This window comes from Alosa sapidissima, chromosome 2, assembly GCF_018492685.1.
Source record: "Alosa sapidissima isolate fAloSap1 chromosome 2, fAloSap1.pri, whole genome shotgun sequence".
NCBI lineage: Eukaryota > Metazoa > Chordata > Actinopteri > Clupeiformes > Clupeidae > Alosa > Alosa sapidissima.
In genome coordinates this window covers 10,737,490-11,025,847 of record NC_055958.1, presented here as the reverse complement: position 1 = coordinate 11,025,847, position 288,358 = coordinate 10,737,490, and the positions used below count along the sequence as shown (strand labels likewise).

General features: G+C 39.8%; 4 protein-coding genes and 5 long non-coding RNA genes across 19 annotated transcripts; 5 read left to right on the top strand and 4 right to left on the bottom strand.

Annotated features, from left to right (window-relative positions):
* Positions 1 to 10,637: 10,637 nt before the first annotated feature.
* On the bottom strand, positions 10,638 to 18,947 carry tnfsf11 (TNF superfamily member 11). Of its 2 annotated transcripts, none has more exons than XM_042084139.1 (4): positions 18,619 to 18,947; positions 16,622 to 16,657; positions 13,581 to 13,719; positions 10,638 to 13,335 (listed from the first exon to the last, which is right to left on the bottom strand). In XM_042084139.1, exons 1-4 carry the CDS (start codon positions 18,811 to 18,813, stop codon positions 12,902 to 12,904), a joined length of 804 nt encoding a protein of 267 aa, XP_041940073.1. In that variant the 5' UTR covers positions 18,814 to 18,947; the 3' UTR covers positions 10,638 to 12,901. The 2 variants fall into 2 exon arrangements, with proteins under 2 accessions (XP_041940073.1, XP_041940074.1); XM_042084140.1 differs by having other exon boundaries at positions 10,638 to 13,332; positions 18,619 to 18,943.
* Positions 18,948 to 40,504: 21,557 nt separating this feature from the next.
* Positions 40,505 to 82,190, bottom strand: akap11 (A kinase (PRKA) anchor protein 11). 6 transcript variants are annotated; one of them, XM_042068986.1, is made up of 12 exons: positions 82,079 to 82,190; positions 70,670 to 70,789; positions 67,622 to 67,735; positions 67,242 to 67,295; positions 66,995 to 67,126; positions 63,266 to 63,521; positions 46,799 to 50,897; positions 46,441 to 46,596; positions 45,553 to 45,639; positions 44,617 to 44,663; positions 43,798 to 43,979; positions 40,505 to 43,166 (listed from the first exon to the last, which is right to left on the bottom strand). In XM_042068986.1, exons 2-12 carry the CDS (start codon positions 70,730 to 70,732, stop codon positions 43,014 to 43,016), a joined length of 5,343 nt encoding a protein of 1,780 aa, XP_041924920.1. In that variant the 5' UTR covers positions 70,733 to 70,789; positions 82,079 to 82,190; the 3' UTR covers positions 40,505 to 43,013. The 6 variants fall into 6 exon arrangements, with proteins under 6 accessions (XP_041924920.1, XP_041924947.1, XP_041924929.1 ...); XM_042069013.1 differs by having other exon boundaries at positions 45,553 to 45,636; XM_042068995.1 differs by lacking the exon at positions 82,079 to 82,190 and adding an exon at positions 81,621 to 82,071.
* Positions 82,191 to 104,671: 22,481 nt separating this feature from the next.
* Positions 104,672 to 107,291, top strand: LOC121689165. Of its 2 annotated transcripts, none has more exons than XR_006024752.1 (3): positions 104,672 to 104,731; positions 106,912 to 107,061; positions 107,173 to 107,291. It is a non-coding gene; the product is annotated as an uncharacterized LOC121689165 (long non-coding RNA). The 2 variants fall into 2 exon arrangements; XR_006024751.1 differs by lacking the exon at positions 104,672 to 104,731 and adding an exon at positions 106,120 to 106,172.
* Positions 107,292 to 108,260: 969 nt separating this feature from the next.
* LOC121689181 lies at positions 108,261 to 109,764 on the top strand. The gene is made up of 6 exons (XR_006024753.1): positions 108,261 to 108,484; positions 108,599 to 108,710; positions 108,850 to 109,001; positions 109,106 to 109,205; positions 109,345 to 109,399; positions 109,509 to 109,764. It is a non-coding gene; the product is annotated as an uncharacterized LOC121689181 (long non-coding RNA).
* A 1,175-nt stretch (positions 109,765 to 110,939) lies between these two features.
* Positions 110,940 to 285,041, bottom strand: dgkh (diacylglycerol kinase, eta). 4 transcript variants are annotated; one of them, XM_042068970.1, is made up of 33 exons: positions 284,423 to 285,041; positions 284,171 to 284,325; positions 283,629 to 283,936; positions 260,630 to 260,794; positions 245,457 to 245,567; positions 225,521 to 225,601; positions 207,248 to 207,352; positions 206,239 to 206,371; positions 204,162 to 204,268; positions 201,166 to 201,291; positions 200,877 to 200,979; positions 193,785 to 193,947; positions 193,169 to 193,277; positions 192,521 to 192,660; positions 185,487 to 185,562; positions 178,664 to 178,749; positions 178,222 to 178,321; positions 172,653 to 172,956; positions 172,274 to 172,399; positions 161,165 to 161,299; positions 160,714 to 160,831; positions 160,496 to 160,606; positions 158,904 to 159,000; positions 155,364 to 155,471; positions 154,195 to 154,308; positions 153,873 to 154,007; positions 153,503 to 153,663; positions 150,564 to 150,669; positions 143,765 to 143,857; positions 141,827 to 141,946; positions 141,575 to 141,680; positions 129,926 to 130,056; positions 110,940 to 114,678 (listed from the first exon to the last, which is right to left on the bottom strand). In XM_042068970.1, exons 3-33 carry the CDS (start codon positions 283,761 to 283,763, stop codon positions 114,592 to 114,594), a joined length of 3,792 nt encoding a protein of 1,263 aa, XP_041924904.1. In that variant the 5' UTR covers positions 283,764 to 283,936; positions 284,171 to 284,325; positions 284,423 to 285,041; the 3' UTR covers positions 110,940 to 114,591. The 4 variants fall into 4 exon arrangements, with proteins under 4 accessions (XP_041924904.1, XP_041924903.1, XP_041924905.1 ...); XM_042068969.1 differs by lacking the exons at positions 283,629 to 283,936; positions 284,171 to 284,325; positions 284,423 to 285,041 and adding exons at positions 229,187 to 229,333; positions 266,275 to 266,485; XM_042068971.1 differs by lacking the exons at positions 260,630 to 260,794; positions 283,629 to 283,936; positions 284,171 to 284,325; positions 284,423 to 285,041 and adding exons at positions 229,187 to 229,333; positions 259,721 to 260,272.
* Positions 220,243 to 222,154, bottom strand: LOC121689101 (P2X purinoceptor 7-like). Its single transcript, XM_042068974.1, has 4 exons — positions 221,790 to 222,154; positions 220,892 to 220,961; positions 220,640 to 220,794; positions 220,243 to 220,405 (listed from the first exon to the last, which is right to left on the bottom strand). Exons 1-4 carry the CDS (start codon positions 221,897 to 221,899, stop codon positions 220,243 to 220,245), a joined length of 498 nt encoding a protein of 165 aa, XP_041924908.1. The 5' UTR covers positions 221,900 to 222,154.
* On the top strand, positions 254,943 to 256,193 carry LOC121689192. Its single transcript, XR_006024754.1, has 4 exons — positions 254,943 to 254,970; positions 255,060 to 255,233; positions 255,983 to 256,059; positions 256,154 to 256,193. It is a non-coding gene; the product is annotated as an uncharacterized LOC121689192 (long non-coding RNA).
* LOC121689143 lies at positions 281,736 to 283,069 on the top strand. Its single transcript, XR_006024749.1, has 3 exons — positions 281,736 to 281,876; positions 282,262 to 282,382; positions 282,793 to 283,069. It is a non-coding gene; the product is annotated as an uncharacterized LOC121689143 (long non-coding RNA).
* On the top strand, positions 283,128 to 284,055 carry LOC121689154. The gene is made up of 2 exons (XR_006024750.1): positions 283,128 to 283,515; positions 283,615 to 284,055. It is a non-coding gene; the product is annotated as an uncharacterized LOC121689154 (long non-coding RNA).
* Positions 285,042 to 288,358: the final 3,317 nt, after the last annotated feature.

Here is a 288,358-nt window from a genome sequence, read left to right as displayed (position 1 = left end):
TTCCGCTTCGTAGATTGAAGAATTTAGGAATTTAAGTCAGAAAGTTTAATCATTCTGTGTTTTGAATTCTTACTCTTCCAACATACTTTTCATCTGACTTCTAAGAACCGTCATAACTGTAAATACCACTGACTGCTGTCTAAGCACACAGACTGACTGGGGGATTTTCCAATACACGTTTGCATGCTTGCATATTGCATGAGTACAGCTCCTGCCACCGAGTTCATCACACAGGCAGAGTAATGCCAAACAGATGTCTGTTGTCTTCTGTCTCATGCACCAGAATCATACCAAATTGATTGTTGATCCGAAAGCCACAGAGGAAGATGCCAATTCTTAGTTGCTTTTGTTGGAATTGGATTTTCTGATAGAGCACAAGCAAACAAATCACTGCTGCATTCACCAAGAATGGGACAGTAAGATATATGCATGCTGTAGTCCAGCTCTTGTAGTCTAATGTTAGCTTGAGCTCTGTCCCTGGAGAGGTAAAGACGTAGAGGCAGGCCTGGGAAGCAATAAGACTCAACACTCAGTTGGATGTTCTCAAAAGCTTCAAAGTTTATTATATCAGAATGATTGGCCTTTGGCCTTTGCATGTATCAAACTCATGCTTGACATTTGAGTGTATTTGAATTTCCCGTTGGGGATCAATAAAGTATCTATCTATCTATCCATGAAAATGGAACAAACATTTATCACTTCAATACTTCACGAAAGGCAAAGAAGTAGCCAGTGTGGTATGGGCAAATGGAGACAATAGAAAGGGACCGCACTGCAGTGAGGTCACATAACCTAATTGATTCTTTGGAGTTTTTCATTCAGGAGTTCATGTTCATTAGGTCAATATGACTGTGTCAATATAGCTTTGTCTTTCTTCAGGGCGCCATCTGACTGGGGTGAAAAGACAACATATTGTGTACTTCCTCTAACTATGTTGCTTAGGGTGAAAACCCAAGTAATTACTAGATAACGAGATTGTAGATAATATGTGCATGTTATGCACTAGAGCTGGAAATCAGATTACAGTAAATCAGATATATTTAAGCTGTATTTCTTTTGAAATGTACTGTTGATATTTGTGATATTGTTACACCATAAAATAACAGTTACAGTATAATATATGTTATACAGTAGAAAACTAAGCAATAAGCCCCAAGAGGCTGTAGTTTCAACTGATTCTAGAACAGCTGCTGGAGTTCCATATGCCTTGGCATTGAACGTGATTCAGCCAATCATAATCAGGGAGCAGAACAATCCATTTTTTAATGTGTAACAAATGCTAAATATATCTTTAGCCACAGTTCAAAATAAACCTTTGTCCTCTAACAAGTTTTGCATACAGTTCTCAACAACACAAGCGAGATACAGTATGTAAGTGTGGCTTGACAAATATTCTGAAATAATTTTTTATTTTATTTTTTTTAAACTCCTAACATGAGTTCTACAGAAACTATAAGACTTCATCATGATGTCATTCTAAAGGAAGTGACATGATTTTTTACACATTTGCATCTCCTTTTGTATTCTTGTTCACTTAGCGCGCGCATCTGTGGCATTTCAAGTGTCGATGGCCAGGTCAGATAACAAGGAAAATGTGACTCAAAAATGAACATGTGGGGGTGTGATCCCTGAGCTGATAACAGTTCCGAGTATTGTCACAAACCTGCAGAAAACTTCACCTTCACAGCAGCATGTTCTAGGTTGTTGATGTGTTCCATTTACGTTGGTGTTTCACTGTTTCTCATATATGAGATGTGGAGATACAAATCAACCCCAAAACGTTGCAAATTCAGTGATACAATGCTACAGAGATAAGTAGTCTTGCAGTTGCTGCAATAGAAAATACAGTCTGAGAAATGCTGAGGGTAAGTACTGTATGCCATAGATGGCTTGCAGTTGCTGCGATAGAAAATACAGTCTGAGAAATGCTGAGGCTAAGTACTGTATGCCATCATTCTGTAGCCTAAAATACTTATGGCAGGTGAGTCCATATTTTTACGGTCTCATTTTGTAATTACCTCTCTCCATTCCACCATTCACATGCATACTAAAACAAAATGTACAACAGCCTGCGTGCTAAGTGGATTCTCTCAGCATATGAGCAAAGATTTGGAGAACCGAAAACCAGTGGTTTGGCTGTAACTCGTGGTTTACTGTCTATGCAAGGACGTAACCAAATGTTGCAGAGTCACTGCCATTTCTTTTAGTCTAACCCCTTCCTATCCGCATGTGATGGGGAGGGAAAGAAAATCAGGACCATATGAATGACATTCCTTGTAGTCTTCAGTCTGGGTGTGTTTGCTTGTTATTGCTGGTGGTTTGGGAAGTCTGGGAGCCCAGCTGATTTAGGTCTAAATTTGACATATGTTGGCATGGCCCAGCTTGAGTCATTTAGAACATCACTACATCAGAGGTCAAAGAGGCAAAGACAACAAATAGCCCTGAAGGGGCATGCGGGTCTACAATGTGAAAATACAGAATCAAAACATAGATTAACCACACAGATCATAAAAACCTTTCTGACAATCTCATAACCAAATATAGAAATGTTGGAAGTAATGCTGATAATTACAGTTATTATGAAGAGATGATAAGATATGCGGTAAATATGCACAGTAGCTGGAGACAAGATTTTGTTTCATATCTAAATATTGCAGTAGAACCTCGTAGAATCTGGGTTAATGATTACTTTGTAATGAATATATCTCATTGTAAGTACAATGGCTCTATCCAAACAAACCAAAATATGGACAATGATGCAATCCACCAAGATAATGCTGGTATTAAGCTAGCAACAGCACCAATGAGATGTTGCTGATCTCACCCAACTGGATAGACATCAACACAGCAGCAGACTGATTGCCAGGGGCAGAGCCAGATGGGGATGCACAGGCTACCCCCAGAGTCCACGCCAAGTGCCACCCCACCAGAGATGGGATAATTGGTCAGCATAAAACGTATCCAAGTATATTTGTTGTTATTTGTGGCCAAAACAAGCGTTTTACATCAATTTGATGCTGGTCAAATGATTGATGCTATATATTTATGGGTACGCATGCCAATGGACTCAAGAACCAATTTCTGCCATTGTGTTGAAGATGTTCTCCATGCACACCTAGCTTATTTATGGTAGAAAACTCCTATTTCGCCACCGTTTTTACTTGAAAATAGTCTATTACTTGCATTCCATCTACAAAGTTATGTGCTTCAGATGTTCTACAAGAACAAGTTATTTGTTGTCATATGTCAAAATATGTATTTGATATTGTATTTTAATAATCTGATATTGAATGTAAGGCTTTAATATGTATTGTTTTACATTTTACATGTTCTGTGTATGTGTCACTCCTCTCTGAGTCTGTGCCCCAGCTTGGCCACCCATCAACATTTTTCTAGAATCACCACTGATGGTTACATTGAAAACATGGAGGCACGGGACCCGCGTTGAAATGACTGTGACTGTGAAATTACACCTTTTGGGTGGGTTTTGTTAGAGGCTCTGGATTGAGTAGCTAATATGAGTGAACCGGAGCTGACTGATCTGGTGAATACCCAATAGGAGTTTTGAGGGAGTGAGGTTTATTTAAAGTAACTTACAAATAAGGATTAACGTTCAAGCTGCATCACAAAGGAGACCTTAGCGTAAAAATGAATACCACTTAAAGGTACAGTCAGTGATTGTACGCAATTTCAAGCCCTTAACATGTTTTGTCACATTCAGCAATCATATCCTCACGACCCGCTAGCTGCCCGTTGCTGAGTGGTGTCTGTAGGCAGCCCAAGCTCTGAAAACTATAAACATAAACAAACACAACTACCTGCGCAATCATTGAGAAGTTTAAGTACCAGTCATGGCGCAAAAAGTGGGTGCTATATGCGGCGCATAGGGGCGCAGCACCACGGGGGCGCCAAAGCAATGGTAGAAAAAATAAAATAATATATTTGGTATTTTCTATATGTAGCTACTGTTGTACGTTTCTAAATCATTTCTGCATTTCCTCAATGTTAAATAACATTTTAGAGGACTAACAGGCTAGAGTAGGTGCCCTATCTCATAAGATCGTCTATGGAAAAAGATGGACACAGCGAAAAAGCTGTCGGGGGCTAAAAATAGAAAAAGAAAGGGAAAATGAGATGGCATGTCAAGGTGACAATAGTTAAATAAGTGGATGGTGAAAAGCAACAGGTAGGATTTAAAGTGTGACGTCTGTGCTTGGAGGCTTGCAAATATTAATGTTAACAGACTAACTAGCGTTTGTTAAGACATATATGCCGATTGAAACATAGCCTATTCCATTCAGATAGCTAGGTGGCTACCATGCTCATGCACTTTTAATGGCAAACTGCAAACAGAAATGTCACACGAGCAACAACTCATTACATGTCTCCATTTCCTAACAATGAAGACTTCTTGTAATAACTTAATATTGTGCTGTCAATGTGGCGCAAACAAAGAGTTGGATCAGCCTTATCCTTTGTGAGCAACAGCTGGCAAAATGACGTTATGAGAACCGTTTAGACTCTCTTAAAGTGACAATGCGACATTTAACAATACTTCAAGTTCAAATCGGCAGAATTTCTTAAAAAATAATTTGTTGTTGCATACCCCTCAAAAAATGGGTAGCTGCGCCCCTGGTCAGAAGTAGAAGAATGGGAGGAAGTTGGGTTGGGTCTTCAAGAGGTTGAAGAAAAAATTAAGAGACCACTACAAATTTGTCATGATGTCATCCTAGTGTTAAACTCTAACCCTACCCCCCATCCCCACCCCAGGATATTTCCACTTTTACTACTTCTATAAATGGAATCTTGAATTTAATTTGGACTTTTTTTGCACTAGTTTACAATAGTTTACAGCTTATAGTTCCTTGGGGTCCACATCACAGAAAATCTTTCTTGGTCTCTCAACTCCTCCAGTCTAGAGCCTTCACTTTTTACGGACCCTGAAGAAAGCACACCTATGTCCTAGAATTCTATCACACTTCTACCGTTGTACCATTGAGCGCATACTCACAAACTGCATCTCTGTATGATACGGTAACTGCAACACTGCCGATCGGAAGGCACTACAAAGAGTTTTGTAATCTGCCCAAAGAACTATTGGCTTCCAACTCCCCTCCATCCACAACACATATCATAAACACTGTACAGTACAATCAAAGCCAAATCCATTGTCAAGGACGCCACCCACCCAAACTATGGTCATTTCAGTCTACTCCCATCTGGCAGGAGATACAGGAGCCTGCGCTCCCGCACCAGCAGGCTCAGGTACAGCTTCTTTCCAGAGGCTGTAACACAGCTGAACAAAACTACACCGGACCTGTCTAGCATTTGCACTTTAGCTGTTCACTTGTTTATCTGTTTACTTTCTACTTCTGTAATGTTTCCTCAATGCCTTGCACTGATAACACCCAAAACTACACAATATATTTATTTTTTTATATTCCATAACCTGCCCTCTACAACCCTCTATACTCTGTATCTGTCACTGTAGACATGTCATCTGGAAAACCTGTATTTATCTAACTATACACTGTAAATTTGAGATAATTAATCTCTATCGTCTACATAACTACACAGGATACTGTACTCAGCCTGCACTTTGGTATTCAATGCTTCTTTTGCACTTGTGGTTGGAAGTCAACTGCATTTCATTGGCTCTGTACCTGTACTCTGCTTAATGAAAATAATGTTGAATGTTGAATGTAGTTGAAATCCCCTCTGCCAGTGAAAGCAGAGTAATAATTAGTGAGTTGCACAGTTTTGAAAACGAACGTTAAGGGTTGTTTTAAGGACATGTTTGTGCATGCCCATAGCCAGCCACTCTGAAAAAGTCAAAGGCGTCAGAAAGTCGAGACAGGACCTATCGTCAAAATTTCGGTGTCCACCACTCTAGTTCATCCCAAACAAACCAGAAAAGGGACTCAAAGTGCTAAATACCGGAATTATCCTTTAAGGAATGTAAGGAATATGGCAAATGTGTACATCTGCCTAGAGCAGGTCGTCACCACAAACTGAGTGACCGTTCAAGAAGAATAATTGTATTCCTTACATTGCTTAATGATGGATTTCACTGAACTTCCAGGGGAATTTTTTTTGTATCCATCTCCTCACTTATGCTTGTCAATAACCTTTTCTTTGAGTTGTTTGGAGTTTTCTTTTGTCTTCATGGTGTAATTAGCAGACAGAAAAAGGGCACCTCACTACTCACTCCATGGGTCCCAGACTCCTCACAAAAAGCTATGATGTATCAAGTATGATGAAATAGATTTCATCCTTAATGAAAATGAATGCTGTGTTAGTAAGCAATCCAGACTAAAAATATGACAAGCCCTCTGATAAAAACAATTTTTGTATCATTTGAAACATAAACAGTAAGGCCCATTAAATATAATGCTTTGGGAATATATTTATTTATTATTTATGTATTATTTGTATACAAGTATCAGCCAAAAATGAATACATAAAAATATATTTGACACATTACTTATTTTATCTGCTGTATAATGTAAGTCATATTCGTGTTTATGTATACTGTACATGCATACAAATATCACATATCACAACATTCATACATGTTAATTTCACAGAATGCTCAAATGTTCTAAAGCCAGGCTCATCTTCATATTCACTTCAATGTAACAAAACTGCCACATGCAACAGCAGGTACTCCTTCACACCCAATGAAACTGCAGCCACCATGTCCACATGGCTCACTGAATCCTCGTTATTCCACTTTACATGATATTTGGCATACTTGTAGCTACACAAGGCTGATGAGGAATAGATGATTTTTGATTCGATTTTCGGCTCCAGGTGGTCACGTCTCTTCACAGGACATCTTGCTTCGGTGTGAGAGCCTGTGCTTGAGTGTATGTGTGCATGTGTGAGCCCATATAGAGTGGAAGTGCACATTCCTGTGTGCATGTATGTCTGTGTTCAAATGAAGAATATATTAACAACCAGATGTACCACATAAGGATACATAATATGACATGGTGTTGCCATACTATCCAAAGAAAACAAAGCACGCTTCTCAACTTCTCTCTATCCCCTACTGCTTCAACTCAAAGTAAACCACAAGTCTTACATGTTGTCCAATGCTTGTTGAAACTCAAATTCGTGCTTATACATGCAAAATCTTAAAAGTATAATTCTGCCATTTTGTGCCTGTCACAACAGTTTACTTTGCGGTATGTCTTCTTTGCAGTATGTCTACATTTTGTGTGTGTGTGTGTTTTGTATGTACTGTATGCGTCTGCGTGAATATCTGTGTGTATGTATGCACCTGTGTGTGTATCTGTGCAGACTTGTGTGCAGTGCTTCACTAAGATAAGTTGTTAGGGCTACCCCCTAGTTCAAACCTTGAGCCCTCACACTATGGAAATATGGGGTGGCTGAAGGTAAATGACAGAGTGAAACTATGCATGGTGTATAGGATTTTGTATGGTGATATTCCAAATCTTAGGGACTACTTTTACCTGGTTAGGCATAGACATTCGTAGTCCACTAGACGTAGCTCTATGGATTTTGTGCCTGTTAGATTCTGGACCTGTGTGATTCAGTCCTATATTCTGCCGCTGTCCTTTGGAACAGTTTGTCTAGGGACTTGAAAATCATAGGAAACGCAATAGTGGTTAACTGTTAATGCGATTGTCATGGTAGTATTTATTGTGACAATGCATTGTGCTATGTGATAATTTATCACCTTCATGGTTCTGCTTTGTTCACCACCCCACCCCACTCCCACTCCATTCACCACAATGGAAATAAGCTGTTTTAGCTTTATTGTGCTATCCTTGATATCTTTGTAAGAATATGCACGAAAAGTAGATCTCTGTATGTTGCCTTCCAAAAAATGAATGTGTTTCAATCGGCATACATGTATCTTATGCTTCATGTAAATGCTTAGTTTAAGGAAAACAAATTATTGAAGACTTCAAGACTCACCAGTCCCGTTACACAAAGGCAAAGACTACTTTTTATATTCTTGTCCATTTTCCAAATCCCAGTGAGTGCAGTGCAGCCTGTGTCAAAATGCCCTGGCTCTCACAGTTTATAACGGGTCAGTAGGCTCCAGGGAACCGGATAACTGCACAATCTACTCCAGCCTCATATTTGTTGCCTTCATGATTTCCTTTTAAACGTTTCTTGTATTTTTAATCTATCCCGCTCATGCACACTCAGACATGTTCCCAATTAAATGGAGTTGCATAACGTTCAAGTAAGATCTTAATGGAGATTGAGAGAGAATCCGAAAAGTAACATTCTTATCTAGCATGCTGTTTGTGCATTGTAAACATTCTCTAAGAAGATTAAAAATCAGTTTACAGTAAAGTAAGTGGCTAGATTTTGGAGCCCCATCTGTCTCTTGGTGCCCTACGCACAGTGCCTGATGCACGTGGTGGTAGCAACAGCACTGCCTGGACTACAGAGCTATCCTGAAGTATACAATTTTAGACAACAAAAGATTGTCTAAATACCGTTGGGCTGTTTGAAGTTGCGCTGCTTGCTGTTGAAGGGAATGACAGATGTCACTCTCATTGGTTTAAAGCATGTTATGCCCAAAACACACCCATGACTGATTAAGAAACAGAGGAACCCTTTTGAACAATGCACCCAACTTCATCTTTGAACTATCCTCAATTAAATATAGGGTTGACATGATTTGTAAATTATAGCATTGTTTTTTATTCACAATTCACAAAGCATCCCCACATTGTCAGCATTTGGTTTGTATCCTGTATAGTCCTTCTCATTTCCAGCATGGAAGACAAATGGTTGAATTACATAAAGCATGCCAAGGTCAATATGTGTCTTTGCAGTCGTCCAGAAAGAAAAACTAAAACCCAATTTTCAGAAGCCAATCAGGTAGACGGTGTAAGAAACACCACAGTGACAGGGATCCTCAAACAACAACCGAGCTAATGGTCACTGGCAGGCTAGGAGGGAGAAAAGACAGGCAAGAGCAAAACATCATGATGACGTCACTCAGTTTGATCAGTTCTTGGAACACAGGAATGAGGTGGGCCATTCCAATGAGAGTGACATCTGTCATTCCCTTCAACAGCAAGCAGCGCAACTTCAAACAGCCCAACGGTATTTAGACAATCTTTTATTGTCTAAAATTGTATACTTCAGGATAGCTCTGTAGTCCAGGCAGTGCTGTTGCTACCACCATGTGCATCAGGCACTACTGCCACAAGAGACAGAGGGGGCTCCAAAATGTAGCCAATAAATAGCTTTACTGTACTCATGGCCCCATCATAGACTATTTTGTGAACTGGTGTCAGGAAGCCTTTCTGGAGCTAAATGTGTCTAAGACTAAGGACATGTTTATTGTTTTAGACACAAAGACTGTAACCACACAAACATCAATGGCCAGGACATTGAGATAGTCCAGCAATACAAGTATCTGGGTTCCATTATTGACAACAAGCTAACTTTTACCCATAACAGACATGTTGTTTAAAAAAGGGCAGCAGCGTTTATACGGTCTTAGGAAGCTGGCAAGGTTTAATGTAGATAAATCCCTGATGACTCTCTTCTATAGACCTTTTATTGAGTCAATACTTACCTTCTCAGCCATCTGTTGGTATGCCCTGCTCAATGTGAAACAGAAAAATGCCATTTCTAAAGTCATTAAGGTGTGTAGTAGAGTCACTGGTGTCCAACAGAAAAGTATGTCTATGCTGTATGAGGAACAGGCAATTAAGAAGGCTGAATCCATCCTGTTAAATTATACCCACCCTCTGCACAGCGAATTTGAGATCTTACCCTCTGGTTCCCGTTTTAAATATCCATTAGCCCGAACCAACAGATACAAACACTCCTTCATACCATCTGCTGTTCAGTTACTGAACTCTAGGACACGGAGATAACCCTCTGCCCCATACACTTCTTGTTCTATTTATTATTTTTAATTCTGTGTTTTGACTTATCTTGTGGAAGCGTGTGTGTGTGTGTGTGTATTTATGTGTGTGCGTGTAACCTTGCATGCTACCTCTGCAAAATAATTGCCCTTCTGGGACAAATAAAGTGTTACTACTATTTCAGGGGAAGTTTACAAACAAATCCAACAATTCACTGACTGTGATCTTATTGAGCATAACAGTGTCGTAGGCCAACCCATACTCGTAACTCAGAGTGCATGACATTTGTTGACATTATGATGACAACAATCCATCAAGACAGAGCTCCTCGTCTTGTAGAATATGGTAAGAGTTTGTCAAAGACACATGACGTGAAAGTTTTCTGCACCACACAAAGGTTGTAAGATGTATTTTAGATGCTTGCAAAGTAAACATGATTCACAAGCCCATGCAGCTGTTCCCTTGGTTTACACCCTGGGGGAATCCTCCACACTCCCACTCCTCATACCTTTACACTGCAGCATGAAAAAGGAAGAACATTATTTTAGGGCAGCTTTCTTTTCTGTAGCATGTGAGAGATCTGCTCTTTTTGTGTATACATAAATATTAGCAAATGTCATGAACTATCTAATGCATTACATTTTAGACATTTCAGTAGGTCCGTCAGAATATCATGACCACATAGATAATAACTGATAAAACCAATCAAAGAACAATACCAAGAACAATAACAAGTTTCTTTAAAAAGGTGGAGGTATACAACTGATTTTAGAAAAGTACTTTATTAATTAAAATGATATAAATAAACATATTATTTAACAACATTTGTTTTGAAATATTAAGCAACTTTAAAAAAAACTAATATATTCTGTTTTTGACTGAGGATTTGCACACAGAATTGTCATGTGAAGATAAATACATAAGCTCCTCAATTGAGAAACCACTCACTTAAGCTTTCAAACAGAGACACTGTGTATCAGGAAAAAAGGTGAATTGACCAAAAGACATCTTCTGAAAACAAACTATAGAAAAGCAGAAAACAAATGCACATGTTTTTACATACAATAGAACATTTAGTAATGATCTATTTCAGAATATCAAATAAATAAATACTTTAGTGCATTTTCCCTTGCACACTCAGTGAGGTACAGGAGAAAGAAACGCGTACATTTTAAATTAATAGTGCACCAAAGTCAATTTGGTTCCACATATTAGTCAGTGATTTCAGCTGTTACACTGACAAACAGACAGTCCAGCTATCTTAAATCTTACATTTTGATGTCTCATTATAACGCAGGATAGAATTCTGTGCAATAGGTTAGCCAAGACTTTTTCTGTCATCCTTTGTAAATACATCCCATAAAATGTACCACTAACCCTGATTACAAGTACAACAGTAAATGTGCCACAATAACACCTTGTGGGCAAAAGGCCACATGTATAAATCAGAACTCATAAGGTTGAGAAAGTCATTGAGAAAAAGATTCATGTTAAAATGAAACTCAAATGCATCTCTATTCCATCTTGTGCAGATATCTAGAAATTCCAGAGAACTATCCCTATTTCTTCAACATGGAATCATTTACTACATATTGAATTTGCCTGTAAACTGGATAACTTTATATCCAATTTATATATTTAATTCACAACCATGTGGTGCATTTTCAGTTCTGTACTCATACACAGTCTCACTAACACTTCCATTTCCATCCCTTTGGAAATGTGACAGTAGATCACATGGCTACATTTTTGCGAGCTATATACAGTATGCTTGCAAATGGACTACAAAGATAAATAAACTGCTAACAAAAGAACAAAGTACTGTTTTTAAAATGGGGATTGATTACATTTCAGCCCTTGATAGAGTTAATACATTTAATCATGGGCATGTTCACATTGTTCAATGGTATTTTTGGGGCCTCTCCTTGGTTTACCATGAAGGTGAGATATGCATGCTATAATGCAGTTAACAGCGGTCAGTGAAAGTCATTATAAACAGTACTGCAAGAAATGACACATACAGTACTTTTGAATTTTGACGCACAATGATGTGTTTATACAAAATTGTGTGAACAGAGCTGGTTGTTTCAAAATAAAACTGGGTTTCTGTGTCACTGATGATTGCGGTTGCATCTGCTGTACGCAATACATCAATTCAGTGGTTTTCAAAATAATATTTTTAAAAAATTCAAAAGACTTAAAGGAGAAATCCGGACGATTTTTACATGGATCTTGATCGCTACACATCGCCCAGTACTGTGGATAAAAAAATAAACGACCAAAATCGGTGCTGCCGAACTGGAGTAGCTGCAGTTAATGGCCAGTGCTCCCAGTGAGCTACAATGCTAGGTCTGGGGGAATCATCTAAACGTGCCTTTTTGCCTCTTAACTTCTTAATCTTTTTTGCAACATGAACAGGGTCCTTGTGACAAAACTATGTGTTTTCAACTCATTAATTGTGACGAAACCGTTTAAATTCAAAGTTTGTACAGTCACATACCTCAGTTTCCATCACTAGCTTCCAGGAAATCCTAAAAGAGTCTGTTGTCGAGGTCATGCCGGCTTCGCAGCGAAAACTTTAAGTTTATTTACCCTCAAAAATAGGTAATTGAGCACTGTAATGGTTATGACCATATTAATAACTAACTACATGGAAACGGTCCAAATGATGCCTGAGCTTGCATGTTACTGAAAGCTAGCTCTATTCTCGCGCTAAAGTACTGTGGGAATTCTGTTGTTGCAGGAAAAGGTAAACAGAGTAGTGTGCAGATGTGACAGTACAAACTTTGAATTTAAACGGTTTCTTCACAAGTAATGACTTTTTATGACATTTTGAGTCTGTTAAAGGCACGTTTAGATGATGCCCCTAGATAAAGCATTGTAACTCACTGGGAGCACTGGACAGTAGCTCCAGGTACTCCAGTTCGCTAGCACCTATTTTGGCTGTTTTTTTCCATATCGACAGTACTTGGCCATGTCTAGCGATCAAGATCCATGTTGAAATTGTCCGGAATTCTCCTTTAAATGACATTTTAACAGAGTTCATTAGAGGTGCCCAATTTCAAAGCACCAAAGTAACTACCCTCTGGTTCTGGGTCTAGTAACCACGAGTTTGACACATTCACAAAGATTCCATCCCCTTGACTGAGATGGATACCCCTCCCTTGTTGCACACAGTACATATTATAGTGTTTGTCATCCCACCTCATGGTACTACCACTCTTCATGAGCAGGATAGGTTTGATAGTAGACTGGGTGTGCTTCTCATGGTAAACATACTGAATCAACTGGGCGTTGCTCACATCTGGCTGGCCAGGAGATTGAAAATAGTGCCTGAAACAGGTCTTGGCATAAACATAGTATAATCCACCTTTTTCCACCAGAATCCGCCCATCATTATATTTGATCTTCTTCAACCGCCCATACTCATTGCTCCAGTGGATCATAACAGTCTTCTGATCTTCTGCTAATGCAAGCATAGATATCACAAGACATATCTAGTGAGATTCAGTCTCTTTTCTATACTACTTTTGTTTTGTTCAGTCATACTGGGCTAAATGTATTGTTTTGAGTACACGTAAAGTTGAGCATCACTTATAGTTTGTGTGGCAGTTGTGGATAGTACACCTTTTCAAAGTAGAATACACAGTGTATTCGATATCTAAACATCAAGTACTTAGGCAAGGTTTAACATCAATGGCTGATACTTACTATTGGAAAAATCAATAGGTCCTCTAATAGGAAGATGTGCCTCAGGGATCACTTCTCTCTTTTTGGGGCATTTTGTCTTTGGCGAACTTTTCCTTTGATCTTTCAAGGCATCTGCAAGGTATGGTTCCGTTCTAATCTCCTACAGATGTGGAAAATGTAGGAAATATCATTATCATGATATAATTACACACAGAAATGCATTGAAAAAGCTATTTGTAGTGTCTCTACATGCCTGTTTAAATATATGTCTACAGCTTCTGAGGAAAGTGCTCGACTATTTTGCATTGGTTTATGTTCCTGTGAAAAATAATGGTTTTATCAGGTCACTAAGTTTTGGGTGTTATTTCTGCAATGCTGCAGGTGCAACTTGTTTTCTCTTTTCTCTGTGTTTGATTATATGTGTAATGCTTTTTCCATCTCATGTTAGGACGCACTTTTAAATATCTCTAAATAATCCACACAAACACACAGTCCATTTATGCAAGATGAAAAACACTTTAAAAAATCCCATTGAGAAATAAGGATAGGAATTTGTTTAATGTAAACATGGTTCAAGCATGAGTAAACTTTCCATTATTCCTCTATGCGGTCCTTCAGTTGACAACTTGGTATTTACCAGAGTACACATGCTTTGAGGTGACATTCCCCAGGTGCTATCAAATATATAGAGAACCCAAATGTATACATGTATAGCATTAATTTTCTATGCTACAGGGAACATTTGCACATCTTGCTTGCAGAATTGTTTTGTTTGCCCTTGATTTACAGTCATTCACCTCATGCTACATAAACAGCAGCATCTGGACCTGCTACCAACTAAAGCAGTTGTTCAAGTGCGGCCTCAGCTTCAACATATAAATATTTGATCAAGATGTAATTTCTGTATAAGAAATTTTCTCAGTGATTCATTTATAAAAGGACCCTGTATTTTGTTTTATTGCCTCCAAAGAACTGAGATGACCACAGATTAAGACTGACTTGTATTCACACAACTATGAGATATCAACGTTTCTATATTCTAGTTAATTCTCCTTTTAAATGAGTCCTAACTGTCTACTTATCACTTATGATTTAAGCAATAAGTCCCGAAAGGGCTGTAGGTTACACTGAATTTAGAACAGCTAAGGGGCGTTGTTAGGCACGACGGACTAGCGGAGTGGCTTATTGCTTTTCTAAAACTGTTTCATAAAGTAAAGGCACAGCAATGAGAAATGTAACGATTTATCCATAGATAATCATTCTTCCACCAATAAATATATTTCCTCTATCTGAATGGTTGCCAAGCAACGTCGAGACGCAGCTACTTTAACTTTTGTATCAAGTTATGGTAGCGCAGTAATAAAGAACGAAATGCGGTCAAGGTGTATGTTTATGCTGCATTTTACAACAGCATCAAACGTGATTCAGCCAATCACAATAAAGGACCGGAACTATCAGTTTTAGAAATAGCAATTTAACAATAACTACATTACAGAGCATGGTTTGGAATTCATAACAGAAAATCTTCCAGCCTTAATGTACTGATGTGTGTGTCTTCTCAGGCACATTTTATGTTCAAATGAACAAACATGTAGGCTAAATGACTGTCAAAACTGCAGTGCAGAAAACCAGGACCCGAGTGACACAGGCTACGTTCCCAGATCTTCTAAGTGAGAACTACTTCTTACTTTTAAGTATGAAGTGAGAAAGCCAGTGCATCACATCACCATTACCAATCCAACAAAAATGTCTGGGGACAATAGAGGAATGTTAAAGCCACACTATCTTGTTACCAATGACACCGGAACACACCTTCAATGCAATGCATTTTTTTTCGGTCACTGAATAAGTGTTTAATATGTTAATGCCATGAAGTCAACTGGGAGAATGTAACTTAGAACTTGTAGGTTTCAATTCCAGAGGTTGCAACAATGGTCTCACAGATGAGGGTAAGGCATCTGATTTTTGGGTTGACAGACTCTTTACAGGCAACCTGACCACGTTGGTTAGAGAAATATTTCACTGCAGTTGTGGTTTGTGCAGCAATGTTTACTTTTCTCTTTACATACAAATATGGGAAGCACTAAGCACATACTTAAGGTTGGTGTACAACAATTAGCATAAGAGTCACATAAGCTGGATCTACGCTTACAAGTGTCTTTGTACCATGTTCATCCCATATGCATGGTGCAAGCCCTGACATACTGTTACACACAAGAGAAATGTTCTTTGAAGAGGCCATTGGAATGGTGTAATCTTAAACCCATGGACGTGTAAATCATTTTTAACTTATCAGAACCCTATTTACCTCCATTTAGATCATATATATTCTGCTGTTAGTGTTGTTACTTTGTTATCATTGGCAAGAAGGATAACACAGACTAAGGTTTTGGAAAGATTAACTGTAGGCTATATCCATGTACACTACCAGTCAAAGGTTTGGTGTCACTTGTCCATTCCACTCCATTAAAGACAGAATACCACCTGAGATTATGTGACTCAATTGCATTGTTTTTTTTTTGGAACATTGGATGAGTGGTTGCTGATAATGGGCAATGTAGATATTGCATTAAAGATCAGCCATTTCTTATAACAGTCGAGAACCCTTTTGCAATTATGTAAGCACATAATGAAATATGAAAACTGCTGCCCTGATTAAAAACACAATGCAACTGATCTGAGCTGGTATTCTGTCTACAAAGGAGTGGAATGGAAACCCCAAACTTTTGACTGTGTGTGTGTGTATGTACAGTATGTGTGTGTGTGTGTGTATATATATATATATATATATATATATATATATATGTGTGTGTATGTGTGTGTGTGTGTGTGTATATGTATGTATGCATAATGTATATTTGTGTATAATAGTATCAGCCATAATCCATGCCCACCAGAACCATCTCTTAACCCTTTCATAGATCTCCAATCTATACAGTTTCACAATTTATAGTAAAAATGATAACCATACATTTCGACATAAACCATCTACACTTTTCTTTTTGCATACTAACAGAACATAAGAACATGTGATCTGTATGCTGAACTTATGAATCACTCACCTCTAATGGTTTCTCTTGGGTTGAGGAAATGTCTATCTGAAAAAGACAGCAATGCACGAAAGAAGTCATCCTCAGTGTCCATGTTGTTCAAAGCTAGTTAGCAAATTATAAGCTAACAGACTTGCTGTTCAGACATCAACAGCAATCAGCACTGATAAAACCTAGTTGGTGTTGTACTTGGCGTCATTGTGCTGTAAGATCTTCCCGGGGTTTTGGACCTGGATTACAAAATTCCTTCAAATGCCCAAACAGCAGCCAAGTGAATTTAAGCATACACAAACCCACAGAACATGCCAGAGTTGCTGTGCTAATTAAAATGCCTAGTGGACTTAACCTCCTAACCATATAGCAAATTACAGGTTTACAGTGAAGAAGAATAAGAGTCTAAACATTTACACGTTGTGTAGTCAACTTTTTAAACTGAATACAAAGATGGGGGGGGGGGGAGAGGTTGATGTCCCAACCCCTTTTACCACTGCATAATTCAACTTTCTATTAATGTTAATCTTTCTTCCAACTATTTCAGAGATACAAAATGTACAGCTTGTCTATGGGCTAAGATCATCTGCCTATTGATCAGTTTACCTAAACATCTGCTTTCTCTTCTAAAAATCATTAGGCTATAGAATCCAGTCAAGAATTATTTCCTTTTTGAGAGTATAGCCTACAATACAACAGGTGCACATATAGCCCACCAAGTTAATAATTCATGCAAGCAATAATCATATAAAATTATAAAATATTAAAATCTTAGTAAAGATGCACTAATGACATAGAGACTGAGATTTACTCAAGAGGTTTAGCTAATTATATTTATTTATTTATTTATTATGATCATATTGTCATACAACACTATCAAATCCGTCCCTCGTGTGTCTGTGCAGGCTCTCCTCTGGGTTACAGACCCATAAACAGTCAGACATTCTTAGACTATTTAGTTTGTTAAAATTTACATCAGGACAGAAATTCAGATCAGAAAAGGCTGTAGTCTAGGCCTAGCCTACTTAATTAGAGCAGATGTTCATTACCATGTTTTACTTCTGCTTGTTCTTGTTTGACCATGGTAATTATGTTCATTTGAAACCACTATCTAAGCAAAGGAAAGCCAAGAACATTTTTTTCCAAAGGGTGGGAGGGCTTAAACAAATGATCTTTCCCACCAAGGGCAAGAAAGGGCCAGTGTTTTCGTATAATTCACTAGTGACTAGAAAACCTGATATTTCATGTGCAAATTATGTAAAATCAACAACCTGTGGCAAAAATTGCTCTTGCACTATACGAAATTCCTCTTTCTCTCTCGATTGCGACTACGCGTAGCCTGGTCTTTTCCAAGTTCGCAAAACAATGTTTCTAAGCAGTTGCTGTTCCATCGTATGTCGCAAAGTAATGGGCAACAAGCCACATATCAAAATAAAATAGTAAAAACTTCCCCTGCCATTGCTAGTTCCGATGCCAGTTGCACACAAAAACGTACTAGGCTACAGGCTAGCCTACTTTTTAATTCGGCATGACTTTAAGAAGTCATTAGGCCTACCCTCAAATCAATCTAATCTCGAGTCTCATGCCGTTTTTGGTTCCTGTAGGTTATGGATCATTATGAACATTAGGCTACTGAAAGCTTTCGGTAAACATAACAATGCCGCGCACACTGTAGGCTACCCTCGTCTTTCTACCCTCGCGAAACCTTAACTACACTTTTACGACCGCGCAAATAGCACAGTCGGGGCATAGCCTAGTCTGTCGAATGTCCTGAGGAATTCAACAAACAATTTAACATGAAGGCGAAACGGTTTTGCGTTCACTGAAGAGGAAATACGGATGTAGCCTACCAAAAATCACAGGCAAAGCTGTAACTTTTCGCCGCTATTCTGCATTTAAATTGGTGTCTTGATTGAAAGTAAAACTTTTCAGGTGTCACCGAAATCTTGCCTATTACATTTCATGTAGAATCTTCGCAATTATTTAAGCCTATAAACAATAGTATTCTGGCCCCTTACCTCGCGTAGATACCCAGTTAAGTGTAACAAAATTGCAACACTTGATGCGACCTGCAACAATCCAATTACAGCTAGCGTTCCAAAAATAAGTGATCTGTAAGTCGGTGCAGTACTCTGGGCAGCATGAAATCGCGGCTGACCGGTCTCCATTTCAAAGTGATTCCGCAGGTAACTACGGTATTCATTAGCTGCCATGAGCGCTTGTTTCAAATATCTTGTCTGTGGGAGGAAGTAAGTAATGACCGAGAATTCATATAAACAGTGGGTGGGCAGTGTAGTTTTGCTCCCTTGAAGAGAGACAGCCAATCAGATTATAGTGGGTGATCTCTTCTGATTTAGTAAGGAATGAGCGTAGATTTAACCTGAATGTTCTCTTAAAGACGTATTTACCATCATAATATGTCATTTCAACTTCGGCTTCATGAATTTTCCAATTAGTATTTTGATGCACCTTAGGATGCAGACGTGCACATGTTTGTGGATATGTAGCAGAGCATGTTAAAATAAGCCTGGTGTTGGTTACAGAGACAAATGCCCCGTCAGTGACCTTGTGAACTTGGCTGGCCTTTATAGAAGCTGTCAGCCTACAGCAGTTCATATTAAGTCAAGAATCATTAGTATACCGTGAGAACTCTTGTTTTGCCATGGTTTGATTGTGCCCTCAGCTATTTTCCACAGAGTGCAGAGGTTAGAACAGGAAGGTTTGGGTGGTATTTATACCCTTTGTTTTGCCATGTGAGCTGTTCTTGCCCAAGACAGGAGGTCGCTGAACAAGCTGAACATTGAGTGTGTCAGGGAGCCAAAACCATTGCACTGTTGAATGCAAAATGACCAAAACCACAGACAGGCTCTCTCTCAGGCTTTGCCCTGCTGAGCAGGCCCCTCTAGAGCTTATTCTTAGCTCTCTCAGCAGGAGCTGAGCATCATACAGCACATTTACCATGGGAATGCACATCTTCCAGAACTTTTAACAGACTGCCAAGTCACACAGAGGTACTTGTCACCTTCCTCAGTGTCATTGCCAGCCATATATTATCTCATATTGGCACCAGTGGATTTTGGTCACAACCCATGACCACTTCTGGTCTGCTCTCGAACCACCATCTCTTTAGTTTAACTTGGTGACAATATTAAGAACATAACATGAAATATTATTCAAATGAATAAAGCAAATTAATAAATATGAGAAAAACAGTGGGGCGTTTGTCTGTAACTTGCCAATTGACCAACCATGAGGTGTAAACTAACTAAATGTACTGCATAGCGGTACAAAATATGACTGCCACTCAGTTCTGTACATTCTCTGCACAAAAATAAATCACACTTGTCAATTTGTCTCCATCTCCTACTCCATCCTAGCCTGGGTGCCAGCCAAACTTAGCCCCGCCCACAACATTTGAGGTCGGGAAGTTCGGTCTGTGTTTATGTGTGTGTGCATGCGTGTGTGTGCATGTGTCTCTGTGTGTGTGCATGCGTGTGAGTGTGTTTATGTGTGTGTGTGTGTATGTGTGTGTGTGTGCGTGCGTGTGAGTGTGTGCATGGCTGTGTGTGTGTGTGCGTGCGCATGAATGTGTTTGCATCCGAACTGGAGTGTCACTGGAGTGGGTGCGGTCTGACTCTGGGAATGTGATGGTCTCAGAGGACATTATAACTGACCCTCTCACTGCCGTCAAGGCAACAGCCACATATGGTGGTCACAGCCATCTGCTTACATCTGCAGGTGGTCGGCGAACTCTTATGGACTTACACCAACATCAACAACAACAACACTGGACTGGACTGAAACTTCAGGGAAAACTTGCATGTCTTCCCTTTGCTGACCACTCTGTGTCTCACTCATTTCTCAAGAACACTGCACTCAATGAGGACATTCTCACATTTACAGTTAAAGCCAGATTACAAGTCCTCCCTACTACCCTCTCTATCTGGTTTCCCACAAATCAGGTACCTAAAAACCTAAAAACATTGCTTGCATCACACCTCAGAAGATATCACTGAACCACTGTCACACATCTTAAATGGCTGTTATGCCTTCAAAGGAATGTACATAGCATGTCATGACAGAATAGTAGACCTCTCATAGTGAAAGACATATCAAACCATTTTCCACCCTCAGTAAGAATGTACAAACATTCTCAGGTAAAACCATCCATGTTTCAGCACTGCAATAGTAACCCTAGTACTTTCTTACACCTGGTTGCCAATACACCAGATGTTATCATCAATGAGGAATCCAGTGAGGTGTACATTTTGGAGGTAGGCTGCACCTTTCATTCTAGCATGGAGGAGGCTTTCTGCACCAAGGTAGTTACATACCAACGACTCCTAAACACAATCTCAGAGCTAGGCTATACTGTAGGTGCAGACTACTCGCATTCATATTTGGTAGCCTAGGACACGTACACAGGTTGGTAGTAAGAGGGCTGCAACAACTTGGGATGGCCAAAGGGAGGGCTAAACAGCTTGCAAGTACTGTGCCATCTCTGTTATCATTGGCAGCCGCTACATATGGCAGAGACGTTGCTACTTATACCCTTAAGAATTGAGTATTGTGCTTGTTAGGTTATACATCATACTTACTGTAAGTTAAGTGATATTGTGAAGACCTGGTGCATGCTACTTGTCCATGGGTTTGCATATGTATTGTACTGCATTCTTAATATTTGTGTCCCTGTACCATTTTCTTCTTGTGGACATAAATAAATGGTTAAAATGTGTGTGTGCGTAAGTGTGTGTGCATGCTTGTGTTTCTTTGTGTGTGTGCATCTGTACAGTATGTGTGTGTGTGTTTACATGCATGTGTGTGTGTGTGTGTGTGTGTGTGCGCGCACGTGCGTGTGCATGTGTGTGTGTGTTAGGGCTGTTGAAACGAATTTCGGAAGTCGAACATAAATCGAATATTTAAAAAATCAATACAAAGCAAATTTTGAAATTACTATTCGAATGTGGTTTTTTGGGAAGTTTTTTTTATGTGTGGCTAACTTTAGTGAATACTGTATGTGAAAACGAAATGCTTTTTCACATCTAATGCACAATCTAAAAATGGCAGAAAGCGATGCACCAACGGATATCACCACTCCTGACCATTTAGCGATTTTGGATTTGGAAAAATAACAAGTAGCCTAGCAATGTCGTAATCTTCAGAATATGTAGGCTAAGTCACAAATGAAATCACTTGACAATTAGCAGCCTGAGTGCACATCTGATAATGCTACACCCTGACAAGCTGGGTAGGTAAACAGTCCGAGGGCGAGGAACCGCAGCTAAAGCAGGCAAGAATTAGCCTACTGGGTTTTTGCCTCCCTCCTCTATGTGCGGTGATTTTGTCACTCGTCTGATAGGCATAATGATTCATGGAATCGCGGGCCTATAGAAAAAAAGAAAGCAAAATTTCCCCCAATCAGGAAATACTTGTTAATTTGGCGTCATCAAACATAGAGGCATGCAATTAAGTGATAGTGGTATGAGCGTTCATTCAGTGTGTGTGCGCGTCTGCGTGAAAGAAACTGAAACCACTCAAGTTGCACAGATATCGTTGGTAGACTGAGCTTTTGTTCAATATAACAAGTCAACCACGCGTTTATAGTGGCATTCACAATGCATGCCTGTTTATACAGTGTACAGAGATGCATAGTTAATATTAATAATACGCTAAATTTGAGCAATAAATATGCAAATATAAATTGATTATTAAAAATAATAATGAATGAAATTCAAATGGGATTATGGATGAAGATTGACAGCCCTAGTGTGCGCGCGTGTGAGTATGTTTATATGTGTGTGTGTGTGTGTGTGTGTGTGTGTGTGTGTGTGTGTGCGCATGCCTGTGTGTGTGCGTATACGGGCTTGTAGAAATGTAGTAAGAAAATTTAGATATTATCCTTTACCGGCAACCCTTTGCTTAACACCATCATCTACAGGCCAATTGGTGTACTAATTATTATATACTAATTATCTTTGCTAAACAAAGTTCAGGAAGAGCCCATGGAATGACTGACAGCTGATACTCATCCCACTTCTACATTCTAGGAGATTTAAACCTGCCTTTCCTATATCTATGGCCTTACCTCTCCTTACATTAAACTCTGGCATAGCTAAGCACCTCCTCCCTTTTCTCCTCAATTTCACTAGTTACTAGTTTCTTAGTAGATAGGTAGCTTCCAAGCACATGGTACTGCTTATCTGTAGGATCAGCACACATCCATCACTCAATCTACACTACATACCTAGAACCATGGCTAGCTACACATTCATTAATGTTTCATATAAGCATTAGCATGTTCTCTAAATCAAGCATCCTGACCGGCAAACTAGTGCAACATTGACTCTTATGGGGGCATTTTAAGAATACTAATCAGCATGACAAACATCCAAAGCCTCAGTACTTACTGGATACAACTTGATGTGTTCCCTAAACCACCACCATGAACACACACACACATTTCAACAGAAGGCACCTTAGTCCTTAATCAAACTCTTTTGAGATTGCCCTCTTACCTCTATTATACAGCACGTCTTTATGGCCTATGTAGCAACTGTAATGTTTATAGACCCTTTGATTTGACATCGGTACACAGAGGGATTCTGTGGTTTTATTATAAGCATGAATTTCACAAGACAATTCAAAAATGAAAGGTTTTAGTGAGGATATCCCATCCCATATTACAGATATTCTATTACAGTTTATAAGTAGGTTAGTTTGGTGGATACAAAATGGTTTATTAGAGTAGACACAAATTGGATATACATAGTTTTCGTGCAAAAATCATTCTGCTGGTATTATCATTTTTTTAGACCTACGTGTCGCATTAACAACACAGATGCATGTGTCAACATGTTCTTTGAGAAACTCTCCAACAGTGACTACAAATGAGGGGTCTACGATGCTAGTAGATTATCCTCTGAATGACCCCAATGTGAACTTGGTAGACATTATATCTATGTGATAATGACCGTAAGACTGAACATGATATTTGGCTATGGTTTTGGGTCTGACAGTAAAGAAATGCATTGTGAAACTGCTGTGGTATTTTATGTGTATTGGCTGGGTTTGTAATTTTATGAACTTGATACTATAGATACACGCACACACACACACACACACACACAGATAAAAGAAAATGGTTGTGAATGCATTTGAAGTACCTTAGGTAAATTGCACGATTTAAGCAGCAGTTTTGTAAAAAGACTTGTAAGCCCAAACATCCAAGTTGAATGAATTGGAAGACAAACTAGCTGCCCTAAAAAGCCATAAAAAACATAAAGTAGCAGGTTGCTTCATAGCATTGTGTAAGGCTATGTACCATCATGTACATTAACTACAGAAATGCATACAGGTCAAGAAATCACATTACAATACAATAAATATGTGTTTATTTGTTTATGTGTTTCAGATTCCGAAGTTTTGACAATACCACTCACCATATTTCAAGGTAAATAGCTCTGCATATAACCTTAAAAATACCATACCAGCAGTAAAGTTTGGAGGTGGAAGCATCGTGGTATGAGGCTTTTTCTCTTTGCATACAGTAATACTGGAAAGTGGTTCCAGAGGAAGAAATTAAAGTTCATGAATCGCAAAACTAGAAGCCAATTCTAGAACCTTTGTGCAATATAAAGATTGACAAGAAGAGCCCTTATAATCTTTAAGATTCAAAGACAATATATTTAGATCTATCTTCCTTTTGTTTTCAAGACTTCCCTTAAGACCCCTTTGATGTACCATTGCATAGCCACAATATCTAAACATTTGTGACAAAACTTTACCTGGACCACTCTGATCTGTCTTTTGTTGAATTTCTCTCATTTGAGGTTAATTGGAAACACACCATTCTGGAGCCTTTTCTTTCAAGATACATGTTGTTCCTTTTAGTTAACATTAACATACATGTACTTACAGGTAAACACAAACAATTATACTGAATAATAATGAAAATTGTGTATAACTTTCTTAGTGAATAGAAAGTTAGAGTATAGTTAGCAGTGACACAACCAACTACTGACATTTGCAGTGATTTGGGAAAGTTTTTTTGGGGTCTATACAAATGAATAAACAAAAGCTTGAATGAACTGAAAACACATGCTTATAGTGTAATGGTTGAGGTGTCCATATATCAAAATAATGAAAGAAGATGGAGGTTAAGAAAGCACTCCTTTAATGTGTTTTGGTTTCTATCACTGTAGTCAAAATAACTGGGAGGAAATATTGACAATTCCTCTTCCTAAGTGATGCTCAATGATTAGCAAAGGTCTTTCCTTTCTCATGTAAAACCTCCACTGTGACAAACACTGAAACACTGGTCTTTTGAAGTGAGTCAGCTGCACCCCTCAGTGAGTGGTCCATACACTGTATCTACAGCCTGGAACTATGTAATGGTTGGACTGTTTTCATGGCAAATGAAGGCCTTGTCTGGTCCGGCAGTGATCTGCGGGAGAGCCTTGGAGCCGCCCACCAGATTCAGTTCATTTCCACACTGCACTCAGCAAGCGCAGCCCAGCCCAGAAACACAACACAAACTACTGCCATGTGTGTCGTCATGTTGTCTGATATATCCTGGATACCGTCATTTGATACTGTGCCGTGAGGTAAAACAATGTTGTTGCATGGAAACCAATGTTGAACTGCTAAGGAGGGTGGTGGTGCTGCAGGCAACTGTCTCCAGTGTAATGTTGGTTGAATCTGAATGTTCCTTTCAACATGTTGTTCTACACGATACAAAGTTGTTGCTTTGTATGTGACACAAGCTGTCACATTGGCTAACTTAAACTACATGTGCAGTAAGTACATAATCCTTATATGGTGTTTAAAACCTATTTATTTGAAATTATTTATTTAAAAACCTACATTTATTTAAAACCTAACCTATTTATTTTCCCACATGTACACAAAACATGTCCTCATGGTTCTAAATTCTCAGATAAGGTTCTCAGGTATTTCTATTAGTACCAGAAATAATGAAAAACTTTTTTCATTACTAATGTTGACTGGGGATCCCCCTTATTACACCAAACTTACCACACACTGCACGTCAAATACCAACAATGTAGACTACTGTAGAATCAGTCAGCAACACAAGTTTATTTGTCTCTGCTGTAGGATGTGATGTCATGTAGACAGGGTGAATCATACCAAACCCATGAGGATTGGGGATTCCAGTCTGACTTAAGACCACACCAGTCGGGACGTCAAGGTGATGAGACACCAATGGGGCATCACACATCTTGTGCTAATTAAATATGGGGCTGAGCTCTGTCATGTCTTAACTGTTTGAAGGAACCAATTTTATATGTAGCATTTCTTTCTGAGACATTTTTCATCAGTGCATATAGTAATGCCATTTTTGTGTGAAGTGTTATCTGTATATATCCATATATCTGGCAGCCACCCATGCCACCCTTCATTTACATATTCTTTTGTCAGCCCCTTTTAGTCACAAACAAGTACCGGTCTTACCTGCCTTTCATTGGTTGTAACCAGTGTTGGGCAAGTTACTTCAAAAGCCTAATGCATTATTTATTACTTATTACTGTCATCTCAAAGTAATTTGTTACATTACAATATTACTATCTTTGAATTGTAAAGCATTACACTACGTTTACATTACTTTCACCAAAATAACAGGAAATTTGGTGTGGTATGGATTTGGTGTTCTCAATAGATATTCATGTGTTCAATGCATTACATGGCAGGAGGTGATGTGGTATGGCATAATGACTAAGCTAGGCTTAAGGTTAACAAAAGAACAATATAATGGTTGCAGTTATGGCTCATGGGACAATGTAGGCCCCAAAGGCCAAAGGTCACTCACAACTTAATATAGTAAAATATAGCCATAGTGAAATTGTTTATTGACTTTAAATGGTTCTCATCATTGCTGGTTGCCTTTCCTTCCACTTACAGTGGTGTAGACTGTAGTGAAAATAGAGAATAGAGAATAATGGCTGCGATCTTTGTCTGTAAAAGCAACATTTTAGTTATTCTCACTGCTTGAAATGAGAAGTATAGCCGAACCATGTTAGATCTGTTGCATGAATGGCAGAGATAACTCAAATTCCCTTTCTACAGTCATCTAAACAAGGCAATCAAATTCCAGGACCAGCATAGATGACTTTTTTTAATTCTAGGATAATCTTCTCTGGTGCCAATTGAGCATTTCTTAATTTTGGATTAAAAAAGCAAAGTAACTGAGAGTTACTGAGAATTGTACCGAGTAAAATATTACTGAAATTGTATTGATAATGCCTTACATTACTGCATTACAGCAAAAAGCAATGGATTACTGTAATTACATTACTTTTTTAATGCATTACTCCCAACACTGCTTGTAACATGAAATTGGGCAGAAAACAGAGGCTATCCTTTAGCCTCACTGACACCAGGCAGCATCTCAATTAAGATTGAGAGTGGGTCTGGAAAGGGTTCACTGATTTACCACGTCAAGGGGCATAACTAGCAGTGAAATTAAACTTTGAAATTAATCACTTTCTCTTTCAGAAGCGGATGTGCGAGGACACTCCACTGATGGTTCTCAGTGAAAGACGTGGTCACCGTCTCAATGAGGGCTGTGATGTACGTGTTTCCATTGGTTAAGGTCTCATGACCTCACTACAGGTATGCCTCAGGGATCAGTACTTGGGCTAATTTTGTTCTAACACCTTATCTAACACAATATACCACACAACTTATTGTGCAGACCATGGATCTTTCCAAACTAGACTAGTGCAATGCATTATAAGCTGGCCTTCCTGCGGGTGTAGTGAGACCATTCCAGCTGGTCTTTATCCAGCCAAAGAAAACACATGTAACTCCTTCATTACTGTTTATTGGATTCCTATAGCAGCCATAATTACATTTAAATGCCTCACTCTGGCCTATAGGACCCTTAACTGGATCTGCACCTTAATCTTAATTCCATGATCGAAATCTACGCCCCCTTTTGCGTGCTGCTGTCTTCAGATGAGTGTTCATTAACTCAGCCTTTAACCAACACTAAGGGCCCTATTTTGCACCAAGCGCAATTGACTTTGTACACCGACCAGACGCACGTTGGTAAATTAGTGAATGAACTTGCGCTCCCGGGGGCGGTTTAGATAGATAGATAGATAGATAGATAGATAGATAGATACTTTATTGATCCCCAGGGGAAATTCAAGGTCTCAGCAGCAGCATACATACAACACAAACACATTCTTTCTTTAACAGCAGAAAGAGTAATTAAAGTATATAATATAAAAACACAACTAAGCAGTAAGGACAGTAGAAGATAAATAATATGCTCAATATACTAAAATACAAATTATACTAACACTTAATACAATATATAAAAATATACTAAAATACAAATGACAAAAATACAAATTATACTAACTTTTAAGGTTAAGCGAAAAGGAGGAGGCGTGTTATGGCGCAAACTTTTCCTGGTGCTATTTTGCAGTTTCAGAAAACAATTCCGCCACAGACCAGGAAAAACCTAGTCTAAAGTCAGTGGCGCGTTATTAAGGTGCTATTTTAAGGGCACATGCTTTGCCATAATGTAGCATATGCGCAATGCACATACACTTTGCTTCTCTCATCTACACGGACGCAGCAGTTCCTATTTCTGCCAAACCATACATAATTACAAGGAAAATATTACCACAAGAGGGAAATCATTGTGGTGTCCATGAAGATGTGAAAAAATAGGCATAAATCTAGTGCATACATTTACCCAAATTATTACATTACATTAGCCTGGAAAATCCAGACCCTGGTAATCTAGAAAGATTAAGAGTCTGGCCACGGACAATGTAATGGCCCAACTCGAGGGGCGGCAACAAGCATGCATTTAAAAATCTCACTGCACGCAATTGGATAACACTAGACCAATGTTTTCGAATGATTTCGGACTTTGGACTTCACTGTCCTCCAACGTTGCAGCGCTGTCTTCATCAGTTTAGCTGGTTCCCCGGAATGTTGGGGTAAAAGTAACGTGCACATTGCTCATTACCAGAGTGTCTCGCAGAGACAATTCCATTGTTCCAACTCTGGATTTCCAGGGTAACATTACATTACATCACATTACATTAGGACCATTTAAAAACGTTAAGAGTACAGTAAGAATAAGTGCATCAGTGAGTGCTGTTTTTAAACAGTTGAGTGTCAGTTCAAGACGGGTGGTAAGTGCTAGGATCAGAAAGTCTTGTTGTAAGTGGTGCTATGAGAGGAGATGTTCTCTAAAGTAAGTTGTACTATGAGAGGAAATGTTCTCTAAAGAGCTGGGTCTTCAGGAGTTTTTTGAAAAAGGAGAGGGATGTCCCTGCCCTTGTAGGAACTGGCAGTGTGTTCCACCAACGAGGAACAACTGATGAGAACAGTTTGGATTGGCCTGAGTGTACCGGTGGTAGAGCTAGACGTTGTTCGTCTGAGGAGCGCAACGGTCTGGAGGTAGCATATGTCTGTATGAGGGCATTCAAGTAGGTGGGAGCAGAACCGGAGACTACTTTGTAGGCAAGCGTTAGAGCCTTGAATTTGATGCGGGCCGCCATAGGTAGCCAGTGTAGCTGGATGAGCAGCAGGGTAACGTGCCCTTCTGGGTTGGTTGTAGACCAGGCCAAATTATTCAGGCTTATTGTAGTAATGACGGATCAAACTAACCTGTTTGACCAATAGTGGCAAGACACATAGGTAAAACGGGACACCTGACAAAGTGGGTTGTCTGTCAAGAACCAGGAAACAAAATTCTGAAGACTGCGAAATCACCTTTACCATCATGTAAGTTCATTAAAAACCTTACTCTTGAACTTTTACATTTCACATTACATTACATTACATTACATTACATTTGGCTGACGCATTTTTAGCCAAAGCGACTAACAACAGTTTAAGTTTTAGAGCAATTCTCAACAATTTTAGGACAATTTAAAAACATTAGAGTACAGTAAGAATAAGTGCATCAGTGAGTGCTGTTTTTAACAGTTACTTGTCAGTTTAAGACGGCTGGTGAGTGCTAGGATCAGTAAGACTTGTTGTAAGTGTTGCTATGAGAGGAGATGTTCTCTAAAGAACTGGGTCTTCAGAAGTTTTTTGAAAATGGAGAAGGATGTCCCTGCCCTTGTAGGAACTGGCAGTGTGTTCCACCAACGAGGAACAACAGATGAGAAAAGTTTGGATTGGCTTGAGCGTACCGGTGGTAGAGCTAGACGTCGTTCGTCTGAGGAGCGCAGCGGTCTGGAGGTAGCGTATGTCTGTATGAGGGCATTCAAGTAGGTGGGAGCAGAACCGGAGACTACTTTGTAGGCAAGCGTTAGAGCCTTGAATTTGATGCGTGCCGCCATAGGTAGCCAGTGTAGCTGGATGAGCAGTGGGGTAACATGTGCCCTTTTGGGTTGGTTGTAGACCAGGCGCGCCGCCGCGTTCTGGATCATCTGAAGTGGTTTCACTGCGCAGGCTGGGAGACCTGTCAGGAGGGCATTGCAGTAGTCGAGTCGTGAGATGACTATTGCCTGAACCAGAAGTTGGGTAGCATCTTGAGTCAAGTAAGTCCTGATTTTCCGTATGTTGTAGAGTGCGAAATGGCATGACCGGGCGACTGAGGCAACATGATCTGAGAAGTTTAGTTGGTTGTCGAGAACAACTCCTAGATTTCTTGCAGTCCTGGTAGGTGAAACAGACAGGGAGTCAAATTTGATGTTGATGTCGTGGTGTATGGTAGGTTTAGCTGGGAGGACCAGCAGTTCAGTCTTTGAGAGGTTCAGCTGGAGGTGGTGTGCCTTCATCCATGTAGCTATGTCTGAGAGGCAATCCGAGATCCGTGCTGAAACCAAGGGGTCATCAGGTGGAAAGGACAGATAGAGCTGTGTCTCGTCTGCATAGCAGTGGTATGAGAAGCCATGCGAACGGATAATCTGTCCCAAGGAGGTGGTGTAGATAGCAAAGAGAAGGGGGCCCAGCACTGAGCCCTGGGGGACCCCTGTGGTGAGATGGTGAGGTGCAGATAGCTGACCAAGCCATGATACGTTAAACGAGCATCCTGTGAGGTAGGATTCAAACCAGGAGAGAGCAGAACCGGAGATTCCCATGTTAGCGAGTATAGAGAGAAGGATGCGGTGATTAACCGTGTCAAAGGCAGCCGATAAGTCAAGCAGAATGAGTACTGATGACCGAGCGGTCGCCCTGGCTTCTTTTAAGGCTTCTGTTACAGACAGCAGAGCCGTTTCGGTAGAGTGGCCGCTTTTGAACCCAGACTGATTTGGATCCAGAAGGTTGTTCTGTGAAAGGAAGTCAGAGACCTGTTTGGAGACTGCTCGTTCAATGCCTTTGGATAGGAAAGGCAGGAGTGAGACAGGGCGGTAGTTCTCGACTTGAGCAGGGTTGAGAGAAGCTTTCTTAAGTAACGGTGTTACCCGGGCCATTTTGAACGCTGTTGGAAATGTGCCGGAGGTTAGCGAGGCATTGATCACATGTGTGATAGCTGGAGCGATGGTCGGGATGATGGACTGAAGTAGGCTCGTAGGTATAGGGTCCAGCGAGCATGTGGTAGGACGGCTGCATGTCAGGAGTCTAGATACTTCACTCTCGGAGAGAGATGAATGATCCAGATCCGGCCGCCTTGTTTTCTCGATCAATTCACTCGACGTGCACACATACAAATCTTTTTGCTCCTATTATATCACCTAGCCAGGAGCAAAAGTATCGTCACTCGTAGAAGCAGATTCGAGCACTTGTATCAATTGACTTGTAGTCGTGCAAGAAAATCAAAGCGATCTGTAGAATTTTATTAATGAGAAATTATTTCACAGATGCACAACTTCGGATGCATTAGTTCACATTTACGCACAAATGTTGTGCATGTTCTCAGATTATGAAACACAGATGTGTTTCGCACCAACTGCGCTGCAACGATTGGAGCAAAAGTGTCGAGTGCATGACTCTTGACAGTTGTGACTCACAGGATAGCATTTGTGTACCTGTAAAAAGGATTTGTGAACCCGTAGCCCCTATTTTGTGTTAACAATATATAAAACAATATGTACAACTTCAACTTTTACGTGTTTTAACTAACGTTAACGTTTACCAGACAGCTTCTAAAGTACGGATAATATTGTACGGATACTATCTGGCTCTTAATTAAATACACCTGGGGAAAGGGACCTGATGAAAGCCATACTGTTTGATATGACAAAAGTATTGTTAAAACACACTAGTTGAGGTATAACGTTTGTGTTGTCAACATAGGCTACAAAGTATGTTTACTTGGCCTAGGCTAACGTTACTCATTTCTGCATTATTCTGGCCCATAAATTAAAGGGTAGCCTGCAAGGGGGCAGGCGAATTCCCGGAAGTAGAAGAATCAACGTAGGCTGGAGGGACCACCTCTCTGCTAACTCCCATAGAAGTCCATTCATTCTAGGATTTTTTTGAAATACCATAACTTCATATAACATATATCCTGTGCCGATATTGTAGCTTCTGTGTAATCCACATAAACACTACAAAGGCAAAACAGACTCCACTACCTCGTCCGTAACGTTGGTTACCCGTAAGAAGAATGGTTAGCTTGTTCGGTTGGAGGGTAGCTAGCTTTGACGTAATCTCTCTTTCGCGCCGTAGGGAGATAACCGTATTGTTTGGATAAGAAGCTCAGTCCACCTTACTGTCTATGACGGTAACTCATAAGTAAAACCTAGCATACACGACCGTATGTTAAGGTAAAGCATTACACTTGCTCCTTGTTGGTGCCCCCCACCCAATCCCAATCCTCCCCCACCTTTTTTATGCAGCCCTTGCCACTTAATCTACTAAACCCCTCTTCTACTGCACTTTTTACCCCCCCCCCTCCATTAATGCACAAATAGACTGACACCAGACATAATTTCACTGCATTTCTTACTTCCAGTAACTATATGCATGTGACAATAAACTTCCTTGTACACAGAGGCAACCTAATAATAATAAAAAAGTAAACCTAATTTTTTTAAAAACGGCACTAATCATTACAGAGGTTTTCGATGGATTGACCGTAGGTCGGAAAAGTGGAAAGAAGATTAGCTTCAAGGCTATAACTTTTTTGTTTTGTTGACTGTTTTTGAAGATGATCATGTATGGTAGCTTCAACATTAACACGACTTCGTGAGAATGATATTAATAATAATACATAAATAAATGTTTAACTTTGATGACTTTGAAGGCGAAGGAAGTGTGAGAAGAATTTCTGTGTATCTATCATATGAGTTACAAGATTCAGTTCGATGGCTAACGTCACAAAGTTAAGTGTGAGTCTGCGCAGTACTGGGGGGCCCAGATAGCAAACATACACTGGGACGGAACTGGGCTAGCCTGGCTAGCACCACCACTTCTCAATGAGACGTGGTCTGGGAACCAAACGTTCATTTTCTCGTATTTGAAAAAAATGCCCGGATCCGTTTATTGGGTGCCACGGATGTCTATCAAATGCGTCTGTGCATAGCTCATCATCGTCTTGCTTTCCCCCCTGTTCTGTGATTGGTTCCCTATCTCAGGCGAAAATTTGCTCCATGGTCTCCAGGCTGCCTTAGTAGCGTGAATCATATCGCGCGCAAGGCAGCATGGGAACACCCAGGCTAGAACTGGGCCACACCTACCACAACGTCCGGCACGGATCTGCATAATGGACCTGATCCGGCGTCCAAACGCACATCGGTCCAAAATTGGTCTGGATCCGTTTGACGGATCTGGTACCAATAAGGGCTAAGACTGGCCCAGTTCCGTATGGTAGTCTGTGTTACTGACGTGTTCCAGATCTGTTTATCATATGCAATACGGGTCCGCTTATTGTGTGTGGTACGGACTCGTTTATCAGACATCAGCCGGCTTTATTTGACATGTGAAATGTGATTGGTAATTAGGGCTAATTATCCTGAAAAATCTGTTTGCTACACATTTGCTAACAGGTTCGTTATAGGTTCACACAGGCTAAAGTTCGTAACGTTTTCCCAACAGCTCAACTAATAAACATAAGCTAGGCTACAAACACAAGGGGGGTAAAAAAAACTTTACACATAAGTGTCTTATTATTTTTTTTATTCAACAACCTGGCTGTAGAAGTGCAATCCCAGACAAAGTTTATGTCGTGTTAATTCCACATTTATTCCTTTTTGCAAATAGGCTAAGTCACAATTACACTCGTTTTTTATCATCAGTGATCCTGTTAGCGTTATCACTGTTTTTTCCCAAAATAGTTATTGTGATAGCTGTTTTGCTTAAGTTAAGCTAGTTGTTGTTGCTGGAAAATAATAGTAAAGTTATCAATCGCTCGGTTGCTTGTTGTTGTCTCTGAATAAACCAACAGAGATAAAAAGCAGATACTACCTTGAAAAGTTGGGCTGTCCTAGTCCAACCCCAGGCTGGCAAATCATGTCAAAAGATTGATAGTGAGCAAACCAAAGATCCTTGATTAACATTACTGCTTGGACTTCTGCATGCGTGGCAAGAATATGGGGTTGTTTCATAGCACTGTTAGATCTGACACAAACAACAATTGACTACTTTTACCACTGCTAGGTAATAATAAAAATAATGAAACGAACATATGATCAATATTGAGCCAACTATATCTTCTTTTCCAGCCTTACTGTAGAAATGAAGTGGCCATGGGAACATAGTGCACCCCCATGGTTTCTAAATTTGTGCCATTCCAAAATACCTTTTTTTTCTTTAGCAGCCAGTTGACAATGAAGTAGGGAAAGGACAGTCAATTTAGAATCAGCACCTTAATTAATATCATTACCACCTGGGTCTGCTGTGAAAAAATGGTCCTTCGGCTCATATCCGTATCACAGGTTTGGGCCAAATCAGTGTTTTGTATTTTAAACGCATCTCCTGACTTCCAGTTGAGTTGCGGAAATTGGACCTGGGACAAATCTGTAAACCGGTGATAAAACAGCATTGCTAGCAGAGCTGAAACCTGTATCGGGAGTAGACCTGGCCCACAGTCAGATACCGTATGTCCGCTACAGGCGGATCTAAAGGCTTTTATGCGGATCCGGCCCAAAGGAAATTGCTATCTGGGGGACCAACTGAAAAATCGTTCTATTTGACTCAGTGCCCTCCCATTGAAAACGACGGAGTCTGTTTGTCCATTTCTTTTACTGTCTATGGTAGCCTGGCACAAGAATCAAGCTTCCCAGTTGTAGTAGGCCTACATCCTAGAGTAGACCTACATCGTATCTATAGAAAAATGTGGATGACAGACCTCGCAAGCGTGAAGTTGGTTATTAAGATACTTAATATCAGAATAGTCCATCCTTAAGACTCAGTTTATGATTATCAACAGCGACAACAAACCCTTATCCTAAAAAGTGTTCTAAGCTGTTTACTTTAAACTGTTTGGCTATCAAATATCCTTAAACTGAAATGAATGAAACACAAAATGTTGCATTGTTTGCAATGAAATACTATAGGCTAGTATATTTAACTACCATTACAGATTTATGGTGCAACAACCTCACTTAAATATCTAAGTTGTATTGAACAATTGTACACATTCCTTGTTTTTGGTATAACTCTAACTTGTTTGCTTTTGTCTTTTAGGTTCCAGACCAGACCAGTGTGGTGATGACCGTGTATTACATATCGTGTGTGCCTGTCTGTGCGCATCCTGCCAACCATACGTCGCTGACATTAACACTTACATTCATTCCCAAAAACATGTGACCATATCTCAACATATCTGCTCATACCTTTGAACTATATATACTGTGACGTAGATCTGATATCTACACCAGGGATGTCAAAGTCAAATACATTAGAGGGCCAAAAAAACAAATTTGCTACAAGCAGAGGGCCGGACTGGTTCAATGTTTATTAAAACATATTAAAATGACTGCACGTAACCTATTGAACCAAGACGTGTACTGTATTTTATTTAACGATTAAATGAATAATGACTGTGACTGAAGTGCGGGCAAAGTTTGCACAAATGTACGATTTTTCCCATCCTCACCGACCTTGTCATAAAACTTGTTTAAATGATCATAAGATGCCTCCTTGCTGCTTTGTCGTCTACATCAGCCTTTCTCAAACTTCTTTGACCTGAGGCCCAGTCAAGGCATACTTTGGGGTCATAGGGCCCACCTACATGAACCCACCCCCTATTAAATTATCATAATGATTTCACAATTATTATTATTTTTATACTATATAAATAGTATACTATAATATAAATATACTCAAAGATTACATGCACTTCAAAACAGTCAATGTTTAAAGTGCTAAGATTGTTCACAAAAGTTTGTGAAAACATGCACATCAGAGTACTGCTTTACTAATGTAAAATATAATTAGGCCTACAATAGTTTCATTGTTTTTGCATTGTTGCATGATGCTTGCATGAGAAATACTTCTCAAAATACAGCAGTTATATGGGTGCCGTTGTTATCATACACTGATAGAATATTTATATGCTATTTAATTACATTTAATTTGAATGCCTGAATGTAAGGATTCAGGAGACACAATACCAGCTTTTGTGAATGGGAAATGGCGGACCAGATCATGCCTAAATCACTGATCTGGAGATCTTTAACTATGACTAATTAATAGCTTTTGGCTGACTTTTATACTTAATGCCAAACAGTGTTTTATATAGTCTGTGCTCTGTTTTTTATGGAAGTTGCATAAATCCACGTCGTTCTATTAAATGTTGTTTCATAATTAGCCTTCCAATAGGTTGAAGCTTAGCTTTGCTACCAACGTGCACACGCATGCATTGAATAAACGCTCATACCACGACTTAATTCTATGCCTCTATGTTTGATGACACCAAATTAACAAGTATTTCCTACTAATTGCAGAAATGTTTGTTTTCTTTTTCTGTCCGCGGCTCCTTGACCAATTGCGCAGCAAATTATCAGACGATGGCCCGGGAATAATTTCACTCTGCAGACCATTGTCCACATTGCGGACCGCGGCCCATAGTTTGACAAATGGTGACCTGCATGCTGCCATATTAAGGCCTTTTTACGGTGTGTTTTAGCCAGGTTTTCGCGTGGAAGTCGATACCTGTGCTGTGACATCTGTGAAACTTAGCTGTGCTGTTAGACCTCTGTTTTTAGACCTGAGCTGTGCTGTGTAAAAATTAAGATTCTAACCTAAGTTATGTCTAAAACTGATCATCTGATGGGCTGAATCTTATTCTTCAGTCTGTATCACTATCAAATGTGACCTACAGTATTACAATTAACTGAGACCTCTAGCTCTTGCTGCCAGTTCAGAATTACCACTGATAAATAGATCTGTCTCAGGATAATATGATTGACATTATCAAGTTCTGTAAGAATGCAAATTCAGTAGACATCTGGTTTCTCCCTAATCATTATTGGGTAACTTTAAAATTGGTTTCAACAACTGTGATTTTTTTACTTCAAGCTTACTTTGGTTTTAGTGTTTAGTGTTCATTAGTGTATTCTGAGTATCATTCTGCTGAATTAAAACAAAGAATGTTGATCAATATTGAATTAACAATTTATTTTTACTGACTGTCATATACTCTAAGCTAACATATAACCAAGTAAGTGGTTTTCAGGAATACTGTAAGTCTTATGTAATCTGAATAATTATACTGTAAGTAATATAATGTTATAAACAGCAGCTTTTTGCATTTACATGCAATGGTAATTCTCTGGAATTACATTTTCTAGTTATTATAACCTTTTTTTCTTTTTACCTTTTCAAGAATTAATGCGACTCTAACCGCTTAATGTACAGACATGTTGAAATAACCGTTCTGAAGGTCTGGAGTGGGGCAAGAGAGTTATTTTTCAGATTTTTAAAAAAGTGTATACTTTTTGAGAAATAAGGGATTAAAAATGTTAAAAAGCTAATTTTTCCCCCATAAACTTCAAAGGCTGTGATGTCATAATGGCCTAAAGGCAGCTCCGCTTTAACCCTCTGGCTGCGCTTGTTAAGCTCCCAGAGTAGTTCCCGGGCTAATTAGAACACTGGCACAGGTGTCACCTGTGAATTCAACCATCTCAGCTTCTAATGCATACAATCTGGTGCTCCCTAAAACTACACATCCTGTTTAAGTGTTTCCCGTGTGTCAAAATAAAAGTCACAGCCATATCTCATGCTTTGAGCATTATATCTCAAGAATGCCTTGACATACATGCCTGAAATTTGGTATGAGTGTTTGTATGGACTCAAAGATGAAGTGAATTGATGTTGGAGGTCAAAGGTCAAATGTCAAGGTCAAAAACACCTTGAGTGTTATATCTCAAGAATGCCTTGACACACAAGGTCTTTTGGTATGAGGGTTTGTATGAACTCAAAGATTAAGTGATTTATTGTTTTTTTTCAAGGAATTTCCCCACCAACATTAAGCCAGCAGCTTTCCATCCACTATTGTAATTCCTCTGGCATTACATTCTAGTTGGAATTGTTATTCAAGATATCTGTAACGTAATTGTGACTAGTCGAAACGTCAGATAGAGATATCTGTAATTCAGTTTTGACAAGGCAAAACTGAATTACAGATATCTGTCATCACGTCATTGAAAACAACATTCAACTCGTCACACATCTTAAATGACAATTGTGGATATCTTTAATTCAGTTTTGACTAGGCAGAATGAAAGTTGAAGATATCTCAAACGTCATTATGACTAGTGCAAATTATTGTGCAAGATGTTGCTCTTTAGATCCGTAGGCTAATTTCCCCTCCCCAACATAATCGAAGAAGAAGTGGGCTTATTTCCTTATTTCTATGAATGGAAGGAGAAGAAGCAGTCTTGTAATGTCTTGTTGACACCTAAAATAACTAAAACTCAGGGACACCATGTGGTTTATTAGACTCTCACGTTATCAACTGGTTTGATCTCTGTTTCGTAGCCTACATAAATTAGTAGGCCTACTAAATGCACCAGCACCATCTACAGGAGACTCCATTCATAATGGCGTTGGCTGTAATTGAAAAATCAAAGCAACATTGAATCATCAATTCTTGCTGCCATCTCCTGTCTTGCATGGGCTGCAGCATTAAAAAGACGATTAAAAACTCCTGGCTGCTCTGACATGGTGCTAATTAGTGCTAATTACAAGTTAACAGTTAGGTGCTATATGATTTGATGATTTGAACAACAACACGCTCTGCTCCCGCCTAAAGTGGGATGCGGACCTAATTTGCATAGCAATACAGATATCTCTAATGTAATTTCGCCTAGTCAAAACTCTAATTCAAAATATCTATAATTACATTTTGACTAGGCAGAATAAAAGTTATAGATATCTCCAATTTCAGATATCTCTAATCAAAACTCATTCAAGATATCTATAACTTGATAATAGATATCTACAATCAAATTATGACTATCCCTAACTCCAGTTTGAGATATCTACGTCATTTTGACTAGTCATAATTCCAGTTACAGATATCTACAATGTCATTTCGCCTAGTCAAAACTTAATTCAAGGTATCTGAAAAGGTACATGTAGATATCTTGAATTGATGTGAATTAAAGATATCTTCAACTGGAGTTATGACTAGTCAGAATCAAATTGTATATATATCTCTAACTGGAATTACAGATATCTACAGTTCAATTGTAGATATCCGTAATTCACATAGTGGATATCTGCAACTGAATTTTAGATATCCGTAATGATAAACCCCATAGAAATGAATGGCAAATGTGGCGTCATTTGTCCTAGGAAGAATGTCTTTGTGGATATCTGAAATGACAATTATGGATAGGAAGAATTCAATTGTGGATATATAAAATGTTCGTTTTGACTAGGCAAAACTGAATTACAGATATCTGCAATACATATCCAGTCTAGCGGGTAAATGTTAAACTGGCTTGCCATACTAATCTTCACACAGATATTACATGTATCACATCACACGAAAGAGCTCTTTCTCAGCTTTTAAACAATGTTAAAAAAGCAAGTTGTTGTGGTAAACGGTTCGCGAGAAAAGTAACTTTAATTTAGTCAAGAATTTACCCAATTCTCTCCATATATTTGGGATAATCAAAAACTGTCTTAAGACTTATGTTTACCTTGTTTCATTCATTTTTTCCTCGCAGAGTCATTGTTTGTATATGCTAATAGTCATTGTTGTTATTCTGTTAATTATGTTTATATTGGTAGGCTACTGTATATATATATATTTTATTTTAGAGCCATATGACTTTACTAAAAACTGTTTTTTTTATGTTAATGTAATGTTTATTGATGTCATTCTAAATGGCTTTGGACATAAGTGTTAAGAACCTGAACATAAACATATATTTTTCTACATTTTGCGCTGTTGGTGTTGAGGAGACAGATGAATTAGCACAGTGGGGTCCAGGGCCCCCTGTGAATCCACAACTCATAACCAAGGGGTCCTAAAAATACTTTGCTTCAAATGATAAAGTTATGTTTTATCATTTTAAATTCATATCTACAGATGATGACCACCAATTAAACACACAAATTGTGTCTATTTGCTTCCATAACATTTAACTTGCTAACTAACTAGCTGATGAACATGGAAAAATGTTGGAGTCAGTCCATGTTGTCAAAGTGTTGCAAAATCCAAAGTTGACAAACAACCAAGTTATACACCTGCCAGACAATATGGGATAGTGAACCTGGCCACAGCTTCAGGGAATACAAATGGAATATGCCTCATTGTTACAAGCAAGATTGTAAATCATGTCTGATGTGTAGACAAGCATGTTAAACCCTACTTTATGCAGTATATACTGTAGCAAAACACTGGAGACAAATAAAGCTTTATTTTTACCCACATTTTTAACAATTACAAATGTAGTAGTGCTACTGTATAACTTCATGAAGTATCTTCACTTTGAGCTCAAAGTTTCTGCACAACTCCACTAACGGACATCTCAGCTAAAGACCATGAAAAAGGAGCAATGATTAATAGGATACATTGAATAATTTATATTTATTTGTCAAGATTATACAAATACACAGGAAAAATAGAAGTCAGTGAATACGTATTTGCCTGGTATATTAGGATGAGAGCAACACCACAAATAACAAAGTATTTACTTTTTATATTGTTAAGCTGCATCTAGCATAGACATTCTGCTTTTAAATAACACAACATTGCAGTAAAAACTCAGTGAAGGATAGGAATGTACACAAAGCAAAGTATTAAAGCAATATATTATAGGCTGAACACCTGGCCTTATTTATACACATGCGTATAGGGACAAGCACTCATTCAGTATCACCTCATGGGGGAGGCAGTCGTATGGGTTTGCAAGAAAGATCTCTTGCTCCATACACAGTTTGCTCACCATACTGTGGAACTACACATATCTTCTCTTTCATAAGATAATTTCATACAGGTATTCATTTTTAGATTTCAATAATTTCTGAAGGCTCCCAGATTTTGCAGCATATAGATCAACAAAAACACAAATAACAGAAACATTGACACTTATTGGTCATGCTGTACTGAAACAGATGAGACCAACAATGACAAGTGGATGTCCCTGTAACAGCAGTTAAGAGTGATGGCTCACTAGAGACCCTAATGCCATGCAGGTGGGGGTGCAAGAGTGAGCACAGCTAAATGGAAGCCACTACAGAACACCACTCGAATTATGGCACAAAGCAAAGCTGCATCACTTGAAGAAGGCAGCAAAGTCAGTATATAGGCAAAAATGATTTGCCAAAAATTATATACACATCTTAGATTTGAAATGTGGCAGTTGCTTGTGTGGGTTTGCTAACATATTTCAAATGGTGTAAAGGTTGCATGTTTATGTGAGTGTCATCTTTTTATAGCCCAGACTAACTTTTGAATATATTGTTATACAATACTGACCTTAACATAAAACATACATTTTTTTTAAAAGTACACTGTACAATTAGGTGATTTAGTATGGACCAGTAGAAAACTGTAAACAGGATGGGATATACTGTACTGAGAAGATTTGAGAGGGAGGGAGGTGATTACTTGTGATACACATACGTACCACAGTGCATCTGGAAGTACATTTCCACAATTGAAGCAATATAGAGGTGCCATTCATAATTATGAGTGTTTTTTTTTATTAAATCATTGGCATATGGTGTGCGTTTGTTTTTTCTACTCAAAGCCATTCATAATTATGTCATAGTTTTCATCTTCATGTGCAGAACAAAGTATTGCAATACATGGACATTAAAAACAAATATATCTATCGAAAGCAAAGTGCATAAGAAATAATAAAAAGCACACACTTCCCTTATAGGAGGTCATATGCAGTGGTGCTAGAAAATTTGTGAACCCCATAGATTTTTGAAAATCTGAGCATATCACCTAAAAAGTTACCAGATATTATAAAAATTAAAAACCTTATAAAATGACAAAGAAAATCTGTTAGAATGCCTATTTACAATAATAATTAGTAAATAATTATTAATTTGTTGCGCAAATAATAAATAAACCAACTTATGCAAGAGTGACTTTAGAGTGAAGAAAAGTCAGCCGTTATGAAGCACAACCATTTACCATTTATCGGAAGGGGCAGTAATTGGAAGGAGGGGTTCACAAACTTTTTAACACCACTGTACCTTCCAATGGGATTCTAAACAGGGGCTTATAAAATGTATTAAGCAAACAAACATATTTTTCATGTAATACTGACAGAAAAGAAGACTTAACATCTCTATCTTCCCATGGGGTTATACCTAATACATTATATGCTTCTGTGCGTTGTACTGTGCGTCAATCAATCCAATCAATGCTAAAATCAAATAATCCCAATGGGAACAAATTAATACATGCCATTATCCTACAGTATGGTGTCATTGGAACTGGAAACAAACACATGTGATCCTCTGTAGGGTATTTCAGGGTTGTGAAAGGCACAAAAACATGTTCTCAATACAATAATAGAATAATTGTGAGTGTGGTGATTTTTTTAAACTCTTTATTCTGTTTTACCAGACAACACCTTTCATGAGGAGAAAAAAGGAGTTTGTTTACATAGTTCCTTACTAAATGGAAACATCACCATGGAGAAAAGGTATGGCTGTGACTTCATTTTGCCCCAAGCTGTGGGGTTTCCTTGACAGAAAACACCACTTGGTGTTCATTGACAGGATATGGCTGTTTGACAACATGAACAAAAGTATATTAATGTGACATGGAATCTATTAGCGAACGCAAAAGAATGGAAAAAATACTTTCAGTCCATGGTGAAACTCAAACTCACACACTGAGCAATTTTAATAGCCATTTCTATGACACACCCTGGTGGTTAGGGGGGTGTAACGCTCAAGAGAAGGCTTCCTACAGGGGGCCAGTAGTTTCAGCAAGCATGCTGTATATCACAGCAAAACACTGGAATTCTGCATGGTAACTCCTCAGGCTGGAGTTCACTAAGGCTGACTCACAGCTCTGCACAAACATACGAGGCAAGGCATGTGTGGGTGAAAGTTAGACATGCTCTAGAAGCCACTGGAAGAGAGACTTGTAACCATGCATTCTGTTGTCTTCAAGCTGTGATTCCTCATAATACCTCAACAGGGCTTGGAGCAGCTCACCGATTCGCCACTGCCTCTCCCTCACCTTCTGCATGACCTCTGGAAGCTAAAGAAGGGAAAGATGTGTTACACAAACACCATGGAAACTACACATATTTTTGTAATCTAAGAGCTCTTGATCTTCATTCATTGCATTGGTCCATGAGGCAAAACCTGAAGAGCAGGGCTGGACTGGGACCAAAAACACACAAGTCACAGAAACAAATGCAATGCTATTTGAATCTCTTATATTAAGATCAAAAAATCTATTTGGTATTGTTTTTAGTATAAAGAGACTTACCTATCGCTCTCTCGTAAGATAATTGAAACCATGACTACTCTGAATAAAAATGACAGGTAGGTTCTGGTAGGTAGAAGCCAGTTTTGGTTACACTGTGTGCAAGCAGTTATGAGGACCTAGAATTTAGTTGCAAGAGGCTATAAATGAAACTGATTTAATTTCAACATCCATGTAGTTTCTATCCTCATCAACTCCTAAAATACATGAATTAAAACACGGTAATTTCATCCTACTCTGCGTGTTCAGTTGGTGAATTGTTTATGAGTTTGGAGTGATCTACTTTAAATTTTGTATATTTTATTGATTATGTTTGCACATGTTTGAGTGAATATGATAACAGGTGTCGTCTATATGTGAAATATCTATGCAAAACAAACAAACAACAAAATATAGTGACCTGTTGGAGCTCCCTGCTGTTCTGATGGCCCAGCTGGAGAACAGGCTGCTCAGCAATGGAGGCTGCAATCCACTGGAGCAAGGTCCTCAGCTGGGGGTCAAGGCCAGGCTCCCTTAGTTCTGTGTTGATCACTAACAGTGCCCGCTCTCCCTGTGCATGGACCCTTTCTGCACGTGATGTGCCTGCCATGCACAACAAATCTTTTCAAACACTTTACATCACATTATATTTGCTATAAAGTCAGGGGTTGTTCTTTAAGATCATTGAGCCATCCAGCACTGCATGTTTTCCATCTGTTCTGTATATCTCACTAATGTCACTAATGGCATTCTTGAATATTAAATCTAATTTGGTTAATCAGGGGATATAAAATTACTTTAATAAATCCTTGAGATTGGACTCAACCAAAATAAAAACTTAAAATCATGGGACACATGGTGTAAGCATGCAGACATGTTAAATCACAATTCAACTCTCATCAGCAAGCCCACAAGATGGCTGTGTTTCCCACGCTCCTGGGCTGACTAGGCAAGACACAAAACTTAGACTAAAGTCATCTGCAGACACTTTCAGATCTACTCTGACAGTCTCAAGAGAGAGAGATGGGAAAATCAAGTGTGGTTTTACAAGTGGATGGTAAATTCCCCTCTGAGAAGCCCCAAAGAACTGTATAGCTGCACCAAAGATACATTGGGGAAATGTGTGACTGTGTATAACGCACGTGTGTGTGTGTGTGTGTGTGTGTGTGTGTGTGTGTAAGAGGTCGGTGGGTGCGTGGGGTGGGGTGGGTACCCCTGTAGCAGATGGTGCTTTCATTACCATTTGTTTCCTCCTTGGACTCCAATTCTTTCTCTTCAGTGTAATCACTGCAAAGTAAAATATCAAACAAGAACAGAAAGTCACAGTACAATGGCAGATTAAATAATTAGAATTAGAAAAAGAGTAAGTGAGAGCAACTAAAAACACACAGGCAGGATAGCTACTCAAACGAGATTCGAGATCCAATTCTCATTATATCCCACATCATAGCTCAGCTCTTAATATAGTTTTTGAAATATAATAAGACAAAGAAGAAGGAGAAGAAGAAAAATTCTACGTAATGCTAGACAAATATATTTATTGGATTGCAATGTAGGTTTTCCATAATTTCTCTATAAGACAGCCCGATGAAGCACTGTTGTCTCTTGCAGATGTAGCTGGTGTTTTTCTCCATATTTTGAATCAACAAAAAGAGTAAACAACAAATCTCCCTTGGTTCTAAATCTAGACCATTGTTGACATAGCCCAAGACAACAGTTGCAATTATATTTCATGCTCTGGAAAAAGCATACTGTGCACCCATAAAGATATTATATTCATGTTGAATGACATTACTTCCACTCTGTTGCTACTGTAATGACTCATTCTCTCCCTGTGTTATATATATCACTATTTCATATATATATATATATATATACACACATATATATATATATATATATATATATATATATATATATATATATATATATAAATATAATCACTATTTCAACATGCAGGGCATTATCTAAAGCCAAATCTGATTTCAATAAATGATTTTAGTGTGGTAACTTTGTGAATGGTAGACAACAAAGACATTTTCCCTGTCATAGTTTCTTTCTTCTGAGAGAGAAAGGAAAATGCAAGACACATTTAAGCACTGGCAGTATCTAATTTCTGTAGTCGTATAGTCACTGCTGAAAGCCCACAAATAAGTTATGTTTGGCTCAGACCAACCTGTCAGACGGGGAAAAGGACAAATGCTCTTCATAAACCTCTCCCTCTAAACCCAGGCTGCTCCAGCTACTGCTGTTCCCATTACTACTGGGGGAGAGAGGAGAAGCATTCCTTAATACGCTGCACTATTCCACTCGACAGATCAAAATGGCAGTTGGAGATCACTTTTCCATACTGTGCTACAGCAGTATAGTTTTTCACTCTACAATATGCATATCATTAATACTGAAGAATGAGAATGTTTAGTTTGAATTCACTGTGATGACATCTTGAACTGAATGTCTTGTGTTAACACAAAACACCATGCATCAATGCTAATTAACTATTGATGACTAATACAGTATTTTAAGCGCTTCACAATTGTTATGATTTTCAAAATATAAGTGCTTGTTCCTGCGTCCAAAAATTGAACTCCTAGAGAAAAACAAAAATCAAAACAAGATATCCTATTTGCTCCTACACACAATTGAGCTCAATTTCACATGTACAATTTAGACCATTGTCTTGTATTTCTTAACTTCAACTCATAAGAAATAGCCAAGTCCAATTTAAGTTCATCTTACGTTCTTAAAAAAGCTATTTTTTTGTTCCTTCAGGGGTTTTGGAGAAACAGGTCAGGATCCAGAAAGACAACGTTGTAACTCACAAGCAAAATAGGACATTTGTACTCAAACTAATTTTGTTAAACAAACTTGCCACATCTAGCTTAAAAATATTCAAATCTATTTCTATAGTTCTCACTTTAGTAAGTATTGATGACTGCGAAAAATGCAGTAGTATATCAAGCAGATCTACTAACAGTTTGACACAATACTTTCCTAGAGGTTATGACTGAAGTTATGACACTGTAAAAAAATAAAGTGTGGAAACATTGTGGAGGTCCTTTACCTGTCACTCAAATGGAAGAAACTGCTGCTCTCATCTGGATGGTCATCCTCAAAACTCAAGTTAGACCAACTGCCAAGACTGTCATCTCCAACACTCAAGCTCAGCTGCTGGCTTATAGTGGATTCTATTGTATTGATACCTTCTTTCCCTGACATGCTGCAACATAAACATTGTTATTTTTATATACATTTTAACCAAAACATTTTATGAGAAAACAAACAATGTCTATGACAAAGGAAACACAATGTGTATTTGGGTTTAGAATTCAAAACTCAACACAAGCTTGACAACTCCAAATAAATCAACATGCTGTACTGAGCATCAGACATGTACAGGGCAAGTCATCAAGTGGTTTTACCTCAAATTGATGGTTTGGCAGACATTGGACAATGCTGACGTCATAATCTCTGTGGTGAGGCTTTCCGCAAAGCTTGCTCCATCATGACCAATCCCACTGTCTGCATTCAGGCTAGCACTGCTCAGTTCTTTCTTTGCTTTCGCAATTGCTGTTGACACCATTTCTTCTGCAAACATTGCCCTCTTATCCAAATGAATATGAATCTTGGGAATTTCATGTCCACTTGCTGCATCAGGACACTGTCCCCCCCTTTTCTGCAAACCATGATAGTGATGTCGAACAGACTTGCCATAACACAAACAATCACTAACTTGACAGTAGTGGCACACTTGAAACGTTGATGTGGCCCTGGCCTTAGCATCCCATCGTCTTTTGGAACATGGGAGTTTTTCAAGAGTTTTCCCTCCTGCTGCCTTTTGGGCGACAGTTCCCAAGGTCATTTCCAAAGTGTCATCTACTATTTTTTGGGCATAGTGCTCAATCACTTGCATTATGCCACTGTTGTAAGAGCCATCATTTAAGTTCCCAGTGCTATGATACTGTCGCATTTTTTCTGCGTTAGGCAATATAGAACAAGAAAACGTGCTTTTCATGAAATTCTCTGCCATGTCCTCAAGCTTAGTTTTTTTATACAGACAGGAATCAGTCAGTGATTTTGGCAAACGCACTGAGGACACTCTAAGCTTCCTTGTAACGTCACAGGTAATACTGTATGCCAAGGACTCAGCAAAATGTACATATTCCATATACTCATTCTTATTGTCTTGCCCTTCATGACATAAAGGCTGTGCAGCACCACTAAGGGAACATGCTTTACCAACAACGCCTCTAGCGGGGATTGTTTGAGAAGCTGACATTCTACAAACATTGTGGCTGCTACTGCAGTGCAAATGCCTTAAGGAATAAAGTCTTGAGGGAGACTTAGGCTTTAATTTGTGAGCTGCATGAGTAAGTCCAGCCTTTATCGATCTATATGCCAGCTGACTGGCATAATGATCCAAGATAAGTTCTCTGCTTCCACCTTCTTTCTTCAAAACTTTAATTAGGTACCCTGCATACTCGTCTGAGGCACTCTCACAGCTTGGGTACTCAGTTGTCATCCCACTGGTACTACTGCTAGGGGCATTGAGAACTGATGGTAGACAGTCACTGAACCACTGATCACCTAGATCACTCAACTTTACAGTTTTGCAATCAGATTCATGACTCTGTGATAATCTTGATGTGTCCCTTTGAATACCTTTGTGGTGACTATGGTTTGTAATCATCATTTTCTTCACATCACTCATAACCTCTCCAGCAATTTCACCAGCATACATCCATAAAACGTTTAGGGTCTGCTCTGAAAACTTTGCACTATGTGAGACAACATCTTTTCTTTCAGTGTCCCTGTTATATAGCACATCAAGGCCCATCGAATCCATTTCAGTTGCCATAGAGACTATGTGGTATGCTAATCGTCCTGCATAGAGGAGAGCTCCATTCTCCATCATTTTGTCGTCAAAACTGACATCATGTTCTGTTTCAGCTCTGTTAACTATACCTGAATTATATCCTTCCTCCAGAACATCTTCCTCCATCTCATTGTGGCATGCCCCCTCAGACAAAGATCTCGTAGACATGAAGTCTGCCATATGAAAGTCAGAACTTGCTTTTTTCTGACCAGATGGTGAGTAATGTGACGTTGAAGGGGGTGTTAAAGGGGAATATTCCTTGGTGAATTTGCCTTTGAACCTCTTTGAAAAGTGCTTACTTTTTCTTTCATTGTAATTTTCTAAAGGTTGCTGTGGATAAGAGGGTGCTCCTGTGTCTGCACCACATTTCTGGTCAGGAGCATGGGTTATTTCCTCTACACTGACCTTTTCGCCTCCAGTGGATATCTCGAAGGTTGGTACATCCAGAGTGTCCTTAGTCAAAACACCATCAATTTCTGAGGCTTCCTGACTGACTGGGGAATGATGCTTCGTCAAGAGATCAGATGTTTCTTTACTTTCAGTCTTTGAGACAGACAGAGTCAAAAGGTTGCATTCAGAACTCTGGATAGATGCATCATGCAACTTTGAATTTAAAGTCTGATTCTCTCCTTGACCTGATGACAGGTGACTTCCCATTGATTTACTCAGAAAGTCAGCACAGTCTTCTACCTTTTTCTTGACTTTAGGGGATGTCATTAGGTCAAATGCTTCACTCACTATCTTGTCCACCATGGTACCAGACAAATTACTGAAAGAGGCTCTTCCTGAAATACTGTCATCTAGTGGAACTGCCATAGACTCTCTTTGAAAGCCAGCATTGCTATCAGCAGTCTCCTCTAGACTCTGTAAATGAGAAATAGCTTTTCCAGCCACAGGGACCGAGACACAGCTAGCCATACCAGACACACAAAAAAGAGCTTTCTGCATCATGCAATCATCCTGCACTGGATCATATGGTTGAAGGCTGCCTCTTAGTGCAGGATTACAACTGGCTGTATAACAGGCTGTTTTGGACTTAATTTCAGAACTGACATGACAAATGTTGTCTACAGACACACTGATGGCTGCTTGGGTTGTAAATGCCATGTCAGCTTGTGACAATTCTATAAATGCCTCCTGAAGAACAGATTCCGATAGATCTGTGGCATATGAAGAAACAACTTCCTCTTCGTGTTCAAAAGAGTAAACTTTTGGAGTCAGTGGTGAAGAGGCGTGTGAAAACTGACAAACCTCCATGATACCTTCAAAGACTAACTCTTCAGCCAAATCTGCAGCAAATTTTGTAACAGTGTTGCTAAAAATTTGACTTTTCAAAGACAAGAATTCTCCAAGTGCCCCAGAAACCGCCTCTCCAACAAGGAAGCTAGCCAATCCATTTATGGCACGTTCTTTTAACACATATGCACGACGCATACCTATCTCATGAAAGGCCATTTGAAACACTGAAGAGGTCAGCCTGGCAGCTAAATGGCAAAGGGTAGTAGTACAGGATGACACTCCTTTCTGGATATCTCTGAAGGCACTACCAAGACTAATTTCAACTAGATCTGTGGCAAATCTCTGAATTCCATCTTTGAGAGACTGATATTTCTTCTGTGACTGGGAAACTGTTACTGTTTCTTGAATGTCAGCCAACTTCATGAGATGTCCACTGATGCTTTTAAATTCTTTGTGACAAACACAACTCAGGTTCTTATTCATGTTGATATCAACAGGGGATGAGTAGCCACAAACAGATCCAAGAATTTCCTTGGACAGGCTACTTGCAAAATCAGAATAGGTCTTATACAAGGAACAGAGATCATGAGGTTTGCGTAACTCTGAAATGTCTCCATCTAATTTCCAGAAATACTCTAGGGTACCCCCTTCTCCCAGAGGGCTGAAAGCAGATGAACAGATTGGACTGAACAGTGATCCACTCTCGTCACAGGATTTCCTTACTAGTCGGGGAGAATCTGAAACATCTGAGTGAACACCATATGGAGAACCTGGCCTCAGTGGAGTTGGTTTCCTAATATTGTCTGGGAGAACGGAATGGTCAAATTTATGAGGATTCATAGTTGAATGACCCCTGGAGACATATTTAGAGTCAGTTTCTTCAGATAACGTCTTTGTCTGTGATTGGCCAGAGGTGTTTTGACCTTTTGGCACCTTGATGGATGATTGGAGTATTAGGTCCAAGTCCTCAAATTGATCAAAACTATCAAAAAATTCACTGACCTCCGAGTCAGAGTCCTCTACACCATCCTTGAGGACAGGGATATTGGGTATTTCAAGTTTTGCCTTAAGACTCCTCTGATAGTCCACTTCATCTAAGAAAATTATGGGACTGGGGCTAGAGCAGTCTGACTCATCTGACTCTGTCAGGGAGTGAGAGATGTCTTGGTCTTTAGGGGGAATGTCTGACAAAGGCAAACTATACGGACTCTCAATTCTTGAAAAACACGTAGAAGTGGAACCCAACTGGACAGAGATAGGTCCCTCAGTGGTGTACTTCTGCTTTCTTGAGCTCTTCTTGGAAGAAGTGCCTACAATGATGTGAGAGCCAGCCATGTCTTTGCAGTATCTGGAGACTGTCTGGGAGGCAACATCACGCTGATTTCCCTGATTGTAGGAAGCCGAGACTAGGGAAAAGAGCACAAAAATATGGAGATTTATAGATCTATTACATTGAAAATGTTTTATGAATAAATTTGCCATATTTTACTGTTTGGTGTGTGGGTCAATGACATGACATGCAGATTTCTGTGTCCGAGTCCATTACTTTGGTTTAAAATAACTTTAAATGATTCATAACAAACATTATTTTATTCAAAATGTCAGGTGGTGCAACCGTCTGAGCAAATTAACACTGTGAAAAGTTTTAAATATAGAATTTAAAAGGTAAGGAAATTAAAAATAAATATAGTGGCATAATTGTATTATATGTATTAGTTTACTAGGTAATTGTTTGGAAAATTGAAAAAAAAAAAACTTTTATCTGGAAATTTGCATATCTGAAATGTCAGGGCGGTGTAACTGCATTCATAGAACGTTTATTTTGAATTGAAGAGGGAAAAGAGTATATATAAAACAGGATATTGTCTCATCAAGAGGACCCCAAGTGACCTTTACTGATGAGTGAAAAGTTCGTAAATCTCTCTCAAATATTGATAATAGTTGGTGATCATAGTTGGACTTGTCTGGTGGTACAACCAATGTAAAACTGAGAACAAGTTATTAATATAAAACTCTTTTGTTTTGTAAAACTAAATGGATGAACTTGCTAACAAAGTCTATGAAGATGCTTGTATAATTTTAAATTAGTAGCAAAAGTCAGGTGGGGCAACCACATAGTCAGGTGGTGCAACCAGGTAAAATACTAATTTTAACCAAGAAATAGTAGATTCCAGTGAAAACGGGGGGAAGTTTGCTAACAGAGTTACCCAGTTGTGGGCTTGTCGTTACTTGTTGATGGTTAATAATCATATGGTCATATTTTTGTAACAAGTCAAATTCAGTCAGTGTTCACTTTTGCCGTTTCGGCAAGCTAACGTTTAACCTGACTCCGCCAGATGGATTGCTTCGCATTTGCTCGGCATATCCATCTGGGAACTTTCCGTTGGAGAATTTTTGGGAAGGGGCTAAAATACTGGTTATATGGTTAATAACCATATGGTCATATTTTTGTAACAAGTCAACTTCAGTCAGTGTTCACTTTTGCTGTTTCGGCCAGCTAATGTTTAACCTGACTCCGCCAGATGGATTGCTTCGCATTCGCTCGACATATCCATCTGGGAACTTTCCGTTGGAGAACTTTTGAGAAGAGGCGAAATACTGGTTAGCTGATTAGATAAACCATCTGTCTATCACCACCTACGTTGGTGATAGACGGGCCAAATCAACCAATCAGGTCAACGAAGTGTATGATGTACTAACAGAGTGTCAACCAAAATACAACCACAAGCTAGGCTACCCTTAACCTAAACCTGGCTCAAAACCATTTTCTCCATCGCAAGAAGCCAGACTGATCTACGTGTGGAAAAATGGAGCTCGCAAGATCAGGATGGTCTCACAAGGCTAGCTAATGTTAGCCGCTTGTAAAAAAACAGACTGCAAGCATGCTAAAAAAACATAGGCAGACAAGCTTGCCGAAAATATGAAATCATAAAGCTTATTCTAAAACTATATGTTTAGACTATATTTATATTTGTATATGAAGCAGTTTGTATGAATTACCCAAAATTCCCAGTTAATTCCCGTAAATTCCCATTATTTCTCATAATTTCCTTTAATTCCATGAAAGTATCCAACTTGGAATATTTCCAAAATTCCCCAGCTTAACTTCCCATGGAAAGTTTCCGGAAGTTTACCGGAAATTTTCCACCCCTTTGCAACCCTACCCTTACAGAAACTAAATGTTTGCGGCAGATTTGCGGCAAACTTGTGGGTGATTTGTGGGAAACAATAGCCTGGGTGCCATTCCGAACTTAGTCCCACTCAGAACATTTGAGGTCGGGAAGTTCGGTCTGGCATTGCTCCATTGTGGAGCAAGTATGCTCGCCCTAGATCAGGCGGACCAATCAAATAATCAAATCGGGCTTTACGATGATGGACAGGTTAGCAACAGCGCCTGGTCCATCACGTCATCTGAGCACGCTTAGATTAGGCTTATGTTTGAAACAAAAACACTGTGTCTAGAAGGATACATGGCTTTTAAGACCCCATATGGAAAATGCATATTATTTAATGAGGTTTTATTAGTGAAAACGATTATTTCTGAAAACTTTGGCCAAAGTTGAGATGTGGGAAAACTCGTGGTTTCACTTTCATCAAGGGAAAACAGCGCTGTTGCATTGTGACATGTTTCCTCGTTTGTTTGAAATCTCTGATTGACCACCTGTTCGAGAGATTTGCGACAGCCTTTCCCAGCTGTTTAACATGTTTGTAGCATATCAGTGTTCAACAGAATTATTTTTAGGGGATATAGGCTATCCGTTTTTTCCTAATAGCCTACCCTACTACTATCTCTTAGATTTCGCTAATGAGTGTTGTAGGCTAGGAGTTATTGACGACACTAACTTTTTTACAAAAGACCAGAAAACAATGTTAAGGCATTTGTGGAGAAGAAGGATGGTTCGTGTGTTTTCTTCCTACACCTCACGGTAAGCTATTTCGTTGCTCTGATTGGTTAGGTCTATCCAATTGAGTGCAGAGGCATTCCCCCCTGTATCGGTTGAAACACGGCCCATAATTATGTACCAATGGAGCAGTATCAGACTCATATTCTGACTAGAATTGAGTATGACTACGTCAGGCTAGGGAAACAAATGAGTTCACTAGAAATTATTGCCAGAAGTTTGCCAGTGTTGGCTGCTATAGGCAAACTTCCAGTAAAGTTCTGGCAACAATAAGAAGTTTGCCACATAGCTGTCTGCCAATGATTTGCCACCACACTTCTAGTGAACCTCTGGTAACAAATTTGCCAGTAGTGGCAATTGCCAGTGAACTGCCACCAGCTGTTTCCCAGTAATGGCAAACTTAAGTGAACTTCTGGTAACAAATTTGCCAGTAGTGGCAAACATGAACCAGTTTACCATAGATAGCATTTCTGGCAGTAATGGTATTATTCATACTTTTGTTTATTTCCCATATTATCTTATTGACGTGATTCTAATTAAACTAGGGGTCTCCAACCTGTTTCCCTTCAAGAGCTACCTTGACAAAATGAACATGGCAAAGAGCTACTAATGTTTTATAGGCTATTAGTAGTGGCATGTATTAAATTGTGGCATGTAAACAAAGAATAAAGAATGTATTCACATAGCTGATCTCCATCCAAAACAGCTGAATAAGTTTTGTATGCATTTTAACGCTCCTTTCAATTCTTTTACCTTCTGTCTTTGCAGATTGTGAATTTGATTTGATAGGAATTTTATCAGGTTTACCAAGTGACTTATCAAATTCGCAAACATTTTCCTTGAACCTTATTTTGAGAGCTAGCCCTACTCAGAAACAGGTGGGAAGCTACTGGTAGCTTGCAAGCTACCTGTTGGAAACCCCAGTTCTAAACTATGGCGATCCTTATTATTTTATTTAATCTATTATTATTTCAGTTTTTGGGCTGGTTTACAATTACGCCTACATGTCCCTATTCCAATTCTTTCCCAAATGCTTCTCAAGATTGTTTTTTGTTCAAGATAAAACAACAAATAAAAAATGAAAACGAGTTACAATTGAGCCCACACACGCAGTGCAAAGGAGGGGAAGATGCCACTGCCTGCTGTCCTCAATCTGGTAAGTTAACAAGTGTCAAGCATGCTCTGTATGTTTGAGCATGTTGAAATGGCTGATGTAACTTCTCATCAGTCAGTGACATTATTATCATTGCTTATCATTGCTAATTTGTAGTTACAAAATATGTGTCTGAATAAGAAGTTATTAAAACTAAGAAAGTTTGTTTTTAATCGATGGAAAATAGACTACATTTTCTGTCTTCACTCCATGCATGAGCTGTAGTTAGCAGTGATTAGCAAACTATGCTAGCTATCTCAAAGTAAAAAGGGAGTCCAGGTACAGTAGTTAATGGTTGTTGTTAGTTGACTTAATGTTAACTCAATGAGCTGTTTGTGGGTTGTGTAAAACGTTATGGCAAATGTGAAAGACATAATCTAGGTGATATCTTTTAGTGCTGTTTGTGAGCAAGGAAAACTTTGTTTTAACGAGTTCTATGAATATATTTTTAATTCCAGGGGCAATTTTTGTGCAGTCAAAAACGGCCGCTAAACCAACTGAACATCTTTTCACCTGTTACCACTTGTTGCTCCCCTTCACTTGATGGGAAAGCATGTAAAATACAGATGAATTGCTTACTGTATGTTAATACATCTTATATTCTTTGTCTCTTAGGTTTGTGGTGTTTGCTGGTCACAAAAGGAGATGCTTTGGTAGTGTAAGTATTGCCTCATTAGCTGTGAAAAGAGAACACAGCTATTTACCAATTCACCAGCTCTTTTTTTCCAAGAGTCATGTTTGTATGATTTTACTTTGTATTTTTATTTTTCAGTAAAGGTGTTATGGCCCTTGAGTGGTCTAAAACAGTGTTTCCCAAACTTTTTTCCTGGGGACCCACTTTTTAAAAATGACAGACTATCGCGACCCAATTGACTTCAGATCTAACATGCAACCACCAATATTGCCCAAAATGTCGATGTTTTAGGCCACAGGTTCTCAAACTTTTCTATAACCATTCTACAGTGCCATATCTAAGTGGTTGGATAGATATCTAATGTCTATAGGTATGGCCCACTACTAGGGTTTAGTGATGCACTCCAAAGTTTTCACACAATTCTGCAATCTCAATTACACTCATGAGACAATGTTAAATATGTTCAGTTCATGTTCTAGCTCAGTTTTGTACACACACACACAACCTTAGGTTGTCCTCATCCTGCTTTGAACACGGTTGTGTTGCATTTTGAGCACCATCAGCTTGGGAAGTTGGAAATGAATACCAAAAAGATCCATTTTAATGTACAGTGGGCATCGCTTTCAAATGGCCACTTCAGTCGCACATTACGAGGCGTGAAGCTGCGTGAAGCTTTAGTACCACTTTCAGCCACTGTACATCGCTCTGCCTGCCGCCCCTTCTGAAAAAGCTCGATTTACCTCGATTTAGGCTACTTGGGTATGGCTTAAGGCTTGACTATGCGGTGGTAACGAAAATCGAAATCGAAATTTCCTATCTACATTATTGTCAGTGTTGGGGTAACGCAACTGCGCAAAGCAAAACTGTGGTGTGATAATTGAGCCAGTAGAGAAATAACTGTTCAGAATTAATCTGTAGCCTTGGGTAGGCTTCTGCGACGTTTTTAACAGGCTACTCTATAGAGGTTTAGACAACTATGACCCACGTTTTGGTTTCGTAAATTAATTTGCCCTACTTCTTGATTGCAATGTAGTCAATTGACTGCTTGACATGTCATTTTTATTTTTCTGTACAATAAACAAATACATCTGCTTTATGCCCCAGAATTACATTCATATTTGGAACTTACATAGTCCAATGCATCGTTACAGTACGTTAGTGTTTCCCAAAACCATAGTAGCAACGAACGTTCGCAACCACTATCGTAAAGTTGTGTAGTTACAACTACACCTCTCGACCTGTGGTAGAATGCTAGTAGAAGCATAGTTCCAGGGATCTTCATGTCAAAGACGTCACTGACGCCAGTTATTTGTTTGCAAATTAATAATATATTTAGGTTTCTAATTGATATTTACACTTCTAACCACCATACATCCATATTTTAAAATGCCCAAGGCAGAAAATACATAAATTAAAAGTCAATTTGCAGACATGTGCACCTAAGTAAAAGTCACACACCTGCAGATAATAATAAGGTGGTGCGCACTTTTTGACGAGTCAGCTGAGAATATGTAGCCTTTGATTTTCATGGAGGGGGGCGGGGGGGGGGGGGGGGGGGTCCTTGTTAGTTTACGCAAACCAAGCCAAGAAGGCTGATTCTGATTTTGATAATATGATCTGCACAAAAGATAAACTTAGGTAAACAACAATGTCAATATTGTTGTCAAAATCTTAACCCAGATTCGAACTCTTGGACAGGGGACTGGTAACTGCTGTGCAACGGTGGCGGTCATCTGCCGGCCTTAACGCAATGCGCCACAGAAGTATGTGCCCGTTCACGTGCTACTAAACGTCATTAACCACCTTAGTCCAGACTACTGAAGTTTGGAAACTATCATGGTCCAAACTTACAGTAGGCCTACTATGTAAGTAGGACAGTTTTGGGAAACAGTCGTAACTTACATGTTGGTTAGTTGAACGATGCATCCTGTTAGTAAAAAGCTAACCTCCGTAGTTGTACGGGAAACGCACCCCATGTAGGCCATTAGCAATCTGTTTATTTTATTTTATGAAGCCTACACAGTAGATCACATGCCACATTCTCACTTTCAATAGACAGATGCAATAGCCATTGGTCAAGTATTGAGTATAAAGCAATTAAGATAGTACCCTATACAAAAAGTACTTCATACCATCATAAACATTCGTTAAAACGAATAGCATTTTGCAACTTGACAAAACACTGGATTAAATATCGTAGGCACAGGAGAAAACTTGTACATCCATTGGCCCGTGGGGAGATCACATGCCAGTTGCCTCTCCCTTCAGTGCTATGACTCGTTCGGCTGTGAGCTTGTTTCGCAAAAAAAAACTCTATTGCAGATATCAATGCGTCTTTGTTCATGGGTTTGGCCTCACAGCAGAGGCTTAGACAACTATGACCCACGTTTTGGTTTCGTAATTTGCCCTACTTATTGACTGCAATGTAGTGAATTGACTGCTTGACAGGTTATTTTTATTTTTCTGTACAATAAACAAATACATCTGCTTTATGCCGCAGAATTACGCACTTGGCCAGCCTATAGAACGGAAAGAGTCATTTCCAGTGGAAGGCTATAGGCCTAGTTTGCAAGAAGGAGACATAAAGCGTGAGCATGCCACACTATCCACAGCGGGGGGTAGGAGCGCAGGATTTATATACAATTCTTTAACAGAAGGCCTGCCTCGAATGCAGGCTTGCCCAAAAAAAAAAGGCCTGTGGTTTGCAGCCTACAGTAAGTAGGTCTTAGTGAGTTAGGAGTCCTCTAGACTTCTTTTAAGCTGTCTCAGAGGTGGAAAGTTGCGTTCGTTGGGGGCAGGGCCGGATTAACAATTCATAGACCCTTGGGAACAAATGTCTGATGGCCCCCCCTGCCCCCCAGCCAACGTGAATCGGGCGGTCAGTTAATAGGCCTATATCGTGAAGATTTGTATTGCCATTTAAGGCACGAGCGCATCTTTGAGGCCAAGCCTCACCAAGTAGCCCGTTTGTTTACAACTAACATTACATTTAATTAAACTGCTTATAGGCTATGCCGAAATAGTTTCAACATTTTGAATATCAGTGTCGGGTGAATTAGGAAATGCCTTATGGCTGAAAGCTGCTTGGAATCCCCCGTCAAGCAATAACCATACAAAAAGTTAAAAACAGATGACATGATGCGCGTCACTGACATAATGTGCAAATAATATAGCCTAGATATTCCAATATATTCGAATACATGTGTTTATTTTAGAGGGGATATTCAAACGCCAAATCGCCTAACCCCGGTGAGTGGGGGTCGCTATAATGCGTATGAAATAGCACCATTGAGTAGCCTATGCGAAATAGCCTTAAAATCGTTCCGATGTTGTGTGCCTTCTGGTTTCTCCACCTACTGGTTTCCTTGCGCGTGCATGCGCTGCAGCAGTTGTCAGACATTCACAAACAAGTTGTTTTAGGCGGTTTGAAGTCACTTTTCATACGCCCTGAGCGCTCGGCTACATTACAGCCACTCGGACAAAAGTCATGTAAAAAAAATATATGTTTTGAAAAATAGCATTAAACTGGATTCGATCCCGCAAAAGCAACACACGCGTGACCCTCTCCATCCTGATTCCCTTCTCTTTGAGCCAACTAATATGTTACGCGAATCAATTAACTATTGTAGGCTACCATTAATTAATAACGTAGGCAACACCCAGGTAACATATTGTCCAGGCTATCTGAAACAAGGGGTTGCCTCTCATCTACAACAACTGGTTACCTTGGGCTGCTACAGTCGTCAGTGCACTGTGCACAGTAGGCCTATGCCACTCTTTGTGGTTGATCAACTAAAAATAAAAGATGTATTTGGTGATGACGTTATTGTAGGCCTAGTAGACCTAAATTCTGAGAAATTAAATGGTACGAGAAACGATCTACATAGCGCACCAGACCGCGATGTCTTCAATCAAGGGTTGAATGAAGGGAGTTTGCAAAAATTTGTGTATTTTTCAAGTCAATAAACATTCTTAATTTTTGAATGTCTTTGTCAGGGAACATCTGACTTTTAAAAACCATAGGCCTGGTAGTCGCTCAGACAAGGAGTTATAAGATAAAGGAAATACCATTTGTGTCACCTAATGCAGTTCAGTGAATTAGCAAGATACCATCAGAAGCCAACAATCATAAAGCACCTGTGTGCGCGCGCGCTCTCTCTCTCTCCCCTGCGCATGAAGCTGTCTGCGTGTTGTAGGCTAGATTTGCGTGAGTTCTTTCCATCTGCTTTACTTTTGTGAGTTGCGACCACCTAGGCTATGTTATAGACGTTCTATGAGGTACCAGTGTTTAGCTGTGTCACAAAACAATAAGCTTTGTCACACTACTTTTAAAATGATATTCAGGGCTATATACATTTTAAACATTCGGGGCTGAAGACCCGACAAAGCCTTGCGTTAATTCTTCAGGTGGGAAGTGTCAGGAATTGTCATACGAGAGACGCTCTCATTGGTGGTTAGTATATGGAGTAGGGAATTGACAGCAACATATCCAATCACATTATGAGAGATTCTGAATTTAACATAAACTGCGATGTTTGATTTTAAATGAATGTAAATTTAGCCGGGACTGTTTCAGTGGGTGCCCGAGAGACGGAGCACCCACGGTATCGGCGCCTATGACAAGCACATCTCGTGGTTGCATCCATTACAAACAAACAAACATGCATGCAATGTGAACGTCTGGGATTGGGGAGAGCACTAAATGCTCTTCTGAATAAGCACGAAGTCAAGCCTTTAAATGAATAACACTCTTTAATAATCAAAAAAATAAACCGCTAATGAAGTAAACTTGTGACCATCAAAAATCGTTTATCGCCTGTAACTCCGTGATAACAGGACGTAACAGGAAGGCATTTGGCTGAGCAACGGAGGTTAATATGCTCTATATTTTGTCCAAATGATGTCTGTCTATCATCGTTGCACTCGGAGAAAACCAGAATGTGTAATTTGTCCTGCGTTTCTTCTACCGCTGCGAACGGGATTCACTCGCCGTTAACCAAATATTTCTTTATTAGGGCAGGGCAGGCATATTTCTGGCTGTTAAATTATTTCTAAACCAGTCTGCTAAAGTCTGTAGTGAAGTCTGTGTAGGGTTTTCCAGCTCCATTTCTTTTTACGAGACACCCTGCTCACTTGAGACCTCTGCCGGTTGTTGCAGCGTCGTTGCAGCGTCACTGGAAAAATACAAATTAAAGCCGTGTGATGCCGCGCGGACCGCGAGGGAAGCTGGCCAAGTCGAAGCACTGCCCACTGTACATCCGAGAGTTTGGGGATATGCTGGCATGCTACGCAGTCATCACTCTTCAGCATATAGTAAGCTGCTCCTGTATTTCTAAAGATAGATGTTCTTGTAGCCTGTTGCGTTGCAGACAAATGGATCCATAACACAGTGGACAATTCCGATGTAAACAGCAAATAACGCCCGACAGAAATATTGTTTCATTTTGCAAGTGAGATATCCACGCTCTCGCGTCCCCTCTGCAACGTGTTCGCCCCCCAGTTTTAGAGCTATTCTAAATGCAAAATTGCACAGAAGGAGTTATGACAAAACCGTGGCTGTTAACAAACTAGATCCTAAAAGAAAGCTGTTGGCCTTCCTAAGCTATAAGCTAGGCCTATTACACAACATAAATCGTCACTAGGCTATGCTGGTGACCCAGTCTTTGGGAACCAATGGTCTAAACATACTGTTAAATAAAATGAGTAGAAGATGGGTTTTCTTATATGATTATCGGGGACTGGTTACGCTGTGTGACCCAAATCATGTACATTTGAGGGTCACAGATAGCATAATCATGGACTTATGTGTGACTTAATGTTTCAGTATCTCAAACATGAATGAGGAATGATGACCCAAATTAACTTCTATGTCAGACAAAGGTAGGTTTGTTATTGTAGCTCGTAGGTTAGTTATTGTTGTGCAATAATCTACTCTCACTATGTTCACACCTCTGTTTTCACTATTTCTTCTTTTGTAATAGACTACAAATTGATAGCCTGGCGTAGCCACATTCAAATTCTTATCAGATTTGATCAGAATTTGAATCAGGTAACACAACATTTGAATTTGATGGGACGTGTTTCAACTGATACAGGGACAAAATGCCTCTGCCTGCAATTGGATAGATCTAAAGCCAATTAGAGAACAAAATATATATTCCATGTGGCAGTACAGATGAAAACTAGATGTACTGCATAGCGGTACAAAATATGACCGCTGCTCAGTCCTGTACATCCTCTCCAGCTTGTCACACTTGTCTCCATCTCCTACTCCATCCCCTACTCTTGCAACTTTTGTGTATGTTTGTATGTGTGTTCCTGTGTGTGTGTGTGTGTGTGTGTGTGCGTGCCTTGTGCATGTGTGTCTGCATGCCTGTGTGTGTGTGTGTGTGTGTGTGTGTATGTGTGTGTGTGCGGGTGTCAATTTCTCTCCATCTCCCATAGAGCCTGAACGATATGGGACTTTGAAGGCCGATACCAATTTCGATATTTGAGTTTTTTTAAACCAATATAAATCGGCCAATAGTCATTTTTAACAAACACAATGTAAAAATTCTCTCCCATAACCAGGTTCTAATCAAGGTGGGGCATTATGTATTTGAATACATGAATGTGTGTTGAAAACAAAATGTGTGGTTTTTTTTTTTAGAAACTTTTTTCTAAAAAATAAAAGGCTGTGCCACCTGACATTTTTTGGGTGGCGAATATATTAAAATCCCTATAAATGTTGTGCAGCCATTAAGTAAGGGATAACGGCCGCTGAGGTGTCTTGTTATACGGAATTAATGGACGAGGGCGAGGGGCAAAGAACTCCCTCCGCCCGAGTCCATTAATTCCGTATAACTGGACACACCTGTTATCCCACTTATCACCCGGTTGCCACTGTAAAGCCATGCCTTCATAGCACGCAAAGGAAACACGCGGTTCCGTTTAAAAAGAAGCCCACTAGTTCAGCTTGTTGTACAACTTTCATTGGCCCTATAACAGCAATAGCATGGGCAGTTAGCTTGTTTACAGTTGATTCCATTTTTGCGAAGCCAGGCTCAACTGTATGGAACGGCGATTAAACTTTTTTTTTACCAGATCTACTCCTACAGATCTAGGTGTCCCATTATTCAGAATTAAAAAACACTCCGCCAGCCAATCAGAAAAGAGTATTTCTTCTCTCCGGGTTATAAGACTTAAATAATGTCTTCCAACTTTAAAAATGCATTCTGTTCATTGTCAAGGCCCCCTGTGGTGGGGTGCCTGCTGTCACTACTCCTAGGTCTTCAGTGTTCAACTGGGCCACTAGTGGTCCCCATATTGTGTTGTGCTTTGTGTGTGTGTTTGGATTGCAGGGCTGCTTGCAGTGGTAATCAGTTGGATGGGTTCCACCTGGGCCCAGTGTAACCTACCTTTATTTCAGTTAGCCTATTAGCTGGTTTGATGCTCATTGAGCTCAATGCAAATCAAACCAGCTAATAGGCTAACTGAAATACACACCATGCCAATCTCTAGATATGGTGAAGGGTATGTGATGATGTGGGGCTATTTTAATTCCAAAGTCCAACGGAACTTTATCAGGATGCATAGTATGCTGGATCCATTAAATAACTGGCCTTTAAAAAAATAAATAAAGAATGCCTCTATGGGAATTCAACATAGGGGTATGAATACTTATGCACCCTGCATTTTAATGAAGAACATTTATTTATTTATGATACATTATTCATTCACAAAGAAAATTGGTGTCCTTAAAGGTTGGAATTTTCCTCATGTTTTTAATTAAGGCATTACGATCCATTTTCAAAAGATGATTGTTTTATTCCTCTTTTTAGTCAACTTTAGCATGGGGCTGAATACTTTTTATAGGCACTGTACCTCTCGTGTGGTCTCCCAGTTGTGTCACGGTTGTAAGCCAAACTGTGACACCATTTTTAAAGATTATTTTGAAAACAAGTTTTTTAAAAGCCTTATTTGTCAATGACCCATGTATGGACATATTCACTGCAGTGCACACACAGAATGACACAACATAGATGCAAACTGATCCTGTCTGTGTCACCAATGTTCACTTCATGTCCAATAATTTGATTGACCTACATGAACAATCTCCATTTTCCTCTTCTTCTAGGTGCTCAAAGGCAGTGACAAAGTCTTCCTCAATGGATGAAACAGAATGATTGGTGTCATCATCTTCTGCCTGACCCGACTCTGACATCCCCCTCTGTAGGGACTGCAGCTCCAAGGCATACCTGATTCCTGCTGTGTATCGGGTGAGCAGCCCCAGGAGGGTGGTGACGTTGATCTGTGAAGCATGACTGTGCCTAAATATACAGATGGCTTTGGACAAGCCAGTCTGAAAAAAAAAGAACAGAAACAATTGAAACGTTAAGTATTTGGGTTTATCTTAACATTTTAATGGCACTTAAAAGTGATGAACACCTCTCCTTTACTGTCTGTACGTATGTATTTCGCCACCTATTCAGGTGTTCATCACTTTTAAGCAGTGTTGGGAGTAATGCGTTACAAAAGTAATGTAATTACTGTAATATGTATTGCTGTTTGCGGTAACGCGGTAATGTAAGGCATTACAAAAAAAATTGGGTAATATTTTACTCGGTACAAACTTCAGTAACGCGCATTACAATGCATTTTAACCAAAAATTAAGCAGTGTTTTGTTTTGATATATTCGCAAACACCACCGCGAGAACAACAGAGGAGAAACAATCCGCGCAAAATAGTAGAACGTTATCGCCTGATACTGGTTGAAGATGACTGTGCCTGCAGCGGACTCTATTTGCGGGATGGACATAAGCCTAGGCTACGCTCAGAGACAAGGATATGAAGAACATAATAGTTAGTGCACTTTGTGCGAAACCGAAAGATCTCACTATGCCTCGCCATTTCATCATTTAATGAAACATCTAAAGTGGTGCCACGCTAATCTTTTTGATTCTTGATTAAACACAAACTTCTAGTGCATGCCAGCTTTGAGCTGTGAACTTGAATTCACAATTGAACTTGAAGAGAATAAAGGGATAGAAATGCAGAAAAAAGATTGTGTAGCCTGGCAGTGCCACCGCTCCCACCACGTGCATCACGCACTTTGCATAGGGCACCAAAGGACAGAGGGGGCATCCACATGTAGCCTAACCAATGAATAGTAGCTTTACTGCAAACTGCATTTCACTCTTCATCAATAACGTTTACAATGTCAGAATGCACGAACACCATGGTACATGCAAGTTTCATACTTTTTGGGTTCTCTCCACCACGTAGTGCTAGAATGGAATTGGTGGGTCTTCAATAATTCGTTTTCCAAGCATTTACATGAAGCACATGATATGCCGAGTTGACAAAAAAATAATCCATTCAGATAGCTAGGTGGATACCAGGCTCATAATTCACTTTTATTTGCAAAACGAAATGCAACATGTTATTGCATACTTTCCAATGAAGGCTGCTTAAAACAACTTAACATTGTGCATATTATTGTTAATATTGTGCGATCAATGTAACTCAACAAACAAGGCTTGTAATCAAAAGCTGGCAAAAAGGCATTATGAGAACGTAAAGATCAATGCTCTTAAAGTGACATTGCACCATTTATAAGAAAACAGCATGAATGTTTAAAAACACACAGTAATGGTCTGTAAATAATAGGCCTTTTATTTTACTTTAGGTGTTTAAGTTATCATTTAAATGTCACTCACTCAAAACCACTCACTTAGGGCACCAAAATGGTCAGTAGGCCACCATCTTGACATGTCTTTATTAAAGGAACCGTATGTAAGAAATGTATTTCAATTAATCATAAATGGCCCTGATATGTCACTAGATATTAAGAAATCATGTTATTTCAAATACTTATATCACTGACAACAGTAGTCTGGCCAGGATATTGTCATTTAAAAAGTGGAGTTGCAGCCCTCAACTGATGTTGATAATGTGTTTTGGCCTGATGCGCCACCCTCCACCTATCTACTAATCACAAAGTCAGTAGTGTTTCGGCATCCGTGTTGCCAGCTCTGCCAGTCAGAGGGGAGGGGAAGGGGATACATCGCTCTACAGTAGTTTGAAAGTGATTGCAGTACCAGTTTTGGCCACAATCTTACATACAGTTTCTTTAAGCTTTGATTTACAATATAGTAGGCTCTCTATTGATTTTAATGAGCAGGCCTAGGCCTTAGAGTTACAGTATTTATATCACAATTTACCAGACTTTGACCTTTTGTCGGTTTTTAACAAAATTCTGACTATGATTGAGCGTAATAAACTGCATTTAGAATGGCTAATCCACATTTCCAGATATTTTGGTAAAAGTAACTTAAAAGTAATGCAATAGTAGTGTAATGCCTTACAATTCAGAGACAGTAATATTATAATGTAACAAATTACTTTGAAATGACAGTAATAAAGTAATGCATAATACATTTCGATTTTGAAGTAACTTGCCCAACACTGCTTTTAAGTGCCCCCCGGAAACACTTCAGATGTGTTGTGATTTTTTGTAGCACGTTTCTGAATTGCGTGTTGTGAATTGGCAGCTCGTTTCTGAAATGTAAATGTTTTCTGAATTTGCAGCGCGTTTTCTAAATGATGTGCACGTGTTGTCAAATGAAGATGAAAATGTTTTCTTAAGTTGTTTGTGTTTTGTCTATTTGCACGTGTTTTGTTGATTTGCATCTGTTGTCATAAATTGCACGTCGTTTGCACCTGTCAGCCACCGTAATTTCATGCCCAGTCAGATATTTACAACCCAATCTCACTGCTAGGGAACAGATCTACTGATGTTTTGAAACATCACAAAATGTTTTTTTGGTGTGTTAAAAACTGGCTGTTACTAACAAGACTATTATTGGCCTATGGAATAATCTACATCTCCCAAACACTACCTATTTCACCGCAATTTATGCATCACACTACCTTGAGTTGCTTCTAACAGATGATTTTATATTCCTCTTTTTAGTCAACGTTAGCATGGGTTCAAATACTTATTCTCCCCACTGTAAATTTATTAACAGACGCTTTTGTGCAAACAAAAATTACATTATTTTTTAACCAAGAACCAAACAAAACAGTGGGCTGCCCCCACTTTGTTTGTTTCCAGTTTTCGGAGCCGGAGCTGCCTACAGACACATGTTTTTTTACAGTGTTCTCACAGAATAGGCATCTAGCGGTTGCGAGGAGATGATTGCTGAATGTGGTAAAAAATGTTATGGCCTTGAAATCACGTAAAAACCCTGACTGCACCTTAAATAGTGCAGCTCATGACTGATTATCTGGGAGTAATTTGCAACTCCTTGAGGCAACACAATGAATATATAGCAACATTTTACATTTTTTAAAAGTACCATATGGATGTACTGCAAAACAGGCAAGCAAAAGTAGTGCTGGTCTTGCCCAAGGAGTACTATTTCAGTCATTTTTGAATGTATTATAAAGTTAAGATGGAAACTGAAGTTTAACTCACTATGTAGCTCCACAAATTAACTTTCAATAACATCATAACATTTGAGCTTCATAGAGGTGTGGGCTGTCTGAGGGCCATTATAGTGATGTAAGAGAGGTGCATTATGTTTAAGTCCTTAAAAACAGAACTGGCTGCAAAGAAAAATTCACCTGTTTTACTTGGTCGCTCACGAGTACTTTAAATAATATCAATTCTAATCAAGTTCATGTTCACAAGGATTTTAGTAAATATGCCCCACAGTAAGAATGCAGCTAGCAATAATTGTATATAGTCTCTCTTTGCAAAGTACTTTCTGTGAATAAACACCTATGATGTAGCATATTTTGGGGAAAGAAAATAATTTGTCCATTTTCACCTGTGAAAGACTGTCTTTCCGTTCAAGGAGCTTCTTGGAGTCTTTAAGAAGCAACACCTCTTCGTTTTTGAGGCTATGTACATGTAGTGATCTAAGCAACTCAGCCACATCAGTGGGGCCACATGGTAGGACCTGAGTTCATAAAAAAGAGTATGATTTTTTTTATGGAAACATGAATAAATTAAGTCACATTTTGTGCAATTGCAATACATACCACCATGTTATATAAAAAAAACCTGTAACTTACCCTTGTTGTTAAATCATCCCCTTCTGTGTGACCAGGCAAACACACAAAGTGGATCTAGAAAAAGCAAAGTTGGCATTACTGAATGATATTTAGTAAAAAAAATAGAATTACCACCCTGTGGTTGTATGTTTCCAAGCAACAGTTCAGTCAACATACAATTTAATCTACATGTTTTGTCACGTTACTGTGACCCTGACATTAACATACATCTTCTAAATTGTTAATCATTGAGTCCGAGTGAATGTTGAAGCACCTCATTCATCTTTCACCCGTGTAAAGTGCATACTTTACTGTAATATTCTACATAATGAAAAAAGGTGAGGCTTTCAAGCTTTTCACCACCAATGCATAAATACAGTTCAATGCAGAACATTACACACCTCTGACAGATACTGTGTGCTTCTGATGTTCTGAAGTTCCAACAACACGCTGCAAAGCTCCCTCCTGTTCTTCAGCAGCGTTTTCATACACACAGCTGCATTTTCACGCATATTCTAGTGGCAAACAAATAGAATGCTAAGATTTAACTCATTCCGCAATCATATTCTTTAACCATTTGTACAAAAAGTTGGGACATAATTGTAAAGGCTAAAAACAAGAATGGACTGATTTCTAAAATATTTAGGCCACACTACAACACACTCCACCATAACACATTATGTCATATTTTATCCTGTAAAATATATATATTAGGGTGCATAACATTTGAATGGGAAATTTTAATTTCAAAATATCAATTTGGCTGGCATTGCATTTTGTTCCAATTAACATAAAAATGACTTTTGCAAAGTTTTGAGTAATTCCATTTAGATTTAGGGGTGCCACCTAACACATGAACTTTGGCGAAATTTCGAAAAATGTGCAATTTACATTAATACATCTAATAGCCAAAGGTTGACCTGGAAATGTTGAGTACAGTGAACTTTTATACAATAACATGTTCTATAGGGTTATCAAAGTAAAAGTTGTTTGTTTGCCCTTTGGGCAACTTGGGCATTTCTCAGAATTCAACTTTCAAGATTCTCCATTCACTGTGGACTCAATGGCAGGGGATATAGTCACTGCAAGTAGGTCTCGCCTCTTGCCAGAAAATATGGACAAACTGATATTCTTGCAGAAGAATATGAAAATAAAGTGAACAGAGGAGTGTTGTTTTTAAACAGTCATAATGATCATTGGGTCCTTGGTTACCTGTCTGACCAAGGCCCTTCGTCCCGGATTACTGAGTATGATATGCCTAGGCCTACATTAAATTAGTGTTCAAAATCAGTCCATGGGATCGGGGAAGTGGGGTTGGTTGGAGCAGCAAAGCTCGTCTAGGGTGGGCACAGATGACCTCCAGGATGGGCCAGGCCCCCCAAAGCCCCCCCACGACGCAGGGACTGTGTAATGGGCATGCAGTACAAACTTTTAACGGTCCAGTCACACCAAGAACATGTCAGAGGCCATCTACACTATGTCGGATACAAACGCCCCTCTTTTCCACATTAGACCATCGGATCAGCGTATCCGAAGAGGAGTAATTTGGATCCGCTGGAGACCCCGAACTCATTTTGCTCCGTAGCCGTATCAGACGAATGTGGACTGCGTGTCTGTAGTGTGTTGCGGAACCATCTGAAAAGAAATGACGTACAACCCCATGTTCCCTTCCCTGATTCGTTGTAATATATATTGCTCGTTTCACGTGATTATGGCCATGCTGCTTTGTTTTCGTGAGAAGTGGCCTTTTATTCATTCTTTTATTTATTCATTTGACAGCCATACAGTAAATGGCAACGGATTATATGCAATTTAAAGACGCTAGGCTATTATATAGCCTAAGAGTGTAGGCTGTGTGACAAATAAATCCCTCTTGATCATTAGAAGCACTGTGTAGGCTATGGTCTATAATGTCCATCACACAAGGTAAGCTATTTTATTCGTTTGTCGTTAGTCGACAAATCTACCTGGCATTCTGTGTAAACTATGCCTATTCCACTGCAATATCGACCAATAGGCGCATGTAAAGTAACGAAAAACGTAGGCTATCTAAATGGCTAAGTTGATTTTGTAATATCATAAAATTCGCAATCAACCCAATTATACAGATTATAATACTATGCAATGACCTAGCTGGCTGACTGGGGTAGGCAACATTGTATAGACTACTGCCAAGTCACAACATGCTCACTGAGAAGCTAACTCATAGCCTAATTTTTAGTGTTCGTTTGTCGTTCGTCGACAAATACCTGCCATTATAATGTAATGTGAATTACTATAAAGTAGCATGTTGTCTTTTGCACCCAGGCAGTAACATAAACTTGGCAAACATCCTATTTTCCGCCAGTTTTCAGATTTTATCTGGTTATTTATTCCCTTGCATCCATACTTATTGACTATGAGTTTGTCATGATTTTCAAGGATTTTTAAGGCTTCCCAAACTGATAGGCTACAGTGTTTGTGGACGCAGATCGGATTTGATCCAGAACTCCGTATCGGATCTGATTTGGTGTAGTGTAGTAGAGGCCTCAGTCTTCTACTTTTGAAGTTGTTAATGCCCAAACATGGCCTCGAAGATAAGGCATTTCTGAAAGTGTAAAAATAATACAAAATCAAAGGTGAAAAAAGTATGAAAACATAGGAATTTAACAAAAATATATTACAGGTCTTAGTGTTGGGACCTAAATGGTAGAACTTTGAGCAAAATCTGAGATGGTGCATCAACCATTTTCCTGGATTTTGTCTGATTTGACGCACGGAATGACCCATATCATTTATTGTCTGAACTTTCCAAGAAATTTGGTAAAATCCAGAATTATGTGTATGGACACAGAAAATAAACACAGAAACACAGTCATTCATAAGAGCAGTGTATCCCAAACTTCTCTTGCAGCTATGTTGTTGTGCAGTGTTTTAAGTGTGATTGGCTATTACTTGCACACAAGTGTAACATTCTTTAGCCAATATAAATGGTATCAAGAAAGATGGACAAATGTGCAAAACAGCATATCAAATACTGTCAGATTTAGAAGCAATTTGGCTAAATGTGATCTCAATAGCCTACAATAGCTGGGTAAATTGTTAATGATTATTAAGGGCAAAGAAAAAAAAAACTTGGGCTCTGTTCTGAATTGCTGCCTCGCTGACATAATTTTCTCTAGCTCACTAGACATAATTTTCGAGATAATAAGACAGTTGGGTTCGAACACTCTTTTAAGATAGCGATAATGTGTGGCGTCAACATTCTAGATATGGATTTTTTTCCTGTGGCACATCTGTACAACGCTCACGACACACTAATGTGCCGCAACACACAGTTTGGGAAACACTGCATCAGAGATAACTCATTATTCCAATATACATTATATAATTTCATTATAATAACTGTCTCAAAAGAATGCAGTAAAGAATTAAATAAACAAAGAATTTCAATCGTTAAAAGAAGATACCTCTTTCCTGAGGGTGGCACGACTTTTCAATGGAATCCCTTTGATCCTAGCATAGGCATCCATGGTGAAGAAAGGATGTTGCTAGGGATCTTACAGGACCTCTATTTTGATGAGAGGAAGCTATCAAGGCAAATCAGGACACAACTCAATTTCAATGTCATACCAGATAATTATTACTCCAATCATTACACAAGACTAATATTATGCCATTTTAAGTAAGAATTCCTAAGCGACATAGGCCATGTTGATGCTTGGCTGCTAGTAGCTGAGATGTAGTTCAGTATCAAACTAATCAGTCATTGCAAAAGTATTCAGGCAAACACAAACACATCTCTTACAGTGAACTTGAGCAAGGTAGCCTATTTGCCGATATTATCTCCGCTTTTCTTGCAGACCAACAAAACATCTGTGGTGGTGTAGGCCTAATCTGAGCAGGATACAGGCTACCACTTAGAGAGTGAGCTGAGCAACAGGGACGTTACCAGATTGTGGTTATGACCTAAAATGTTATCTGGTCCTTACATCAGGTGTTTTTTATGAAATACCATCATCTGGATAGGCTAATTAGAAAAAAGTTTAAAGGTAAACTATGCAGTATTGGCAATTTCCTTACTGTTTTCTCGGGTTTTGCTTCTTTTTCGCTGGCTTTGTCATGACGAATGTCTGAGAAACTCCATCGCTACCTTTTTCTAGCCGGTGCCTGGCGTGTATGTGTATTTGAATGCAGTAAAGCAATTCGTTACACACGTTATATTTCCTGACACTGAGGCCATCGGCCCGCCGGCCGACAGTTGCAAGGGTGGTTTTTCCGCTCACAGGCGCTAGGGGGAAGCGAGACGGCCACCATTCAACCCGAAAAAAGTCATAAACCATTCCAATGACTCTGAAGCTGTTAAATGAAGGTGAATTAAACGAAAAAACTTGCATATTAAGCTAAAAAACCTGCATAGTGTGCCTTTAATTTGTTGTGTAAATAAGCTTTGTCCCCTCTGATGGGATATTTTTTGTATCCAATTTGGTGTGTGTGCATGTACATTTGAGACAGAGAGAGGAGGTAGAAATCTCACGTTAGCCTACAAACACAATTCTGCGGCTATTTTTATGGATATAACTTGCGGTCTAGTGATTTTGACCCGACCCCCAAGATTATCTATACATTCTATCCGCACCTGCCCGACCCAGGGGTCACACGCGGGCAGTGTTGGGGAGTAACGGAATACATTTACTGGCGTTACGTATTCAGAATACAAATTATGAGTAACTGTATTCCGTTACAGTTACAATTTAAATAGTTGGTATTTAGAATTACGTTGTTGAAATCAATGGATTACATGACGATACCTCTCTGTTTCATAAGTTTATTCACTCTCTAAATAAATTAAGGCAACTCCATTTCCCAGAAGCTCCTGAAAGCAATCTATGATGAAATTGTTTCCATGTTTAAATCCAAGCCCCGCCGTCTTGCACTAGCCTCACATTGCACCCGTCAAAACGCAGCCAGCGCGCATTATGGACGCGTCATCGCAGAGACCCTGAAATGACACAGCAAATTAGGAGTAAAGAAAGTGGAGGTCCTGTTCCTCACTGATCATGGTTCCTGATGTCTGTTCAAAGGATATTTTCCCAAGTATTAATAGATCAGGCTACTTCGGCCAATCGGTTTCACAGTTTGCTAATCAATAAACAAAGCCTAGTTCACTTGTTGATTTAGACCTACAATAAAAACCATCTCTAAAATAGGCACTGCAAGTTTTTTTATTCTAACTTAAAATAGCTTTATGGCTTATTTTTTTTTCTAATTAGATTTACATTTACGTTTTAAAATTAATTATGGTGCAGCCTCTGAAGAATTATTCTTGCGAGTAGCATATTTTAACGCGCAGTTTTTGATTGTCATTACGCGATTACGTTAATTTTGAGAGCACTGATATAAAGTAGCCTATGTTTACATTTGCACGTCATTTGCGTTCCACCTGTCATATGCGCCCCTCACTTGTAGGCCTACTGGGCTACAATCTCACAGGCACACCTTATTTATAATTTCTGGCTACGCCCTTAAAGTAGGCTAGCCTATTTTTTTGGTTTGTTTTAATTAGCCTAGTCGCCTGCTGTAGTTTTAGTGGTCACCTCGCTATTTTATAGTTGTATCAGGTAGCTTAGTTGACTTCACATTCTCCTATGTGGGCCTAACACTTCAGCCATTTGGAACAGAACAACACACCAGAATAGGCCTATTTAGTAAGCAGGATTTGATGGCCGCATTCCTACACTTATAAAATGCAATTCAATGCGGAAGTAATCCAAGTATTCAGAATACGTTACTCAGATTGAGTAACGGAATACATTACAAAATACATTTTTGGGGAGGTATTCTGTATTCTGTAACGGAATACGTTTTGAAAGTAACCTTCCCAACACTGCATGCAGGTCGCGTGCGGGTCACATGACTGCCCGTCATCACTAATGCACTCGCATGTGATGCTTGTGTCAAATGCATATTATAACTGATGTGTCAGGGCTGTACAGTCATACATGCTACCAAAATATCAGTCGATGTGCGATGGATGATCTAACAACGTAGCACCAGTGCGATACAGTTTTGCGTATGGCAATACAATGCATGCTTGTGAAACTGACAGGGAGGCTACACCAGGAATGTAACTTAGTGTTCCATTCGCGTAGCATCTGCTGCGACAATTATCTTCTAAAAACTATTTTTACGCAATGCGAATGGAGCGCTTCAGTTGTGCTCCTGGTGTAGCCTCCCTCTGAGACACTTGTTTGTTTGTTTTGAAGTGTGTTTAGGCTATGCATCTATGAGAGGGGAATCGATGTAGGCTACTTTGATTTCAACTTGGTAGTTGTAGTCTATGAGAGTAAAATGCGTGTCCACTTGTGTGTAGGCCTAGTATCCAAACAATCCAAATCAAACAGCATCTTGCGAATTATTCCAGCGAATCGAGCAAATTACTATGTTTAGTCCTAAAGCGAATATATCTTCCGGCCAAGCCGAGGTACATTCAGATTAGGCAAGCACCCCGCGTAGTGTTCAAGAATCTTTTACTTTTTTAGAGCGGGAGATGAGTAAATGGGCATTGAACAAATAAAGTTGGCTTACTCAAGCAAGCAGTAAAGCTAATAACCAGATACACCAATTTTGAGTGGAAATATATTTGTATTAAGGGTCATTCCGTGTGAAATCACCCAATTTCAGCGCAATTTGGCAGGTGACCCTCTCCGAAAAAATCTGAAAAAAATCACAGGTGTTTGTAGACCAAATCCATGCATAGATCTTAAATAGTATATCTGTGTAACTAATCGTTGCAAAACTACAGCCCTTTGAAACTTCAAGTCATTTTAAGCATTGTGGTGAACAATCCTTTTTGTTCAACTCCCAGCATTATTGGCTCTTTTGGTATTTCACACACATTAGTGAAACTATGTGAATAGAAGTACATTTTCCTGTTGAATTAAAAAATCCAATCGGATCAGACCTATCTTGTGTACTTTCCCCTCTGGAAAGCTCTGAAAATGGCTATAAATTCATAATGTGAAAAGACATCATCACCTTTGAGGGCTTCTCATTCAAAAAGTATGTGACACAAATTCATCAGATTTTTTCCTACTCATGTATGTATTATAAGGTCCTGTCCATGCATTAACTTTGGTTGTTATAATTTTAATATTTTCAGAGCATTTTTTTAAAATTGGGCTTGATTTTCAAAAAGCCTGTTTTCATCTTCTCATTTCACCACGTGGACAGTTAACAGGTTTAACATTTTTAAAAATTTTACCATATATCATTCTGTATGTGAGGATCATCTGCCCAAAAGTTGGGCTTGTTGCTGAGCTTCTTCATTGAGATAAGATTTTTTTAAAATATTGTCTATAAATCCACTGAATTTGTATTGGATCTGCAGTACCACTTTGCACCACATGTGGTGCTCTTTTAATACAATAGAAGTCAATGGAAGAGTAAGAGAGTCACTTGTTTGCTGCACATATCCAATCTAAACACACAGTTTATGGTTCATAGCAATTTAATAAAAATGCTCTGACAATATGATAATGTTAACAACCAAAGTCAATGCATGGACATGACCTTATAATCCATACATGAGTGGGGAAAAAATCTGATGAATTTGTGTCACATACTTTTTGAATGACAAGCCCTCAAAGGTGGTGATGTTTTTTCACATAATGAATTTATAGCCATTTTCAGAGCTTTGCAGAGGGGGAATTACACAAGATACACCTGATTTGATTGGATTGTTTAATTCAACAGGAAAATGTACTTCTATTCACATAGTTTCACTAATGTGTGTGAAATACCAAAAGAGCCAATAATGTTGGAAGTTGAACAAAAAGGATTGTTCACCACGATGCTTAAAATGACTTGAAACTTCAAAGGGCTGTAGTTTTGGAACCATTAGTGATACAGATATACTATTTAAGATTTATGCATAGGTTTGGTCTACAAACACCTGTGATTATTTTCAGATTTTTTGGGAGAGGGTGACCTGCCAGCCACTGGGTGATTTGACACGGAATAACCCTTAATATATTTTGTCAAGTAAGTTTTAAACTGCTGCAACAAAATTCCCTGATATTCCATGACTTTGCACAAAAAATGATAAAATTCCCTGACTTTCCATGTCTGGAATAGACTTTCCAAAATGCCATGATATTCCAGAAATTCCATGACCCGTGGGAACCCTGAAATTGAAAAAGGAATGTCTAGCGGGAGTATGGGCCTGTGAAAGGTTCGAGAAATACCTGGTAGGCATGGAGAAATTCAGACTGATCACAGACAATAAGTCACTGGTGTCACTGATAAATAGTAAAGGTGCAGTACCAGTGAGGTGTCAAAGACTCTTGATGCAGCTCATGCGATTTAACGCAAAAGCTGAATATGCACTGGGAAAGGCACTGGTCATCGCAGCCCCATCAAGAACAGAGACAACACAACAGAGGCAATCATCGCTTGCCATGTGAATGCAGTGGCTCACAACTGACCGATTTCACAACACAAGCTGGACATGAATCAGGACAGCCACACAAGAGTATGAGCTGCTCCAAAAAGTTCAGAAGCTGATCAGAGATGGATGGCCCATGTGAGTAGACATATCACAGACAGTGTGAGAGAATATTGCACAACGAAAGACTCTGTCGGTGTGTGAAGGCCTCATCGCAATATGTTGTTGCATCATAATTCCACAATCCATGAGACAAGAAATATTAGACCGCATACATGAGGGACACCAAAGCATGTCAAAATGCAGGAAACGTGCACATGAAACAGTGTGGTGGCCAAGAATATCAGTGGATATCAAGCACAAAGTTGACACATGCCGCTTCTGCCAGACTAACAGGCGCACGCAGGGAAAAGAGCTGTTACAATCAACTCCTCTGCCGGAGAGACCTTGGTAAAAGATAGCCACTGACATCTGTGAGTATAAAGGAAAACAATTCGCGTTACCTAGAAATCTTACATTTAACATCAACCACAACAGACCAGGTTGTGAGGTCAATGAAAGTTACATTTGCGAGATTTGGCATCCCTGAACAGATAGTCAGTGGCAACGGACCCCAATACACTAGTGAGGCTTGGAAAGACTTTTGCAGACAGTATGACATAGAACATACATCCAGCCCGCACAACCCACAAGGAAATGCGCACGTGGAGCGTGCTATCCAGACAGCCAAACGCATTCTCAAGCAGGAAGATCCGTTATTGGCTCTAATGTGCTACATCACCACACTCACAAGCTCCACTGGAGTGAGCCCTGCAGAAATGCTCGTGGGTCGCAAGATCCGAACAACACTGCTGTCGCTCCAAAGGAACCTGGTTCCAAAGTGGCCAGACCAAGACATCATTCGGCGCAGAGACGAGAAAGCAAAACAACAACAGGCGTTCTACTTCAATAAGAGACATGGAGTGAAGGACTTACCGCTTTGACTGCCAGGGGATCAGGTCCTATCAAAACTGGACGAGGAAAAGGCATGGAAAGGGCCAGCAGTGGTCATTCAAGACAGCTGCACACCACGCTCCTACTTGGTGAAGTCACCAAGGTGAGGAGAGGCGAGAAAGAATAGGCGACATCTACAACTGGTACCACGGGGAGCAGAAAAGGAGAACACAGACACTGTCCAAACAGTCAAAGAGCCAACAGAAGAAACACCACAAGGCCTTGATCAAGGACTGAGTGACAATAATAAAGGGCCAACAGTAACACCAGAAGGACTGACAGTGACCAGGTTTTGTAAACCTGTGGTAAGGATAAACATTTAGTGTAAGAAGGTTGAATTCAGTTCAGTTTGTGTTAAAGAGTCAGTAAAAAAAATTTGGAAGTAGTCATAAATGTCAGGGCTCTAGAATGTGACCAAAATTTTTAAGGGTGCGACTAAAATTTTCCCTGGGTCGCACTGGTGCACCTAACGTCATAAGGTTAAGCTCCTAGACTTTCCTCACATCCGTTTTCCACAAACTAAGCATTTATCTCCTTTGACTAGTGGTGCATAGTGCACCAATACTACAAAATTATCACAATACCCTGAAATTAGAAACGTCACAATACCTAATTTTATTAGCAGGGCTCCAGACTAACTTTTTGCACTGGTTGCACTGGTGCGCCTAACTTTTTTTCTTAGGCGCACCAGCACAAAAGTTAGGTGCACCCAAATTTTCAACCACATCGCATTTAACACCGCAGCAGGTTCACGTTTTTTCCTTAATTACTGTCCTATATAGGTTGTCCTATGACTTATGATTTACAATTCTACAAGAAAAGTAACTTAATGAAGTGTTGGTGCTTTAAGTGCTTCACTGAGCTGAAATTTAAACTTAAAACATCTCAAGATGAATTAAATAAAAATAACAGTGAGTAAATTAACAGTTCACGTCTTTTGAGGACTTCAAACTGCACATCTCATGGCTCAATGTCTTACATAGTATCCTTCATGATCTTTAGGCCTTGGCTAAACCAGCTCGCCATGCTAGCATCTTCCATAGAAATGTATTTGAGCACAATTTAAAGAGATGTTCCAAGTAGCCTGGGGGATTTTTATGTGATTTTGCAATGATGATTGCAATAATCATTTGACAGCCCCACAATGCAATTAACTTTTTAATTTTAGTATTTTAAAATTTTCAATAAGAACATCACTATGGTTAATGCAGTAACAAAATGGTAGGCCTATTATTATAGGCTATTGCAATGACTTGCCATGCTCGATCTAAATGTGTCCATTCAATTCACCGTACACAATGACCACAGTTATACATGCAGGGAATATTCGGGCTTTAAATGTAGCAGCGATATTCGGTTTGCGCCAAATACCGGATTAAATTGATTGATGCCATCAGAATGGGTTTACACAACTCGCGCGCAAAACGAATATTGCTGTTGAAAACCGGGTTACTCCCTGCATGTAACTGCGGTCAATGACGCACTCCTTTTCGGTGATATCTGTATCTCTGTTGTTCGGGAAGGCCTTGTATGCATTGTTTGCAATTTTAAGACGTCTTTTAATCTGCAATGACTCCTATAAATTTGGCGCAAGTGCCATTCCTGTACGTCGGGTCTATTTTTCTGGTGAATAATTATTTCGGACTGAACTTGGTGAAGGAAGTTAGTTTCACTAGGCCTATCGTAGGCAACGATAAACTTGATCATCATCTCGGGCTCGTCTGATCGGTTTGCTGCTGCCAGCTGCCGAAAGGCAGTGGGGAGAGGGGACATTTATCTCGACCTATGTGACCACACTGTAATGCAACTACATCCACTCTGTTTATCTGACGGGTCTCTGACCTCTCTCCCTCTCTCTCTGCAGCACACGCATTTTCAAATTTACACACAGGCACTGGGCCACGGCCAATCAGAGGGGAGGTCCCGCCCTTCACTATCTGATTTGTTTAAATCACGATATTGGCCAAATATGTGTCTGCTATTGAACCAAAGGTAAAGTTTCAATGCAGACACTTTTTCCTCTCTCGAATAGCTGGTCGCACCGTGCGACCTCCGATTTTTTTTTTTTTTGTCGCACTTTTGAAAAATTAGGTCGCATATGCGACCAAATTGGTCGCACTCTGGAGCCCTGATTAGGATTGATATATCCTACTTTTAAGAATGACAGTCGGTGCTCTTCCCGTAGCCTTCTTTTCTCCTCACACGCACGCAGCTTTGAACCTGCAGCTGTCGTGATCCAAGCGAGTAGCGATGTTGATTTGCTGACTTGCACTCAAGTTTGTGTGGCTAACCTACCTAGGCTATGGAATTTAGTTCATTTAGGCCTACTGTTGAGTTTTCCGAAATAAGCTACACAACCTATTGGCAAACTTTTACATCTTGAGAAAGTTCCTTCTATGTAACTGTTAGCTCACGCGTCATGTCTATCATTAATGTAGTGAATGTATTGATGATTTCAACAAAATCATAGAAATTCACATTGCAAGACACTTCTCTTCTATGATCCCATAAATATTTTCTTTGACTTGTAAGTTTTTTGAACATTTATGTTATCAAATGACATAGAAAACAATGAATTGCATCCATATATCCTTGGATGATGCGCAACTACTGTATTTTCCTCTAGCCTAAAACCGTGAGAATGAAAGCTAATTACTTTGACGTTCTTCTTAAAGTGACAGGCACTCAATTAGACCTAAGCTTACACACCACCACTGTAATAACACTGAAGACAACTGTAATTAATTGAAAAAAATCAATATGAAGTATTCAAATGACTAGCTTTGCTATTAGTAATTATGCAGATCATACATTATTAACAAAACATATGAAGTTTATGAATTCCAAAATATGAAATAGAAACATATGACAAGCCATCATTTTCCATGTGTGTGGAGGTTCGAGCAGAGACTAGGATCACAACTGATGTGAATGATCACAGTATTCAATATTACTGATGTCGTCAAGGTGGTGGAGGCCCCAAATCAAATCAGTACTGTCATTCCTGGTCCATGCTCTGACAACAACTCAGATACGGAATGTATATGGAGAGTGATAAAAAGGGGACCTTGAAATTGTGACGTTAAAGGTGCCGCAATGAAAAAATTGGGTGCACCTAAATTTTGTGCTGGTGCACCTAAATAAAAGAGTTAGGTGCACCAGTGCAACCAATTCAAAAAGTTAGTCTGGATCCCTGAATGTAATAAATAAGAAGGGAAACAGTTATTTACACTCAGCAGTTTACAAGATGGAAAATTATTGTTTAGGATAATGTTGTTATATCCCCATTTGTTCCAAGGACATGGATAATTTGAGGGGGAGATGTCAAGACATTCTTATGTTAATTAGGTGTACATCTCAGTGACCAATCAGTAAATGTATGGTGTATCCTACAACGTGTTTGCAGCGAGATAATAAAGAGACTCAAGTTGAAAGCAAATAAACTGTATTCACCAGCAGTATTATTTGACACACCACACACGGTTTTATAAATCAGAATATTTTTGTGCGTATGCAGATTGCAAGGTTTGGGCATATGCAATGTTTTAGGACAGAATTTACAGAATTTTATAAATGAGGCCCCAGGTCAAGAGAATGTAGTGGAAGACCTGTTGTCACCCTCCACATTGTCTCTGGTTAAATGTAACGTTTTAACACTCTGTAAAGCACCATTTATGTGTAATGTTTTGGCGCTCTATAAGTTAAATTAAATTGAAAATTGGTGATGGACCCCTGACCTACATTTGATCCAGCTACTCCAGCTTGTCCTGCTACTCGACTATCTACTTGAGAGGACAGTGTCACTCCAGGAGCTACAGCTAGCCTTCAGCTAGGACTCAAGTGCTGTCACAGCGTTGCAGTTTCATCCACTTCAGGTGGCCCCTAGCCTCTAGAATTTCAGACAGCCCGATGCTCTACAACAGTGGTTTTCAAAGTGGGAGCCGGGGCCCCATAGGGGGCCGCAGCAAGTTGGAAGGAAAAATAAAAGCAAAATATACCTATTACTATGAGGGTTGTTCTACAATACCATTATAGTAATTTGTTGCATATCTGAACATTTTCCATGATAATGACAGGGAATAATAGTAGAGTGATAGCTCTCAGCAGAAAGCCCCAAATGCAATTTTTACACACTGTATGCTCCATTGCGAAGTGCTTGTGTCTAAAATAATTATTAAGATTAGCTTTATTTATTTTTACATTTGCCGTAGTATTGTCGATGGGTTTAATAACACATCAAGGGGGTCCTTAGCCAGAACCTAGTGGTATTTGGGGGGCCTTGTCGTGGAAAAGTTTGGGAACCCCTACTCTACAACAGCCTGTCTCTACAACATTAGCATTTTTACGACATCCCTGTGTGGTGTATTGAGCTGATGATGCTCTTCCAGTCGGCGTGGTTTTTCACATGTGTTGAATAACCAGCAATACATTTCCCTATCACACAGACACAACACTCGGACCTATGTTCGACCCACCTCTCGGCCTGGGTCGTGAAGCCAAGCCAGAAAATCCGGGTTAATCTTCAAATCAAGCATTAACTTGGTTCGAAAGGGGTTTAAAACGCTATGGGACAAATAGGCTACATTGCGATGAATCACAGATTCGAATAACAAAATAAAATTAAAAGAAGCACCACAACGTTATGTAGGCCAGGTTACCATCATGGTCCATACATATTGACCGTGCCATATCGCTGCACTGTGGCAACGATGAATAAATGCATAGGCCTACTTCACAGTCTCCCTACCAACCTGTTACGTTAACGTTACATGTACCGGTTCTAGGATACATGATTGGCATCACTGACAACAATGAGCACGATTTCCCATCGCTCCGAACTGTACACAAATGTAACTTTGCGACGTAGATCTACGTTCATTCTAAACTATGCAGATATTTAGTGCGGCCTAGCAGCTGTCAGTTCTTAATGGCCTACTATAATTCTGAGGGTATAACGTTATCCTGAAGCCAATGCAACCTACCACACCAACTCCATCCAATGCACTTCTGGTCAGCGTTGGCCTTTTTGTCAACCGGGACAGCTGGAGATGACCAGGCTAGCTTTACCGTGGTGATGAGTTGTTTTGTCCAATGTTTACGATTCTCAGAGTGAGAATATTAAGGTCACTGTTAAGTCCCCCAAAATCCACAGTCAAAAAACGTTCCACACTGTAAAGCTTAATATAATTTCGTTTCGTCCGTTTGGTGGGTTTCGCTGCACTCTGCCCGTAAGCCGCTGCAGTTAACATTAACGTTAACGTTACCAGACGTTACCTAACCAGCCGACGTTAATGGAAGCTGCTGTTAGCTATTTCTAGCTAGCTGGCTAACGTACATTCCCTCTTGTAGATTGGCCTAACGTCCACAACAAAAGCGAGATATGTTTCAATTATTCGTGTAGTAAGAGACAATGCACAGCCAGTTGACCAGTCATTCTTACCGTAAACTGACAGACAGTGTTGCTTGCTTGGCCCCCGTGTCTGATCATTTCATCAAAACAAGACACATAGACTAAAGCAATCGAGTCATCGCAGTATGATGTTCATTGGGTTGAGACATGGGGTTGAGACCATAGACATAATATACATAGACGCCGCATTGGCTGCTGGAAACAAGACATGCGGCCGCCATCTTGGACCGGTCATACTCCTCGTTGCGTTGCAGCAGAAGACACAAGATGACAGCACTGTGCAGCATTTTCCTTCTCAAATCGGCGGACCATACTCGGGGGATTTACTTTTCACAAGTAAGATTTAACATAACCGTACTATTGGTTGTATTTTGTGAATAGAATATTACCAGAGAGCTGAGAAGGAGCAATCTTTGATATTACTGTATGAAAATCGTAGCCATCTAGCTAGGCTATGTTTACTCGGTGTTCACCCGGCTATGAACTGAGACTTGATAAGTCATTCCATAACACTGACTTAGATTACAACTGACACAAGAAGGCTATTGTAGAAATAAATCATACTAGATTTGGCCGGAGAATTTTACACAAGTGGCACAGACTAGCCTATTGGGCAATCGCTAGCTGCTACTTGTAGCCTAAGTGTGTTGGTGGTAGCCTCACTATTTCCTGAATAAAGTAACTTTTCAATAGCTCAACTTCTTTATTTATCAAGTAGCTTAGCCAGACAAGCTACACTTTTCTTGTCATGTGAAATTAGCACAATTTAAAGTAGCTTCCTATGTAGTGAACTAGCCTACTGCTGTGTTTGTGTTAGGCTACTAATACATTTGACTGGGTGGTAGTTTTGTGTAGTGTTTTATTCATGGCAGAGTAACTGATAGTTTAGCTCACTAAAATTTCGAAGTAGCTTGCCCAACACTGTATTATTCACATGTCATTTACCCTAACAAGAATAAGATGCCTCTCAAATTCCTTTTCATTCATTTATGTATTATTTTGTATCTCTCCAGAACAACTGCCTTGTTCAAGAAGACTGTGAATGAACTGAACGGTCTCCTCACACCCCTGGAACTGAGGAAGGTGCAGCTCTTCATTGCAGTACTGCAGGGCATCTGCTACACTGTGACTGAATGTTTGATTTATGAGCTCCACCTTCATCACCTGCATTCGCCACTCTGTGTCCCATTTTCCCATCGTCTGGTTGACTCAGTCCTCTTTTATGGAGTTTACCCAGTTTACTATGCCATCTTATTTGCCCACCTGCTGTCTGAAGCACTTTTGTTCTCAGCCAAAGTGTACCCAAGCAATTTTAGCAAGGTGGGAACATACAAAATGACATGCACCAGTTGTCGAAATCATAGAACCAACTGCATGACGGTAACTCTGTCTCACTGGAACCTTTCTGTGAACTGTAAATAACAGATGCTGTTGATGAACCCATTGACACTGTACAAGTGACAAGTCACCTTTTTGTCTTGAATTGATGAACTGTTACACTTACTATGCCAAACCAATGTCTGATTTTTAAGGATCAGAAACAAACCTACAAACTTGCACTTTACAATATTTATGGAACTTGTCTAACAAATGCTGTTGATATTGAACCCAGTTACTCCATTTCCTTTATGCCACACCAATGTCTGTTCATCACTTTATTTTTGATGGCACTGAACTGAAAATGTTAATGGGTTTTTTTCTGTAAATTTAACTCATTAAAACTTGTATCAAACCAGTTTTTGTCTATGCTGTCAAACGTGGATTAGTTATGTTCCCAGTTTTTATATTGGATGTCATCACTTTATAATATATCATATATCAGAATATTCTATTACTGTTAAGCCCACTATGAATATACACACAACCATGTTTCCTGTATCATACAGCTTTTCTACTGGGAGGTTTACAACTTATTCTGAGTCAATTTACCCAAGTTTGTCACTAAACCACATAGGCCTACTTGGAATACCCCTCAGATGTCTGAATGGCACTGATCTCACTTAAATGTTTATGGAACCTTTCTGTGGACTGTGAATAATGCTGTTGATGGAACTTTTCTGTCAACTGTGAACTATATTTAACTCATTAAACTTGTATCAAACTAGTTTTGTCTATGCTGTCAAACATGGATTATGTTCCCAGTTTTGATATCGGACGTCAGGTCACTTTATCATATATCAGAGTATTCTATTACTGTTAAACCCACTATGAATATTAAAATACGCTAAATTATGTGTCCTGTATCATAGCTACATGTATGACCTTTGCAGCAAAAAAAACCGCGTGAGAATCTGTTCGGTATTCAGTGAGATATGATTAATTAAGTGCGCTGACAGCTCATCTCACCGGCCAAACAGATTACACTGAGTGGAGTGGATGACCGGTCCAAGATGGCGGCTCCAAATCTCGTCAGCGCTAGTAAGGAGTAGCGGTCGATGCGGCGTCTATGTATATTATGTCTATGGTTGAGACCATAGACTGTAAAAAATAGGTTGAGACATTCTCTGGTTGAATCAACCACAGAGTTAATGATCGCACTAAGTCAACGTCACGATACGTCGACGATAGGGGCGTCACCTAGACCCTTTTTACTGTGGCAGGCATAGACTGTATATATAGAACTATATAGTTCTATATATACAGTCTATGGTGACACGCTGTGCCCCATTAAAATAATATAATAATAATAATAATAATAATAATAATAATAATAATAACTAGAAAATGTAATTACTGGGAATTACGAGTGCATGAAAATGGAAAAATGGCTGCTGAATAAAATATTGTTGAATATTGTTTAAAATCTAATCCAAGTAAAAAGATGGAGGTCAGATAGAGAAAAAAGTTTGGTGGGGAGTTGTAGTTGATGACAACTGACAGTTGGAATAGTTGAACATTTAAAAAGTTGGATAGTTTAAATGGTTAAATTATTTAATAGGGAATTATTGTATTGAGGACTTATTTTGAAACAGTTGTGGGCAGAGGAAACACTTGGCGGGAGTCATAGTTGATGACAACTGACAGTTTGAAAGGCTGAACAGTTAAATAGTTGGATAGTTAAAATGGTAAAAAAATGTAATATAGAATTATTATAGTGATGACTTTTATTTTGAAACAGTTGTGGGCAGAGGAAACAGTTGGCAGGAGTCATAGTTGATGACAACTGACAGTTTGAAAGGCTGAACAATAGTTGGATAGTTAAAATGGTTAAATTATTTAAAATGGAATTATTGTAGTGAGGAGTTTTATTTTGAAACAGTTGTGGGCAGAGGAAACAGTTGACGGGAGTCAAAGTTGATGACAACTGACTGTTGCTAGAGTAGTATGGTGTATGTAGTAGTAGTATGGTGGTTGCTATGCTGGTTGCTAGGTTTTAACTGTGAATGTGGTTGCTAGGCTGTTGCTAGGGTACTTGAAGTTGTTGCTAGGTTGTTGCTAGGGTGTCCATGGTGGCTACTATCAGAAATAAAGGAGTTACTACAGTGGTTTGCTAGTATAATCATGTTGGTTGCTATGGAAACTGACATAGATGCTTAATTTCAATGGTTGCTTAATTGGTTGCTAGGTAGGTGGTGGTTTAATATAGTACTGTAGGCTAGAGGCATAGTTGATGATAACTGACAGTTGGAATAGTTGAACAGTTAAATAGTTGGATAGTTTAAATGGTTAAATTTAATAGGGAATTATTGTAGTGGAGACTTTTATTTTGAAACAGTTGTGGGCAGAGGAAACAGTTGAACAGGATCTGTAGTCTTAAGAGAGCCAGATTGTATGCTTAAAGCCTGACGGTGTGTTTCCACACAGCGAAACACCTTGCGATTTTCGGCCAGCGAAATTTCGCCTCGGGGGCGTGACAGCGAAACCGCTAACCTTTTGACTGCAGTGTCTAGCCAGTGGTGGCAAGCGAGCTAATTAGGCTAATCAGCTAATTCAAACGTTTAAGTACTTAATGAAGATATCCAGGGGTATTTATGACTCGACTAAGACTATGTTGCCTATAAACAACAATTCATGTTCATAGAAACAACAAGGTCAATAAGACATAATATATTTCATACCTGTTTAGAAATTAAGCTAAAGAAGCCTAATAGTGTGATATTTCAATGAAACTCAAGTGAGATACCTTACTTCCTAAAACAAATGTACTGTACCCTATTTTTTTTCAACCAGCATGACTCCCAAGACATTAGCAGAAAGGTCTAGAGAATACAGGGGGAAAGTATAGGAGACCTCTTTTTTCTGTCAGTCAAGGAACAATAATAAATGCTAGGCCTACAAATATTTTATGCAAATATTTAACCTTCTACTGACTTAACCTTAACTTTTACAGATGTCCACTCTAGCATGCATTTAACATTGGAAGTATACGTAAGAATTGTCGATGACCAGTTGCCATGAAACATTTATTTGTATCTTCCTAGGGATGCAGATTAAACAACAAAAAGAAAAAAAAAACATAAATAATGACATTTCAAGGAGGTTTCATTTTAAGCCTGAAATATGCATTGTTAAACCATACCATCTTTTTCCTACCGATAATAATCTCAATATAGTTATGGTCTGTATTTTGATATTTTCTGCTGTTTTATTACATTGTTTCATGTTTTTTCTCTAAAAAAAAAAATAGAGGTTTCTGGTTTAGCTTTGTTCCTATTTTTGTCTATTCAAACATTCCCATTTTTTCATTGCTTGTCATTACCAAAACATGTCATTACCAGAACAGCATGTCATTACCGCCACGTTCCTTAATTTACAGTAAAAATACTTTAAAAATAGCTTTATCTTCAATATTGAGCTGCTACATGAAAAGCTTAATGAAATACTTATCCACATATTCAAAGAAAAAATATCTAAAACTACTTTTCCAGAAATTAAACAAAAGTGTACTTTGTTGAACACGGAAAATCACATTTTGATGCATCAAAATATATGTAATTTGCTGAATGTGAACATTTTGAATTTATACTTATTGTTGATGGTTAACAATGTTTACAACATAAATGAGTTTAAATTATCTCCTTGTTAGATCATTTTATTTTATTTTCAAGTTTTTGATGTTGTGATGGGAATGACATTTTGTAATGCCAGTTGGCAAATAAATATAAATTATTTTAAATATATTTAAACTCGGTTGTGGCCAGCATTATACCTTCATATTAAAGTATGTAAGCATTGTCTTGGCATAATTTAAACTAAAATGTTCCTGATTTTATAATATAAAATTGTTAAAAAAAAACAAAATTGCCCCCAATTGAAGAATCACCCGAATACAGGCAGACGTGCAATCGTTTCAGGAAATGGGACCTGGCAACCTTCACAGTATACACTGTGCAGTGACCATTTCATCAAAGGTAATTTCAACATTTGTTTGAATACAATGGGTGTATGATCATGTAATTAACCGTGTCTTAAGTTACCCTGTAGTTTCGTCAATCCATACCACCAGCTGGTTTCGCAATTCAGCTGTTTGTGTTATGAGTCTAAGCTAGGCTAAGCTGCCGTCTTTTTTTTTAGCTAACAACAAAATTTGTGTGATAGGTTGTTTTGAGGTTTGTGATATTTATGGTTTTCAATGAGAACCAGAGATGATCCAACAGTAGAGCTAGATTATTTACAGAGGAATTATCACTGCTCGATTATAAAAAAAATAAAAAAAATAAAAACTTGTCTGCTTCACACAATTTAGCTACCTTGGAGTTAATCTTAGTCCATGCAGCTAGCTCACTAACAGACTTGATAGCTACTAGAAAGACCTGGAACTAACGTTACAGGACTGAATGTTGAACATACCCAAAAACTTGTGTGGCAATAACGTGTTTTATCTATTATATTATATTATTTTATTATTCCAGGTGCCAAATCTGATGACCCGCTGTCCCCTGATTGGGTTCCATCTGTCTTCTCTCACACCCCTGCCACCAAAAGGAGGAAGAGGGAGAAAGACATGGAAAGCTTGTCCCGTCATTTTTATTTTGGCCACAGAGAGAAGAGCTTCGGCTGTCAATGCCCATGATATTTAGACAAACTTACCCTAGATGTGCCTGCATAATTAGTTTATAGAAAAACCCAAAGACTTAGAAGCAAGAGCACAAACATATTCAACCTATAAGCACCCTCAATCATTCCTTCTGGTTAAATACTACAATAATACAATGTAAATATGCAATGATTTATTTATACACACACTGTAAATAATAATAATAATGAATATATGACATTTTATATATTACAATAATACATTACATTTTCACTTTAAATACCTGTGTGCATTGTATTTATTTGTATTCATCTGTTTTATTTATCTGTGTATGTGCATTTTATTTATTTATTGAATAAATCTGTATTTGTCTGTGTAACAGTACAATTCAAAATGTAGCACTTTTCATTTGTTTTCTTTGTGCACGCTTGCGTTTTGCCAATTCCTGTTTGCAGACACTGCACCTCAATTCAAAACGCTAAGATCACTAGTCTGCAAACAACTTCTGTGCATGTACAGTCTCTTACAGATTCCTGATGTACACTACATGTGAGCACACTTCACCTAACCCGGCCATACAGATGCAGTGGCCAAATCGAACCAGTCCCTCCTTTTCCACAGCAACCCAAGCTGTCAGAGGCGATTCATTCAAGCTGTAGGAATGATGTAGCTAACATAGAAAAAGGTTTTAGTTAGCTAAAGTATATCATTCACAAGCACAATAGCCTACCACAGATATATTTTAAAGCTACACATTTCTTTTCTTTTTTTAATTAGGTTACCATATGTTTACATGTGCCATCACGTGGGTAGACAAATCAGATGAACTGCAAGCTGTGCGTCCAGCTGGGTTTCACTTCTAAGTGACGGTCATACATTTTCCTGTCATAGAGACAGTTGACGTGCATAATTTCAGACTTATGATTCGCTGATGTTATGTTTAATGTCAATCGTGTAATCTTAACATAAACGTGCTTACACGTTCACCAGTAGGTGGCGAGAACGCGTTATCATCTGTACGTGATTTGATATGAGAAGAAGAATACATGGTGAATGAATGACACGTTACTGTTGTACTGCGTTATTACTTACAGTTACTTTGCATGCATACTATCGTACACTTATTACTACTACATTACAACCTAACAGATTGCTAACAGGATTATTATACGCATTTCGCTGCCCCAACTGCTCTTGTCTGTTGTCTGATGCTATGTGGAGTGAGTGGATAGATAAGCACTAAGCAGGTAGGCTACAATGTTGACATCCTGCTATATATGATACAGTTGGCATAGGTTTTTTAACTACTTATCAAGCTGTCATTCGCCGGCAGACAGGGTGTACATATTCAGATGAAGACTTCTTCACACGATGGAACAGATGTCACTTTGTGTAACTTATAGCTACAAACATGCAAACATTAGCAAACGGGTAACGTTAGCTAGCTAACTAGTAACACTCACCTTTTATGAAGATATTCCTGTTTTTCACCTCCCATACGACAGCGTTGTTAACCCATCCACTCTTGAAAAAAAGATAGCTATCTGTACTTTTGTAGGCTTTCATTTTTTGTGCGGTGTAAGGTGACGGATTCTCTATAAGATATATGTAAATATCTCCAAACTCCAAGTCTGGTTCCAGCTTCAAAGCAATGAAAACATCAGCGGGTGCTGTGTAACGTTATGGATCACACGTTCCATTTAACGTTATGTTAATCTTTTCTTGTTATCTATTTTAACATTTGGTGACATATGGTCTAAATAGTTAATTGATTGTAGTAGGCTATTGGAAATCTGCAAGGCTGCAATTCCCCTGGCTAGCCACTGTTCGTCACCATTTTGTTAGCGTTTCTTGCCCGCCAGGTATCCATGGTAATCACGTGACTGCAAAGTATGAATAGTTCAAAAAGTATAAAAGTTACAAATATGAAAAATACATTCCACACCTGTCCTAAGTAAGACCTACGTAACGCAGTTTGAATGAAGTTTCTACGTTAAACGGTTGAAGCCGCATTAGACGCTGAAAAAGCGTTAGAAGAAGAATAATAACTAGAAAACCATTTCCTGAAGGAAATATAGTGCATGAAAATGCAGAAATATGATGTAAAATATCATACAGAATAAAAACAAACTATATTGGTTGCTAGGTAGATGAGGTTTAAAATAGTTGGAATGACTGAACAGTTAAATAAGTGGATAGTTTAAATGGTTAAATTATTTAGGTAGATAGTTGACGATAACTGACATTTGGAATGGCTCTAATGTTTGCTAGCAGTTATGCTAACTATGTTAACAAAGATAATAATGCTAACCAAGTTACTATGCTAACTAGCATGCTAACAATGTTAAAATGCTAAGTATGCTAACCATGTGACTTAGCTAATCATTTTTAGCAGTTATGCTAACTATGCTAACTAGCATGCTAACTATGCTAACCATGTTACTTAGCTAACTTAGCTAATCATTTTTAGCAGTTTTGTTAAAAATGCTAACTAGCATGCTAACATGCTAACTATGCTAACCATGTTACTTAGCTAATCATTTTTAGCAGTTTTGTTAAAAATGCTAACTAGCATGCTAACATGCTAACTATGCTAACCATGTTACTTAGCTAATCATTTTTAGCAGTTTTGTTTAAAATGCTAACAATGCTAACTATGCTAACCATGCTAACTAGCTACAGTGGGTAGGAGTCATAGTTGATGATAAGTAACAGTTACAATGGCTGAACAGTTAAAAAGTTCAGTAGTTTAAAGGGTTAAATTGTTTAACAGTGAAATATTGTAGTGAGGACTTTTATTTTGAAACAGTTTTTGGCAGAGGAAGCAGTTGAACAGGATGTGTAGGGCCAGTTTGTATGCTTAAAGCCTGAGACTGGCAGTTGATCCAGGTGGCCTGAACACCTGCCATAGGATTCTAATTGCTTAACGGCCGTATTGTGATGTCATAATCATAATGTTAAGTCTATGGGGAAATTTGGAGTAGCTTTTAATTAATAGTTTAAAAAGTATAAAAGTTACAAAGCTGAAAAATACATAGCACCCCAATTATGTGCCGTTAGCTCGATGGTCCGGACTCGCAACAGTGGCATATATGGAACTATTCCACATTGTAGTGTAGCTTTTATGGAATTTTACTAATTCGTCTCTATCTTCCTCATTTAAAGTCCAAAAAGGCTGGAAATCACTTTAAATTATACTTTGTCCCTTCCACATATTAAAAAATATGTTTTATTGGGTGATATTTGCACTTTATTAACTAAATAAACTCTTTTTCCAAACAGTGATTTTGCCGTTCCATTTTTTTCCACTAGGTGGCAGTACGAGATCATGTATACATGAAATTTAATTTTTCCCTTATCCACCCTGCCACATGTCTGCGGGAAATGAGCACCTAATGTCGGGGAGTTGTTATTCCGGAATATGGACATCCAACTTTCATCTTTTTGACTTAGATCCAGACAGGCACTCTCTACCTCATGTCTGCGGGGAAATGAACACTCAAAGTCGGGGAGTTGATATTCTGGATGTGCACTTCCAAATTCCAACTTCTTGACTTAGATCCAGTTAGGCACTCTCTACCACATGTCTGCGGGGAAATGAGCACCTAAAGTCAGTCAGGCAGCCAGCTGATGTCCTGGTAGTGACATGGTTTCAGGTAGGCACTCTCTATCACATGTTTGCGGGGAAATGAGCACTCAAAGTCGGGGAGTTGATATTCCGGAATGTGCACATGCAAATTCCAACTTTCTGACAGGCCTGACAGGCCCCTGTCCAGACAGGCTATCTCCACTGCATGTCTGCGGGAAATGAGCACCTAAAGTCGGGGAGTTGTTATTCCGGAATGTGCACATCCAACTTCCAACTTTTTGACTTAGTTCCAGACAGGCACTTTCTACCTCATGTCTGCGGGAAATGAGCACCTAAAGTCAGTCAGGCAGCCAGCTGATGTACCGGTAGTGACATGGATGTAGGTAGGCACTCTCTACCACATGTCTGCGGGAAATGAGCACTCAAAGTCGGGGAGTTGATATTCTGGATGTGCACTTCCAAATTCCAACTTTCTGACTTAGTTCCAGACATGCACTCTCTACCACATGTCTGCGGGGACATGAGCACCTAAAGTCGGGGAGTTGATATCCTGGATGTTCACATGCAAATTCTATCTTTTTGACTTAGATCCAGGCAAGACTCTCCACTGCATGTATGCGGGGAAATGAGCACTCAAAGTGGGGGAGTTGATATACCGGATCTTGGATCCAGGTAGGCACTCTCTACTACATATCTGCGGGGAATCGAGCACCTAAAGTCGGGGATTTGATATTCCGGAATGTGCACATTTAACTTCCATTTTTTTGACTTAGATCCAGACAGGCACTCTCTCTACCACATGTCTGTGGGGAAATAAGAACTCAAAGTCGGGGAGTTGATATTCTGGATGTGCACTTCCAAATTCCAACTTTCTGACTTAGTTCCAGACAGGTAGGCACTCTCTACCACATGTCTGCGGGGAAATGAGCACCTAAAGTCGGGGAGTTGATATCCTGGATGTGCACTTCTAAATTCCATCTTTCTGACTTAGTTCCAGACAGGCACTCTCTCTACCTCATGTCTGCGGGAAATGAGCACCTAAAGTCGGGGAGTTGATATTCTGGATGTGCACTTCCATATTCCATCTTTTTGACTTAGATCCAGGCAAGACTCTCCACTGCATGTCTGCGGGGAAATGAGCACTCAAAGTGGGGGAGTTGATATACCGGAACTTGGATCCAGGTAGGCACTCTCTACTACATATCTGCGGGGAATCGAGCACCTAAAGTCAGGGAGTTGATATTCCGGAATGTGCACATTTAACTTCCATCTTTTTTACTTAGATCCAGACAGGCACTCTCTCTACCACATGTCTGTGGGGAAATAAGAACTCAAAGTTGGGGAGTTGATATTCCGGAATGTGCACTTCTAAATTCCATCTTTCTGACTTAGTTCCAGACAGGCACTCTCTCTACCACATGTCTGCGGGAAATGAGCACTCAAAGTCGGGGAGTTGATATTCCGGAATGTGCACATCCAACTACTTGTACCTTCAGTGAATAGACATAAGGTAATAGGTTGAATTCCTGGAAGTAGATGTTGCTTTGTTGGAAATATGTCTTTATACTCAAAAAACACAAAATTGCTATTTATTTTCAAAATAACTTTTTTATATATATTTTTTCAATGTTAGGTTGAATTCCTGGAAGTAGATGCTGCTTTTGTTGGAAATATGTCATTATACTCAAAAAAACACACATTTGCTTTTTGGAAAAGAGCTTTTTCCCACAAAGACACTTTGGATTCCAGGTATTGCACCTACCAAGACCCAAATGGTAAAAAGAAAAGGCAACATTGACTTTTAGATATTAGAGGTTTTTGTTTTTTTGAATGACTGAAAGATTTAAATGGTAAGGTTCAAAATATACCTTATTTATATTACAATTTTAACAACAAATAAAAAAATAAATACTACACATTTTAAATACATTTTTAATAATAATTAAATAAATAAACTTAGCTTCCGATTCTGACTCTGAACCTGAACCTTACTGAGAAGCCCCATCAGAACCAGACTCTGACACTGTTGACCCAGTTCCAGACTGAGACCCCCCATCAGAACCTGACTCAGACCCCCCATCAGAGTCAGACTGGGAACCCCCATCAGATTCCCCAGACCCTGATTCTAACCCACTGACTGATGAACCAGTCTCTGTTGCCTCCTCTCCCTCTGCAGGACCCTGGACTTCCTCCTCCTCCACCTCAGGTGCCTCAGAGCTCTGTGTCTCTCCCTCTGCAGGACCCTGGACTTCCTCCTCCTCCACCTCAGGTGCCTCAGCCCTCTGTGTCTCTCCCTCTGCAGGACCATGGACTTCCTCCTCCATCTGCTCCTCCATCTCCAGTGCCTCAGCCCTCTATGTCTCTCCCTCTGTAGGACCCTGGACCTGTGATGGCCCTGGCATCTCTGCCTGCATTGCTGATTTGTCAAATTTGAAAAGCCATCTTGAAACTAGATGTACCACATAGCGGTACAAAATATGACCGCCGCTCAGTCCTGTACATCCATTCCGCGAAAATAAATCACACTTCAATTTGTCTCCATATTTTACTCCATCCCCCACTCTTGAAACCTTTGTGTATGCTTGTTTGGCATGCCTGAGTGTGTGTGTGCGGCTGCACAGAAAGTAGCCTACTGGTGCTGAAAAGGTGAATAGATTGTAGAATAGCCAAAGAAGATGTAGCATTGTTATAAAACCTTTAAAATCTCTAAACAATCACAAGTAGGGCAGTTCATCACAGTTCATCCATTGCAACTGGATTGATGAAAGGTCACTTACACCTGTAGGCTACATTGTATTTGGGAAAAGCAAAAGGTATCAGCATAATGTTATTTATTTATTTATTTATAAACAAAAACATCTCTGTCAGTTCCATGCCGTTTTCAACAGCTATCAAAAACAAAGGTCATTTTTGGATGGATGGATTTTTTGTGAATGTTTCTTCTTCTACATAAGATTTTAGTCATCTTTAGTTCATGTAATACTTTATTGTCAATGCACAAATTAAGTAACAGTAGTCTAAAACGTTATTGTTAATGCACAAATTAAGTAACAGTAGTCTGAAACGAAATGCTGTTTTACATCTATCCAGTGGTGCAAATAACTGACATGTCCAAATGGGCCTTGATGAAATGCGTCGCTAGACTGTTCATACACATTTTAACGGGCCAAAGTTGAAGAGCTGTTGTCCGTTATTGTTCGTGCAAATATAGGCTGATTCATGTTCCCTTGCATTGTGTAACTGAGGTCCATGGCTAGTCTGGCCTTCACCAGACCAAGCTTAATCTTTTAAGAAATCAAAAAATAAATAGCGGGCAGATCAGGCTGGGTTCACCCAGCCTAGTCCATAGGCACCCGATATTGTTTAATTTTCCGATTGAGATATCCACGCTCTGGCTATTCTAAAAGTTATGACAAAACTGTAACTAACAAACTAGATCCTAATAGAAAGCTGTTAGCTTCCCTAAGCTACAGGTAGGCTTATAAGGTAGGCCTATTTACAACATAAATTGTCAATAGGCTATGCTGGCGACACAAATAAAATCTCCTTTGGAAACCAATGGCTTATGCCTTACAGTATCAAGCGGACTTAAACTGCCATATCGTGGCGAAAAGTTGTAATAAAATTCACGCAGCTCCATGAGTCAAGGAAAGCGCGAATGAAGTAGCCACTTCTAAATGGGACCCACTACACAGTAGCTTAAGGTGTGTTGCTAAAGCAGCCACAATGAAATGAAGGTGTCATTGTTTTGATACTTCACACACACGTGCTTTTTAATTTCACAGACTACAACTACCAAGCTGGAATCAAAGCACATCGATTCCCCTCTCTCTCACACCCTGCACGCACTTAAAACAAAATAAACAGGCGTCTCACGCATGTATAGGCAAAACTGTATCAGACCGGTGTAACGTTGGTAAATCTTCCATTGCACAGAATGATTTTTGTAGCACGTGCAACAAATGACAGTCGAAAGATACAATTACAGTGCTGCTATCAATTTGCTTGGTATAACCGCATTTATAGTTTTCTACAAATGCAATCAATCAAATTGGCCTCCATCACTCAACCAACGCTAACGGCAACATTACCTAAGTTCTTATTGATATTATAAGATTAACGTACCTGCAGTAAAAACCAAGCATGTCCGATAAACATCCTCAGATTTATTTCGGCTTCAAGAAGAAATGGGAATTACATTTCATGTGAACATCGTCCTATCCTTATTAGACGTTCTCTGCGGTAAACTACAGTCCTTGTAGGAAGCGTCCATTGTTTTTCCAACCCACTTTTAACTTCCAACAAAATTACGTCTCACTGCAACGATGCGCCATCTAGTGGACAAACGACTACTTATCGCCAATACTGGAAATGCAGCCATGATGATGATGATGATGAATATTTATTTTGGCTTTCTTTTAATCCTACTGAATTTGTAATTATTTATCGGCCGTTCTAATACCGATAGTATATGGGTGCCTGTATGTGTGTGTGCACCGCCATCTACAGGCCAATGAGTGTACAGTCACTAAATGTACACATAACCTAATTTTTTTTAGACCCCCCCATGGATGAAATTCTACAAAACTTGGCATACCCCCAGAGAATGCCAGGTCATCATACACATAAAATTTGGTGCAGTTTTGAACATCTTAACTGAAGATAGGGGCGATTAAAGCAGAATAATATTGCATTTTCATTTTTTTGCAAATCACAAATGAGTGATTATGGGCCAGGTTGATGTGGGCCCTTGAGACCAACGTACCATAAAAGATTCTTTATCCTCAGTGCCACGGTTCAGGTAGTTATTTAGGAAAAACTGATTTTTTTGCGGTTCGGGGGGCCCAGCACGAGGGGGGGGGGGGGGGGGTGGCCCCCGGGGACGAAACAAAATTTTTCCGTAAAAGTCTAGCGGGGCTACATACCCACCAAATTTCATGTGCCCCAGTGGTTCGGTGTCCCGGGTATCGTTGACCAAAAATTCAGGGAGTAATTGACGGGGGGGGGGGGGGGTGGGACTTTGACAATCCCTATATGACCGCTTCACTAGCGGCGGTCATAATAAATGTGTTAGGGTTAGCAAACAGCATTATGCAATGGTTACACTCTAAAACACTTGCCTTGTCTTCCCTGTGCCACCGAATCCATCAAAGACTTGAGGATGTCAAGGCGAATGGTCCTGGCTTGTTTTGGGGTGATCTCCTCCCCGACCACGTAGAATTTGGAGGCTGTCTTCGGGTCATGGCACATGCTTTTGTTTATTTCGGTCCTTTTTCCAGGGTCAAGGCTCCTGTCAGTCTGTAGGCAGAAGCGGTATGCTTTGCATTAGATGCCGTGTTATGTACGCCACGTTAGGGCCTGAAGGCATGTTTTGTTTTTGTTTTCCCAAAGGAATAAATGTGAGAAAAGCCAGTTTTGGTCTCAGTCCCTTCACCGCCTCACCACCGTTACACTCACAAGAATTAGCTGACATTAGTAGATCATTGGTTACCCTGATAAGAGCAGTTTCAGTGCTATGCATAGGACGAAAACCTGACTGAAATTTGTCCAAGATGCTATTTCCCTTTAACACTTCAGAAAGTTGCATCAAGACCACATTTTCCAGAATTTTGAAGATAAAGGGCAATTTAGAGATTGGACAAAAGTTTTTTAGAATGGAAGGATCAAGGCCAGGTTTCTTTAGGAGGGGCTGGACACTGGCTGTCTTGAAAAGGTCAGGGACACACCCTGAGGAAAGAGAATTATTTAAGATTGAGAGCAGACCAGACCTATAGCACTAAACACTTTTTTGAGAAGAGTGGCTGGTAAAATGTCCACAAAGGACTAGATGTAACCTAACCACACTAGTTCTATCACTAGGGAGTTAATTGGACACCAATATGTAAACTCAGTATTCCCACTATATTCAAGTGAATGAATAAGGTAGGAGACAGTGTACCAAAATAATGCACTTTAATGTCTGATTTAGTTTGTAGTAGAAATATATAAATATTCATAAATACTTTGTATGAAGTAGAGAAAGAGTTGTTAATAAGCAGTATTCTTAAATATGTTCACTTACAATATGATTTTGCTATGTCAATGTGCATACATTGCAGATAGGCTACCATGCTTGCTACCTATAAAGAAAAAAACAAAATAAATATAATCACCCCAAAAGAGGGCACAATCACTCACAATGACAATAAGGGCAAGGTATAAAGGGACGCCAGCTGAGAATGGAATCACCCAGAGGGGCTAGACAGCTACATACATTAACCTCCCATAGCAGGGCTATAAATGGCCTAGTCACATACACACAGCAGTTTAGCTATATACTACAGTACCTTGGAATGCTATAATTGGAACCGCCACACACCGGTAGCTAGATACTACTCTAGGAGTGCTACAATTAGTGCAAAGATGGGGCAGCCATAGCCTACTGGTTAGGGCCTCGGGCTTGTAACCGAAGGGTTGACGGTTCGGTCCCGACCCCGTAAGAAAAATGTGGGCGGGGGAAGTGGTTGAGCACTGCTCTCCCATGCCCACATCCACGGCTGAAGTGCCCTTGAGTATTGACGCACCATGTATGCACTACAGCCAATGATAATGACCAAGCACCAGACGACTGAAACACTGTAATGTTAAACACATCACAACGTTTGTAAGCTTATGGCCTGTATTGATTGATCTATGCCTCAAACAGTTTAGCCAAAGACGCTTCGCTTACCCACTTTGTGTTGGATCACCGCCGACAGAATTCAAATGAGCTAAACAGTGCTCCCACCACTGTGTTAGTTGCACCATCTGGTTCAAAAGAAAGAGTGACTGCGAGGTAAGCCTAGTATTCTACCTTGCATTACATCCGGTCACCTGAGATGAAAACGTCAGGTGACTCACTAAAACTGATCATGCGCAATGAACCCAGGTGCATCACTGGCTTCACATACTAGAGGAAGGATTCATTGCTTTTTTGTGGGGCAGCCGTGGCCTACTGGTCAGGGCTTCGGGCTTGTAACCGAAGGGTTGCCGGTTCGATCCCCAGAAAAATCTGGGAGGGGGAAGTGGTTGAACAATGGCCACATCCGTGGCCAGCAATTAGAATCCTGTGTCAGGTGGCCAGGCCAGCAACGGCCAGTCTCAGGCTTTAAGCATACAATCTGACTATATCCTGTTGAACTGTTTTCTCTGCCCAAAACTGTTTCAAAACAAAAGTCCTCACTACAGTAATTCTCTGTTAAACAATTTAACAAATTAAACTACTCAACTATTAACTCAACTATTTCAACTGTCAGTTATCATCGACTATGCCTCCAGCCAACTATAATAAACCACCACCTACCTAGCAACTAACATAGCAACCATTGAAATAAAGCATCTATGTCACTTTGTATCAACTTTGAGGGACAGCTATGACCATGCAGGATTATCCAGACCAAACGTGACGATTTTGCTACATACTATTCCTATTTATGTACCAGCATGCAAAATGTGGCCTTATACATGGTTTAGTTCTTGCGCTGTGGGCTTGTGAACTTTGACAAAAAAAAGAGGCCGAACAAAATCAACAACCCCTCCCCCTGTAAAACTGGCTGTATCTTGGAAAGTATTGATCTTACATAAGAGTAATTTTACAGTGTGTCTCCTGGGTAACATAGGTACACCTGGAGACCTAAGTGCGTGGGCTCTGGTTGAATTGACTTGGAATGTCCCCTCAGTAAGTGCTTTGGTAGAGCAATTAAAGCGTAGGCTAACTCCCACCAAAATGCAACCTAGGATCTTTTTGCGAATGTACCCGAGTCAAAGTTTAGTTTAAAAGCATAATTAGGCCATTGAGAACATTGTTTGTGTACACAAAGTTTACAAAAAAGAAAGGTTTTGGACAACTCACTGTTTGATGGTGGCGAGCAGAAAAATCAAGTTTCTATCTATCTATCTATCCAGGTTGCTGATGTGAGACAGGTAATGAAGGGCACATCAATCCCGATCAGAGACATAGAGGCCTCTATGGCTGGCCTCACTATTGCCATGACCCTGTGACCCTGTGGCGGGAGGTCTCCCTTTTGGAGACTGCTGTCGGTGACTGGGTCACCCTTACCCACATGAGGTGTAATAATAACCAGTGTTTGGAATAACGCCGTTTAAAAGAACATTGTTAGGTAACAACGTTATTTTTTCAGTAACGGGGTAATCTAACTAATTATTTTTCCCGTCGTTACAACGACGTTAACGTTACGGGACGTTAAATGTAGTGCGTTACTATGCATTGATTGAATAAACTGTGTAATCCGAACGCACCCCTGGCTCACAGCTAGTGAGGAGGTGGGTTAATAACGACGTAGGCGATTATAATTGGCTAAGGCAGAGTCATGTTTCATGATAGCCAATCAGAGCCAGTGTTTTTACACACTTGCCAGAACGAAAAGTTGAAAAGAAATGAAATGAAAAGATGGCATTTTCAAGGTGGAGATATAAGCACTACTTCAAATTCATTGTGGTCAAAGGCAAGAACGTGCATGTAATGTGTACATTATGTCGAAGCGAAGACTTTGTCGACATCCGTTGTAAGCAACTGTAATTTAATGAAGCATCTCACACACGCATCTAAAGCTAGTGGCCAAAAAACACCGATACCTCCACCACAGATGATAGCTCGCCATCCACTAGCAAAGAAGGACTTGGAGCAAAGTCCTCCAAGCAGCAAAAGCTACATCTTTCTGTCTCGCAACAAAAACCTTTGACACAGGCTGAAGTCAACCGTAGGTCTGTGGATGTGCAATATCTTTGAATTTCCCTTTGGGGATCAATAAAGCATCTATCTATCTATCTATCTATCTAATAAATATCGTAAGTTATGTAGCCTACAAACACCTGTCTGTTCTACTCATTTCAACTGGCTGCTCAAAACTGCTCAAAAAATCCAAATTCTTTGACATATAGCAACTTTTGTTTTTGTAACAGTAACGCAAATAGTTACTTTCCCTGGTAACGAGTTACTAATTCAGTTACTAACTCAGTTACTTTTTGGAACAAGTAGTGAGTAACTATAATTAATTACTTTTTTATAGTAACGTTCCCAACACTGATAATAACCCATCGTTTGGCTTCAAGTTGAACATCTTGACATACACAGAGGTCCATGTAGGTTCATTGAAAATGATATGACAGTAGCAGGGATGTACTGTAGTGGAGGCTAAATGCAAAACACAGTTTATCCACCTCTGAAATGTCAGAATTAGAGTTTGCGCTGTATTTTGCACACTGGCGCATGGCGTAAAACTCGTTTTCCAACCGCGCAAAGTTTAATTCGGTATTTTGCACGTTTATTATGACCGCCACTAGCAAAGCGGTCATATAGGGATTGTCAAAGTTTTTTTGTTTTTTTTTTCCCCGTCATCTACTTCCAGAATTTTTGGTCAACAATACCCGGGACACCGAACCACCGGGACACATGAAATTTGGTGGGTATGTAGCCCCACTAGACTTTTACGGAAGATTTCGTTTGGTCCCCAGGGGCCACTGCCACCACCACCCCCCCCCCCCCGCGCTGGGCCCCCCGAAACCCCAAAAATGCAGTTTTCCCTAAATAACTACCTGAACCGTGGCACCGAGGATGAACATTTTTTTTTATGGTATGTTGATCTCAAGGGCCCACATCAACCTAGCCCATAATCACTCATTTGTGATTTGCACCCCCCTGGTAAAAAATGAAAATGCAATATCATTCTGCTTTAATCGCCCCTCTCTTCAGTTAAGATGTTCAGAACTGCACCAAATTTTATGTGGATGATTAACCTGACATTCTCTGGGGGTATGCCAAGTTTCGTAGAATTTCATCCATGGGGGGGGGGGTCTAAAAAAATTAAGTTATGTGTACATTCGTCGCGTGTGAAGTCATCCACACAACTGTGGCAAGACTGCAGACACAACACACGGACGCCTTTTTTGTAATATTTGGCGATTTCAATCATGTCACACTCAACTCTACCCTGACGAACTTCCATCAGCATGTGGACTGCAGTACAAGGAAAAACAGGACCATTGATTTACTCTACACAAACGTGAAGGATGCATACTACTCCCAACCCCTCCCTCCTTTGGGCAGCCCAGCCCACTGCCTCATACACCTACAGCCTGTGTACAAACCAAGAGTACAATGTCTCCCAGTCACAACACGCACTGTCAGGATGTGGACTCCAGAGGCAGAAGAGGCTCTAAGAGACTGCTTTGAGTCCACTGACTGGCGTGTACTGCATGACAGTGAAAACCTTGAGGAGATCACTGATTGTACAGCCGACTACCTCAATTTTTGCATGGATGTCGCAGTTACCACCAAGACTGTGCGCTGCTTCCCAAACAATATACCTTGGGTGACTAGAAACGTGAGAGACCTCCTGAACAGGAAGAAGAGGGCCTTCAGGGAGGGTAACACGGTGGAGCTGAGGAATATTCAGAAGGAGCTGAAGATAGCATTGAGGGCTGCTAAGGAGGCGTATGGGAGGAAAGTGGAGATGAAAATGGAGAACAACACAAGGGAGATGTGGAAGGGCATCAAAACAATGGCAGGGTTTGGTGTCAAGAGTGGAAGGGCTGAGGGCAACAAGGACAGAGCAGATGAATTAAATTTGTTCTACAACAGATTTAATTACCCATCTGCTCCTGACAACTGCATAGCTGGCATCACACCTCCTGCCTCACTGAGCTACCCTCCCCCCTCTTCCACAGCTGAAGGCACCCCATCATCTGACAACTGTGAAGCTCACACCCTGCCCACACCCCTCTCCCTGCTCCCACTATTGAAGGCACCCCCACACCTGAGAACTGTGAAGCTCACACCCTGCACACACACCCCTTCCCCCACATAGACAATCAACACTCAGCACTCACACTGGACTCCCCTCCCCCTTCTACCTCCTCTGAAATTATCTTCACTACCACCCCCACACCGGTGGAGTGTGGACCCCACTCTCAACCCACCCCACCTCCCCTGCTAACTGTACACCAACAGTCACCACCCACCATCACAGTTGATCAAGTAAGAGGAGCACTGAGACGGCTAAAGCTCAAGGCTAATGGCCCTGACGGTGTCTGTGCCAGACTACTCAAGTCCTGTGCAGATGAGCTAGCTGAGCCATTGCAACACCTCTTCAACATGAGCCTGCATGAGGGCAAGGTACCTACACAGTGGAAAACCTCATGTCTCACACCAGTCCCCAAAAAGCCACACCCCAAAGAACTGAATGACTACAGACCGGTCGCCCTCACGTCACACATTATGAAGACATTTGAGCGTGTTGTACTTCTCAGCATACTGAAACCCCAGGTTCGCCATGCACTGGACCCCCTACAGTTTGCTAACCAGGAGAATGTTGGAGTAGAGGATGCTATCCTCTATCTGCTGCACAGGGTGCATTCACACCTGGACAAAGGAGGCAGGGCTGTGAGAATCATGTTCTTTGATTTCTCCAGTGCCTTCAACACCATCCAGCCACTCCTGTTGAGAGACAAACTGCTGCAGATGGGAGTGGAGACGAGGCTGGTGACCTTGATTACAGACTACCTCACAGAACTGCCCCAGTTCGTCAGACTGTGTGACCTCACATCACAGACTGTGGTCAGTAGCACCGGAGCTCCACAAGGAACAGTACTCTCCCCGGTGTTGTTCACCCTCTACACCACAGACTTCAACTACAATTCAGATAGCTGTCACTTGCAAAAGTTCTCAGACGACACAGCTATTGTGGGATGTATTAAAGATGGGCAGGAGGGGGAGTACAGGGGACTGGTGGAGAAATTCGTCAGGTGGTGCAGGACCAACCAGCTGCAGCTGAACACCACCAAAACCAAGGAAATGGTGGTTGATTTCAGACGTGCTACCCCACCTCTGCTGCCTGTCTCAATTGAGGGGGACAGTGGAGACAGTCTGCACTTACAAGTACCTGGGGGTACATCTGGACAATAAACTTGACTGGTCTGCTAACTCACAAGCACTCTACAAGAAGGGTCAGAGCAGGCTTTACTTTCTGAGGAAGCTGAGATCCTTCAATGTATGCAACAGACTCCTGCAGATGTTCTACCAGTCTGTCATGGCCAGTGTGCTTTTCTATGCTGTGGCATGCTGGGGAGGCAGCATTAGAAAGAGAGATGCTGGACGCCTTGACAGGCTGGTGAGGAAAGCTGGGTCTGTTGTTGGCACAGAACTGGAGACTCTCACTACCACTGCTGAGAAGAGGAGACTGAGCAGACTTGACTCTATAATGGACAATTACAATCACCCCCTGCACCCAGTCTTTGACAACCAGAGAAGCGCATTCAGCTACAGATTCCGTGCCATCCCATGCAAGACAGACAGGCTACGGAGGTCCTTTGTCCCCAGGGCCATCCAGTTGTTCAACACCACACAGAAGGACAACCAGAAAGAGATCATCATAGGTGACTGGACTGCATAATCAATCTTCCCACACCTGCACACTCATCTGCACATAGTGACACTTTGAGACACCTGACACTTGAACACTTTTTCCAGTTATTGACTCTTTTTAGCTGCTCTTGCTATGTATCACTCAGCTATGGCACATGTGATGAACCACTATTTTCTTCTCATCACAACCACAGCTGTGTGTGTGTGTGTGTGTGTATGTGTGAGAGATCTGACTTTGGCTAGATGTATGTAAGCGTGTGCTGTATGGTGAACATATGTGCAATGATGTGTGTAATGTCTTTGTGTTTTTCTATTCTGTATTTATGTATGTATGCTACTGGACACCTTAATTTCCCTCAGGATAAATAAATGATACTCTACTCTAAATTTTAGTGACTGTACACTCATTGGCCTGTAGATGGTGGTGCACACATACACACGCACACACACACACAGACACGCACATACCATCAGTATCGGCAATTAGAACGGCCGATACATAATTACAAATTCAGGATTAAAGGAAAACCAAATATTCATCATAATAATAATTTGGCTGCATTTCCAGTATTGGCGTCATGTAGTCGTTTGTCCACCAGATGGCGCATCGTTGCAGTGAGACGTAATTTTGTTGGAAGTTAATCTAAAGTGGGTTGGAAAGACACTACGCTTCCTACAAGGACAACTGTAGTTTACCGCAGAGAACGTCTAATAAGGGTAGGATGATTTCTGCATGATATGTAATTCCCATTTCTTCTTGAAGCCAAAATAAATCTGAGAATGTTTATCGGACATGCTTAGTTTTTACTGCATGTAGGCTACGTTAATCTTAATTTATATTATAGCCTAGGACGTAGGTAAAATAATGTTACCGTTAGCATTGGTTGAGTGATGGAGGCCAATTTGATTATTGATGTATTTGTAGAAAACCATAAATGCGGTAATAGGCTACCAAGCAAATTGATAACAGCACTAATTGTATCTTTCGACTGTCATCTCATTTGCTTATGACCATAACCTAGGCTACTAACAGGAGCTAAGTGAGTTAGCCACAACACGTTCGCTACGTGATGGTTTTCTAATGGAAAATATAGCCTAGGCTACCTGAAAGATACCTATGATGCATCCTAAACACCGGGCTGGGACATTTCTGCTCAAAGTCTCAAAAAGCATCTGAGTCAACGTTCATTCCAAAACACCCATATACTGTACTTCAATCCTCTATTTTCAAAGGTAATTCAAGTAAGGAAGAGCATGGCTCAAAGTAAGTAACTAGGACTGAAACTACATAAATTCGTCAAAGTGAATAATTTGTGTCAACTCGCCGCAATGTAGATTTATTAACGCACGCGTGATCTACATCTTCATTTAAACCAAATGTTTGAGAGCGCACGTTGAGAGATGTATCCAGGGCAGGGCTGTACCTACACATATTTGTTGCACGTGCTACAAAAATCATTCTTTGCGATGGATGATTTAGTACCAACATTACACCGGTCCGATACAGTTTTGCCTATGGCTATACCGTGAGACTGAGACGCTTTTTGTTTGTTTGAAGTGCGTGTTTAGGGTGTGAGAGGGGAGTCGATGTGCTGATTCCAGCTTGGTAGTTGTAGTCTATGCGATTAAAAAACATGTGTGTGTGAAGTATCCAAACAATCAGAGGCGGACAGAGTACACAGCTTCATTACTTGAGTAAAAGTACAGATACCCTTTGCTAAATTTTACTCAAGTACAAGTAAAAGTACAACAGTCAGATGTCTACTTAAGTAAAAGTACTGAAGTACTTGAGTATCAAGAGTAGCCTACATTTTCTAAATATTGCATTAGCCTACTACTGCCACAGTGCTTACATTTATGTACAGAAACGTCCTACATGGAGTTGTGAAAAATGTTAATGTTAATACCTTGGGGAATGTAAAATGAATTGGAAGTAAAATCAAGTCATTTTCATCTCTTTACCATGTTGCCAGGGATGGGCAGTATTTCTAATACATGTATTTAAAGGGAAACTTGGCAGGATTTCCCCCTCTGCTGGAGAAATTGTGCATTATGCTATTTCAAACTGTGGGAAAAGGTAACGATAAAGCACATGGATTTGTTTACAAGCTAGCGAACGGTTAGCATAAGTTTGGCAGAACTATGTGAATGTTACAAGGTAAGAAACACGATTTAAAACGAGTGTCTTGTTTCTCACTTCTCTTTCCGGGACTCAATGTTGCAAGGTTGGTTTGGGGACGCTAGGCGCAGCGGGGAGTCTATGGGGAGTCACCGGAGCAGGTTATTTAACCATCCAAATGATTTCTATACGGGTTTATTACGTTGAAATAGTTGCCAAATTTCCCTTTAAAATACGTATTTCAAATACAAAATACTATTTTGTAATTGAAACACTCGAAGCGAAAACTATGAACTGTGAACTTGTTCAAAAAATTTAAATTGGTTCCTTCGTTGAGGTGAAAATGAAGTCTAACACTATGCCTAGCAGCGTGAATAAAATCGCGCATGTGAGGCAGCATGGGAAAACTCAGGCTAAGAATTCATAGTTTACTTACCTCATTTTACCACTACATCCCTGGACAGGATGTCTACTTATTAATCAAGTACATAACAGTTCTCAGCAGCAATGCTTTTTACTGTAAGAAGGGTTTATTAATGATCAAATGAAGTTTATCTCTTACTGGTAAAGGACCTGTTTAATACTTATAGGTCAAAACATCCTACATGACCTATAGAAACAGCAACAGAATGTGAAGAAACAACCATATTTATGTAATGTCAAAACATTGCAGAGCACTGTGTTGCTCTGAATCCTCTGAATTGAATCAGTGTCTGTGTTACATGTGGATGTTACAGTGTCAGTGTTACATGTGGATGGCTGTATTTTTTTCCTACAGCAAACAGAGCCAATACCGCCTGTGAACTGTTGTGGCGGTGAACGTGGGGTCAGAACACTACAGTTTGATGATGGGGTGTGGAACGGAGCTCAAGGTGCCCACCCAGTCTTGGATGGGCACTGAAGCCGAATTTGATTCTGATTATTTGAGGTGAGATCTGCCTTGATAAATTGGTTATTTTGCCAATTTTGTATGCATGACATTTTTGTGTTGCCAAATCACATATATTTTTTTCTTTGTCTTTGCTTTAACTGTTTACAGACAGATGATCAGGACGAACAGGTGGACTGTGAGGCCATGGCAGACCTTGAGGCATTCCTTCATGAGCCATGAACACACACAGACACACATGCACTCAGGCACACACACACACACAAAACGTATTAATTCAATTAAAAAAATAAATTATTATAATTAAATTGTCTTGTTAACTTTAATTAAATTGACTTGTTGAACTGAACTTGGAATGATTGATTTGCTTTTTGAGTTTTGTTCAGATTAAGTTGACAAATTTAGCAGACTCTCATCCAAAGTGACACAGACTCACAACATGGGTTTCAACAATTAAACCTGGGTCAACCATGTCATTCTGTGGTAGCCTATTATAATAGAAAATAGATAAACCAGATAACCCTCTTGTCCAGATACTTAATACATTCAGTGCCTATCTACTTTGGGAAGACAGTGTTAAGCTCATTTAGGCCTATACCAGTGGAGTTCATAGGCAAACAAGGTAAAGGCAGTTAAATATAGTAATGATTCTGTCATATTTAGTGACATTTGCATTTTGATCATGTGTAGTACACTTTGTAACCAGCCAATGGAGCTATATTTATATGTAGACCAATATGTATACCGTATTTTCCGGACTATAAGTCGCACCGGAGTATAAGTCGCACCAGTCAAAAAATGTGTCATGAAGAGGAAAAAAACATATAAATATATATATGTTGCACCTGAGTCGCAGGACCAGCCAAACGATGAAAAAACGTGAGAAATCACGTGAGAATCACACGTCTTTTATTTATATTTCCTCAGTGAAGCAGCAATGACCCAAACAACCACTAGGTGGCAATTGAGAGCAGGGTCAGGAACGTCGGCTTTTGCCGCTTTAAGTCTACTGTATACGCGCCAGTATGCTACAGTATGGACCATATATTTACCCAATATTACCCCCTGATGAGCTTTCATTTCGATGGCTGATAGGCCTACAGTATGTCTCCTGCGACAGTCCCAACATTTAGCACTATAATCAAACAATCCAAAAGTGAATTAAATTCCGAAGCAAACTGAAAATCTTCTGCTTTTAATATAAGCTACCGATACACTGTTCCAAACGACACGCAGTCTCACGATAAAAGTTGTTATTGTTTATGAAGGTGTCTGTTATTTTATGAAGAGGCATCTGGCTGTTTTGTTTATGTTTGTTTTTCATTAATGGTTTAGCTCATGAGATCACGAGGCCAGTGGCTAAGAAAGGCTGGCCGACTAGCGCTATCGCCAAACATCTGGCCATGAATGGAATAAGACCTTCCTTGCGGACTATCCGGCGAAAGCTGCGTTAAGTGACAAGGTAAATTAACTTTTTATTCTTTAAATATAAACTCAAGTTTGTAAGTTTGACATGTTTACAAAAATAACAACAGGCTTTACCAAACTATGTATTGAAACAGTGTGTCTCTTTCAGTCAGGTGATGGAAATAATAGACTCCATCCTGAGAACAGATGATGAACTACCAGCAAGAGAATTAAAAGCGCTTCTTCAAAGAAGGCACAACATAAGAATCTGTTTAAACCCGGTGAGAAAGGCAGTCCGGAATCTTGGCTGGAACTTTGGGAAGCCCAGATAACGTGTCTCTTTATTATTTACCTATTTGTGATAATCGGGCACTCAACATATCCTTCTTACAGTAACATTTTGATAAATTCTGCTTACAGATTCGTTCCAATGACCCGGGGAAAAAACAAAGACTTGCGTCTAATCCAGCTCAAGAATGGAAGGCTGCTGGTGAAAAGTGTGATGTTCTCTTCACTGACGAGTGTGTGTTTTCCAGTCAAACTGCATGTTTGGGGTGGGATCATTTTTGACGGTGAGTGATGAAGTATTGAAAGCCCAAGGGTTCAAAATAAAGAATAAGATAAGCCTATGCAAAATAAAGTGTTACAATGTGCTAACATATTGTTTAACCCGCAGGTATTATGGATCAACACTTCTACGCGGAAGAGAGACAAAAAATCCATCCATTTATACTTAAGGGAGCGTTTCCGTATGTCTACACATAGATTCTTCCAAGGTAGGCTAACAATCTGTTTTCCATAACAATCTTTTGCATGATTATAATGTTGAACGTGGTGATGATTAGGCTACTAATGTTTGTTTAATGATTAAGTTGTCCTAATTTGTCCTGTTTGATTTGAAACACACCGCAAAAGGTGTCAAGGCCTGCATTCAAAGTGAGGGGATCAACTGGGTACCAACACCGGCAGAGTAAGTTACTGTAGTTATTTTAATAATTAAATAATATATATATATATATATTCTGGATGAATACATATCAGAAAACAGTGCTGGCATGTCCATGTGTTTCTGTTTTTAGGTCGCTGGATCTGAACCCCATCGAGTTAGTGTGGGCTTCCACGAAACAATACATTCGCTGTGAGGCCAAACCCATGAGCAAAGATACACTGATCTCTGCAATAGTTTTTTTGGTAAAACAAACTCACAGCCGGTGTCTGCAATAAATACATAGACCATCTGGACAAAGTCATCAACCAGGTCATAGCGTGGAAGGGAGAGGCAACTGGTATGTGATCTCCCCACGGGCCAAGGGATGTCCAAATTTTCTCCTTTGCCATCTTACTATTACTATATCCATATCCAGTGTTTTGTCAAGGTGCCAATTGCTATTCGTTTTATTGAATATTTATAATAAAGTACTTTTATATTGTATACTATCTTCTTCTGATTGATTCGTGATTTTTAATATGGAAAGGAATATTCACAACACTTTAAGTGTTTTTTGACTAAATTTACCCCAGGTCAATGCAAATTATGGGCACTGCACTCCGAGGGAGATTGTTGATCCACTGTGAAGATTTTCATTATTGAATAAGTGTCAAGAATTTTGCTTCTGTCTATAACGTGTCAAGGCCAAGTGAGAATGTAGCTGAATGTAGCTCCGCCTAGCTCCACTCATCCATCTGGGATCAATCCATTGGAGTGGTGCTTCATAAGGCTGGGCCTTATTAAAAAATCCTTGCATAAGATTGGATAAGCCACTTGTCCGTCATCTATTGACGTGCTACTTCAACCACTCATATCGAAGCCAACCCGTGGCGCTGAGAACAGTCTCACAGTCGCTTCTACACTACGTCACATCTATGAAACTCCCGCCCTGCATCCTGATTGGCTCTACCATACAATCTCGTGCTGAAATCACTCTCAACGGAACTGATCCCAGATGGATGTGAGTGGAGCTAGGCGGAACAAAATTCATCTGGCGAGAGTCAGGTTAATCATCTCTGGCCCCAGCTTGATAAAAAAGTAGGCTCTGATTCAGCCTAGTCTACTGTATGACTTCAACAAGGTAATCTTTAGTATAATTCTGTAGCTTACAGTATCAATCACACTTGCAACACCTCTAAATGCAGTCCGTTGCCCTGTTTACAGGCAATGCTACCGTGGACTTAAGCTGCCACCTCGTGGCGAAAAGTTGTAATACATTTCACGCAGCTACGTGTATCACGGGAAGCGCAAATGAAGTGGCCACTTCTAAATGGGACCCATTTTATGTGTGTGTCTGTGCGTGTTTGTTTATATGTGTTTCTGTTATGTTATTTGTGTGTGTGTGCGTGCGTATGTGTGTATCTGTGCTTGTGCGTGCATGTGTGTTTATGTGTTTGTGCGTGCGTGTGCGTGCGTGTGCGTGCAACATTTAAAAATACACCAAATATTCCTATTCCCAATGCACATATTTTTCAGTTATGTCTACTTTATAGTTGTTACATTTATATAATCAGAGAAACCGTTTATATGCATTCAGGTTTATTATAGAAGGAAGATATTGAGAGGTGGCCTTGTTAAGGCATCTAAAATATTCAACAAAATTAATCAGTATACAAAAATACACATCTCAGTGACTTCCATATCATAATAAATATTTAACCATGCATTCTACAGTAAAAAAGGCACAAGAAAAGGTCACTCAGTAGTAATGAAGATGATAACCTACTTTACCAAAATTATGCAAATATCAATGCAAGTGACAACTATAACATTATACAGTATTCAAACAGTGAAAACATAAACATCAGTTGCTAAACCTTAGTCAATAAATATTGTATCATAAATGACTCTGTATACAGCCTTGAAAATTAAATGGTGCATTGTAAACACAATGTAAAGAAATAAAATAACTCACTTCTCACTAAATGTATAAGACAGAGATAGGCAAGCTCGCCTCTGAAAACTTCCACACATGAACTTTTTTCCCTTAAAAGGCAGTTTACAGCTATATGTACGTTTTATAATAAGTCCAAGCCCTTTCTTGCTAGGGCTACGGTCAGGGAATAGTCCATCAGAATCCATGAGAACTTGCTTACACGTAAACAGCCAGTGTCTTTGTGCAAGACAAACACATTGCAACATGAGAGGAAGACTGTAACTTCAGAATGTTGATTGAATTGATTGATTGCCATCCCACAGACTGACACTGCAACAGTCACTGGCTGCTGCATAAATATGTATAGATGACTGCTCTTAATCTCAGATATGCAGCACTTTTTAGGATATTCTAGCTTTTCAATATTCTGGAGAAGATAATGTGGCGTCTATACCCTTGACCTGTTGACCTGTTTTATGCATACATATCCATTGCAATTTAAGGCCACACAGTTATACCAACATTTACACTTCTTTTATACAGTACACTAATAATGTTGACTGATTCAAGAATTGTGCCATTTCCCCTGTCTTTGGTTATGAATTCAAGCTGAACATGTCTCTCTTTAAGGATAATATAATCCTTAAAGATTATATTTAAAATCATTTCAAAATTATTTTCCCCTTTAACATATTTAAGAATGAATTCAGTATTGCAGTAAATGTAAAAGCAGATTCAACGTGGAGTTAAATAACCAGTATATTGGCTCCTCTGCTTTTAATGTAGCGATGAAAAATATCTGATATGTCTGTTAGGACAGATAATATCTAAGCATCAAAAGCTATGACATACTTTCCAAGGAATTTACTTTAACCATATTAAGGTGCTCGCACCTAGCAATAACGCTCCCACTCTATTATCCCACTCTACATGTAGAATTGTTTTCATTAATGTCATATTTTTAAGGGGATGACATTTCATTAGCTCATCCTTGGACTGAAATATGATTGTGTCAAATAATATCAAATTAACATCAGACTTCAGCACAGTTATGTATAATACAGATTCACTGTAAGCAGCTACCTATTCTTCATACATCTGAAAGAGGCACCAAAGGCAGTTTTGCCAATTATAGACTTCACAAGACTTCAAACTTCATAGCACATGCTGGAAGCACAAATAGAAAAGACTAATAAATTACAATTGGAAGAGTTATGAATCAGCAGATACACTTTCATGACTGGTCAGGCAAATTATCTCACTTACTCCACAGTCCAAAAAGGGGAGTACAATAATTACAGATTTTCTTGTTGCACACAAATAAAAAAAAAACTACATACCTTAAAAAGGAATAAAACGGTATCGAAAAATGACAATATTGCACCTTCATCATAATACAACATAATTTTTAAAACAATCAATAAATGACATTTCAGTACAGTGCACTTTACTCAATCAACATCAACTGATAATCTTGTCTTAGCAAACTACAAGGCATTTTTACATTAATAGGCAATAGGAGTGTATACATACACTGGTATGCATATTTACACTGTGTACAAACTTAATAACAGCAAATACAAATATACCCTGTTATACCACGACTTAACAAAATCTGAAATCGGTTTCCTACTATTATTAGGGGTGTGCATACAAAAAATAAAAAAATAATAATCGGGCCACCTGCAGTGTTATTCGGTCATTATTTATTTAGGCTATTTACATTGGGAACACTGCTATTTGGAGGATGGATTATCAAGAGCATAAGGTGGGTAGCTTCTGGTCTTTCCAATACGGTGTGCTTAGCAATGAGTCTCTAGAATCACGATGCAAAGACAGTCCTTGACAGAGTGTAAATTTGTTGGTCTCCCTTTTATTTCTCTGCATTGTGTAAGCTACACTCTCACATTACATAAACAGAACAACAAATACGCGAAATGTTCATCAACAGTGATGCTGTAGCAAAACTGCTATGCAATGCCATACTGTACTGCAGTGGTAGCACAACTTCCATGACTGTGTTTTAGAACAATCAAATAGGGATATTAATGCTTGTGTAGTATATCTCAAACAGTTAACCGAATATTCGACTATCTGTGCACACCCCTAATTACTATTACAACTTAACCCTGAATAAAGCTTAGAAAAGCATTAATCCACCAAAAGCTTTACTTAGCACTGCAGGTCAATGCAGTATCTTATACTGTATAGCTGCAGATTCAATATCTATAAATATGTATTCCTTGTAAAATATTCAAATATAGCTGTATATCAATGTTCAATATTAACTTAGAAACATTTGAGATTTAGAGATTCCTTGACCTTGTCATGACAATAAAGGTTGATTAAAACTTGGCACAAATGTATTCAGGTTCTACACAACAAAAAGTAAGTTTAGTAACATTTCTTGACATTTCTCATTGTCCTATTTCCAGGCACAATCCTTTATAAATGCATCAATTGAGGAACACTGGCTGAATTGGAAACATTCATGTAAGTGATGGTTTCACAGAAACAGCTGTGAAGTGTTTGGAAATTACTAAATTTCACCAGTAACGCACATTTTCCCATAAATATGGCACGTCACGACTTTCATATCCATGCAAAACAAATAAATATAGGAAAAAGGATGATTCAGTAGTAATAAATGACATAATAATAAATCTGGTAAAATGAATTCAAGTGTTACATAAAAAGACACTTATCATGCAGTCAAATAGCTATCCAAGTCAAGCAAGCATAGATGCATCAGTGTGTTATTTTAGGAAACAACTTTTGACTAGTTTTTAAGGGAAAGTTTCAGATTTTTCAACCACGACTGAAGTTGCTGTTTATACCATTTTAAAGTTTATGGTGTTCTTGATCATTTATGTCCCTACTAAAAATGTGGACCTCAAAAGGTCTAAATATAGCGCCCATGTTGAAAAATCCGGAAGTTTCCCTTTACAATCTCTCTTCTAACTGTAATGCTTCAGTAAACTATCTCTTTGTTGAAATGTAAACAGTGCTGTCAAAAATCTAATATTGCTAACGGATCACCTCAACTGGCCATTATAGCCACCTACCACAGGGAAAGAAGACATTGAAAATAACAAGGCCATAGTCTATACAAACTCCACAGTTAGCACCTTATGGAACTGGCTATCTGACAGATTTTTCTGATTGTTCACAAACCAGAATGTATATAGCATGGCATACCTAATTGTGCCTTGGATGCAGTATGTTAAATTGGTCTTGTCCAAGCAACTGAGCAACTGTTCAGTCAAGAAAGGACCTTTCACAACCAGACAGTCCAGTCTCAGAGATCTACTAAGATGTTCTTGGCCAGGTCTTTAGTTCCCTGAAGAATTCTCTTCATATGACCCACTTTCGATATCCCCAGGTCCTGCAGAAAATAACAGAAAAAAGACAAACATTTGAATAGCACATGGTATATGTATTTTTCTTCTTACTTGCTTTTCATGTCTTCTTACAATCTACATCTATGGGTCAGAGTCCTATGTCTTAGTTTGAGGTAACAAATATATGGACTAATGGAATATGGTTAAGGCAGTGGTAAAACCTAAACTAGTGAGCTAACTACCAAAACCCTTGTAAATGCCCAAAATGGCACAATTGTCTTAGTTCAGGATGTTGTGCTTTGAAACCTTTTCTTACATTTCCGCAGCGGCCGCCTAGTATCTCCGTTCATTTTCATTTCAGTGAGATACTAGTCTGGCATCTGACAATACACGTAGTTTTCCCTTGGCCACCAGGGTGCCAGGCCAATCAGCGCTGAGAGGTGATGACATTTAAGTTTTGAAATCGAAAATGGCTGTGGTAAACGGTAATACTAGCAACACAACCAAACATAAAAAAAAATGCTGTCGGAAGGCTGTAAATTCATATGCAGCAAAGGTAGTACATTGCTTCCTGACTGCCGATGCGGTTTATTATCAATTTCGAAAGGTTTGGCGAAGTAGGAAGTAATGTTAGGAATCCCTGATCAATGTGATTGTAATCATTGCTCCAGCGTAACCAAAGTTAATGCAAAGTCCGCCCATTGCCATGCTATGGTTGAAAACGTATCCCAATCATAAGAAACCAAACACTCTTCTTGAAGTAGTGAGTCTGGAAACAAGGCCACTAGACCGCTGAACTTCACAGTGTGTGTGGGTGTGTGTCCACATGTTTTTTGTGATATTGAGAGTGGTAGAATAAAATAACACAATAAAAGTTTTTTCCTTAAATCACAGTTCCTTGTATGCTTTATCTGTTTGACCACCTGTGCACTGGGGCCACCTATTGGTCTCTCTATGTTGATTATGCTTTTCTATGGTGGTACAGGTTTTGTACAGTATTGTTGGAGACATGAGGCCACATGTATCAGTGTGTATGCACTAATTCATGCTGGGCACTTTTCTACGCATGAAATGGTACTCCTGAAACTATGCTTGCCAGGAAAACCATGTGTGCCTCTGCACATTTTTTTGAGGTAGTCTGTGCAAGATATATGCAGATTTGCAACACCAAGAGAAACTACTGCAGATGCAAGCTGAATAGTCCATGTATCAATGATTTCATTCTTGTGGATGTATTTTTCTATTGCATACACCTATAACTAACTTAACTAACTTAACTCTGAACAAAGACGTGCCTCATATGGCAGCTGATTACAATAAACCACGCTGCCAGTGAATTTAAATTTCAACACAGGCACACTGTCCCTGGGAAGGTTCAACCAATTTATGTTGTTTCAAACCAGAGAACCTTTTTTCCGAAGAGACCCCCTTCACATGGGACTATGGAAGCTGAGCCCCCCCACCTCCGACATCCTAACCCACACACACACACACTCACACCAAAACATTCACAATTCAGTTCAAATTCAAAAAACTTCTATTTTTCACACACTTCATATCTGTGAATGTGAACATATGAACAGCATGGAAAAAAACATTAGATCCATGCCTTGAATTAAGTCTTTTCTTTTGCTAAAATTATGGCCATCCTGGGCTTGCATATCTCTGGCCAGTTAAGAGATGTCAGGTGTTATGTTAGTGATGGCCAACCTAAAGTCCTGGTAGAAATCGATTCGGAATTTTGTTTTTATTGCAAAAAGCGCACTGCAAGCTGATAAATATGTGCTGCTGAATGGGAGAATAACCCTTATAACTGCGTGATTGGCCAATCTGGGTGCAACTGCATGTCCTTTCAAAATCCAAAACTTCTTGTATCCATGCTCCTGAAAATATTTCTGACACCGAATTGGCTTGAAGGTCAGCAAGTTCATCTTCACAACCGAGGTATTCAATTTCCTCAAGGCTGTTCCGTAAGGGTCCATCACCCCAAGTTAACATGGGCAAAACGGGACTTCATTTCTTCCCAAAGCATGTCCATGTGCTGGGTAAACTCTGAGTGCATAGACAGTGCATATGCACACACAGTACCACCAGACTGTTTCATTATTAGCAGTGGAAATTGCTCTCCTTAGTAGCTCATCTTAACATTTGAACCTTTTAATAGCTACACAATAGCTTCTTTATACATTTGATTAGTTTGTATGAAAACCAAGACACATCCTTGAAAACAATCACTATATATGGGAGGCATAACACTATGATACATTTTTAATTCACGGAAAAGGAGCTTCTCCAACTCATGCACCAGTTCCCAAAAAGACAAAATTCTGCAAATATGACAATTATTATTTACACTTCAGTATCTCTGTAACAGCCACATTGGAGCCACATCTACTGAGTGTCATTTTTTCAGAGGTACTTGCAAATGACCGCATGAAATTGTGCAAATGGTGAAAGATGAACATTTCTGTGACCCCAAATTTTTGAATTGTTATATATGTCAGTGTTTCCCATACATTGACTAATCTGTGGCAGGGCGCCACGAAATAAAAATCGGCCGCCACAGATTAATATTCTATGTTTAATTTAATTAAAATTAAATATAAGGTCAAATCCTTGCATTGCCATTGAGCTGCGCTTTTTACGCACGCAGCCTTTACTTGTCCTGCCCTCTCTCGTAGCCCGCTGCCACTCCTCTGCATGTGCATTTAACAAAATATTCACGATTGTTGAAGGATTGTTGTTGCCACATAGAAGCATTGCATAGAAGACGTCTGGCTAAATTGCTATTAAATCCGCTTAGCATCGTGACCATGCTGCGCAAATTTGTTCAAAACTGTTGCATTGAAGTGAACTCTGCTAAGGTCTTATCACAACATAGTAGGCTACATTGAAGAGACTAAACTAAGTTAAGTTATGAAATCAAGCAGTATCTCAAAGCTAATGTTAGAATACTGTTTGGATGTTGAATTTAGCATGCTTAGCCTACTTACAGCTGCTTGTCAATTTCGTTGAAGGGCTCATTTTATTGACTCTGACACTGAATGTTGCAAAATCCCGATGGAAATGGAAAAGTGTTTTCAATTCAAAAGTGCTTGTCCCAAGGAGAAGTACGAACCTTTATTTTAACTATGTAGAAAACATTATGAATTGCATCCACACATCAGCAGCCTTTCAACTGTGTTACAATTGCAAGGGTTCCCTCAAACGTCTTAAAGTGACAGGCACTCAATTAGACCTATACACTACCAAGACGATCTTAATACCACCCCCCCCCCCCCCCCCCCCCACGTTGTCAAAGTCAGCTACCACCACAAATTGAATCCAATTCTGTGGGAAACACTGTATGTTTGTCTTGTAATCTATAACTTCGGAGTTCAATCCCTGACACAAACGTTTATGTAGATTGTTTGGTGTTTGGTCTTATTACACTTTCTAACTTGAGAGGAGACAGGTTTTAAATAGGAACTTTACTAGAAATCTTAGTCACTTTTAAATGTGATGCTAGCAGGTGAGATGCTAATGGTCTAATCTGATTCAATGATCTATGCTAGGCTGGAGCTAAAAGTGGTATCGCCAGACTCAGAGAACGGCTGGATGAACTGGAGAAAGGTAAAAATCAATTGTTTAACTCGAGGGGAGGTGGAAAATGAGTGTAATTCCCCAAATGGTGGAATATCCCTTCAACAGAATAATATGAACAGTCAATTACATTACACACACCTCCACTCTTGTAGCCTATGTGAACATACAATAAAGAAATAGGCATCCACTCCTGCACACGGAGGTGTGAGGGGAATATAGCAACAATCTCACCAGTTGCGCACAGCAGGTAAGGGAGATAGTAATTTAACAGAAACAAAAGGTCTTTGCACCACCGGTGCTTGGGCCCTAACTCTGGAAAACGAAGTAACATAAATCCACCTGAGAAACACGGCATCTCTTTTGTTTTTCGTTTTGCACTAGGGATGCTTACTGCCGGCTATGCGAACACACGCGCTAGGGGAGTGAGCAGACCTTACATCCACTGCACTGTTGTGTGCGAACACACTGCTAAGACAAGAAAAAATTGAATGCCCCTGAACGCAAACGCACCATTTAGGCTAGTAAACAGAAAGACTTTCTTTGTTACTCATGCTTTATACTCACTGCACACGAATGCCCCGTTTAGGCACGCAAACAGAAAGACTCGAACGCGAACATACTGTTAGAAAGGAGAAAAAACTTCTGCCACTACATGTGAACACGCCATTTAGAGTGGCAGAGCAGAAAGACTCACTGTGCGCGAACGCACTGTTTAAAATGGAGAACAAACTTCTCCTACTGAATGTGAACACACCATTTAGGCTGGGAGAACAGAAAGACCCACTATTTAGGCTAGTAAGCAGAGAGACTGACTATGCGAAAATGCACTGCTCAGGCAGAAAAACAAGCTTTATACCCACAGTGCGCAAACGCACTATTTAGTATAATATTTAGTATTTAGTAAACAGAAGGACTTACGGTAGTTTACCTCCCAGTGTTAAACTCAGTGATTACAGTAAAGTGACATTCGATGTAGACTTCATAAGATATTCATGAAATATTTACAAAGATACACAAATCTTTTATTTTGACAAGTTGTCGTCGTTCTGTCTTCCATATTCATAAAAGGTTTGGTATGCATGTTGAGTCATGTCTCATGAAACAGTCATGAATGCTTTATGTGCAGTTTATGACAGCTGCTATGAATGTGCTATGAACTCACCCGTCAAGTAAAGTGTTACCGGACTTACTATGCGCGAACGCATGGCTCAGACAGAAAAAACAAGCTTTATACCCACTGTGCACGAATGCGTCATTTAGACAAGCAAACAGAAAGACTATGGACAGGAGAACAAACGTTCCTTCTAGTCTAGGCTACTGCATGTGAACACACGGTTTAAGCTAGTAAACTAACCGACTCACTGTACGTGAACGTACTGCTGGACAGGAGAACAAACTTTTCTTCTAGCCTACTGCATGTTACGGAGCCCTTAAGGGGACATGAGCAAAACAAAATCTAAAGTTCAGTTTCACGTGCTCACATAAAATTTTCAAGTGCGCACCAGAAAGTTTCATGTGAGCACATGAAAGTTTCATACAATGGCCAGCGAAGAGGAAAAATTATGCAAGCTTATATTTCTTTTACGGTCTATGGTCTAGCTCTGCATTGTAGGCTACATGCTATTCATTGGGTGTGTTCGAAACGGGTAAAGTTGCTGCCTTTTAAGATATCTAACTGGGGAGCAAGGCAGCAAGTGCGGTTCGAAACCGAAAAAAACAAATTCTGCTGCCTTTTAAGATATCTTAGAGAATTCCCAAATAACGGTCATTTTTGAATGCAGCATCGATGCACACTTCATGCTGCCTCCTACCCATAATCCCTTGCGGCAACATCTGAAACAGCTGTGAAAGGTAAACAAACATGGCGGATGACATCGGTAATGGCTGCTGAATCTGTTTAAAATGTCATTTGTGTGATCTTATTTTGCTTAGATTTGCAGATTACAGATTAGAAATAAACAATTTACTATCTGATTATGCCATTGTTGTAACCATTAATAGCGTCTGGTCTGATATATCTGCCGGCCGTAAAACTAATTTATACCGTTAGCCTGCTAGCTTACGTAAGCTAATTTAGTTTAACGTCAGGCCTTTGCTAACGTCATACCGTAGTGTTTACCAAAGATTCTAGAGTGCTACGCTCATTTTTAAAAGATGCATTTAATCCAAAGTCATGTCTAGTGAGACAGCTCTCTATGTAGGGAGGGAGGCAGTAGGCAGCTGTCTCCCGTTTGGAACACACCCATTGTGTATAATATGATAGTCACTTGGAGGAGACTTCAGACTTGTCGTAACACCCACAATTATCACCACTTTTGTTCAGAAATTCTAAAACAACGATATTTTTTAACACTTCAAAATAACATTTGCTAAATGAACCTTACATTTTTCAGTAGCCATAGGTGTGTAGATTTGAACAAAATCTGGTTTGGTTCTTAACGAGAGCATTAATAAATGAAATAAAATATATATTTTGTTTACCATGCTCGGAGTTATAGTGCTGGCCTGATGGGTCGCCTATTTACGCCGTTTCAACGGCACATGAACGGTTAGACCGAGAATTCTCGTCATGAAATTAAAATTCCACTGGAGCTCCAAGCGGTTGTGTACACGCAGCCTCACAACACTGTTTACAGCTCTTCGAGTCATGGTAAAATGTCTAATTTAGATACACCTATGGTGTGGGTGGTTGCTTTTCTTTAGGAGTCCGCCGTCTTGGTTTGTATAGAAATGGATATTAAGTAGTATACACGCAAGACGGCAGAAATACGGGACCGACGGTAATAGGGGGAGTTCCGATAGATAACTTCCGTTAGTATAGTTAGCTAGCCACTGCTAACCGATTTCAGGGAACAAAGTATAACTATTGCAATGCGATGCAAGGGTAGTTTATTTCTTACACTATTCTATCAACACAGACATTTACATCGATAGTCTGGCGTTATAATTTATTTGCCTCAGGTGTAGTGGGCAAGACTGTTTTTAGTAGCCGGCTAACACATACTGATGACTTGCGATAGCCTAGCACCTGCGAACTAGGACTGGATGAAACGTGTTGAAAACGGTCTCCAGTGATAAATATCACACTTGCTAACTTGGAAATGAGGTCCTATGTCCAAAAACCTGAACCACCCCTTTAATGTAGGTAAAATCCACATGAAGGAAGGAAACGGTAGACAACAAAACACTTCCTTGGGGTTAGAAATCAGTCTGAGGTAAGAGCAGAGATATCCGCCTGTCCTGTTATCCTGGTGACAATTTTATCCCGTTGTCATCACAACTTAATTCAGGAGCATGCAAAATATGTGATCACATGATGAAAGCATGATGTGTGTGTGTGTGTGTGTGTGTGTGTGGTTCTTTGCAATGCACACATGAAACAAGTGAAAGAAAACAGATTAAAGGCCCATACACACCAGATACGATACGAAATAACAGTGCGAAAATGCGAAAAATTCGCGCACTCAAAGTGTACACACCAAGTCCATCCTTTCTATCCCTTGTTTATTCTACTTGTGATATTGTGATAATTGTGCAGTCGAACCACTGAAGGAACACAAATAAGTTGGTTGGGCTCATTAGTGCACCCATACCCCCACCCCACTACACAACACACACGCAACCAGATTCTATAACGCTAGGCGGGAAGGGACATGATTAACGTGGGCAGTAGTTCAAGGAGGATACGCTTTTATAGAGTTAAGCATTCTGAATTCTTGTGTAGATTTGAACAAAATCTGGTTTGGTTCTTAACGGGAGCATTAATAAATGAAATAAAATATATATTTTGTTTACCATGCTCGGAGTTATAGTGCTGGCCTGATGGGTCGCCTATTTACGCCGTTTCAACGGCACATGAACGGTTAGACCGAGAATTCTCGTCATGAAATTAAAATTCCAAAGAAAGTGAAGAAAGAAAATTCCAGTGAAAGACTTAGGGTTGCCACTCTCCTTGACACAAAAGGGTTGAAGGCAAAGGATACGGTTAAAAACCTTGGTGTATTAATTGACAGTGATCTAAATTTCAACAGCCACATGAAAGCGATAACTAAATCAGCTTTTTACCACCTCAAAAATATTGTCAAACTCAGAGGGCTGATGTCAAAACATGACTTAGAAAAACTCATTCATGCATTTATCTCCAGCAGGGTTGATTACTGCAATGGACTGTTCACAGGCCTTCCTAAAAAGACTATTAAACAGCTTCAGGTGATACAAAATGCAGCAGCTAGGACTCTAACAAAAACTAAAAGAACTGACCACATTACTCCAATTCTTAAGTCCTTGCACTGGCTTCCAGTAAGTCACAGAATTGACTTTAAAGCACTATTGCTTGTTTATAAATCAGTAAATGGAGCAGGACCTAAATACTTGTCAGACATGCTTCAGCAGTACACACCTTCTCGTCCTCTCAGGTCCCAGGTGAAAAACCTGCTAGTAAAACCTACAGTTAGAACTAAACATGGTGAAGCAGCTTTTAGCTGCTATGTGGCTCAGCTGTGGAACCAACTTTCGGATGACATTAAAAAGGCCCCAACTGTAGCCAGTTTTAAATCTAGACTTAAGACCAAACTGTTCTCAGACGCTTTCTGCTAACTGTGCCGAGTTACAAATTCTGAATCTGCCTCGATAATTATTCTACTTTGTCTTTTATTACTTTTTTTGCCTTTGTTTTTGCTTACTAATTATTCTTTATTTTTAAATGATTTTACCTTGTGTTTTATGTTTTCTTTTTATTATGATTACCTTTTAACTATTCTTTGACTATATTGCCCTTCTATGCTTTTATTTGTTATTATCGTTTGGTTTTGTTTATGTAAAGCACATTGAATGACCTCTGTGTATGAAATGTGCTATATAAATAAACTTGACTTGACTTGACTTGACTTCTTCCTTGAGAAAAATTTGAACTCCGAGTCCGGGTAAATAGACGGACACAGAGAGGTCAGCAGGGAATGACAAGCTGATTTTGGGCTGAGCTTAACGTTGCGCTCTGCCCCACATTGAGCCCAGCCCCGATCTGCAAGCTGCAGCCAGGTGTAGGCCTACTTGCCCGCATATTGGACTCGAGGTATGCCATTTGGGCGGACTGGTGTAGCCTAACAAGTTGTAGGGTAGGCAAGGCCTCATTTAAAATGTTACATGCCAAAATGTCAACACGCTATAAAACGGCCATAGCCTAGATCATGTACATCTCACGAAACCATTTCACACGCATGCTACATCAAAATGTATCTGCTAAGGAGCGGAGGCACAGAGACAGCCTGTAGAAATGAGCATGGGATAAAATCGCATTGCTGCAACAAGTGGTTAACATTGATCAGCTTGTATGACGATGATCCAACACACAGCAAAAGCTAATAATGACCAGTTATTAGCTTACCTTTATAAGATCCACAGAACGTTTTTCACAGGGTTCCACATTGGGCTACTTCAGTTATGAAGCATAAAGCAAAGTTAACGCACCAGGAAATGTGAGGCAAAATTACGATAGTGGTAACTGGACATAATGCTGTTGTCAGCAGCATAGCCTATCATGATGACCTATTCTTAAAACTTCCATTTCCATAAATGCATGTTGTATTTTTTCATGCAAATATGTGCAGTGAGAAGCTCTCTGTTCACTGCTGTAGTGAGATTTCATTCTTTTTGGTTGAGTGTAAAATTGGACGGTAAAGTGGGGAAAGCTGTCTGTAAGGAGTTCGCACTATGTAAGGAGTTGGTCAGGAGAACTCTTGAACACCTGAGAGAGTCTACTGTAACGTAAACTCTTTGTAACTTTGACATATAGGCCTATTAAGGAGACTAGTCATCGTGAGCAGCAGGATCACCCAATCTATCATCTTTTTTTCTGCTCGTCGTTCTATTGTGACATCAATGGAACCCTGCAAAATCATTATTTGATTGGTCAACAGCTCTTTTTTGCATGCGAAATTTCGCATGAAATGAGACCGTTGCGAAAAAAAAATTAATCGCAACGAATTTCGTCCTCGGTGTGTACAGACTAATATGAATGTATGTGTTTAATAGGCTGCATAATTTCGTGCGAATGTTTCATCCGAAAAATCGGACTCGGTGTGTACGGGCCTTAAGCCAGGTTAACATAGATTGCAGGCCTCCTAACGATGACTATACAGTGGGCATCGCTTTCAAATGACCACTTCATTCACGCATTACGCGGCGTGAAGCTGCGTGAAGCTTTGGTACCACTTTCAGCCACTGTGCGTCGCTCTACCACTGTACATCGCTCTGCCTGCGGTCCCTTCTGAAAAAGCAGGATCAGGATATAATTGTTGCCGAGAGTAATCCCAGCCTACTGTACTAATTCAATAACAAAATAAATCATGCATAATTAAAAATTACCTCGATTTAGGCTACTTGGGTATGACTTAAGGCTTGACTACACGGTGGTAACGAAAATCGAAATCGAAATTTGCTGTCTACATTATTGTCAGTGTTTGGGTTAATGCTACGCAAATCAAAACAGTGGTGTGATAATTGAGCCAGTAGAGAAATAACTGTTCAGAATTAATCTGTAGCCTTGGGTAGGCTTCTGCAGAAAACAATGTTGTTGCCGATTTAATACTATCTGGCGACGTTTTTAACAGGCTACGCAATAGAGGCTTAGACAACTATGACCCACGTTTTGGTTTCGTAAATTAATTTGCCCTACTTCTTGACTGCAATGTAGTCAATTGACTGCTTGACATGTCATTTTTATTTTTTTGTACAATAAACAAATACATCTGCTTTATGCCGCAGAATTACATTCATATTTGGAACTTACATAGTCCAATGCATCGTTCCACTACGTTAGTGTTTCCCAAAACCATAGTAGCAACGAACGTTCGCAACCACTATCGTAAAGTTGTGTAGTTACAACTACACCTCTCGACCTGTGGTAGAATGCTAGAAGCATAGTTCCAGGGATCTTCATGTCAAAGACGTCACTGACGCCAGTAATTTGTTTGCAAATGAATAATTATAAATATATTTAGGTTTCTAATTGATATTTACACTTCTAACCACCATACATCCATATTTTAAAATGCCCAAGGCAGAATATACATGAATTAAAAGTCAATTTGCAGCCATGTGCACGTAAGTAAAAGTCACACATTTGCAGATAATAATAAGGTGGTGCGCACTTTTTGACGAGTCAGCTGAGAATATGTAGCCTTTGATTTTCATGGAGGGGGGGGGGTCCAAGAAGGCTGATTCTGATTTTGATAATATGATCTGCACAAAAGATAACCTTAGGTAAACAACGATGTCAATATTGTTGTCAACGTCTTAACCCAGATTCGAACTCTTGGACAGGGGACTGGTAACTGCTGTGCAACGGCCTTAACGCAATGCGCCACAGAAGTATGTGCAGGTGCCCGTTCACGTGTTACTAAACGTCATTAACCACCTTAGTCCAGACTACTGAAGTTTGGAAACTATCATGGTCCAAACTTACAGTACTATGTAAGTACGACAGTTTTGGGAAACAGTCGTAACTTACATGTTGGTTAGTTGAACGATGCATCCTGTTAGTAAAAAGCTAACCTCCGTAGTTGTACGGGAAACGCCCCCCAGATCAGCTTGTAGGCCATTAGCAATCTGTTTATTTTATTTTATGAAGCCTACACAGTATATCACATGCCACATTCTCACTTTCAATAGACAGATGCAATAGCCAATGGTCAAGTATTGAGTATAAAGCAATTAAGATATTACCCTATACAAAAAGTACTTCATACTATCATACAAATTCGTTAAAACGAATAGCATTTTGCAACTTGACAAAACACTGGATTAAATATCATAGGCACAGGAGAAAACTTGTACATCCATTGGCCCGTGGGGAGATCACATGCCAGTTGCCTCTCCCTTCAGTATGACTTGTTCGGCTGTGAGCTTGTTTCGCCAAAAAAAAAACTATTGCAGATATCAATGCGTCTTTGTTCATGGGTTTGGCCTCACAGCAGAGGCTTAGACAACTATGACCCACGTTTTGGTTTCATAATTTGCACTACTTATTGACTGCAATGTAGTCAATTGACTGCTTGACAGGTTATTTTTATTTTTCTGTACAATACACAAATACATCTGCTTTATGCCGCAGAATTATGCACTTGGATAGCCTATAGAACGGGCACATTTTGGAGAGAACGCACGCAAGAATCTATAGGCTATTTGTGGCTGGTTACCAGCAAACAATGTTTAATGCATTAACTCAAGACGTCAAACATTTTCTAAACAATACAAACAGAAAGGATGCAGCAGGCAGCAAATGTAGAAGAGTCATTTCCAGTGGAAGAACAAAATGCTGAATGAAGCCCAAATTTATGAAGGCATATCTGGCAAGTTGTTATTTTTTGAAGACGTAAATGGTTGGGCTATAGGCCTAGTTGGCAAGAAGGAGACATAAAGCGTGAGCATGCCACACTATCCACAGCTGTGGTAGCGGGGGTAGGAGGATTACTGTTAGCGCAGGATTTATATAACATTCTTCAACAGAAGGCCTGCCTCGAATGCAGGCTTGTGGTTTGCGCAGCCTACAGTAAGTAGGTCTAGTGAGTTAGGAGTCCTCTAGACTTCTTTTCAGCTATCTCAGAGGTGGAAAGTTGCGTTCGTTGGGGGCAGGGCCGGGTTAACAATTCATAGACCCTTGGGAACAAATGTCTGATGGCCCCCCCTGCCCCCCAGCCAACGTGAATCGGGCGGTCAGTTAATAGGCCTATCGTGAAGATTTGTATTGCCATTTAAGGCACGAGCGCATCTGTGAGGCCAATTTATTCATAATCAAAAACAGATACAGGTGGGTTAAAGGGTGATACTAGAGTGATAAGAAGTCCTAGTGAATGCTTGATAAGTACACTATAATACAGTAAATAAACAAGTAAATAAATAATAAATAATTAGGCTAAGTGAAATTTTCGGCGCGGGCTCTGCGCGCGCATTATGACTCTATATGATAGTACCACCAAGAAATAAAAACTACTTTCACCCCTGAATATAGCTGACATATGTAAGTCACTTTGGTCAAGAAGTGTCTGCTAAATGTAATGTAAAAAAAAAAAATAATAACCAAGTTTTGTTTACATCAATGCATAAACCATCTCCTCTGCTCCACCATGGTGGTTGGGATGTCTTTGTTAAGCCAAGAAGAGAATGCCTCATCTAATCTAATCTAATATTCTGCATGCAGGATCCTGAATGGACTTTGCATGCAAATATTTCCCCCGTCAGACACAGGTGATTAGAGACTCGTTCAGGTCTATGACGTCACCCGAAGTGGACTTCCCATTGGTTAACATCGAGTGAATTAGATTGAAAGAGAACTAAGACATTCTGACAAATTTTGTATTCTTTTCAGGATTATTGCAAAGACATACTAACATTTATGTCTTTCCAGCATTGTGAGGCACCTCCTGGCGCAAGAGAACCGCAAAGAGTTAATTGATTTGTCATTCATCAAAATAAAAGTCACAGTCCCCTCAGACTCAAATTTATAGAAAATGAAAGTATAATCATTGAGGCATCCTAATGCTTAGAGCTGCTTCAAAATGTAATGGGTTTGTTCTTGCCCATGCCATACTTTTCAGCACATTTTATGTAAATCAGGCCAGTATTATTTGCATAATCCTGTTAACAAACAAACCAACCAACCAACCAAAGAGGATGAAAACAAATACAACCCCAAAACAGAAAAAGTTGGGACGTTTTGTAAAATGCAAATAAAAACAGAATGCAATAATATACTATAATATAAGTTTATATAATATAAGTACTATAATATAAGTTTTGTAAACCCATATTTAGCAGCAAAAAAAGTTGGGACGGGAGCATGTTTACCACTGTGCTGCTTCACCTCTTCATTTAACAAAATTCTGTAAATGTTTAGGAACTGAGACCATTTGCTAGAGTTTTGAGAATGAAATGTTGTGCCATTAATCTCCGATACAGGATTTTAGTTGCTCAACAGTATGGGGTATTCTTAGTCATGTTTTTCATTCCATTATGCACCTAATTTGACAAATCTGGACTGCAGACAGGCCATTTTAGCACCTGGACTCTTCCTCTATGGAGAAATACTATTTAAATATGGGCAGAATTTATTTTGCCATTGTTTTCCTGAAATATTCAAGGCCTTCCCTGGAACAGACATTACCTGGATGGCAGCATATGCTTAAAACCTGTATACATCATTCAGAATTGATTGTGCTTACCAAATCTACAAGATACCCATGCTGTAGGCACTAATGCTCCTCCACACCATTGTAGATGTTTGGCTTGAAACTGAGCGCTAAAACTAGTTGGAAAGGTTGGATCCTTGGATAGGCCCTCTCCTCTTAAGCCCAGGTGAGCCCATGATTTCCAAAAAGAATGGGACATTTTGATTGGTGTAACCACAGGACCTTTTTCCATGTTACCGCAGTCCAATTTAAACAAGCTCAGGCCCAGATAAGACGGTGATATTTTCTGTATCATGTCTCAATACAATTTTGGTTGTTTTGGCTGTTACAATTTTGGCTGTAGTTTTTTAATTTAGTATCAAACTGTGCACTGTAGACAATGGTTATCAGAGGTTGGTCTGAGCCCATACAATGACAGGTCTGGTGTTGATGCAGTGCCATCTGAGGCCCAAAAGACCACAGGCATTCCATTTGTTTTTCAGCTATTTCCCTTGTTCGCAAAGATTTCTCTGGATTCTCTGAATGTTTTAATGATACTATGTCATGTAGATATTGAACTCCCCAAATACTTCACAATTTCATGTTAAGAAGCATTAAAATGACATTGTTTCATCATTTGTGCACACATGTTTACACAGAGAGAAGAATACCCCTACATCTTTACTTCTAAGAGACCCTGCCTCTCTGGGATGCTCTTTTTCATACCCAATCGTGTTGCCAGTTACCCTAATTGTCAAACATTCCTCCTTTTGTTTTCTTTATCATTACACAACTTTTCCAGCATTTTGTTAAGCCCTGTCCCAACGTTTTCTGAAACAAGTTGCTGGTATCAAATTCAAAATTAACATATATTTTCCATGATGATAATTCATGGCAATATATATAATTTCATTCATGGTAATATAATTATGCTAATAACCACTGAATAACCTATTAAACAATACATCTGTATTTAACACATGTAGATATACAGATAAAGTGACTAAATCAGCATTCGAAACATGTCATAGATCTAGGAAATATAAAATATTGTATATACACTTATATTCACATATGTCATGGATAAAACTCTGATGTGATGATACAGACATAACATATTCAAACAAAAGATTTTTAGCACTTATCTTTATAGGTGCCATTTACCTTTGTTCATGTAATATAAGTAAGGTTTGCAAAAGGCCTCTCTCTAGCTTTCCTTTCCAAATCTACTGCATTTCATTTTAATGTTTTTCTTTTGACTACTTTCAAGTACCCACTACCATTTTTGTAGGAGATGGCATGCTTTATAAAGGTCACATGTGTTAGTAAGTACATGAAAATAAAATCCCAGGTTAGGAAGTTATTGCATTTGCACAGAGGATGCCAAGCTGAGCAGTGTAGCACACAGCAAACAGGGGTCAGAAAGAAGGAAAGGGAAAGATCAGACAGCTTAGAGTAAGAAGAGGGAAAGAGGTTTAAACAGCACGTTTTTGACTGATCAGAGGGACATCAAGTGAGGCACAAAGGAGATACTGATGTATACCTTCAGGTCTCTCCTCTCGAGATGAAGGAGCTCGGAGCCGCGGATGTCATGTCGGATGAAGGTGTCTTTGTACTCTCCCAAGCTGAGCTGCTCCAGCCAGGTGGCCACTTCCTCCGTACCCCACCTCTGAACTACACAAGTCAAGAGCAAGAAGCCCTCTTCAGTCTCCAGCCCCCACAAGTGTATGACAAAAGCAAACAGGGTCAGCCCACATAAAAAACACAAAAGGAGTGGAAGAAACATAGAGAATGACAGGGAAGAAGTTGCAATAGCAGCCGGCAAAGGGGTGGGATTGAGAGCACTCGTAGTGAAAAGCTCTGAGGAAATTGAGCATGCAGGTTTAACTGCAGACATTCACTATCCATTCAGAGTGAACAAAGGAGATACAGTAGAATGGAAAGGAAGACTGTAGCCTGTGCAACCTGAGCCTAAGTGTAATGGCGCTAGCCTTCACGTCTAACCCACCTGACTGAGTAGCTCAGTAGGGCATACCTGCTGCTGTCAACAATTGTGGGTGCTACAATATTATGAAAGATATTACAGCTTGTCCTAACTGCATGTGAGTGTCCGACTGTCGTGTAGCACTGAATCCTGCATGCCCACACTGAATCTGTTAAATATGCAGTATGTAGTTTTTTTTAAGTTTTTACGAAACAGGACGTCTGACAAAAGTCATGTACAAAAGATTGCACATCAGGATACGCAATACTATCTTGTAGCATTCAGTTAAGAATTCTAATTGAAAACAAAGTAATCAACGGACTTGTAACCGGAGAGTTGCCGGTTCGAACCCCGACCAGTAGGCACGGCTGAAGTGCCCTTGAGCAAGGCACCTAACCCCTCACTGCTCCCCGAGCGCTGCTGTTGTTGCAGGCAGCTCACTGCGCTGGGATTAGTGTGTGCTTCACCTCACTGTGTGTTTACTGTGTGCTGAGTGTGTTTCACTAATTCACGGATTGGGACAAATGTCCCTCACAGGATCAAAAGAGTACATATACTTATACTTACTTACACTTATACAATCCGATTTCATCGCTAACGCTCACTCACATCGCATGCAGTTAGGACATGGGTTACATGATTTTCTAGTGAATATAACTTGATATTTCATCCAATTATACCAAAACAAAGGCGTCAGGGAATCACTTCATTGTTAGCTATTCATAGTAAGTGTGTGTATAGTGGTAATATTTTATTTATTTTTGGCTTTTTGTCCTTATTCAGATAGGACTGTGAAGCAAGTTGGTGGAAGATGGGATCAGAAAATGAATGTGGGTCAGATTTTAATCTGGGTCCTAATGGGCACTTGAATATGGTACGGACGCTGCAGCAGCTTGCATCACAGCTCACCCTGTGTACAGTGGTGATCTGTCTATACAAACTTGTGTGTTGCTATCCGTGTTATTTACACCCCTCCCAAAAAAAAAAACAACATACAAGTGCACACATTACTACATCCAGAATGTGCCACAGCATTGTGGCACAGCTCTTTCCAGTGGGGCGCCATGTTTTGAAGTCTATTTTATTTTAGTAAGATTCAAATCTGCTCATTTACTGTCTAGTTATCCCAGAGTGATTTTTACAGATTCAGACGACGCTGGTATTTAGTGACAGGAAATACTATTTTCAGATTAGCTGACAGGGGGCTATTAATTCTGTATATCAGGACACATTATTCCTAGCTCCTATGATACCTTGTGTGAATTCTGCGCACAACTTCCTTAATTTGCCATTAAATCACACAACGTGCAACCGTTAATAAAAGTTTTCCAACCCATTTAAACAACTAAATTAAAAGGCTTTGTATTGTATCACTATCAAGTGGTTATCAGCAGTTTTAGACAATTAAACAGCCCACAGTAAGCATTTAAAATTATACATTTAACAGCCAACAGTTAACATTACTTTATTCAACAAGGCAATTACTGCTGTTAACAACATGTTAACGTGCATGTTGTTGTATCGTTTTAAATTAATGGAAAAAACCCAACAACACTGGATTACTTACAGCTGGTGCTCATGTGTAATGTTGAATCCAAGTGAGGAAGTAATTTATCCATTACAGTACAACTAACAGCTAACTTAGCTCCAGCTAATGCAGTGGTTCTCAAAATGTGGGGCGGGCCCCACTAGTGGGGAATAGAGACATGTCAGGTGGGGCGCAATGAACAGGAAGAATTCTTTTTGTGCTTATCTTTAATAATGCCTTTCTTTTTTTGACAAGGAAGATCATAGATTCAAAACAAAATAGCCACACACAAACATAATAGTCATAAACAGACTGACATATGAATTAAAATAGCATCTGATCCAGTGGACCGAGACAGGAAATGCAACGTGGAACCATTTTTTTTTTAACATTACCATTTTGCCAAGTTGATGGGGTCAGGTGGAGCTTGAAAATTCCCCACCTCCAAAGTGAGAACCACTGAGCTAATGAGATAACTTTACTTACCTAAGGGGACAAACCTTTGGTTATATGTCTGAAGTCGATTATGAAATGCAATATGTTTTCCACGAACCAGAAACACTGTCAGCAGAGCCCGTCTACGGAGAGCCTGGCCACTCCGTATTAAGTCCCATTGTACCGAATTTTGGTTGCAGTTCCACCAGAGTTCCACTGGGGGCGATCGCCATGAGTGCAGAATGAATGGGAGTCAATGGAGCTAGACGGCTAAATGTGTCTCTTTCACCTGATTGTCATTGATCTCAGATTTGATTGTAGTTTGTATAACTTGAACATGGGTTATAGGTGAAAAGTTAAATGAACGAGTACTTATGTCCTTTTGATTTCTTACAGGTCGGGTCGTTGTTGCCCATAACACGCTAGCATTGTGCTAATGAATGACGTCATTGATACGTTTGAAAGGCTTTTTTTTAGAACAATTAAGTAACTTTAAAAAATATAATACTCAACCAAGTGTATTTTCTTTGCCTCCCCTTTCGAATACAATATTCAAATTACTTGAAAAAAAATTATAACCCGAGAAAAGTGGATTTTGAGGGGTACAGCTCCATAGACCTCCATGCAATCTGCACTCGTGGACGAGCGCTCTCATGTGGAACCACAGGAGGAACTGCAACCAGTTCAGAAACCGGAAGTTTTCCGAGAGTGGCAGTTCTCCCCTTATTAGACATTCTCTGCTGTCAGTGAGCTTGTAGCAGACGCTACTTTGCAAACAAGCTGTCAGCCATTACATATAATTTTGCACTGGTTAGCAAACATAGCCTGCCCAACGTAATGTTGTACAACTGCAAGCCATGGTGTTAATTCTACTCTTATTTATCCTGGAACATTACAGTACACTTCAGTTATTAAATAAGAAACATTTGTGACCTGATCTGACAAAATGAGTCACAAGTCGCATATTCTAATTTTGAGATACAGGCCGATTACTTCAAAAACCTTTTTTGGTGTTGTATGAAATAAGACACATTCAAAATTAATTTCCCTAAGTTTCATAGTCAAGACAAGAACATAATGTTACAAAAAATGTAATTCAGTGTGCAAATCCTACCTGTCCCTGCCTGTAACCTGTAACTTCAAATGTGATTTTCTCAGTTTTTCAATTGGAAAAAGATGGTGGGATGCCATAATTCAAAATGCTGTATCTTGATGATTCGTGATATGACTTTGACCATGATATCATGATGTGCATATTATAGATGTGCATATTATATAGACCTCTTGTGAACAACCTCTGTCATCTTTGGCTCATAGCTAGTATGTGTCCTAATAATATAATATGAGCCTATGCAGTTTGATGAGGACCAGCCATTTACAATGGCATATATTGACAGCTGAAAATTGATTGGGTGTTGCCAGCCATTTTGAAGAATGAGTCAATTGGCATTTTATGAAATGTGATAGTCAGGTAGCCTAGAAATCTAGACTCACCCTAGCGGCAGCAAATGTAATTTGCAGCCAGGGTAGTCTAGCAACTCTCCATTGGCTTGCAAGCTGGAAAAATGAAACTTCTATCATCTTCTATCATCTGGAAAAATTAAACTTCTATAATCACATCGTGTATAGAGTCAGCGACGGTTCCGCGTGAATTTCCTGCTACTTGAAAACAAAGAAGATGGATGCTGCTGCTGGCGAATAGCAGTCTTTGAATCGCGACTTGAGCAGTGCCAATGGTAAGTTCCCAGACTCTACATCTTGATGTGGGTCTGGCTCATCAGACTAATAGTAAGGTATAAGTTTACCAAATGTCATGCTTTTAAATCAAGCAGTTCTTGAGATATTGACATGTAGCCAAGTTTGATTAAGATTGGGAAGATATTAGCAATAGAGTTATTACTAACAACGTCATGAAATGACATGTGACTTTGAAAGGAAAACAGAAAAGCCTATTTGTTCAGCTTAGCCAGTAGATTATGTGTATCAATTTTTTAGAGATAGAATACGCTCAATGCACGTCACAATTCTGAATTCATGTATACTGTCAGAAGTATGACATAAAATGACAGATTACTTGTCTGTCGGTTTTAATAGACTATTGCTAGTCGAACAAAATAGCCAACGTTATTTAACCAGTTGAGTTGCTTGGTTACGATGTGACATGTTAACGTTAGCTATTTACCACCGTAGGCCTAGTTGTCATTGTACAGGGTTTCCACTCTAAGTCAAACGCAAAATTCCATTACTTTTCCCTGACTTTCCCTGACAAAAAACCTGAATTTCCATGACTTACTTTATAATTAATTGTACATTATACCGACCAATGATTTCAGAGCAGCCGCGTAGCTTTCAAGAATTCAAGCAACCATTAATGTCGAGCCCTGGTGTAGACTCTATGTAGAGCATTCCCCTGTACATTTAGCTGTTCCAGAGTAATCCGGTTTTGAAATTGCAGCAAATTTCTACATGCATGTCTCCAACTTTGGGCTTTAAGTTTACAATGTGCTTAAATTGTTTAATACATGATTTCATAACAGGCCAAATACAAAATAAATGTTAAATATAGCCTAGATATCTGTAAAATCAGATGATTTACAGTTCTATGTAGGCTAATACTGTATGTCATGTTTCTTGTTTGTGTAATGTTTCATTCAGTGATACAGGTCTACTGCTGTGAATAGGCAAAATTCAACTTTGATCATTTTTATATAGCCTACTGTAGGCTATTGCTAACTTTGGCCTTGGTGCCCTGACATGTGGCCTTTGTGCCCCCCGCCAAATATGCCCAACCAAAGGCCAAGTGGCCTTGTCCGTAAAATTATGGAATTTTACGGACAAGGCCTGGTTACAGCCATAGTATATACTATCCAACGAAGGACTATCGAATCCTTGTAAACCATATATCAACTTAAGTTAACTGATTGTGTGAGAAAACTTGTGACCCTTGATCTGGTCTGGTTCCCCTTCATAAGTAGGCTACTAACATACGTTGTGAAATAACTCCACATGATTACACGTGGCATTAATAGTGAGAAGTAGGCTATGCAATATTACCCTGTGTCTCCTCCCAAGTTAACATTAAGCCGTCTGCTGGAGTGGGAGGAAGACCCTCTGTGAGAAGGGAGTGCAGTTCAGAGTTAGCACACAGACAAAGCTATAATGTTTCTTTCAGCCTAAGTAGTAAGGTTAGAGGCTAGTGTTAGCTGCTTATTGTAACTTGTGTTGTGTTGTGTAGTTAAAGTGCATAGACTGACTGAATTACTTCATCCACAATACTGCAAGAAAATGTTTTGCAATGCAAAACCTGGCGCAAAGCAGATTTATCCAATGCAATGTTTATTCCTATCTTACTCTCGGATTTTTCGCCATGCGGTTTACTTTTATTAAGCTTTGCGTCCAGGGGTGTGGCAGAAGGTGTGTTTAGGCACACAATCCAAAATTGCACCCTCTAAAAATCATTACGCCACTGAGAAACCTAGTCAGAAATCCTTGGTGAGTTGTTTATATTATGTTATTTTAAGAGTGCATTATCAACAGTGATATGGGCCGGTGCACAACGCACCCTGCTTCTCTCATCCACAGGCCATGCAAAACATTACAAATTACACGATTACAATGGGAAACATAATTATAATAAAGATATTATAAAATACATCTCACAATGTGTAGTTATTCACCATCATTTGCAAATTGGTAATGACTGATAAAAGTGATTTGGCACATATGAAGCACAGCTGAAGCTGTCATGAAATGTAAGCAGCAACTCCTCTGCAGGATAAATGTCCTTAGGTTATGTTATTCAGTCATTCAAACATTATTGGGGTAAGTGTTGCTTTCTCCAGGTTATGTTTTCGATGGTAACCCATTGTCAGTCAATAGTGAAAGTAATTAACTGTGTATAACTGTTTTGTCGTTGGCTATGACACCATGGTGAAGTTAGTTTCACTTTGCCAATGACTTCAAATAATAGACGAGTGCAGAGGTGTATATAGGCTATACTCTGCTAAGTTTTAGTAAAGCATGGTTTAGTGGAATACCTGTTCCATACGGTCTCGCGTGCAAGCAGATTCCTTCAAATGTGCCGCTGACTATCTAATTATATAATACCGATGCGCTGTTTGAACTTGCGCTGCTTGCTGTTAAATGGAATGACTGATGCCATTTTCATTGGTTTAAATGATGTTACGCCCAATACACACCCATGACTGATTAAGAAACATAGGAACGCCTTGTTGCGCCATCTGCCCCACGTTTGACAACAAAACCACTCCTAATGTGGACTGGACAACCCACTAAATTTAATTAAGCTATTGGCTAGTGACCATACGTTTTAGATCGCTAAAATAGGGCCCTTATTCTTTCACAGCACTTTGGTTATACTAAAGTAGGGGTTCAGTGTACTGATGCAGTGCCATTTTTGTTCAAACTAGTTTCCAATAAGTGAATCTTCACACTCCTAGATCTTTTAGACTAAAATTATAAACTTGCATTGCACACAACATGACACTGAAATACAGGACTGATGGATGCTGATAATGGGCCTCTGCACACTTGTGTAGATATTCCCAGCAACAATACTTTACAACATTAGTAATGTCATCATGCTATTTCTGACTAAACCTCTGGGGACTAGAGGTATTTTTGTAAAGTTTATTCAACTTTTAGTTACAAATGTAATTCAAATATAATTATTTATATTGAACACAAGTTTGGGTCCAACAAAATGGAAATGGTATGCATGTCCTATGTTTTTATGTGATTAAATGCCCACGATAGAGAAAATGATGCGGTTTTAAAAAGACGTGCACAGACCGGTTTTAATAGGACGTGCAGACCAAAGCTGCAGCAAGCAGGTGATATTTAGAAATTTATTTCACAAAATAGAACAGACAGATGTAACTGGACACATAGAGGCCAAAAATATTGAGAATGTTAATGAAGACGAAGGAGTGAATAGCGGCAAGAGGCAAGCCAAAGGCTGCTGACGAGTGCCCGCGCTAATTGTAAAGCAATTTATAAGATTCACTGAACAAAAATGCTGATGTGGTACATGAAAATTTAGTTAAAAATGTGGAGAATGCAATGCAAGCAAGCATTTTGTACGATATATTGGCACAAGCTGGCAGCAGAAGAAATACTCGGCTGGCCACCTCCGAGAGAGCGAGAGAAAAAAATATGCGCATTTAAAACCAGGGCCTAAATTTCAGCGCGGGATTGCGGGTATTGCGCATAAGTTATTAAGTATTGAGCATAATAATAAAAGTCCCACAACTCCATCATAATGACAGAAATTCCCACACATGTTACTGCGCTGTCTGGTAACGTTAATCTAATAATGGATCAGCCTGAAAGCGTGACTATTGACTAGACGAACCAACTCTGACTTCAATTGCTTCTACATCAACCGCGATCGACAGGAAAGGAAAACAAACGTTTAGCGATCAGGAACCGTCAGGAATTTTGCGAACACACAAGCATGACAGCCTATAACGCGAGAGAACATGGATGTGTTCTCCATTTGAGGAACGTTATAATCGATTGCGGACGTGAACAGACAGATACAGACACGGAGCGCATAGTAGGCCTACTTTCACTTTCTAGTGTGCGTATTCATTATGTGAAAGATAATTAGTAGCAAAACAGTGATCAAATATTAGCCTACATGGCAGTGAGTTTTGTTTTCAAATGTTTTCATGCATGTCTAGATAACAGGTGAGGAATGTTTAGGAGACAGACTATCGTAAATCCTCAAATTATGGCGGGGGTCTTTTTATTTGTGGCATGGCTTGTACTGTTTGATATTGCTAAATATCGGGACTGATGACCACTGAAATCTGTGGGGTATTTGATGGTTCATGTATGAAAGGGTGTCGGTATTTCCATCCGCTTATTGCAAGATAAGGCATCCGCTTTCATTTATTCATGGCACGTGTGTTGTGTTGAAATGGAAACCTTATTCCGTGTAGCCAAAGAGGTCTACGATAGCCTAAATTTAGTTATTTTTTTAAATTCTGCATGATTTACTTTTTTATAAAATTCGTAGGCTGATGCCTGGCAGCAACAATTGTGTTTAAATGTAGGTTACTGCTTCAGCCTCTGGCAAGCTCAGAAGGGGGCGGCATGCAACTGGTAGCTTGAGAGCAACGTGTTGGAGATTCGTGGTGTAAGACAATGACTTTTCATTGGCAACAATATTAAACCAACCAATAATATAAAATATTAAGAAGAGCTCTTTTATGAGTTAAATTGAAACCAAATTATTACTGGCCTTTATTTGTCCGAAACTGAGGCCTGGCTATAAATAGAATCCCCCATAAATTGAGGATTTAGGTATGCACGTGTGCTTCAGGCATAGCGCTATCACTAATCTCTGACTGAAAGTGCACAGAACTTGTACATTTGAGAGCGCTCTCTCGTGGCTAGACAGTAATGTTTCATGTAGGGTTCATGTCAGTTAATATGAATTAACATTTAAGAACATGTTCATAAGTCGCACCTGACTATAAGTCGCAGGGCCAGCCAAACTATGAAAAAAAGTGTGACTTATAGTCTGGAAAATACGGTAGATATAGCTCTAAGAACACCCAGGAATTTTCACAGTATAAGCCAGTCCTCTACAAGGTTCATTATTCTGATACCCACTCGTGTAGAGGTGCTAGAGCTGCTGCTACAAATTTCATTAAAGTATGACATGTTTGAGACAACATGAACGGTAGAACTGAGTATTCAAACCAACCAACCAACCAATAGTCTTTTTGCTCATTGCATGCAATCCTACTTGGCATGCTCATGTGAAAAGGGAGACGCTGTTTAATGTTCTCAAAAGATTCCTCTCAGACCCCCGTCTTTCCTTAGAACAATAAAGTATATGCTGTAAATTACTTTGTTCCGCTCCGGAACACGATGACAGGCACATTTTGAATCAAGCCTGTTTATTTTGTGATGCATTACTGACCCTCAGCGATATGGAACTGTAGCGAACTGAATGATTAAGAATGGGGAAGGGACAGCAGCAAATTGCAGCTCATTTGCCTCCATTAAAGTTAAGCAAAATCATTAATGTCCAGCAATAATGGTAATTTTTAACATTAACAATAGCTATATACACTTTCTGGTTATTTGAATTGAAAAAAAAAAAAAGTGTTTCAAAAGGAACATTTCTCTGATTCCAAACTTTGAAGTATTTGAATAGTACATGCGCAACTAAACATTTTGAGTAGCCTAGTACATAAAAAAATAAAATAGATGCCTTCAAATGGCGCTGACTGGATTTGAAGTGTCTAAGAAATCCATGTAGGACTTCATTTGGTTTAAGGTGCTCTAAGCGATGTTACGTGGTTTCTAAGCGAATACATTTTTTATCACATAGAGCAAACATCACCTCACCATCCGCTAGCTGCCTGTTCCCTAAATACACTATAAAAAATGTTGTCTATGTGGACAGCCCAGGCTCCAAAAACAGCAACAAAAACAACTTGTTCCATCCAGGGGGTCGTTTCTAGAAAGCATCGTTTGCTAACTTGCGTCGCAACCTTGGTAGTTCGCTCCATCGTTCTTGGATTTGGTGTTTCTAGAAAGGGTAGTTCGAACTCTCAATCGCAAACAAGGACGCAAAGTTTGGTCGTTTGAACTACTGCCCCTAGGCAGTCGCACTTGTGTCGTTCCTTGGTAGTTCCTGTTGGTGTCCGGAGCGCCTTACCAAAAATCACAACCGCCTAACCAAAAATTGTGAAGTGGATGTTTATCTCGTGACTCAATGATTAATCTATCCTGTAGCTTAATTTTGATTAAGACACTGACTCCCCTACTTGGCTCATTCTTGCTATTTAGGCCCTATATTAATTCAAGTATTGCCTTGCTTTTAGTATTAGAAAAAGTGTGGTCTGCACACTGCAACTGCTCCAAAATATAAACTTTATTAATTTAAAAGCAACGTTTCGATCCCCTTGCCCTCCTGACTGGCAGAGCTGGCAACTGGATCTGAATGCCGAAACACTACTGACTTCGTGATTAGTAGATAGGTGGAGGGTGGCGCATCCGGCCAAAACACAACATTACAACATCAACATCAGTTGAGGGCTGCAACTTCACATTTTAAATGACAATATCCTGGCCGGACGACTGTTGTCAGTGATATAAGTATTTGAAATGAACATGATTTCTTAATGTCTAGTGACATATCAGGGCCATTTTATGATTAATTGAAATACATTTCTTACATATGGTTCCTTTAAACCACGGGACAATTGATATCCAGGATATATATTTTTTCCAACATAGATTTTCAACACAAATAATGGCACATATTGGTCGGCTTCAGTAAAATGTTTCATATACTTGCAATTAATAGGTCTAGGTTTTTGCAGATGACAATGACAATGCCAGCATTAATCACTCGGTTTAAATGAGAACAATGTCAACATGACAGGCTGTGGCAGAAAATTTCTAGGGGGTGGGGTATTACACGTTGCCACTGTTTCCACCACTGATATCTATCGCTGCATCATCAACAATGTTGTTGGGACTACAGTGTCCGAACGTCGGAGGTAGTGAATTGCGACACAGGTACGATGCTTTCTGGAAACAGGTGTAACAATGTCGTTGTTTGGTCGCAAGTTGCGTCATACCATGGTGGTTGAGCAACGTCGTTGCTAACTTTTCTAGAAACGACCCCCTGAACCATAACAACATAACAAACTGTTCCAGCCAATCATCGACAAGATGCGCGTTTAAGAGAGTTTCAATTGCACGGGAGGGAGGGAGTAGCGAGCTAGCTCTCTGTTTTCTTTGAACGTCAACAGAAGTGACGTTACCCAACATTGCTTAGGGCACCTTTAAATAGTGTGAAGAACCCATGCTTCCCAGAGCAGATGTAGCCCTGATCTGGGCTTGGTGCATGTGTTTGGACACTTGGTGCATGTGTTTTTCGAGGATAACATGTAACTCTTGGAAGGGGATGTGGCCTGAAACATGTGATAACTTTTAGAAGACATCCGTGGGATGTAATGACTATTACCTATGGCTGTGGTTTCATTACAGTTATGAGTAAATACTGTTACAACACATGGTTTGTTATTTCACAAACAAGAGAAATAACTAAAACTATATGGATTCAGAACAAAATGTCAATAATCAAATATGCTTATCCATGGCCCACCAAGAAAATTGGAATCACTTCCTCACTGTTTTGGACATGCTCTGCCCAACAATCTATTAGCTAAACAATCAAATTCTAAATAATTTACCTGACAGTGGACTGGACTTCTTGGTTGCTTTTTCCTTCTTGAACTTTGGCACTATGCGGAACATGCTACCACGGCTGTTCCTCTTGTCATACACCATTGAGTGATCCTGGAAGACACAATTGTTAAATAAGGATGAACAATCTGTGTTTTCTCTCCAACCCCAAAACATCAGTAAGAGCAATGGGATAATAATGGGATAATAATTTTGGAGCAATTGCAAGGTAAAAACTACTTCTTGATCTTCATACTCACCTCTTGATCATTGGGCTGGATGATGTGGTAAAGCCAATGGATTTCAGCCAATTTTCCCAGCTCAACCTCTACAATCTGGAGGGCGCTTGATAGCAGTTCCTCATGAGGAGAGTCTAGTTGCTGGGGTGAAACAATATTAAATACATTAAATAATCTGTTCATTAACAGAGAATGCTGCTGTTAAAGTGCCTACACATAAAATGAAGCACCAAGCTGTCCTCCTACCAGCTCATCTAACCCCAGCGTGAAGATTAACCAAACGTGACAGTCATAGTTCGAATTACAGGGGGTACTGGGGGGTACTATACCCCCCAATGAAGAGAACCCTCCACCCTCCAAAGAGACAGAAATATTAGTTTTGGGGGGGTCAGATAATGTTTCTGATATTGTGAAAAAATATCATTACAGTTACAATACAAGTCAACTCCTATTTTCACTGTAGGAACATTTTAATGTAAAACGATTTCAGACACCCCTATTGTGGACCGTACCATTTTTAACCACCGTGGCGCTAGAAGCAACTGAGATAGAGAACCACTTCAACTTTTCAAGCAAGTGTCAACATTGCATGACAAAACGCTAGTTAAATTCCTCCAGTAGGCTAAATTCAGTTTGCTGCTGACGTGCATGGGTAAATGTAAGTTGCTAGCTTGTTGAAGATTTTACTACCTTCATTTATAAACGTGTTTTGTTCTTTCATAGCTCATGTCACGTCTTCATACATTGAATTACTGGCTACTTGCTACTTACCCACTGAGGCTAGTAAAGTGGACCTCGGTTAGTTACCAAGGTTAGTTAGCAAGATAGGTAAAATCGATTGTCATTTCCAAGGAGATGAACTCCATAGCCTAGGTGTCCATTCTCATTTTATCTTGAATAAATTATTGTGCCTTTTTGAAATTACTTTGGCACAGATCCTGTGTTTTTATATTACCGGGCACAAGAGGGTCTGATGTAGCTAAGCCTATGTTATAACATCAGAGAAACCTGTGGAAACATAAAAGTAGCCTAGGCTAAATATTATGTGCTAGAATTCGAATTTGTTTTTAATTGGTTGGTATTGTTTTTACATTCTATTATTTCATATTTTTAGTTTGATAAATGTAGTTTCATCTGAGAACCCTGATACTATCTTAATGAAACTAGGATTTTATTTTATTCAAAGAGACACTATGAGGAAAAGGAAAAGGCACACATCAGGCACTTTTTGGTGCTAAAAGAGTAAACAGGAAATATTAACACTAAGATCTACAAACAATTACATTAAAAGTGTAGGTGCAGTTAGGTTTTATACACTGTTCATATGTGTTAAGGAAAGGGGTGCTCAGCAGACAGGAGAGGCACAGGATATAACCGTGAACAGGCCGCAGGGAGACAACAGGATATACAAGAACAATGAGATATTCTGTTCAGTTTGTCGCATGTTTAGACCTTGTATGTGTTGCACAACACATGTTGCACTTGGTGATCACGGTGGGGATTGATATGGTAGTGGACCATGATGGTCATAGAAGAAGTGAAGGAGCAGTACCCCCCAATTATGGTGGGGTAATTCGCACTCTGGTGACAGTACAACGAATCCTTGCAATACTGGGTTAGAGGAGCTGGTAGGGGGACAGTTGGTAAGTGTTCTTAACTGTAATAAACTCCGGGTTCGCTAACTACTTTGTTGGTGCTTCGTTTTATGTGTAGGGACCCTGAGCAAGCTACTGACGAGGTTTGGTGCTGTATTGAACAATGTTACTGGTTAAAAAATGCTATTTGGGAAGTGTTTGGCTCACCGCCCTTAGATAAAAAACTGCTTGAGATTTTAGGCTATAGCTTATACTGTCTCCACGGCTTATTTGATGTGTTTTAATGCAGAAAAAGACCCTGGGGTCAATTTTTGCCGGAGTTACACTTTAAAGAACGTGGACACAGATTTTTTAAAAACCTTACCAAAGACACTCGTCCCACAAGCAGTGACTCTGTCTCATTGTGCAATGCCTTAACATTGGTTGCCACTTCGATAGCTGTGTTCCGGGTTAGACTCTGAGTAATACAAATAGACAAGCAAATTGTCGGAGATCAGGGTGATAAAAACATTTCAAATTGTTAAGGATAGAGGAATGTTTGCCACTGCATGCCATTGTGTGCTGCACTGAAGGGTTGGTTACCTTTAAGTTTATGGAAACATTTAATTTAACTTATGTCTGCAAATTCGTGCTCATTTGCCCCTTTCAGACACTGTGCATCTAAAAATTGGAACAGCGGCAAAATACATAGTGCCCAAAAATTAAACATATATCTGTAGTGGTTGTGCCATCTGGTCTCGCTAAAAGTTGGTATAGGTTGATTTAAGGGTGTTTTAACACTGTCTAGAAACAATGCATACTGGGTCATTCTGTGTCAAATCAGGTTGTTTGCAGCACCGTCTCAGATTTTGTTGAAACATGGTACTTCATTGGCACTTTTTAGACAAAATGATTATAAACCGAGCTAATTTGCCCCGGGTGTACTGTGGAGTGGGTAAGACTTTTTAGTGGCAGGCTAACACATACCATTGACTTGCGCTAGCCTAGCACTTGCAAACTCTGCAACTAGAAGGACTGGATGAAACGTGTTGAAAACGGTCTCCACTGATAAATATCACACTTGCTAACTTGGAAATGAGGTCCTATGTCCAAAATCCTGAACCACCTCTTTAAGGGTAGTATAAACTTGTTTTTGTATGCATTTGGTATCAATAATTTATTTTTTTGTTACATACTATATTTTATTAAAAATTAATATTTGAGCTCTCCACATACAGTAAAATGGGCTTGAAGATTTTAAGGATTGAACAAGGGGAGGTTTTGTTTTTCGGTAATTTTCATAGGATGAAAATGGTATGTGGGGTAGTTATAAGGCTCTTGAATATCTATTGTTGTACCATAGATAATTAGAGTAAAAATCATTGTTTTGCCTCAGGGACAAGAATGAAAATGCATTGGTATCCAATGTAACCAAGTAAGTGTATTTGTGTATGAAACATGGTACACTTTATACACAAATTAATTTTCGTGTTCCTACTAGCTACCCCACATACCATTTTAGTCCTATGAACATTACCAAAAAATACCAATAAATACCTTGTTTTATCTCTAATATCTTCATGTGCATTTGTTGCAGAGAACTCAAATATTGGCTCAACGTTAATAAAGTATTGTATTTGCAGACAAAAAAAATGATTGGTGTCGTGGATACAAAAAAATACGTTTAAAACACCCTCAATGTCACCAGTTTTGCATTTTGTTCTATATGGGCCTTACAGTGGGTACTACTTCGAATTGTCCAGCTTCATGCGTGATTCTCACGTGACCTCACGCTTGAATCATGCGTCTTTTATTTATATTTCCCCAGTGAAGCTGCAATGACCCAAACAACCACCAGTGCATAGTAATGTTGGAGTATTATCAGTGGGGTGAGGCTTTTGCATATTCATATGACAGTACGATCTCCACACCTGGCTCAAACGCTACTGCGCTTCCCTAAGCATCCCCTATGTCAACAACTGGGGCTTGTTCTGGGAGAGGCCCAGTATGCTGAAGCGTGATGGTCTCCACCCAAACCAACATGGAGCCAGGCTACTCTCTGACAACATAGCGTCCACACTGAGACATTGACATTCTGTAGAAAATATTACAGATTCACGCCCCCCAGGTATTGATTCGAATGGCATTATACATGTGGATGAGTCTGAGAATGTTTTCTGCAGGGTAACATACAATACTACTACCATAGATCAAGCTGTGTCATGCAATAGCATGACTTATGCTTATAGTTCTATTCCAACGTTGATTTCTACCCAACGTATAGTAAAAAGAAAAGACAAATTTAAAACTAGAAACCTAACAAATATTCTTTCCATACCTCAGCATATTCCTCAAAAGCCAGAGGCATTTTCAGCTAACATGGGTTTACTAAATATAGGTGCACTTACTACCAAAACCTTTGCAATCAATGATTTTATTAGTGAAAAAAAATTGGATTTTCTGTTTCTTGTTGAAACCTGGCTGACTTCAGACAGCGAAGCTGTTCTTGTTGAGACTTGTCCCCCAAATTATAATTTCTTCCACTCAATTAGACAAGGCAAACGAGGTGGTGGAATTGCCTCCATTCTCTCAAACAAATATAGTTGCACACGAGTCAACTTTGGCGAATTCGCTTCCTTTGAGTATATTGCCCTCACTCTGAAGGCTGACCCAGCTGTACTTCTATTAACCTTATACCGCCCTCCTAAACTATGGACTGGCTTTCTCGACCAGTTTTCTGAACTTATGTCGCTCATCATCACTAGCTATGATCGGATAATTGTAAATGGCGACTTCAATATTCATGTCAATAAGACAACTGATGCTAAAGCCAGTAAGTTCCTTAATGTGTTGGACAGTTTAGAGCTAAAGCAGCATGTTACAGGACCCACCCACAACCTTGGCAACACCCTCGATCTAGTCATTTCCAGAGGGATAGAAGTCACAGACTTATCAGTAAATGATATAAATATGTCTGATCATCATTGTGTATCTTTTAATATTGTACTACATACTCCAAAAATTCATCCCAAAATTGCAATCAAATCGCGACTCTTGGACATTAGAGTAGAACAGCAGTTCATAGCTCTTATAGACTCCATAAATTTAGATATTTTACATCATCCCATTGATCAAATGGTAGAGGCTCTTAATCGTGAATTAGGCGCTCTGCTTGACAGAGTGGCACCCTTAAAGACTAAAAAAAGGCCCTGTAGCAAACTGACACCTTGGATGAACGAAAATATCCATGATCTAAAAAGATCATGTAGGAAAGCTGAGAGAACATGGAGAAAAACTAAGTTACAGGTTCACCGTGCCATTCTAAAAGAAAAAATTGCAAATTATAATAGAGCTATTCGGAATGAGAGGAGGAACCACTTCTCTAAGGTAATTGCTGAAAACAGTGGAAACTCTAGGGTGTTGTTCTCTACCATTGATAGGCTATTGCATCAAACACCTTTTGATACACTCAGTCAGGCATCCTCTCTAAGATGCGAAGAATTTGCAGACTTCTTCAAAAACAAAGTCATTTCTATAAGGGAGGCTATTGGTAACACAAGTAATATGTTTGATAGTACACCCAAAAACAGCCCCCCAAAATTAAGGTCCTTTAGCACTATTACTCAATCTGAGCTTGGTAAAATTATAACTCAAACCGGCTCCTCAACATGTGTTTTAGATCCAATCCCTACTACATTCCTCAAAAAAGTATATGATGGCTTAGCTCCCTTTTTTCTCAAGGTAATAAATACCTCATTAGAAACAGGTATATTTCCAACTGCTTTTAAAACCGCTGTTGTGAAACCTTTACTTAAAAAGTCAAATCTTGACCATACCAATCTGAGCAACTACAGGCCTATATCAAATCTATCGTTTTTGAGCAAAGTACTTGAAAAAGTTGTTTGTAATCAGTTAAATACCTTCCTCAATGAAAACAGTATCCTTGAAAAATTCCAATCAGGTTTTAGATCAAATCACAGCACAGAAACGGCTCTAGTAAAAATAGTCAATGATCTCAGACTAGCTACCGACTCAAACAAAGTCTCAATCCTTATTCTTCTGGATTTGAGTGCGGCATTTGACACCATTGATCATAGCATCCTAATTCACCGCCTTGCGAAGTGGGTGGGTCTCTCTGATAATGCTCTAAACTGGTTTCAAACCTACATTACTGGCAGAGATTTTTATATCAGTCTAGGAGATCATGTATCTGAAAAACATGACTTGCCTTTTGGTGTGGCCCAGGGGAGCTGCCTTGGTCCCCTGCTATTTTCTCTATATATGCTTCCATTGGGAAACGTCATAAGTCAGCATAATGTAAACTTCCACAGCTACGCAGATGATACCCAATTGTATCTTTCTGTGGAGCCAACTAACCCAGATGGCCTTTGCTCCCTCACTGCATGCCTAACCTCCATTAATCAGTGGATGAGCAAAAACTTTTTGAAACTAAATGATGACAAAACAGAGGTACTTCTGGTTGGACCAAAACTAAAGCGAGATATTATTCTTAGTAATCTGGGGAACTTGGCACACCAGGTCAAACCAAAAGTAACAAGCCTCGGTGTCATCTTAGATGCAGAGTTAAGTTTTAAGCCCCATATCAGTAAAGTTACTCAGACAGCCTATTTTCACTTGAGAAACATTGCCAAAGTGCGGCCCTTTTTAACTCAACAAGATGCAGAAAAACTAATTCATGCCTTTATCACTAGCAGGTTAGACTACTGCAATGCACTTTTCACTGGTCTTCCCAAAAAACATCTAAAGAAACTGGCACTCATACAGAACTCTGCGGCTAGACTTTTAACTAAGACTAAGAAGAGAGAACACATCACCCCTGTGTTGGCTGAACTGCACTGGCTCCCTATTTCCTATAGAATTGATTTTAAGGTTATGTTAATTACTTACAAAGCTCTGAATGGCATAGCACCTTCATATATCTCTGAGCTTTTAATATCTTATCAACCACAAAGGAAACTTAGATCATCCAATTCTAATCTTTTAATCGTACCCAAAGTGCTCCACAAACAAAGTGGAGAAGCTGCGTTTATCCATTATGCCCCCAAACTATGGAACACCCTGCCTCTGTACATCAAGCAGGCGAGTTCAGTAAATATTTTTAAAAAAGATCTGAAAACATACCTGTACAGGAAAGCTTTTAGTTAACTCATCTTATCCTGTAGACTACATTTTCAGATTATTCTACATCTGCTACTATTGGAGGGCGCAGCCAGCCAGAAGCAGATGGGCTCCCCCTATTAAGTCAGGTTCTGCTCAAGGTTTCTTCCTGGAATATGGGAGTTTTTCCTTGCCACAGTTGCCATATGGTGTGCTTGTGGGGGGTAAAGGGTTAAGGCTGCCAGTCTTAAGACGTCATTTTCTATATTTTTGATATGTTGCTGAGTATATCATAAACAGCAAAGAAAAGTGATTGATAATGACTGACTGACTATTATTGTGTTACATGCTTCAAATGTAAAGCACTTTGAGCTGCATTCTGTGTATGAAAGGTGCTATACAAATAAAGCTTTATTATTATTATTATTATTATAGTACAGCCAATGGCAGGGTCCTCTTATATGTCTACTTTGGCAGTGAAACAAGTCAATAATACGACACAAGCAGAGTTCTGGCGAGTGCTCATTGACGAGAAGAGAGATTCATCACCGGGTAATACACAGCGACTGGTGGTTGTTGCATCTCTGACAGTTGCATAAGCACATTGATAGCACATACATCCAAGGTCACTGAACAGTGAAGATCACTGAACAGTGGCAGCTCCCTGGCACTGGGTTTAATTCAAGTAGTCAACAATGTTGCACAGGCTAAACATAGACATAATCTAGCCTAAATTCATGGCTCAGTGCACCAGCAATCTACTCATCAAGGAGGCTCATAGTTTGAAGATCATAGACCATAGATCATAGACAAAGACAGCCTATGCAGTTGATTTGTATAGCATGTTTCTTTTTTTTTCCGCGGACTGGCGAGGTCCAGCCCACGGCCGGCACCGGTCCGCAGATTGCCAATCACACTGCCGTTGCAACGCCTCTGAATGCAGTCAGCTGCCCTGTTTACCGGCAATGCTACAGCAGAAGCTGCCACCTTGTGGCGAAAGGTTGTAATACATTTCATGCAGCTGCGTGAATCACGGGAAGCACGAATGACGTGGCCACTTCTAAATGGGACCCGCTAAATAAAACTAATGGGCTTGCAGTACAAACTTGTAAAGGTCCAATCATACTAAAAACATGTCGGACTTCCACCGTACAAAGTTTGAGCAGACTGGGAATGATACTTGTCAAGATATTAATGCCCAAACCTCGCCTCGAAGGTAAGGCATTTCTGAGAGAGTAAAAATTATACAAAATCAAGGGTGAAATAATGTATGAAAACATTGGAATTTAACAAAAATATTTTACAGGTCTTTAGCCTAGAAATCTAGACGCACCCTAGCGGCGGCAAATTAATTTGCTCAGCCTGTACGTCTAGTATCAAACCATAGGGATTTCTATTGGCTGACGCCGTGGACTTCATCCAATCACAGCGCTCTATTTTGTTAGAGAGTCTTAAGGTGGGCTTAACAGGATAACGACAGTCCTGCGACGGTGAACAACAAGGAAGGTGGCTATGGCAAACGAAGAGCGGTTGTTCGAATCGGCGTTGGCGTCAACTTTGGAGGAGTTGGACTTGTGCTTTTCTTTGAAAGTTGAGCAACACAATGCACTTAAGTCATTCCTTTCGAAGAAGGATGTATTTGCCGTTTTGCCGACCGGATACGGATATGGTCGTAGCGCTGGCCTATTGCATGCCTAGGCAGTTTGAAAGACAATTCTCTGCCCGCCCCTTGGATTAAGCGAGGTGAATGGTTCGATTCCAGACTATACATTTCAATGATATAGGATGTCCCGCCAGGCTAACAGGTCTTAGTTTTGGGACCTAAATATTAGGTAGACAAACTCTGAGCAAATTCTGAGACGGTGCAGCAACCATTTTCCTGGATTTTGTCTGATTTGACACAGAATGACCCATTAGTTATTAGACCTGCACCCAAAAGCACTTGGATCAAAAAAAGAACAATATGTGATAGCGGTGCAAGCACATAATCAAGGACTTTTTCCTTTAATGGCTGCACCAAACTCAGTTTACAAATATGTCATCATGCTCAAATTAAGATCACTCACCTCAGGGAACTTTGGGTGGGTTTTGTTGATGGCATGTGAGGAGGCATTGACAGCATGGGCAAGTTCTTGCTCCAAAAGACCATTGGTCTTGGCTGCATCACATATCCTGATTATAACAGCCAAGAAAGACAGTGTTGATGTAAAGGCAAACAGTGGCTTGACAACACTCTGAAAGCAGGCAATTCCTGCTCACTTTTCGATGTAACTTTCTTTGCCACTTCTTTAAAAATATTATAAACATTTTCTTATTATTTCTTTCTTATTATGAACATTTTCTTTAGGTCAATAATTGCTAGCATTTGATGAAAAATTGGTTAATTGAAAGATTAGGCTTCAAAACCACATATTTATTCCAGAATTTCAACTCAACTAGGTAGTGGATTTGTATGAATACTCAGGCTTCAATCATCCACATCGTGTGGCTATATCCATAATGTTGATTATCTGAAGGAGAACATGATACGTTAACCAATGGGAGTCCATATCTGATGATGTCATCGACCTGATCCATCCGTCTAGGGGAATGTTTTTTGCATGCTTTATCCTATTTAGGCCTGTGTCTGCGAATTATTCTTCCTAATTCAACATTCTGATGTGACCGTTTGGCCAGATTCAGGAGTCAATGAGGAGTCATAATGTCTCATGTTCTCCTTCAGAGAACCTACTGTAGGCTATGTATATAACCATGTGTTCTCTTTCAGTTGAGTTCACTCAATGTTAACCAATTGGAAACGTATACAATAGCCCTCATTGCGACTGTGGTTTACATAGTTCACTGAGAACCATCAGCAGAGCGTAGCATACACATATGCCCCTGGTAGAATAAGTCATCAGCTGAGTAAGTCAATCTGACATTACAACCAATCACAGAGTGTTCCTCTGTACTTCCGTGTTGCCATTGAATAGGTCATCAACACAGCACAAGCAGTTGGCGAGTATGTAGTGATGCTGGAACAATCATCAGCAGGTTGAGTCTATATGTCCGGATTCGCACTGGCAAATGGCAGATTTTCAATCATGTCCGCTTATGAAGTGAGTCATCAACACATCACATGCAGTTTAGTGAGTGCGCAGTGACGTAGGATTATCAGCGGGGTGAGGCTCTCACATTCGCATATGGCAGTAGGCAAATAGTGGGGTCCTCCATCATGTCAACTTTGGCAATGAACAAGACATCCTGTACAACACAAATTCTGGCGAGTGCGTAGTAATGTTGGAGTGTTATCAGCGGGGTGAGGCTTTTGCATATTCATATGACAGTACAGCCAATGGCAGGGTCCTCTTATATGTCTACTTTGGCAGTGAAACAAGTCAATAATACGGCACAAGCAGAGTTCTGGCGAGTGCTCATTGACGAGAAGAGAGATCCATCACCGGGTGATACACAGCGACCGGTGGTTATTGCATCTCTGACAGTTGCATAAGCACATTGATAGTACATACATCCAGGTGATTGAACAGTGAAGATCACTGAACAGTGGTAGCTCCCTGGCACTGGATTTGATTCATGTAGTCAACAATGTTACACAGGCTAAACATAGACATGCACACATCAGGCAATTGTGGTCCTTAGTGGACAGTGGTAGCTTGCTGGCGCAAGACAGTTCTCACATGCATGAAGCTGAAAGCAGTGGGCTCTCAGCCGTTCAGGGGGAGGTACACCTAAGTCTTTGTACGCTAGTGTGATGTGATGAACACCTGTTTAGTCTTGCGAAGGCGGCGTGTTTGACCGGTGTAGGCACAGTGCCTGTCTCGAGAGAAAGCTTGGCTATCATTCGTCTGGAGTGCAGATTGAGTCTGACGAACACTAACTGTTGAGTGGGCATGAGTGCACATTTCTTCCATTACACCTGTAAGCCGAGTTAGCTGAGGTGACTGAGTGTCGTTGAAAAGTGCTTCTTTTGGATTGATGAAGATGATGCCATTAGCATCCAGTTGTCCAAAAAATTCATCTATGTACTTTGAGAGTGTTTGGGGGATAGAGCACCTGAACGGGAGGACTGTGAATTCCCAAACCTGTCCCTCTAATGCAAAGTGCAGATACTATAGTCTGGGCGTTACTCCAAAGTTGTCTCAATAGGCATTCAGATGTCTCAGGTTGAGGATGGGTCTGAGACCTCCATCCTTGTTTGGGACAATGAAGTATCTGTTGTAAAACCCCTTGTTTACATGCTTCTGCTTTGACTGGTTGAATAACGTGCTTGACAGCTAGATTGCTTATTTCCTGCCACAGCGTAGCTACACGATGAGAAAGAACCGATGTGGGTAGCACTGCAGTGAAGTGTAGTAGGCGAATAAATTGCAGTGCGTAGCCCTGCGCCACCATGCACAGTACCCGTGTAGCAATACCCTGGCCGAAGAGCCCATCTGGTGACACCGGAGTATCAAGGACAGGGAGCCGCCCTTTGTCTTGCGGGCAAGTTCAGTTACAGGTGCCGAGACTAGGCTACAAGAAAGCCCAGTGCGCGGCCAGGCCGAACCTGAGCACTTCCTTCTTCAGATCGGTGAGTTTTCTGGGTCAGCAGGGTGTCCAGACGGCAGAAGAGTTCACTGGTGTAGACTTGCATCAAAGCCATGGTGCTCACTGCACGGCAAGACTGGTGAAGCCGTAACAAGGAATGGCATGGCTGCAGGAGGTAGGACAATCTTGAAACCCATCCATGTTGTCTGTATCTTCAGAATAATGCCGCCTTGAAAAAGGCTTTTTACTGATGGGATTGCAGCTGCAAGGTTCTTGGGGGGACTTCTGATTCTATTCCCCAAGACAGGTGATTAAAGACTGGTTCAGATCGATGACGTAATCAGAGATGGACTTCTCATTGGTTAACATCGAGTGAACTCAACTGAAAGAGAACTCCAAACTATGAGACGAAAGGTCTTGCACTGGTATGTAACATATATATTATACTATGATTTGGGTATGGATGTGGGTGTGTCACCTGGTGATGAGCTCTTCAGCAGCACGAGCACATATCTGAATAAGGGTGACCTCTTCCTCAGTGGCCAAGTCTACTGACTGCTGAGGGTACAGGTGTGGCCGCAGTGGGGGCTTGTCATATTTCAGCTTATCTTCCCATGACTTTAAAGTGTTTTCAAATGCCTGTCCACACACACTCATACATACACACACATACATACACACAAACACACACACACACACACACACACACACACACACACACACACACACACACACACACACACACACACACACAAACAAATAAAGAAAAATAAAGAAAACAGTTTGCTTCTACTGCCTCTGTATTACACCCACATGCCTCCAAAGCTTACACACATGTACAGGCTCACCCTGTCTCTGGTGAGCATCTGAGCTCTATTTTTGTGTTGAATCTTGATAAGTCCAGGTGGCTGTATCCAGGCTTCCCCATCAACTTGAACGGGCACTCCCTCATCTCCCAGGATTGTGATTTTCACTGATCGACACTGAACAAAACAATATAAGACAGCTTTGGCCTACACATTCAACAAACTGCAACAGTATTCTGTCACTAAGGTCATCTAAAACCATGTCTATATTTAGCAAAACTTGTGTAATGGCATGCGTCTACACATACATTTTCTGTATATTTTTAAATGTAGAGGAGTCAGTTTAATCAGAAGTGCAATACACCTGTGCGATGCGATGATGCTGGAGTTTGATGACTCTTGACACTGCCATCTGCATACTACCAAACACAGCAACCACTTCCAAGATTTTGTCATCAAATGATGGAGCACAAAATATCTGCCATCAGAGATAAAATATGACAAGTTAAAAGTTAGAAAATTGATTGCAACAGCTCCCCGTTAGTTGCACTAAAATGTAAAGTACAAACAAACCCTAAAAGTTCTCGATAGAAAACCTAGACTAGTGTTGTCACGATACCAAAATGATGACTTCGATACAATACCTTCCATAAATATCTCGATACTCGATACTGAAATGATACCACGGCCAAATCCTAAAATATCTGGAAAAGAAAGGATGCAGACCTCCCCAAGTGTATTGAGTCATTTGTGTTGAATTTGGTGCACTTCCGTAGTGTGCAGGTCAATTCTGGGTTCTAAACTTCCTACATAATTATTATTTTTATAGTCAGTAAAATAGTAGTTTGTGTGTGATTAAGTCCTTTATTGTTTGTTATTATTAATTTACATTTTAGCAATAAAGTATCTTTAAATAGCCAAAGTAGGCTAGATCAAGGTCAGTGTTGAAATTACTGCATGCAAATCACTGAATGCTATGCAGAAGGGCCTAATCTTTAGGCCATCTAATGTACATGTAGGCTACCCTAGGCCTTCCCGTGATTATGGGATTTCTTTGACAGTTGCAAAGGGGAAAAAGTGAAGATAGTCTTCTTTGCTCCCAGTGTACAAGTACGTTTCAACCACTCAGGTCTTCCTCAGATAGGCCTACACCATTACCTGTTTCAATATATCTGTGTGCATTCCTACATTACGTCTATTTCTTTGATAGTTTACATTATTTGCTACCACGTAACAAGCCTCTATTATTATTAGGACTCAACACGCTATGGTGGTATTATATGCTGTGGGCTTTAATAGCTTATACGACACGACCTTCCGCTTTACAGCTAAACCAGCTCCTTCACTTCCGGGGTGTTAGCATTTGTCATCAGTCAGTGAAGCTGACAATATGGCAGTGTTTTTCACCCGGTCGCTATAGGATTTAGGTTCAGGTAGTTATTTAGGAAAAACTGCATTTGAATGGTGAATAGGAACCTGAAATTGTGGAATTGGATTGGATAAGCAGGAGATTATGCTTATTGAGCTACTCACATCATCCTCTTTGGTTCCACCCCAGAAGTTGGTCCCACCAGCATAGCTTGGAATATTCAATACAGCAATTCCCTGGAGGCTTGGAAGTGGAATGTACTGTCCATCACACTAAGCAATAGAGGTAAAAAGCACATACATGTTAATTTGGATTGTTGACGATCACTTTTTTGGTTTTTGGGTCTGAGTGTCAAACATAAGTAAATAATTGCAAAATCTGTGGAGAAATATGGTTATATTACATAACGATTATGTCCCAAAAATAGATATCATATGGTGTGACACTATAATGCTTTTTAAATTATTTTTTTGTTTGTTTTTGGAGACCCTTGGGAATGAGATATACTTTTTCATTCAGGAATTATTAAAACATCTCAGAAGGATATTGAAAGGTTACCAGGTGAGTTATCTCTCATATATTTTTTAAATAAATCCTGTAATTACTGTCTGCCTCCATGACAAACTTGTGGATGACACAAAACTACATGAAGCTGAATAGCAGTAAGACTGAGCTGCTAGTGGGTGGCTCCAAATCAGCTCTTGCTAAGATGCAACCTTTCACCCTTTCTGTAGATGGCAGCACCATCCCTTACTCCAACCAGGCCAAGAGCCTTGGTGTCATACTGTAGAATACACTCTCATTCAGTGCGCACATATACAGCATGTCTCAAAGTGCCTTTTTGCATCTAAGGAACATTGCACGGCTTTGTCCATCTTGTCTGGAATCCTTAATACTACTCCACCCGCACCAACTCATTCAGAATTCTGCAGCGAGGATTATTACATGCTCCAAATCCACTAGCCATGTAACACCATTGCTTATGCAACTGCACTGGCTTCCAGTTTCCTACAGAATACATTTCAAAGTCCTGCTTCTGGCATTCAAGGTCTTACACAATTATACCCCCACCTACATTACCTCACTGACCTCCTGGAAGTTTACACCCCTGCCCGCTCTCACTGAGACCTTCTAAGCAGGCCTAATGCATGTCCCTAGTGTGAACCTCGGCACCCTGGGAGAGAGGGCTTTCAGCTACATCGCTCCCAAGCCTTGGAATTCACTGCCAGACTACAATACATCAGACACTGACTTTTGTGTCAATTACAGATTTAAAACATATCTCTTCAAGATGGCTTATGGATGACTATAATTTAACAACCTTTTTTGTTTGTGAAGTGACCTTGGGTGTCATGAAAGGCACTTTAAATATAATGTATTATTATTATTATTATTATTATTGCACTTCCGCTTCAGTACCCTTTCACATTGTCTTTTGATGTGACGCCTTTTACATAAAAATGGCCAAAATAAATTACTTTTTTGTCATTGCCTTTAAATCTATGTTACCATGTTGCAGTTAGTATGTTATTAGGGTGCAAGCATGTAACCACAAGACTCATTGTTGTGCTTAGAGCATGAAACCTCATATGATGTGACACTATGTCATATTGTGACAGGGTTTTCTCGTCACACCATATGATTTATTTGTCACACTATGGGCTCTATTTTGGCAATCAGAAATGGATGTTCAGAGGCGTAGAGCTATATTTTGGCGATCTAAAACACACGGTCACTGGCGAATAGCTTAAATAAATTTCAGGGTTTATCCAGTCCACATTGGGGGTGGTTTTGTCGTCAGCGCCTGGCGCAAAAAGGTTGGTGTCTTAATCAGTCATGGGTGTATTTTGGGGGCGTAACATATTTTAAACCAATGAAAATTACATCTGTCATTCCCTTTAACAGCAAGCAGTGCAACTTCAAACAGCGCATCGGTATTTTGATAGTCAGTGGCGCAGTTGAAGGAATCTGCTTGCCGCTGTCTGGAGCGGATAGGCCACCTTGAAGGTGCCGCTCCGTCTGGTAGGCTAGTGCCGTCTGATATTCTTTTCAAATAGTGACACCGTTGCATATCAGGTTTTGCTGGCTTTGCATTTGTGGAACTGGGTAAGATGAACGCCAAGTTTTCTTTCCATTCCTCTTAATAGGCTCTACGTTCGTGGTACAGGGTTCCCACGCCTTGGTTAAGAAATTTCAAGGACAAATTCAAGGACCTTTTTTTTAAGGACTTTCCAGGCCCAATATCCTCAAATTCAAGGACCTAATGTGTCGATAAACTTCAAGCGCGGGCATGGTTAAATCATGTTACCTCAACAGACCAAGACTGCCTTGTCGCAGTTTTCTTTTATTTTTGGTCATATGACAGATGGTAGGCCTATTCTATTTTTCATGTTTGTATTTTGCATAAAACTGAGCTGAAATAAACTTCTCCTAAACAAGTTAAACTCGTTACCATGAACCTGTTGGTTTATTCATCAACATGTTAAAATAAATATTTAGACAACAAACACTACACGCATGGCGGAATTATCATGACCACGGGCCCTGGGCACAAAATCGGAATAGGCCCCCCCTCCCACCCCGTGTGCATGCACGCAGGCAAGCAGGCAGGAAGGCAAATAGTAACCAACAAGCTCACTCTTGCAAAAGGACACAGTGTTTACAGGGCATAAAGCCTCAATCTAACAGCTACAGATACATATGTTTTGGTGTTGTTTTTTCTCATGGATTAGCCTACCATTTTGAAAAAGTTTGAAAAATGTCAACTAGCCTACAAGCTGAAATTTGGTAGCCTAATGGATGGAATTGTAGACTACACAAAATCAGGGGTCCATCGGCAGTCCAACAATCCATCGCCAAAATTACTGTAGCCTAACTTAAGGCATTTACTATTACCAATATTGAAAGGGAGGATAAAACAGAGTTAATCAAGACCATTTCATCACTCAAGTAGACCATCAATGGGCCCGGTCATTCCCGTGTTTTCATGACTCGGGAAACAGTCGGCAAATCTTAAGACGTTTGTAAGAGGGACTTTATGACCATCTTGGCTTACGATGCTTTCGGGAAACCCGGCCCATGTCTAGGCCTACTTACAGTTTTTTTTGCTTACTGCTTACACATTACAAAAAAATCCAGAGCCAGAGTCCATACCTCAATCAGTCACAAAAGTGAGCAGAGTGATGGCAAATGTTCCTGACTCAAAACCCGGATTGCTTTTAAAAAGGTACAGTCTAGAATCATTGTGGAGCCATTAAGAGGCTTGGTACGTATTATATGAACCATTTTGAGAGCTGTGAATGCAAATAAAGATGTTTCTATTGATTATTTAAAAAGGGTATGAATAACTTTGGACATGCCATTTTTCATAAAAATGTCAATAAAGATGACAAATATAAATTCCAATGGAAAATCCAAAATACTAAGTCAGTACATCAGGACTTAGTGATTTCCATGCCTAATATCTGAAAAAAAAAAAAAAAAACTAATTTTTAGACTAATATGTCAACCACCCATTTCCATGTTATGCTTTTAAAATAGAATATGTTTTAATTCTTCTGGGAAGACCAAGCTATGATTAGGATTTGTAGTCTGTCCTACTGCAAAACTCCTATTGACAGCTAGAAAGGGCAAACACTTGGTCTTCATCTGAATTCCCTGTGATGACTGCCATCACTTGTTGCACTCCTTTTGAAATGCCTTACCTCCAACTGCACCTTCTGCTCCAGATTTTTGTATGTCCTCTGTAAAAGTTCCTTGGTACCCAGTACTCCATACCACATCATGTTCTTCGTACGGCTCCTATAAAACACAGATATCATACAGCATGACCAACTTCTGTAACAGATCGAAGAGTCAATAAGCGAATTACATTCGTATCCATGTGTGGAGCTCACATGTCATTCCAACTAACAGCCCAGCACTGCACCAGGCATAAACCCCATCAAATATCATATTTGTTATCTCTAATGACTGCTTCCAGGATTTGATTAACCCCTAAAAAATGCCTTAGATTGGATTATATGTAATTCTCCAATTATTGCTTGATTTACTATTCACAAAGTAAGTTAAACCAGCCTCTATCTGAACAGTCACTGGGCTGTATGCAACTCCCTTTCTACTGACTGTACTCAAGATTGTAAGATCCGACCAGTGAAACATGGGCAACTTTCCCATGTCCTAGTCTCCAACTAAAATAAATAAATTAAAAGTTGAGTTACACTATGGTGAGGGGAGTAGTCTACTGTCTGTGTAGTGGAGACCAGGTACAGTTAGACACTCTTTTATAAACATTCAATTGGCCATATTTTTCCATGCGCTTAAGGGTGCATTCACACTAGACCGTTTGGTCCGGACCAGAGTTTGTTTGGGCCGATAGTTCGGTGATTTTTGCTAATGTGAACACAGTCTACCGAACCAGGGTCCACTAGAAAACGGCGGTCTGGGGTATGGTTTGTTAGAACTCCGGTGTTCGAATGCTATCTGTTCCAAAACCAGGAAATAAACTGCCGTTTTTGCAATGTTGCCAAGCGATATTGGTAAAAAGAAGCTAGTGTTTATGACATAAATGGACCCAGGTCCGCAATCAAAAATGTAATGTGAACAGAGACCAGCTGAGTCAGGGCTAGGGGGAAGTAATCGCACTCAGGTACTGTCCAGTTAAACGGACCCAGTGTGAATGCGCCCTAAGTAAAATAAAGTGTGCAACTGTGCACTTTTCAACCTCTGTGGAGTGAGTGGTATATAGTGGGAGTAGCCCTAGGCAATCATATGCCTAATAGGCCTACAGGCAATTTTTGATTGGCTCACTGAACCTGCTTTACCTGCTGTTTTTATTCTTTTTACTCCTTTATGTTTTTATTCTTTATCCTTATATGTTAAATGAATGTTGTACTTGCGAGCAAAGATTAACCAGAGTCAAATTCCTTGTTTGTGTACGCAAACCTGGCCAATAAAGCTGATTCTGATTTCACCTACCTGTAAGTGCTATTTTTGCCCGAATTAGCTTTTTTGACTTGCACAACTTAAAAACATAAAAAATGGAAAGTAAGTTGTACTTTGAGTACTTTATTAACTTTTTTTACTTTTACTTTCTCAAAGTTTCTCAAAGTAATTTTCACTTTTACTTGAGTACATTTAAGGGAGTAACTGTACTTTTACTTAAGTATAGATTTACAGTATACTACCCACCACTGCACGTAACTCAAAAGTGCTTTACTGGAAGCGCATTAAAAAGAACTTCCATGCAAATGGGAGAATATGGCCCACTGTGAGCAAAATGAGATAAAAGGCTCACCGGCATTTTTCTGGGTGCTCCTCACGTTTGTTATTAAACTCCAATGATATCTTGGCATCCAATCCAATTCCGAAGTAGTTGTTCATGACGCATTTCTCCATGTATCCCTCTCTGTGTGAGCAATGATTACAACTGATGATGCAGCTTGAAATCACCTGAAGGTAACATTTAGTAACTAACGTTTCAAAAATTTGAACACTTAGTAGAAAGAATCTTACAGGGAATCCAAGTCTGGGTCAATGAAGGGAGTGGCTCCAAAAGGGTCAATGTTTGCAAGTAACATCTTACTGATGATGGAGCTGCCAGCTATAGATGCAGCAAGGCCTGCCCGCAAGCCTATATTCCAAAAGTAAGACCATATTTATTGACACAAAAGGGCATTGCAGGGCAGTGAATACATAGTTTATCAGTTTTTTTTGTAGTGGGAGCTCATCACAGTAAATGTGTTACCAGGTGGTCAGGAATTTTGGGCAGGATACTGAAGAACAACCAGAAAATGTGTGAAAGATGGAGAAAGACTGAGAAATTACTTGACTGGACAGAATCTTGTGCCATCATGGGTACTCTGATGTGTATCTGGTGTAGAATACTGTTGCTACAGTTGCACCATTACGTTTTGCTACAACTATAACATATGACTCAGATATAGTGATAATCTTATGGTGATACCTGGACATATGATACGAGTGTTGAGAACAGGAAGGTTCTCCTTGCTGGTGGTGAAGGGAGGAATTGAGAAGGAACCACAAGACTGGGTACTGCGGCTGACACGTCTCTCTGTGGGGGAGCATGGGGATGTGGCCACTAGGGGGAGGGCAAAGGAAAGAACCATTGAACAGGTGTCTAAATACAGTGTTTTCAAACATTGCCAAGGACATTTGTCAGGTTCAAGATTCAAACTAAGATATTTGAATAATTCAAGGCACAAAATGCTGGTCATTTGCATAGCAGATGAAATACCACTTACATTATTGGATCTTCCATTGAAATTACATTCCTCTTTCTCAGTACCACTAGAAACTTCAACACACTCGAAATGGGTATGACTACAGTAAGTTCAGTCCCTCTTATTTTACCTCAGCTCATACATAGCAAACATGTCTTAGACCATGCAATTAAGACAATGTGGTCTAATTGAAGCATTGCATTTCCACTTAATCAAATTAACTTTAAAACAAACATTAAGGACTGTATCAACACTTCTTGTTTCTATAACGAATAAAATATAACCATTTTTTAAAAGTTGAAGTAAAAGATCTTAGACCTCTTCCCTGCACATAAAAAAAATATTCCTTTAAATATTGTTCAAAAATGTGATAAAATCCATATTAGTGTGCACTTCCTATTTACATTCAGCTCACAGAACACAGCACTCTTGGACATTTTTTGCAGTCAGCATGCCAATTTCACCCCCCAAACTTGTGACATCAGTACCATTATGTTTTGTGATAAAACATTTTAGAGTAGCTTTTTAATATAGCCTGTCTAAGGCACATCTGAGCAACAATCATGCTTTTTAACTAGCTTCTTTTGATATACCACATCTGTCAGGTGCTGTTAGATAGGTCATCTGCCAGAAACATTAGCCTATTTTCCTGTCAAAGTTTTCTCTTTGGATTCTCTGTCAGAACCCCTACAGTACTTGAACAGATTAAAACATGGGGCCTCTTGAAATTTGTCCAAAATAAACATTCAATAAACATTTACAATACACACTTTTGGCTATGCTATAGGGACATTTTCATAAAAAAAGTGTAATTTTACCAAAAAATGGTTATCTTCTATCAAATACATACTTACAGAGATTAACTGATGATTTTTTATCAATTAACAATTTTAAATCGAAAAAAAAAAAAAATCCGATTTTTGTCAAATATCAGAAATCATCAAGTTTCCTTCGAACATAAACATCTTACAAGTTAAATAGAGTTCAAATACATTTGGTACCTTTACTGAAACCAATTAAAACTCCCAAAAATTCAATACAAAATCAATCAATGGTGAATTTCTAGGCCTTCACTCTCAGCTAAGCTACTGTAGAAATTTTTCATTTTTTTTTTTTTTTCATTTTTTCCCTATTCAAACATATTTCTACAAACATTAATTGACATAAGAAACAAGAGAGTTATATGATGGAATTACAAAAAATACTATTTTATCACTCCGCAAGATATATTGTTACTACTATATTAATAACAGTAATACTTAAAGCTGCTGAGAGGAAATGGCATGAATCCAGAGATCGAAATGATCTTAGTGACTACAAGACTTTGCTATCATCTTTTTCGTCCACTGTTACACTTGCAAAAAAGGCATTCTATCAGAACAAGATTGAGAGTGCCACTGACAGTAGGAAACTTTTTTTCAACTTTCAAGTCTCTTCTCAATCCTCCACCACCACCATTAGCTACTGTACTTCACTGTCAGCAGATGACTGCAACATTTTTCACTGAAAAAGTTAAAATAAGTGTTCAGCTTGATGAGCCTATAAGGAGAGTTTTGCCGTGTTGGCATGATGGCATCGTTGGACTCTTTCTCTCCTCTTATTATGCTTCAGCAAAGTCATCAAACAACATGCTTTTTGGATCTTGTCCGTCTACTCTTCTGCAATCTATCGCACCTGCTGTTCTGCCAGCAGTCACACGTGTTCAATACTTCACTCAGTTCTGGAATAGTTCCTTCTTTTAAACAGGCATGGGTTACGCCTGCAAAAACGTACACTTCATTCAACTGTTGTGAATAAACTACAGACCTGTCTCCCTTCTTCCTTTCCTAGTTTTGGAGAAATTAATCTTCAACCAAGTCTTCCTATATCAGAATAACCTGCTAGACCCTATGCATTCTGGTTTCAAGAGTGGTCATTCTTCTGAAACTGCTCTTCTGTGTGTGACTGAAGCATTGAGAGTAGGTAAGTCCACTGCTCAGTCATCAGTATTAATTCTACTAGACTTATCTGCAGCTTTTGATACTGTAAACCATGACATTCTCCTTTCTACACTATCTGAACTGGGAATTTCTGGGAAAGATATTGACTTAAATGGCGTTCTTTCAGCGAGTTTTGGAAGGGACCGGTATCAAAGTCTCATGAACTCACCACAGGTGTACCTAAGGGATCCGTATTAGGGCTCTATTTACACCACTTAGGTGAGACTATTCGCTCCCATGGATTTGACTATCACTGCTATGCGGACAATATTCAACTTTCCCTATCTTTCCCACCTGAGGACTCCTTCCGTTTCCCATCTAAAACACTGGTAGCGATAGGGCATTTCTCATGGTAAAAAGATCACTAATTTTAAACCATTTACGAGACTCAAAGTAGCCTGACACTTCTTTGTACAGATAGTTTATTAAAAAGGACTGTATACAGGCAATACTTTGAGTCATTTGCTGGTCGGCGCCATCTTGAAACAGAGGCAATACGTGAAAGCGCTGCTGAGATATGAGCTCATTTCCTGTAACTTTGATGAAAATTATAAACTTTGACCTGTTGGTGGTGCTAGAAGATTAGACCTAGAGGTGTAGATATTGGCGTGTGTGGTAAGGACCATGCCCTGATGCCTCGTGCCAAATTTTGATTTGTGAAAGGGTTACTGACATGTGAGTTCACTTGCTGTTTCTCTAGCTCCACCCTAGTGGTCAAAAATCTGACAAGTAACTTTTGTTGGGCTTTGCCTAAAGATCATATGCCAAGTCTTGTCAAGATTGGTTAGTGGCCTCTGAAGCTTTTCTTGTGTTTAAAAATGTGAACTGTTGGTGGCGCTAGAGGGTAAGACTTAGCGATATGTAAGTTGATGTGCGTGATGGCATGTACCAAGTTTGAGGCACTGAAGAGATACGAGTTGATTTCCTAATACTGCGAAGCGCTGTCCCATCTATTTTTTAAAGCAATCCATGTCAAACAGATCTTAGTGGATCCACAGTAGACCATGTACATGACCTTGTGGAAAAGATCAGGTGTTCTTTTCCTGTCTCACCTCCGTGTTCTCCCAGGTCTACTACGCGCTGGTCGCCTTCTCCCCTTCGCATACATACACACACGCACAATGTTACTGATTCAAACTTCTGTGTTCCATCTCCCCGTTTGCTACAATATAGGATCCCATTGCAGTGAAACCGTGTGCAGAGTTGTGCTGTTCTGTAACATACATACTCACTGATACCTACACTTTCTTTCACTGTTGCGTTTCTCCCGCCGTCTTCCGCATTCGTGATGGTCAAACAAGAGCGCGCTATGCGCCAGTACTATTTAAAAGACTGTTTGGGTCATGGGAAATGGTGTGGGGGAGATTAAGTATTCTGTTTTTCGTGTGTATGTGTATAAGTATGTGTTGTCATCCGTTATCTAATTCTGTGTTGCCTGCATTGCTATAGAAAACAAACTGCTGTAGATGAGGAAATGTTATGGGGAGCCATTGGTGCCAAAAGCACTTGATTTGCCAGAAAATTAAGATGTGTTACCTGTAGTTGGTTTTCTCCCAAATGTTCCATTATGGGTGAGGGCACCTATATGAAGCAGTCAGTTTGTGATATGAGGAGGAGAAAGTAACAGCTTGTTGTGAGGCTGTGGTGGTATGTTACCGTGTTGTAGAAAAATACTGGACTAAACTGCTGGCTTACTAAAGGCAATTTTCTGAGTAATTGTCGAGGACAATTTTTTGTTGGAATTATATCCACTTTATTTTTGTTTATTTAGTTATTTTGGTTTGTTAATATTTTGCATTGTGGGAAATAAAACCCCTTTCCTTCCATCCTGCTCAAACACTTCCAACCCGTTTGCACAATCCCAAAACAGTGGTCTGCCCCGGGCAGTTTCACATTTGGTGGCAGTGGTGGGATTGTGGCGCCATCAGGAGCGACGAAGAAGAAGGCAGGAAGTGGGAGGGGCCGAGGTCGAGGCAGTAGCGCGAAGCTGGACACCGTGGAAAACCGGATAATGCATCGACGGCTAGCCACAGAACCGGAAGAGGACCGTGAGCTGGAGGAGGAGATCCAAGGAGCTGCAGGTGGCGCAGTCGACAAGGGGACGAGGCAATGGATTTTGCTGGTCTGTATGACTTGCTCCTGAAGTCAATGCGGGTGCAGGAAAAGGCCTCTCTCCAGCAAGAGCAGCGTTGGAGGAGCTTCCAGGTCCAACTCAACCAGGTCCGGGATGAGCTAGAGGAGCAGTGGGGAATCAGACCTGCACCAGCGCCTGCACCAGCACCAGCCCCTGCACCAGCACCAGCCCCAGTGCCGGCACCAGCACCTGCCCCAGCGCCTGCACCAGCGCCTGCACCAGCCCCAGCGCCTGCACCAGCCCCAGCGCCTGCACCAGCTCCAGCGCCTGCACCAGCCCCAGCACCTGCACCAGCGCCTGCACCAGCCCCAGCGCCTGCACCAGCCCCAGCGCCTGCACCAGTGCCGGCACCAGCACCAGTACCAGACCCCATACATGCAGCAAAGGCTGTGGTGCCACGGCTGGAGGAGTCGGATGACGTTGAGCAGTACCTCACCACTTTTGAATGGCTGGCTACTGCGTACCAATGGCCCCAAGAGGACTGGGCAGTTCATTTGGTGCCCTACCTGACTGGGAGAGCCAGGAGTGCATATGTTTCCATGGACATGGAGGACAAACTGGAGTATTCCAGAGTAAAGGAGGCCATTTTGGCCAAATATGAGATTAACGAGGAAGTGTACCACCAGAGATTCCGGGATCCCGAGGTGAGAGCAGGTGAAACACCAAAGGAACTCTACAGCCGCCAAAGACCTCTTCAAGAAGTGGATCCGACCAGCAGGAAAGACGGTGGCGGAAGTGGGAGAAATATTGATTCTTGAACAATACCTTCATTCACTCTCACCAGAGATTCGAGTCTGCAAGGTGTCCGCGCGGTAGTAAAAGGTAGTAAATAGAATCTACCAAAATTAAGGCCCTTGAAAGATAGTAAAAGGTAATAATGCAATTTGACTTGGTAGTACATTTTTCATCACCACCTTAATATATAATGAGTTTACATTTTTTGCTTAATATTTGTGTCTACATGTTTTAACTTCATCTTGCCTAATTAAAAAATATATACGTGCTAACAGGACCTGAGTGAGTCAGAGTCGATAGCAATGACGTAGAAGTAAACTGTGTAGAGTTCCGTGGAGAATCGTGCAGATCCGAAGAGTTTTTTAGGGGCCGGGGATGCAGGGATGCTTTTCGGCGACTCTCGCGTTTTTCACGTCATCTAGGCCCTACCGCAGGCTACCAGAGCAGCGTTTATCATATGGGCCTGCTGGTCCGGTGTCCGGTGCTTCTGTCACTCATCTGATAATATTTGTTCATGTATCAAAGGAGCGGTAGATGTAGGCCTAGGCTAGCCTATCACTCTGAGCTGCTAAGAAAATATAGGCTACACTCACTCCGTTAGGAGGCAACTCTCTCAGTTTGCACTAGGCTACTTCAGCTGGAAGTTTTAACAACTGTGGACTTGACTAGTGTAAGCTTTCGTTCAGCTGACAGTAGCGCTGCCATCTGACTGTGATCATCCAGAACCGTGCAATAAAATTCCACCTAGCCCGTCAGTAACAAAGTTCGAACTAGTCACTGACATAGTAACCGACAACATTTTTTTAACGTAACCTAGACCTAGTATCTAATGTTACGGAATTGCAAGAAAACGAGTGAAAACAATTCCTTACTTTTAACCACGCAAGTGCGCGTGTCATTTATTAAAACGGTAGAAAACTGAATCAAAGACGGCACTGTCCATCAACAAAAACAGCATGCAGTTTAAAAGTCCCGTTATTTAAAGTCCCAGACATTTAAAGGGACAGCGATCACTCAAGACAGACCTACACCACAACTGAGTGATGAACGTGAAATTCTTTGAATAGCCTACAAAACACTGCATTTAGATGACAACTGCGTGAAGAACCACGCTAATCTAGTTAATGGCGAATTAAGTTTATGGCATTCACATTTAAATCATTCAATAGCCTATGAAAACTTGATCAGTTAAATTGTTCTCATAAAAGGAACAGCAGGCCTACAAAATATTCCAAATAGGCTAGTTTTATTGCAGTGACAGAAAACTGCAACATATGAGTTTAAAACCATGTTAAATTTGAAAGCATCTAGCTAGTGACAGGAGGTTTTAGGGGGGAAAAGAAACTCTGTAACCTACTTGATTCCACAGTCAATGTTCAGTATTTGGCCTATAATTTAGCCTATAATATTGGCATTTGAATCCATGAAAACTAACCAAAATCTATAATTTCCTATCGACAACAGACCCCAGTAACGCATCGAATCGCATTGCTACACATTTTGAAGTATTGAAAAGAATCAAATCATTGGCTTAAATAATCTATATTGTATGAAATTGTGATTAAACTTGATTTACACTCCTAAATGGCATCCTTACCTACCTACCTAACTGTTGTTTTGGGAAGTATTTATCATGCAAGCATCGTGCATCCATGCTGAGTAATGCAATGCAATGAAATCATAGTTTTCAATTTTGCATTAGTAAAGCAGTCCACTGATGTGCATGTTTTCACAGACTGCTTTAGTGTCAAATGTGCAACAACAATACCATACCAATAATAATGGCTTTATATATCCATATAAATAGATTTTTAGTCGGTGGTGTTTGTTCTTCATTTTTCACCACACATGTTTGGTGTTTTAACGTCATTTGAGCCAAGGTTATCATTCACCTTATTAGGGCTAAGGGCTGGTTAGGATAACTCAAGGGCTAGGGTTAAGGTAAGGACAACTGAAACTGAACTCGACACTACAAAAAAACATTGTCATTGACAATGACCATACTTAATGATCACAATTAGAAAATATTAGTGTACCTAATATTTATGATTTATACCTTATAGCAAGTAGTAAGTGGTGCTTTGCATACCCCCTCAGACTCTTAAGGCCATGATTAGAAAGTTTGTCTCCTCTAATGGCAAGGACTGGGATCGGTGGTTGCCTTATCTTTTGTTTGCCTACAGAGAGGTGCCCCAGGCATCCACTGGATTCTCTCCTTTCGAGCTACTCTATGGCCGACGTGTGAGAGGACCACTTGATGTGCTGCGGGACGCCTTGGAGAAACCTAAAGAACCATCGACCACCAGTGTACTTGCCTATGTCCTGGCCATGCGGGACAGGATGAAGGAGATGGCTGAGCTGGTGAAAGAACAGCTGGAACAAGCTCAAAAGAAACAGAAGGGGTGGTATGACCAGTCGGCCAAGAAACGGACATTCGAGGTGGGGCAGATGGTCCTGCTGTTACTGCCCACCTCTGAGAACAAGTTAATGGCTCGGTGGCAGGGCCCTTATACCATCCTGAGAAAGATGGGACCAGCTACCTATGAGGTGGCAATGCCCGAGCGACGGAGAACCAAGCAGACGTTCCATGTTAATCTGCTGAAAGAGTGGAAAGAACGGGAGGAACAGGTCAGCCAGCAGCTTCTCATCCAGCGAGTTGGGGGGATGAGGATGACCTTGAGCAGGTCTTCCCCACCACACGACAGGCATCGTCCCCGGACCTGTCACATCTGTCCGATGACCAGCAGAGGGAGCTGGAGGCCATTATTCCAGCTGAACTGCTACAGGGGAGACCAGGATACACCACACTTGTGGACCATGACATTCCTCATTCCACGGTCACAGAGTGAGTGGAGCAGCCCTGTTGTGCTAGTCCTTAAGAAGGATGGAAGTCTCTGGTTCTGCATTGACTTTCGCCGAGTGAATGCACAAAGTCGCTTTGATGCCTACCCCATGCCACGCTTAGAAGACCTGGTCGAGCGACTGGGTAAAGCGCAGTTTATCAGCACCCTGGATCTATGCAAAGGGTATTGGCAGGTGCCCCTGGCTGAAACAGCACGGCCGGTGACTGCCTTTCGTACTCCTCAGGGATTGTATCAATTCAAGGTAATGCCCTTTGGCCTTCAGGGGGCGCCAGCTACTTTCCAGTGCCTGATGGACCGTGTGCTGGCGGGTGCTGAGGACTTCTGTGCCGCATATCTGGACGACATTGTCGTCTACAGCAGCTCCTGGAAGGAGCACCTTGAACATCTTCAGGAAGTGCTTGGACGCCTTCAAAGAGCTGGCTTGACCCTCCAGCCCAAGAAATGCGTTCTAGCCCAGAGGGAGGCTAGGTATCTGGGGCATGTCCTTGGTGGAGGAGTCATTAGACCTCAGCAGGACAAGGTGCAAGCCATCCTGGACTACAAGCAACCTAAGACCAAGAAGGAGCTTCTGGGATTATCTGGATTTTACCGGCGGTTTGTGCAGGATTTCAGCACAATAGCCGCACCGTTGAGTGATATGACCCGTAAGTCGGGGTCAAATTGTATCCAGTGGGGGAGAAGGCTTTCCTAGATCTTAAAGGGGCCCTTTGCCAGAGTCCTGTCCTCCAAAGCCCAGATTTTACTGCACCCTTCACAGTTCAGACTGACGCTTCAGGTGTTGGACTGGGGGCTGTGCTGCTGCAGGGGGAAGGGGACCAACAAAAGCCGGTGGCCTATTTGAGCCGCAAGCTGTTCCCCAGAGAATCCAGGTAATCTGCAGTTGAGCAAGAGTGTTTGGCTGTAAAATGGGCATTTGAGGCCCTAAAATGTTACCTGCTCGGCAGGGACTTCATTGTGGAGACTGATCATCGCGCTCTACAGTGGTTGCACCGGAAGAAGGACACAAATTCCCGGGTCACCCGGTGGTGGTTGGCACTGCAGCCATACCGATACACTGTCCGATACCGGGCAGGAAAGGACAATGTGGTAGGCGATGGCGAGACTCCAGAGGTGGAAGGAAATGTGGAAAAGATCGGGCATTCTTTTCCTGTCTCACCTCCGTGTTCTCCCAGGTCTACTACGCACCTCCCTGAACTATGAACCACCGTTCATTCATTCATTCACTGATATGCGCAAATAGCGCGCTGGTCGCATCTCCCCTTCGCATACATACACACACGCACACACACAATGTTACTGATTCAAACTTCTGTGTTCCATCTCCCCGTTTGCTACAATGTAGGATCCCATTGCAGTGAAACCGTGTGCAGAGTTGTGCTGTTCTGTAACATACATACTCACTTACTGATCACTGTTGCGTTTCTTCCGCATTCCGTCTTCCGCATTCGTGATGGTCAAACAAGAGCGCGCTATGCGCCAGTACTATTTAAAAGACTGGGTCATGGGAAATTGTGTGGGGGAGATCAAGTATTCTGTTTTTCGTGTGTATGTGTATAAGTATATGTTGTCATCCGTTAATCTAATTCTGTGTTGCCTGCATTGCTATAGAAAACAAACTGCTGTAGATGAGGAAATGTTATGGGGAGCCATTGGTGCCAAAAGCACTTAATTGATTTGCCAGAAAATTAAGATGTGTTACCTGTAGTTGGTTTTCTCCCAAATGTTGCATTATGGGTGAGGGCACCTATATGAAGTAGTCAGTTTGTGATATGAGGAGGAGAAAGTAACAGCTTGTTGTGAGGCTGTGGTGGTATGTTACCGTGTTGTAGAAAAATACTGGACTAAACTGATGGCTTACTAAAGGCAATTTTCTGAGTAATTGTCGAGGACAATTTTTTGTTGGAATTATATCCACTTTATTTTTGTTTATTTAGTTATTTTGGTTTGTTAATATTTTGCATTGTGGGAAATAAAACCCCTTTCAAACGTCAGTTGCTACTGTGACCTGTCCTTCCATCCTGCTCGAACACTTCCAACCCGTTTGCACAATCCCAAAACAGTGGTCTGCCCCGGGCAGTATCACAGACCTGTATAAACATGGTTTGGCTTTAACCCTAGCAACCACCATATCAACCGCGTTATTTAGCAAAGCAACCACCATATGTACCCTAGCAACACCCTAGCAACCATCTTAATTTCCCTAACAACAACCAAGCAACCACCACCACAGCACAACCAACATGATTACCCTAGCAACCAGCATAGTAACCACATTATTTGGGGGGGGGGGGCTTGGGTACTGGGCTTGGATGGAATTAGAAATGAAACAGTGTACTGCTAATGACTACAGTCTACAAGGGTAACTTTATCATCCACAATATGACTCGTATCTGGAAATCGATCAAAACATCCTGTGGTATGAACACACTATATTTTTACTCCTCATAGTTAGTAACCCCTCTTTCCCACCTTCAATGCTAGACAGTGGCTTTAAACATTGGAAGGAGACAGGCATATACTCCATAGGGGATCTCTATGTAGATGGGAGATTTGCATCTTTTGCCAAAATTCAGGAGAAATTTGTTCTCCATAAGAATAGTTTCTTTAGATTTCTACAAATAAGGAATTATGTACAGTCACACTCACATGAATTTCCAACAGCCTTTACAGGCTTTCCACATACCCACAACAAGTGCAATTAAAGCTGCTTTGGAGGAGGAAAGAGGTTTTTCGGTAAAATGACACTGTTTATAAAGATTATGTCCCTATATAATTAAATAAAAGATTATGTCCCTATATAATTAAATGTCCATATTTAATCTTTTTTCTGATTAAAGAACTGATTTGATTCTGAATAATTGGGCTATTGGGCGCTGCAGTTAATAATATAAGGGTGCGATCAATACATGGTTTTGTCTTTTTTTGGTTAATACACAGAAAATTACTGTATTTTTAAAAAAAAAAAGTAATGCATAAAGCAAACAGTAAAGGGGAGAGTATTTACCCCTACTACACAGGAAGTAAGACGCAAATATATGGGACTGAATAACTAGTATTATATTCGATAAATAAAGAGTAGGCAGGATTTACTTCTATCATTTATCTATACTACTATCTTACAGGGTGAAGACTGCAGTTCCTTGGTATCCTCATCTTTCTCACTATCCTTATCATCCTTTTTCAACTCAGGGACTGTCAGGGAATGCAGTTCTTGGTCTTCTGTATGTGTATTCTGTTCATCTACCACTGATAGAAGAGAAAAAAGAACAATATTGAATATTCAGATACAGTAGTTCACAAAGTTTTAATTCAATACAAGTGGCCAGTTGTCAACCTGCAAATAATAATTATCGATCTTTATCTTTTAATTAATTCATTTAAGCATCTATGTAACAGTTCTTATTCAATTTACAAGATTTCTAACAATTTCACTCAGATTTCTCTGTTGACAATTTAAAATATACAGAAGAAGCCGGCTTATCTTTAAAAATCATTTTACCTTTTTCTGCCTGCTCAATGATCTGCCTCACAGCTTTCTTCAGGCTGTTGGCCCTTAGCATGAGCTGCTCACGTGGGAAGTGCTTGCATGGTGAAGAGGAATTTTTCTCAGTCACATTCTCCTCCAGCTTCTCCTTCAACTCAGTAATGGAGGAATCACTAAGCTCCTCCTCCCCTTGAAGTCCTTCCCCCTCATCCTCCTCCTCCACAATGGGAGGTGTTGTCACTGCTGGTAGGCACATGGCCTGTGCCTCTGTATTCAGTGTCTGTAATAGGGAGTCCAGCTTCTCATTCAGAATGGCACACTGAGTGGGAGAACATGTGCAAAGGGGGGGGGGTGTGAATTAAAAAATTACAGGGAAATCATTTATTACAAGCTGCAATACATTCGATCTCAATCTAAATTGTTCCATACATTCTGACACTTCCCCTTCTTCAAAATGAAAACAATAATGAGATCACCGTCGGGTCAAAATTGCTATTGTCAAGGACCCAAGCAAAGCTCTGACCCTACGGCAGAAGATCTGGGCTCTTCTGAAGAAGGGGGCCATCGAGCCACTAGACCAGGGGTCGTCAAATGGCGGACCGCGGTCCGAGTCCGGACCCTAACGTGATCCTATCCGGACCCAGACCATAATAATACCCTAATTTAGATTTTCAATAAGGTAAGATTTCAAAACTGTGCTAAATGTTTTGTAGGTTAGGATAAAAGCATTTACTTTAGTAGTATCATGAACTATCATTTCGCTTGCTGCTACTCAGCCAGTGAAATCTCTGCATTCTGATAAAGTCGAGTCAGTAAAGTAAAGTTACTATGGTGAAGAGACTCACTAATAGCCTGAAACGAGCGAGGAGAGGAGACGGGAAACAATCAGATGGATATCTAAGTTAGCGATAAGTAAGTTATTTTCAAATCATGGATTGCTCAAAGAGGAGAAAGCTAGACAGCGAGAACAGAGCTTTATATAACAATACGGGCACAATCACGTCCATAACGGCAACTAAATAGGCTACCATGGCATTGCTAAGCCTACCCATTCAACAGTGAACTGAGACCACAGAATATTTTACGATTTAAAAGGGCAATATGATTGATCCACCACAATCTAGTTAGGCTTAATCCATTCACTGTCCAACAACATGATGTTCCTGGGTTTCCAGGATTTTGGGTCAACATAAAAAAAATAAAATTAAACTTGCTGATTGATGGGTTCAAGGAACCAGCTGTGGAGTATCTATCCTTGTCTCAGCTCAAATTTTATTTTAAGTTCACGTTAAGATCTTAAAAATAGCCAAGGCTACTCAGTTTTTCTCCCCAATTACTCTTATCGTGCCTTATTTCTCCTAATTTCGAATGTTACCTTTTAGGCTAGTTATTTTATTTCACATTAAACATTATGCCTACAACTAGGCTTCCATCCATCCATCCATCCAACCATATATATATGGTATATACAATATATGGTATACACAATGATTTTCTATGTTGTACTAATTTATTTGGGATGAAATCCTTTTCATCTCTCTCTCTAATTAAGTTATGTGCAAGCATACATGTATAAGAAGCAGTATCCCTATGCTAACAGTAGAATACTGTTGGGTTGTCGAGGTTATCACACTATAACATTAGAGCTACTTGTCAATATCGACTTCTTGTGCAAGACAAGTATAACTATAGGCTATTCATTGTATTGACTCTGACACAGAATGTTTGCACACCCCCCCCCCCCCCCCCCCCTTCATCTACCACCACAAATACAATTAAATTCTGTGGGAAACATGGTACATAAATACATAATACTATGTAAATACATATACTAGGGCTTTGACTCCGAACTTCGTTATTCGAATATAATTCGATTATTTTAAAAATTAAAGATATTCGAACGAATTTTAGGGATCTCTTAATATTCGAACCTGTAGCCTATGGACATAATTTCCATAAATGTATTTGGTTGTAAACGTTGTTTTAAATTCAGATTCCGAGGTTTTTTTCACGCCCGGTGAAGTAAAATCGCGAGCTCATTAGCAAGGCTATTTTTGGTCATCTGGGCTCCTGTAAGTGATGTTAGCATCCTGGCTGGTTCGTGCTTAGTTAGCTCACACATAGACATAATAGACACTTTTATTTTAAACTTAACCTTCCTCTGATTTTAATTACCTCAGTTATCAATCAAAGCAAACAGGGAAAAGAAATGGCAACACAATCATGAAAAACACTCAAATAAATAAATGTGCAGATAAGTCTGAATGAAAAGCAGCACTGGTTGAAGCCTGGAAATATTGTAAACAAAGTAGGCTAACGTTAGCTTAATTTGCTAGTTTATCATAGTCCGGTTAGACTGTTCAGTTTCCCTACTGTGTGTTTAAGTTCAAATGAATACTTTTTCTCCTTGGGACAGGCCCGTTTGAGTCTTGGAAAATACTTTTCCATTTGCATCGGGATTGAGATGATTAGAACTTAGCAGTCAATTTGAATGCAACAGTTTTGAACAAATTCTTGCAGCGTGCTAATGATGCTAACCGGATTTAATAGCAATTTAGCCAGTCGTCTTGCACTATTAATGTTTGGATTACATGTGCATGCTGAGGAGGGATGCGCCTGTTGAGAGGGAGAGAGAAAGAGTGCACGGAGCAAGGAGAGTCTGTGTTGAGGTAGGCCTACTTCTATCGCCTACTCTGGTAGAGTTTCACATACTACAATGCAAGATATATTTAGCCTATTTATTTATGGACAACGTAAGGCAGGAGGTGTGTGTTGCTTTTAATTATGAATGTTCTATCGAACGTATTTTTTATTGATATTGATTACATGTCTATTGCGATACATATTGCTATCGTTTTATCGCCCGGCCTTATGCTCAATAATAACAATTTTAACACACGCATAAATACTCAGCCTTTTGTGCACATAGTCTATTGACATTGACTGATACACTGCCCTCTGGTGGACAGAACATATAGAACTTAAGTTTGATACCAATATCGGTCTTACTGAAGACATTTAATGGTTAAAATATTATTAATACATATTTGAATATATTCGAATTTTAATATAATAATATTAATAAACAAACAAACTTCGAATATGATTTTTGGGCAAAAGTCAAAGCCCTAACATATACATACATACACCTATACACGCACATTTAGTGCTGGGCGGTATGACCAAAAATGTATATCACGGTATTTTTCAAAATTCTTACGGTTTCACGGTATATGACGGTATTTTTTTTCATGCATAATCAGATGTTCACAGCATTTTCTACAGGTTGAGAGAGGAATTGCTGCAGTACATTGACTAAGGATGGTCTATTTTACTGTCATGATGTAGAATAACTCCACACTAGTGGTAATGCAGTTTTGCATGGCCCCAGAAAATTATGCTGTTTACAAAGAGCCACTCATGATTCTAATGAAGAATCTAATCAGAATGCAAAGACAATTGCATTCAAAATACAGAACTTTTACTGTGCAAATTTTACAAACATCTTAAAACCAATACAAAAAGTAGTGCAACTTGCAATAATTATACTTTTTTGAAAATTATACAATTTAAAATAAAACCTCTCTGCTAATAAGCTTACTCTGTCAAATAGGCCTATCAGAAACATGCCTTATTGTTATTGTGTGGTTTACATGACGTTAGTGGTAGGCTAACGTTAACTTCATGTGGCCTGCCATGAGCTTCGGTTCGGTTCGCTAGGCAAAACATAAACAAAAACGTTCGTTTTGGTGCACTGATGACAGTCAGGATCATTTCTAACTAGCCAGCTAGTATTGCTCAGTTCCTGTCTATAACATGCTTTACTTGCTACCTGGATAATTTCAGCGAATATTCTTAAGGTGAGATGAGTGATAAGATCATTAAACTTCACTGTGTTCGGTGGGTTGCTAACTAACGACATCACCTACTAGCCAGCTAGCTGTTGAACAATCTCAATAGAATTTTCGTGACGGTAAATCCCTTTCAATGCAGTATCCCTTAACGTTTTTCCTTAAACTAATGAAAACTAATGGTGTTTTGTGTTTACCCTAACTATGCCTCGCAGTCGCACCATGCGTGCGTGTGAAAAAAGTCCCGCCTGAACACTGTCGCGCGGCGCAGCGTTCCAAACGTTGTGTAATCAAATACACCTGTATGGCGGTATTTAAAAAAATTCATATCATAACGAAAATATACACCGGTATACGGTGTGAACCGGTATACCGCCCAGCACTACGCACGTTTAACATTATGATGCTCCGGACCTTTGCTTTGTCCTAGACGATCATACACAAAACAGTGGATTTTATTCTACTTACTTCATTATACCAAAAAAAAAGATGCCAGACTTCGTACCATACTGGATTTAAGACCTCGGAACTCAACAGAGCGATTGGTTTACAACCATTGACCTTAAAGATGCTTATTTCCATGTCCCCATTGCACTATTTTGCTTTCGAGGGAAGGGCAAACTAATTTGCTCCCATTTGAGATCTTGATGACGCCAAGGATCTTCACCAGGTGCGGAGCAGCGGCACTGTCTCCACTACAGGCTCAGGGAAAGCGCATTTTCCCCTACCTGGACGACTGGCTGATATGCTCTTACCCGCTTGTGTATTAAGATCATTACAGCTGATTCAGAATGCTGGAGCAAGCCTTTTCTTTAATCAGCCAAAGAGGCTCCCTATAGTAGCCAGAATTAAATTTAAATCTCTCACTTTGGCCTATAGGACACTGACTGGCTCTGCTCCTAGTTATTTTAATTCAATAATCAAGACATACATCCCCAACCGCCCACTGCGGTCTTCTGATGAGTGTCTGTTGTGTCGACCAGTCATAAACGCTAGGTCTAATTCAAGACTCTTTCCTCAGTGGTTCCATGTTGGTGGAATGAGGTGCCCAGTGCTCTCCGTTCCTGTGATAGTTTTGGGTCATTTAAGAGGGGTCTAAAGACATTCCTGTTCAACATGCACTTAGTTCTTTAAGCGCTTCTTATGCGCTATGGTTTGTAATATTGTTTTATTTCCGTTAGGCTGTTGATTAATTTGACATTTTTGTTTATTATTGATATTCTCCTTAATGTAGTCTTACCATGGTATTGTGTTTATATTATTGAGTGAATTGACATTATTGTTTATTATTTCTTTTTTCCCCTCATTTTCATTGCTTATTTTATTAGGCTATTGATTGAATCAACATTGTTGTTTATTATTGCTATTCTCCTTATTATAGTTTGACCAACATTCTAATCTGTTCCCTGTTCAATTTTAAATATTATATTGTTTTTGTATTTGTATGTCGCATTGGACAAAGGTGACTGCCAAATCCCATAACTATAACCATATACTATAGAGTTGAGGGGAATCTAATGTGCCTCAAGGCATTCTTAGGATATATCACATTAACAATAATAGGACATACATGTGGTCACAATGACCTTGAACTTTGACTTTTAGAGTCCAAGTAAACATTCATGCTAAATTTGAAGCATGTGAGATATCACATTTAATAGAATGGGAAATACATGTGCAGTCGGTGTAGAGGCATACGCATAATAGATCTGAGATGTAGTTAAAATACTCACTTTAAGGGACATAGTGTCTGCCTCCTCTGTATTTTCAGTGCCTTTCTCATAAGACTTTCCCACTTTAGCAACAAAGTCCTTCACTGTCTCACAAAGAATCCTGGTAGGGAGATGAGAAAGGTCACATATCTTCAATGAGCTTGGTTGTTATAAAGCAGTGGTTCTCAAACTGGGGGTCGCCAAAAATATTGGAGGGGTCGCAAAATGGTTTTTAGTCAAAGGCTGCCATTGACATAATGCCTTTGATGTTGACATAGCCTACCTATGAGAGAAGACATTTTCTGCCTCTGTTTCCAATGCCCATCTCACAACATTTCAAAACCAAATTCCGCTGGTTAGAGAGAAGGGGGAGACTTGGCCCATGTTTTTTGGGGGGGTCGCCAGACAAAAAGTTTAAGAACCACTGCTATAAAGGGAATAATAGACAGGGCTGATAACTCACTTTGCCGAGGATATGACCACCGAATGCTGATCAGAGTTCAAAATCTTTGTAAGATGAGCAGCAACTGAATCTTCATAAGCAGAAATCTGTAATAAAAACATTGAGAATACTGAAAACGAATTTCATGCAACTGTAATAGCCTTTGTGTGCATGCTATGTGATAGAAAGCAAAGGCGGACAGAGTACACAGCTTCATTACTTGAGTAAAAGTACAGATACCCTTTGCTAAATTTTACTCAAGTAAAAGTAAACAGTCAGATGTCTACTTAAGTAAAAGTACTAAAGTACTTTTAAAAGTACTTGAGTATCAAGAGTACAATAGTAGCCTACATTTTCTAAATATTGCATTACTACTGCCACAGTGCTTACATTTATGTACAGAAACGTCCTACATGGAGTTATGAAAAATGTTAATACCTTGGAGAATGTCAAATGAATTGGAAGTAAAATCAAGTAATTTTCATCTTTTTACCATGTTGCCAGGGATGGGCAGTATTTCTAATACATGTATTTAAAATACGTATTTCAAATACAAAATACTATTTGAAGCGAAAAACGATTAACTTGTTCAGAAAATTTAAATAGTCTGGCGAGGTGGGGCCACAGGTTGGCACATTCCCGGGATGGACCTGCTGCGTCTTCATCCATTGTTACCTCCATGGTTTCATCTCTTATCTAAATCTGACCATGGAGTTGACTTTGGCGGAAAGCTGAAGGTGATTGCTGATAGGCTGTCCCAATCAGTGGGGGCAGCACAATCCAATCGCCTTTGAGAGGGAAACAACAAATTGAGGGTTTCCGAGATTTTTCTTTTTTCCTTTTAGTAACGGGTACTCACGGTTATGGATAGAAATGTAGTGGAGTAAAGAGTACAATATTTGCCTCTCAAATGTACTTGAGTAAAGTCATGAGTACTCCCCAAAAATGATACTCGAGTAAAGTACAGATCCCTCAAAATTGTACTCAAGTACTGTACTCAAATAAATGTACTCCGTTACTGTCCGGCTCTGATAGAAAGTGTCGTGTCAGTATCCCTGTTCTAAGACTGAGACCTGTTGCCCACTACTTGCTGTTTTCTGTTTTAATTGTACCAGTCTTTATTTCTTTTCTTTCACCATGCGCTTGTTGCCCCACCTCTATGTTCTGCCATTGATCTCTTTCCCGCCAATATTGATCCTCTCCTGTTTCCCACCTTGATTATATTACCCAGCCTATTAAAAGATCTGCCTGTGGTTCTCTGTAAGATCATCATGTTTTGTTCCTGTTCCCAGTCTGTTCAGGCTAATTTTTTTTTAAGTTACAGAGCTACTGGTGCAACAGAGGTTGATACTAGTTTTGTAGTTCCCAGGCATACTACGTGACAAGAATGAATGTTGCATACAGGGCACACAACTTTGACAAGAATTGTTTTCAGACCAACATTTTCCTTATTTGCCTATGATTACAAATGGCAAGGACACAACAACTGTTTCTAAAACATTATTATTATTATTATTTAGTCAATAGTTTTCAGAAATAAATGACTCTGGTGGATTCTGGTACTGTTGGACATGCTAAATAATATACTAAAAATCTAGTGAAATCTGACCTTGGGAAAGGGGTAATTTTCAAAATGGCCGCCAAAATGGCTGTCAAATGGCTATATCTCAATTACTATTCAGCCTACAGGGGTGAAATTGATGTCAAATTGTGGTCATATTAAACAAGAATATGATTTTAAATGGTAATATTGAAAATGTTTCAATGCTCTACCTTTTTCAGCCATATATTAAAATCAATGTGTTTTAATACAGAGCAAATTCAATACAGGATTATGAACCATCTCCATGGAGGAAGATAAGACATGTCTTAACTGGTGTTATATCTCATCTAGAGGTTATGCTTTTAGAAAATATGTAGTTTAGGGTCTTTGATTTGTTTTCCCTGGACTGTACATGCCAAAATGTATCTGCTTTACACTAGATTTGCCAAAACAGAATAGAGGGCAATGTTTTGTTCATGGCAAGGAGGAAGATGGGACATGTCTTAACTGGTGTTGTATCTCATCTACAGGTTATATGCTTTCAGAAAATATATAGTTTAGGGTGTTTAATCTGATTTCCCTAGACAATATAGCCCAACATGTATCCACTTTACACTAGATTCGCCAATACAGAATAGAGGGCAATGTATTGTTCCTGGCATGGAGGAAGATGGGACATGTCTTATCTGGTGTTATATCATCTGCAGGTTATATGCTTTCAGAAAATCATTGTTTAGGGTGTTTAATTTGTTTCCCCTGGACTGGACATGCCCAAATGTATCCACGTTACATTAGATTCGCCTATACAGAATAGAGGGCAATGTATTGTGCATTCATGGAGGAAGATGGGACATGTCTTAACTGGTGTTATGTCTCATCTACAGGTTATATGCTTTCAGAAAATATATAGTTTAGGATGTTTAATTTGTTTCCCCTGGGCTGTACATACCAAAATGTATCAGCTGCACACTAGATCCGCCTATACAGAATAGATTATGTATTATGCAAAGTGTGGTGGAAGTTGGGAACGTAAGTTAATTGATGTTATATTTCATGTAAAGGGTATATGCTTTTATAATATATATATATAGTTCTGGCTGTTCTATGACTTTAGTGAACCATAACCCATGCATAGGCATGCATTATACTGTATATTTGTGTGCATCAAATACATGTTGGCATCTATCATAAGGGGGGAGCTAATTAAATTTAATATTAAACTATATTTATTAGTATATCAGAAATAATTACTATATCATTATTCATCATCATACATCATCCTCCAGCCCTCTGAAAGGAAGTTGTGCAGATTGTCACATTGTTCATTTTGACATGTTCCACAGGCAGCAGTGAAGCGTAATCCGTATCTACATTAACAGAAGAGTATCTTGCAGAAATGCACACAGTCACAGCGGATAACTTTCAAAAGCTGTGAAGCTTACTAGCAGATTCCGTTGGAGGGAGACGTTCTGGAGTCACAAATAATGACGCAAGGACAACCGTCCTACTCAGGGTGTTGTGCCGTAATGTTGTAAGAGAGTCTGTGGACTTCCCACCAAAAAGTACAGCCATCACTTGGCATCTTAATTCACCAATCACCTCTGTTGTCTGATTGGGAGTAGTGAAGGCATTGGCACATGACTGAAGGACAAAATCTCCTCTTATAATTGCCCAATAGGCTACAACTGTCAAGTACACATCAGGTACATCAATTCACCAACCTCACACTCAAAGAAGCCTTCACACAAATAAGTGGCTCTCTTTCACACAAATAAGTGGCTCTCTCTCACACACAAAACTATATAACATGGATACAGTATGACTGCTGTAAATGTATTCATTGCACAGACACAGGGTTCTTAAGCCTCACGCAATGGGCGTGAGACACACGCAATTCAGCAAGTTCACACACTTACACGCCACACCTTGCATTTCTCACGCAGAAATATTACTAGGGATGTCAAGGTATCTGTATAATTAATAGAGGTGCAGGGATACGAGAGAATTTCTCGCAGGGTTTAGAACTAGCGCACCACTCATCACACATTATTTTTTATATATAAACTAAACTGTCGGTCATTAAGAAAACATAATGATTGCATTGTTAAGTATAAGTACTCTTTTGATCCTGTGAGGGAAATTTGGTCTTTGCATTTATCCCAATCCGTGAATTAGTGAAACACACTCAGCACACAGTGAACACACAGTGAGGTGAAGCACACACTAATCCCGACGCAGTGAGCTGCCTGCTACAGCGGCGCTCAGGGAGCAGTGAGGGGTTAGGTGCCTTGCTCAAGGGCACTTCAGCCGTGCCTACTGGTTGGGGTTCGAACCGGCAAGTACAAGTCCGAAGCGCTAACCAGTAGGCCACGGCTGCCCCAAGCTTGTTGTAGCTTTGTGTAACCCATACATCAGCAATGTTCATTTTATATGACCAATACCCTTCTCGTGGCTGCCTGCACATTTCCTGTCGTCACGGCTGCAACTGCAGCTGTGGTTTTTAGCTGCGTGTTCATCCGGTCCCGGGACACCCGTCTAACCCTTAATGGACCATGTCAACAATGAATGAAAATTAGCTTATTATCAATGTGTGTAATCAATTTTTCTAAAGATACAGGACTGCTGCCAATCACCATAAAAATATTCAAAAGTTGGTCTCGGTATGCACATTCTTTATCCAATGGTTTAGTGACAATAGGCTACTCAAGTGAATAAAGCAATTCATAGCCTAATAAATAAAATACTTGTCTCACATTTTTTTTTTAATTCTTCTAGGGGATGCATGCCCCCAGACCACCCTAACTAAGCTGAGTTACCAACATTTTGAAGTGGCCGGGGGGGGGGGGGGGGGGGGGGCCTTCTGTGTTTGTGAGTTTTCCCTCTATCTGTTGCATTACCTTTTAACCTATTGTTTAAGTCTGCCCAATTTGTTTTACTTATTGTTGCCTCAGACCCCTGTCTATAGGTTATCAACTCTTGCCTGATTTGACCATTTTTGTGAATCACTTGGCATCCTGATGTTCTTTGCTATACATTAAAAATTACTTAACCTTTAGCTCTGTTTCTGTTCCTCCTGTTCAACCCTAACTTGTAAGTTATGCTCTTATTTTTGAAAATAAGAGCTGCTGTGCTTTCCATTGAGGGCGTAGGTTTGCATATGGGCCATAGGGACATGTCCATACCAATATTTTGTGATGACAAAATTGTCCAAAAATATTTTCACAAACTCATTTATATTATGATAATTGATTACTGTGTTCCTACTTATAAAGTGTACATCTCCAGGACAACCAGTTTAGACACACTATAATTTAATTGGCTGAAGGGGATTCATTTGACACTCACGTCAAAGTGTCAAAGTATAGGCTACTTGTCGCCTTAGTGGCAGACACAGATGAGGCAAGCAGGTGTGTGGACAACAGTAAGTCATCAGGACGGTCTGACAGTACACACCCCAGGAAAGGGTAAAGTTTTAAATTAGTACTCCCTTTGCCCTTCAGCATTTTTGTGTTTGTAAATCAGCTATGCCTCCAAAAAAGAAAAGAGATATACAAAGGTTTTTCACCAAACAGAGCATAAGTAACCAGACATGGAAACTAACAACTGCAATCTGCTAGCCTAACATCATCTGCCTTCTGTAATCTTTCAACCAAGGTTAGCAGTCATGTTGATAGGAGTTTTAAACTTAAAAATGGCTAGTTATACTACATTAAGTAATCATTACAGTACGCAGCTGAAACCAAACCTATGTCCTTGCTTTCTAATAAACTGTGAGCTCTTATCTGTTCTTGGGTCCGATATCTTGAATATAAACCTGACAGTAAGGCCTGGTATGTACAAATATACAAACCTGCAGCACCTGCCGATGTGCGGTATGAGTCATGTGTATCCGTAAGTCATTCAGATTCAGCATATGCATGCATGATAGAGTGAATTGTCAAACTACATACAGTAACAGTGCAAAAGTCTTAGGCCACTATTAGAGTTGCTGTTTTAGCAATCCAATGTTATGATGACCACACATGTTTATTTATCAATCTCTTTATTAAAATACAACCAGAACATTTAGGAAATATTTACACAGTATTAAAAAAAATGTGTACATCTGCTTCTGGTTCCAATCTTAGGCCACCACTAGATGTGTTATTTTAGGAGTGCTATAATGATCTCACAAGGGAGAAGCTGTTGACATAACTGCCTGGTTCTAGCCTGGAAATATCCAGACTCTCGTATGTACATTTAATTTCTACAGAGAGTCTGGCCAAGCGTTAACTTCCTTGAAGGTGAGTACTCTGTTGAAGTTTAAAACTATTGGATCTGCCCAGAGCCACTCTGGATCTGCCATAACCAATCGCTAACGTTTGGTCGTTCAAGTTCAAGTGCAAGTTTATCTATATAGCACATTATCATACAAAATGTTACTCAATGTGCTTAAATGTGTGTCGTTACGTACTGTATGTCTGGCTCAAACTAGCGCACAACCTCAACATCATCGTTCTCAGCTACTCCCTCTGTTCGCTGATTGGACCTGCAGATTTTTGCAGGAGAAAACCTGTGAATATACCGCAGACCCAGACGACGTACTGAAAGGAAATTAAAAATAAGCGGAAGTACATAGAAGGGCGGAGTAAGGCTAGCCTGGTTCTGACATGTTAGTAGATTTTCCAGAAGTTTCTGTTAGGCTGGTCATGCCCATCACTGATCTTGGTGGAGAACTTTGACTCCATCAATAGCTTCCTCCTTGCGAGATTGGTCATAACACTGTTAAAACAATAAATCCAAATGTGGACTGGAACTTGAAAAGAAATACATTTTTTTGTGTTTTCTAATAAGAAAATAAATATTATGATTAATAATTAATATTATATTATTGACAACGAAAAATATGTAAGGTGGCCTAAAACTTTTGCACAATATTCATCCTGTCCAGCAGCAGAATAGCAAAAAGTATTACAAGAAAACTGTTCAAACAATTTGGTCTGTTTTAAAGCCAACAGCCTAACTACCCCTAGTAGATATAGAGTTTAATCTTCAAAGCAGGTAGAAATGTACAGGCTGGTATACAATCAATAACTCCTCTTGCTTTGCCGACAAATAGAATGCAAATAGAAACGTCTGGCCTTACAATGTGTATGTCCTTACAGTGTGTATGTCTGTGTTTTTCTGTAAAGTGAAGATCCAGATGCGTTTGGAAAAACATGTTGGCATGAGAATGTTCGCCTTTGTGTTTGATCTTATTGGTTTCTACTTAATGTGGTCATTTTTATGTGTATAATTGTGTGTGTGCAAGTGGACTGGTACCTGGCTGTCCTCTTCGTCATCAACAGAAGGTGTGCTCTTAGGAGGTATTTTAATCTCATATGTCATGATACTCCACCTGCATATGATTGAGAACAGCTGTTACTGACTGCCATGGACCCTGCTAACCATGTAGAGCAGAGCAGAGCAGTCATATCACAATTTACCTGCTACAACTCAAAGAATGGCTGTACTTGTTTTCTATGCAGCACATTGCCTTACTTCCTGTTCTGGTTGCGTCCTCTGCATTGTGCAGATCTGACTGAATGTGATGCATGTCTTTATTGTAAGATTCAGCCAGATCTATGCAGCAAGAAGACGTCGAACACATCCACTGGAACACGAAGTAAGGCAATGTGCTGCCTTCAGAAACAGCCCGTTATAAACTCTCTGTACACTTTTAAAGTTTACAATACTTCGGGTTGTCTGCAGGGACCCTATCCAGTGTTTCCTCTACATTTATTTCAGCATGGCGGCCCACCACGGTTTAATTAATACCACCACGGTATCAGAATCAGGGCAGACGCACAATGTGCAGTTGCTTTTTAAATAATCCTGCCGACGTATCCTCCCCTGCTGGCTGCCACTCACTCAATTTAACAAGTAGCCTAAAACTAGTCAGAGGTTATTATGGCCCCAGTTTCACTTCGCATATTTTATATTGTATTGATGTAGCCTATTTAAAACATTAACTTTCTTCTCAGTGTTTCCTCTTCATTTAGCGTATAGTAGGCTAAATGCCCTCCACTGGTTGCTGAAAATTGCAGTTTAACAATAAACAGCAATGCTAATCCGAGGTACCTGTCTAGTTTTATTCCATAAATATATTGTTTTTATAGACGTTAGTGCTATGCGCTATCAAAAGCTTTCATGTGCTACGCATCTTTGTCTACAATTTTCGCACAACTTGGTGGAAAGGTGTAGCACAGGCTAAGGAAAACCCATTCATTTCTGAAGCTGATCGTATTGAAAGTATTTTCCATATCGTAGCCTATTAGCTCGCTCGCAACAACAGCAAAAATTAAACTGGAGAGTGGATGTCTCCACGAAAACACTGTTACATTAGCTGCGCACTCAATCGCGAATCGATGCAGTAAAAAAGCAACGACTGGTAGTAACGAAGGTAAATTGGATTGAAGCAAAACTTGGCCAAAAACATTTCGTATGCACTCGCGGTGATGGCCTAGTAGGCCTAATGTGAATCGCGGACTATAAAGTAAAGGAGATTTGCACCAAATAAAGGCAGTGTCGTGGGTTGTGTTTCTATAACATGTTGGCCGGCACTGTTAAAAAAAAATCTAGCAGAAACACTGCTATCCACGCTACCACCGAACTACCCCCCCCCCCCCCCCCCCCCCCACCATATGAAATTCTACAAAACTTGGCATACCCCCAGAGGATGTCAGGTTAATCATACACATCTCAACTGAAGATAGGGGCGATGAAAGCAGAATAATATTGCATTTTCATTTTTTACCGGGGGGTGCAAATCACAAAAGAGTGGTTATGGGCTAGGTTGATGTGGGCCCTTGAGACCAGTGGTGGAATGTATCAAAGTACAAATATTAAGTAAATTTTCCACGTATTTGTACTTTACTTAAGTAGAATCTATAGTGCATACTTTTGACTTTTACTTCGTTACATTTTGCAGCAATTATCTGTACTTTTACTCCGCTACATTTCTATAATACCATCGTTCCTTTTTACATTACATTTTATGATCAGTTTTTTTTTTCTCTTTGACAAACACGTTTGTTTCACCAGGGGGCTGGGTTGCTACCAAAGATAGAGCGCTACATGCCCCACTTCTAAATCTTTGAAACTAGTCTAGACCAGACAAAGCGTGAGCTTGTAGCCATCTGCATTCGGTAGGCTATATTCACCAGACCCATGGCTATACTGGACATGCAACTGTGTTCTGTGCCCTGAGCATATGCTTGCCTTTCTCTGTCTATTATCTGCAGCGTTAGGGCCTCCTCTCCGATGAGATTGCGAGTCCGCGGAGCAGCGAAGTTACAGGCTATGCCCATGTGTCTGTCACACGTCTGATGATTTGCGGCACATGAATGGTAGACTATACTGTAGAACTGCTGTCCGAAAAAAAAAACTAAACATGTTCCAGATTAAAATATTTCTTAATTGTGTGATCAAATAAAGAGGCATAGCCTACATTTGGGGGGTAGTAAAGTGAGCGCCCATTCAATGTTTATGCGCGTCTGCGCAAGTGAAACTGAACCTTATCATAAAGACACCTTCTCAACAACTTTTCTGTTCAATCTGGACCTGCAGAATTGGCATTACGATCCACCAGACGTTTCCCTTGTCTACCCCGATAAACTTCAGGCCCTCGTGTTTTACTGAATGATACTTAACTCAGCCGATCACACTAGATAACCAGAATTAGTCTCCAGAAAACTATCTAGCCTAGTATAACCTAAAACTAGCTTTATTAAAATGCCACACATCATAGGCTACTGATTTTGTTTTATTAGAATAGGCCTATAGATATTAAGATAATAAATCATTATGCAAGTACTTTTACTTTTAATACTTAAAGTACATTTAAAATCTAGTACTTTTTACTTTTACTTAAGTAGGGTTGGCATTGTGGTAGTTTTACTTTTACTAAAGTATATATTTCTCTGCTTATTTGTAATTTTACTTAAGTACTGAGTTTCAGTACTTCCTCCACCACTGCTTGAGACCAACATACCATAAACATTTCTTCATCCTCGGGGCCATGGTTCAGGTAGTTATTTAGGAAAAAATGCTTTTTTTGAGTTTCGGGAGGCCCAGCGTGGGGGTGGTGGCCCCCGGGGACTTTCAAGTTGACTAATCAAATTATAAATCACTAATTATTGATATACATTTTCTAGTGAAACAAATATCATCCCATATTCTTATTAAAAGTAGGTAATTCCACTACTTTTATCAGTAACAATTATAAGACTAATTATCTTTTCAAATTAAGTAATCAATTACAACTAGAATGTATTTCCGAGGAACTGCAAAAGGTGCTTGCTCAGGTGCGTTTCACCAACGGCAACAGTGGAATAAGATAGGGCTGCCAAGTTAAGCAAATTTAAATTTTGTTCTCAATTTCGGCTCCAAATGAAAACAAAAACAGTAAAATCAAGATTTTTTTTTGCCACATTCCATTTAGAAATAATGTTTCGGAAATAGCTACAATTTCAACTCTTACAGCACAATGAGCACCTGCTTCTTCAAGCCCTGCACTCGACACGCCCCTCACCTCTGAGCACAGGCCACTCAAGCATTTTCTGGTTGTGTGTGTGTGTGCTTGTGCAGTTGGTAGCATCATGAACCACGCAGAAAGCACATTCTATGCTAATTTTGTTGTTAGCACTGTTAACCGAGGTGACCAAACTAGAGTTCTCAACGGGCCTGAAAATTACAACCCGACCCGACCCATGGCTTTTAAAGCCCGGATCCGATGTAACCAGACACATCAACATGAATTATCTGCCCGAACCCGGCCCGACACCCAACCCCCTTTTTTTCCCCCTCATACACGTATTGTCATGACCAGCAGACGGGAATTCAAATCAACCTTTAATGTTCACGATTTGTTTTAAGGGGGACATTTTTGGCCAGGAACTTCGTCAGATTGCTGCTGCTGCTGCGTCGTGGTGGTGGTCGAATGCCCACAGTTTAATGTATGGCAGCTCAGGCTGGACGTTTTTTGCTGTCATATTTCCCGACCCGTTGAGAACTCAAGACCAAACTACTCAGAGAAGTTATGGCAAGATGGCCAATCTAGCATTAGAACACGCCTGGTTTTCGAAATCAGCACATTACAGCTTGTCAATTACTACTAGTACAAGTGGATAACATCATGCAAATGCAAACGTTACTATTAGATAATTAACACTGACTGTTTGCTCCTTCAGTCCCAATGGATTATGAAACATATTTTCCAAGACCCAGAGGAAAAAACATTTGTTACATTTGTTGCAAACTTAGAAAACACATGGGGAAACTAAACTCTCCAACCAGCATAATAAACTTAAATAGCTATCCAGCTTTCAACCAGTGCTGCTGTGGTACTTGAAGTAGAGAGCAGCGAATATGTCACTTAATCTAAAATGCCTGAATATGTCAAAACACCACAGTATGTAATCACAATGTAATACATCTGCAATATGCTATGTGCTGTTATGAATAAGTAGAATTTAAGACTTATCTAAGTTATATTTAAGCAATAAGCCCCGAGAGGCCGTAGGTTACACTGATTCTACAACGGCTAAGGGGCGTTGTTAGGCACGACACGCTAGCGGTTGTAGAATCAGTGTAACCTACGGATTCGAGTGGCTTATTGCTTCTCTAAAAGTGTTACTATAAATAAGTTTCATAAAGTGAAGGCACAGCAACTAGAAATGTAAAGATTTATTCATAGATAATCATTCTTCTGCCAAGAAATATATTTCCTCTATCTGAATGGTTGCCAAGCAACGTCGAGACGCAGCTACTTCAACTTTTGTATCAAGTTATGTTAGAGCAGTAATATAGAACGAAATGCGGTCAAGGTGTATGCTTGTGCTGGATTTTACAACGGCATCGAACGCGATTCAGCCAATCACAATCAAGGACCGGAACTATCAGTTTTAGAAAATCTAATTAACTTCACTTGTTTTCCGTATTATAGCCTATTAGTGATATTTTTCTGCGGTTGTGGAAATAACGGATTAGGCTAATGTACAAAACATATTTCTAAGCGATTTTAATCCATTTCAAGGACATGGCTTTTAACTGTACGTGAGGTTGTAGCCAATTTGCATGACATTAAATATAGCCTACTGGAAATGTGTATATATATTTATATATTAGTCATCTTATCGATAATTGCTATCTCAGATCCTGATGTCACCAGGGAGGAGATTAGAATCTTCTCTGACAGTATCACATATTTATAACACACCCATTTCTATCACTTTCTCTACATGTATGCGGACATGTGCAATTTTGTGGCTGGACTCAACTTCAAGAGCAGACAGCTGTAACTTTCCTCGAGTATAACTGAGTGTAACAACTTTTGCACATTTTAAGCCTACACTCTCTGGGTATATTAAAGTCTGTCAAGCTGAAATCACCAGGGGTAAGTAGTAATAGTAAGCCTGAATTTTCAGTGGTCCCCAAGCCTTAGAGAGGAAAGAAATGGATCCCTGAGGTGTGATGCCTATAAGGTATTTGATAGTGTTATGGTGTTTATATGACATGACTGTGGCGTATGTCATGGAGCCTTTCGGGGCTTAGTGCTTTTCTAGACTGGTTACTACATATACCTGGCAAGATTTCATAAAATAAAGGCAGAGCAATGAGAAATGTAATGATTTATTCATAGATCATTCATCCGCCAAGAAATGTATTTCTTCTATCAGCATGGTTGCCAGGCAACACTGAGTTGCAGCAACTCTACATTTTGTATCAGTTAAAATGCAGTCAACGTGAAGGGTTGTGTTGGGTTTTACAACAGCATTGAATGGTATTTCCGATTCAGCCAATCATAATTATAGACCGGAACTATCCATCTTAGAACACCACACATAGACACCAACGTCCACAACAGATTTGTCTTCTTCTTTTTATCCTACAGTACACCTCCTATGCCTCAAAATTGACACACTCTAGTTTCCTGTCTTGTTCTTGCATGAATTCTAGTTTCTCTCTGATATGGTTTGCCCATCTTGTAAAAGATCCTTGATTACTACCTACACAACCCTCTCCGATCTTGAGCAGCCAACTGTCAAAGATTTATAGAACACTATCTCTGCAACCGTATATTCTAATTATAGATACAAGCAGTCTTGTATACATTCCAAGCATAGACACAGGCATGACAGGATGATTGCCGATTGAAAATCAAATTGACGGTTCTAATTAGGATTTCTTAAGTTAGGATAAGATAGGAGGTCTGAGATAATAGAGGACACAGTTACTGTATGAGTTCAGGATTTGCTTCTGTAATAGGATCATATGATTTTATCTATCTTTCAAGCTATTATCTATCTTTCAAGGTAGGAAAAGCAGTTACTGTAGGATATTTTTTCTGTAATGAGGCTCCAGGAGTGCATGCACCATGGCACGTTGCTATTATGATGAGTGAACGCATCTCTGCAGAAAAAATCTGCTTGCACAAATGACCATCTATGCAACAGCAAGATTCCACCAAAACTTGCTGTGCTGAAACAGGTGTTTGTGTGTGACAAGCAGAGTATACACCCGATAACTGCATTGGTCACTAACTAGCAAAGGCACTTTGTGTCCCGCCTGGCGCCGCGATGCACCAGCCTTAAGATAGGGCTCATTATTTTTATGCCTGGCGATAATATTAATTTATAAATAATAACTAATACATTAGTCATTTTGAGTGTGGATAAGGCATTTGCAATGCACAAAAAAGACAGCTTTAAGAGACATCTAGTGAGTATTAACTCAATATACTATGCCAGTAATTGATTCATGTCAACCAGCACGCCAGCAAGTTTATTGGGAATGTGTTGTAGGCCTGCGCATGCTCAATTTGCACAGAATTAAGATAAAATGAACCTATTGTCTCTCACGCACTTTCCTAATCACTTTTGGAAAGACAAGGAGACAAACTTATTTCTTGTAATCATGCAAATGTCATGGAGTTCATTGTCGGGAGAAAATGTCGAAATAGATCTGTAAAAAACGTAATGAGGCTGGCTATCAACGTACGCCTGAACAAATGAAATACAGGTGGAAGACCCTGAAGATGTTGTATTATGCAGTCAAAAGAGGGAATTCCACCAGAGGAGATTTACGTCATGACGTTTGGAGCCTATTTGTATTTGTACTTGTACTTATTCGGAATTATGTCGATTGCTATGTAAACAGGAATATGCTCAAAATGTGACATTCTACTTGCTTGTAAACAGGTTAAACAGAATATTGACATAAACGGAATTTGGGCAATAAACTGATTCAAAACTATTTTTTCCCGGCATGAAAACGTGCTGATTGATATGGATAAACCAACAGTTTAAGGACAATACCTGTCCAGCATCTTGGTACTGGCCCGCTCCAGCTTTTCTAGGATCTGAGGCAGCTGTGTGTCATCATCACATGATGGTCCCCAGCCAAGTACGCGTGCCAAGTCATTTCCAGTGCCCAGTGGCAACACACCAAGCTGGCACTGTAAGGGAAATGCATGCCCTTAAAAATGTTGTATCAACATGCAAAATGCATTTGCATTAAATAAGCTAGCACAACACTTGTGCAATGTTAGGGTGACCAGATACAGTACACATACACCATATGCATGACAATGTGGACCATGACCATATGCAAAACAATGCTTTGGACAAAGGCGTCTGCAAAGTCCCATAACCATAACCATAACAATGTGGGTCTGTTGCAAATGCTGAGAGGTAACCTAAAACATTGATATAATGCAAATGTCTATGTAACTAAGTAACAAACCTTCTGTCCTTCAGCTTGTAAATACCCATAAACACCCAACAGTTTGATTGACATCCATCACAGCCTCTTGACTGCTATAATTTCTCAGCCACTGGATGAAAGACAGGCTTACAAAAAAACTTACCCTAACTGCTAATGTCGGCTACTGCTATTAAATAGAGCATACTCTATACCATAACGGCGTAAGCGAGAGGAAGGTAAAAATAAAATAAAATACTCACCTGTTTATGAAGACTGAGTTTGTCAATTTCTGATAGTACCCAACCCACACTGCCATCTCCACCACAAACAAGAATTCGAAAGTTATCAAACTTCTGGAACAAGCGAAGTCTGCAATAAAAAAAAAAAAAAAATATATATATATATATATAAATATATATATATATATATATATATATATATATATATAATAATAATAACAATTATATTCCATTCCACTCCATTATTACTCCACAGCTGAGATGATTTGCATTGTTTTTTTAATCAGGGCAGCAGTTTTCAGATTACATTATGTGCTTACAGAATTGCAAAGGGGTTCTCGACTGTTGTAGAAAGAAATGGCTGATCTTTAATGCAATATCTACTTTGCCCATTATCAGCAACCATTCATCCAATGTTGCAACGGCACATTCTGTTTATTAATCTGATATCATTTTAAAAGGCTAACTGAGAAAACATGGGGAACCCTTTTGCAATTATGTAAGCACATAATGTAATGCTGCCCTGAGTAAAAAAACAATGCAAATGATCTCAGCTGGTATTCTGTCTATACTGGAATGGAAGGGAACATTTCTAAAATGTTTTTGTCAGTTTCCAAACAGGAACAAATTATCTTACCCTAAATGGGGTCCTCCATTCACCAGATCAAACACTTGAGCTGGATTCAACAGCTGTTTGAAACGTCGCAGGAACTTCACCCCTTGATTGTCACCACTTTTAGAATTTACAAAGACCAGGAGTGGACTGGCACAAGATGGGGGACATGTAGCTTTCCAGAAGCCTATCACAAAAAAAGGACCAATCACACATCCTATTCATCAGTGTTTATTCACACTTCTTCTACATGTAAAAAACATGATACATTAATGGGAAAAAAAAAACACATGTATAAAGCATGTGACCTGGTCAACTGGAATACAGTGCAAAGTACACCATTTAAAAGTATCAGAAATGGGTCATTCCATGTCAAATCAAACAGAATCCAGGAAAATCCAGGTTGCTGCACAGTCTCAGATTTTGCTCAAAGTTTGTCTACATAATGTTTAGGTCCCATAACTAAGACTTGCAAAATATTTTGTTGTACCCGCATGGCATCAAACAGTATTTTGTGTGCAAATACAATACAAATACACTACTATTTTGACCCAGTGCAAAGCGTATTCTTATCACGACGCAAAGCGTATTCCTATCTTACACTCAGATTTTTTGCCATGCGCTTCTTTTTTATTAAACAATGTGCCCAGAGGTGTGGCAATTAACAACCTAAGGTGTGGTCTAGCACAGCCTTTCTGAAACTTCTTTGACCTGAGGCCTGGTCATGGCAGACTTTGGGGTCATAGGGCCCACCTACACGTACCCCAACCAGCCCCCCCCCCCCCCACCCCCCCCCCCCACCCCCATCAAATTATCATTATGATTATCATTATCACAATTATTATTATGCTATATTATTATACATGCACTTTCACTTAAAAGCAGTCAATGTTTAAAGTGCTAACATTGTTCACAAAAACATACATTAGTAAAGCAGTCCTTACTGGACTTACACCCACGATGTGTAAGATATAATAATTACAATAGTTAATTGCTTTTGCTTTGTTACATGATGCTTGCATGAGAAATACTTCTCAAAACAACAGCAATTATATGGGTGCTATTGTTTTGGAATGTTTCCCTCATGCAAGCATCATACACACAATCATACACACAAATGTACATGCTTTTTACTGAAATTTCATTTGAATGCCTGAATGTAAGGATTCAGGAAACACGATACCAGCTTTTGTGTATGATAAACGGTGGAGCAGATTAGCGTATATCTCTGATCTGGAGATCTTTAACAGGAACGCTACAATAGCTTTTGGCCACGTTATATTCAAATTTGACTATAGGCCTACAATAGGCCTACTCAATGCTAGATAGTGTATTATACAGTCAATGCTTTGTTTATATTGACGTTGCAAGAATCCACGTCGTTGTATTAACTGCTGTTAAATAATTAAATAGCGTTCCAACAGGTTGAAGTGGAGCTTTGGTACCAACGTTATCTGGTAGGCTAGTTTCAGACGCGCACACGCATTCATTGAATGAACGCTCATACCACCACTTAATTGTATGGCTTTGTTTAATGACATTGAATTCACCCTTCGCTAAGTCCCGCCCTCCTTAGTTACTGTTGCTATGCCTGACAAGCTTTAGCACCCTGCACGTCTATTACATAGGGGGAGAACCGGGACTTTTCAATGAAATGTAATTTACAAAGACATCGTACCACACTGGAAGCTAATATTTTGTCACTAGCAACCTACATCTGTCCTCTGTCAAATACAGTTGGAATTTCATCTCTGAACAAAACCGTTCATGAGCTATTTAAGCAGAAGTCGAATGTGCGTTTTGTTTCATTCAACTCTCCTGGCCAGAATGAACAGGAGCCAACTCTCCTGGCCAAATGGAACAGGCATGGGGGAGGAAAGAAACATACCATTTAAGCTATGTACTTCCCACAACTTCAATATTTGACAACATATCATGAATGGTACTTCAAATAGGTGTTATTTTTAATAGATTGCTGATGGGCTATACATCTTGGTGAACGTCTGTTAACAACTTCTTGCCGTTATCGTGAAGCGTGTATCTCTCGGTTATGGAAATATCATGCAATATGCCATTTTTATAGTTAGAACAATATGTGTTCCCAATTATATCATGTTTCTATAGTGTAACATGCTATTTTACTGTGTCTTTACGTGGGTTAGGGCACCACACATTCAAATAAGTGCCCTTCATGACCCACAGGCCTTCAGTCTCCACAGGTTAACATGGCAAAACTCGAAAAGCTTGTCAGACCTCCCGTGCCTAGTGACGGGTTGCTAAGCCACGATTGGCCTGTGGCGGTTTTCGGGTGTGGCTTAGCGAAGGGTGAATTAGCAAGTATTTCCTCCTGATTGCAGAAACGCTTGTTTTCTCTTTCTGTCGTTCCGCGGTTCCTTGACATATTGCGCAGCAAATTATCAAATGAAGCACCGGGGCTAATTACAGTGCATGAAAATGCACTGTACTGTTCTTCCTAGGCAACAACTTCTTATTATTATTATTCCGCTCACCACTTTTTCCGTACGCTATTTCTCTTGAACAGTTTAACTTAGAAACTTCATTCAAACTTTGTAACGTAGGTATTCAAACGGACGAAGCTGCTATGTCTTTTCAACTTTGAAACTTTTATACTTTTTAAACTATTAAAGAAAAACTTTTTAAAAATCCCCATAGACTTAACATTGCCGATTGTGACATCATAATACAGCCGTTAAGAAATTAGAATCCTATGGCAGGTGTTCAGGCCACCTGGATCAACTGCCAGTCTCAGGCTTTAAGCATATAAACTGGCCCTATTAAGACTACACATCCTGTTCAACTGCTTCCTCTGCCAAAAACTGTTTCAAAATAAAAGTCCTCACTACAACATTTCACTGTTAAACAATTTAACCCTTTAAACTACTGAACTTTTTAACTGTTCAGCCATTGTAACTGTTACTTGTCATCAACTATGACTCCTACCCACTGTAGCTAGTTAGCATCTTAGCATTGCTAGCATTGTTAACATTTTTAGCAAAACTGCTAAAAATGATTAGCTAAGTTAGCTAAGTAACATGGTTATCATAGTTAGCATGTTAACATTGTTAGCATGTTAGTTAGCATTTTTAGCAAAACTGCTAAAAATGATTAGCTAAGTAACATGGTTAGCATAGTTAGCATTGTTAGCATGATAGTTAGCATAGTTAGCATAACTACTAAAATGATTAGCTAGGTTAGCTAAGTCACATGGTTAGTATAGTTAGCATGTTAGTTAGCATAATTAGCATAACTACTAAAAATGATAAGCTAGGTTAGCTAAGTCACATGGTTAACTTAGTTAGCATGTTAGCATTGCTAGCATAGTTAGCATGTTTAGCAAAACTGTTAGAACATTTTAGCTAAGTTAGCTAAGTAGCATGGTTAGCATAGTTAGCATTGCTAGCACTGCTATAAAACATTAGCTAAGTAGCATGGTTAGCATAGTTAAAAATCTTAGCATAACTGCTAGCAAACATTAGAGCCATTCCAACTTTCAGTTATCGTCAAATATCTACTTATACACAGCCATTAAACTATTTGAATATCAATATTCATTAAACTGCTAGAAAACATTAGCTATGTTAGCTAATTAGCATGGTTAGCATAGTTAAAAATCTTAGCATAACTGCTAGCAAACTATAGAGCCATTCCAACTTTCGTCAAATTATCGTCAAATATCTACCTATACACATTCATTAAACTTCCAGTCTGTCAACAACTTTTAAACTATTTACCTTCAACTTTTAAACGGTCTACTTTTAAACTATCTATTAAACTAGCTGTCTATCAACAACTTTTAAACTATCTACTGGCTATCAACAACTTTTAAACTATCTACATTCAGCTTTTAAACAGTCTCCTTTTAAACTATCAACTTTTATTAAGCTATGCAGCCATCATGTCTATCCTAGCATCACCGTAGTAACCATCTCTGTATTATCTATTTTAACTATGATACATGATATTTTACATCACAACTTTAGCATTTTCATGCACTGGTAATTCCTTGGAATTGCATTTCTAGTTTCACTCCACTGCTCCGTGGACCAGCAGTCTCCACGTTGCGGACCGGTAATAGACGAGTGCAAATATGTTTAGCCTATACTCTGCTAGTTACAAACAGGTTTTAGTTAAAGATGGTTTAGTGGAATACCTGTTCCATACGGTCTCGCGTGCAAGCAGAATCCAAATGCGCCGGTGACCATCAAAATACGTTGTTTGAAGTCGCGCTGCTTGCTGTTAAAGGGAATGACATATGTCACTCTCTTTGGTTTAAAGGATGTTACACCCAAAACACACCCATAACTGATTAAGAAACATAAGAGCAACCGTTTTGAACAATGCGCCCAGCATTTGATCATAAAACCACGCCATTAAATTAGCGAATGTGAACTGGACACGCCATAAATGTCTTTAAACTTTGCGCCTCTGACCAGACGTTTCAGATCGCCAAGATAGGGACCACAGGATTTTAACATAAATATTTCACAAGCCTTGATTTTGGGACCCATTCTTGATATAGACAAGGTTTGAACAAAATCGAAGACGGTTCAGCAACAACTGTATCTGATTTGACACGGAATGACCCAAATCACACTGAAACTTAAAATATTAGAAAAACACACTGAAAAATTCAAGTAGTGAATTAGTGAGAAAGACAGATAAATGTGATAGTCACTAATTGTAACAAGAAGAAAGGGAATTCAAGTATTTTTCTCAAAATAACTGTGGTAGAAAATTGCTGCAGTACTGTTACTCAGTTATTAATTCATACTGTGGACAATGAATTAGTAACAGAGTGTGGTTGTTAAAGAAACACTGTGAAATGCTCTCACTGCAGGGCAATGGTTTCATTAAATGCACCAGGAGCTGTGAGGATTTTGAGACCAAATGATGTTCAGGTATACCGCACATGTACTGTAAACACAGAAATGAATACTGAGCAACCTACCGTGATCAGTTAAGGGCTGTATATTCAAGATTAATCATGTGCTGCATTCATTTCCATTACAGCTACACAACCGGTCAAAAGTTTGGGGTCACTTATTTCCATTCCACTCCATTGTACACAGAATACCAGCTGAGATCAGTTGCATTGTTTTTTTAATCAGGGCAGCAGTTTTCAGATTACATAATGTGAATATTTAAATTATGCTGTAGTGTGGTTGGGATGGAGGTGCATTTCTTCTCAAATGAAAGACAACCACAATCAAGTCTAGTCCTCTCCCTCAGTCTTTCTTTAGCAACCAAGAGAGAGGAAAAGGGAGGGGGTGGGGGTAGTCACGAAGCTGCAACACGTGCCAGAAGCAGCCCAGAGCCAATTAAGATGCTGCTCTCCTCCAGAGCACTGAGCACATTCTCAGGAAGGGAACCTACACATGTGAGGCTCTGGGGTGGGGGATGGTGGATATTCTTATTACAATCCCTTCCCTTGTCAATTCCAGCATGCTACTTATCTGTCTTTCTCTTTTTACAAATATTGCTCCACTTTCAGTTCAGTTTTGTTATTGCAATGGAGCACTACACTGATACATATTATGTCTATAGGCTCATTATCAGTCATTATTAAATCTGTCCATTAACATGTTTTTACTGGACCGGAAATATCAAAATCATTGATTGTCAAATGTATCCCTACTTTAATTCCAGCAAATAATAGTCAAGTCAATTTATTAATACAGCACATTTAAATCATCAGGGTTGACCCAAAGTTCTTTAAAAAATATTAAATAATAATAATAACAAAATAAGAAATAACATAATTCAAAATACAAATTGTTAAAAATAAAAAAAATAATAATAATAGTAGTGAGTATAGTAGTGGTCATAGTGTTAATAATGAATTAAAATAAGCAAAGGAAATGAAAATTAAACTAAGAATGGACTTTAAGGGCCCTATTTTGACGATCAGAAACACAGCGCATAGCATATCTTATCACGACAAAGTTTAATCCTATTTCACTCACAAATTTTTTGCCATGCACTTCTCTTTTATTAAACAATATGCGCCCAGGGTTGTGTGAATTAACGACCTAAGGTGTGGTCTGGTGCATTATCTAAAAATTGCTATCTTACACCATCTGAAAAGCATTACACCACTAACCAAGAAAAACCTGGTTTATCAGCTGAAGACGCACTACAGTAGATGTAAGCAGCAACTCCTCTGCAGGATAAATGTCCTTAAGTTTTTGATTCAGTCATTCAAACATTACTGGGGTAAGGGTTTCTTTTTTCAAGCTATGTTTTCGATGGTAACCCATTGTCAGTCAATAGTGAAAGTCATTAACTGTGTATAGAGATTGAGAATGTGTCGTCATCATGCCATTTTCCCATTGGTGAACGCAAAGCATTTTGGGGATCTGCGGCAATCCATGCCCATGTAAACCAATGTAAACGGCCAAACGTACCCATAATCTTGGTCACGTGTTTTAGCAATCTCTATAACTGTTTTGTCGCTGACTATGACACCACAGTGAATTTAGTTTAATTTTGCCTATGAGTTCAAATAACAGACAAGTGCAGATGCTTGTAGCTATACTCTGCTAGGTTTTAGTAAAGCATGGTTTAATGGAATACCTGTTCCATACGTTCTCGTTGGCAAGCAGATTCCTTCAAATGCGCCGCTGCGCCGATCAAAATACCGATGCGCTGTTTAAAGTTGCGCTGCTTGCTGTTAAAGGAAATGACAGATGTCATTTCCATTGGTTTAAATGATGTTACGCCCAAAACACACACATGAATGATTAAGGCACCGACGTTTGATAACAAAACCACCCCCAATGTGGACTGGACAAACCCCGAAATTTGTTTAAGCTATTCGCCAGCAACCATGCGTTTTAGATCGCCAAGATATAGCCCTTTGTTATTTATGACCATAGCCTAAAGAAAATAATTTGAACATCCAATGACGGTGTCTCTAAATTGAGCGAGATTAAACATCACTATTTTTATGGCCAGTATAACTCTGAATTACACAAGTTCCAAAGTGAAAGCAGAGAAGTTCTGTTTGTCTGCTTGGTACATCATAACAGAGGGTTACATACAGAGGGTTTACTTTTTAAGAAAAGCATTTTAAAAAAATCAACCTGGTCAGCATACCATCTGAATCGATACTGTTGAGTGCTGTGGGTGGGATGATGGACACTTTGCACTGTCCAAGTGGACATTTCCGTGGGTAAAGATCCATGCAGGCAGTGTGTACCTGTCCAAACACAAGCACTGTCACACTGTTTATCGCTAAACATCAACTTAAAAAAGAGCATGACATTATGACAATATTTATACTGTGAATACGTTTTACATTGTCTAAAACCTAAAACAGTTCAACCCACTGGAAATGAATATTTGCAGGTAATATCATCAGATAAATACCACATGAAGATCTTACCATGGTTTTGCACCACAAGCAGCGCCAGTCCTGCAGGCGAAGGACACTGCCACAAGTTTTGTCACATACTGCACACTTGGCACTGACAGGTAAGTTTCCCTCCAACCATTGATGTGGCATTGCAATCTACAGAATAGTAAACATTTTAGCTTTTCCTTTCCTGTGCTCCCTCCACATAATAACTATGGGCCTCATTCACCAATCGTTCTGCTGGAGAAATGTGTTCTTAAAGGGAAAGGATTAGCTATATTTCCCCCTCTGCTGGAGAAATTGTGCATTATGCTATTTCAAACTGTGGAAAAAGGTAACGATGAAGCACATGGATTTGTTTACAAGCTAGCGCAACGGTTAGCATAAGTTCGGAAGAACAATGTGGATGTTACAAGGTAAGAAACACGATTTAAAACAAGTTTCTTGTTTCTCACTTCTCTTTCCGGGACGGTAGTCTCAATGTTGCAAGGTTGGTTTTCCGCCTGGGAACGCTAGGGGCAGCGGGGAAAGTCACCATTTCCACCGGAACAGGACCATCCATATGATTTCTAAACGGGTTTATTACGTTGAAATAGTTGCCAAGGTCACCTTTAAAACCTACTTGTTTGTGCAAAACAAACCAGGGTTTCCCCAGATTTGACCACCCCAAATGTAAGACTTTTTAAAAACCTTTTTAAGACCACTTAAATGAAAATTAAGACCTACATCGCATTATGCGGTCGTAAAAACACCAGATAATCCCAATAATGATTATTAAAAAAACACTTTCCCATGATATGCTGTCTCTCCTCTCGACTGATTATGTTGATTCTTGCCGCCGGCGCGAAAACTCAAAGTATTGTTTGCGCATACTCCAAGAAATTAGACTAGTGTTGTCACGATACCAAAATTATTGTTATACTTTTTCAATACTCCCTAAAAAATTTATTTGATATGGAGGCCCCCACCACCTTGACATCATCAGTAATATTGAATATAGTGTGATCATTCACACCAGTGGCCATCCTAGATTCTGCTTGACACATGCACAAACGCACACGAAAAATGATGGCTTATATCATATGTTTCTATTTCATATATCTTGGAATTCATATGAAGTGTATATTTTATTAATAATGTATAGTATTTTATAGGACAGTTTTCACCTCACTGTGTGTTCACTGTTTGCTGAGTGTGTTTCACTAATTCACAGATTGGGATAAATGCAGAGACCAAATTTCCCTCTCGTCGGGATCAAAAGAGTACATTTATATACTTATACTTTGGCCTATAATCAAATGCCTGACCTCTTTGGAAAGCTGCAACACTGTAGTTTCTTGGAAAACAATCAGAAAAACTGTGTGATGTACTGACACAGAGTTACAAAGGCTAGAATATTGTTTTCTCATTCTGCCGGATAACAAGCATCTCTGAACTGACCACATTTCAGCCCTCTAGGTCACTTGATATGACTTAGAAACAAAACTGAGCCCTAGCATCAGGTCTTGTGAAGCTGTGTGCAAAAGTAGATCAATATAGAATGAAAACTGCTTACTTAGACCATTATTTGCCAAGGTACGCTCATGCGTTTTGTAAAATGCCCTATGGAAACTCCCCATAGGACTTTTGGTTATCAAAAATGCATACTGACATATGCTTACTGCATATGAACCCCTACGTGTAGAAGCATAATCTTGGTCTCAAATGAAAGGTAACACACTAAAGTTTCATGCTTGCATTTGGATTATACTTCAGGGGTTCTGATATGGAATGACTACACTAAATATGGAATAATTACAAAAAATCTACAATTTCTATTTCAATTCAATTGGTGGACATCATCTGCATAACTAATATGGATCAAATGACATGAATATTACATTTCTATGGATTCTTGTGAATATTTCAAGACCCAATATGCTATATTGCTAAGGATATACACTGCAGCTAGAAGGTAGGGAAGGACCAAAAGCGGAGGGGGGGGGGGGGGGGGGGGGGCAATTTTAGTAAGTTTAGTAAGTATAGTAAGATTAATCTGACAATGTAAAGCACTACACATATTTTACATGACAAAGATTTTCATGTATTGATTCCCAAAAGTCCAAACTTTCAAATGATGTATAATATGACTATGCTACAACAATCTGAAGTATAAAAATTATTTAGAATTTTTGGGGGAGGTGGAGGAGGGGGGTAAATGACCCGGGGCTGGAACATGTGCTGCATAACCCTGCGGCTGCCCTGTAAATGGTTATTGCATTTTAATAATTTCTGCAGGTGCAAAATACAATAGAATTCAAATGACAACTATCTATTTTATGATTTATGATATTTTTAAATACAAATTTTTTTATTGATGTATAAAAATAGTTTCCACTATAATTTTAAAATGAGGTATTTTGAAATAAATCAACATAATAAATAATACTTTTTGACTTTTATACCTCAATCTGTCAGACTTAAAGCTGCAGTTGGCAAGTCTGACAGATTGAGGGGACTGAGGGGAAATGTTTTAATGTTTACAACTCTCATGCCCCTCCCCCACTACCACCAAGCACCCTCTCATCGAGATTGTGCTCGTCAGTGCGCACCAGACTGCACCAGACTGTGATTGACAGTCAGATCTCATACAGCCCTGCTTTGATTGGACCAGAAAAACCGGGAGCTATGGATTTTTGTAAAACAAATAACAGGCTCTATAGGTGGAGGTAGAGCATAGTGTCAGTTTCAGTGAATATGATCAAAAAAATCTTTTTTGGGGATTGAGAGGGCGTTTACCTATGCTAATTAAGAACAACTGGCACACCCTGTCAACTTAGAAAGAAATGGGATTCAGCATGATAAGAACGAAAACTGCAAATGATTTTGAGGTTTAAGAACACCTTCGTGAATCTGCTTAAGAGTTTTCATAGGACAGTTAAGAAAATTCTTAGGAATATATTGGTGAATGAGGTCCTATGTTCTGTGCATAGACAATGGCTTTTCTGCTAAATGGTGGACTGCATATTTTTCATAGTACTACTTACCCCATCCTCATCCTCGATGATATCTTTCCCAATCGAAGCCAAGGTTGTCCATTTACAGTTATTAGTGGCCCTCACAGCACACCTCTTGTGGGCTTTAAATTTACATACTGTAAGGGGGAAAAGCAGTGTTTAAAATTTGATTTATACAATATATAAATAAGAACTTGAAGGTGGGGAGGGGGTTAAGTTAAGCCACCACCTGTGTCTTGTAAACTATAAAAAAATCTCAAGTGACCCTGCATTTTATTTGATTTTACTATATGTATATGTTCATATATATTTAGTTGAAGGGATGGGTTTTTAAAATACATTTTAATTTATTAAATTGTTTTCTCAAACCATAGTTTTGTAAAAATCATTTTTAGTTAGCCTACTGCAGTGCAAATGAGTTAAATGCCACCTTAGTCATATGCTACAATGTTGCTATGCTCTGAATGTCTGTCAGATCGCTAATTTGTAGCTCTGTTGCAACGTGACAGTAAATTTAACCTTACACCGAGTTTGGCAAATTAATATACAAGTAAGATACGCCCAAAAACTGGAGCTACTTCATATGTGCACAATTATCAGAAAAACACTTAATCACAATAGGAAATTTAACCCAGCAGTGGTATAACAATGAATAACTGCACAATGCTTCATATTTTAACAGCTGTCATTCCTCATAAAGAAAACAGATATGGGCTCCATACTCCTCCTGTGCTAGTAGCTATAGTTTTTTTTATCAACTAACAATCAATGTATATAAAATTGAGCAACATACACCCAATTATTTTGCTGGCCAGCTTCAGTGAGAAATGGTTAAACTTGCCCTACTCTTACCTCGCGATATTGACGTGGCATTAAATTTAGCTTTATCTTCTGCGTTATGCATATCACAGTTCAGAAAAAAAAACATATTGCAGTGTGAACATATAAATAAGCTCACACAACCATACAACACCCAAACACACACACTCTTTCTTTCACTCTCTCTCACAGACACACACACAAAACACACAGTTTCCATCTCTATGTGAATGAGATCCAATAGGCTAATGGCTAGCAGTTCATAGTTGATTTCCTCTAAATTGCATTGCAGGTTTAATTGGACTACAGTAAGTATACTCATCTTGCTTGGTCTATAGAGAAAAAAATAACACACTCGTTGTGTGCCCACCTCTTGAGCAATGACCTACATGCCACATAAGAGTTACATTCTACTACAGCTAATCAAATATCAGATGTATGCAACCAAATGTAGCATTCACTCTAAAACATACTGTAACCTCTATTGAAAACAAACCTCTATTGACATATAACCTTGGAAGGTTACAGGAGACTATACTTCTATATCGGATTCATCAATCCTGCAGGTACATAAAAGTACCAATAGATAAATCTGTGATTAATCGTATCCTATGCATAGTAGCTACTTTAAAGCAACATTATGCACATTTCTTGCATCATAGTCCTTACAAGTCAAGACTCGCCACTCGGCAGTCATGCTGGCAACACCTCTGAAAAGCTATTTCGGGCAAGTGGCATCGGCTGCCTACCTAAATGGATCTTTAAAACTACATAGTATTGTCAAACAGACATTTGAGGTACACCACATGAATCATTCAAATGTGTTACCAGTTAATGAAAATGTCGTCAGCACGCTCACAGCAATCCAAACTATTCTCATCTTTCTCTCATTTTATCTATCATAGTTGATAGAACAGAACAGGGGCCTGTTTCACAAAGCTATTTTAGACTGGTCTGTAATGTTAGGCCAGTCTTAATTTTGCTCATAAACACACTAAACTTACCATGACTTTCTTCCTTATCCAGTCTATACATCCTTTTACATCCTTAATTTCCCCTTTTAGGCAAACCATATTGAGTAGACTTGCTTGCCTTTGTAAAAGTTTGAAATCAACAATAATTTTAGGAGGACCGTGTCAATTCTAAACCACAATTAAATGACAACTGTCTGCACAACTATGTACAAAATTAGCACACACCAGTAGAGCAATTGTATATTCTTACAGATTCCTTTACATTGAAAGGCATGAAAAGAGAATAATTCAGAGGGTGACATACAAGCACCTACCTTCACATGAGAGACCATGGGATGTGACTCCAGAAAGACTATCCCTACAGACATTGCAGAAGGTGGGACGGGCATGAGAGCAGGCATACCAGTTGTGCATCCCTGAGAAATGTTCCACATTAAACTGTGCCGTCTAGACAAGGAGAGGTTAAAACAAATTGGCGACATCAGGATAAGACTTTGTAGCCCATAAAAAGAAGTACTTTATAGTATATACATTGCTTTCACCACACTCTGCAGGCTGACAATATGCATCCTTCTTCCTACAAAGATTCTTGTCTGTAGTGTCCTTATAACTGCCATTTCAACAACTGGAGTTATTCTTCTTCAAAAAATCATTGTTCAATTAATCAATATCTGATCAACATCAGATCACAATATATGTCCTCACTGTTTTGGAACTGAAGCATTTTGGGGCTGAGGGGTGTGGTATTGCAGGTTAAGGTAGACAGTCTTATATAATATGTTTTGCCCTCTCAGACAAATCAAAGCAATTATTATCAATAGAGTAACATCCAAATTCAGGATTGTCCCTGAAGTAAACCATCACCATCAAGTATTCAAAGAAATAAAGAAGCAGTAAGTTAGTATTAATAAATAAAAAACAATGATTTGCCATTTGTCTATTAAGACTCGCAGTTGCAGTTGCAGAGCCTTCCATATATTACAGTAATCTAAAGCATCTTATATTATTAAAACACTCTCGACACTGCAGCTTTCATGTAACTGATGAAAGTAAATTTGACAGTACAGACTGATATAACAGCATGTTCATTCTGTTGGCTCACTCTAAAATGCCATAATCATGGAAGACAAAAACACTAAAGGTCAACTAAAAGAAAAGAGATAACTTTAACCATGCGTTTGAAATAACACACAATTGCACATCATTATCTTTATTGCAGACCTGAGCTAGGTATCATGACCTCTTTCTCATAAACACGTCACTCAAAATAAGGCAACCAACTAAGGTATGCTCCAGACTAAAAAAGTAAACAATGGAGCTTACCTCATAATGGTCTCGGGACTGGACTGATTTCAAAGAACTGATCCAGTCCTCCATTTCTTTTCGGTTTTCAGCACACAGAATGAGCCTTCGAAACGGTGTGATAACCTAAAGCAGAAAAGAAGGCAAGACATCCATTGATCAGGATGGCTCACTCTGCTGCCTGCCTGCGGAATGTGAGGACTACAGACGATTCCCTTTATTTAAGGCACGAAGCAGACAACCCCCCCCCCCCTTTCTCCTCCTTCCACTCACCCCCTCCCTCTTGCAGCCCTCTCCATCTCTGCGCCTGTTTGACAGAGATCTGGACTGACAGGCTGAATGCCTTCGAAAATTATAAAAGCGGGTTCAATCAAAGACTCTGCACTGCAAAGCTCTTGAGAGACAATCCAGTCTTTTAAGTACATTATACATTTATTGCTATTTATCTTTGAATCCGTTTCCCTCACCCATCCAAAAGCTCTGTGAGATACATACCCACCTGTCCGTTCCATAATTGGTTTTCTAGACTGAAAAGCTACACAGAGAACCACCAGTACTGCAAGAACCTCTAATTAGAAAGCCAAAAACACCCCAACCTCTTCATCCACATGGGATTATATTATCCAGACATTTCTCCACTGGCAATTCACAGCTTATTTACGCTCTTTATTCAAATGTCACATAAAATAACTTGCATTTAAACTCGTTCTCGTTAAAGTTCTGACATATTTCATGTGAATACAGAAAGTTTAAAAGAGTGAGCAGAGAACAAAGGGGTTTTATATTTGCTGATTATATTCAATAACCATCCCACAGCAACAACTACACACAGACTTGACGGTTGCATGCTCAGTTAGTTTGTTTCTTAGCTGACTGGAAACATGAAACAGTTTTGTTTCAGAGCTAGATGACTGCTTGCCAATACGCTTGCCAACTGAAGGTTTGATATATTTCACTAAAAAGAACATCAAACAACTGTTTGATGGCAGAGATTGAGCCATTCTGAAGCTAACAGAGGAGAGACAGAGAAAACAGAAATGTCATTGGACAGACACTACACTACTGCATGATATGGTGGTCAGTGTGTGGACATTTGTACACAGTAAAGGCCAATATAAAAATTGTGCAAAGATAAACTATGAATCCACTATGAAATTCACAAAGAAAAACACTACTTCTTCTGCACGTCGCTGCTTTATTCAGCATAGGCTGATAAACAAGTAAACGGGAATATTCCGTTTCTGCTTCACATGGAAACATCTTATTATGAATATTGCCATAAGCAGAATATGGTCCTTAATCAGAATATGGTGTGCGTGGAAACATACAGATGTACAGTACTAATGCTTTTGCGCCCACTTCAGGCGTATTTGTTTCACAACGTGCACGTAAAAACATGGAGAGGTATGTACAAACAGGCCACACTTAGTTAAAACCGCAGACTGCCTGTCGCAGGAGCTGAAAATGGCAAATTGCGCTTTCCCGTGTCAAGCATATGCATTCAGAGGAGGGTCAGGGGAAAGTGGGAGTTTCATGTTAAAAGATGGGAGAAGCGTAAAATGCGCCAAATTTAGGTATTCACCTGTATGTATGAAAACTGCCCATGAAAGCACACATCTATAAGCATGTGTTAATCCAAATTACGGTTAAAATTGTCAATAAGAGGAACTTTCAAAGACAACAGAATCGCTATTTAGAGGACCAGTTTTGCGTCCACTTACACTTGTGTGCACTTAATCAAAAGCAACCCTAACATTCGTTGGCCTTTCAAATGTCTTACTTTTACTTTCAAGTTATCCACTTAAACTTTCCTACTGTCTAGATTTGACCAATCTTCCATAGCATACATGCACAAGTAGTTTGATATTCATTATCTCCCTGCTTGTTGACATCTTATCATGTATTTCATGATCGCTAAACGTTTGATTCTTTTTAATGTTGTCATCAGTTAACTTCATTCAACTGCACTTTTATGTATGCCGTTTAGTTGTTGATATTCGTAAATTGGGGTAGGGGGCGAAGAAAGGCGCAGATTACCCGATGAACTGAAAGTTTGATAAATACCACATAAACTTGGGTAACAGCGTTCACTTTCTGCGGTTTATCCATGGTGCTGATAACGCTACATTTGCAAATGTATGTACATGTGGCCCTCAATGTCTCAATGAGTTCAGTCTGGTAGACAACGAAAGCCTTTGAAAGACAGTTCTAAATCTGAACTACTCCACTTGCTACTTAGATACTGCCAACATTTTTTTTAATTTCTTTCATTTAATGGCAGCTGATGCTTCAAATTGTAAATGCATCCTTGCAGTATGGCTCATTCCCCAAATCATTGAAAACAGCACTTGTAAAGCCCTTTCTTAAGGAAGAACATCTGGACACCTCTGTTCTTAACAACTACAGTATAGACACTAACTTATCTTTCATCGGCAAAGTACTTGAGAAAATAGCTTTTAATCAATTGACTGACTTTTTAACTGCAAATTGCTGTCTTGACTATGTTCAATCTGGTTTACGGGCCCATCACAGCACTGAGACAGCTCTCATCAAGGTCTCAAATGACATACGTCTTAATACCGACTCAGGAAAAACATCAGTATTAGTATCATAGGACCTCAGCGCAGCTTTTGATACAGTTGATCATGCCATACTGCTTTATAATACATGTAAATAATAAGTGTATTCAAACTCCTTTGATTATTGTTTTAGAAGCATTTTCAGAGACCACTAGCTCTCTTAAAACCTGTTAACGGACAGTGTTCCTACATTGAATCTTCATGTTGTTTTATCCAATATTAGTAGTGCAGATGTATAGTCTATCTTATACACAACCATTGAACCAACACAGTAAATGCAAAAATAGAGACTTCTGTGTAATTATTCCATATTTTGGGTAGTCATTCTATATCAGAACACCTGACATACAATCCAAATAGTCTACAAGAAACCTCAGTGTTACCTTTCATTTGAGACCAAGATTATGATTCTACACCAAGAGGTTGCTACATAGTCAGGCTTTTATTGTCAGTATGCATTTTGGGTAACCAAAAGTCCAATGGGGAGTTTCCATAGGGCATTTTGCAAAACGCATGAGCATACCTTGGTAAATAATGGTCTAAAGTACTCGTTTTTCATTCTATATTGATTTACTTTTGCATAAAGCTTCACAAGACCTGGTGCTAGGGCTCAGTTGTGTTTCTAAGTCCACTCAAGTGACCTAGAGGGCTGAATTGTGGTCAGTTCAGAGATGCTTGCAATCCGGCAGGAAGAAAAAACTATATTCTAGCCTCTGTAGCCCTGTGTCAGTATATCACACAGTTATTCTGGGGCTCGTTTCTAGAAAGCGTCGTTTGCTAACTTGCGTCGCAACCTTGGTAGTTTGCTCCATCGTTCTTTGATTTGGTGTTTCTAGAAAAGGGAGTTGGAACTCTCAATCTCAAACAAGGACGCAAAGTTTGGTCGTTTGAACTACTGCCCCTGGGCAGTCGCACTTGTGTTGTTCCTTGGTAGTTCCAGTTGGTGTCCGGAGCGCCTAACAAAAAATCACAACCGCCTAACCAAACAAAATATAAAGTGGATGTTTATCTTGTGATTCAATGATTGATCTGTCCTGTAGCTTTATTTTGATTAAGAGACTGACTCCCCTACTTGGCTCATTCTTGCTATTTATGTTAATTTGAGTATTGCCTTGTTTTTGACTGAAGTCTTATTGGTCTCTCGATGTACAGTAAATAAATATGTATGGTCAAAGCCTATTGTTATGTTTCGTAGGCCTACTCTTACTCAGAGGTGAAAAGAAAAGATTGGATGCGAACTACGGCTGAGCGCGCAGTGCACCGACGTGCTGCCGTTAAGCCACGAGACAGGTGATAAAGTTTGCGATACCCAGACATTCGTCCAGGCTATATATTTTTTCCAACATACAGTGGGCATCGCTTTCAAATGACCACTTCATTCGCGCATTACGCGGCGTGAAGCTGCGAGAAGCTTTAGTACCACTTTCAGCCACTGTGCGTCGCTCTGCCACTGTACATCGCTCTGCCTGCCGTCCCTTACATAATTGTTGCCGAGAGTAATCCCAGCCTACGAATTCAATAACAAAATAAATCATGCATAATTAAACATTACCTCGATTTAGGCTACTTGGGTATGGCTTAAGGCTTGACTACACGAAAATCGAAATCGAAATTTGCCGTCTACATTATTGTCAGTGTTGGGGTTAACGCAACTACGCAAATCAAAACAGTGGTGTGATAATTGAGCCAGTAGAGAAATAACTGTTCAGAATTAATCTGTAGCCTTGGGTAGGCTTCTGCAGAAAACAATGTTATTGCCGATTTAATACTATCTGGCGACGTTTTTAACGCAATAGAGGCTTAGACAACTATGACCCACGTTTTGGTTTCGTAAATTAATTTGCCCTACTTCTTGACTGCAATGTAGTCAATTGACTGCTTGACATGTCATATTCATTTTTCTGTAAACAATTACATCTGCTTTATGCCGCAGAATACATTCATATTTGGCTGACTGCAGACGCGCCACTTCCCTCCCCATATTCCAATATTAAGATAGTATAAAGTGCTTTTTGTATAGGCTACTATCATAAAAAAAATAGTTAAAACGAATAGCTATTTGCAATTTGACAAAACACTGGTCCTCATTTTGCGAATGCGAGGACGATATGAGCCTGTTGCATTTAGTTAGATGTCCGAGTCACACATAATGTTTGAAAACCACTGGCTCTTAATCACAATAATTTAACACACGACAGTTGGATAACCTACTTCATCATGTCCCCATGCCTACATTTTTGTGAGTAGCATAGAGATCGTTAAAAACAATAAAGTATGGCTCTCCATTTGGGACATCGAAAACTTTTTTTAATTTTTAATAGACTACCGTCGAAGATGCTGACTTGCAAAAGCCTCGGGATAACACGTTATCTCCACTATCATCAGTCATGCCCCTTGATCAAAGTGGGGAATGAAATAAAAGTTTGATAACCACTGGCTTAACAAGTTACCTGCAGTCCAGAACACAGAATCTATTGCAATATTCTGATGATCGGCGATGATATCGGCAAATGTTTGTTTTCCAAGGTAAGAATTTCACTTCACCATGCACCTTCGACAATACCTGGCCTACCTGGTATCATTACAAACATTATTCTGTGTCCTAAAACTGGCATATTTTATGGCATTGTGTCATGTAAGTTCGTTGCAAAATCTAGAGAAATGTGTGAGGTGGTCAGCGGGGGACATCCCTTACGATGATGAGTGACAGGTCTCAGAATGCGTGCGCTACACAAGGACGGAAGATGATGAATAACTGGGGCCGTAGGCTATTCACAAAGGCTTTTATCTTACTACTAGGAGTAGGCTACTCCTAAATCGCACTTAAAGATTTTAGATTGGAGTTTTCTCTTAAAAGTTATTCACAAAGCCTTTCAGACAACTCCTAAACTAGGAGTGAGTCTTCGTGGCTATGGATGACGTCATTACTCATGCACGAGCTTGACTGAAGTGACCACCTTGATTGGCTGACGATTGTAACGCGGGAATTCCAAACACCTCTCTTCCGATGATGACTGACAGGTGACAGGTCGGAGAATGCGTGCGCTACACAAGTAGTGTGAAGGACGGAAGATGATTAATAACTGAATAAAAAGGCCTAGCCTAAATGAATAAAGAGTAAGGCAAAACAAATAGCTTAGTAGCCTAATGAAACATAGGCCTATGGATTGATGCAGTAGCCTACCTTTGCAACATTTATTAAATTAATCTGTCACCATATCCCTAGGCTACGTTTGCAAAGAGGAGAACATTTTAATTAGATTCACAATGAAACGTTACATTTCATTTCCATGTTAACAATGAGTAGTTTGTGTTGTTGTTGGTGGCGTTATTGCATCCCTTTTATGAATGCAAAATTGTTCCCTCGCAATTGGAAGCTCCTGTTGCACATAGGCTATTTCAAAACATCGCAACGTAAAATGCCACAAAAAAGCTGTTTATGAATAGGTCTTAGTGAGTTAGGAGTCCTCTCGACTTCAGCTGTCCCAGACTTAGGTGCTTCTTTTAGGTCTAAAATGCTTTGTGAATTACTTTTTGTGAAAAAATTAGGAGTCCTAAAGTTAGGAGTGACACGCCCATTATTTTTAGGAGTTGCTCCTAAATTCGCCAGTTAGGAGCTACTTTTAGCCTTAAAATTCTTTGTGAATATGGCCCCTGAATAAAAAGGCCTAGCCTAAATGAATCAAGGCAAAACAAATAGCCTAGTAGCCCAATGAAACATACGGATTGATGTAGTATCTTGTAACATTATTAAATTATTCTGTTACTATGCCTACGTTTGCAAAAGAGAACATTTTAATTTGATTCACAATAATGTTACATTTAATTTACATGTTGACAATGACTAGCCTAGTTTTGGTTGTTGTTGGCGGCGTTATTGCATGTTAGTTATGCCTACAATGCAAAATTGCTTCCTCGCGATTGGAAGCTCCTGTAGCTGCATAGATTTCAAAACCGCAGGTTTGTGAATAGGTCCTCTTGACTTCTTTTAAGAAGCCAAGAGACTTCTTTTAAGCTGTCAGAGGTGGGAAGGTGTGATTTTTTTGGGGAAGGGCCGGATTAACTGGGCACAATTGTCTGATGGCCCCCCTTCCCCCCAGCCAACGTGAATCGGGTGGTTAGTTAATAGGCCTATCGTGAAGATTTTTCCTGCCATCTAAGGCACGAGCGCATCTGTGAGGCCAAGCCTCACCAAGTAGCTCGTTTGTTTACAACTAACATTCCATTTAATTAAACTGCTTTATAGGCTATGCCGAAATAGTTTTCAACATTTTGAATATTAGTGTCGGGTGAATTGAAATGTTCTCAAAGTAGCCTTATGGCTGAAAGCTGCTTGGGACACCCCCCCACCCCCCTTCCTGCACTCATTGTTTCAAAAGGAGTAATTTTGGCTTTGTCAGAACTGAAGAGCTGTGGACGGCACGGCACGGTATGCCCAATGAAAATAAATTAACGCAACGCAACACAACACAACACAGACCCCGCTTCTCTCGCGTCAGTCACTGACATGAACGAAACACAGAACCCGCTTCTCTCACGGCAGTCACTGACAGTAACCTAGAATAAATGCATGGGGAAAAACACTTCCCCATGACAAAGACATCGTAAAACACTGAAAGTTAATATTTTGTCACTAGCAACATTCATCTGTCCTTTGTCAAATGTATTATGTTCCAAGTACCCTATGCGTAATTCTGCTTCATAAAGTTGAACAAATACATTTGCTTATTTCACAGAAAAATATAAATAGCCAGTCTACAGTGCAGAGTTGGTAAGTTATGGTAGGCCAACTTGCAGTGAACATACAAAGAGGGGAAATTATTTCTCTTGCAGCTGAGTAGCCTCAGGTGCGCACGTAGACATAAGGCCGAACATGCAAGCGCCAATGAATCGTGCTCTCACGGCAATCGCGCCGTTAAACTTAAATAGGTTAACATCACTCTAAGTTCGCCTTCAAGCAAGTGAAACGATGATTTGAAGACATCTGTTTCGTTGGAAGGGCAATGGGTAGCAACAGGGCAACACAGAGACAGGCCCGATGGCAGGGCTGTTATGAGAGTATTAAAATATAGGATATTCTACGGGAAAACATTAAAACGGCAAGACAGCGGGGAAAGTTAAAATACGTGATAAACACGGAAAAAGTTGGCATGCATTGTTTCGGTCCCCGTGCACAGGGATTATTTGTCATACTGTTAATCACATATGATTATTTGTGAAATTGTGCAAACAGGCGCAACACATTTGAAAAGGAAGGACTGGTAGCATGCAAGCTCACGGGAAAGATTGATTTAAGAATGTTATCACAAAGTGTGTGGTTGTGGCGCGGGCGGAAGACAATTGGCAGGGGAGGGTCATGTATTTTTTTAACAATTCTGTCGGAGGGTCATTGAACAATTTCTAGCAGGCAAGAGAGGGTCATGCAACTTCCAACTGAAGCACTCAAAATTCCTCCGGTGGCCCCTTCAATAAATAACGATCAGTCCCTAGATTGCTGCTGGGCTATATGTCTTGGTTCTGTTAACAACTTATTGTCAAACGCATAGCCTATCTCGCGGTTGCATCCATTACAAACAAACATGCAATGTGAACGTCTGGGATTGGGGAGAGCACTAAATGCTCTTCTGAATAAGCACGAAGTCAAACCTTTAAATGAAAAACACTCTTTAATAATCCAAAAAAATAAACCGCTAATGAAGTAAACTTGTGACCATCAAAAATCGTTTATCGCTCGTAACTCCGTGATACCAGGACGTAACAGGAAGGCATTTGGCTGAGCAACGGAGGTTAATATGCTCCATGTTTTGTCCAAATGATGACTGTCTATCATCGTTGCACTCGGAGAAAACGAATGTTTCATTCGTCCCCGTTTCAATCGTCCCGTTTGTACCTACTCAAAACGCAGATAGAACCTTATTATTCTAAGGTAGCGAAATAGCGTTCAGCATGATTCATGCCCAATTAATTCCCCCTGTTAAAGTGTTCGCCTTTGTAGTTTGGTTTCGTGATAGCCTATGATAAACGACTTATGGCCAAATATGTGAAAACGTTAAAATACAGTAGGCGATAAACCGAAAAAGTTGACAGTGATTTTTTCATAATCACCTTGGAGGGTCATAGAAAAATGTATTGCTGGCGAGGGAGGGTCACGTCTTTTTGGACTAATGCTCCCCAAACTCCTCCGGTAGCCCCTTAAATAAATAACGAACAGTCCCTAATGAAGTAAACTTGTGACCATCAAAAATCGTTTATCGCCTGTAGGCCTAACTCCGTGATAACAGGACGTAAAAGGAAGGCATTTGGCTGAGCAACGGAGGTTAATACTCTATATTTTGTCCAAATGATGTCTGTCTATCATCGTTGCACTCGGAGAAAACCAGAATGTTTCATTTGTCCTGCGTCTCTACGGCTGCAAACGGGATTCACTCGCAGTTAACCAAATATTTCTTTATTAGGGCAGGGCAGGCATATTTCTGGCTATTACATTATTTCTAAACCAGTCTGCTAAAGTCTGTAGTGAAGTCTGTGTAGGGTTTTCCAGGCTCCATTTCTTTTTACGAGACACCCTGCTCACTTGAGCCATCTACCGGTTGTTTGGGTTGTTGCAGCGTCTCACTGGAAAAATACAAATTAAAGTCGCGTGATACCGCGTGATCCCACGCGCGGACCGCGAGTGAAGCTGGCCAATTCGAAGCACTGCCCACTGTAGATATTTAACACAAATAATGACTCATATTGGTCGGCTTATTTTAACTTTTTTATATTCTTGCAATAGGTTTAGGTTTTTGCTGATGGCAATGACAATGCCAGCATTAATCACTCGATTTAAATTAGAAAAATGTTGACATAGGCCGTGACAGAACATTTCTAGGGGGTGGGGTATTACACGTTGTCACTGTTTCCACCAATGATATGTATTGCTGCATCATCAACAACGTTGTTGGAACTACAGTGTTCGAACATCGGAAGTAGCGAATTGCGACACAGGTACGATGCTTCCTGGAAACAGGTGTAACAATGTCGTTGTTTGGTCGCAAGTTGCGTCGTACCACGGTGGTTGAGCAACGTCGTTGCTAACTTTTCTAGAAACCACCCCCTGATGGTCTCTACTGAAACTACTGTGTCTCAGCTTTCCAAAGAGGTCAAGCATTTGATGGTAGACCAAACTGGGTGAGAACAGTGGCCTCTAGAGTAGGAACAGTACAATTTCGGGGGGAAAGCCTAGAGATGGCCTGTACTTAAAAGTGTTAAAGTTGGCTAGTAACTTAAACTTATTTCGACTACATAGCTACTATTAACAACATCTACTGTGTCCAAAAATGTAGCCTAAGCCAGATAGTCTGATTATGATTTAAATAAATATTCAGAGACCACCAGCCCTCCTTAAAGTAGTAACGGAAATTATCCCATTCATTTGCTTTATTTCATAACATGCTAATCGTGATTTATATGCTAACACATCTAAAGCATTATTTAACATTTTAACTCCACAGTATTTACATGAATCATTCAGCACAACATTGCTAACATTTGTTATGTTGGTTATTTACAGATACGTTAATGAAGCTAAGTTCCAAAAGTTAACGTTAGTATAACTAGAGCCATTTGGACAACAGCTCAATCATGTACGATTGCCAAAGTACAAAAACTAGCACATATCAGGCCAATGAACTCAGCGACATGATGTACAAGGCAGCTAGAAGTTAACGTTACACTAACGTTTTCTAATGTTCTAACGTTATGTTAGAGATGTTAAAGATAGCGTTCAAATACATTATTGACTTAGGCTACCTTAGAACAGATGTAGACATCCTCATTAATTGTATCCACGTTTAGTTGGTGTTGTGTTCTACTTTAACTTTGACCAGAGCAGACACTTATCTCGGTTGAGATGTGGCTTGGGAAAGGGTAAAAAATACACACCTCTCGGGATACCTAGTGTCAAAGTTGCATGTACCCCATGCACACCGTTTAACCATTTTCAACGTAAAATGTCAAGAAAAAACATATAAAAACGAATGAAAACTGACTAACTGCAATGTTTTTCAATGGACATGGAAGCAGAGAATGTCCGAGTGTATTGGGTTCTATGCGCACTGTGATTGGAGTCGTGTTTGGGGGTGTGGCTTAGCCATAGGTCAGTGGTCCCCAAACTACGGCCCGCTCATTTTGGGTGGCCCCCCAAAACATGTCCGTGGTATATAGCAACCGGCCCGCACGGGAGTACGACATCGTCAAACTATAACCTCCGCAATTTCCCCCATTCATTCTCTATGGCGAGTCTTAAAGGGGTCATAGAATGCAAAACCGAGTTTACCTTGTCATAGATGAATAACGATAGTTCAGTGGGTGAAATGGAGATACAGAGAAGTTCAAAACCCCATCCACGCCTCCTTTCTGTGCAAATCTCACAATTCGAAACTCCCGCCATAAAACGGGCGAATCCAAAAGAAGCTCAGAGTTTACGCAAACTCCGAAGTGGTGCCTTATTTGGCTCTGGCCTGTACATTTGTCACGCCCCAAAATTTACATACAGACCAGCCCACTGGTTCGCTGGCCCAAGAACATGAATGGAGGTCGTGAAGATGTCAGACACTAGTTTAGCTAGCCTACTGTTGGGTTTACTTCTACAAGATTTACAAAGCAGGCAGTTTCTCTATCGAAAATGAACCAGAGAGGTAAATGCAGTGTTCCAGGCTGCACGGAGAAAGGGGAAGTTTGTCACAGTCTTCCCAAGGATCCGAAGACTCGGCAGGCATGGATAATGTTTGTCTATCAGAAGATCCCTGCAAAGTTCGACGCTCAGCTGTTCATTTGCTCTGAACATTTTACCGAAGACAGCTTTCAAAATCTTGGACAGTTTAAAGCAGGATTTGCCAAACTTCTTTTACTGAAACGAGGGGCTGTTCCGACCGTAAGGTCATCACAAACGCAAGCTGTAAGTATTATTTTGTCGCTAAGCAGTTGATAGCAATGCTAGCATATCGTGTATAGCAACATACATGTACACGTAGAATGTGTTACGATTCAGTTTGTTAGCAATGGGGGTAACATTATTTCATTTCCCTGACTGTATTTCATTCGAATAAATAACATGTTGACATGTAAATCTACACTTTACGATGCACGTTTGTCCAGGTCTTCGTCAGGTTATTTTGTTATTCTATTCCAGCAAGATAGCTAAAGCTGAGTAGAATCACGATAGTTTGGTTGCTAGAAGATAGCACTAAGCTGTAATGTTACCCACCTAAGTCGATCCTGTTACCACTTTTAGAAGTGGAAACTAGGAGTAACGTTAACATTATCGTGTAAAATGATTTCAGAGCACATCACAAGAACAACCACGAACAAAAGTTGCAGCATGCCAAACAGATCCTCCTTGTGTGGCATCTCGCGGGACGCAGCTTTCTTTTACTACATTGAGACCTCACCAACGAAGCAAAGGTAAACGTTCTAATTATTCTTATGTTATCATGAATATTATCAGACGTGTTATGGTGTTTGTGTGTTCCAAACATGTGTAGCATTATTACTGGGTAGCATTTAGTAGAGCAGTGTTGCCTAATTACTTACCTTGATGACTGAGAACATTAGTGAGCCATTCACAACAAATTAAAGAAGTATTCATAGTATGAATAGACCTATTCATACTATTCATCTCACTGAATGACCTGCATTTACTTTTGTGGGGAAGGCCCCCCACAAAAGTTTTAATTATTTTATAGATATTTGATGCAATGCAGCTGAGAACACACACGTATGATGCCTTCAGAAGACATTGTGTACAGAAATGGGTTTTGTTTAGTGAAAGTGTGAGATCAGGCCTAATTGCCAGCCATCAAAATGCAAATCATTACAGTTTTAGGCTGCTCTAACTGAAAGGCACTTGTAACAACACCGGTTAGAGTACAGCTTTGGCACAGCCTACAGGTTTAGCCAATGCTTTTGCTGTGAGTTAATAGTAGTATTTTGCTTGGTGTGTGCTTACAAAAGTGACAAGTGACAATTGTTACAACATTTCTGCTGTTTCATTTAGGTTGTACCTTGCTGCTATGCATTTCAATGAGAATGCTCAGCGCCCACAACGGAAGACAGCCAAGGGGAAACTAATGTACAGGCTTGTGTTTCCAAAGGCCAAAAGGGGAGGTTACACAGTCAAAAAAGTGAAGACAGAGCCAACGATTTGTAAGTTTAAAATGTATATATTTTTTTATACAAACGATTGTGCAACAAATGTGCAACGGTATAGACAATAACTTATTAATTTACACACAACAGGCTATGTCTTTAACCTGATAAGACTGGTGTTCGAAGAGATCGTCCATGACTCCCTTCGTTATGTGGATGCCGTCCAGCAGATTCCTGTGCCCCAAGACTTGTGTGCTCAGCTTCCCAGACCTTCCAGGGAGGATGCTGTCGCTGAGCATGTGTCACGGTTCAGTCGAGGGGGGGTCTGAACCCGACATACTGCCCTGATGTTTCCGGAAACTCCCTCCGTATGCGCAGCACCACACAAGAGGGGATCACAACACGGACACTTCGCCCAAGGAAACCCCAGCACCAGCTCACGAAAGATCTGTAGGCCAAGTGTCTGCATTGCCTTCAGAGAAATCAGAGTGGAAAGGCACACTTTTTTACTATTTATTTTTTGAATATTTTATATTTTTGAGTATAGCACTGTATGATTGTGTTGAAACAAAATAAAGTTTGTCATTTTACTGTTTGCATCAAACTGTGTTTTCGTGACCTGCTGAACTAATAATGAATGCATATTGGCTAAAAACATTTGATTTATATTATATAGCTGGTAACACTTGTATCAGATTGTCCTCACCTTTCCATCCCTCTTATTCTCAACTGCCCATGGTCAGCTCTGTAGATGTTCATTGCATTTTGTAAAGAATATATGTTGAGGCACACCGGTTCAAGGCCAGGATGGTCAATCATACAGGTTATCTCCTCCGGAACCTGGGTCATTCTTCTAATGACCTGTAAAAACAAATATAAAGACCATGCTGTTATTTTGTCATTTTGAATGAGCAGAAAGCACAAATTAGCTTGAGTAAATATCTCCAGTTTTAGTTACCTGGGGTACTTCCCGGCAACATATATTTTCTCTCTCCTGGGGCATGCGGTCACAGTTTCCACACGTACACCTGGCAAGGGGAGATGGATGTAATTGTAAGTTCACATATCACTACATGGAACGAGGGTAATAATCTTATAATCAGATGATATAATCAGCAGGATAGAAGTTAGCCTACTGCTGATTAGGTCATCTGGTTATGAGATTATTATCTTCGTTACATGTAATAATATATACAACAGGACGATGTCCAGTTAGTTAGGCAAGAGCCTACTATTTCTGTAGTGGCAGTTCGTAGGTTATGGTGTTTGTGAAATGAGTAGCCTACTGCTCGCGTCAACAAAAATATTACCTCTCGTGACATGACAGTGGTAATATTTTTGTTGAAGCGAGTGAGCAGTAGGCTACTCATTTCATTACGGCCATAACATACTGAACTGGTACTACGGAAATAGTCTCTTGCCCAGCTAACTGGACGTCCTGTTGTAAGATCACATATTACTACTAACGTTACGTGGCAAATAATGTAGGTAACTCCTAATCAGATAACCCATTCAGCAGGAGAGAACGGTAACAATATACTGACTAAAACGAGAGTATAGGCTACTTTCCTTGCGAGCAGCACTCATTTCATTATAGCTATCTGCACGCTACATATTGGCTATACGGACTTTCTCGCTAACTGGACGTCTTGACAGAAAATGCACGAGGGTAACGTTACATGTTGTAAAACATTTGTTTGTGTGCAAATGAATAACTGTTATGCTGCTTACAAAGTTAACATAAGACTAATACAACGTTATGCTTAGGCTAGGACACTGAAGTGTGAGTAGGCTATTACATTAGTATTACAGCTAACGTGTAGTGCTACGTGTAAATGATAAATGAAAAAACTTACCATTCTGAAGTAGTCATTTGTAATCTATGGGCGACTGGTTGCTCCTCTACATCAGATTCTTCCTCTGATTCTGGCTCATACATATATGGTTCAACACCTAATGTGTCCATATCAACAATTTCGATGTTTCAGTGAGTGAGTGCTTGTGGCCATGACGCGTTTGCTCCACAGCTTCGCTCGTTGTAAACCAACCAATCAGCGCACAGCTCATCTAAATATTCATGAGCATACCATAAAAGGGAGAAAACCTCTCGTTTCATTCTAGGGCTTTTAACCAGGCTTGCATTAGGGCGCATAGAACAGCACATATGCCATTTTCAGCCCAACCAATGTTACACACCCTATTCAGAGACCTTAAGGACCAGCACCAAATACCCTATATCATCATTCTATCACCCCTTTAACAGTACACATGTAATACTCTTTTTGTCCACTGGTGGTTGTTTTTGCACTGTTTTGCGTTTGCCATCAAAAACGGAATGAAATGTAGGCCTATCTGCAAACAATGTAAGAGGCCTTTGCTGACTGCATCAGTGCTCAAAGTATTCTAAAAGTTTATCAATGAATTGTTAATAACTAACTAACTTATATTCAAGTCATTTTTCTGGGACTTTCTGGGATAATTATTTTTATTTGTTCAAATGTTGAATGGTGGTCATTTCAGACCACTTCAGCACTTCATAAAATTCTCATAGTTTGAGAACTTTACATTTTCAGAGTTCAGAGTTCTCACATTTTTAATGAAATATACTTTTGGGACTACCTGCTAATACTTTTGGGAATGCAAACGTCTTTTTATTAGTATTCTTTAATTTCAGTTACATTTTACACTGATATGGCATGATGGCAATATAAACACAGCTAACAATGGTATTAAATTGCAAAAGCCTATAGATTGAATGTAATGGAATATTCAACTAAGGTAGACTGCTGTTGTTCACAGCACTAATCTATTTATGGTTACTGATATACTCAGAGTCTCTGGCCCTCTCTTTCAGCCAGGCATAGTAAGCTGACCTTCGGAAGAAAAAGTTTGGGGACCACTGCCATAAGTCAATTAAACAATAATTATAAGTGAGATTTAAACACCATGACTGTGACATTTTTTTTAATGTCGGCTATATATACCCAATGTTTTCCTTGTTAATACTGTTTGAGCCCACACTAGCCCACACAATGAACAGGTGTGATGCATTTCATAATTAAAATAGTACAAGAAGCAATTTGGCAGTCAATAGGGGTCAAAAGTCACATGCATTGACACACCTCCAAAACAGCAAAATATTGTTTTTTTGGTGGTTGCAGCATCCCTTGAAGGTCATAGGGTACCACATTTTTTGATCGTCCTCACGATCGAGTCTCGAGTCTGTGTAACAAGTTTGGTTTTGATACCTGAAGGTTTTCCTGAGATATGACCTTACTTCCTGTTTGGCTGGTTTGCTGATGATTTTGATATGTGACCTGTGAAAGTTTAGTTTCACTTTCAATAAAATCCAATACCGCGGGTCTGAGCTTGTCACCGTCATCACCGCAAAAAAAAAAATAATCTGTGAAACATTTGGGGGATTCCACTTTTCACCATGACATATGTACGTTATGCAGTCATCTTAGACGTCTGCAGGTGGTTAGCCTACATGAAGTCGAATCCCCCTATAATTGGCCTGCACATGTGTGCACGTAGTAGGCTAGGCCTATGTAATGTCATGATGTGTAATGTGATGAACCATCTTATGACATTGATACTCAAAGAACCACAGTTATGTAGGCTAACCCTCTACTAAAACTTAATATCAAAAGATGAAGCAAACCCGACCTTTCGTGTTTGTGTTGGGGAGAGCAATGTTCCAACATTCAATTTACTATGCGAGAGCAGGGGAGAACTGGCACAATCATAACACTTTTCTATTCTCTCCGTTCAAACTCAATTTACATAAAGCTGTTAAATGTGAAAGCTGTGAAATTTGGCCAGAAAGGAGTCATACATGTTTAGTTCATGAAAGAATTAAAAAAATATGTTCTAGTTTGTTAAGAATTTAACTTAACAGCGACAGGCTAGCCTAGGACCTACTTTTGTTACAACCTGAGGCAGCCATTAAAACGTGCGGCAGCCTACCGTTGTAACATTCGCATAAGCATCATGAATGTAACCATTCTAAAACCGGGATAGCCTTGTTGATAAACTCAAGCAACTTACACCAGTTCTGACCGGACCTAGAGTTGGACCGGTGGCAATATCTCAAAAGGTGCTGGGCAAGAATTAGGGAGACAGGAATAATAATAATAAGAAAACTTAAGAAGAACAGTGCTGCACACTAATAGTTAGAAAGCACTTCCGAGGAACTGCAAAGTGTGCTTGCTCAGGTGTGGTTCAGAGAGTGGAATAGGCCACGTTCCAGAGTATGTACCTTCTAGAGTTGAAGCGGTGGCAATATCTCAAAAGCTCTAGGACAGGGCTATTCAACTAGCAGCCCGTTGGAATTTACCTGTGGCCAGCCCGCAAGCTGCCTTCAAATCTGGCTTCCATGACTAAGATAAAATCATTCAAATATAACGATAGCAGTTATTGGCTGCAAAAGTAAACAATGTCCCGCTGCTTGCGCCTCTCACACTCGGCTGTCATAACCTACACCGGAATTTCCGCATTGGCAGCAGTAACGTTTCACTGTGGTTATAGCCGAGGTTTATACATTGATTTTGCAAAATTTCTTCAGCTATGAGGTTAATACACAGGGGCAGTTAATATGGTATTAATATGGGCTAATGCACAGGAAATTACGGTCACCTCATTGCATTCTTTTCCCTGTCTTTTTTTTATAGCTATGCCTGGTGGATACAGTATGTTGCAATTTTTAGAAGACATGCTGTGTAGACTCTTTAGCTCTACTGACAACTGGTTTGATTGTGGTCACACAAATGAGATTCATGCATGCAAGCGCACACAATTGTCTAAAAGATATCACATCCTGAAAATCAGTGAAAATCCATTGAATGAGATCAATGACAATTAGGGCAAATGGAAAATGGACAAGAATATGAAGAGTTGTCTTTGCCTTTGTGTAATGGAACTGATGAAGTTTTCAATCATTTGTTTACATGAAGCACATGATATACCGATTGAAACACATTCCACGCTAGCTAGGTGGCTACATGGCTACCAGGCTCATAATTCACTTTTAATTGTAAACAGAAAATGTCTAGCTAGCATCATGTCATTACATGCTTCTATTTCCAAAGTAATGAAAGCTATTCATATCAAGTTAATATCATGTCTGTCATTGTTAATATTGTGCTATACATGTGGCACAACTAATATTAGAGTTTGTGGGCTAGCCATAGGCTATTTGAATGGAGCTGGTAAATGAAAGAAAAATATACTTAATAAAAAATGTAAAAAAAATAAAAAGGATTCATCACATAGCTGTATGACATTTTCCCCAATCCTATTCCTAATGTTTTGCACCTTGGTGCAAATCTAAAGGTTAACTAAAGCTAATGAGGCAAAATCTGTTCCAGAATATAATATCACAAGCAAGATCCTAGGCACAAACACTATTATGGTTATTCTGCTCAGTGCCCCCACACGTCACACAATAGCTTCATGCATAAGACAATTCACGTCATTTAAATTAGGGGCCCCTCTGAGTATTTTGTTGAGGTATGTATGTGACTCACAACTTGTGTACTTTACATGCAACCCAATTTTGATATCATTAATCAAAATTGCTTCCTACCGTGAAACTGTTGTTAACATTCTTTGTACTTGATTCAGCAACACTGGCATCTGAGAGATCCACTTCATCAAAAATGAGAGACTGTGAAAAGAAAAGAAAAAACACAATCAGTAATGGTTATTCCAGCTGTAATGCTGTTTAAAGTAAATTACTGTACTTTTCACTTTTTAACTTTTAGGAAAGAATTTTATATAGTACAGTCATTTACAAAGTAAGCCAAATAGTATCTCATTCGACTATAATTAATTATTTTGTTTCTTGCATATTTATGAACTCAACTACATATGGAGACATGCATGTTTATGAACATTTTTATGCGCTCTACTGCTGTGTAATGCCATGCTGAAAATGATTCAAAGTGTGTCAGCAGCAACATGAAGTGGGGATTCAAAGTCAGAGCTCTAAAGGGCATTTACTCCACTTTCTACTTTCAAGGGGGTGCTTTGACTTTTTCATTCATATATTGGATACAGCATTGATATTGAGAGTATTAAGTATTACTAGCCAAGAGATTAACCAGTGATTATTTAAGATGCAATAGTGGAAATGCACCCCACATTCCTCAGGAGTATACTATAGTAGGTCTATTCTAAATCAAATGTGTCTGAATTAAATGGGCTGTTCTGTTGAATACTGTATATCTATTTTGGTTAGGGACCATTGAGAACTTTAAACTCTAATCTTAATGATGTTTTTTTTATTATGATTACAGCATGTATACAATGTCGCATGTGTACAATGACTATCCTCTAGATCTGTTACAGCTATGGTTTGTATATCTTTAGGTGCATGAATGCAATGCCAACACAAACATTCCATGGCCCAACTATATCAAGAAACCTGATTTTATTTCCCTTAACCTGTCTTATTTCCCTTTACTCTCTCTCTCTCTTCCTACAGTGTATGTGTCAAAACCACAACAATGTCATAAGAGGGTGATGCAGGATATTCCATCAGCCAAGGGGATAAAACACAAGATCATTTTCTGCAGTTAATGTAATAGGCAAATAGCCACTTTCACTCCAACTTCCTGAAGGAGTGAGGTAATGGACCTTAAGCAGCGACGAGTATAGGGCCAAAGACAGGCGAAGTGAATAAGATGATGCACAAATAATGAATAGGAAGAACAGCATAAATAAAATACATTGGTTACTTTGCTACTGTCAGAGTAACTTATTCATATACAGGTTAGATAGGCTGGGAAGCTCAATTTGAATTTGTTTGCAGTCAACCAAATGCATTCAGTCCTCAGCTGTCCTTCAGGTGGCCAGCAATAGTAGAGGTACATGGACCTGTTATCTAAAGAAGCTCTACAACCCAGATGAAATGATGAGAGATCATACAATCCTACTGCTCTTTTCTGATTCAGCTCTTGGCCACCACTCCACCCAAGAAACAATCAGGGGTGCGTTTCTAGAAAGGGTAGTTAGCTAACCTTCGTTGCAATCTTTGTAGTTAGATCCGTCATTCTTGGATTTGGTGTTTCTAGAATGGTTCGAACTCTCAATTGCAAACATGGACGGAAAGTTTGGTGGTTCGAACTACAGCCCCTGAGCAGTCGCACTTGTGCCGTTCCTTGGTAGTTCCGTTGACGTTGTCAGTGTCAAAGGATAGGAGCCTAACCAAACATCACAATGATGGGCTCATTCTCGTTACTTATGTATCTAGTGTTGGCTTACGTTTTGACTATACACACCTAATTGACCTTTGTTTTAGGCTACTATTCTGGTATTTACAGACTATTAAAAGTAGTACACTGACCAATGGTGTAGTGGCTAGAGCAGGGGACTTTTTACTAAAACATTATGGGTTTGATCCCTTGGTTAGGCTATATTGCCCTCTTGCTTTTGACAGGCAGTTGATACAAGGTAATGTGACATGAATAAATACAAAATAAATCTGTGCAACTTTATTTGACAACATTATTTTTAACTAATGGCTTGTTCCTAATGGTCAATCGTACATAAATATTTAGGGTCAAATTAAGCCTATTGTGTCTCGTATAGGCCTACTCTTAGCACAAAAAGTGACAAGTCAGGAGGGGTGGGCTGTGAACACTGGTCGCATGTGAGGGTCCACCAAACAGACAGATAATGAGAGTGATAAGTTGAAATTTCTGTAGGCATACGTTTTTGACACTTAGATATTAAATTGACATAAATAATGACAAACTTTGGGCCCTATTATCGTGGTCTAAAACGCATGGTCTCTAGTCAAAAGCTTATTTATATTTAGAAGGATGTTCAGTCCACATTGGTGTTTTCATTATCAAACGTCGGACGGATGGCGCAACAAGGTGTTCCTAGGTTCTTCAGTCAAGGGTGTGTTTTGGGCGTAACATCATTTCAAACAATGAGAATGACATCGGTCATTCCATTTAACAGCGAGCAGCGCAACTTCAAATAGCACATTGGTATTTTGATACTCAGCAACGCATTTGAAGGAATCTGTTTGCATGCGAGACCGTATGGAACAGTTATTCCACTAAACCATGCTTTACTAAAACCTAGCAGAGTATAGCCTACACGCATTTGCACTCGTCTATTATTTGAACTCATTGGCAAAGTGAAACTAACTTCACTGTGGTGTCAGTCAACGACAAAACAGTTACACACAGTTAATTACTTTCACTATTTACTGACAATGGGTTAAAAAGTGTTGCTTTTTCTAGGCCAGAAAACATAGCCTGGAAAAAGCAACACCCCAATAATATTCAAATGACTGAATAAAAAAAGTTTATCCTGCAGAGGAGTTGCTTACATCTTGTGCATCTTCAGCTTCATATTCTTCATATTTGCCACACGCCTCTCGGATAATCACTTTTATCCGTCATTACCAATTTGCAAACTACTCATTGTGAGATAAGTATAAGTATATATACTCTTTTGATCCCGTGAGGGAAATTTGGTCTCTGCATTTATCCCAATCCGTGAATTAGTGAAACACACTCAGTACACAGTGTACACACAGTGAGGTGAAGCACACACTAATCCCGGTGCAGTGAGCTGCCTGCAACAACAGCGGCGCTCGGGGAGCAGTGAGGGGTTAGGTGTCTTGCTCAAGGGCACTTCAGCCGTACCTACTGGTCGGGCTTCAAACCGGCAACCTTTCGGTTACAAGTCCAAAGTGTCAACCAGTAGGCCACGGCTGCCTGTTGTATTGATGTATTTTGTAACTTTCTAATTATGTTTCCAATTGTGTAATTTGTAATGTTTTGCATGGATGTGCACTGGTGCGCGTTCGTTTGTGCTGGGATAATAATTTGCTTTCCGCCAGGCACCGGGTCGCGAAAATAGGGCCCATAGGCTGTTAGCTACACATGTTGCCACCTGTTCCACCAATGATATGTACTGTATCACTGCCTCATCAACAACGTTGTTGGAACTAGGGTGTTCGAACGCCAGAAGAGGCGAATTGCGACACAGGTACACTGCTTTCTAGAAGCAGGTGTTACAACATAGTTGTTTGAGCAAAAATTGTGTCGTACCATGGTGGTTTAGCAACAACGCAGCTAACTTTTGTAGAAACGGACCCCAGGACAGTAGAGACAGCCAGAAAGAGAGGCAGAGGAGAAAAATGCAGACTGTTATCATTCATGGGACTGAGAGGCATGTGGGGTGGGAGGTGAGTGGTTAATGGCAACAGTCGAGGCCACTGCTTGCTGACCCGAAGCGTCACCAAACCTTCCTCCGATCCACTGGCACCCAGAGAAGGGGTAGTATGGTGGGCACCTGCCCAGCAGACAGAGAGCATTCTCCAGCAAACGCGGCTCCGAGATACCCGGTGCTGCCAGCGGGCTAGCACTCCACCCGCCTGGGACAGTCACACACATACAAATACAATGCTAAAAAGCAGCAGTCAAATGTCATTTGGTTCCTTCTGGGCTTATTACTGAAATATAGGCATTCAGATAAAAGCAGTTGGAAGAAAAGGTAATTATCATGCTTTCGGTAAATCTGTGGCAACTAAGGTACCTAACAGTACTATATGACAAATGAGTCATTCTATTCTTTCAGAAAATACAGGAATAGGTGCAGGCTTTGCTCAGACATTTTACAATTTCAAAAATCTGATGGACCGAACTTACAACTCAATAACAGAAAAGAATAAAAGGCTGTATTTTGCATATACTAATTATTTTATTGTTGCACAACCAGGGGTCACAAGTAAGCTTGGCAGAGGAAACCTTTTTTGCCTCATCCTCGTCCATCTATTCTGTACACTGGGACACCCTAGGACACCTTACATACTGAATATGATGTATCCTAGCATTACATGTAATTCTATTCATGGCTAAACTAGTTATTACTAATAATCCCACAGTAACTTTTCTATAAAGTTTGCTACAAAGTAAGGAACATTCAAACTCCTTTCTTGCTTTCTTCTTGTGTTATGGTTTCACTCTTAAATTCACTTACATTTTAATCTTTCATACTTGTCAATAAAGGAGCAAAGCACTTACTTCCTGGCTAGCACAAATCCACTTTAAAGGAACAATTCCGGTATTTAGCACTCTGAGGGCCAGATGTACGTACATTAGAGCCCAACCGATAAAGGATTTTGAAGGCCGATACCGATACAAATATTTGTTGATTTAAAAATCCGATATTCCAATATATTGGCTGATATATATATATATATATTTTTTTTTTTCAGAAACGCGCAAAAAAACATTAACAGATTTCCCTAACATTAGTTATTTGTAGTTATTTATGAGTATTGACTAAAATAATATGATAATGCATTTCAAAAACAAACTTGTTTATTTTTAAATAATATTGTCACAGTGGAACAGAGGAACTTCGAAATATATTAAAGTTCTGATAAATAAAATGTATAACAATAGAAACTTAAGATATGAAACTTAGTCTTTTGAACAAAAACACAATAACAACAACAACCAAATCAAAGTTACCAGTATTAAAAGACTTAATAAGCTTCATAAATATAACTTTGAACTAAGAGTTAATAATTACAAAAAATAATGACATCACTTTCTATAAATAGGGATGAATCACTTTACTGTATAATACTATCACCATCATTTGTATTATCATTAAACAAGATAAAGGTCACTCTTAAATGTTTGAGTGTGCGTGTGTAATAATTAGTCCCTATTGCCTTATAAGCTACCTTATAATTACAATGTCAGCTTGCTTATCCCTTTACCTGCACTTTTAAAATGATTTCCATCAAGCTACATCAAACCATTTTCCATCATCAGTTGCTGCCTGCCTTCTAAAACCTACTATTTAGTGATCTAAATCCATTATGTAACTCGTTAATGCTGCGGCTGAACGACAGTCTGAAACGCACACTTGGCGTCATTGGATTTCACACATGTGTAAAGAAAAGCTAACTTTTATGCACTAGCTACGTTTTGCACAAGCTACGTTTGATACTTTTTCTCTATGTCTAAATGTTCACTCGCACGTCTAACTTACATTTTACAATGCAGGGGCTGTAACTACAGATATACTAGTTATAAATCATTACTTTATTTAGGCAGAGTAAGTTCGTTGTGGTTTCCAAGCTCATTAATGTTAACGTTAGCGGTCTTCCACTGATATTCATGGCATTACCTAGCTTTGTGGTTAGCTAGTCTATGATGAGCCCTGGATAACGTCATACTGCAAATTGTAAAACATACGCTTTCAAAATAACAGGCCGGGGAGAGATGATACGTCTCACTGCTATAACTGTCACGCTATTAAAGAAATACATCTTCAGTCACATTGTCAAAAGTTAAAAGGACAGACAGTCAACTACACTGTAACAACGTAACGTAATTACTAGCTAATTCCGCTTCACTCTCGGCTTATTTAACAGCAGCAAAACTGGACATTGTTTTCACGAATTTTGTCATGCTTATTTGAGTTAAGAGAACTGATGGGGATGTTCTTTTAATTGTTATTTCAAGCAATGTATGTCTCATGACCAAATCACCATGAACACACATCACTGATGATCTCACTCGCGGATAACTGGTTCTCTCTGCCCGACTCTGGCTGGATCAGCAGGTTGCAGGATGTGTGGCGCGTTATACACGAGTGTTGCCAGCAGGGACGGTGTAGAGTGCCCTCTGGTGGACAAACTATACAACGCCAACACTCATGACATGGTTGAAGGGTGTTTCGTCCGTTTTTATTTTATTTTTAAAATATTCATTTATCGGCCATTCTAAATGCCGATACCGATAGTTTGGAAAATGCCTAATATCGGCCCGCCGATAAATCGGTCGGGCTCTAACGTACATACTTTGCGAACGTAGTGTTATCAGCGTCATGGACAAACCGCAGATTGCGAAAGCTGTCAGACCCAAGTTTCCGTCGTATTTATCAATCATTCAATCCTTAGTGTAAACTGCGCCTTTCTCTGCCTTTCTCCGCCCATAAACGCAATTTACGAACGTCCACAACTGAATGCCAGCGCCTACATACAAGCGCAGTTGAATGAAGTTAACTGATGAAAACATTAAAAAGAATCAAACGTTTAGCGATCATGAAATAATACCATGATAAGATGTCAACAAGCAGGGAGATAATGAAGATCAGTAGTTCTACTCAAACTACTTGTGCATATAGGCTATTGAAGATTGGTCAAATCTAGCAAGTAGGCAGGTTTAAGTGAATGACGTGAAAGTGAAAGTAAGACATTCGAAAGGCCAACAAAAGTTAATGTTGCTTTTGATAGTACAGAGACTTACAAAACTGGTGCTCTAAATAGCGATTCTGTTGTCTTTGAAAGGTTCTCTTATCGACGCATTGAACTGCAATTTGGATTAACACCTGCTTTTACAAGGCGGAAGTATTTCGGCGCAGAATAGACGACGTGAGCTTTCAGGAGCAGTCTTTGTACATACCGCGGAATACATAATTAGGCGCTCTTTACTCTTCCCCTCCCATCTTTTTACGCTAAACTCCCACTTTCCCCTGGATCCTCCCATGAATGCATATGTATGACATGAACAACGCAATCTGCCACTTTCAGCGATTTTACATCATTGCGGCCTGTTTGTACATACCTCGCAATGATTTTACACGCACGTTGCGAAACAAATATGCCTGAAGTGGGCGCAAAAGCGTTAGTACATCTGGCCCAGAGTCCCTTTTCTATTTTGTTTTGGATGAACTAGAGTGGTGGACACCGAAATTTTGACTATTGGTCCTGTCTCGACTTTTCTGACTCGTTTTGAATCGCCTTTGACTACTTCAGAGTGCTGCCTACAGGCATGCACAAACATGTCCTAAAACAACCCTTAACGTTCGTTTTCAAAACTGTGCAACTCACCATGGTACCATGGTAGGCTAGTCCAGACTCTCACTAATATGGTATACTATAGCCTAATGGAAATGCAGACACTTATGCTTAGATTGTTAATTGCCTACATAATGTTTTTGAACAGCTGACCTAATGAGCTTCTAACAAAAGTAGGCTGATATTGATGTGAAGGATAAGGTGAAAGCCCTTTTAAGTTATTTATATTGCTTATGGCACAGGTGACATTTTATGTTTTGGCCCTTCAGTTGAGTTCAAAATAAAGTGGACACAACGAAATAACAAACACTAGTTGTTAAGATTAGTTGACTAATCAAATAATTAATCGAAAGATTAGTCGTTAGAAAATTAGTGGTTAGTGGCAACACTACAATAGACATTACATTGAAATGTACTGTTTTTGTAGTGAAATTGAAAAGCTTAAAAAACTATGTTATCAATGGACTAAATAGAAATTAAAAGATAATTCCGGTATTTTTGTGCATGCTCATAGGCAGCCACTCTGAAGCGGTAAAGCCGATTCAAAACGAGTCAGAAAAGTAGAGACAGGACCAATCGTCAAAATTTCGGTGTACACCACTCTAGTTCATCCAAAACAAACCTGAAAAGGGACTCAAAGTGCTAAATACCGGAATTATCCTTTAACACAATAATTACATTAACCATAAACATACATACCACGACTCTTTAAGGAAAAAATAATTAGTTAGAAACAAGTTAAACGTCTGTGGACACTTTTTAAAGATCCCAAAGCCTCTAGAATGAATAACTTTAGGTAACCAGAATGAATAGCTTTAGATAAACTAGAATGATTAGCTCAGTGTTTCCCATACATTGACTAATCTGTGGCGGGGCGCCACAGATTAATATTCTATGTTTAATTTAATTTAATTTAAATTAAATATAAGGTCAAATCCTTGCATTGCCATCGAGGTGCGCTTTTAACGCACGCAGCCTTTCCTTGCCCCGCCCCGCTCTCTCTCGTAGCCCGCTGCCACTCCTCTGCATGTGCATTTAACAAAATATTCACAATTGTTGAAGGATTGTCGTTGCCACGTAGAAACATTGCATAGAAGACGTCTGGCTAAATTGCTGTTAAATCCGCTTAGCATCGTGACCATGCTGCGCAAATTTGTTCAAAACTGCTGCATTGAAGTGACTCTGCTAAGGTCTAATCACAACATAGTTGGCTACATTGAAGAGACTAAACAAAGTTAAGTTATGAAATCAAGCAGTATCGCAAAGCTAACGTTAGAATACTGTTAGGATGTCGAATTTAGCATGCTTAGCCTACTTACAGCTGCTTGTCAATTTCGTTGAAGGGCTCATTTTATTGACTCTGACACTGAATGTTTGCAAAATCCCGATGTAAATGGAAAAGTGTTTTTCAAAATTCAAAAGTGCATGTCCCAAGGAGAAGTATGAACCTTTATTTTAACTATGTAGAAAACATTATGAATTGCATCCACACATCAGCAGCCTTTCAACTGTTTTACAATTGCAAGGGTTCCCTCAAACGTCTTAAAGTGACAGGCCCTCAATTAGACCTATACACTACCAAGACGATCTTAATACCCCCCCCTTGTCCAAGTCAGCTACCGCCACAAATTGAATCCAATTCTGTGGGAAACACTGTAGCTGTAGGTAAATTCTTCCATCAAAGAGAGTCTTGTCAAGAGCCTTCGTGTTGATGGAAAGCAAACATAGTAAACACTCATCAAAGGATCACAGTGGGTGAGAGGGTACATATTAGTGGATCATGGAATTAAGATAGCAAGGCGCAAATCCAGTAAGTGTGCTATAGGCCAGAGTGAGTCATTTTCATTTAATTCTGTCTGCTATAGTAGTGGGGTTACACGTTGTCTTCTGATTAAAGACCAGACGTGCCGCTGCAATCTGAATCATCTGTAATGGTAGGCCAGTTAACAATGTATTGCAATAGTCCAGTTTGGACAGAACCATGGCCGGCGTTCTGTCAAATTATCATACTCATTGAAATGACATACCTAGGCCTAGGGCTCTATCGTGCACACCAGCGCAATTGACTTTGTATACTCGCGCATTTGTCTTTCCTATTTTGCAGTCAGCGCATATTGGAATTTTCCCTCCACAGGTACATGTGCGCCCACGGGGGCGTTTCAGCGAAAAGAGGGGGCGTGTTCCGGTGCAAACGGTCCCTGTTGATATTTTGCAGTTTCAGAAAACAATTCCGCCACAGACCAGGAACCTCATGGTCTAAAGTCAGTGGCGCAAATTCAGATGCTATTTTAAGGGCGCATGCATGGCCACAGGCCTGCAGAAATGAATGCTATGCACACCGATCTACAGACACCCTGTGCACAGATGGAAACATTCAAAGCCTTGATAATATTTGTCCATTTCCCGGTTTTGTTCGTGCATTGGTCAACTAAAAATTTAGTAGCCTATATAGTACATCTACATGCAATATCTTTACAACAACAACGCCTAATTACGACCTATTAATTTGGACAGCTTTATACAGCCCTAAAAAGGCTAAAGTTACCTTTAGTTTTGTTCCAATTTAATGTTGTGTATGGCTTTAAACATCGTGTGCGATTTAACATCAGCCTATAAGCATTATTCCAGCTGCGCTAAGGTTTTGACAAGCACCACAATTTTGCCTACCTTGTTGTAGCCCATCTGAAATAACTCCAAACTTTGCTTTGTTCCCTCCATCCTTTCGTTTTATATCCATGATGGCCTTGAAGTCTTGAGTTTGTGAATTCGCTTAAATAAGCTTATTATGTGCTGTTAACCAGCAACCATAGACAGTAAAAGAAAGCAGCAAGTAGCCTTGGCTACAATTTCTGTAGTTGCTGCGTCCATTCATTGTTATTCTCTCTCCTGCTCAAACAAAAGTTGTGCGTGCAAAAGTTGTGCGTGTCAATTGTGCTAAAGTTAAGTTGATGATAACGTGTTTACAAACTCTACTTTACATAAAATATTGTAAATAGCCTATTGTCATGCAGTTAATGGGATACTATGCAGAGTTGAAAAGGTCAACTTAGAAACTGTTTCTGTTGCCTGATGGTAAGGTACAGTCGTAGCTTACACCTGCAGGAGCGCTTGCTTGGGCGCCTGTGTTGCGCAATGCACTTTGCTCCTCTCATCTATACGACGCAGTTCCCATTTCTCCAAACCATACATAATTACAAGGACAAATATTGCTACACAAGGGAAATCAGTGCGGTGTCCGATGTGAAAAAATAGGTATAAATCTAGCGTACACATTTCCACGAATCACAGATGTGTTGATGACATAAATTAGGAAATATTAGAGGACTTAATGAGACGTGATGTTGAACTGCATGCCAATGCCATTTAACCCAAATGCCCCAGCAGCAGCACGGTAGAGGAGAGCTTATCTGACAGATCTGCATTGTCTATACTCCATAGTGAGGTAGATTACATTGCAAAAATATCACAATGCATTCATAACCTCGTGATTCAGTGAAAAAATCAATAGCAAACTGGTCCCAACTGACTATAGCACTGTGAACCGTTCCTGGCTGCGCCTGGCAATTCCGCCATCGTAATAGCAATCCGCTAGTGAACAAGCGTGCCTGTTGTTAAAGGGAATGTGAGATGACGCTCTGATTGGTTTATTGCACGTTACGCTCAAACCACACCCATGATTAATGTAGCTACTTCAGACCACCCCATTTTAGATTTGCGTCAGGCGCAACAGTCATGATCCAGCCGGTAAAATAGAAACAGCACCCAAGATCTGCCCACAAAGCGATTTGCGAGAAGTCAATTGCGCTAAAGTGCAAGATATAGCCCCTAATGTTTAATCGCAAATGCCTATCATTTTATCCTACCTTGAATTTTATAATAATTATATTTTATCAAATGACTGTTCTCTTTCAGTCCAATTCACTTGAAGAACCAGTCTCTAATCACCCATCTCTGTACAGGGGAATATTTGAATGCAAAGTCTATACAGGCCCAAGCATGCAGAATATTTTTCCTCTTTCAATTCTTCAGTGCCTCAAACCATCTAGAGAAGAAAATCTAAAAAAAACTGCCTATCTAGTAAAATCTAACCAAGTCTTATTAATCTTATATTAAGATCAAAAAATCTAGTTGGTATTGTTTTCAGTATAAAGAGACTTGCCTAGCGCTTTCTCATAAAATCATCTATCTATAAATTACAGGAACGTCTGTCTGTGTGTGTGTGTGTGTGTGTGTGTGTGTGTGTGTTTGTGTGCCGCATATCTGACAAACCGTTGCCAGGTGTCTCTGCATGGGCACAAGTAAGTTTGACGTTGTTTGGATAAGAAATGCAAAAGATATCGGTAAATATATCTGTAAAATAGGCACACATTGATTGGCTTTCGCTGCTCTACTGTAGCCATTCCACTATCGGTGTGTTTGTGTGTTAACCGCATATCTGTCGACCCGTTCCTGGGATTGATTTCAGACTTGGCAGGTGTCTTGCTACAGGCTCCAGTAAGTGCAGTGTCAAGTTTGACATTGTTTGGATACGAAATGCAAAAGATATCGTTAAATATATTGGTATAAGAAGCATACGTTGGGTTTCTCTGCTCTACTCCCTCTTACACAGCACAGCGCGGGACCAGAGACAGAGAGGACAGAAGCAGAGATTTGGCAGCACTGAATCAGGGTACAGCATGGGTCAAGATGTTTGGATGATTATCATGTCTGACATCAACAATAAAGATTTCCTGTATGCAGTTTGCTTGCATAAAATGTTAAGATTGTCTTGTAGTGTATAGGTCTAATTGAGTGCCTGTCACTTTAAGACGTTCGTGAGGGAACCCTTGCAATTGTAACACAGTTAAAAGGCTGCTGATGTGTGGATACATAACGTTTTCTATGTAGTTAGTTAAAATAAAGGTTCATAGGCCTACTTCTCCTTGGGACAAGCACTTTTGAGTCTTGGAAAACACTTTTCCATTTACATCGGGATTTTGCAAACATTCAGTGTCAGAGTCAATAAAATGAGCCCTGCATGAGTAACGAAATTGACAAGCAGCTGTAAGTATGCATGCTAAACTGGACATCCAAACAGTATTCTAACGTTAGCTTTGAGATACTGCTTGATTGCATAACTTAACTTAGTTTAGTCTCCTCAATGTACTATGTTGTGATAAGACCTTAGCAGAGTTAACTTTAATGCAGCAGTTTTGAACAAATTTGCCCAGCATTGTCACGATGCTAAGCGGATTTAATAGCAATTTAGCCCACCGTCTTCTATGCAATGGTTATAAGTGGCAACAACAATCCTTCAACAATTGTTAATGTTTTGTTAAATGCACATCAAAGAGTATAGAAGCCTTCTATAGGACCCTACTCTTTGTGCACATGCAGAGGAGGGTCAGCGGGCTCGTGACGAGAGAGAGCGGGGCGGGGCAAGGAAAGGCTGCGTGCGTAAAAAGCGCAGCTCAATGAAAGGATTTTATCTTATCTTTAATTTAAATAGTAGCCTACAACATAGAACATTAATGTGTGGCGGCCGGTTTTGATTTCATGGCGCCCCCACAGATTAGTCAATGTATGGGAAACACTGATCATATTCAGAATTCATTATTGAATGCTTAGCTGGAATGGTGTTTTTCCCCCATCATCCTATTTTTAAACCAGGTGTTAAACCGTAATTGTGCTACGGGTTTTCTACAAGAATGGCATGTTTGAACGGGCGCTGAACTAGTTTGGCTCAATTTAAGAAGTTTGACTTATCTTAAGATGTCTCATCCTGAAAACAAGCAAATATGCCAGCAAGTGTGTTAAGCAAATCTGCCCTAAAAACAAGAAAATGTGGCTGCCAGTGCATTGAACAAAAAAGTCAGTCTTCTTAAATGAAGTCAAAATGATCTTTTGAGAGGGTGTTAGATAAGTCTCTTCATACTAAAAACAATACCAAATATATATATATATATATATATATATATATATATATATATATATATATATATATATGTATATATATATATATATATATAAATCTTAATATAAGATTAATAACACAACATTACATTTTTTTATTTTTTTGCAGTGTGCTCATGGATCACAACCCTAAATATTCTGTGGCCCACTCCTGAACAGCCAGCAGACTCAAGACTGGACAGTTTGTTTTTCAGCACCAAACCCCCAAGAACAACTGCCCCCTGCCAGACCTGCCAGAGCTCCCTCAAGAGATTCACCATTCCTGGGACCGCCCCTACTTGGTTCAAGCTCAGGTGCAAGGCTTTGCAGCGTTTGCCTCGCTCTCCACAGCCTGGGCTTCTCCTCCCTGAAGTCGAGGAAGACATATTCAGCCATCTGTCAGTCCTAAAGGGCGCTCTACACCACACGGCTCTCAGTGCCAAGGACATCACCAAGCCCAGGAAGGCGTTCAACTTAAAAGCCTAAAAGTTGTGAAATGTTCAGCCATGGCTCAAGGCTGTGCACTGGGCTTTCTAATAGCCAAGTCCCTGCATCTATTGCTGACCTTGTCTGACCTCCCCAACAAAGATTGGTCCAGTCCAGTCTCACCCAATAGTCTGTTCGGCCAAGGTATCGCTACACTGAGAGCTAAGCAGGAAGCCACCCAGAAAGACACTGCTGCTGCTCTCCACTCAATGTTGCCACAAAGAGCTCTTATGTCACATGTCTTGTCACCGATGACCACCGCAGCTCAGAAGTCACGCAGTCGGTGACTCACGTTGTCATGACTTACTGCTCCACCCACAACAACATCGGTGTGAGCCACTCCGTCCTCCCCCACCACCTTCACCCACCCGGCCACATGTTCAAGAGGACCGCGAACACCAGACTCAGCCCCGGCCCATTGTCCCTGGTCTGAGCGAGGCTACCCCTTATGCTCATGTTCACTTTTCTGGTCACCGGCGTGCACAGTCACCTGGCTCCACAATAAGGTTTGAGTCACAAATTCCCCAACACCTGTAAGCCCCCACACAGCCACACTAGTCCCCTCTCTGCCTCTGTCGAGTTCCCAGGGTGTGCCGACGTGCATAATATCACCCCAATCATCGCACTTAGTCGCTCATCTGAACAATTGGCACATGTGCACAAGTCTCGATTTTGCATATTGGAAATAACAAAGCAGCCGTGGTAAAGTTTATATTCGAATATTCGAAGTTCGTTTGTTTATTAATATTAAAATTCGAATATATTCGAATATGTATTAATAATATTTTAACCATTAAATGTCTTCAGTGAGACCGATATTGGTATCAAACTTAAGTTCTATTTGTTCTGTCCACCAGAGGGCAGTGTATCAGTCAATGTCAATAGACTACGTGCACAAAAGGCTGAGTATTTATGCGTGTGTCAAAATTGTTATTATTGAGCATAGGGCTGGGCGATAAAACGATAGCGATATGTATCGCACATGTAATCGATATAAATAAAAAATACGTTCGATAGAACATTCATAATTAAAAGCAACACACACCTCCTGCCTTATGTTGTCCATAAATAAAATAGGCTAAATATATCTTGCATTGTAGTATGTCAAACTCTACCAGAGTAGGCGGTAGAAGTAGGCCTAACGTTACCTCAACACAGACTCTCCTTGCCCCGTGCACTCTCTTTCTCTCTCTCTCTCCCCCTCAACAGGCGCATCCCTCCTCAGCATGCACATTAATCGTGCAAGACGACTGGCTAAATTGCTATTAAATCCGGTTAGTATCATTAGCACGCTGCACGAATTTGTTCAAAACTACTGCATTCAAATTGACTGCTAAATTCTAATCATCTCAATCCCAATGCAAATGGAAAAGTATTTTCCAAGACTCAAACGGGCCTGTCCCAAGGAGAAAAAGTATTCAATTGAAACACACGTGGGGAAACTGAACAGTCTAACCATAGACTATGATAAACTAGCAAATTAAGCTAACGTTACTTTGTTTACAATATTTCCAGGCTTCAACCAGTGCTGCTTTTCATTCAGACTTATCTGCACATTTATTTATTTGAGTGTTTTTAATGATTGTGTTGCCATTTCTTTTCCCTGTTTGCTTTGATTGATAACTAAGGTAATTAAAATCAGAGGAAGGTTAAGTTTAAAATAAAAATGTCTATGTGGGAGCTGAGCTCACTAAGCGCGAACTAGCCAGGATGCTAACCTACAGGAGCCCAGATGGCCAATAATATCCTTGCTTATGAGCTCGCGATTTCACTTCAGAAGGCGTGAAAAAAACCTCGGAATCTGAATTGAAAACAACGTTTAGGCTACAACCAAATACATTTACAAAAAAATATTTCCATAGGCTACAGGTTCGAATATTAAGAGATCCCTAAAATTTGTTCGAATATCTTTAATTTTTAAAATAATCGAATTATATTCGAATAACGAAGTTCGGAGTCAAAGCCCTAGCTGGAAATGTAAGGCTGGCCTTTGCATACCTAAAGCAGTGGAAAGATTTCTGATATTGATAAAAGCCTTTCTAATCATTGTACCTCTGTTTGTGTATGTGTTTGAAGTGAGGCCCCATGTCTCCCCCTGCAGTGTCCCCTCAACATTTCTACCCCCTAGATCCTTGAAGACCTTACTTCAACTGAAGGTTTATTTTATGTATTTGTCAAATGAGAAGTGATAATCTAGTCATGTTTGGTATCATGTTAATGGTCTCTTTGTGAGAAGTACAAGGGTCTCGTAGGACAGTAAAGTAAATTCCCACTCTACAGGGATACTCATGACCTCCTGCTATCGTGATAAGAGAATACCCGTGATGATTCAAAAGGTCTTCAGATGTGAATAGTGTCTCCATGTACATTTCTATTTGATATGTAATTTGCTCCATAACATACAAGTGACAGACTTGGCAGCCTCTCTTCTCTTTTGCTCTTGGCTCTTTGCATTGCCCTGCTGGAGAGGCTGTTTCTCTGGCCTCTCTCTCTGACTCTCTCTTGCTTTCTTTCTCTCTCTCTCATTCTCCTTACTTTTGGGTTTACTTGTTTTCTTTACATTTGATGCATTCTTGTTTTATCTGGTGTATTTGACATTTGACTAACTTGTTTTGGTTATTTGGCTAAGTTTACTTTGTACAACTATCTAACTATCTAACTTGTAGCATGTTTGCCTATCTGGTTTTACTTTGCATTCAATGTAAAGCAACACCAAAGCACTTTTCCTCTTCAGTGCCCCTACAGGTTGGAAGCAGAATTGTCCATTACTGCTGTCGTAAATAATTTACCTTACCGCAGCCAACGTCGCACGCACATTATTTGTTTATCCAGCACCGGCTTTGGAAATAACAATGTCCACAGACAAGCTAGAGCATGATTTTATGAAAGTATGATGTATTGCGACATCAGAAGCACATCAAATTTGTAGTTTCTTATGTCTCATTCGAACTACAGATTCGCTACCCAATCTGGCAAACTTGCCGATAGAGGGCAGCAAAACGAATGCAGAAGTGCCGTTCACCCTGCTACGAGTTGATGAACCACAATTCTGGAAACATTATTTTAAGGTATAAAAGAAACTTTGGTGTTGCTTTAAGTGACATTGGTTAGATTTAAGTTTATGGTTTACTGGTTAATTCACCACCATTCATATATCTCTTCGCTTGTGCCATGTCACTACTCTGCTATTAGCTGATAAACTACTTTGGTAATATTAATTTTATGGAGCCAGATTAATAGCAGTTTCTCGCAATATTTACCACTACTTAGTCCTAAATGTTCAAGACCCGCTAAAACCTTCGCAACCAGAGCAGTTTTCTTCCTAAAGTGCATTTTGTGCCCGCTCACAGAAGTCATGTGAGAAAGGCAGAAATGGTTGGAAGAGCTAACCACCTGCAGGCCCGATTGACAGCATGCCAGCAATGGACAGGTATTTCTCCAAATTACAGCTCTGTCTGTAGCGGTCACAATGATATTATGTGCACAAAGGGAAATAATAGTTATTTTATCAAAATCCATTCAATCTATTTGATTGGTGCATATGTCTTTATATTTGGAATCATGTATTATCAAAGTGAAATGGTTCATAACAGATATCAACAGCATAAGCTACAAAGACAGTATTCATAGAAAATATTGATAGCGTCACACCGGTCTACCTGGAAGCAGATCAACTTATTTTGCTGAGGCACTGGCAAATTGAGTTCACTGTGGTGCCGGTTGATGCCCTCGCAATACTTTTGCGTTCCCTCCCTGGCAATGGTTTTACTTTTGCGTTCCCTCACAATAACTTTTGCTTTCCCTTGCAATAATTTTTGCATTTCCTCGCAATAAAGTTTGTGTTCCCTCACAATACAGCCTATGTTTATCAACCTACAAGCGAGTTGGCGAGCCTACTACATGAAAAATACGTTCCCTTTGAGTTGGATCTGCTCCAAACATGAATGGGTTGTCATTAGCCTGTGCTACACCTTTCCACCATTTTTTGTGAAAACTGTACCCGTAGTTTTCACTATATTGTTGACATACACTGCAGTAGTCTATGGTGCAGTAAATGGAAGCTCATTGATAGCACATACTGTATGCCACTAACGCATGGCCGCCGTCACCAGTATTGCCAGTACATTTCATTGTAGTACTAGTTTTCATACATGACTTAAGATTAGCCTACACTCAGTAAACATCACAAAAGGCTCTGCTGCGCAGAGAACAGTGTTTTTCCTTCCAATGTGTTATTCCCGATGCATTCTACTGTCAGTGACAGACGCAAGAGAACTAGTCAGAGGGGCCCGTCCAGTTTCACTCCACATATTGTGTCAATGTAGACTAGTTTATTTCAAAAACATTAACTTTCTTCCTCTTCATTTTGTAGCGGTGGCCACTGCTTCAGAATTAGGACAGGCACACAATATTGTCTGGGTGCATCAGGCTATAGGCCTACATGGCATCCGCTGGCTGGTGCTCACATCATCGCAGTTTAACAGAAAGCAGCAATACCAATCATATACTATACAAATAATACTAGTCAGAGGTTATTAGGGCCCGTCCAGTTTCACTCCACATATTGTGTTGATGTAGACTAGTTTATTGCAAAAACATTAACTTTCTTCTTCTGTTTCCTCCTCCTGTCTGTTTCCTCCTCCTGTCTAGTTTTATTCCATAAACATTTTCATAGATGTTAGTGACATATGTGCTACCAAGAGCTTCCATTTACTGCACCATAGGCTACTGAGGGAACACAAACTTTAATGCGAGGGAATGCAAAAGTTATTGTGAGGGAACGCAAAATCTTTGCGATGGAATGCAAAAACATTGCAAGGGAACAGAAAAGTATTGCGAGGGAACGCAAAACTATTGCTCTAAATGAATCCCCACCCTGACCCTACCCGGGCTCTGTACACTGCTGACTTAAAGCTGGGCGGTGCACCCATTTCAAAATGCTCTTGTTCCGTCTAAACAACCAACCAACAACTGAACACATACAGACGTCAGATGCCAAACAAATGAAATCAAAAGCAGATTACGCCTTACTCTGTTTGAAAAATTGCATAGCGATTTTAGCCAATTCACAGCACATTGTTACATCCCTATTGTATATGCCAGAGTCCTGCACAGGTTCGGGTACCCTCAGGTGACTGGTACCCTCAGGTGACGGGTTTAGTGATGTGTGTGCAGGGTGGTGTTTGAAGCCTAAATTAGGCAATTGCGTATTATAGCCACATCTGCTTTTAGAGTGGGAAAATGTTATCACTCGGAATGTTGAATTGTGGTAGCCTACTTTTGATCATGTAGGATAGGCCTTTCAACTTCAGCTGAAGTTAGATCTGCAGTGTTAATGGTCGTGTAACTAGGCTAGTTACCTCTGTAGCCTATGACCTGGCAAGAATTTTTTCTTAAATGTGGTAGATTTTAACTCGGGTGTGGGTTGGGTGTTGGTTTTATTTAATGCGGGCCGGGTCGGGTGCGGAACTCGCTCAGTTGTCGGAAAACGGGTCGAATGTGGTTTTAAACATGATGGGTACGGGTGGGTGCGGATTTAAAAAAATTGGACCTGTGCAGGACTGCTAAAAATACAAGCATTAGTAATTGGTAGTAACAATAGCCTCAATGCTTGACTCCATTAGGGATTCGCTTATGCTGGCCGATCAACTTCCTGTTTACGCTGCACATAGTAGGCTATGACAGAAAATTACAGATTACTGGTCTGTCAGTTTGAATACAGTAGGCCATTGCTAGTCGAACAAAATAGCTAATGTTACTGTATCTAACCAGTTCAGTAACATCAGTTGCTTGGTTAAGATGTAACATATTCACGTTAGCTATTTACCCTCATAGATGTTAATGCAGCTGACAATTTACATTTTAAACCCTTTCCCCGTTTGCTGAAGGGAGTGGCACACAATAGTCACACAGCAGTCTGTACAAAATACCCAAGTTTCACATTTTTTTCCCCCAAGTTTCACATGTTTTACAATTGGATCCCTTTTCCCAGATTTTTATTGCCTGTAGCCATTGGCTTCTCATACAGCATACAATTGATGATCTAGACCAGGGGTAAACGGAGATTCATTCTTTTCAAAGCACACAGTACAGTTTTAACAGTTTTACAGATGTTATCAGATGTTATCGCGGGCCACCAGAAATGTTTCCGCGGGCCGCACTTTGAGAACCTATGATCTAGACTATCCACACTTCTACATTTCAGCAGGTAATCTGGAATAATTCAGGCTTCAAAACCATACTTTAAAACAACAAACCATACCTTGGCATCCTTGGCATAATACAGTGTCCTCCCTCGCAGTTTGAAGTAACGTTTTTTCCAGCGTTGGAAAGAGCTTGTCTGCTTCAACAGTAAGCCTTCTTTCACACTTGTCTAGAGAAAATGCACAGGCAAAAACTAAGACACAAGCTTCCAGGAGTACTCCAATATTAAGCTAACCAAGGATGTGTTCCCTTTCAGTGAGACAATTTATGCATGTGGTAACTTTCATGAAAGAAAAAAAATGGTACTACTAAACTTTATGTGGCTTATTAAGGTGAAATAAGACAGTTTGTTTCACACAACTGTGTGTGTGTGTGTGTGTGTGTGTGTGTGTGTGTGTTTGTGTTTGTGTGTGTGTGTAATAATGTATTATAATTACTTTGCAGAAAACTGTTTTCACTTTGAGAAAAAAGAGGGTTTCTTGTAAATTCTTGTCAAAAAAGGCTAATTATATTGTCCGTTTTGCAGTCAGTTATTTCTCAGCATTGAACAGTGCAACTATATAAAACCTGATTGGATTAGATTATTATGACATGTACAGTAAACAGTTCACCCAATGTCATCAATCGGAATGATTTCAATCTGACTGAAAAAAACCTCTCCAGTTACATTCTGGGACTAGAAAGAAGTTAGTTTGTAGATTTTGAACACTTTATTAACAGTTTCCATATAATAGTAGTAATTATATAACAACAAATGACCATTCATAAAATATAACAGGGTTCCCACTCTTTCCTCAATGTCAAATTCAAGGACTTTTCAAGGACAAAGGACCCCTACACAGCCTTATAAGATGCAGATCAAGGTCGATTTTATCAATATGCACTAATTCAGTCCACGGTACAGTAGATAACTTTTGCTCATGTCCAAGCAGATGATTCAGGATACATTGGCAATCTTGTTTGAAGCTGCAGTCAGCAAGTCTTGCAGATAGAGAGGATTTAGCAAAAATGTTGAATGTTTAGAACTCTCATGCCCCTCTTCCACTGCCACCGAGCACCCTCCCATCGAGTTTGTGATCGTCAGTGCGTGTGCACTAGGGGTGGGCGATATGTAAGGGATAATGTATAGAACGCCGGTCATTATCGGGAAATAGGTCCTGACCGGGCGAACCGGACCCCGCTTATTACACGGCTACTTGCCAAAACGAAACAATAAACTCCCCACGATATGACTCTTTAGCCTACATAGCCTAGGCTATAGCCTATTTGTTACCGTTTCATCGTGGCATCGTGGCTTTTGCAGTGAACAAATAGTTCACTGAACTTGAATCAAACATTCTTTAGAACACAGCTGATCAACTGTCTGCTTTCACTTTTGAATGAAGTTCCAGTCCTTGCGTAGTGATATGAAATACAGGAATTAGAAGCACAAAACCCATTTTCTTTGACAGCAGTCTGTTATACTTAGCAACGGTCTGTTATTGAGAATTAGCAGACCACCGAACGTTGGGAAGGCCTATTCAAGTGAATGGAGCATTCTGCAGCATTATGAAGAGCTGTGTAATAAGGACAAATAATAATATCTCGATATTTTTTGTGATTTTGACGATAACGATAATTAGTCGATATCCTTTAATTTAATTAAATTTGTTTTTCAAAGTCTAAGTTTACTTTACATCTCATTATTTATGAATAGCATCACTACAATAACCTAACCTGTGACTTTGTAACCAAATCAACCAATGCATTGTCACTCATGACAAAATTCTGCCCCCACTTGTGTGTGTGGCAATGACATGATCTAGCCAGCTACATTAAAGAAGATAGGCCTAACAGCTTCCCAAGAGAAAGTCTGAAGCTGAAGTTCCTTTCAAAAGGATTCACTGTCAAACTAAGCAGACCAACAGAGTACAGTTTTATCCTTCAATGTTTTGTTTAAAGGAACCGTATGTAAGAAATGCATTTCAATTAATCATAAAGGGATTTTGGAGCAGCACACTCACTGCTCCACTCCACCCCTACAGTGGGTCCCAGTTAGGAATTGACACGTCATTGACACCATCAAGGTGATTCACGCAGCTGGGTGAAATGTAAGTACAACTGCAGCCGCTTGGGGGCAGCATAGTCCGCTGTGGCGTTCCACGGTCGAACCGGACGGAGCATTCGACAGCAAGGGCTGTGATTGGCCGAGTTTTCAGTGCGTTTCTCTGTGTTTTTAGCAGCCCCTGCAACATGCTAGTCCACTGTAGCCTATAAGCTTTGTACATAATGTTAAACATAGTTTTGGATTCAGTGGCAAGATGTCTTGATTGTACAGTGCCTGTCTCTCAGTAATGTTTTAAAATGAGAGCTTCGTCAGCTGGCAGTAGGCTACTTTGTCGGCAGTCATGAGAAGTTCGCTTGCTAACAGAACATAAATATGCTGCCCAGAAACCTCGTGAATAGTTCTGATTTGTTTTACTACACTAACGATGTTAAATATAGCCTTTGCCTACAGCATCTCCTTAACAGTAATGTTAACAAAATGACAGCATTCATATAACAAAGGAAAACGAATTCGGTCACTCAAGACTGTGCCACAGTAACCAGTGTAGGCTACAGTCCTACCCAATAGGCCTACTCAAAGCAGATAGCGTTGTCTGACGGTCGACTGGGTTAATGCGCGTATTTCCAGAACAGGTCTGCAACTTTCAGGCAGTTCGAATCTAGGCAGGACACAATGTATAAAGGCCTAGGCCTATTGTTATCATTTTTTACAAGGTGTTGCTCCTGGCAATACTTGTTTATAAGACGTTTGGTGATTTGGGGCAGCCGTGGCCCACTGGTTAGCACTCTGGACTTGTAACCGGAGGGTTGCCGGTTCGAGCCCCGACCAGTGGGCCGCGGCTGAAGTGCCCTTGAGCAAGGCACCTAACCCCTCACTGCTCCCCGAGCGCCGCCATTGTAGCAGGCAGCTCACTGCGCCGGGATTAGTGTGTGCTTCACCTCACTGTGTGTTCACTGTGTGCTGTTTGTGTTTCACTAATTCACCGATTGGGTTAAATGCAGAGACCAAATTTCTCTTACGGGATCAAAAAAGTATATATACTTATACTTATATACTAGTTGATAGCTGTTTTTGGGACACGTTAAACGTTCTTTATAATGAGCGCATACGGGGAGTAAAACGACTGTTACGCGCTGTTACAACTGTAGGCTACAATGATTGCAATACAAAAATATGTGCGTGTTAGTTTAGTTAGTTTTGTGATGTTTTGCACTTTTGCCTCATGTGTTTTCAGGTTTGAGGGCTTTTTTGGCAAGATTGACCTTGGTTAGACTCTGCATATGTTATTTCTCCGTATGGAAAATAAAGTCAATTTTCGACACACTATTATTAGTTTAATAACAAGTGTTCCTTGTTAAAACATGTGACTAGTGAAACTCAAATGATTTTAGAAATATTTAGCCAAAGCCAAAAAGTGTTTGAGAGAAGGAGAGACGCCGGTGCAGCTCAGATGTCTTCTTAATTTTCTTTATTCTTTAGTAAAAGGTGCAGAACATTATTAAACTTTGACTAATGTTTCGATGTTCGTTAGTCAAAAACATCGACACATCGAAACGTTAGTCAAAGTTTAATAATGTTCTGCACCTTTTACAAAAGAATAAAGAAAATTAAGAAGACATCTGAGCTGCACCGGCGTCTCTCCTTCTCTCTAAAATATCTGTCCTGGCCTGGTTGCACCGGATTGTCGCCAAACGACAGAAGCGTGGAGAACCCTCCTTTGTCTACCAAAAAGTGTTACTTTGTGCCCCGCGCTCCCCCACTGCTTGTGAAAGAAGGGGGTGGGGGAGGGGGGCTTAACGTGAAAAAGCTTATGTCCCAAAACGGCAACAAGTCATAGGCTACAGGAAGTGGGGGGAGGGTATGGGATGACCAGAGCCGTCTTCGCTGTGCTATTCAGAAAGCATCTTCTATTGTCTTTCCAGGCGCACACAGCTCGTTACCATATAGCCTATCGAGTGCCTTAACAGATAGGCTCTGCTCTTGGGTTTGGCCTCACAGCGAACTCAACCCTCTTGTTGCTTGCAGTTTGTTAAATAAAGTGATGCAGATTACATTATTTATTTCTGATTAATTGTGTCTTTTGATGTCTTTTGCAACATCTGCTTGTTAGGCTGGGCTACTGTCAATGTCCTGTACAGGCAGTGGTGGAGGAAGTACTGAATCTCAGTACTTAAGTAAAAGTACAAATACACAGAGAAATATTTACTTTAGTAAAAGTAAAAGTACTACAATGACAACCCTACTTAAGTAAAAGTAAAAAGTACCTGCTTTTAAATGTACTTTAAGTATTAAAAGTAAGTAAAAGTATTTGCATAAGGATTTATTCTCTTAATATCTATATTCTAAAAGAAAAAATAGTATGGGCTGTGGCATTTTAATTAAGCTAGTTTTAGGTTAGGCTATATTCGACTAGATAGTTTTAAGCTAATGCAATTGTGTTTACCATCTGTGGCCCAGTTTACATTCTGACCTACAATTCTAGAGACTGTAATTCCGGTTATCTACTAGGGTGATCTGCTGAGTAAATCATTCAGCAAAACACGAGAGCCTGAAGTTTAACAGGGTAGACCAGGGAAACGTCAGGTGGATCGTAATGGCAATTCTGCTGATTGAACAGAAAAGTTGCTGAGAAAGGTGAGTTTATGATTAGGTTCAGTTTCACTTGCGCAGACGCACATAGACATTGAATGAGCGCTCCCCCCCCCCCCCAATTGTAGGCTATGCCTCTTTATTTGATCACACACAATTAAGAAATATTTCCTAATCTGGAAAATGCTACGTTTTTTTTCGGCCAGCGGTTCTATAAAAGTCTACCATTCATTTGTGCCGCAAATGATCAGGGGCCGGTTCCCCAAAACGATCTTATCGCTAAGTAGTTCTTAACCTATTCCTTAACCTCTCTCTTAACGTTATGGCATGATTCCCGACACGTTCGTACGCTAAGTATATCTTCTGTAAGTCACACTTTCGTAAGGTTGGTCTGGACCATTCGTAAGCTCTCTCTTAGCGTTGTTTGAGCTCTCAAGGCGCTAGTCGCCGCCACTGTGCAGCAGTCTTTAATCAGCGCAGCGCAGTACAAGTCAAACTATGGTACAGTATGTTGATGATGTTATGGCTCAACGATGATTTTATGTTATGGACATTTTAAGACTAATAATAAAATATGTTCGCAATGGATGCAGGCCTATTTATGAAGTTTACTTTATTTGGTATCAGAACTAATATGGTGGTAAGCCTAGGCTATTTCGTAATGTCATTAAAGCGTTCAAATTGGCAATCACTTTTTATAATTAAAAGCTGGCAAAGAATTTGCCTCTAAATGCCTAAGATCTATAAATGGGTAAGCATGGTGGTGTCCAGTAAGCGACCAACTAGGCCTATGGCAGCGATCCAACGTGTCAAAATTTTTGAATCAAAAACGGCGCCGGCCGCGGAGCCGTGTAGTCCATGTCGCTCCATAGCTCTTTTTAGTTGCTGTTGCACAAGTTATTCCGAAAGCTGGAAAACGGTGTCATCTTGTGCAAGCTCACCTCGTCCAGCAAAACTTCAAGTTCCTCTGACGAGAAGCTTGGTGCCCTTTTTTACGTTGCTTCCCCACCCTACTGTATCTAAATGTCTCTCTGTTCATTGTAGATAGGTTGCTTTTAATTGAAAACATTAACCAATGGCAGTAATTTTTTTAATTTGAACCTTGAATTTCCCCTGGGGATCAATAAAGTATCTATCTATCTATCTATCTATCTATCTATCTATCTATCAATACCGCATTAAACAGAAGTAACTGCAGCTGCTTGCCAATCAATTATAATTGTAAGGTACCTTACCATTAATATAAAAGTGTATTACATCATTTTAAGAAGTTGTTAAATCCATGTCAAGAAGCGGCACAAGTGGCACAACGGGATAAGGAGGGTGGATGATTAGCGAGGGATAGGCCTACCCCGTTAGTCTACCTGTCACAACATATCGTGTGAACATATTACTGACAATTTGATAATAGTTTATATTTTACTGATAACTTAAACTATGTTAAAATAAATGTTACTGGAATAATTTGAGGAATGTTTCATTTGCATAGAACGTGTTGTGTTTCTTAACGCCGTCATGCACCTTCACGTGAAGTAGAAAATCGATTCCTGAGCAATCGATGTCAACTAATTCAGCACCTTCACTTGGGACAGCGCCTTTATAACGTTGAACGTAAGAGGCAGCGTGTTAAGAAGCTTCCTAAGGGACACTTCGGGGAACACACTTAGGAACATAAACAACTTTGGTAAGATATATCTTTTGAGTCTTCTTAGCGCGCTAAGAGTGAGCGTTATCGGGGAACCGGCCCCTGGTCTGTTTGAGATTGTATTTAGAAATGTGACAATCAACTGTTGTACAACGGAAGATGGAGGAAGGCATCATATCAACATATGTCTATATACATTGTCTGTGAGCCCTCACTACCCGGTGGTGGGAGTATATTGAATTGATGAGCGTGGCAGGGGAGAGACTGTGTACAAATGGAATACGTTGCTGCAGTGACATGGCAGAGTGGGTGGAGTGAAATGTCAATTTGGGTTTGTCAAATGATGTACAGGTTTCCTTAATTTCCTTCGGGATCAATAACGGATCTCTATTTATCTATCTATCTATCTATCTATATGAAATGATTTATGTCACGCTTTTGAGAATGTGTTCGATGGAGCTGTGTTCGATTCAGGAGCAATACTGAGAACAAGGGGGTAATCACATGGGTAAGGGACTATGTTTCTAAGGCTAGAAATAAGACAGACTTGGTTTATCACTCATGCTTGGATTTGATGTATCAAGGATTTAACAACACGAGACTTAAAGCTGCAGTTGGCAAGTCTGACAGATTGAGGGGACTCTCATGCCCCTTCCCTACCACCAAGCACCCTCTCATTGAGTTTGTGCTCGTCAGTGCGCACCAGACTGCACCAGACTGTGATTGACAGTCAGATCTCACACAGCCCTGGATTGGACCAGAAGAACCGGGAGCTGTGGATTTTTGCAAAACAAATAACAGGCTCTAGGTAGAGGTAGAAGTGCAGGTTTTTTTCTAAAACCGGCTGATTTATGTTTTTCTGTCGGAGCATAGTGTCGGTTTCAGTGAATATGATCAATTTAACAATATATGCATGTGTGGATTTTGTTTTCTTGGTTTGCTACAAGCTACAGTCAGTGAGACTCTTTAAGCATAACACCACAGAGCATGAAGAAAGTCCTGTGTTGTCAACACAGGATTTTCTCCATACAGTATATTTCTTAATATACTTTACTTTTGACAGAACATGTAGGCAGACTCGAAATAGAAAGTTGACACAGCTGTGCACCTCAATGTCAGATTGGAGCTTGCCACTATAAGTAAGTCTCAGGCAGCATGTTTCCTCTGCTAAAAATAGACACCATTCCCCTATATGCAGGATTTTTTCTATTCATGTCATATTTATAGATGGATGGAAGAGAAAGGAGCATTGCTTCCAGGTTTCTGGCCCCTGTTTAACATTGTAGAAGGACACAATGATGTGACATGACACATGAACTTTACTGACAAAAACATGTTGACAGGATAGCCCTCTAGGTTAGCAGTTGTTCTAATTCCTACTGCTGCAGCCCTTATGATTGGGTCACATGACCTTTTAGTGGATATTAGTTAATGTTTTTTAACAAACAGAACAGACATGATTTGCTTAGGTTATCTCATACCATTCATACAGGCTAACTCTAACTCTATTGTATGCCTATCTATATAACTGTCTGGAATAATCCTTTTAATCAATAGCCACCCTCCCAGCCTCTACTTTACAACAGGGACCATATTTTGAATGAACAATGTATGCACTAGCAATGTATTAAGGGTAAAGAATGTCTGTATTGACCAGGAGTTATAGTCTAGACTGCTCCCATTATATAATTCTTAATAATAAAAATGCCTGACTTTAGAATATGGAACCAATTCTAATAAGTACATTCTGCAGAGGTATTACTGATGATAATGTGCTTGCTACCAAAGAACCAGGTTCCACTTTAGAATGGGAGCCAATCTCCCAGTTATTAAGTGCTATTTCACACAGCAACCTGGGCAGTGAAATGCAGCAATGAGGTTGAGCCATACACTTGCTTATTCTACAACTGTTCTCCTACTATTTGGGATTTATTCAGACAGTATACAAGTAGGTTATGCATATTCTATTTTGGTACTTACTACTAATTAGTATGTAGAGATCAAGGCTTACAAGGTCATTATTAAGATTATATCAATAATAAAGGCCTAATTCGTCATGAACAAGAAATGTGTGAATACACACCTAACAAATGGTTAATGTTGCCTAACACATGCCTTACAAGTCACTAATACAGGTATTAATTAGGTATGTATTGGTGGCTAACATGTGAACCTTAAAATAAAGTGTTACCGATTTGTCTATATTATTCATAGGTATCCAGACAAAGGTGCCTCTTCTCAGTGTAGGCACTGGAATAAATTCTGGTATACCAGACTCACCACTGGCGTCTACACCAATAAAGGGCCCAGGCTGTCGACCTAGCAAGAGACCACGGCTTGAGTTGGAGGACGAGGAGGTGGAGAGCGACTCCTCAAATGAATTTCATATAGAGCCTCTGGACTCGACTTACAACCCTGGAGATTCTGTACTTACAGAGGAATCTGACGTCTCGTAACTTTTTAGTATTGGCTACTGTATAGTATTGGCTGTACTAAAAGCAGTATTGGCTACTGTTTTTAGTATATGGTTACCAGCTATACAACATTGCTATTATTCTAGAAAACATATTTGAAAGCTAATATTATGTTTTGTTTCTGCTCTGTTAGGTTTGAGACACAGTCCACACATGATGAGGAATAGTATATTGTTTTTGAAAGCTGCCTCAAAGGGCTGTAATCTCCAACGACGAAGGATGGGAACCTATGTGGCTTTCACTAAGCGATGTCCACACTGCAGTTACCTCAGAGAGTGGGAGTCAGCCCATGGTTGGAAGTACCCCCTGTCGGCAACCTACCACTTTCGCCGGCTACCTACTTTACAGGGACCTCCTAGCCTAGAAATCTAGACGCACCCTAGCGGCAGCAAATTACATTTGCTGCCAGGGCTAGTCTAGCAACTCTCCGTTGGCTTGTGAGCTCGAAAAATTAAACTTCTATCAGGCCAATCAAATCGTGTATAGAGTCGTTAGGCAGGCTTAACATAATGATTGATGGCAGAGTTGCAGGTTTGGCTTGAATTCCCTGCTACTTGAAAACAAATAAGATGGATGTTGCTGTTGGCGAACAGTGTGACACAAGTTAAGCTTTTATTAAGTTGGCAAAAGTTTGAACTAGCCAACTAGCTCCGCTGGTGGGAAATGCATGGGACTCATAGCGCTGTCCTATTGCGTGCAGAGGGTATTTGAAAGACAACCGATTATCCCGCCCTGCGAACGGTGAGTGCCCAGACCCTACATTTTAATGTGGGTCTGGCTCGTCAGGCTAGGGACCTCCTTCATCCAACTGGAAAAGGTAAGCATTTTACCATTTCAAACATGTGAATCTTGCTAGTGATGGACTAAACTGGTCTAAAATGCCTCTTATTTGCCTTTTCTTTAAAGCTGTGCAAGGCCATGCAACTCCAGATATTTCAGTATGACACCTTCAGAAGGCATGCAAGGAATTACATGGAACTGGCTATTGTTGGAAGATGGCTCAGCAGAGTCATTTCCAGCATCAATTGTACCTTGGTGGGGTGGTTGCAGTGGGAGGAGACATGAGGGCTGATTCTCCAGGTTTGTAGAAATTTGAAATAGTCTGGCAACTAAATTATTCGTTTGCATTCGGAATCATATGACATCCCTTGATGGTGTGCTGAAAAGCTTTACACACTCTGTAATACAGTGGTTCTCGTTTTCTTTCATTCCCCACTTTGATCAAGGGGGCATTTTCGAGTCCCGCCTCATCGCTCTAAGAAAGTGGTAGGTCAAGCTTAAAATTGTCAAATTTATTAAAATAATGACAAGTTATAAATATATCCTCTTCAGCAGAGTTAAAATCAGCTAGTGCTGCAGATATAATAATAAATAATGTGCCATTGTAAATTAAACACACATATTTCTGTTTTCCAGCAACATATTAGGAAGCATAGGCCAATATTTTACAGCATTGTACAATATATTCAATGAAATACCAACATGCTGCATTAAATGGATCCATAATCCAGTCATACTGAGAATAGACTGAGAATCCAGTCATACGGAGAATAGACGCGCTTTTAAGGGCCTGTTCTTGATGAAATTCACCACTCTCACAACCTCGTTCAAAATCTCATTCAGGTCGGGACTAACTAAGCTGCCTTGACACGAGCGCTTCCCTTCGAATAACACAGTGCGTCCATTGCGCATCAGGTGCTACCTGGGCCTAGGCTACAGATAAAAATTTTTTTTTTTTTAAATCCTGTTTTTCACGTCAGTTCGCGCCCCACCTGGCATGTCTCCGCGACCCACAGCTTGTGAAACGCTGCTGTAATACATTTTTTTAGGGCACTCAGCAAAGTTTGGCAGCTACACACTAATGAATCTGGAGAGCAACACCATTAAGGACATCCAACTTGTTCAGGTATGTTTCTCTCTTTGGATTTGCTTGAATATGAATCTTAAAAGTGTGTGATTTTGTCTCATGTTTTTTGTTTGTAATGACCATTCACTACCAGAGCAATGAAGTAGGTGGCAGCTATCATATGGAGAAGGAAGGACTGAAAAGATGCCTAGATCATCTGCAGTCGAATGGATTGAAGGTGGATTACATTGTGACTAGGGTTGGGCACTGAAACACGGTTCTAATATGGCACCGGTGCCAACGCACACGGTAGTAACTGCATCGAATAACAACGTGGATTTCGGTGCCTCATTTCGGTGCTTAAATAGCGTTTTCTTTTTTTACGAGGCATCACTGCATGTCATGCACCATCTCTAACGTCTTGCTCTGATAGCAACACATCCAGATACAGTTAGCTAACATAAACACTGGATGTATAAACCAGAGGGGTGCACACATAGGCGAGTGGACAGTGTTTGACAGCTTGCGTGAGCCAAAGTAGCTTACTAAAGCGATATCGTGAGCTCCTGTCAAAATCTAGCAGTGGGCCTAACTACACACAAGCAAAAGGCTATGAAACAACATCAACAGTAGCCTTTACGTTACACAATATCCTTGCTAATGCGCTAACTGACATTTGAAATGTTATCAGCAAAGTTGTAAGGTGAAAACTATTTCACGGTGTGTTCTAAACAACATAATGGCATGATATTAATCTTTCATGTGCATGAGGCCCATATAGCATCACAATGAATATGAAGATCATGTTAAAAGTTAGCTGGCAAAAACATAAATTTGTAGGTTACATACCTGATGTCACTGAGCTGTCAAAGAGGCTACGAAACCATCTCCGTACGTTATCGCTAATTAAACTCAGCTGACTGGTGTTAGCGCATAGCAATAGTTGCTGTTAAAATGCCTACTAGGCTAGCGCTGGGAATCTTAACACTTCAACACCGACATGTAGCCGAACACACTGAATTAACTGGAAAGTAGAGTCCCTGTTAGATTAGCTTGCTTGCAAATGCTGTTGTCCATGACCTCGCAGTTCTATGGCAAGCAGTTTTTACATACCGCCTACACTGGGTAAACTTGTAAGCAGAGCTTACCATTGTGTGTGCATGCATGGCAAGCTGTTTTAACATTTAAATGTATTATTCGTAGGAGCAATGAGATATTGATAGTAAATTGAATATAACAGTTCAACTTCATGTTCAAATTTGTCTTATCAATAAAAAAAGCAATTCATGCTTTAGACCATTTTAATTTAAAACATTTTTAAAACAAAGTACCGGTTCAGGCACCGTTTCGGCACCGGCACCATTTTAAAAGTATCGATTTAGCACCGGTATCGGATAAAACCCAAACGATACCCAACCCTAATTGTGACAGACCGTCCTCCACAGATCCAGAAATTTCTGAGGGAACACAGCATAACTCAGTTCTATGACGTTTGGCACTTTGAGAAAGGTAAAGTGTTTTCCTAATTCATATCCTAAACTTTGAAGTTAGCAATTAACAGATCGTATAATCAGTGTGTGTGGTAAACAGGTTTGTCCAAGAAACTTGAGAAAGCTTCGCGCAATGAAGACTGTGATGTTCTGAAGAAGTGGCTACAGAGCATCAGTGGCTACTGGTGTGCCACGTCGTCAAGCACTGGACCAGAAAGGGTGGCAAAGTGGACATCACTGCTAAACCACCTAAAAATGTTCATGTCCATGAAGACCCCCTTTTCCCCAAATTTCTGCATCCCGACCACGCCTAAAGGGACCCTAGGAAATGGCTACAACCTGGTATGTGCCAAATTATCTTTACTCAGAAAATCAAGTATTACATTTTACCAGTCTTTTGTTGTGATGCAAGGGGTTGATATTTCACCATGTGTTCTTATTCTACTAGGATCAGTGCACTTCACATAGCTGAGAAAATACTGCTCAACAAGAGAGTCCTGAAGGATGTAGAGAAACTCAGCCACCATCACCAGACCTCATCACTGGAGTCCTTCCACAGCCTTAGCATGTTTTGCACCAAAGAATGTAGTTTTCCCCTTCATGGGAATGTTGTGCAAGTAATACACAATGTCATTATTTTAAAAGTGACTGATTGACATGACTGTCAGTCATTCTATGTATTGCTCATGCAGGAAGTTTTTTTTGAGGACCCCACATCTTTTGCAGAGGAATTGAAGACTATCCCCACCCCTTCAGACCTCTCAGCAGAATTCCCAAAAACTCCAAGAGCTGAGCTGGTTGCCCCTTCACGTCTCCCGCTTCAATCAAAAGCCTATGTAATCACCAGATGGAAACTGCTGCCGTATCTGCTGCACCACACATGACGGGATGACGACCCGACGACTAGGTCCTAAGTAACCCCAGCACCAGCTTACAAAACTGCGATAGTCAAGATGCCTCAAACACCTGAAGGGACAAGGAACAGAGTTCTCTGTTCAACTGTTTTCAAATGAAGAGTTTGGTTCCAAAACGCTATATCGACCATTTTAAAGAACTTTGATATATATATTTTTTTTTTTACATTTTGTAGTAGAACTGTAATTGGGCATTGTTAATTGATTTATCTTTACTCAATCAAAACAACAAAACAGCAAGTTGATTGATATTACCTGAAATACATGAATAAATAACATGACTTTTTAATGTTTTTAAAAATGGAAATATAGCGTTTTGAAACCAAATATTACCTCAAAGGTTCATACTCTATGGGAGCTATGCACTATCGTCATCAATGTTTACATGCATACAAATGAACAATAAAATGATACCCGCACACTGTTCTATAAGCTCCCAGAGTGGTTTATTAATAACGTTTCGACCAGAGGTCTTGGTCAGGTATTCATCTTGATACCTGATGCAGACCTCTGGTCGAAACGTTGGAGCTTATAGAACAGTGTGCGGTATCTTTTAATTTTTCAATTGTCGGCTAAGCCTTATACCCAGCACCTGTTTAAATTTTGTAGATGTGCGTGCACTCCACTCATTGACTACATGCATACAAATGACATAAGAATAATGCTTTTGTTTTGTTTAGTAAGAGCTTATTACAACCAAAGTAACTTACTCTTCCTCTGTTCTGTGCCTAACAGGTCCGAAATTATATTTGTAAATGTTGTAGATATTTTGCAGACTGTATGGGTTTAGACACACAGGTTCTAGGCCTAAATGTTCTGTCATAAACATTATGGGTACTGGCACTTAGCTCATTCGTCTTACTATCTAATAAAGAAAATAAGACCCAAGAACTACTGTGACCTTGGCATCCTTGTTCAGAGTGCTATATGACTGCATGGACAATATTGATTCAGGAAGCAACATGTTTTCCAGTCAGACTTTTATTTACAAAAATTTTTTTATCACCGATTTAGTTTACATAACAATGATTTATAATACAGCATGCAGCTGGCTGAGACTACAGTGAAATGGTGAGATTACTCGTTTGATTATAATACAATATGCACCTGGCTGAGACTACACTGAACTGGTGAGATTACTCATTTACCATTACAAGTGTATTGCTGATGCTTTATGGTAAAGATGTCATAAACATGCGTAGCCTAGTTCACTAGTAAGCTACTCATCTAAAGGGGATGTTATGCTAGGATGATCAGACATTAGATCATTCTCAACAAACCGTGTAGTAGCCTAGCCTAAAGTTACATCAGTTTTACCTTTGTGATTTCTCTGCAGCAGACGTTCTCCACTTCATTGGGCATATAGTGGCACAATTCCCACAAGTGCACCTAAGTAACAAAGATGTTATAAGTCATAACTATTTTGGCAGAAAAAAGCAGTTCATCACTTATATTCCATGTCAGGCAGGCAAATAAAGCTTGTTATCGAGGCTTGAATAGTACGAGTAGCCTACTAGCCTCGGGCTAAATTAGACGCTAGGCTATAGAGATACATTTTGTAAATCAAGTGTGGATAATATAATAAACAAAAACTTACCACAGTGAAACGTCTTGGTCCAATCTACGACTAACATCGCGCTCATCATTGGCTCCATCAGCTCTCGGGGTCAGATTCTTGTTCAAATTGGTAAGGCAGCACTGACGCCATAATCGCCTAACTTACAAATGTCTGACGAGACGTTTCTGTCAGCGCCAAGATTCTAACTGCCTCAAAATTCTCAGCAACCAGGCGTTTCACATAGGGGTTGTAATACTGATAGATACATGAGGAAAAATAATGTGGCCGACGACACTTCATTGTTGTAAATCAATTCTACCCAACAAATTATATAATAAACAGTAAATAATACCATAATAGGGCTCCTTTAAGGCCCTTGGGTCTGTGCCCAATAGGCTCCTGTGGTAATCTAGACAGAATATTGTGCTTTGTCTTCTGTCCTCTCACATTGCAGAATAATGGACGACTTTAATATGCTAACATAATATTTGTTTTTTAATATTTATTTTTATTCTCATTAAATGTATTAATAAAATTAATAGGCAAAATCATTTGACCTATTCATGAAATCCTGCTGCAAAAATAAATAGAACACTTTCTTTTCCGGTATTCTGCCCATTTATAACATACAGTGTAGTGATAGACAAACAAAATAACAGCTAATTTACCTTGCTTCTAATCTGTCCTGAGGTTGACACCTTCCTGATGAGTTTCTGAGGACCTTCTTGTTCTCCATCACTGTCCGAGGACTCATCAACTGGACCTGAGCATCCCATGGCACCCATCACATTCTGAGGAATCCCTGATGTGGTAACAGTTCCTTTCTCAGGTTCCTGAAGGGGAAGGAGAGTCACACAATTCTACATTAGCCTTTTGGTGGTCAGCCACTGCCTCATAGTTGTACAGTGCAATAGTGTTCTGATTTATTTCAGGGTTTCTACTCTATAAGAAATTTAAAATCCCATGACATTTTCCTGACTTTACTGAGTTTCTATAACATATTATATAAACAACCCTTAGAACCCTAGACTGTTTTAAGGTCATTTTCACTACCTTTAGTTAGAAGCATTTATCCTGGTCATTGTAAGTGCCACACACATGCTATATATTGGGGGGGGGGTTTCAGCAGAGTCTAGGCTACCCAGATCTGCCACAATTTCATGTATTAATACTTGCCTTGATTTAATTTTGATTTTTAAATAATAAAAATGCAAAAAGCGTATTATAAAAATTCTTATATATATTTTAAGTATATTTTTGGGGGCTTTTTCTGCCTTTAATTTGATAGGACAGTGGAGAATGACAGGAAATGAGTGGGAGAGAGAGTCGGGGTGGTATCCGGAAAGGACCACGGGGCGGGAATCGAACCCGGGTCGCTGGCGTACGGTGCAGGTGCCCCAGCCAAAAATTCTTATATTTTGACTGTATCTCACCACTGCAAGCTGGCAGCTTATGTGTGTGTGGGGCAGACTGTCCTGAATCTCGCAGGCTGGGCAATTTACAGACATAGTGGTGCGCGCCTTACAGAAATAAATGGCATATTTTTTATTTAGTGATGAAAAATTACCTTTCTGCGCTCCATATCTGTGACAAGAACTAATCTGACCTGACCTGAGTTGTGTTAGCCTGTGTGTGCACTCATGATAATTCTCTACAACAACTTTTTACCGCATTGTCATGAACAAAGTAAAGGCAAAAAAGGTGTTTCTTTGTCGAACAAATTGGGATGCAATGTGAGCCTTGAATTGGATGCCATGTAGGAATTTGCCAGGATCTCAAAACCGGATTATGAACATGCTTTGCCATAGAGAAACACATGATAGGCCCCAGCTGTGGCACAACTGGCTGAGGCACCTACACCGTACGCCGGCGCCCCAAGTTCGATTCCCCCTAAAGTCCTTTCCGGATCCCACCCCTGCTCTCTCTCCCATTCGCTTCCTGTCACTCTCCACTGTCAGTATCATTAAAGGCATAAAAAGGCCAAAAAAATATACTAAAAAAAAAAAAAAGAGAAACACATGATAGCGTTGGATTATGCTTTGCCACAAAAACACACAAAAGGATCTTGAAAAGGATACTTGGGAAATGTATTTTTCACTTTTGTAAACTTTATACTTTTTGAGATATTAAGCTTAACTCATTGAATGCCAAGCTGTTTTCGGAAACTTTGTCCTAGAGTGCCAGCAATCTAGACCATTGTTGATGATTTTTGTACAGCCACAGCATATTCTGTGTTATAGCTATACACATACAATGGCTCGTTTGAAAGGTGAGACTTTAAGCTCTCAGTGGGTACAAACCGTGTATTTCTACACCTCTCTGTTCCTGAGAAATCCCAAGCTAAACAGTGGCTAGTTTTCATCAAAATCGCTGTTTTTTTTCTAGAAATAGAGATATAACGTTTTTCATGAAATATGAAGTGTTGCCTGTAAAGTTTCCGGGAAGTGACCTGGCGAGACTGCCACCTAGTGATAGACCCACGAAAATGGCCTGGTTTTGAGCTGACGTGCATGCGTCACTGATTCGACCCAAAGCGGCAACCGAGTTATAATTAAATGTCCAGATTGTGCGTTTTCATGAGGTTTCGACCGTCATATATTTCATTTCCATTCATCACAGAGTTCCCAAAATCACATATAAGGTGTGTTAGAGTGTCTAGTTTCGTAATTAAAAAAAAAAGCTAAAAACGTACGTAATATTACGTTTTTGGCACTCAGCGCATGGGAAGGAAAAGGCACTCAATGAGTTAACAGAAAACAAGCTTATTTTTCCCCATAGACTTTGCATTGCCACTATGACATCACAAAGGGCTAATTAAATTGATTTGCACCTGTATCAACTGCCATCTGCTCAACTAGGCCACATCAAAGAGCCAGTTAAACTGATTGCACCTGTATCAACTGCTTTCTGCTCAACTAGGCCAACTCGCTGTGCCTCTCCATTCTACAAGGATATAAGGCACATTCCATCCAACTTTCTATCCATTCATCTTCTTCAAACCATTCACTCATCCACCCAATAAACTATCTATCAACATCCATTAAACTTTCTGTCTATCAACATCTATTACACTATCTACACTTTAAACTATCTACTCTGTCTCAGGCTTTTAGCATACAATTTGGCTTTCTTAAGACTACAGATCCTTTTCAACTGTTTCCTCTGCCCACAACTGTTTCAAACTAAATGTCCTCACTACAATAATTCACTATTAAATAATTTAACTATTTAAACTACTCAACTATTTAACTGTTCAGCCATTTCAACTGTAAGTTATCATCAACTATGACTCCCGCCAACTGTTTCCTCTGCCCACAACTGTTTCCAAATAAAAGTTTGTTTTGCATTTTATGTTAAAATATGTTTTGCATTTTCATGCACTGGTTATTTCCTCGAAATTACATTTTCTAGTTGAGTGCCAATCACTTTAAAAAATATGTGAGAGTAATTAGCCTTCAGTGTCACGGTTTTAGTCAAGTGAATAAAAGTTGCACATAGTGCATAAGGATATGTGGATGCAATAAATTATGTTTTGTATGTCATTAGATAAATAAATGTTCAAAAAAAGAACAAGTCGAAGAAAATCATTCTGGGATCATAGAAGAGATAAGTGTCTTGCAATGTTCATTAATGATTTTAGTAAGCACTACTGACAGACTTGACCTGAGCTAGCGGGATAGTTAGCAAGGATCTCTCTTCAGATGTAAAAGTTTGCCATGGTTGCGTAGCCTATTTCTAAATTACATTAAACCCAAATTAGACCTAAATGACCTAAATCCCACAGCCTAGGTAGGTTAGCAACACAAACTTGAGAGATGCAAGTGAGCAAATCAACTTGATTTTAGCCTATTATTATGTGTTACCATACCATCACTAGTAGCCATATGTAACAGAGGTCGTAATTTGTCCGCCGCTCACGGCCCTCGAACCCACCACCTCGACACAAACCGGCATGAGAGTCGAACGCTCTAACCACTGAGCTAAAAGCCCAGGCAAGTCAGCGGTTAGAAGCGTTCTTAAGGTTAGGGGTGTGAGGATTTACACGGGCAACTAGCATGCTAGCTCAGTTCGCCTCCGTTACACATGTCTCGCTGCTTATGGCACGGCAGCTGCGCACGTGTGTGTGAGGAGAAAAGACGCACAGCCACAGGCTAGGGGAGAAGGCGCTAGAAGCATGCCATGCGCACACGCAGGTTACTTCAAAAGAACACGGTCATTCTCAAAAGTATCAATACTAATAAAATTAGGCATCGTGACATTTTTAATTTCAGGGTATTGCGATACTTTTGTAGTATCGGTGCACCGTGCAACACTAAACCATCGTTATCGGGGACCCGGGCCCTGGTCACATAATCCAATGAAAATTCGCAGGGTCCTGATTTTGGCAGAAGTTGAGGGAAAAATGCCCCTTGACACAAAACCAGTGACGGACTGGCCGTCTGCATTTTGGCCACATGCCAGAAGGGCCTTGCGTTAAATGGGCCGCTAGTGAATGTAGCAATATATTGTGTACCCAGTCTCCAGTCAGTCGTAACATCTGACCCTGTAACAATGACTTATTAATCTAACCATTGTTGTGATTAACTATACCTGGCTTGATGAACATCCTTCATGTGTTGGGGAGACATTGTGCAAACAGTGTGTTACTTGCTACAATATTTCATGCATGACTCCATATGACTCTGATCTTTGACCCTATGACCTTGAATGATACAATACACTTGGCATTGATGCTTATTAAGGGTATATTCACACTAGCTTCTACTCTCAATGTTTCTCAATGCAGGGGGGGGGGGGGGCTGTTATTACCTCAAATATTCTGAAATTAATTTAAACGTCAAGCATTTGGAGTTGCATCATTGACTTTATGTTGGATTTCCGTGCTAGGGGTATGATTAGCGATAGAATATCATATACCATGCCCAAGTCCACCTCTTCAAGCAGGCCCAAGTACAGATCAGTGTACCATGGTTGGGTACGGTACAGAGCGTGACACTTCAAACAAACTGGATTTTGGGGGTCAAGAGTACTTGGGCACAGTACAGATGGCATAGTATGAGGTGTGCCAAGTTTGATGAAGATCTTCCAACGTGCTCAGAGGATGCAAGAACACTGGTGTAACTGAATAACTCACTTTTCATGAAATTCAATTAATTTTGAAAAGGAGATCTACTCAAGAGACTGTAAAATCACAAGATACCAGATCCAACTTGTTAACATGCAAAAAATATACTCCAGAGATAGCTTTAAGCAAAATGAACTGTCCGTGAATAAAATGTGTTAAATCTTTAGATGCACTTCAAATGTATTTAGTCTGCCAGCTTTAAGCCTTCTGGACCAAAAAGACTGCGTAAACAAACGATAGAAAACACTTACCTAAATTGCACTAAGCAGTCTTCAATGTCAACAATAATTTCTCCCTCAAGAGTTAGAGCAATAATTTCCCCCATTTCTAACGTGGCCGTTTGAAATGTGAGTCTAGCCTAATTCTCCTTTGGTTGCTCAATCGACTGCATTGTATACCATAGACTGTGTTCTATATACAGTCTGTTGTATACAAGCCATTATAAAATCGCTATTATCATCGTTAGATAACAATTAAGTCTGAAATCTCAGATAGCAATTAACGATATTATTAACCTGCCAGTTCAGCTATCTGCTAGACTAAGATACAAGATTATTTGCTAGTGTATGCTAGGTCTGAGACTATATTATTGACGGACAGTTGTCCACTGTTATTGTAAAGCCTAGTAGGCTACGCCACTGCTTTTTTCGCCAACAGCAAACGTTTAACGTAACGGATCAAATCGCAATACCTAGGCCACATACAAGAAACCCACACCATCGTAAAAAGGCACAACGTTAACTACTTTAATAAAGGCCTAACATCCCAAAACAAAGACAGCGTCCTCCTCTGATTCAACATCTGCGCTACGACAACGAAATACATTAACAGGGACATCAGTTTAACCCTCTTAATAGCCCACATTTCACAAACAACATTACCGTTAACTATAACTAAACCACGGTGTCTTGATGTCAATTATCAAATTCAGTTGTTCTGAGCATACAGCAATCTATACATGTTCATTCTTGAACCCTGCAGTGTAAAAAATAGGCGAGTTACCTCGCAAACTGTTAACGAAGATTAACTTTTCTAAAGTTCCCAAGTAGTAGCCTCAAAACCACATCTGCAACTAAATCTAGGCTCATGTCAACAGAGACCAAATACATTCTGTTCTGTGCATGTGTCTTTTCTTCTTGTTCGTTCTTGAAACCAGCGTGAAGGTAATGTACAAAAACGGCAATTTACCAGTTCTTCCCAGGCAGGGCTACGAGTATAATTATGATCCTCATCCATATTCCCAATGTTTTTGCACTCTTCCAGTGTCACCACAGTCTATTTGAGAGCTGACTGGAGACCTACGTGTGGCTGCGTTTATGATCCTGCACTGCTAAGTCGCGCGCACGGCACAACCAGAATATTCCTTCTCTCTTCCGGTCTTCCAAGTACTGAGCTAAAGATCCTTGATTAACCGTTTCAATTCTCTCTGACTGAGCCATCAGCGCCAAGAGAAATCCGTAAAGGGAGCAATACTGGGCAGTGACGTCACCGACACAGATCGGACTCCCCAGTGGTGTTTCTTACAGGCCTATTTTCCCTTAGAAATCGACCCCAGATGCAGCAGATGGATGTTCTTAATGTAGGCCTAACCTGCGTCGTGTGGTGGAAGCACAGTCGACTAACAATTCTGTCTGATAGGCAATTCAGGGCTCAAGTCGATATACTCAATATGTAGGACTGAAAACAAAACATATCAAATTTTGTCAATCCTTATGCAAAATTAAAATACAAGCCCAATTCAGAAAAAGTTGGGACGTCACTAGGAAACGTAATGTAGCCTACTGAAATTTACCTTAAATTACCCCTAAAAACATACCAAAATCACTTAATTTAAATTAAGTGGTCCTTAATTAAGGCCCTTTAATTTTACCTTAAATGCCAATTTATTGATTTTTAATTAAAAGTCAGGGGTTTCATTTATATGTTGTGATTTAGGGGTAAATAAGGACACTTTAAGTATATCTTCATTTTATTTTAAGGTGTTAATTCAGGGATTCGTTGATTAAGAGGGGGAATTGAAAAAGTAAGGGGTAAATTCAGTAGGCATTTCTCCTTAATCGACCTTAATCTATGCACATTTCTACTCAAAACTACTTAATTATAGAAGGGTTCTAAGGTCAAAAGTAAGGCATTTATAAGGGCTGAAATTAAGGGGTTTTGTTTTGTAGTGTGTTGTGTAAAATGCAAATAAAAGCAGAATGTGAAAATCTACAAATCTCGAAAATCCATCTGTATCTCCATCCATCCATATTTAGCTGCAAAAAGGACATAGACAACATAAAATGTTAAAAATTAAAAATGTGACTATTTCAACGAAAATATATGTTCATTTTGAATTTGATGCCAGCAACATGTTTCAAAAGAAGTTGGGGGTATACGGTATACGGCTTCACCTCTTCATTTAACAAAATGTTTTAAATGTTTAGGAACTGAGGAGACCAGTTGCTAGAGTTTTGAGAATTAAATGTTGTCCCATTCCTGCCCATATAGGATTTCAGTTGCTCAACAGTATAGGGTTTTCTTAATCATGTCTGTCATTCCATGATGCACCTAATTTGATAGGTCTGGACTGCAGACAGGCCATTTTAGCACCTGGACCCTTCCTCTATGGAGAAATACTTTTTAAACATGTGCAGAATTCATTTGCATTGTTTTCCTGAAATATTCAAGGTCTTCCCTTGAAAAAAACATTTCCTGGATGGCAGTATATGTTGCTCAAAATCATTCAGATGCCCATGCTGTAGGCACTAATGCACCTCCACACCGTCAAAAATGTTGGTTTTCAGACTGAGCACTAAAACAAGTTGGATAGGTTGGATACTTGGATAAGCCCTCCCCTCTTAAGGTTCATGATTTCCAAAAAGAATACACATTTTGATTGTTAACCACAGGAGTTTGCCCATGCTCATTTTCATACCCAATCATGTTGTCAGTTACCGTAATTAGTTGTGAAATATTCCTCCTTTCGTTTTCTTTATCATTACACAACTTTTCCAGCATTTTGTTCCTCCTGCCCCAATTTTTTTGGAAACGTGTTGCTAGTATCAAATTCAAAATGAACATACATTTTCCATGAAATAGTGAAATTTGTAATTTTCCTTTTGGCAGCTAAATATGAGTTTACGAGATCTCAAATGTGATTTATGAAAATCCCTACCTTTTTTATATAAAATGACAAATAGGACTAAGAATAAGAATATCCTTATTTTAGAATATCCTACAGTACCCTCCAGAATTATTGGCAACCCCAGGCAATGTATTGTGACTTTAGGATAAGATAGAATAGAATAGAATAGAAACCAAACTTTAATTGCCACACAACAATGTTAATCAAATAAATAAATAAGTAGAGTTGCAAATCTTCAGGAGTTCAGGAGTCTAATTGCTGAAGGGTAGAAGCTGTTGTTGAAGCACGTCATTCCAGTCTTCAGAGATCTACAGTATAGCGTCTTCCAGAGGGCAGAAGTTGGAAGAGATCATGGCTCGAATGTGAGGTGTCCCTGATGATCTTGGTTGCTCGGTTCAAGCTACGTTCAGCATAGAGAGTGAACTGATGGAAGGTCACAACCAGTGATGTTGGAGGCTTTGCTGACAACTCTCTCTAATTTCCTCTCGGTACAACTGTCAGAGTTCCCATACCAGACGATGATTGAAGATAAGATGATGCTTTCAATGATGGCTTTGTAAAAGAGCACCAAAAGGGTTTTGTTGATATGAAACTTTTTCAGTTGTATTAGGAAATAAAGTCTCTGATTTGCCTTTTTGATAAGGTGGGTGGTGTTAATGTCCCATTTCAAATTATGGCTGATATGTGAGCCAAGAAATTTAAAGGAGTCAGTCAAGGTTATAGGCTGTTCACATATAATAGACGGGGCTTTGGTGTTATACCACCTTCTCATGTCCACAACCATTTCTTTGGTTTTTGAGGCGTTAAGATGGAACTTGTTTTCAGTACACCAGTCTGTAGCCCATTTCACCTCCTTGTGGTACTGGGACTCATCATTGTCACTAATGAGGCCGATGATGGTGGTGTCATCTGCATACTTCAATACTTTGACAGACTGATGGTGAGATCTCATGTCATTAGTGTAGATGGAGAACATGTCATACCAGGAGATGCCCCCAGACTTGCAGCCAAACACACTGGGGAACCCTGTGGCAGGTGATCAGGGGAATCACCTGAACCCCATTGTGCATGCCCTTCTTAATAGACCTCTGAAGTTCGCCTACAAAAAATCTGCCATCTTTGACCATCCGTTTCTGGCGATTTTCCTATGGGAAAATAACATAGGGATTTTGAATTATCGCACCTGTTAAACTCTCGCGGGGATGAAAAAGTCTGAAATGCAGACGTTTTCCTGAACACACTTTTGTCCTCTGCCTTCGAGTGGATACTGTGATCTCCGGTACCTGAAGGCGACACATTTAGATTTTTGCTACCCCAGAGCTAACTTGCAATGCAACTTGCCGTAGGTAGTTAGCTTCAATTAACAACCGCATCTCCTTATATGGGCAAAGATGGCCATTTTGGTTCTTTTTTGTAGGCGAACTTCAGAGGTCTATTCCTTGGCTTGGTGTTCCTGCGCTCGGTCATGATGGATTCACGTGGACAGTAACCACCTCATGCTCTTGCTGCCGCTGCCTTTTTGGAATCTCTCCTGAATGGACTCTGTCTTTGAAGCTTTTTTAGTTGACTTCAGCGCTTGGTTTGTAAGAACTCTCCTTTTGTTTCCTTTGGATGTTTATGGACTTTTGTGTTGGATGCCTGAAGATTTCCTGTGAATACTGCCTGTGTTATTTACCGAAGACCAGTGTGAGGACTGTTTAGTTTACCTGTGAATGCTTCCTGAGTTAGTACCAAAGTCCTGTGTGAAGACTGTCTATAGTTACCTGTGAAAGCTGGCTGAGTTATTTACTGAAGACCTGTGTGAAGACACGTTTCTGTGTGCCTGTCTGAGTTACCCTTTTGAAGTCCAGTGATCAAAAATAAATCCTGCTGTTGAATTGTGATCCTCTTGTCTCCTGCATTAGTGCTCTAACAGTATTGTGACAGCATGACTGAGCCAAGAATGAGCACTGTGGAGCCTGATGATGTACGAACAATAGTAAGCAAGATGGGAGAAGCTTACAGTGAACAAGAGAGACGCATCCACAAGATGGCACAATCCTTGGATCGACTGAACACCTCTGTTCAGACCCTCTCTAAAGCCGTGGCTAGGATCAACACCACACCTTCTCCGGCGCCTGTAACACCACTGCCACCATCTCCCACAGCCTCCAGCCTTCGTCCAGATTTACGCCTGAGGGAAACCCAGATGCCTGCCGTGGTTTCTTAACCCAATGTGCCTTGTCTTTTCAGCTGCAACCTCACAGCTTCCCCACGGAAGAGTCAAAGGTGGCATACATCACCACACTGCTGACAGGCAAAGCTCTGGAGTGGGCCACTGCGGTCTGGGAGAAGGATTTATGCATCTGTCACGATGCCTCTGACTTAATGTCCCAAGTTCAAGCTGTCTTTGGGCATCCTACCAGCCAACGGGAATCAGCCAAATGTCTCCTTCAGCTGAAACAGGGCAAGCGCTCTGTTGCTGAATATGCAATCGAGTTTCGCACCTTGGCCACTGAGTCTGGCTGGGAGGGCGAGTGCCTGATGACCACTTTCTACCATGGACTTCAAGACCATCTGAAGGATGTCCTCGTCAACCGAGAGTTGGGGCGTGGTCTGGAAGAGTTGATTGCCCTCAACTCTGAATTGGACCTACGGGCTCGAGAGCGCCGACGGGAGCGTGTGACCAGTCTACAGTCCCCTTTCAGAAGCCCAGCAGCTGGTCAGCCCTCCTCCAGAGAAGTGGAAGAACGCATGCAGCTGGGGCGGTCACGAATTCCCCAAGAAGAGAAGGATCGGCGAAGAAGAGAGAACCTCTGTCTTTACTGTGGAGAGGCAGGCCATTTCCGGGATAAATGCACTAAACTCTCGGGAAAAGGCAATGCTCACTAGGACAGAGGGGACCTCTAGTGAGCAGGGCAGCAAGATCCTCTCATCCATCTTCACAGTTGCAGCTTCCGGTCTCACTGGAGTGGGAGGGCAGATCCAACTGCAACATATCACTCCTGGCATTGGTGGACTCTGGAGCGGAGGAAAACCTCCTGGACATCACCCTGGCCAAACGACTCCATGTACCTTATGAGCTGAGCCCTTCTTCTTACTCAGTCCAAGCATTAAATGGCCGACCCCTGGGATCGGGTAAGATTGAGTTTGTTACTAGGCCTATGAGAATGCAGGTGGGGAATAAACATGTTGAATGGTGTCGATTTTTCCTAATTGACTCGCCCAAAGAGATGGTGGTGCTGGGTTATCTCTGGCTTAAGGCCCATTGTCCCCAGTTTAACTGGAAAGAAGGAACTTTGTTAACGTGGGGTCCTGGGTGTGCCAAGACCTGCTCAGGCACGCTACCTGGAGACCATAGAGTGCACAGAACCACTGTCCAGCGATCGTCAAGGTTGCCCTCGGAGTTCCCAGAGGTAGACTGCACACTCGTTTCTCAACATTACTATGACTTGAAAAAGTTTTTTTCTCAGACTAAGGCTTGTGCTCTCCCCCCACATAGGCCCTATGAAATGGCTATTGACCTTCTCCCAGGAACTATGCCTCCGCGAGGAAGACTGTACCCACTGTCTGTACCTGAGACCAGAGCAATGGAGAAGTACATCCAGGAGGCCCTGGGTAATGGGTTGATCCGGCCGTCCACATCCCCAGCCTTAGCTGGATTTTTCTTTGTGGCCAAGAAGGACGGCGGTCTCTGTCCTTGCATCGATTATCGAGGTTTGAACAAGATCACTGTCAAAAACAGAGGGTTTAAATACACAGGGGTTAAACAAGGCTAACAAGGCACAAGTGGACAAGAAACAAGAGACAGGTGAACACAGGGCTGGAAATCATAATTAAACTAGCAGACTAATAATGAGGAACAGGTTCAATTCACAATTCCAATTCCGGCCCGCGCCCGGCCCAATTCCGGCCCGCGACCTAATGTCAAAATAATAATTTGGCCCTTGAGGGTATTTTTAATTGCGACAAACAACAACACTGATTAAAATAGACGATAGATCCAAGTACAGTGACAAATCCCATTTTGACTCTCCTCCACAGCCCAAATTCGCACGCGAGAAACACAAGACGTGCATTTGTTTGTAATGACGCGGAAGCGATGCAGGCCATAGTTTTGCATAAATTGAAGCAGAAATAGGCCTACACCAAATGTTGAAAAAACGTTCACGTGTGATAAAGTCTTGGGTAGGCTACAGTATGTTATTCACCTGTTCTGATTCTGAATGAGAATATCTGTATTTTGGAGATTATGATCGATCGTCTATTGACAGTGGCGGTGCGTCTGTGATGAAGGTGCGTCTTTGCGTGTATACAACGGTGTCCAGCCATACCTTGCTTATTTCGACCCTCTGCCCAATATACCTGGAGGTGGCAGTGGTAATCGTGATGATAGTGTCCGTAATGGACGTGGTACAGACAGCAGGGGTAGTAAAAATAGGGCTCTGAAGAACTACCCACGATAGGAACTGATTTGACCAGGCTACTTTATTGTAGGCTTATAATAACGGTTTGTGGTTATAGGCTAGTAATAGTTTACTATTGTTGGTTTACATCTTAGGCCTACTGTTTTCCTGTTAATTAGTTATGTGGGTACCTAATATGACAAAAAGTCATACCTGCTCAAATATGTGCAACATCCAGTATACTGAAAGGTGCATAATTTAAGGTGCTTGCCACCCAGTGGCAAATTAGATGGGTAAATGTACCCCCTTCATAAACTTTTGTTTATACTCAAAGATTTTTACATTTACAGTAGGACTTTATCTCTGACCACTTTCAAGCCTTTTGAAATTTTGATGTCAAAATCCAATGGTGTTGTTTTCTTAACCCTGCCACCTAAAGTTTGTTTAAATAAGTTATGAGAGGAAAATATTTTTATCTGGTGTGAAACACACACATACCTGTTTTTATGCTTTTTGTTTGTTTTTATAATTTGTATTAATATTTACTTTTGGGCCGGTCGAGGAAAAAAATATTGACATTTGTCACGTTAGTCTAACTTCTCTTAAAGTAGGCTACACGTTCCTCATTCTGTGCATGGCACCGTTGCCTCTGCATGGGTTGTAGCCTACCGTGTGAGGGAGTTCTCCCCTCCCAAAAAGAGTTGGTTGGGTCCATATAGCCCGTCTTTTCCAAAAAGTTTTCTCTACTACAGTAGCCATAAGCGTCAGGAAGGATGGATGGTAGAAAGAGGCCAGGAGGGACTGAAACGGCCAGGTAGATGCTGCTATGTGCCAAGCTTCTAGATTAGGCCTAAAGACAAAAGTGGCAACTGGTAAAGAGAGATAGCCTATAGGTAATGAAGGGACAACAACCTCCTGCTGAACGTCAGCAAGACCAAGGAGATTGTTGTTGACTTCCGTAGAGGTCACACCCAACACCTGCCACTGACCATCGACGGTGCTGTGGTGGAGAGAGTGAGCAGCACCAAATTCCTGGGGGTGCACATCAGTGAAGACCTCTCCTGGACCACCAACACTGCATCACTGGCAAAGAAAGCTCAGCGCCGCCTGTACTTCCTGCGGAAACTCAGGCGAGCAAGTGCTCCACCAGCCATCATGACCACATTCTACCGAGGCACCATTGAGAGTATCCTCTCCAGCTGTATCGCTGTGTGGGGCGGAAGCTGCACTGAATACAACAGGAAAGCCCTGCAGCGCATAGTGAACACAGCTGGAAGGATTATTGGTGCTTCTCTCCCCTCCCTGAAGGACATTTACACCTCCCACCTCACCCGCAAGGCGACCAAAATTGTGAGTGATGCAAGTCACCCCGCTCACAATTTGTGCACCACCAGACTCACCAACAGCTTCATACACCAGGCTGTTAGGATCCTGAACTCTCTCCCCCCTCTCCCCCCTCCACCCTCAGCTACATAACATCCTGGACTTTTAGACCCAAAATGGCTGCCTTGCACTACTCCACTTGTACACTTGCACACTTGCAACTTGTTGTTGTTGTCCTGTTGTCCTGAACACTTCTGAACACACTTCTGCTGCTCTTACATAACTTGCACCACTATGCCACTTGCATACTACAGGTCAAACAAAACTACCTCAGCCATTTATTGGCCTGACTTTTGCACTATTATATTGACTGTCTACTGTATGCACAATTGCACAATTTCTACCAAATTTTGCTGCTCTTATTTCTTCATTGTATGTGCCTTCTTATTTTTACTTTTTATATTGTTTACTTGAATGTTATGTTTGTCTGTGGACCTAATTGGTAAAATATGTCTTGTCTCCACCATGGGATAGTAGGAAACGCAATTTCGATCTCTTTGTATGTCTTGACATGTGAAGAAATTGACAATAAAGCAGACTTTGACTTTGACTTTGACTATTAGCAGTTATTGGGCTAATATTGGACGTTTGTAGCGTTGTCAAGCTATTTGCAAGCAACATATTACATTTCTTAAAATATTAGCCTTTTGTATCCGATTCATAGACTTTGCAGTATGCAAATATTAATAACAAAACTGAAGTTTGATCTGTGTAGGCCTATGCGGTACAATTTGTAGCCTCTGAGCAGCAGATCAACCAGTCGACCACTGAAAATTATGAACCCGAAATTAGTGATGAGGAGGAGGCCATGACTACAGGGACAAGTAGAGAGGATAAATTAAAGTTATTTAATGTAAGAAAGAGCAAAATATTTATGCTACATGATGAACCTATATGCCTTGTTTGCTTAGAAGAGGGTGTAGTAAAGGAGTAGGCTAAATCACCAAACAACAATATAGCCTACCCATGCATAAAACATGTACAGTAGCCTAAACATTAGTTCAATATGCCTCTTTGTGGAAGCGTGGGATAGGCTACATTTCAAAGGCTTTCTTTCTTTCTGTCTTCCTTTCTTTCTGTTTTTGTTAACTTGTGGAATAGTGGAATATTTTTTGTTAACTTCTCAGTTAAAGTGAATTATTATATAACCTTTACACATATGTTGAACCATGGTAGGCCTACTAATAAAAACTACAGGATAGTAAGAGCTGAAATGTTGCTTCATTTGTTGATACATTTTCATCCACTTTCGTGTCACAACATACCATGCCTTTGAGCGCAACATACAGTACCTCACTAACCCACTAATCGAGATTCGTAGTATACCCCACAGGTCTTGTGAAGCTGTGTGCAAAACTAGATCAATATAGAATGAAAATATGAGTGCTTTAGACTATTATTTGCCAAGGTATGCTCATGTGTTTTGTAAAATGCCTGTGGAAACTCCCCATAGGACTTTTTGTTATTCAAAATGCATAATCAAATGCTTACTGCACATGAACCCCTTTGTGTAGAAGGGTCAATGATCTGACGCTCATTTTTTTGTGTACATATGGGTTACATACATTTAAAATTGTTAAAATTTGAAAATAACTTGACAAATTATTTTCAAATATCATTTTCATCAAACCCTAATCTTAAAGTTTTGGATTTATTTAATTTTGAAAGAGTATTAACTTAATTTGGGTAAAAAATTGTTAATACAAGTAACGAAACCCCATTGTTCTGAATGTTTTAATTAATATGGGGAAATCGTGTCTGTCACATCAACCACTTGAAATGTCAAGTGGTGTAACCACCATTTAAGGAGCAATTTTGTATGTATTATGTCAGAGGATAATGTGACAGGAAATTATGTCATAGAGAAGGACCCTTCAAGACCCCAACTGCTATGAGTCAAGGTTAGCAACTCTCTTAAAGTAACATAATAGTGTTTTTAGGCCATGGCCAGGCAAGCTTAGGTTACATGTCAAATGGTATGACCTTTTGAAAATGTTGATAAATCATAATAATCATAAAATATTCCAATTTAATGTAAAAACTATGTTTGAATATTCACATAAAGGTGAAGTGTGTACATAGTTGTCCATAATAATTCCTGCAAATTGTGCTTTTAAATAGAAATGTCAAATGGTGTAACCGGTTACACCATTTGACTCTTTTCTGTTTGAGACCAGTTTGATCAGATTCAGGGTATGTAATTTTAGGTGCCAATTATATTATTTTTATAATGTAAATAGTGACTAACTGTTTAGCATGAACAATAGCTTTAAAAGGGTTTAATGAGATTGCAATTTAAGCGATTTTTGAAATGTCAAAGCTTTTCATTTTAAATTTAAACTTCCATAATTTATTTCAATATTTTATTATGATGTATGTAAACAGTATGTTCAAATTATAAATAAATAATATAAATACATTTATTATATACAAAATGTACCCTTTGTCCCCCAATGGATGCCACTTACAAGCAAGGAAAACTTGTCTCGCCACAGAGAGCATGTGAACGCAGATCCTGCTGTTGGTTGGTTGTTAGTGTAGACCATACCCACTCTTTCACTCACTCTTATTCTCTCCCACATACACTTTGGGCCCTAATTTAGCAATCTAAAATGCATGGTCACTAGCAAATAGCGTAAATACATTTAGGGGTTTGTCCAATCCACATTCCGGGTGGTTTTGTTATCAAACGTCAGGTGCCTGGCGCAAAAAGGTGGCTCTTATGTTTCTTAATCAGTCATGGGTGTGTTTTGAGCTTAACATCCTTTAAACCAATGAGGAGGACATCTGTCATTCCCTTTAACAGCAAGCAGGGCAACTTCAAACAGAGCATCAGTATTTTGATAGTCAGCGGTGTATTTGAAGGAATCTGCTTGTACGCAAGACCTTATGGAACAGGTATTCCACTAAGCCATTCTTTACTAAAACCTAGCAGAGTATAGGCTACACACATCTGCACTTGTCTATTAATTGAACTCATAGGCAAAGTGAAACTAACTTCACCGTGGTGTCATAGTCAATGACAAAACAGTTATACAGTTAATTACTTTCACTATTGACTGACAATGGGTTACCAGCAAAAACATAGCCTGAAAAAAGCAAAACTTCCCCCTATAATGTTCGAATGACTAAATAAACTAAGGACATTTATTCTGCAGAGGAATTGCTGCTTACATCTCGTGACAGTGTGTCTTCAGCTGTGTTTCATATGCGCCTTTCGCTAGACCAGGCTTTTCTTGGTCAGTGGCGTAATGCTTTTTAGATGGTGTAAGATAGCGATTTTTAGATCATGTGCCAGACCACACCTTATGTTGGTAATTGCCACACCCCTGGGCACATTATTTAATAAAAGTGTAAAATAGGAAAAAACTTCGCGTCAGAATAATAATACGCTTTGCGCCAGGTTTTGCATCGCGAAAATAGGGTCCTTTATCTCACTCTCTTTGAAAATAATGGGTATAGACTGAAATTGTATGAGAACTGAACTGAAATCAAATAGAACACAAGTTTCTTCATTGATGTTATGAAATGATATTTGATATGGAATATGATGAATGACATGAATACATATCAAAATATCCAATTCAGTTTACCTTGATGCCTATTTTCTGTGTCAATTTCTTGTCCTATTGCTATAAACGTTTTATGGTCAATTGGTGTAACCGATTTATGTCAATTGGTGTAACCAGTATTTTGTCTAAAAGACTAATAATGTACAAAAAAGTTAATATGGATAATGATTTAACACTCTACTTCACTGTAATAATGGTTGTTTAAACCATTTTTACTCCAATGGTCAAAGAATAGACATAAAACAAGATGTTTACAGCATATGGTCTTGCTCAGTACAATGAAAAACCCATATAATTTAAATTTAGAAATAAATATAATAAAATATTTTCTCATAGGATATTACAAAATAAACTAATAATTTCATGAGAGCAATTGCATGAACTCTAGGAGGTGTGCAATATTAGATATTTGTCATTTTTGTGGTTACACCATTTGACAATTTAACAGGCTGTTAGTTCTATCTTTTGTTAAAAAATAGTATACACGTCATATTAAATAATATGAATACAACAGAAATAGAAATACAAAGTATACACTTTAGCAAACCTCAGGCATGTTTTGTTTTAAAGGTTTAAACATATTTTTAATTTTCTCATTTTACCAACCCTTATCTGTCACTGACCCAGAAGCTTAATCCTGGTCTGAAATGAAAGGTAACGCTTTGAGGTTTCTTGTGGACTATTTAGATTGTATGTCAGTGGGGTATACTACGAACCTCGCTGAACATACCCAGGCTTTCTTCGGATAACCTAGATCGACAAATACGAAACTCGCAATCAAAGTTAAACGGTACCACGAAGCTCACTGACCACTCAATTTGTCAAGCCAGGTTTTTCTCTTTAGGTTCAATGCGCGTTCACATAAAAAGGGCGTTTATTGCGTCATTTTACTCACCCTGTCAGAAAATGGATAGAACAAGAGCGCTGTATTTCACCCAGGAGGAACAAGTGATCATCATGAACTCCTACAAGGAGTTTAAGCACCAAATCACTGCGAGGGGCAACACGGTTGCTCATAATAAGGCTAGGGTGGTGTGCTGACAAAAAATAGCAGATTGTGTAAATTCGTAAGTGAAATCCCCTGCATATTGTCTGGAAAATAAATAGGCTCATGCCACAGGCTGAATTGTTCGCCATTAATCCTATTGTAGTGATTTCAACTTAAAAAAAAAAGCTCTACCTCCAGCTCCACCGCCCTTCACTGTTTCGGAGGAGCTGGCCCTTGCTAACAATGAAGGGCGGCCGATGATGGCAGGGGTGGAAGGGGGCACATCATCTGACCCCACTGCCTCATTTCCAGCAAATGCCTTTGTAATGGGTGTGTATTGGCAATGAACATACATAATTGTGTTGGTTATGAAATATGAGATGATTGCGTGTAAATTTCATTTGTGTAATTCACAGTAGAAGGTATGAACATTGTATTAGCGGAGCCGCCGACAGTGGATGTATTAACTCTCCAAACCGAGGTAGCCTAACTGTTAGAGAAAAGTGGCATGTATTCTCCTAAATGTTGCCAGAATGTCGGAAATAATTGGCTCTAATATGTTCCCCTGATTCTTCAAGGACAGGGACGATGAGGACACACTGTAAGGTGATTACTCTTAACAAGTCTCACACCGATAACATGACTTTGCAGAATACAAAATGCCTATATCACTGACATAGCTGTTGGTTGTGTAAGGGGTAATGGACGACACGACACTCGACTATCCAAGGTGGATAATGTTCGTCAAATGTGGTGCCTTTGCACCTTAAAGAGCAATCCCCAGTAGCGTGCGGTGACCATACATTTTGGTAGGGCAGAAAGTCTGACTTTTTTTTAATAGCCTATCATTTTGGGCTACATTAAAATGACATATTTTACAGGACTTTGCTGTATGCTTAAATCATGTCACAGTCAGAATTGTAGATCAGTAACCCATCAGTTAAGTTTGCACCGTTCTCATCACGTTAAACCAGCAAAGCATAGCAACGTTGTAGCTATGGGTAAACAAAACTATTTTTTTTGGGTTCTGTCTGGCCTGCTAACTATCTAATATTTTTAAGTAGTTGGATTTTATAACTGCAACTCAAGACAGTTGGGTGTTATGAATAATTGTCTGACCACTCGCTGTAGAAAGGCTATATTATAGGATATAGCTCATTCTGAATGCAGCAGCCTATGCCATACCTTTGAAGGGAGCTACCTATGTTCCCTGGGTCCTATGTTCCCCGCTTTGTATGAGACCAGGAAACATAGGACCCTTTTTTAAAACCCTAACCATAACCCTAACCCCGAGCGGGGAACATAGGACCCGGGGAACATAGGACCTGGGGAACAGGGATGACCCCCCTTTGAACACCGTTGCCTTCTCGTTTTTGCGCTGTCAAAAGATGCTATTAAATCCAATAGAAGCTACTAAACCAGCCATCACCAAATGGCGGACCGCGGTCCGAGTCCGGACCGTGACGTGATCCTATCTGGATCCAGACCATAATAGCCTAATTTAGATTTTCACGTAAGATTTCAAAGCTGCGCTAAATGTTTCGTTGGTTAGGATAACAGCATTTACTTCAGGAGCTTCAGGAACCATCATTTCGCTTGCTGCTACTCAGCCAGTGAAATCTGTGAATTCTGATAAAGTCGAGTCAGTGAGTAAAGTAGCCTACTATGGAGAAGAGACTGATAACCTGAAACGAGCGAGGAGAGGAGACGGGACGAGAAACTTATCTAAGTTAAAGGTCTCATCTCATCGTTTTTTCATTAATTTTGCAGTGGTCTGTAGTATTGATGAATGCCCTGTGAGCCGGTTTTAGTGAAAAAAATGCTGTCCTGCGTCTGTTTCATGCTGTTCTAGTTTGGTGGGGAAGGTGGGCGGGGAGGAACGACTGGATTTCGCCTCTAGTCATGAATATTAATGACATGCTAATGAATTCACCTCTGATTGGCTAACAGTACTGTGACGCTTCCTCCAGTGCGTCCTCATCCGATTCTGCCTGTGCTATGCTCCATATTCAACTTTACAGTGCTAAAACCTGACTTAAACTCGAGTCAAAACTGTTGCACAAAATGTCTTCGGAGATACAACTTCATGTGTTTGATCCTAGTATCCGAGTAGGAAGAAGAACCGCTTCCTGATCGTTTGTCGGTGAACGTTGGTTTAATAGAATGGTAACAATTGCCTGTCAGCTTAAAATTTCTCCTAAAATAGGTAAATGTTTGTGACAATCGTCATCTTGCTTTCAAGTAATAAACAGTTGGAAACGTTTTAAAATAAAGACCTATTTCCATGCTCCTTAGCTAATGTTTTATAGCAGTGCTAGCAATGCTAACATGCTAACCATGCTACTTAGCTAACTTAACTAACATTTTCTAGCAGCCCTGTATTAAACGCACAAAAAGCGTTAGAAGAAGAATAATAATACTAGAAAACGCAATTCCAGGGAATTACCAGTGCATGAAAATGCAAAACATATGGTGTGAAATATATTGTTAAAACAGATGATGTGCTAATTGGCAACCAACATGATGTGGTTTAATACAGTTGAAATGACTGAACTAGGTAGATGAGGTTTAATATAGTTGGAATGACTGAACTAGGTAGATGAGGTTTAATATAGTTGGAATGACTGAACAGATAGGTGGATAGTTTAAAAGGTTAAATTATTTGCTAGGTAGACGAGGTTTAAAGGGGTCATAGAATGCAAAACCGAGTTTACCTTGTCATAGATGAATAACAATAGTTCAGTGGGTGAAATGGAGATACAGAGAAGTTCAAAACCCCATCCACGCCTCCTTTCTGTGCAAATCTCACAATTCGAAACTCCCGCCATAAAACGGGCGAATCCAAAAGAAGCTCAGAGTTTACGCAAACTCCGAAGTGGTGCCTTATTTGGCTCTGGCCTGTACATTTGTCACGCCCCAAAATTTACATACAGACCAGCCCACTGGTTCGCTGGCCCAAGAACATGAATGGAGGTCGTGAAGATGTCAGACACTAGTTTAGCTAGCCTACTGTTGGGTTTACTTCTACAAGAATTACAAAGCAGGCAGTTTCTCTATCGAAAATGAGCCAGAGAGGTAAATGCAGTGTTCCAGGCTGCACGGAGAAAGGGGAAGTTTGTCACAGTCTTCCCAAGGATCCGAAGACTCGGCAGGCATGGATAATGTTTGTCTATCAGAAGATCCCAGCAAAGTTCGACGCTCAGCTGTTCATTTGCTCTAAACATTTTACCGAAGACAGCTTTCAAAATCTTGGACAGTTTAAAGCAGGATTTGCCAAACTTCTTTTACTGAAACGAGGGGCTGTTCCGACCGTAAGGTCATCACAACCGCAAGCTGTAAGTATTATTTTGTCGCTAAGCAGTTGATAGCAATGCTAGCATATCGTGTATAGCAACATACATGTACACGTAGAATGTGTTACGATTCAGTTTGTTAGCAATGGGGGTAACATTATTTCATTTCCCTGACTGTATTTCATTCGAATAAATAACATGTTGACATGTAAATCTACACTTTACGATGCACGTTTGTCCAGGTCTTCGTCAGGTTATTTTGTTATTCTATTCCAGCAAGATAGCTAAAGCTGAGTAGAATCACGATAGTTTGGTTGCTAGAAGCTAGCACTAAGCTGTAATGTTACCCACCTAAGTCGATCCTGTTACCACTTTTAGAAGTGGAAACTAGGAGTAACGTTAACATTATCGTGTAAAATGATTTCAGAGCACATCACAAGAACAACCACGAACAAAAGTTGCAGCATGCCAAACAGATCCTCCTTGTGTGGAATCTCGCGGGACGCAGCTTTCTTTTACTACATTGAGACCTCACCAACGAAGCAAAGGTAAACGTTCTAATTATTATTATGTTATCATGAATATTATCAGACGTGTTATGGTGTTTGTGTGTTCCAAACATGTGTAGCATTATTACTGGGTAGCATTTAGTAGAGCAGTGTTGCCCAATTACTTACCTTGATGACTGAGTACATTAGTGAGCCATTCACAACAAATTAAAGAAGTATTCATAGTATGAATAGACCTATTCATACTATTCATCTCACTGAATGACCTGCATTTACTTTTGTGGGGAAGGCTGGTGAAAGTTATTTGTTCAACCAGTATGAATGGGTCTATATACAAAAGATATGACTGATTAGTAAATTGTATGGTGTATCACAGCAGTACATTGTCCTTCGGCACCGAGCAATCCATATGACACCCCACTAAATAGTCTCCCCCTCCCCCTTTGAAGGCATACAGGCAACGCCGCAATGCCAAAGTGTGGCAGTAGGCACAACGGCTCCTTCAGTCTCTGGGCCATTCTCTTCAACTCCTTTGAAGGGTCAGAGGCCAGCAAAGAGACCTCGCCTTGAATTTGAGGAGGAGGTGGAAGATGTTTCCTCTGCATGCACTGATCCTCAAGATTCCACATACGATCCTGCACAGTCTGCTACAATGGAGACAGAATCATCTCAGCTTTTGTAAGTAAAGTTACAACTCTCACAATGCAGCAGTGCTATTTATATGCATTGTGACTGTTGTCAGACAGTACAATTGTTTTTTGACAGATTTTTGACTGAGATCTGCCCTGTGTGCACAAGAACCTGTACATTCCTGCCACGCAGAAGAGGGTCCTTCCTAGCGATCGACCAACTATGCCCTCACTGCAAGTTCTTCCGACAGTGGAAGAGTCAGCCAGTTATTGGGAGCACCCCTGTGGGCAACCTTCAGCTGTCTGCTGCCATTTACTTTTGTGGAGCTTCATTTTCAAAGATGAAAAAGGTATCATTGTGCTCATTGTCCCCTGCAGGAAGTGTTTGTCTTTCACTGATGACTTCACAACTGATCTACTTTTAATTATTTTATAGATATTTGATGCAATGCAGCTGAGAACACACACGTATGATGCCTTCAACGGAAGACAGCCAAGGGGAAACTAATGTACAGGCTTGTGTTTCCAAAGGCCAAACGATTTGTAAGTTTAAAATGTATATATTTTTTTATACAAACGATTGTGCAACAAATGTGCAACGGTATAGACACTAACAATAACTTATTAATTCACACACAACAGGCTATGTCTTTAACCTGATAAGACTGGTGTTCGAAGAGATCGTCCATGACTCCCTTCGTTATGTGGATGCCGTCCAGCAGATTCCTGTGCCCCAAGACTTGTGTGCTCAACTTCCCAGACCTTCCAGGGAGGATGCTGTCGCTGAGCATGTGTCACGGTTCAGTCGAGGGGGGGTCTGAACCCGACATACTGCCCTGATGTTTCCGGAAACTCCCTCCGTATGCGCAGCACCACACAAGAGGGGATCACAACACGGACACTTCGCCCAAGGAAACCCCAGCACCAGCTCACGAAAGATCTGTAGGCCAAGTGTCTGCATTGCCTTCAGAGAAATCAGAGTGGAAAGGCACACTTTTTTACTATTTATTTTTTGAATATTTTATATTTTTGAGTATAGCACTGTATGATTGTGTTGAAACAAAATAAAGTTTGTCATTTTACTGTTTGCATCAAACTTTGTTTTCGTGACCTGCTGAACTAATAATGAATGCATATTGGCTAAAAACATTTGATTTATATTATATAGCTGGTAACACTTGTATCAGATTGTCCTCACCTTTCCATCCCTCTTATTCTCAACTGCCCATGGTCAGCTCTGTAGATGTTCATTGCATTTTGTAAAGAATATATGTTGAGGCACACCGGTTCAAGGCCAGGATGGTCAATCATACAGGTTATCTCCTCCGGAACCTGGGTCATTCTTCTCATGACCTGTAAAAACAAATATAAAGACCATGTTGTTATTTTGTCATTTTGAATGAGCAGAAAGCACAAATTAGCTTGAGTAAATATCTCCAGTTTTAGTTACCTGGGGTACTTCCCGGCAACATATATTTTCTCTCTCCTGGGGCATGCGGTCACAGTTTCCACACGTACACCTGGCAAGGGGAGATGGATGTAATTGTAAGTTCACATATCACTACATGGAACGAGGGTAATAATCTTATAATCAGATGATATAATCAGCAGGATAGAAGTTAGCCTACTGCTGATTAGGTCATCTGGTTATGAGATTATTATCTTCGTTACATGTAATAATATATACAACAGGACGATGTCCAGTTAGTTAGGCAAGAGCCTACTATTTCTGTAGTGGCAGTTCGTAGGTTATGGTGTTTGTGAAATGAGTAGCCTACTGCTCGCCTCAACAAAAATATTACCTCTCGTGACATGACAGTGGTAATATTTTTGTTGAAGCGAGTGAGCAGTAGGCTACTCATTTCATTACGGCCATAACATACTGAACTGGTACTACGGAAATAGTCTCTTGCCCAGCTAACTGGACGTCCTGTTGTAAGATCACATATTACTACTAACGTTACGTGGCAAATAATGTAGGTAACTCCTAATCAGATAACCCATTCAGCAGGAGAGAACGGTAACAATATACTGACTAAAACGAGAGTATAGGCTACTTTCCTTGCAAGCAGCACTCATTTCATTATAGCTATCTGCACGCTACATATTGGCTATACGGACTTTCTCGCTAACTGGACGTCTTGACAGAAAATGCACGAGGGTAACGTTACATGTTGTAAAACATTTGTTTGTGTGCAAATGAATAACTGTTATGCTGCTTACAAAGTTAACATAAGACTAATACAACGTTATGCTTAGGCTAGGACACTGAAGTGTGAGTAGGCTATTACATTAGTATTACAGCTAACGTGTAGTGCTACGTGTAAATGATAAATGAAAAAACTTACCATTCTGAAGTAGTCATTTGTAATCTATGGGCGACTGGTTGCTCCTCTACATCAGATTCTTCCTCTGATTCTGGCTCATACATATATGGTTCAACACCTAATGTGTCCATATCAACAATTTCGATGTTTCAGTGAGTGAGTGCTTGTGGCCATGACGCGTTTGCTCCACAGCTTCGCTCGTTGTAAACCAACCAATCAGCGCACAGCTCATCTAAATATTCATGAGCATACCATAAAAGGGAGAAAACCTCTCGTTTCATTCTAGGGCTTTTAACCAGGCTTGCATTAGGGCGCATAGAACAGCACATATGCCATTTTCAGCCCAACCAATGTTACACACCCTATTCAGAGACCTTAAGGACCAGCACCAAATACCCTATATCATCATTCTATCACCCCTTTAATATAGTTGGAATGACTGGACAGTTAAATAGGTGGATAGTTTAAATGGTTAAATTATCTGCTAGGTAGATGAGATTTAATATAGTTGGAATGACTGAACTAGGTAGATGAGGTTTAATATAGTTGGAATGACTGAACAGTTAAATAGGTGGATAGTGTAAAAGGTTAAATTATTTGCTAGGTAGATGAGGTTTAATAGTTGGAATGACTGAACTAGGTAGATGAGGTTTAATATAGCCTGGCCACCTGGCCTAGGATTCTAATTGCTTAAAAGCAGTCTTAATAGAGCCATATCGTATGCTTAAAGCCTGAGACAGAGTATATAGTTTTAAAAATGTAGATAGTGTAATGGATGTTGATAGACAGAAAGTTGAATGGATGTTGATAGGCAGATTGGTTAATGGATGTTGATGGATAGTTTAATGGGTGGATGAGTGAATGGTTTGAAGAGGATGAATGGATAGAAAGTTGGTTGAAATGTGCCTTATATCCTTGTAGAATGGAGAGACACAGAGAGAGTTGGCCTAGTTCAGCAGAAAGCAGTTGATACAGGTGCAATCAGTTGAACTGATTCTTTGATGGGGCCTAGATTTGCAGCTGGAAGTTGATACAGGTATAAATCACATGCTAACAATGCTAAAATGCTAACTATGTTAACCAGCTAACCTAGCTAATCATTTTTAGCAGTTATGCTAACTATGCTAACCATGTTACTTAGCTAACTTAGCTAATCATTTTTAGCAGTTTTGCTAAAAATGCTAACTAGCATGCTAGCATGCTAACTATGCTAACCATGTGACTTAGCTAACTTAGTTAATCATTTTAAGCAGTTTTGCTAAAAATGCTAACTAGCATGCTAACATGCTAACTATGCTAACCATGTGACTTAGCTAACTAGCTACAGTGGGTAGGAGTCATAGTTGATGACAAGTAACAGTTACAATGGCTAAACAGTTAAAAAGTTCAGTAGTTTAAAGGGTTAAATTGTTTAACAGTAAAATATTATAGTGAGGACTTTTATTTTGAAACAGTTTTTGGCAGAGGAAGCAGTTGAACAGGATGTGTAGTCTTATTAGGGCCAGTTTGTATGCTTAAAGCCTGAGACTGGCAGTTGGTCCAAGTGGCCCGAACACCTGCCATAGGATTCTAATTGCTTAACGGCCGTATTGTGATGTCATAATCATAATGTTAAGTCAATGGGGAAATTTTGATTCGTTTTTAATTAATAGTTTAAAAAGTATAAAAGTTACAAAGCTGAAAAATACAAAGCCCACATGTCATAAGTAAGACCTACGTAACATAGTTTGAATGAAGTTTCTACGTTAAACGGTTGAAGCTGCATTAAGTGCGTTAGAAGAAGAATAACTAGAAAAGCATTTCCTGAAGGAAATACAGTGCATGAAAATGCAAAAAATATGATGTAAAATATCATACAGAGTAAAAACAAACTATATTGGTTGCTAAGTAGATGAGGTTTAATATAGTTGGAATGACTGAACAGTTAAATAGGTGGATAGTTTAAATGGTTAAATTATTTAGGTAGATAGTTGACGATAACTGACAGTTGGAATGGCTCTAATGTTTGCTAGCAGTTATGCTAACTATGTTAACAAAGATAATAATGTTAACAAAGTTACTATGCTAACTAGCATGCTAACATTCTAGCATGCTAACTATGCTAACCATGTTACTTAGCTGACTTAGCTAATCGTTTTTAGCGGTTTTGCTAGAAATGCTAACTAGCATGCTAACATGCTAGTGCTAGCATGCTAACTATGCTAACCACGTTACTTAGCTGACTTAGCTAATCGTTTTTAGCGGTTTTGCTAAAAATGCTAACTAGCATGTTAGCATGCTAACTATGCTAACCACGTTACTTAGCTAATCATTTTTAGCAGTTTTGCTAAAAATGCTAACTAGCATGCTAACTATGCTAACCATGTGACTTAGCTAACTTAGCTAATCATTTTAAGCAGTTTTGTTAAAAATGCTAACTAGCATGCTAACATGGTAGCATGCTGACTATGCTAACCATGTGACTTAGCTAACTTAGCTAATCATTTTAAGCAGTTTTGCTAAAAATGCTAACTAGCATGCTAACATGCTAGCATGCTAACTATGCTAACCATGTTACTTAGCTAACTTAGCTAACTAGCTACTGTGGGTAGGAGTCATAGTTGATGACAAGCAACAGTTACAATGGCTGAACAGTTAAAAAGTTCAGTAGTTTAAAGGGTTGAATTGTTTAACAGTGAAATATTGTAGTGAGGACTTTTATTTTGAAACAGTTTTTGGCAGAGGAAGCAGTTGAACAGGATGTGTAGTCTTAATAGGGCGAGTTTGTATGCTTAAAGCCTGAGACTGGCAGTTGGTCCAGGTGGCCCGAACACCTGCCATAGGATTCTAATTGCTTAACGGCCGTATTGTGATGTCATAATCATAATGTTAAGTCAATGGGGAAATTTTGATAGTTTTTAATTAATAGTTTAAAAAGTATAAAAGTTACAAAGCTGAAAAATACATAGCACCCATGTCCTAAGTAAGACCTACGTAACATAGTTTGAATGAAGTTTCTACGTTAAACGGTTGAAGCTGCATTAAATGCGTTAGAAGAAGAATAAGAATAAGCAGAAGAA

Coding starts and splice junctions, on each gene's coding strand:
- tnfsf11 (XM_042084139.1), bottom strand. CDS start 18,813: ATGGCAGCTAATGAATACCGTAGTTACCTGCGGAATCACTTTGAAATG. Junction 16,658..18,618: donor TAACTGGGTATCTACGCGAG/GTAAGGGGCCAG, acceptor TGTCTTTTTCAG/ATAGACATTTCCTCAACCCA. Junction 13,720..16,621: donor CCCAAGAGAAACCATTAGAG/GTGAGTGATTCA, acceptor CCACATCTGTAG/GAGATTAGAACGGAACCATA.
- akap11 (XM_042068986.1), bottom strand. CDS start 70,732: ATGGATGCCTATGCTAGGATCAAAGGGATTCCATTGAAAAGTCGTGCC. Junction 67,296..67,621: donor GCACACAGTATCTGTCAGAG/GTGTGTAATGTT, acceptor TGCTTTTTCTAG/ATCCACTTTGTGTGTTTGCC. Junction 43,167..43,797: donor ACAGCAGGGAGCTCCAACAG/GTCACTATATTT, acceptor TCCCTTCTTTAG/CTTCCAGAGGTCATGCAGAA.
- LOC121689101 (XM_042068974.1), bottom strand. CDS start 221,899: ATGGACACATTAGGTGTTGAACCATATATGTATGAGCCAGAATCAGAG. Junction 220,962..221,789: donor CAAATGACTACTTCAGAATG/GTAAGTTTTTTC, acceptor TCCCCTTGCCAG/GTGTACGTGTGGAAACTGTG. Junction 220,406..220,639: donor AGAATAAGAGGGATGGAAAG/GTGAGGACAATC, acceptor ATTTCTCTGAAG/GCAATGCAGACACTTGGCCT.
- dgkh (XM_042068969.1), bottom strand. CDS start 266,322: ATGGATGAGGATCATAATTATACTCGTAGCCCTGCCTGGGAAGAACTG. Junction 178,322..178,663: donor GTGGTCATATCCTCGGCAAA/GTGAGTTATCAG, acceptor TCTCCCTACCAG/GATTCTTTGTGAGACAGTGA. Junction 141,947..143,764: donor TTGTGGGACGAGTGTCTTTG/GTAAGGTTTTTA, acceptor GTTTCACCCCAG/CAACTAGACTCTCCTCATGA.